Source organism: Mytilus californianus, unplaced genomic scaffold, assembly GCF_021869535.1.
Source record: "Mytilus californianus isolate M0D057914Y unplaced genomic scaffold, xbMytCali1.0.p SCAF_1, whole genome shotgun sequence".
NCBI lineage: Eukaryota > Metazoa > Mollusca > Bivalvia > Mytilida > Mytilidae > Mytilus > Mytilus californianus.
In genome coordinates, this window is record NW_026262581.1 from 6,513,953 (window position 1) to 6,802,310 (window position 288,358).

General features: G+C 32.2%; 3 protein-coding genes and 4 long non-coding RNA genes across 10 annotated transcripts; 2 read left to right on the top strand and 5 right to left on the bottom strand.

The window, feature by feature from the left end:
* Positions 1–11,227: 11,227 nt before the first annotated feature.
* On the bottom strand, positions 11,228–135,175 carry LOC127698702 (VWFA and cache domain-containing protein 1-like). 2 transcript variants are annotated; one of them, XM_052202335.1, is made up of 24 exons: positions 76,156–84,748; positions 57,226–57,396; positions 56,720–56,782; positions 55,766–55,930; positions 53,916–54,124; positions 52,479–52,644; positions 50,587–50,815; positions 49,189–49,314; positions 47,901–47,974; positions 45,554–45,704; positions 41,011–41,290; positions 38,424–38,535; positions 36,935–37,106; positions 36,422–36,558; positions 32,501–32,667; positions 32,000–32,110; positions 30,122–30,229; positions 26,206–26,308; positions 24,731–24,826; positions 23,858–23,998; positions 22,611–22,714; positions 21,700–21,819; positions 18,950–19,083; positions 11,228–16,856 (listed from the first exon to the last, which is right to left on the bottom strand). In XM_052202335.1, the coding sequence occupies exons 2-24, from the start codon at positions 57,361–57,363 to the stop codon at positions 16,564–16,566; spliced, it is 3,399 nt and encodes a 1,132-aa protein (XP_052058295.1). In that variant the 5' UTR covers positions 57,364–57,396; positions 76,156–84,748; the 3' UTR covers positions 11,228–16,563. The 2 variants fall into 2 exon arrangements, with proteins under 2 accessions (XP_052058295.1, XP_052058299.1); XM_052202339.1 differs by lacking the exons at positions 53,916–54,124; positions 55,766–55,930; positions 56,720–56,782; positions 57,226–57,396; positions 76,156–84,748 and adding exons at positions 132,620–132,828; positions 135,017–135,175.
* Positions 84,743–102,525, bottom strand: LOC127698979 (uncharacterized). The gene is made up of 7 exons (XM_052202769.1): positions 102,427–102,525; positions 101,337–101,432; positions 100,419–100,553; positions 98,740–98,843; positions 97,629–97,748; positions 95,916–96,049; positions 84,743–87,624 (listed from the first exon to the last, which is right to left on the bottom strand). The coding sequence occupies exons 1-7, from the start codon at positions 102,493–102,495 to the stop codon at positions 87,371–87,373; spliced, it is 912 nt and encodes a 303-aa protein (XP_052058729.1). The 5' UTR covers positions 102,496–102,525; the 3' UTR covers positions 84,743–87,370.
* LOC127699107 (uncharacterized) lies at positions 108,515–112,579 on the bottom strand. The gene is made up of 3 exons (XR_007981086.1): positions 112,405–112,579; positions 111,389–111,522; positions 108,515–108,675 (listed from the first exon to the last, which is right to left on the bottom strand). It is a non-coding gene; the product is annotated as an uncharacterized LOC127699107 (long non-coding RNA).
* Positions 118,536–127,119, bottom strand: LOC127699111 (uncharacterized). Its single transcript, XR_007981087.1, has 3 exons — positions 126,992–127,119; positions 125,487–125,560; positions 118,536–118,681 (listed from the first exon to the last, which is right to left on the bottom strand). It is a non-coding gene; the product is annotated as an uncharacterized LOC127699111 (long non-coding RNA).
* Positions 135,176–194,339: 59,164 nt separating the features above from the next.
* LOC127699090 (uncharacterized) lies at positions 194,340–195,468 on the top strand. The gene is made up of 2 exons (XR_007981068.1): positions 194,340–194,515; positions 194,885–195,468. It is a non-coding gene; the product is annotated as an uncharacterized LOC127699090 (long non-coding RNA).
* Positions 195,469–201,889: 6,421 nt separating this feature from the next.
* LOC127699055 (uncharacterized) lies at positions 201,890–203,800 on the bottom strand. Its single transcript, XR_007981060.1, has 2 exons — positions 203,349–203,800; positions 201,890–202,540 (listed from the first exon to the last, which is right to left on the bottom strand). It is a non-coding gene; the product is annotated as an uncharacterized LOC127699055 (long non-coding RNA).
* Positions 203,801–234,541: 30,741 nt separating this feature from the next.
* On the top strand, positions 234,542–265,608 carry LOC127698805 (equilibrative nucleobase transporter 1-like). Of its 3 annotated transcripts, none has more exons than XM_052202491.1 (11): positions 234,542–234,671; positions 244,396–244,901; positions 245,361–245,407; positions 246,863–246,939; positions 247,835–247,927; positions 258,229–258,430; positions 259,609–259,776; positions 261,528–261,629; positions 262,115–262,301; positions 263,467–263,587; positions 263,947–265,608. In XM_052202491.1, exons 2-11 carry the CDS (start codon positions 244,507–244,509, stop codon positions 264,085–264,087), a joined length of 1,533 nt encoding a protein of 510 aa, XP_052058451.1. In that variant the 5' UTR covers positions 234,542–234,671; positions 244,396–244,506; the 3' UTR covers positions 264,088–265,608. The 3 variants fall into 3 exon arrangements, with proteins under 3 accessions (XP_052058451.1, XP_052058460.1, XP_052058468.1); XM_052202500.1 differs by lacking the exon at positions 234,542–234,671 and adding an exon at positions 238,740–238,769; XM_052202508.1 differs by lacking the exon at positions 234,542–234,671 and adding an exon at positions 242,726–242,807.
* The last annotated feature ends 22,750 nt before the right edge of the window (positions 265,609–288,358 follow it).

Below are 288,358 nucleotides of genomic sequence, written 5' to 3' on the forward strand. Positions count from 1 at the left end.
CTGCATTTGTTTGCACCTGTCCTAAGTCAGGAACCTGTTGTTCAGTGATTGTCGTTTGTTGATGTGGTTCACAAGTGTATAGATTAGACCGTTGGCTTTCCTGTTTGAATTGTTTTACACTAGTCATTTTGGGGCCCTTTATAGCTTGCTGTTTGGTGTGAGCCAAGGCTCTGTGTTGAAGGCCGTACTTTGACCTATAATTGTTTACTTTTTACACATTGTGACTTGGATGGAGAGTTGTCTCATTGGCACTCATACCACATCTTCTTATATCTATTTATAATCAGCAAATTTTTATAGAAACTTGAGGCACCATTTGAATGTGACTTTGTGCTTATGTGCATTAAATAAAATCATCTAATTCATTTGACTATGCAAGAGATTTAAATCACTTGGTGAACACAATCATGATAATTTAATTATAATATAAATATACATACAAAAATGTACAATATAAAATGAAGAAATGATATAAAATGTCCCTGATAAAATATAGTCTTAATCTGCTTTTTCAGATTTCTTTTTAGCCTTTGCAATATTTTTATCTCTTCTAGCTTTCCTTTTTTGTTCTTTTTCTTTTGCTTCTATCTGTTTTGCAAGATTGTAGGCTAAAATTGCGCTTATCAAAAACAATGGAGATAAACACAGCAAAACATAGAACACAAAGTCCCAAGGATTTTTTGCAGCATATTTTAAAATGTCAACTAATGTCTCTCGCCAGTCCCAATCAAACATGATTCTTTATACCTAAAATTAAAGAAAAAATAATAATATTCATTATTGATATTAATTGTATCTTCTATTTTCAAGATTTAAATTGGTATCCATGTTTAATAGTACATTTCCTTGTGCTGATTTATCTTGCTTCCACTACCTTGATCAGCATGGATTCAGAACTATACATGTATATGTAACTAAAGATTGGAATAGTATTGAATGTTTATGAACAATCAAGAAGCTCATCTTAACTTATTTTTTACAGGACTTTTTTACTTTCAGTATATATCTCTGACAAGTTTGATTGTCTACACATAACCGTTGGACATCAGAGCAATCTAAGACTACTTCTATAGGTTCTCATCTATTAAATTTATTTGTAATTTAAACATGTTAAAGAAAGATAAAAATTACTTGAATCAGAAATGAACTGAAATAGCAGGCACTTCACAAAAGAAAAATACTTACCTCATGGTTGTCTGTGTGCAAAGTCTTACAATTCGATAAGTGGGTGAAGTGTTTGTACATTTTGTATTTATTAATGAATGGAGATTTAATTAGGATGTCATTTTTTTATAGCATTAGTTTGCTCTTACATGTACTGTATACATTGTCATGGTTGTATGCTACAAAATGTACATGTATGATAGCTTATTTTTATTCCTTTCAAAATATCATCTTGTTTTACCAAATTTTGATTATATATCATTAAAAAACCTAATTTTCAATTCTCGTTTTATACAGCTGACAATATTTTGTGTTGTACTCAACAATTTATAACAGTCAATACAGAGGCAAGACTATTTGAAAGTATAATTTTATTGAGCGAATACATTATTAATACTGCTAATTTTCTAGGGTTTTAATTTAGCCATTACTTTTTACTAATTTATAGGTTAAATAAGACATTACATGTACTGAAATTTGGTAATTTTTTATCTGACTGAAAATACATAATCATATTAAAAGGTGCTTGGGGTGGATCCATTTTTTTTTTGTCCATTTATAAGTAAAATACGGAAAAAATGGAATTTTATTTTTACAAAATTTACTTCTGGATACTATCTTATGATCATAAACAAGCTTCTGTCCAAGTTTGGTAGAAATCCAGGATAGTTTAAGAAAGTTTTTAAAATTTCAAAAACTTTAACCACAGAGTGAATATTTGTGGACGCCGCCGCCGACAACGACGACGCCAACACCGACGGAATGTAGGATTGCTATGTCTCGCTTTTTCGACTTAAGTCGAAAGCTCGACAAAAATCCTGACAGGAATACTTACCAGTATTTGCAAAGCACTCTACAGCACTAACATTTTAGCAAGTAGGACTACTTCAAAGCCTTTCTTGAACTCAGTCAAAATCAAGCTTTTTTTCAAAAGTATCTCCAAATTAACATGTTTACTCCCTGGCTGATTATTTGAAAGTGAAATCTAAAGCTATGCAGACAAACTTAAGAAGTGCAGTTATGAAATTTCATTAAATGCAATAAAATGTTACTTAAACTGCTTTTTACCCTATTAAAAAGAGACAAATCAAAAATCATGAGAAAGTTGAAAAATATCAATAGTGACATGTACTTTTCTTTACAATAATTATTATGTATTAGATCGCACTTCAAAATAACAACATAGAAAATGACGATTTCATTTGAAAAAGATTTCAACAGTTCAAAGTGAGAATTTGTTGCAGATCAATTGAGCTAAAATAGCCCTGGTCCAAGACTACTCCAATGTCCAACAGCCTGTTTTTCAACATGTTAGTGCCATCAAAAGTCAGAATACACTTCATTTAGAGAACCTGTAAGTTGCTGACCCATCTTTTTTGTTAAATACATGTAGATAAAAGTCAACAATGACAACACTATCAAATATATAACCTCCAAGAGCTCACCAGTAACAACCTGGCAGGAAGCATCATGTCTTCTTTTACTTTACGGGTTTAGATCTATGCGTAAGTCCTTACCATACACATAAATGAGCCCTAACCACGGTTATTAATATTCATGAATTTATATCCAGTGTTGTAAACATGTGAAAAATGAAAGGAGATGCAAAAACCATGTACAAGGAGGACAGGAGGACTCGAAACTTGATATATCTTGAGCATTTAACGCATTTTATCAAATATTTTAACTATAAATTGTCGAATTCCTTACTTATTTAAGTGTTCCAGTGTTTTCTGGTCACCTTTCGAAATATCTTTTTTATGGGTTACACTAATGACTGGACCGAATGACAGGACCGAATGACAGGACCAAATGAAAAATGCTAATAACTTTTTCATTTCTCAAAGGATTAATCTCAAATTTGAAATATAAAAAGAAATATATCATTTAATATATAGATTAAAGAAAAAAAAGAAAAAAAATTATTTTAAAAGCTTTAGAAAACGTGACCTGACCTACGCTGATAATGACAGGACCAACATCGACAATGACAGGACCAAATAAAAATGCTAATAACTTTTTTATTTTTCAATGGAATTATCTCAGATTTGAAATGTAAAATAAGATGTCATCTTTAAATACATAATTTTTATAAAAAATATAGATTTTTTTCAAAAACTTGCGAAAACGTGACATGACCATCGATGACTGACAGGACCAACCTCGACAATGACAGGACCAAATGAAATTGCTAATTACTTTTTTATTTCTCAGAACATTTCTCTGAAATTTGAAATATAATAAGATTAGACCATTTTATAAATAATTATAAGAAAAAATATTAAAAGCTTGCGGTAATGTGACCTTACCAACGCTGACAATGACAGGACAAACCTCAACAATGACAGGACCAAATAAAAATGCTAATAACTTTTTTATTTTTCAAAAAAATTATATCAGATTTGAAATATAATAAGATCTCATCTTTTAATACATAAATTAAAGAAAAAATATAGATTTTTTTTTCAAATTGCGAAAACGTGACATGACCATCGCTGACTGACAGGACCAACCTCGACAATGACAGGACCAAATGAAACTGCTAATTACTTTTTTATTTCTCACAAATTTCTCTGTAATTTGAAATATAATAAGATTAGACCATTTTATACATAAATATAAGAAAAAATATAGAAAAAAAGTATAAAAAGCTTGCGGTAATGTGACCTGACCAACGCTGACAATGACAGGACCAACATCGACAATGACAGGACCAAATGAAAATGCTAATAACTTTTTTATTTCTCTAAGGATTAATGTCAAATTTGAAATATAATAAGATTTCAATATTTTGTACATAAATATAGGAAAATATTAAAATGAAATATCAGAATATTCTGTAAACGTGACCTGCCAAAGTTGGCAATGACTGACCGATGATAAGTCCTAATTTCTTTGTTATTTTACTTACAAAAGTTGATCTATGAATAATAAGATAATATGAAAAAAAATGCGAAAAATATATTTATTAGGGTAAAAAACTTGACATAACCAGCATTGACTGTGTCCAGATAGTTGTACGTAATCTACTGTATATTTATTTAAATGTTATAGGATTTGCTTAAAATTAATCAAAAAAAAACCCAATAAGTTTGAATGGTTTAGTTTTTATCAAATAAGAAAAAAAAAACTTGGAAAAAGCTGTTAGATCTGCGAACGCCCACCGCGTTATTTGAACTTTTTATGGTATTGAGTAGTATATTGTATTTAACTGTGTTGTAGATTATGTTGTATATTAATTACCGGTCATAATTTGACACGTTTGATCACAATTATAAAGTAACAAACAAAAGGTGTGAAATAAGCCATAAATAAGTTGATAAATCAAATACAGTTTGTGATGACAGTAATTAAAATCATATATAGTTGTTTTTTTAATATTTTCATAACAGTAAATAATTATTTTCCACGTATTACTTGAGGAATACTCGAGCCTTGTGCAGGATATATCGTAATTGATAGTTTTATTTTTTATCATAAAAACAAATAAACATTTCTTGAAGTATGCCCGACCCTTGCATGCATGATATCTTGGTAGTTTTAAATATTTTCATAAAATATAAGCAAACATTTTCACGGACTACTTGAGGTTTGGCCGCGCCTTGTGCAGGGTACCTTTCTTAGTTTTAAATGTTCCCGCAAGTCAATAAATATATCGTTGGCTAATATGTTTGATAATCGTTTAATAGTTTTTTATATTTGATAAAATGAATAATTCAATCCTTATGTTTCTATAAATTTGAAGCAAATCCTATTACATACATAAAAAGGTACATGATATTTATTTTCCTGGGTCACTGACAATGTAGGACAGAAAGTCACAGATCGATATAAGGATAAAATAAAACAAAATGTCAAAGTGGCTTGTACTTAAACGACTTCAGATGTCAAGAAATATAATGATTAAAATTCAATATATATATATAAATCTTAATTTATCTAGTTTAATGAACTATTTCCTAAACTGTACAATGAATATATGCAATAACAAGTAAATATTTCAAGATCTCTCTCTTAAATATTCAAACAATTGTATACTGATCATTTGTGTCTTTTTGTCCTGTGACTTTCTGTCTGCACACGTACGTTTGTCAGTTAGGTCAAGTTTTTTACCCACCAAAAATATATTTTTCCTGAGTTTTTTAGTAATATCTTATTAATTATGGATCAAAATTTAACAATTTAAGTAAAATAAGTAATCATTGCCGATGTTGGTCATGTCTCATAACCGCAAGCTTTTAATACTTTTTTTTCTATATTTTTCTTATATTTATGTACGAAATGGTCTAATCTTGTTATATTTCAAATTTGAGAGGAATATTCTGAGAAATAAAAAAGTAATTAGCAATTTCATTTGGTCCTGTCATTGTCGAGGTTGGTCCTGTCAGTCATCGATGGTCATGTCACGTTTTCGCAAGTTTTTGAAAAAAATCTATATTTTTTATAAAAATTATGTATTTAAAGATGACATCTTATTTTACATTTCAAATCTGAGATAATTCCATTGAAAAATAAAAAAGTTATTAGCATTTTTATTTGGTCCTGTCATTGTCGATGTTGGTCCTGTCATTATCAGCGTAGGTCAGGTCACGTTTTCTAAAGCTTTTAAAATATTTTTTTTCTTTTTTTCTTTAATCTATATATTAAATGATGAAATCTTATTATATTTCAAATTTGAGATTAATCCTTTGAGAAAAAGTTATCGGCATTTTTCATTTGGTCCTGTCATTCGGTCCTGTCATTCGGTCCAGTCATTAGTGTAACCCCTTTTTTATTACAGGAAGTGTCATGTAGTCTATAATTTCCATATATGACGGGGAAATCATGGTCATATTCCGGTAAACAATATTTGTGACAGGATCGAGAACCCTAGTAACCCCATTTGTCTTAATGCAATAATACTGTTTGATAATAGATATGATATGCATTTTTTTTATTACTGACTACAACACTTCAATTGCTTTTTATGTTTTGAAAAATTATTCAAAAACCACTCAGGATTTTGATGTTTTCAGAGACATATAATACAATTTGTATTATATGTCTCTGATGTTTTTACCGTTGCTTGCACTTTCAATTCTTCCGTTTTTAAAACTCATACTTAACACCTCTATGTTTGTCTTGCCTTGTTTTGAGTAAATATTTCAACTCAAATACAATTACTTACATTACTACCCATACCAGAGACATATATACACATATACTTTCTCTGCCCATACTAATTTAAAAAACAATGTTATAAACTCATTTTAATAAGGGACAAGCATATAGTAGTGCTAAGTATGTGGTTTGAAAATCGAAAATTGACTATTCAGTGCAAACACTGTATTATAGTATTCTCAGGTGCAAACATTGCCAAAAGTATCAAAATCCTGCCGACCAAGCGCCTGTGAGAAACTACTAACGGGAGTACAAGATGATAACCAGAGATATACATGTCTCTGATATACTGACTTAGTACTGTATTTTTCATGACAAACGACGCAGTAGGCCTACATACAATTTAATAACCATCTAAGTCTTTGTGCTGTTCCATCTTAATCAATCCCGGAATGCAAAAGTCACCAAAGACTGTGTCCACTATAACCGAGTCAAATCATGTCCAAACATGTCATAAGTTAGATAAAGTTAAAAAAAATCTTAATATATTTTGACCGACTATAGAAAGTGTTGGAATATTTTACTGCACCAGATAGAAATGATATTCAAATGTTACAAGTGCCTGATTTAGTGTATAATTAGAGTGTGTTTGAAAAAAATATTGTAATACTTTGCCACTGGATGTTAAAGAAAAAAACAATCACTCGATCAAATCGCAGTAAATGGTTTGATAGTGTCAACCATACGTTTGATCTTCATTTAAAACATCTGATAGGACGAAACATTTTTTTAAATAACCATAATAAAATCATTGTCGCATGAACTAAAACAATATGATAAAAAAAAAATTAGATTTGCAACACAGCTAGTGAGAGTCTCTTCCTTGTCCGAAAGACAGCTGGTATGCTGCATGAACGATGTAACGATCTAACGGTTTAAAACAATTATTCTAAATACCTTTATCGTTCTTTTATTTTTTTCATCATTGTATACATATTCGAAAACATCCTATTCTAATCTTAATTGTCAAAAACGCTAAAATACCGTTTTATCTCGACTTCAACTAGTAAATAAACTCATCATAGATACCAGGATTGAAATTTTGTACGCCAAACGCACGTTTCGTCTACGAAAGACTCATCAGTGACGCCGTATGAATAAAATATCAAAAAGGCCAAACACAGTACGCAGTCGAAGAGCATTGAGGACCAAATATTCCAAAAAAGGTTTTGCCAAATACAGCGAAGGTAATCTATTCCTGGAGTAGAAATGGTTTTACGACTAATCTTTTAGTGCTTTTTTAAAAAACTAATTACCTTATTGCAATTTAGGAATTTTAAATTGAAATTTTGGCCGTACCTGGGGAATTTCATAATTTACAAACGGGATACCACATCCTAATTTTTACGGTTGTGTTTATAGAGCCCGTAAATATAAATATGGTCCACGTTAACTCATTTATCCATCGAATAAAACTCATCAAATCAGTTTCATTAATTTATTCTTTACCAATCAAAGGCGGATAATTCATGTCGATATAAAAGTGCTGACTACTGGGCTGGTGACGTACCTGGTAACAAATTGTGTACCAGCATATGCATCGACCCATTGGTTGTTAAAACTCACCAAAGATATCGGGTTTATAATTTGGTACACCATACGCGCGTTTTGTCTACATAAGACCCAACAATGACACTCGAAGTTCCATAACAGTCGGAAGGTTAATTCAAATTGAAAGTTGCAGAACATTTAAAACCGAACATATTAAAACAACCGTCGTGCCAAAAACGGCACAGATAATCAATTCATGGGGATAGAAAAACTTCAGTGTTTTGATATAATTAAAACATTTTATAAACAGTATGTTTATTGAAAATGCACATATCAATGATTTTTTCATGTCAACACAAAAAAGCTGGTGATGCCAACGGGAACTAAACTTAAACCAACAGTGGCATCGACCCTGGGTTTGTTAAATGTCATTAAAGATACGAGGATTATAATTTAGTATGTCATACGCGCTTTTTGTCTACATAACACTCACCAGTGTTGCTCGAATCAAAACAGCTAGAATGTCGAAGAGCATTATTTAAAATGGAAAATTCAAAAGAACTGTGCAAAAAAAAAAACCCGGCTAAGGCAATCTATTCGGGTGGGGGGGGGGGGGGGGGGAGGGGGGTAAATAAACCTATGTGTTTTGATATAATTCAGATATTTTCAACAGTAAATTTACACAAAATGAAAAACCAAAATTCTAAAAAGTTGTGCCAACAAAGGCTTGGACAATCTATTCCTGGGGTGGAGAAAACTTGGATAATATAACCTTTTATAAACAGAAATGAGCATATCAATGATCAATGACAAAGGTAAACAGATAATCAAATTACTGAAGTACTGAACATCGGACGACCTCAAGTTCTGGTGGATGGTCACAAGCACTTGTCTTAGAAAAAAATCACATCTCTATACCTGAAAGTTAGGTTAAGGAACATAGATATATTTTTTTCTGAGACAAGTTCCTGTGTGGATGATGAATAAATGACAAGGAATTCAACCTCACCGTTATAACTATTATATTGTAGTGAAATTATCATTTGTTATCAGTATACTCTGGTTTGTTGTTATATATGTTATATTAATATTTGTATAACAGTTATATATAACTTTCATCCATTTGTATATCATTCTATTCCACTATTCTAATGATAGTGTAGTGCAAGTGCATGTTGGACACTCTTCTGTAATAATTCGTTTTTCTAATAGATTGGATTTAAGTAGGCATTCATATTTTCCCGCGTTTGTTACAAAACGTTCTTGAGATATTCTTCCGCATGCCAAATTTTCGGTTTTTGATGAAATTAATATATAAAAAGCGATAAGGAATGTTATTTTGCACTCGATAATATCCACGTAATTATACGAAATACGTTCGGTTATCAGACAAAAACGCAAGTCACGTGGGTAGAAATGTCTGCGGCAACATAACACAGGAATGCCCTCACGGTCATCCGCTGTAAAAAGTCTCGCCATTCAATACCTTGTCATGAAACCCCATCCAGGGGGTGTTACCGGGTGCAAGTGACACCTCCTAAGATTATCAAAAATTGTGCACCATATTGGTATCTTCTCCCTTTTTTCAATAGACATCGTGTCCGAACTCACATTTACATTTTGGGCCAAAATCAGCTATCCCAAGTTTTGACGGCAGTCTTGAAATCTTGGACAGGAGTTTGTATAATGATTTTTTTGTTTAAAAATGGTTTGCATATGATCTGAAAAAAATCTCCGATTAGCTAAAGAAAATTGGGACACCATACGGATGACAATTTTATCTCATTTATCAAAAAGAAGGAACTGTTGACATTTCGAAAAAAATATATGAGGTGTGGTTTGGTTGTAAATGAGACAACTATCCTACAAAAGTTTACTGTTTAGTATGCTTCCTTTAAATCACAAAATTCTGCTAGAATAAGATCTAAAAAATTAAAAGACATGTTAACCAAGTCTTATGTATATCCTTTTCAGTACTTGATAGGAGGCCTCCAAACAACTGCAGCTTTAAATAAAACATTAATTTACATTATGTATGATCAAGTCAGATTTGTTAGATCACAACGACGATGCTATGATTTTCATGGGTCACAAACATTGATTTTGTTTTTGATAAATTAAAACATATCTAAACAAGTATTGCTAAACACTATTGAAAACTGCTGGTCATCCTTCATGTCGAAACAATGTACTTATATTTTCACATTGCGAAAGATTATTCTTTTCTCAGACTGTTTTTGATGACTTTTTGGATGTGCACTGATTAATAATTTAATCTGAAAGAAATAGTTTATTTATATTTGGGAATTGGCTTTTAACTAGCTTTCAGTAACTACAAGTATTCTCTTAGATCAGTTCTTTGTGTCTTTTGTCTTTATGGTAGATGTTTTTGTGCTTCATATCAATCAGATAAATTAAGATTTTTCATACTGATTTTAAGTTTATTCTTTTGTTGTGCTTTCAGGCATTTGTGTCTCAGGTTATGAGACGATTGAGCGCTCAGTAACTTGATTAACACCGATATATCTTTTATGTGTTTGTCCCAAGACAGGAGCCTGTGATGCAGTGGTTGTCATTGGTTGCTGCCTGCCATATCTATTTTTCATTTATTGTTTTAGCGTAAATCAGGCCGTTGGTTTTCTCGTTAGTACGGTACGGTGATCTGTATAGTTGCTTAAATCCAAGCATCCTTTGGGTTTGGTGGATAGCTGACTCCTTGGAAATTTTAACACACCTCCTTATTTTTAAATTAAGTACAGTTAGTGTGGTTTCAGTAACTTCGAGAATTCATTGATACGGTATAATTGTTACTTTTATTTTAGAGATAAGTGCATTTCCTACACTGTTTTTTTTTGTAGACGAAAAGCGAGTCTGGCGTACAAAATTTAAATCCTGGTATCTATGATGAGTCTATTTATTGTACGTTCATTTATGTACCTTCTGTATTTCTACTGATCAAGTTGATAACGGGGAGGGTTGTAATCTTTAAAAGTTAAACCCGCCACAATTTAATGTGCCTGTTCCAAACCAGGAACCTCGTCAGTAGTTGTGCTAACCTTTAAACTTAACCCAAACCTAGAACAAGCTATACATGAATCGTAATCCTAAAGTAAGAGGATCAATAAAGAAAACGAAAGTCTATGTTTTTTCATGATATGTGAATTTGGTTTTAATTGCAGATCTTTGATTGTTTCTATTTCATTTATGTACATCTTTTATAGACACAAGACGATTCCGAAGACGACATATTGCATAGACAACTGTCTATTGTTGATGATTGTATATTGCCCTGTGTATGTCTTTTTTGTTATTTCTGTCATTCGGCTGCTGTCTCATTGTCGTATACCTTACATCTTATGTTATTCATATTAAGTTGTTAGAAAACTAGTGTATATGGAAAAAAACCAACATGTTATTAAAACAAAATAAATTTATTTAATAAACTAAAATACACAAATTTATAAACAAATTCATAACATTATAGATATATTTTATTATAACTTCTAAATGTTATCAAAGTGCGTATATATCAAGGAGTATTCAACAATCCGTATTTACACATATTATATATATATGAGTTTGAATCCAGGCCAGTGAAGAACAACAAATTTGCTTCCGCAAATTTACAGATCTAACATTGTTGGGCTGTTATTTAGACGAATTATATATACAGAATGTTTTTTCAGCCTTGTATCACCATCGCTGCTGGTGATCCGATGGATAAAATCTGTTGTAGAGTCGTCATGCATTGGTTCAGACGTACTTATTATATATATATATATATATAGTCTTTATTCTAAGAGCAATACAGCTTATATATAGGTATCAAGTATAATATAATATTAAGTATTCATCACGTAGAACAATTGTGTAATTCATTAATGCAATTCATACAAGCTAAAACAATCTAGGAGCATAATATTAATTGTTAACTCACCTTCTATACATTTCTAGGAATGTCATTTGTTAAAACCGACCGTGTGGAGACCTTGTATATTTAATATGTGGTTAGTGGCGTGGTTTATTTGAATACATGGTTAGTAGTGGTGTTACGCCCCTTTATAAAAACAACACGGCTTTGAAGAAAAATCTGAAATGTTTCGCCCTGACAACAGATGAAGAAACTGAAGATGAACGATTGAAATAATTGCAGAAAACACAACAAAAGCTATCAAGTTGTTATTGTTGGCATTTGTTTTTGTATATACCAATGGAAATAGGTTCTTTATATTGAAGACTTGAACCTTTTGATAGGCCACTAGTCTAAATACCACAAATTGAGATAGTCGGTAAGATAAATTGCTCTCACCCCATATGGAATTTACTGACCGCATATACATCGGATTAGATCACTAGCACACTGCGTAACTTATATCATAACTAAACAATCTGAAAGCATGATATACACATCCAACAATTGCAAGTTCTTTTGGCAATATATAAATACTTTCCAATATAATTATAAAGTTCTTTTATATTTCGAACAGATAACATTTTAATGAGTTTAAAAAATGATGGATTTCTCCAGTAATAAGGTTTTTATACTCATTGGATGATCTTTATATTTAATACATTACAAAATTGTATGGTATTCATCCTTTGCAGAATTACAGTTGCACGTATTACATATTCTATTGTTTCTGTTGATATTCAAAAACCTTCCAGTTTCAATGTTCTAGTTACGTTCATGTAAACCATTCTGGCTAGTTACTGGTTTATATCTTAAATTCACCGGTCTACTTAGATGGCTTCCGTAGAATTTTCGAAAGGATAATTCTGATTTCACCACTTAGACCTTTTGTTTAAGCAGCAACCCTCTATCAAGGAAATAATGATAGCACACGCTATCTCTGAAATATCATATCAACTGGTAAATATACATTATACAAGTGCGAACCATGACTGTCATAGATGTATTTGTAAAAGAGATTCCAAAAAAATTACATTGCTTTAGTTATAAATCTATCAGCAACACGGCTGTTAACACATATTCATTTATAACATTTTGTGTCAACCACACATTACATCAACCTTAATTACATAGTAAATTGTTTATTTTACATGACCAATTCAATTTGAAATTACTTTTACGTAGCTAGCATCCAATATTTCTATACATAAATTGTAAAAAAAAAATTCAGAATACATTTGTCAGTTTTTAACAATTTACACTAATATTTGATCATTTTGCGATACATACGTCTGTAAATTCAACAGGACTAGATGTGTAGTACTCTTTTTACTTTCAAAATATTCTTTTAAAAATATAAATGAAGAGTTTCAATGTCGATGCATTACAATATTCCCACACTGTATTACCACAATTCACTCTGCCTGAAACATATATTATATGATATGTCAAATAAAGACAGAAGTGTCTCTGTATTGATGTATTCGTCTTAAATTTTATTTAATAAACTTAAATTTACCTTGAATTGACTCATTTTCTGAGTATTAGTAAAATACCATTATAATTGAACAATTATATACCATGATATGTAAATTCATCACGTAACTCAATATACTCTCCATTAATGGACCATTTCTCCTCTGGTTTATAAACATCTCTGTTACAATAATCTTAGTTTTGAGCATATTAATATGCAAATTATGCACTTTAAAACATAAATGAACAACGTCTATCATTTTTTACAGATAATTTATATTTACCTAAAAAATAGTATCATCAGCATACATCAATACAATTGATATCAAACTAATAGTATGTTAAAGCAATTATTAATTTTCATTAAATTGCTCATAGAAAAAAACAATCGTTCATTGTTTATTTAAGAACTGCTGACACTATAAAATAATGTAGGACAATTAGAACTTTGATGTGGGACAATCAGAACTTTTGATGTGGGGCAATCAGAACTAGAAAAAAAAATGAACACATCGCTGTCTTCATATATACTCTTGGTAAACACATTAAGATGCATGACATTTAATACTATCATTTTACAGTAAAATGTTTCTACGGAAGCGCAATAGCGATTTAAAAAAAAACAGCAAAAGTTTTTCATTTCAAATCTTCTTATTTCGACTTTTAGTCCGTACATTTGCTATGATTATTTGGCGTAAAATGATGAATAGTGTACTTCTGAAAGATTTTGAAAAAATAAGAAAGTATGATAAGACGTCTTTTTCGGCCACTTGAATTCGAAATTATTTTTTTTTATCATACTTCAACCAAAAAGCATCCTGCAGATTTTCATAAGACAGTAGTTTATCGGACACTATTATTCATATATGTGAATGTGTCTGAAATATTTGCAAAAGGACTTCAAACTTCATGAATTTTGTGCAAAACTGTAAAAACGGCAAAATAACCTTATTTCAAGAGCTTGATATTAATATTCTGATATTAGCCAAAGATTTACCTAAAATAGTATTTTCAGGCAGCAAGATGTATCTTGTAAAGATATACACATGTGTAAAATTCTTTTGGGGTAAAACGCCACTGACCATGATCGTTTATCAAACACATTAATTACCACATTATATTAGCGACATCAAGTGGGTTAAGGGCGAACAAATGGGTCTTAATTCCAGAAAATTTACTTGCATGACTGATTAATGTTTCGGACTTCGACTTTTTACTTTCGAATATATATGTACATTCTCTTGACATTCTACATGGACATTTTACGTGTATATATATACTTGATTTTATACTGAATACATATTTACCGGATTTTATACTGAATAAAATTAGTTACTTAGTTAGTTATGATCAGTTATATAAAAGAATAATTTGCTCATAATCCTATTACAAATTGAAGAAACATTCAGGAGATTGATAGTCATCTAGATAGAAATAATGTCATAAATAAAACAAGAGGCTCTCAAGAGCCTGAATCGCTCACCTGTAATGTTTTGCTTAAATCTTTCATCAATGATTATTTTTGCTTTTCAATATATATTAATGAATGGCTTAAAACTTCCATTGAAATGTTCTTTGTATCTGTCATATTTTCTTCAAAATAAAAGAAATGCATTTTACCCCTATGTTTCATTTTAGCCATAGTGGCTATGTTTCTTGACGTACAAGAAAATAAAATATAAAATTTATACTAGATACTCTGAAGTTATTCAGCCCAAGTTTGACTGAAATTGATTCAGCAGTTTCAAAGGAGAAGATTTTTTAAAGTAAGCAAACTAAATGAACAAATTGTGAAAAATTGATTTTAAAGGGCAATAACTCCTTAAGGGGACAATTGACAATTTTGGTCATACTAACTTATCTGTAGATCTTACTTTGCTGGCTTTATTCTAGATACCCTTAGAATCATTCAGCTTAAGTTTGGTTGGAATTGGTTCAGTAGTTTCAGAGAAGAAGATTTTTTAAAGTTAGAAAACATGATAAACAAATTGTGTAAAATTGTCCTTAAAGGGCAATAACTCTTTAAGGGATCAATTGACAATTTTGATCATATGAACTTATTTGTAGATCTTACCTTGCCGAACATTTTTGCTGTTCACAGTTTATTTTTATCATTAATAATATTCAAGATAATAACCAAAAACTGCAAAATTTCCTTAAAATTACCAATTTAGTGGCAGCAACCCAACAATGGGTTATCAGATTCAACTGAAAATTTCAGGGCTGATAGAACTGTACCTAATGAACACTTTAACCCCCATGTCAGATTTGCTCTAAATGCTTTGGTTTTGAAATATAAGCCAAAAACTGCATTTTACCCCTATGTTCTATTTTTAGTCATGGCGGCCATGTCATTTGACAAAACAGTAAATAAAATACAAAATTTATTCTAGATACCCTAAGCATCATTCAGCTTAAGTTTGGTTGGAATTGGTTCTGTAGTTTCAGAGGAGAAGATGTTTGAAAAAGTTTACACCAGACGGACGACGACGGACGACGACAGACGACGACGGACGCCAAGTGATGGCAAAAGCTCACATTTCATTCGGAACGGTGAGCTAAAAAACACAAAACAAAAAGATCAGTTTGTTGATCATATGTGATAATATTATAATAAATAACTAAGCATTCAAAGAGCATTGCAATTATTTGTTTTAATAATGCAATTGACGTCTTTGAAACAGACGCTCGTGATATTAGTAGATTTGTAGATAAGATTATACACATGGTTACTGAAATAGCGTCAAAGATTTTGGGTAAAAAAACCTTTTCATTCAAAACTTAAAGCTATTAATCTCAATCGCGGTTTGGAAAAACATAGTGCGTAGTCGGTCTTTGGCAAAAAAATAAAGAAAAATGGTGTGAATGAAAGTTTTAAAGTAGGATGTAACATGTACTCAAACATGTCAGTCATGTGTTCGGTTAAATTCGACCAGGAAAGACTCTATACCTTCTTCTATTTCCAATTTTTCTTAATGATAAACAATAATAATTTACTGAGTATAATTTAAATAGTATTGATCACTGTATGGAAAAACCAAGTTCAATATTCAGATATTACTATATAGCATTACTTTGTGATTACACATTTCTCTATTCTTAAACTTCTCAAGGCCTTCACAACACTCTAAATATTTTTGATAACTATTGTTTAAAAAAAAATTTGACAATCAATGTCGATAAAACCAAAATTTTATCTATTTCAGAAACGAAAATCGTAAATGAAAGACACGTTTCTATTACATAACAAAGAAATTAAAAAAAGTTGACTCCTACTGGTATCTAGAATGATAGCTGTGAACAATAAGGACGTACGTATACCGTCAAACCTTTCGATTATATATTACAATGTATTATCGATTTCATGTATTTGGTTGACAGTAAAAATTCTGATTAGCCCTATCATAGAATCTTTGTGGTGATTCTTCGCCGGTACATTCTTCTCTTTCTGTGTATTGGGGAAGTTCACCACGATCAGGAACAGCATCTATATATGGATCTGTTTGATCTTCTCTTTCACAATTTCTGAAATACTTTACTCCACCGAACACAACCAGAGTGAGTATTATTCCAGCTACCACAGATCCACCTACTATCCAACCAGTTTTTGCTCCTTCGCCTCCGCTTTCGGCAGGGGCCTGCGTAGATATCGGTGCTGAAAAATATGTATACTTAGAACTTATATTTCCGTTAAAATTGGTTGGATTCACTTATTCACTATATAATTATATAATAAACCCAGAGCAAATTTTGTGAGGGTTGGTTTGTTAACTCATGAAATTAATATTGAATATTACTTCCATGGTTAACTATTACGATATCTCACAGACAAGGTAAACATGGTAAAACAACTTGTGTTGTGGCACGATCTTCTCACTGTTTTTTTTAGTTAAATGCAAAACGAAATCTGCGGGTTGTGTATTATTTAATTGTTTTATACTCGGTTGATGCTCTACGGAAAAAAAATTCGAGGAAGAATATAATCGCTGCTTTCTTCTAATGTTCATCCGAACCAATTGGTTTTCCGGATAATAACTTTTTTTGTTTTTGATATCAAACTACTAGCATAGATGGGGTAAAAAGTTTCATTAAGTAAAATGAATAAAATATACATGTACAAATTCATTAATGTATTTATATTTTTTTCAAAGTTTTACACGTCCGAGTATAATTTTTAGACAACTAGTCGCATTAGGTTCGGACACTAGTTTCCAGTTTACCCGAAAATCGGGTTCTGTTTAGTTGTTCCAGACCGGTGAGTTCATCTGTGATTGACTTATTCGTTTGCCATTCATGTCAGTCATAAATTATGTTTACTATAGTTTTACATTTCGATTTTGTCTGTATTAACAGTTTTCCAGCTCAGCTGTATATATATTCTTGATTTAGAAATTAATTTTTTTTGTGATTATTTTTTTTCCATTGATCATATATAGCCATATCAATTAAAAATATTACTTTCCGAAGTAACCAATAAGAAATGGACTATTGGCTAATTCAGAAGTTTTATCAAAAATATGTTAAAATATGGTGATTTGATATTGTAAAAATTGTTTAACTTATTTCTAAGTTTTTATGATGACTGATATTGCTCAAATACATCAAGAACTTTAGCAAAAAGTGGTCATTGATCGTCTATTTTGTTATTTTTGAAAATAAAAATAGGAAATCTGATATGATTTCTATATTTTTTTAAGAATAGTTTTTGAATATACGTGTGTTTATGATGAACATAACAAAGTAGTCAGTGTTTCGAATAATAGCATAGTTTAAAAGATACATTTCATAAAACATAAAGTGTACTGAACTGAGATAAGTAATCCCTCGAGGTAAGGTTAACCTTGGACAATTTATGCTTAAGCACCTTCTAGATTTTAGACTCGTGTGTACCAAATGAAGGTTATTCCACACACGAGTCTTGCGAACTGAAATCGGTTTTATATGTATAAAGATACCATTGCGATGACATCGGAACTAAAGGAGTGTCCGTTCGAAAGCGTAAATATTGCCAACAGCCAACACTACTACATAAACATATTTTGAATGATACATTTTAATTGTAATGTACATTTTTACTATGCAAAAAAATAACTATACTACAACTCAGGTTGCAACTACCCAAGTCAACACATTTGATATTGGACGATTTTTGTTGTTATATGAAGGTTGGTGCTCTTGACAAAGAAAGGTAAAATCATCGAACGATCTATGAAGTTGGTTCCAAAATCTTTAAGTGCACATATCATAACTGATTAAGTATTACCGGGAAAAACGTGATCACTGAAATTGAATTCATATTACGATTTGTTAGGTGCTTGCAGATAGTTCAGAATAAAGAGACATTTTTGGTAAACAATGTTGGATGAGGTTGCCCATGATATTGCTTGTTCACTTTAATTTAGCTTGATAGGAAAAAGAAAAAGAAAGTCTATGCCTTAGTTTGTAAATCTTTCTTGATTATCATACGGTCTTGCATATCTTTTATAAACTTTTCAAGGTAGAAACCTATTCTTAGATAGTTGAGATCACACGTCTCAATTAAGGTCGATTCAAATAACAAGTATAAACAACTTATAAAACTTGTTAATCAGCTTTTTTTCCTTCGTTCAAAAACGAATTTCAGCACTAGTCCATGGTTAAACAAGAAATGCATTCAAAGCATTTAAAATGTCTAGCTTGGTTGTTCTTCAGTATTCAATATTTAAAAAAATTAAAGGCAGAGACCAATTGGATATTAATAACACATACCACATGTATCTCTGTTTTCAGGTGTTGTTTTACCAAAGTAACAATCCTCTTTCAGCCTACAACATGGCGTAGCAATTTGTTGTCCAATGTCTGTATACTCGCACCACGTACACTCAGCTTCGCTATAACATTCTCTGAAATAAGACGCAAATAAGTTGAAAATAACGACTAAATATTATCCTTCAATAGCCACCAAAATAAAGAGAATATGAATGCTTCATTTGTATATGACCGTAAATAATTTCGAATATACTATAAGAGTTTGGTATTAGTTCAGTTGTAGTAGTTATCGTTGTCCATTTGTAGACAGTGTCAATAACAGTATTGACAAAACATCATTTGGAGTTAAATAGGGAAGACCCCCAACAAACACATAGTCCTCCAAATCACACACACACAGGTTAATATGAAGTCTTCAACAATCACCCGAGACAAGTGTCTATACCATGCCAAGCTTTTCGTCTAGGCAATTAACTCATTTACAACTGACAACCAAAGATTCGCCATCACAACTAAATTCTCAAATGGACAAAACTATAAAGATATGACTAAAATTAAACACTGAAATGGTTCCTGACTTGAAGTGAAGATGAAGTGGAATGAATAAAGTTAAGAATCAGTTAAAAGAGAACTTTACACTCCAAATCAATAGGTCATTTTCACAGTTACTTTAGTTTTATATATTCTATACCCCTCATATAATTTGAATAAATATAGAAGTTTCTTGAGAAAAAAAAAAGAAAAGCAGATTTGATGCTATCGGGAATATAGCCTCCCATTCTTGAAAAAGGTCTAAAAGGTCCAAAACATTGTTTGTGCCAGTTTTGATGTGTAATTTAAAGTTTTTTCAACATGTATGAGGTATAATTTATAAAATTCCGATTAGGAAATTGTCAACAATTTTAGATTGAGGTGCATTGTTCCAAGTTTAATACATTGTAATACTAAAGATGTTTTACCCTAGGAATAGATTACTTAGCTGGATTTTGTTAACGTTTCGGAATTTTGGGTCCCCAATATTCTTAAACTTCGTACTTTAGTTTGTCTTTTTAAATTTTTTGATTCGAGTGTCACTGTTGAGTCTTTTGAAGGCAAAACGCGCGTCTGGCGTATACATTTTAATCTTGGTATATATAATGAGTTTATTGTACATATACACATTTAATATATATTGTTCAATGTTTATTTGTTGAGATGATGAAGTGTAACAAAAAAATTGTTCCGGCGTGACATTTGTTCCGCCGGAACAAATTACATAGGAAATATGTTCCACCGGAATTTATATCACAGAAAATATGTTCCAGCACTGTAAAATTTGTTCCGGAATGGCCAAATGTGAAATAAGTTCCGGAACAAAAATCATAGCTCCATGAATTTTGTTTCAATTAATATTAAAAAGTTTTAAATAAGTTCCTGTGACATTAGTTTTAAACGAACATGTAAATATTTCATAGAAACTAATGAATAAGTTCCGCTCAATCATTATTGCACACCGAAACATTTTCTTGTTACACTTAAATTATAATGCAAGCTAAATGCTATACTGAGTGTACTTGCATGGGATACATTTGCAATTGAAGGCATGACTGTAACTATAGGATGAAGATAAGAAATAAAAGCGATGGTAATGTATCATAACTTTTATTTATGTTTTATGCGGTATTCCTTCTTGGTTCCTGTTAACTGTCATGACCCAGTGTTCTAGTCATACATGTACTTAGGACATGGCACAGTTTCAAAAGAGTGTGTCTTTTTTTTCTACATGTCTTTTGATTTTTATAAATGATCAAGTCACTTTGTCCTTTTCAGATTAGTACATATATTCCTCTTAAACTATACTTTTTTTCTGAATGATTTTTCTTATTCTAATCTTTTCTGGTTCAAAAGTTTAGATATTTTTTTACAGAGTATATAATTAAACATTTGCTATACTCCATAGGATCCAAACTGGATGATTTACACTTTTTATCTATTATATAAATACTTATTTTTATAATGCACTTGAATGATAACTTTAATCTCACTGATGATAAATGCTCAGTATATAAGATAACTTGTTTAACCAGTGGAACATATTTCACAGACAAGGAACTTATTTCACCAGGTGAGGAACAAATCTCACAAACCTGGAACTTATTTCACTAGGTAAGGAACAAATTTCACCAACCCGGTACTTATTTCACCAGGTATAAGTGTGGAACTTATTTTATAGTGATGGAACAATTCATATAGAAATTACCTGTGGAAAAAGTTCTCCCAGAACATATTTCCTGTGATATAAGTTCCACTGGAACTTTTTTCACAGGAACAAAGTTTGGCTCACAGAAGTTCCATCGAACTGTCCTTAGCGTATCCATTGATTATTTTTTGGATACATACAAATGTCTTAAATGGATAATACTATTAATGATATAATTCTCTTATTCGAGTATACATAAAGGTAACAATTCTCTCGGTCGAATTTGATCTTAGATTGTGTCTTTAAGATTTTGAAATCGAAATTAAACTATTTCTGTATAGACTTTGCTAAATTTTCCTTTTTTTGTGAATGTTCGCCTTTCTAAATAAAGCATGTGATCAGGTCTTCTCTTACTTTGGATATCTACTGATCTTAACTGTTGTTAGGAACCTCGAACTTCAGACTGAATTTAACCAATCACCAATAATAGGCGAGATCGTATGGCTCGATCAAATTTTACTGAAATATTCTATATACATTTCAACAATTATATTATTTATCTCATTCTTACTGTTTTGACGACTTCTCGTGACATGTTGGTGTATAGCATGCGTCCAGGCCATCAGTTATATCAGGATCGTTTTTACCAGATGTATCTGGGATTCTTGCACTACATGGTGAAGGAGCGGATCTAAAAGTTTATTTTCATGAAAGATAAGGTCAGTATTATTACGACAGCTACCGAAAACAAGTTGTCTTGGTCGTAAAGACTTTACTGTCTTCAGCCGACTTCATTATAAAGATAAACTTACTATAATAATACTGAAGAAGATAATGTAAAAGTTTGAGCTTTCATGATTGTTCTGACACACACAAGTGTTATTTTCCCAATTGAGTAATGATATCTTTGGTTTTCTGAACAGTGTGATGTGTACTGTTTATTTTGGTCAAGATAAATAAGAAGATGTGGTATGAGTGCCAATGAGACAACAAAGCTCTCTCACAGGCAAAGGTCTTTATTTTGTGACATATGTTTTTTCCCATACCACCTCTTAATAATGACTATGTTCTGTTTATCTGTTAAGTAAAATATTTTCTTATGATGAACAAGTGTACTGGAAACATCTTATTGTATTGCATGTCATGATGAATAAAGTCAAAATATATATAAATATGACCTATGCACTATAAATACTTCATCTCTATGGCATTCAAAAATAATGAAGTAAAACTTGCCTTAATACTTATGATATAAACATATGAATTGAATAAATTATCTTTATCTTAACTGAAATAAGTGTTGTTTATAAAAATGCTCTGAGAAAGCAATAAGCAATTTTTTAATGTTGCATAATATAACTGTTGAGAAAAAGGTGGTTGAGTAACAATACAATTAGCGCATTTTATGAATAAAGAAATGATGCTGGTTTTCTGTGTATGTCTGCATTATATTCATCATAAATAGCTCTCTTTTAAACGTACTCTGTGTTATATCTGTTTGAACAAACGTCATAGGTAATTGGTATGTGACATAAACAGTCGCAGTTATCCTGACACTCAAATACATCTGGGGACTTTGATCCTTGCTAAATTCATAAAAGAAAACATATTTATCGAAGTATTGAATTTTCCTTTTTATAATTTTACCGTGGTATAAAAGCGTTGAACGAACTATATTTTGTATAAAGCGCAAAATACTGTGCGCTCGATCAATGCTTTAAAACCCTATAAAATTATAATTAAAAAATATTATTTTGGAATGCTTTTATCGCAATTTTTGTCTGCTAATCAAAATTAGGGTTCTGACATGAAAAATACATATAACTTAAACGAAATAAAATTAAAAAAAGAACTGATGAAAATTCTGTAGGCTCTGTTTGTCCAGCTCCATTTTCATTTACGGTGTTTTTAACATCTGTTGATTCTTCGATATCTTTATTTAATATTTTGAATGATTCGCATACTAATTTTTCTTTTTCTGTCTATAATCACACAATAGTATCGACTATCTTTAACAAGTGCAATAGGTTACGTATATCAAAATTTGCTGTACAAAATGCAGACAAACGCTGATGTAAACGATAGCCAAAACATTTGCGTTAATTGTAATCGGGAACACAGATCCTATTATATTTGCCGTATCGATAGCCGATAATGGAGACCAAAAGAATGTGTTTTAGCCTGGCATCCCGGCCCGATCTAGCTGCGCGTCGCAAGGTTAGCCAGGACCCCAGGCTAAATGTGTTTATTCTATTATATACCGTCCTTATTAGATTTAATTGTTTCCTTGCACATACTGAATGGTACTGATAGTTCAAGTTAATCAAAAGGTATGCTTTACTTAAATCCCATATATGTTCTTTCTATTCTTAATATACAAACAGGTTTTAATCTGCCTTCCCTTCCCGAGCACATGAGATCATCCCGGTTTTTGGTGGGGTTGGAGTTGCTTAGTCTTTAGTTTTCTAATTTGTGTACTGTTGCTTGTCATTTGATCAATTTTCGTATTTTTCCATGGCATTGTCAGTTTGTTTTAGACTTATGACTTTGAATGTACTGTTCGAATCTTTCGCTTCTCCCATAGGTACGTCAGAATAGTTGCAGTTTAAAATATTGAAGCGGAAACAATTCTTAATCCGTTTAATTATAGCAACACATTGAGTGCTTACAGGTTTCCAAGCAAAAAACAAATCAAAGCAAATACAATGCAAAACGCAGCCTTAACTTACACAAATTGAAGTACATTCGGTAGATGGTCTCGACTGGAATCTTATAATAAACAAATTACTGTCAGTTACTGGTCTTATCTCAAAATTGTTTTCAGTATCCTTCAAGTCCAATCCACCCGAAAATCCTGATGGCATGGTAACCTTTGTTTATTCAAGTAAACAGATTTCAAATAGGTCAATCGTTTCAAGAGTGTACATGTAAATAGCAATATATACATCTCATAACCTATGTTATTATGACTAGTAATATGTTAAACTATCGGATAATTCTAATAACCGGAATAAATATAAAGATATATAATGATTATTAAAAGCATCGGAAGCGCATAATAAATAATCAATGATTGTTAAATTTGACTGCCAGTGCGTATTCGACGCGATACAATTAACTTAGCATCTTAAAGCTTTGTCATGTTCTCAATTAGACATATTGCTGTTTTGTTAGATTTGGCGTCTAATCATCAGTGTATAATATCTTGCCTTTCTACAACGTGTATTCAATTAGATAATTCATTTAAGTAAATACAATCAATTGTTTTATTACCTAATTAACAAGAAATAAATCGGATATGCTTTAAAAAGTGTTATTATCCAGATGGCTTATGCATATTATTACAGCCTCGCGCTATTATCAAAAGAAAAAAACTACTTGAGTGTCAAAATCTCATTATGGTACGTCAAGAAACATGTTATCACATTCATTTAAAGCATTTCACATTTTGTTTTTACGCATGATGATCTATTTCAGGTTTTAATCTTGTTGCAGAAATATATTTGGAACTGTTTCGTTAGTCGGTACAAACAATTAAAATACTAACAAAATAAATTGATATCTGTACAATATACTGCCGTTATAAGATAAGATGATGTTACCCTATAAGATCGAAGATTTGTGTTCACAGAGAAATCTTGGCATTCTTTGCTATTCAGTACTCCTTTAGATGTCAACATTTCAGCAATACCAGGTTCCTACAAATAACAAGACACAGTATAAGTATTTTATATTTTGATTGATTAAATGATTAAGAGAAGACTTGAATGATTATCAAGAAATGGTTTAAATATGAGTAGATAACAGAAAGAAAAAAACTATCAACATACTTTATTTTAGATTATATGATATATATTAACCTTGAGCAGCCAGGAATGCTTGCGTAGAGACCCCTGAAAGAACAACTTATCCCCTTAACCAGAGGAAAAACTAAGGAAATAAATTGAATATATTGAATCACTTTGAGATAAATATCATTTTACATCCAAGACACCACTGTCAGTGAAAATAAAAACTAAACTAAATATGAAAATTTCACTGCTATTGTCTGTGCTTAAAGGACAACTAAAAAAGGTAAAAACAGGTATTCAAAATAATATTACCGATTGAATGCTATGATATCTCACATGTGCTAAAACGGTTGTGTGATTTATTTATTGAAGTTTAAAATGTGAAGTAGACGCAGATTCTACGACATCAGTGTAACTGAGATGGGATGGCTAGTTGTGGAAAATGTGCACATGTAATACCTACTTTTCTTCTCTTGATTTCAGTTTTAAATAATTCATCAGAATGATATAATAGATTTTTTTCAACGAAAATCGTGTTAAAAAAGATAGATTATACCATAGGAATATTATATACATTAAGACATTTGGGTATAAGTCAATGAGACAGCAGCTCATACATAAAAGAAACCTTTTTAAGAAGCTCTTTTCTTTAAATCTTGTTTCTAAATTTATCTCATTTTGCATGTAGTTTGTTTGTATTTTTCGGGTTTATAGACGCTATTATTGCTTTTGCTTATAGTCTTTCCTTAAACATTTAAAAAAAATAAGTCAGTTATTTTTTTACATGCCACCTTTAGGATAGAGGTCCATATTGAACTACATGATATCGAAGACAAAGAAGCGACACGCAAAACAACAGGCCTCATAATTTAGTACGAAAGAGGTAAAAAAAAGAAACAATACACAACGCTATTTACAGAACATAAAATACAGAAATGCAGAGATATCCGGACGAACACAGTAAGAAGTCACATTTAAGTTTATGGAAAACTAATTAAAGTTTCTTTTTAGTTCCATTTAAAAAAGAAATAAGAATCAATACCAATTTCTAATTAAACTCATCATAGATATCAGTAATAAAATTTTGAACGCCAGACGCGCGTTTCTTCTATTTGATATTCTTGTTTAAAGTGTAACCCCATAAATTGCTTGTCCTATACCCCCATTAACGTATACCCCCCCCCCCCACCCAAATACAATTTATCAATACAGGAATTTATCGACATTGACAACCGTTAAAAAGTTCAAAACAGATACAATGCAGATTTAATATGCAGTATTGATACCTCGACAGTAATATGTTTAGGTTCAAGAAAATCTGATTCATCTGTCGTGTCCTTAAGCCGAGGGTGCATGACAATAAATCCACTATTATCTAAAATAATGCACCTGAAATGATAAAAAGGAGGATAATATTATTGTGAATTGGTTGATGTCAATGAACAGCAGGTCAACAACAAAGACATAATCATTTACCGAAGGAGAAAACGATAACATCGGAAAACAGGCACAGAAAATAAACAAAGAATTAGATAGTTAAAAAAAATTCTTAACTACTTCCGATTTCATTATTTCAAATGAACAAAAGATACAGTGAAAGTTAGCTCACACATTGTTGTCAATATAATGGAATTCTATGCGACTGTCATACAAGTGAGAGCTTTAGCTAGCTATAAACAAAGGTTAAATCATCCATTATCTACATAAGGAAATGCCTGTACCAAAAGAGGGACGAGAGATACCAGAGGGACAGTCAAACTCATAGATCGAAAACAAACTGACAACGCCATGGCCAAAAATAAAAAGACAAACAGACAAATAATAGTACAGATGACACAACATAGAAATCTAAAGACTAAGCAACACGAACCCTACCAAAAACTGGGGGTGAGCTCAGGTGCTCCGGAAGGGTAAGCAGATCCTGCTCCACATGTGGCACCCGTCGTGTTGCTTATGTTATTACAAATCCGGTAAATAGTCTAATTCGGTAAGTCACATTCGTGAAAAGGGAAGGGTATTGTAGTTACGACATAAGGAACATATCAGATATCATCTGTGAAACGGTTATTCCATAACGGTCAACCAACTCGTGATGGCGTCCGTACCAAGTCAGGAATATGACAGTTGTTTTTCATTCATTTTATGGGTTTGAGCTTTTGATTTTGCCTTATGATAAGGGACATTCCCATCTGAATTTTCCTTGGAGTTCGGTATTTTTGTTATTTTATTTTTTATTAAACATGGAGCTCAATTCTATCGGTATCACAAATTTTCTTAATAAACAAAATAGGTCTGCCTGCTTGAACTAAAACAAAACTTAATGAACACAATGTCATGCAGGATCATCTACGACTTCCGATATTGAATGCAATCCCAAATTACTAAATTTGTTGATGATGATTGCATGCCCTCAGACATTTTCTTATACCCAAATCTTCTTCCATAGCAAAGTTATGTAACAATGTGATATAAATACAATATAGTATAACGACCATAATAAAGTAAGTGGAAAAGTGAATCACTATTTATGTATCAATTTGTAAATCAAATCTCAAAATATAATATACCCAGACTGAGCAATAAGATACTATACATATAACTTTTACAAATAGTATACTTAGCCAAAGACACGTAGGGCAATTTTTTGTGGCGTTGATACATTCGTGTGACGCACAGTTCATAATTCTATTGTGGTGTACTGGTGTACTGTCGTAAATTAAAAGGGAGGTGTCCGTTGTTATTCTTTGGTTTACATGTTGTAATGTACTATTATATTATTTATTTATGTATTTCTCTGTCCTGAGAGTTTTTGGGTTTATTTGTACTGTATTCCTGTCACGTAATGTTGTCATTTTAGCGGTATTTTAAACATTGCCATATAAGCGGGAGGTTTGGCTAGCCATAAAACCAGGTTCAACCCACAATTTTTTTCTTAAAATGTCCTGTACCAAGTCAGGAATAAGGCAGTTGTTATCAAATAGTCCGTTTCTATGTAAGTTGGCGTTTGTTTTTGTAGCAGTTCAGTGTTTCTGTTGTTCCGTTGTTTTCCTCTTATAGTTGATGTGTTTCCCTCGGTTTAGGTTTGTGACCCGGATTTGTTTTCGCTTAATCGATTTATGACTATTGAACAGCGGTTTACTACTGTTGCCTTTATTTAGTCTTAAATTGGAATTTTGTGAGTATGAAAACACGAACATGGATCGATAATACTAGTATGTGATTATTTGAAGATGCGAGTGAAATAAAAACCTGTTTGTTGCTTTGATTTATATTTAATTTATTATCTTCACAATTTGCACGTTCAACAGCTATCCTGATCGTACTATTTGACCTGCGACTTCTATAACACATGTGTTATAATAGTGTCAATATTTGACCGATGACCACAGGCGAATAAAATTTATAGGTTAGTTTCTTTACAAATATCTTTTATGAGAACATTCTTGTTATTTCACGAGTAGTTTACCAATTGAATATTTTATAATATGTTTTAAAACAACGTCATTTTACAATAATAGGAAATGCGCAATATATATGCATTGTCGAAAAATATAAAATATGTGTTCAAACTTTATGAACAGAATGAAAAGTGAAGCTCTTTGAGCTTTCTCTTGTTTTTTAACGGTTACAAATTAGTTATATATTTCTCGGCATGTATATATATATAATTCGTCTCAAATTTAGCCCAGCAATGTTAGATCTTCAAATTTGCGTTTATAAATTTTTGTTCTTCCCTCAGCGGGATTCGAACCCTTGCTTTTGTGACATCGTTGCAACACCGCCTGCATCCTGTCCAGTACACTAGACCACTCGACCACCTAGGCTATATAAAAATATAGATTTCGGTGGTCGATGTAATACCTTTCTTCGTCGGCTTTATCTAGGGTTGTATTGAGGTTCTGCAAAAGGAAATCACAAATTCGCCAACATTCCAACTGACTCAATATTCGGAAAATAAAATCGTTAACAAAGATAAACTTGTTGCTAACTTTTGACAAGTAGAACCGAATAACCTGAAATTTCCAGCTATTTACTGGTTTGAAACTGCACAAAACACCTTTCACAATCCTATAGATTTATTTCGTCTTCAAGACATTGTTCAACTACTAAACTATCTATTTTACTTGCTAGTAGACTTCGTGCAATCAAAATAGATATAAGAAGATGTGGTATGAGTGCCAATGAGACAACTCTCCATCCAAGTCACAATTTGTAAAAGTGAACCATTATAGGTCAAAGTACAGCTTTCAACACGGAGCCTAGGTTCACACCGAACAGCAAGCTATAAAGGGCCCCAAAAAACCTAGTAATAAATTTTTCAAATAAGGTCTACGAAAATAGTGGAATTAATCACCTGTATGCTCATCTGCGTAGAAACCCCCACCCCCTTTTTTGACCTCGAACAGATGTGGGAAAGCTTAACAAACAGTAAATCCTAGTTGGAAAGGGATTGACTCGTTCGATCGACACAAAGCACAAAAACATGTTTTTTCAATAACAGCCAGGAACAAGATTACAAAAACACCTATTCGATGCAGTAATTGTTTTACTTCGCATCTGAAATTAAGAATCGAACAATTTATTTGACCACCTCCAAAAAAATGATTTTTTTTCTGCGCATTACTTCATGATGAACAAACTTTTATTCTTCTCACATCTTTACAGCTTGAGTGTCCTGAATTTTTTGTCAGCATATGCTTTTTTTTAATTCCCAGCTGTTTTCTTCTATAGAAGCCGATATGGCTTTAGGGCGGACCGCGAAAAGACAACAATTAACTGTGATGTAAAAAATATTTATATATAACCGCTCAGTCTTTGGTCTTTGTTTTTTTTATGATGTGTTTTGTACTGTTGCTTGTCTGTTTGTCTTTTTGTCTTTTTTTTTAGCCATGGCTTTGTCGGGTTATTTTCGACTTATGTGTTTGAGTGTCCCTTTGGTATCATTCGCCTTTCTTCGCTCAACATAGAAGCTGGATAACAGGCGACTTTATATCTACACTTAACAAATATATAAACAAATCATTTGCATACGCGTATTTGAAATGCATGTTTGGCTGAATGCAGGATTAAAATATATAAGTATCAGCATTTTAGACATATTCCTTTCATTGAATTATCCCATATCTTAAGCATGATATCCGTTTCATCGGCTCACGAAGATCACTGTTCAAATCTTTGTTGAAATGTATGATAACATATTACCTGTTTCCGTCATCGCAGGAGGGATAAATATCATTAATAAACCAATTAAAATATTGTAACGGGAAATCAGCAGCGACAGTGGCAGTTACTGCACCAATTCCATCAGTTCTAAAACATGTCAAAGCATAAATAATTGTTAACAAATGTTATTCAAAAACAAATTGAATACTTTTTGATCATAATTGGAAGCGTTTTTGATTTTTGCAATCAAGATCGGGCATTCAACACCTGGCATTTTTTATGGTTATGTATATTGTATTCGTTTTCACTCCAAAAACAAAACAAAAAGTGGTTTAATGTTATGCACAAAATGAATGAAATAATGTGTCATGTGCATGAACAAAGTAAATCTTGCTTCATATCATTAAATTTATATCTTCTTCCAATTGAGTAGTTATTTACTTTGTCTGCGGATAGCAACTATTTTTAAGTTGAATACAATTGAGAATGGAAATGGGAAATGTGTCAAAGAGACAACAACCCGACCATAGAGCAGACAACAGCCGAAGGCCACCAATGGGTCTTCAATGCAGCGAGAAACTCCCGCACCCGGAGGCGTCCTTCAGCTGGCCCCTTAACAAATATGTATACTAGTTCAGTGATAATGGACGTCATACTAAACTCCAAATTATACACAAGAAACTAAAATTAAAAATGATACAAGACTAACAAAGGCCAGAGGCTCCTGACTTGGGACAGGCGCAAAAATGCGGCGGGGTTAAACATGTTTTTTGAGATCTCAAACCTCCCCCTATACCTCTAGCCAATGTAGAAAAACAAACGTACAACAGTACGCACAGTAAAACTCAGTTTAAGAGAAGTCCGATGTCAGAATAGGAAACAAAAGAAAATAAACAAAATGACAATAGTACATAAAAAACAACAGACTACTAGCAGTTACTGACATGCCAGCTCCAGACCTCAATTAAACTGATTGAAAGATTATGTCTTCATCATATGAATATCAGGCACAATCCCTCCTGTTAGGGGTTTAGTATTATACCATCAAAAAATATATGAGAAGAACATAACCCGTGTCATGCCAACAACTGGTTTTAGAATAAATATGTTTAATTCCGATGCAAAGACCCTATAAGTGAATCAATATTAAAGCCAACATATGCAATCTTTAATGACCTGACAACAATATCGTAACTATATTCCTTCTTTATAAGTCTGTTTAAAGGTTTTGTTAGCTTTTGAGGTGAATACTGATATTTTTGTGCTTTGTAAAGAATATTACCATAAAAGATTGTATACTTTTTCCAAACTAAAAGTAATGGTTTAATTTTGAGGATTACATTTCAATCGTTGTCCATCTCTAACACTACAACATTGTTTTGATACATGTCTGGGACAATCGTTGGTAATTGTCTTCATCATAAACACTTGCATTGATTAAACAATTGTAAATCGAGCTAACTCAACATCTTATTGACATGCAAAGTCTGTTACCCAATCAGCAATCATTTCTAACAGGAAATAAGAAACAGTGATATGATTTTATATCTAAAAAACTATACAAAGGAGTAATAAAACCAAATTGAGGGAGCTTAAAAATGCTCGTTTCTGTGATGGACTACAAAACAAAAAGGTGCTTTCAATGACATCCTTTTGCAAAATAATGGAATAGATATCAGTGACAATACACCTACGTCAGGAAATTGAAATAATTCCAAATACATTAATTGCATTGTTCAAAAATTTAAAGATATGAAGTGTTTATGCACTTTAAAACATATTCTCCCCAAAATCAATGAATTACAAACCGATGATTTTGACCCCTTTTGCAGTTTTTTCTACCTTCTATGCTATACAGTGCTTTCATATTCATTAGTTGAAATAGCTTGATAATATGTGAATGAAAATGATATTTACCCTGCTTTATGTAATGTATGTATGAATGTCAGTACTATACCGGATCCCCATCCATCAACATACGGTGTTGTAAGATACATAGTGTTTGGATGTCCTAAAGCCTGACGCCACCTAAAACAGACTTGTCTTTACTTGATTCCATTATTTTGAATAAACAAAATGATACGGGATAATAATTCATTAACATCGGCTACGAAAAAATAATTAAAATAAACTATATGCTTTATATACATACATGGCTATAATGCTAGCGCATGACATGCTGTGAATATTATTGTGCTAATTTTGGTATTTGTAATAAAGTTAATGGTAAAAGTATGTGTTTAAAATGAATATCAAAATTAGTATTTATACAATGTCAACCAACCGTTACTTAAAAGATAAGACTATTTTGTTTTTGAATTTGATTTTTGTTTTTTTGTATTCATGACCTGAGATTAAAGCATTGTTTCCCACTGATTTTGATTGATAAAGCGCGAATAATGTAATTTTATTTCTTACCACGGTCTCTTTTCATGGTCAAAGTTTTTATGCAACAAAATTCCCGGATATGTCCTCATGACTCCTGATTTTGTACCAATGTACCGCCATGACACATAAGTGGCTGGATGTTCCTTCCAGAACTGCTCAGCTTTATAAGTAGCCCAAACAGATGATCGAACAGTTGACTGTAATTTTTATTATAGTACTATTAATACATACTAAAAGCTACAATATAGATCAAAGTAAACTAATTTTCAATTGAAACAGGCATTTTCATCTGATTTTCTCTTAAAAGACTGAACAATGAATTATTTAATCATGAGCAGCCTTTCAGTAAATTGTCAGACTTATCCATGGCGGTAAACTCAGTAGTTTTAAGACAAGTCGCTTACAGTCAATTAAAATCTGTTCAGACTGTTCAGTAGTTGCTGTATACCTGTACACAACAACAACACACTGAACTGTTTGAAAAGCTACTGATTTGACAACAAGAAAAATGTCTCAACGGTACTGAATTTACAACAAGAAAATATCTGAAAGTTAACTTTAACTCTTAATCAGACTTAACGTTCTTATTTTCAGATTGTTGGGATGATGTTAAAGTCAAAATAAGCATTTAAGACCTAAATTCATTTACTTATGGGTATCTTTGAAATGAACGTTTAATAACGATTTCAATATTTCATTTCAGAAATGTGTTTGGTGAAAGTCATATGATACTTAAGATAAAATAAAAAGTTGAATATGTTTTGAATACTAAAATGGCTAAGTTTAACTATAAAACAAGTGTAGGTGGACTTTCTTTTAAGACAAAATCCTCTTTTTTTTATCAAAATCTTGTGAAATGTGCTATTATTGAACTATTGCCTTCCAGTACTCTAATTCGGCGATATTTTTCCAAATGCAGTGACCCAACTACGAAAACTCTCTTCAGAACTTCGGCCACCGCACAGCACAAGTGCAGGGGAAAACCCGTGATGAAACAATTTAAACAAACGTGCACTGAAAGGTAAATATTAATAATTAAATCTTAAAAAACAAAACAAATACACAAAATCATTTAATAACTGTTATGGTAAGGTCTAATTAACGAATTGAAACGCATGGAAAATACAAAAAATATTTCAGCATGGCTCTATCAATTCACTTATTTTTGCACGTGCTCCATGATTCTGTGTAGATTATTTATCAATATCACAATCTGATAAACTTCGGAAACAAACTCGAAAGTTAATAAGCGTGCGAAATATTATTTGTCGATAGTACGGTATAGTGTATATATTTATAAGAAAGTCCAGTTATAATCATTTGGTTCTCATAGGATAAATTGCCCATTCTAGAATCAGACTCTCTGTTACACACCGAAGTTGTTCGCACATTTCAGTTGAAGCTACATGTCCAAATAAAAATTTGGGACAAGGGTAACATTTAATGCCCCCTCCGGAAACGGCGGGGGCATAAAAATCATGACCTTGTAATATGGCAAAATATGAGTATATACTATCAATATGATGTAGGATCCTCACAAGTTTTTATAACTGTATAGCAATACGAAATCAGTTATTTTTTTATTTGATATAAAAAAAAAATATAACCACTCGGTTTCTCCAAGAAGGTAAACCGTAAATTACATTGTGAAATATTTTAGAGTACATTGATTATCGTCTTAAGGTTGCAACTGCTATACACTTGTAATTGACCTTAATGACCTGTACCAAGTAATAAAGTGGCTGGTGGTGCTATAACAGAGACAAAATGTCTGATTGAAAACGAATAATTTCAACAGAGAAAAACTGACAAATAAAATGAAATGATATAGTATTGCCCTTGGGAAATCATCTCAGCTAATTTTGAAAATAATTCTAGCTAATTTTGAAAATATTTCTCAGTCGAGTTCCCTGAATCCTGACTTTGAATGCTTGCGAAACAGTGGTTGACAGGAAATTCGACGTGACCTGTCTTATCAACTGTAGTCTAAGTAATGAAATATGAGTTTTAAGTTGATAGAACTTGGGGGATAAAAAAATGTCATTTAAAAGACTGACCAGTGATAAAAAATCTAATGAATGACAGTGCAGAGGTATTGCTGCGTAGCTGAGATGTCCTCATGTTACATGAGGAATGAAGGCTGGCTGAAAATGGGATGGCGGAGGGAATATTTGGTTGGACAAGACTGCTAGCAAACTGAATGAAACAAGGTGACTGAGCCTTATCTGTCAAAATAGTTTTCAATAGTGATTATTTTTACGGCTATGATCTGACCGCTAAGCTATAGATTCCTGACGAGAAACGGGGAAAAATACACCCGAAAGTCGTTATAGATCATTAAGAGAAATCATCTTAAGCGAGCAATAAAATGCAGTTCTCAAAACAATTATAAACTAAATTATATGCTATATATACAAATATTTTAAGATAAATGTTTGTACCGATAAGATCAATATTCAAAGATATTCTGAAGGTATTAAATTGATAATCCCTACCTTTTAAGAAAAAGTTTATTCAAGGGAATAATGACTTTACATAGATCGCATCTAACTTAAACACAGTTTTTCTTAAATACAAGTTATAAAGATGTACACATTTGCAAAAAGTACTCGAACAGGATTTAGAAAAATTAATATTTGACACGTCTGCAGCCGTAATTGTTGTTTGGTTTAACATGGTCGCAGTGTATCAACTGACTAAATAAATGTTTAATCTGTCGTACACTATTGTCCATCTGATTTTGCTATAACCATATTAGACAGGTTCATGTCGTTAGTTGACTACCACTTGTTATCTAGAAAAAAGGGGGACTGAAGGTAAAGGGGTTTTTGAAAATGAATAACCTGACATTACCATTTATAAAATAAATCTTTCAAACTTAAAAGTCGACTCAAAAATAATAGTAATGACCAGCTAATGTTAGAAATAGTTGTTCATGAACAATTTAAATATCTATTTATGAATCATTGTCTAGGAAAATAAATATACGTTTCTATAACATAATCCATTCCGTTAACTTTTCCAGGTATTGAGTCTATGTAATACATCCGTATTATTCTGTTGCAATGATTGGAAATAAATGTTCGTTGGAAAAAAATATTATCCTACTCCCCTAACATTACACAAAATGAATATTTTGGTGTATTTGAAAGGTGATGCAAGCATAGCACTTGGTTTAGGGATTTTATCGACTCCAAACTTTAACTTCCTTCCGGTACCATTGGCCATGGGTACAAATAAGCCAAGTATGGGTTCTAAAATGCAACCATTTCATTGACCAGATTTTTTCCCTGAAAATTTCCCTGTATTATACATCATTTTAAGTGAAATCACTGTAAAATATTTCAAATAACTGACATTGATGTGCACAACAATCCACAACTTGCCGGAGCTTGGTCTCTGTTGATTATTTTTGCCAAAATCAGATCAGCAATTTTATGGTTGCCAAAATGTTTTTTTTCCCAAATTCATGTTCCTCTGCAGTGGACCTTAAAGATGATTATTTGACCCAACACGATGACAAATTGTATTTCAAGTAGCAACTTTAAAAATAATGTTTGTTATTTTCTAAAAATGTCCTGTACCAAGTCAGGAATATGGCAGTTGTTATCAAATAGTTCGTTTCTATAGATATAAGAAGATGTGGTATGAGTGCCAATGTATGTTTGCGTTTGTTTTTGTTGCACATCAGTGTTCCTGTTGTTCCTTTGGTTTCCTCTTATAGTTGATGAGTTTCCCTCGGTTTTAGTTTGTTACCCGGATTTGATTTCTCTCAATCGATTTATGACTTTTGAACACCGGTATACTACTGTTGCCTTTATTTTGTACGAAAAAAGTAAATTCACAAAAATACTGAACTCCGAGGAAAATTCAATCGGAAATTCGAATTGAACAATATCAGTTTTCTTTACTAATATCGTTATTAAAAAAAACCACACTATCTTAATGTACCTTAAATCCTGGATTACTTGACGTTGTCGCCGTGATATAATTTTTATATTTTGTGACATTCAGGGCTGTTTCATCACTGTCTAGAAATTGAAACGGATTCTGAAAAGCAGTCGGTGTAAACTTGACAGAACTGTGAGCTGAAAAGTAAATTGGATATATGAAGTTCTATAGGCAACCAGTGAAATAACAAAACACTAAACAAAAATTGAGGAACTAAATTGCAAATTACATATGCATAACACAATTTATGTAGCTATTTAAATGAAAATGAGAACAACATTCAACAACTGAAGAAACTAAAGTCTGCAGAAAAACATAAGTAATAAAACTATCTTATTATATTATCACTTATTCAATTCGTAGCAAGCTTGGTATGTTTAATTTTGATAGACACTTTCATATAAGTAATATGATATTTGAGCAATATTCAAGTTACGCAAATTAGCGAATGCAATTTTTTTCTTCATAAACAGACATACCATTTGTTCTAGCTTTGAAAAACAAGGAACTTACCTAATGTAGCTCGTCGTCTGTAGAATTTACAATTTTTAAAGTCATCCTTCAAAAGATTTCTATCATGGAACATAAACACATTGCTTTTATCTGTGTTGAATTTTGATTCATCGATTTCGGAGTACGATTCTTCCACAAGAACAATACACAAAGAAAAGTTACTCTTAGGTATCTACAAAAGTATTATTTAAAAAAATCACATCGATTATCAAATCGATACCTAGTGGGTGTATAAAAAAGCATTAATATATAAATGTATGTATTTTCAGTGTTAAAGACATGTATCTCTGGGACAACCTTCTCTTCAGATTATCAGAAGCGAAAAAGAGCCCCCCCCCCCCCTTCCCCCCCCCAAAAAAAGTAGTTGCACATTCATGAAGCTTTAGTGGCTCTATACTGGACTTTATTAATAATTGAAACAAAAACAAGTCTAAACACAAAGTAGCTGTTCTTACATTTACTAGTAAGTCCAGAACTATGTACATTACAATTTGGACATTGTAACGCAAATAAATTAATGAATATTCAGTTGTGCATTCGTAATGTATTATTTTAATTATGCTTGTACAGATTTTTGTTAAAATTGAATATTTTTAATATGAATAAAAAGAATGTTCGGTATACGTCAATTAAATACAATTAAGGCCACAAAAAGTTAAAAAAAATCATTTTGAGGGCAGTATACATTTTTCAACAATAGACAGGTGACACGATAATAGATCAAGCTCTTAGTCATACATTATGATTTTCTCTTTAATATCAAACGTAACATTGCTTTGATCAACATTTCTACTTTCTGGAGGGAACCAATTTATAAGCACCAGCTATACGCTCAACGATTAATACCTTTTCAACGGTGCTTTAAGAAAACATATTTAGATAAAAGAAACCTTTAATAAACCCCGATATATAAACGTGTTCACTTAATAAACAGAAATATAGAAAAAGCCTGGATAAAGATATCAGAGCTATGCATGAGAAAGATACTTTAGTTCTTAAAGAAACAGAATATCTTAATGTTGTCACTTTTTATCCAATAATTATTCATAATAATCAGAACAATTTTGCCTGTGTTTTCAACAGTTTATACGACAGTTACAAACCCTCAACACCAGTTATTAGTTTCATCATTGAATCATATCTTAACATGTTACATATCGATATTTTTTATAAGTACACTGTACGAACTAGCAAACACTCTTATTTTTAGTTTAGACATGTACAAGTATGAGATCATACAACGTTTCCGTCCTACGATAACAAAAAATATTCAGGATGGTTGATTGTGTGTGTTTTCCACGTGTAACTAATTAATAATTCCAATGAATACGCCTACTGATTAAAGTGAAAGATACCAAAAAATCCGTGGATGTTTCCTATTTTGTCATATGAACGACTGCGTCATCTCAACGCAAGATAATAGAATATTATGACATCTGAATTGTACAGTTTTTAATAGTGTTTTGCTTAATGTGATATCTGAACTTACTGGACCCCAAAACAACTGTGCTTTGAGATTAACATCCTTACTGCCGTCATTTAAAAGTTTTCCACGTGGCTTTATGAAGAACTTATTGAACTCCTTAGATCCAGATTCACCACTGAAATATATAAGTTGACATATATAATTACCTTTACTCATATTGAAATAAGTTACAAGTTCTTCACTAATCGATTTGATAAAATCAAATACAAATAACAAGTATAGCGCAAAGTAAATATGATATATTAAACGTATAAGATTACCCAATAGACATCTTTACGGCACCACAAGGCACAATGTCGTCCATAGTAATTGATGGTTCCTTTATCAACACATTTGATATTTCGGATATTTTACACTCAGATCTTTTTCAAAAAGACTTTAAGACTATTTTCAGACGCGAACATGATTTGTTCATCGCAAGGATATTTTTGGTTTTGTAACTCTGAAGGTCAAGGCATTTTTTTCTATTAATAAAACTGTCTCATTGACGTATACCCCAATCCCAATTTATTTATATGTTAGACATGTTAAATGTCTGATTACATATTCTCAATTCACAAGTATTGACAAGAAACTAGAAAACAATACTTCTCAAGGTTTAACAATAATTGTAAATCAGCTAATACTGTTTACAAACAAGTGTGGATACACATTGTTGTGGATAGTAATTTTTGTATTGGTTTTAGTAGGTTCGAGCAATTGTTCAAATGCACATTCGGACTATCAAACTGTATTTGTGAAATGACGAGGGACGCATATTATTAATCTACACAAGTTATGACAACATCTATACGTTTCTTGTATACTTTTAATGCTATCTTTTGAAAATATTTCTGCTGAAATGGCCAAAGCCTGGTTAACATAACATAAAAGAAACAAAATTACCAATAGAATATTATTTTACATTTTACAATGTTTAAGATAATTTCCTTTCACCGAATAATACAAAGGTGAAATAACTATAGTAAGTTCATCAACCCCATTTAATATAATAAAGGATACAACAGGAACCATTTCTTTACATACACAAACAAATTGACAGTGAGGAACTGATGCTAATTAAACTTTGCGACAAATGAGATGATATAAATATTCCTTTTTAATAACTGTCCACCGGCAGCCCCTGGATATGTCATAATAGTAGTTAAAAAAGGGATTCCAGTGTTTGCGTTCACCATCATTGTTTCATGAAGTAAGGGAACCAATTGAACTAACTGATCAACGGTAAAATTGAAGTCAACTCTTTCAAAGTGTACATATGCTAGATTCAATAGCTGAGATACCTCTTAGATTGGTGTATTCACGCTTTTTGTTAACTGTTGTTTGTCCTTTGCACCGATCTGATCAGTCAAGGTTCTGATCTATAAAGTTTTTCTTATATTTTGCTGTTACCCCAAGGTCAAAAAGAGGCAAAATATACCAAAGGAAAACTCAAACTCATAAGTCGAAAACAAACTGACAACGCAATGGCAAAAACGACCAACGACAAACAATAGGTAACAAAACACAACATAGAAAACTAAAGATTGAGCAACACGAACCCCATCAAAAAACAAAAAGTGATCTCAGGTGCCCCGGAAGGCATATGGGGAGGACTATAATTTTTTACCCAGCTTTTGTTTTCATATCTTTTAATAATTTGCAATACTGTTTTGCACATTATTGAAGGCCTATGGTGACCCATAGTTGCTTACCTCCAGTGGATAGGGATCTCATTGGCAATCATGCCACATCTTCTTATTAGCATACTGTGTACATATAACTTTTATCAATAAGTCTTTTCAGCCGAGGAGTACATATCTGATGGATGATACCAAACGAACATTCAAGTTGAAAAAAAACGGACAACACATTACAAAAAACGAAAAACGAAGAAACGACAACTAACAATCTACGAAACAATACATATAAAACTGAGGACTGAGATATACAACTCAACCAAAAAAAAAAAAAGGAGGGTGATCTCAGGTGCTCTGGAAGGATAATCAGATCCTGTTAATTCACATTTGGAACCTAGTTTGTTGCTCACGGTAAGTACAAATTAGATGATAAGTCTCATTTGATGATGAACAATCTAAGACAAGAAGACGGGATTGTCGTTACAACAATTAGAGAAATATCCGTATTCATTTGTGATAAGATATTTCATTTAAGTTTACTTTTATCTTTTAGTGTTGATAATTACTGTCTTGAACTTTTATATTCAAATTCTTGGTTCTGATCACTTCGTATCTCGTTTCAGACATATGCAACACACACGATAGTGCGCGTAAAACATATTGCCTCGATATTATTAGAGAAAACAGTTTTGACAACATATAAACAACGATCAGGAGATGCAATACAGAGTCCCTCAGTTCGACCATAACTTAACATCTTGCCATCGCCTCGAAGCTTCTTGAAAATATTCTGGTATACAAACGTTTGAATGAATCATTCTGTTTTAATTACAGAGTCATCGACTTCAAAAGTATATATTTTGAGCAAACATTATGACTTCATGCTAGTATAGACAGACTAAGAATTTGTTACAAATATAACCAAGACAAAAACACAAAGCATTGGCTTAAATATTACAGAAAGTTTATACCTTTTCATTGAATCAATAACGGACTGTGCTTCTGGTGCACGTTCAAGAACACTTATATCAACTAATACTGGATCTTCAGTAGATCTGACAAAAGCCGCATTAGGTAATAATGGGTGCATCAAGACTCTCCCAGTTCCGTCTATCATAAATCCGTAGGAATATTCTTCTTCTGAGAAGTATTCTATTTCAGTCAATAGTTCACTTATTTTTACATCAGTACATATAACTCCATGAAACCCCGCGGCTACTTTAACAGTGCGACAGAGTGATGTGATCAATCCTATAACGGTTATCAGTCAAAATTTAAAAGAAAGGTGATAATATTTTAACATAAAAGAACAATAAAGGATATGGAGTATCCATCTACGACACAAAATCAATGTCTTAATTATGCAACGTGTTACCTATTTAATTGAATATCGTTTATAAATACTAAAATGAATAATATCGCAAGCGCTGGTACGAATGACACTTGGAATAGATATTTATAAATAAATGAAGCAGAGTACTTCAACACAACAGTTATTAAAAGATCATGGCTGGTTATTAAAGAAAGACTTGAACGTCATGCTTTATGTTTTTCTTAATTTCAGTTTAAATGAATTTACTAGGCATACAATTAAACGATCATCGTTAGTGCTTATTGAAGAACTTCGATAGATTATACCTCAGAGTTATTACATACATTTAAAGAGACGTATACGTTGATGAGATACCAACCAGTAAAATTGTTTAGTCAACATGAATATGGTGACAGCTTTTTATCCTAAATTTAAGACTGAAATTATAAATTCGAAATGTATTTCTGTTTTAATTTGCAGTTTGCTTAATTTCGTTTCCGTTAAAGACATTTAAGTCAAGAACAGTAATAGATGTATACAGCACTTCATGCGAGAATTTGAGTAAATGGTAGTGCAAGCTAGCTAATTTTAAAAATTGCTTGATTTGATGGAAATATATATCAAAATAAGAGTTGCTTAGACAGTGGAGAGAACTACATAATATGTATAAAAATACGAAACAAACGATACATGGGATGACAAGTTGATATCCTCGCTATAAGTTTTCGGTTAACAGGAAGTTGATTGAAGTTTAAACGAATTACACAGTATAACATGCTGATATAAAGCCTGATATAAAAGTTAAAGAAGCTCAGACGTGTAGTTCCTGAGATAAAACCATCACAATTTTATTGGACAGACACAATACACAATAAATCCCTCCTTTGGATTGAGGGTATGAAAACAAAACATATAATACAAAAGGCAAACTTTGACTAAATACTCCAAACAGATGTTTATTAAACCATTAAGATTAAGAAATATATTTTCATTCAACTTATTGAAAGGCAATACATGAAGAAACTAAACTGTTATTAAGAAAAATGCCGTAATTTTCAGAGACTATTAATCACACTAAATACAAAAGGTTCTGGAAGGGTGAAATTTGAGAATACACATCGGGCATAAGCAATAAGTTACGTCTGAGTTACTAGATAAAATATTGGGACCTAACAAAAATCCAAAATATTCTATTGTTTGAAATTTTTAGCATTTGAAAAGTGCATGCAGTTGCATTTGCAAAGAAACGCTTAGAAAGTGTATCTCTATAATAGGAAATAGACTATTGCGATAACAGCTATACAATCTAAACTATGTATCTCTCATTTTAATTCGGACATTTTTCTGAAAAAATAGGCAAATTCGTTTCTTTTTTATTGACACTTTGATTTTTAGTATTCTATCATATGTACAATATTCCAAACATTAGAGAAAAAGTGTATTTTCTTTACCTTTCAAATGAGAAAATCAATCAAGGCTACTTTTTCGTCATTTTTTTTTCAATTTAAATACGTTTTCTCTGCTTCCGATGGTGACCATCATATGCAGGTTTGACTACATATTTATTTCATCAAGAACTGCAAAATCTAGCCATCAGTAGTTTACCGATGTTCAAATCTTATAAATTGATTAAGAAGACAAATCAAGGTAAAAAGCAAAAACCGGGGAAATCGCACAAATTCCAAAAGGTGCGAGACCAGTGTAGGCAACTCCTGCTATACATATATCATGCGAATGCACATTCGGGAAACGGACACAATATGTTAAATTACAGATTAGATGACTGTTCTGGTGTCTAAAGATCAGAACACATCGCAAGTGAATTGAGACACAGATATAATGTTTCGGTAAACCAACTCGTGATTGTAACTATACAACCTATGTAGTTTCGATTTCAGTTTACCTCATAACTGTGCTGGATAAGTTTTAATGTGAGGAGCATACCTTTGATAATACAGTTCATATAGCATAACCATGCACGATCAAAATGTATCAATTTAAATATGTAAACGCCATACGATAGAGCCGGGAAATGGGAAGTTGACAATTGGAAAGTTGAATTAATCATATTTGTGGTCCAAATAAAAATAGCAACATTTTGAATTCTTACGTCGAATATTTAAATGTTTCAGTGTGCACGACATTCCAGTGACATAACAAATGATATTTCTGCTCTAAAGGGTCAAGATAATATCAATCTTTACTTAAGATAATATACATTAACATAATATTGAAAGTAAACTTTTTACTACTGTGGATATGTTATGGAGCTAGATATACTAGCTCTTATCATATTGTCTCCGTCGTAATCAGATTAAATGTATCTTCTTGAATATAAAAAATATGAAAAAGTTATCAATTTATAGTCAATTTAATATCTGCAAATTTCCGCGTTTGAGATAACATATATCTACTGTCTCTCTTCATTTGGTCAACTATTTGCCTATTATGAAACATTCCTAAAGAATCAAACTCAGGTCATTCATGTACCCAGGCCATTCTCACCTAAAAATCTACGTCATAGATATATGATCTGCAAAATAATGCGCATTACGATTCTACTTTCGCTTGATTACCGTCAAATTTTCAAGAGATCGTTAGCAATTGGATGGCTTGAATCGTTTGCAAAATAAGGATATAATAATGATTAATAATAATAATAATAATAAACTACAGCACTCGAGTCAGGAGTAAGATCAAAATATGACCTATATTTTTTGAATCGGTGTGGGGTTTTAGGGTGATAAAACTTAGTTAATTAAATAATTAGTCTTACATTGGTAAAAAATTACAAATCCCTAATATGATACATTAATAAAATACACAAAAAAGAAAACAAAGACCAGTCCCTTTTGTAAAATAGTGCTGAATTTGTTTAAATACCTTTTGCCCATACGTGCTAAAAACAATGACCCCAGGTATTCCGCATTTGTATACCGAATGTTGAGCCCACTGACCAGATGTCATCTCCTTTGTTTACCATTATGTGACTATTTCTTCAAAATGACTTCAGGACAGTGCCCTTTGTTGAATTGGATAATGATAATACAATGGCCTGAGAGCATCCCCATTTGTGTATCATTGTCATAGAATATTTCCCCAAGGTATTCACCTTTGAATAGGACCAGTTTAACAAAATAACCTTTTGCCATTCATCTTTTTTGTAACAATTAGATGATAAAATGACCCAAGGTCAAATCAACTGGTATATTTATGATAAAGACAATGACCCGAGTTCATCCCCTTTGTATAGGGTAATCTTAACACAATAACAACGGATCATCTTTCTTTGTCTATAATAAGTGTTTGTATAAACCCCTATTGTATATTGATAAATACCGCCATGACTCAATACATCCTCCTTTGTCTATTTTTCTATAATAAGTCTTTACTCGGTCGTGTAACTCATCCCATATGACCTCAAGTCATTTAGTTTTTTTAAATGAAACTACCCTAGACAAAGAATTATTGTGGTTTACATTATTATACAGAGATGGTCCTGAAATAAGGATGCAAGTTATAATAGTCATCAAACATTTTTTTCAAACGGTTCATTTCATTGTACTATGATAAGCCTAACGAACTCTTGATTATTTGGCGGTTATAAAACGAAATAAGTCTAAAAAACATTTATCTATGGAGTATTATGTTTCAGTGACCATGACCTGGGGCCGATTACCTGTTAAACTGCAACTGAATAAAGAAAAATGTATATGTGACATGTATGCTTTCAGCAATATAATCAACAGAAAATTTATGCAATAGGTCTGTAACTGTGTACAACGTAACAAAGTTTACACTTTAAGTTTTTTCACTTTAAGTTGTGATTGTTCATAAACCCATCCACAGAAATTTTGTTGTTGTTATCCCTAACCCTTATCTTAACTCTATCCCTCTTTTTTTTTTTTTTTAAATATACGGCTTTTCGAGAAATCGCAATATAAAGTAAAATGACACATTTTGCAGCTTTTTAAAAAAGTGCATTATATACAGTAACATACCTATTTCACGAATTGTTAACTGATCGTATCTCTGGGAATGCTGATGCCACAAATATACATTTTTATGATTTTCAGATGCATTTCAACGAGTCCATATGCAACAAAAGTTGTCAAAAATCTGAAACATCGCCCAATTACGTATACATTGACATAGATAATGTATAAAATATCCCATTTTAAAACATTAACACTACCACATACCGATTTTGGAAAAAGGATCAACATATGGTGATGTAAAGGTTGACTGGTCGGACTGACCGTCGATAGGCAAATGTTCATAAAATGTTGCCAATTTGACAGAAAGTAACTTCTGTTTGGATTCAGCAAAATCAAAGTATTCGAAATGTCCAATCTGGAAATAAATTGATAATTTTATATAGATGTTTGATATATTAAATACTAGTACAAGGTAGCTATATCAGTTTTTATGACAGGTCGTTTCAGATTTACTCCTGTCTGCATATATTTTGATATGAACGCCACTAATAAGGGTTACATAGACGAAATATGCGCACTGAATTATAAGCCTAGATGAAGGTTTTTTTTACTTACAAGTAACAATATCAATGAAAGTGTAATATTATTCCATTGCTATAATTGCACTTAATTCTGTGTCGTGGGAATTTTTTACCATTAATTTGTTTTGTCTTACATGTACCATCTTTTACAGATCGCATAAATTTCAAAAGGTGAAAAGGAATATTATCTAATCATTTTAAAAATTTGGCTTTATTTTTGCTTTAATTTTCTAAATTTCATTACTTTTCACCTATAGATAAGGTTAGATTTATTTGTATCTATAAATAAGAAGATGTGGTATGAGTGCCAATGAGACAACTCTCCAAGCAAGGCACAATGTATAAAAAGTAATGTTTATTTGAATTTTTTGGTCAGTTGTGTTGTATGTCTGTGATGATTTTTTACACAGTAACCTATTATGTCTGTTTGCGTTGCCCAACCAATTTTGTCAATATAACGGAACTATAAACTTTCATGCAAGTGGTAGATTTAGATAGCTATAAAACAAGGTTTAACCCACAATTTTCTATGGGAAATGCATGTACCAAGTCAGGAATATGGCAGTTGTTTTTTACTTGTTTCGTTGATTGATAGTGTTTGATTTTGTCAGTTTTTATGTACTTCCCTTTTTTTGAATTGCCTTGGAGTTCAGTATTTTCTTTATACTTTTTTAGCATATAGTAAATTTATATTCAACTATGAAATATCAGACTCATTTAAACATATGTTCTTCTTAACATTTAAATATGCGATTTCAGATGATGTTTCTGTTTATCAAAAGTTTCTTTAGGAGTGCACAAAAAAAAGGTTAAAAGAGATGGCAGATATTGGTTACAAGCTTACATATATACATTGTATAACACGACACTTTGAAAAGTTTGTCCGTCTACAAGTCCAGTACACAATTCAATAATTCATCAAACTCACGTCTATGATATCACAAAGTTATCACAATCATAAATGTTTTCAAACGTCTTATCGTATGTTCAACGCAGTAATATATTTTTGAATTAGTGTCTCCTATACGGTGTGACGATTGATGGATTGTTTGAATACATTGTATCAGATAAAAAACAGAATTTGAGTGATCATACACCTCAAAATTCGTCCAAGTTCTTGTAAGTAGATTAATGGTATTGCTGGATACCGTTTTGATATCCGAATAACCCTTATGTATGGGATTTGTCCACAGACAACCCGAAACGGGTAATGACGATATTTCATAAATTTGAAAGAACAAAAAAAAAAAAATTATAAAAATTTATTGAATGACCAATTAAGGTGACAGTCATCTTCAAGTCGAGGATAAAAATGACGATTATCGCCGTTATTTAACTCGTTTTTTGTTGAACAAGCGGGACCTTTAAGTCAATATATAATTCCGACTTTATAAAGATATATTTAGCATGCTAAGGTACCATTGAAGAGGCAAGAGATACCATATTAGCAAAGACACTTGATAAAGCTGTGGACCTAACATTGATTTCGTTCTAAATGCCGTAAAAGTTGGACTCGGTTTACAAGCGAATTATCATAAAAATACAAATCTTTTGTTTCATAGCAGTCATCGGGGTTCACCCTTTCTTAACAATTATTTTCATTACATAACACGTAAATTGTTAACACGATTGTCACGAAAATCTAAAGAGTGTTGTTTTCATTTATTTTTATTTCAAAATGTATAATTCTAAAATATTAATTGGAACAAAAAAGACTTGTTCCTCACCTGTGTATTGAGTTTACGTGCGGTAGTAGTTTATTGATGTTCAAATTCATGAATTGATTTTAAATAAACCAACAGAATAAAAGCTGAGGAAATCGTAATGAGTCCAAATGAAGCGAAAGTCAGACCACGTGCATCAACAAGGTAAACGAATCCGGACTATTATACAAATGTCACGAAAGGAATAAAGACACAATCGGTTTATTTACTGATCAGACAGCTATTCAGGTTTCGGTTGTGTAATTGCCCTTTAAAGTTTATTCTCTTTTTTTATTTTATTTATTTCAAATATGAATCAGAACATACTTGCTTAGGTCCAAAAGAAGGATCATGTAAGGTCTGACTTGACATATTTTGTAACTGAATTTTGGCTTGTTCATCTGAAAAAAAGATAATCAAATATTACAATTTGGTTTAAATTACAGTCCATCCAGCACAATCAGTAATTATATTTGCACAATTTTACACATTTGAGTTTAACTTAATTAACTTATAGCAATACTTTTATCAAAGGACATCGTGAAATTATAAAAAAAAAAAAGATTCAACAACCGGCATCAAACTCAGTTCACCTAGTCTAAATGATCCACATTATACTTTGTAGAGTATTGTAAGGTAAGCTCGTAACAAATAGATCTGCCAATATGCCACTTGATTGAAAGTAACACAAACGTTATCGCCATACTACAGTGTTTGTGAGTTCTGCTAGACAATTGATTAAATTGAAAAAAAGAAATGCGACACCAAAAATTAGGTATTTATATACAATGTTATACTTCAGTTTATTTAGTTATTTGCCTCATGTGTTGATATATGCATGTTCAAATTAGGACTTCTGTCATAACGTCACACTTTCCCTATTTAATTTTAAAATTTGTCTTTTTCATAGACATGACTAAATATGGTAATAATAATGCTTTCTTGAAAAAGTGATTAAATAACAGACGAGTTTTGCGGTTAATACTTGACCAAGAACACTTTTTCATTGAATATTACATACGTAGCATGTGATTGTTAGGTAAACATTTCATTGTGGGGCATTAACACTAAGCATGTTCAGTGTTTCAGTTCTTAAAATATCAAATGTAAATCCTGTATGATGAAATTCAGGTGACATGTGTATTCTCATGCTCGTTAATGGATAAATATTATAGGATTAAAAAAAATTATTGGTGTATAAACTGGACCCCAAAAAATTCCTTTAAAAATGCGTTTAATCCTTATAAATCTTTAAAATTGGAGATACGGCATTTAATTTCCCCACTCGTTATCTCCATCACACGTAAATTGTATATTTGTGTCATTGAATTGCCCTGGCGCATGAATATATTTTTTGGTTAGCGCAAAAAAATTAACTCCATGAAATTTGCTATCTGATAAGAAATAAACTAAATATTTTTGACGTCGAGCCTGTTTGTGTTATTATCGCCACCATCTTGTTTACATGGGTAACAAAAAGTAGTTCCGTCAACGTTGCTTATCTAAAAATAAATAACTTCAAGAGCAACTACCGGAAGCCCTGTCGACCAATCATATAAACGTATTCCCTAATATACAAATCATATAAGAATTATATATATATATATATATATACCTTGTCCAATCAGGTAGGTGAATATAGTAATTTTGTTTTGAAGTTTTGAATTTTCAGTGCTGATAACTTGTACAGGATCACTGCCGGATGTAGATTTTCCGTCGCTGATAAAAAGAATTACCTGATCTAAAATAAATGATTACTAATCAAACTATACTATATTTGACTCCGACATAGTTATAGATACGTCAGCAATTCCTATTTACCTAAACATTATCATAAAGTGTTTTCAGTTTTGTCATATTGTAGGGTTTCGTAAAGAGATGTCTACCTATCTGCTTTTGTATTCATCCCATTTACCGGATGCTAGAGGTTTCCTAGTTTGCTACGGAGTAGGTACTGTTGGTACATATTGCAACCTTAGATGTTATTTTGGGGGTATTATTTGAGCTTCTTTTATTCAACATGATAAATAAGAAGGAAAAGAAATTTCAGACAAAGAAATAAATAACTTTTTTTTCATTTCTGTTTATTTCTTTTTATATTAAAATTCATGATTGACCTTTAATTAATAAATGAATACCAAAAGGTATTTGAAAACAACGGAAAAATGGATTATGAACTACTTTTCTAAATATTGCATTACTCTATGAGACATAGAAAAGTCGACATTGTGTTTTTTTTACAGTAGATAATATCAATTTTTTTTTATTGTATTGAAGAAAGCTCCAAATCGTTTTCTCTTTAATAATTCAATAGTTTATGCATAATAAAGACAGGAATTAATTTACTAATAAGGATGATATAATTTTAAGAAAGTGTGACACTTGTAGTTGATTTGTTAGAATAAAAATCTTTCGAAATTCTTCTTCTACAATTTTATGAGAATAAAATAGAGAGTTTCAAGTGTAGCAAGCCTTATATTTTCATAAAGGACCCCCTGATCAAAATATATCGTTTTTCCCACTGATCAAAATATACTGTTTTCCCCATTGATCAAAATGTACTGTTTTTCCCACTGGTCAAACTATACTGTTTTCCCCACTGATCAAAATATACTATATTTCCCACTGTTCAAAATATACTGTTTTCCCAATTTATTAAAATATACTGTTTTCCCAACCGATCAAGATATACTGTTTTCCCAACTGATCAAAATATACTTTTTTTCTCACTGATTAAAATATACTATTATTCACACTAATAACAATATACTATATTCGGTCATACGTGGGTCCTTCCTATACATATAACTCATGTTAAAATGCGGGTTAATAAATCATAACGATATATAGAACATATCCATTGATATCTGGAACACAACCTTCTGTAATGTCAGCCATGGTAAAATTTCAAAGTCATAAATACTAATCTTGACAGATATTGCAATTTTTATGCACTACTGAAAATCTTTATTTACTTATTTTTTCACTTAATGTAAATTGTGAAAAAGGTTACCTCTATTTTGAACTTTAATAGTGTCATCTGAGGAATTGAAAAACTTAAAAGCAGCAACTAAAGCCTTTCCAAAGTTGGAAACTGAACTTCCAGTGCCTATAGAAAAGACATAACCCTTAAGTTTGTCTGTATTTTCCTTTGTCGCAAATGCCATTTCACTTTGATAACATGAATGATATGAATTTCCGGAAGGAGAGAATGCATCTTGGTTAAATGTAACCAGTCCAACCTATTAATAGATATAAAATACATTGTGATAATTGATGATATCGACTCATTTGTAAATTTCCAATACATTAAAGAGTACAAAATACTGATGGTCATTCTGTCACTTTAAAGTAACGAAAGGAGTAAACACATAATCAGACGTTAACAACAATTCTGCATGTCTCAGTTTGTGGAAAAGTATTATTTTGTAGAGATGGAAAATATCAACAATATATCAATGTATGGAACATTCGGATGTATTACAATTTATTATTTAGTTTTAACCTAACCGAAGATGTATCTACCACAGGGATTTATTTAAAATCGTGTATGGTACTAAAAGCTATCATTGCTTTTCTCTGAAACAAATATTTCAGCTATACTAAAATTATTCTAGAAATATTACAAAAGATCGTTTTGACATTTAGGTAACATGAAAGTTATACGTCTTTTCTTGTAAGTACTGTACAATAGCCCATACAGATGCCTTTAAAAACGTGACAATCGTAAACGCAATCTGGAGTGTCAATAAACTCATCATACATGTTAAAATTTAAAGAAATCATTTTAATGGACGTTTCGTCACTGAGGTTATCACCAGCCCAGTAGTCAGCACTTCGTTGTTGACATGAATATCAATTATGTGGTCATTTTTATAAATTTCCTGTTTACAAAACTTTGAATTTTTCGAAAAACTAAGGATTTTCATACAAGGCATAGATTACCTTAGCCGTATTTGGCACAACTTTTTGGAATTTTGGATCTTCAATGCTCTTCAATTTTGTACTTGGTTGGCTTTATAACTATTTTGAGCGTCACTGATGAGTCTTGTGTGGACGAAACGCGTGTCTGGCGTACTAAATTAAAATCCTGGTACCTTTGATAACTATTAAGTGATCTTCACATTCGGTTTGCATTATATCTACACTCGATTGCAAAGCCCATTTTTATTATTGAAAAAAACCTCATGAAAGGTACCATAATTTTAATGCAGTAAGTAAATATGCCCGAACATGTTTTGTTGCTATCGACGGTTAGCTCAATTCACATGGTCTTTTTTTTTCTTTTCACTATTCCTTCCCATCAGCTTGATTGGTAAGATTTTTGATAGCAATGAAACAAAGTTCGACAACATCATGTTGTCAATATTTTTCACAATTTTTCACTACTTATGTTGTGCTGTTACACCACTGTCCCAGGTAAGGGAGAGGGTTGAGCGCTCACAAACATTTGTTACCCGCCATATTCTTTATGTGCCTGTCCCAAGTCAGGAGCCTGTAGTACAGTGGTTGTCGTTGGTTCATGTCTGTCATATTTGTTTTTCGTTTATTTTTTTGTTATACATTAAGCCGTTAGTTTTCTCAATTGAATTGTTTAATATTTTTCATGTCGGGGCCTTTCATAGCCGACTATACGGTATGGGTTTTTCTCTTTGTTGAAGGCCGTATTGTTACCTATAATTGCTTACATCAACTTTATTTAAACTTTGGTGGATAGTTGTCTTATTGGCAATCATATCTCATCTCCTTATTTTTATATCAAGACATGATTAATTATCGTTGATTTCATGCAAAAACATTAAGATGCCTGCTATTATATAAATAATGTTATTGCCGATGTGTTTCATATATGATAGAACTTCGTTTTAACGCGTATGTTGTTCAAGAACATAATTTTCTACTTACCCTGTCATTAGGTTTTAGTGTCTGAATGACATTATTTGCCGCTTCTTTAGCAATGACAATTTTTGTCTTTGGCGTGACTGCAGACGATTGTTTCATTGACGCACTTGTATCAATTACAATAACGACATCTTTATCCGAAGGAGAGGCTGTTGAAGCATATGGAGTCCTTTTTAAAAGTAAATAAGGATGCATTGAATGTATTACTGACCAGTAAAAAGTAAAATCACAAAAATACTGAACTAGGAAAATTCAAAACGGAAAGTCCCTAATCAAATGGCAAGATCAAAAGCACAAACACATCAAACGAATGACACTTACATGATAATAGTTTTCTAAAAAAAATTTCAGATATAAATGCAAATTTTTTTCACATTCTTTCATTTATGTCTTGCTTCTAATTCATGTAACATAATGCAAAACTTCGGGATGCTAAACCGGCGACAAGCGTTAATTCTTCCTATGAAATTTATGTATCTTTTTTCGTATGTTCATTTGTTTTGTAAATTTACTGTCTATTAAATGTTGAATTTTTCGAAACAACAAGGTTCGTCTACCCGCACCCATAGATTGCATTAGCTGTATTTGGTACAACTGTTCGGAATATTCTGTTGTTAATGCTCATCACTTTCGTATTCGATTTGGCCTTCTAACTGTTTTGACTCGATCGCCATTGATGAGTTATATAGACGAACGCGTACCAATTTAAAATTCTGGTATCAGCGATGCGTTATTATATCTCACAAGGTAGAGATTGGAGATATTTACTTGATATACAGATGCTGCTGTGATGTTGCTTCATAGAAATGGAAAGTTTACAATTGGGATACTGAATTCATCTCTTTTGTTGTAAAGTTTTGTTTTGTTTTCAACCGACCCTCATTGTCAATTTCTAAATGTAATTCAAGATATGAGTCAGTTTTAATTGTATCTGTTGTAACCTTTATTTCAATGTGATAGATGCACTCAACATAGTCATCAAACTTTGAATTATTTAATGAAAGGACATCATCTATATAGTGGAACGTGAAGTTAAAGGATCATGGTAGCATCTTTTAATTCTTTCTCAGGAGCTCCTGTACGAAGTTTGCCTCCCATGAACAAGCAAGTGAGCAAGAAGAAGAGCCATTGGAATGCTTGTTGAAAAACACATCCTTCAAGCGTAACAAAATTGCTGTTAACTCCTCATAGATCCAATATATCCACTTAATTTCATCTGATAGTATTGTCGTTGTTGCTATGGTCATGGCTTTGACACATAACCTTAAATATTTACTATATCTATTTATTACCATATAAACGTTGGGAAAGGGATTTTCAAGACTATTTTGTTTATGTAAATCACTGAAAAATTAGTGTAAGTGAATAAAGGGACTTTCAGATCATTAACCAAATTTTAACAAATGAAAATAATTCAAGTTGTTTCGAAAAAACTCTTACGTAAATCTTGGATCAAAGTTCTGACAGTTCTGTAACTTCGTAGCAGGGTATAAGACAAATACACCTTCTCTCGTACTGTAATGCTGCCACAAAACATTCTTGTTGTCTTGGTAATCCTTCTTCATTATATCACTGATTAAATCGGTCGGATATTTTAGGTTATCTGTTGCAATCGGGGAAGTGGTTACACATGCTTGACTAAAATCTACCTATATATTTTTTAAAATATATAAAGATTGAGAAAAATCCAAACAAGTAAAACAAACACTTAAGCTTTTTTCTACAGTATAGCGATTCTTGGTAAATTCTTTTGATTACGATTTGTAAAAACTCAACAATTTCGAAATTGAAATGAAATGATATTATCATTAGTGAAGCATTCTAACTAATTATTCATTTGTAAGTATAGTGTCAACATTCTTTTATACAATGTTTCATATCTCATTTAATACGTAACGCTCGTGTATGTTCACACTACACGGACTTACTTAACAGGGGTGTGCTCTTTACACTGCTCCAAAAGAATAATGAGGAAGAACGACTGAAATCGACACTGCATAAGTTTAACGGCTACCATCACATTGGTTTGCCGATACCCTGTGTTGGTGTCTCAACTCACTAGCGACATTTTATACGCGGTCCCAGATCTTTAGATACCAGTATAGTCGTTTGATCTGTAATTTTACCGATTGTGTCCTATTCCCAATTGTGATATTTTGACTGAGTGTGAATTTACATTGCTGGTTATGCATATAAAGCAGAAGATGATTAACATATCGACGCATCCAGTCCCACTCCATTTGGAGTTCATGCAATTCCCTAAATATAGGATGATAAACATGCGAAATTAGCCATTACAATCGCAACTACCTTAATTATCATTTCATTTAACTACATAATTTAGAACTATCTAGTTTACCTACTATTACATGTTGCCACGGGATTGTTAGTTTATTTTCAACTTATCACTTTGAATACCCCTTTGATAAATTTTGCCTCCTTTCACAATGAGACAACACTAGTCATTCCAACACGTATTAATTGAAATACTCTTTTAGTCAAGTAAAGAATTACATTAGAGGCAACAGTAGTTTGATAAAGTTTAAATCGCATAAATCCATTTAGAGGATGACAAAACTGATCACTAATAGAATCAATTTCAAATTCTACATTTTTTAAATTTCACATAACTACATCCATAAGAATTACTGCCATATCGATCCTTTTTGCGTCTTTTGAAACATTTTTTTCATAGATTCATATTTAAATTACTATATAAAAATTAACAAACATAAGCTATGACATAAACCGGATATTAAGTCGGTTTCGATCCGGTACCGGCGATTACACCATGTCGTACATAATAAAAATCGCAATTTTCATGTTTTTTAATATATTTTGTTTTACATTTTTTTTCAAAAATTACATTATTTTTTTGCAAAAAATCCAGTTAATGGTCCTTTGTGCTCTTATTACACTCCTTTGTGGTCCTCTGTGCTACATTGTGCTAGTTTGTGCACAAATGAGGTCCTTTGCGGTGTTTTTAGGGACCCTGAATTGCATGAATTCTAAACGGAGAAAAATAGGGTATTTTCATGTTTTATGTTCGCATAAAAAATATCAAATCTCTTTCGATAATTATAAAATCTTTACAAACCTTTTTTTTTTGTGTAATACAATATAAATGCAAAAATTCATTTCTTTGATAGAAAGCATTCTGCACTTTTGTCCTTGTGTACCTTTGCGTATTATTCGTATTTTGATGAAGAAAAAAAAGGAATAAAAAAATGTTATCAAATTTCTTTATTAAAAGCAAAATGTTACTTCATCTGAAAACTGTCTTTTCTTACCTTTGTCTGAAACTCTAGTGCGTACGTTAGTTGGTCGTCTGATAAATCACAACAATTTGGAAGATTTGTCGAAGAACCGTCCTGATTAACTGACACTATTTTTGTTTTTACGTTGTCTAAAACAGTGTTCAAGTTGGTCAGTGCAGTATTTAGATTGGATTGTATCTAAAACATTGTAAATAAGCTGTATGAATCTTTATCATGTTACGATATAGTTTTATACAAGCCACACTCAAAGGAGTAAGATACAAATACTGTCCTTATAAATGATGTGGATATTAGAATTATAAGTATATGTTAATAAGAAATAACATTTAAAAGTACTAGATAAAACAATCGTTGTGCAATTAAAGTCATAGATTTAACAAATCATTCTTCAATGACGACTATTACACCTGTAAGTGGAGCAGGATCTTCTCACTCTTCCTGAGAACATGAGATTGGTAGGTTTCATGTTGCTCAGTTTTTTATATCTACGTTGTGTTTCATGGAATGTTGTTCGTCTTTTTGTTGTTTTTCATAATGTGCAATGGCATTGTCAGTTTGTCTTCGACATATGAGTTCGAATGTCCATTTATGTCTTTCGACTTCCTCCTAGCATTAAAATAATGAAATAAGTATATTTTGTTTATTCTTTAGTTTCCTGGATTTTCAGCGTTTGAAACAATAATTACGATTTTTCTTACGGTATGTCACATCTGTCATTGTATTAGATATACTCACGTTACTACTTATTACCATTTTAAACTGATGTTGATTTTGTTTCTTATTCAAATTGCATCTGCTTGAACATGTATGGTAGTTTTTTTGTTTTGTAATTTTTTTTTACTTAAAATGCCAAATTAGAATATTCAGAAATCAGAAATACATAAAATATATATGAAACGAAAGTTCCCCATAAATATGTCAAAACAATTTAATTCATATATTTGGACTCCACACAAGCTTACTTACTCTTTGTAATATTTCAGTTCCTGTGCCGGATTTTTGTCCGTAAGGAATTTTATCAAACTCTTCCTAAACGAAGAAAACAATCATTTATTAAATAATTAGTTTTAAGACAGACAGCTATAATTTCCATCAGCTAGAAGGGAAAAAACATGAATATTGAAATCAACTATATTAACAGGATTTTAATGTCGTCCCCAACTGTAAAAAAGAATACGTTTAGGATATATTTTTATTAAACCAGGAACTTATTTTCTTCATAAATTTCAAAATGTTATTGATGAAAATAATCATATGTTTAGAAAACTAAAAAAATCTAAAATAAAAATGAAAACCATAAGATTGTGCAGAAAAAAAAATGTATCGATATATCTTTTTTTCTGTATTTGCACGTCACATATCATCATTCGATAAATTCCATCAATGAAACAATATGACAATTACTATGAAACAGACAGACATTCAGGGGGTATATATGTTCGGAGTTATTTATTCGTGTTATAAATCATTACCTGCAAATAATCCACACCAATGCCTTTTTTAATCTTTCGCAATTCTTCGGCCAACAAATTTCCATCTATACTATCAACAGCTGTCACACAAGTAAGGGATCCAACAAGTATTGTTAGTATAAGTAAAATTTTCATCATCTCCGCTTTGTTTTAAAATATCGAATCCTCTGCCTTAAATAAAAGAAATGTGGTTTGTTGTATAAATTTAAACAGAAAATTACCAATATCCCATGAAATATTTGGTAAATGTAAATGATATATTACACTGCAGAAATTTACTCAAGGGGACTGACTTAAGGATGTTTGCTACTCTGTTTCAAAATAACAAGCTTTATAAAAGACTGTTATAAATTGATAGTATATACATAAAGTAACTAAAAAAGCAGAAAAAAATGATGGGTCCGTGTGCTTGTTTTCGAGATATAAGCCATTGAAAATCTGGCGGGAAATGATTCTCTCTAGAATTTTCATACATTTAACATTGACACCTTTTGTCTTTCAAAAACAATGAAAAAATAACAAGGATTTTATAAGATTTTCAAAGATGACATTTTAAACTATATGCAATCAAATTATGGAAAGAAAAGTAGGGGTTAGTGGGCAAAATTTTTAATGGCACTACATGGATAAAACCAGAGGATTCCGAATATCTGGCAAAAATTCAAAAACAAGAGGAGCGAACATCCTTAAAATAATTATAATATGGACAGCAGTGGTTGTCTCTTTTGTTTTGGGTACTTCTTATTCATAATTCACACTAGAATCTTGACAAAAGAGAAAATGTTTCGTTACTTATTATTTATATTTCAATGATTTACCAAAATGCAGTTTCATGGTTTTTCAAAAAATAAAAAAAAAACAAATGAGTATGGGTCACGTACACGTAGCTTTTTTCATGCTATATATTGAACAATTGAATTGTCAGATTATGTATAGATAATACAGGGTTAAACCAAACCAATTTTGTGTGATCGAAAGAAAACTTTACGATAAAATTTTAAGCTAAAATATAAGAGTAGATAGCTCTTATAATGATCTGGAAATAAACATTGAATTGGGTCCACGTTTTTTTTGCTTTACAACAAAATAGATACCAATTCATTTATAAAAATTAGACTATCTGAATTATCTGCCATTTATGAGGCTCATTGAAAAAATTAAATCAAACAAAAACTATTCTTTACTTATAATATAGTTGTAATAATATGATAAAAAAAGAGATATCTTCAATTAGATGAAAAGTCTTAAAACATTAATTAGACCTCTCTTAGAATTTGCGTATATTTCATTAAAGATCTAGACCGATTGTTTTCTGCAATTTATCAATTCCAGATGTCGGATGATCTACACTCAACGGAAACATAAGTCCTGTGAAAAAATACCATATCCCCAAAACAAAAGATAAAATACAGAATATATAAAATCAACGATTATCATATACGACTCTCCTAGAGAATGTTATATTAAAAATCACATCAAATCGTATATGCGGCACATCGTTTTCACAACAGGAATGATTACCTTGGAACAGATAAACAAAACTTAATTAAGGATGTTCGCTACTCTTGTTTTTGACTTTTTGTCAGATATTCGGAATTCTCTAGTTTTATCCATGTTAGTGCCAATGAAAATTTTGCCCGCTAACCCTCACTTTTCTTTTCATAATCTTATTATATATTGTTTAAAAAGCCATTTTTGAAAATCTTATATAATCCTTGTTATTTTTCCCCAGTATTTGAAAGAAAAAAGGTGCCCATGTTAAATACATGAAAAATCTAGAGAGAAACATTTCCCGCCAAATTTTCAATGGCTTATTTCTCGAAAACAAGCACACGGACCCTTCATTTTTTTCTGCTTTTTTAGTTCCTTTATGTATATACTACAAATTTATAACAGTCTTATAAAAAGCTTGTTATTTTTAAACAGAGTAGCGAACATCCTTAAAAACATGATCTCATTTGCCTTTATATCTTGAAGGTATAGATTAATTTGAGTATAATCGGAATGGTAAACCGGATATATTTCTATTCATTTAGTCTTCCAGAATACGCATGTGATACATGTATCGGCCACTGAACTTTAACCAACGACGCGTATAATTGTAGAAAACTCTTTTACTCATACAGCTAGGACCATTGTGCAAATATGATTAGTTATGGACTCATATTTTGGTGGTGTACTAGAGGACTATTTTGGGGTACACGATGAAAAAATGTATAGGACGAGGCGGCAGTAGGATACATCTTCACAACTGACGTTTTTATAGATATACATTTTGAAACTGATATCAATAAAACTTTGAAACAATATTATCGCCAGAAATATTAACAGCACCAATTTTGGTGTCCAGACATGCAAGCCAATGTTTAGAGTAGCATTTTTAAAACATTATTTAAATAACGATAGAGGGTTCCACATGAATTCAGAAATTGTTTGCTATGAAAATATGAATTGAATAAGGAATAAAGAAAAATGTTATAAATGTGTGATTTAAATTTTTTGCTCGTGACATCCGAATAACATAATTATCTTCAAAAAGATTTGTATCTAAAAAAAGAACAATGACTTGACATACGTATGCTCCGTGTAATTAAGTTATAACCCTTGTAAACAAAGGCGAAATGTACAACGCCAAACTATACAAGGAAGTTTTTAGTCGGAAATTGAACAATACCCTTTACAACTAGTATATTTGTAAATTAACAAATATCTCGCTTTAGTAAGGAAACATTTGAAGTTTATTTCCTTCATGAAAAGTTATATATCTTACGCGAGAGCATCGTCCGCGGAAAGCACCCACTGACTGTAAAAAATTACAACCTGAGATTTATGCATACATATATAACTAGCATACTTAATGGTTTGGGTATGTTTTGAAGGTAAACTTTGGCTATCCAAAAGTACCTTAAAGTATATATGATTAACATTGGGAGAGACAAATTTGACCGATGCGACAATTGTTCAAGGAGTTCTCACACGGTTCAAGATAATTTACTGCCTATAGATAGTCAATCCTTACCACACTTTATACTTAAATTGATTTTTAAGAGAATGCACTTGTTAGTTTTTGGTTAAAAGTAAGATGTATTTAGGTATTTATATAATCAAATTTGTAAACCGATTGATCTATTAAGTGTGAGTAGAAAGGGTTAGTTTCCTCAATCCCCCCCCCCCACATTTTCCAACAATAGAAGCCCTAATGTACCTTTTGGTAACCATAGTTAACCTCAAATATATATATATACATGTATATAAACACTCCTTTATATGTTAATAAGGCATACATCATGCGAACAAATCACAGGTTTAATCTCAACGTGAAATATCGAATTCGTAGTGCTTAACTTTTTATCTTAATTGTGGAATTGAGGAATTTTTAATTCTCCGTGTGTATCTTTCATTTCTTTTTAATTTTGCTAAACACATTTTTGACGAGAACGGCTTGCCATACAAACTCCCTTTTTAAGTGGAAGAATATTATTGCAATTTTTCAGTATTCTTTTTTAATCCAATCATTTTCGTTATTTGGAATAAGTTGATCAGCAGGTTTGGGCGTTTTTAATTTAGTTCTGCTCTTATCCTTGTGCACTGAATTATTCCTGTATTGTAAGAAACAACATAAGTTATGACTGAAATAAAAAACGATTCGTCTCAACTTCAATAATAGAAAAAATAAAGTCATGTCTTCTGTAAGTTGATAATTTTTTTATTAATGATGAATGAGTTGTCAAAATTTCACAATTTTACCAACAAAAAAGAGAAAATATTATTATAATATAAGATAAGGAAATGTGGTATGATTGCCAATGAGACAACTATCAACCAGAGACCAAATGACGTAGATGTTAGAAACTGTAGGTCATCGTACGGCATTCAACAATGAAAACAAAACCATAGCACATAACAAACTGTATAAAGCCCCCGACATAACAAAACGTAAAACAATTCAAACGAGTAAAACCAACGGCCTAGTTTATGTACAAAACAACATACAAAAACAAATATGATATTTAGTACCACATGTCTAAGACGTTTCTTTTCTGGATTTGTTTGTTTGTTCTTTTACAACGAAATCTGTATTCTAAAATATAAAACAAGATTTTCGTTGTTTTGCTTCCAATATCCCGTGTATAAGTTTCAAAATCTTAACTATGATCGTGACTGGATTTCATTGAACATTAACTGCGTATAAGCGGGAAATCATTTAAAGAAAGATTTAGACTTACAAAAATAACTTCCAAATATTTGTAAGAATACATAAGAGTCAAAATGTTTTATAAAAACTGAAAAAAATAGATAAAAAACAAAATAAATAAATAAATAGAATATCAAACTATTATTGTTTCAATGCTTTAGAATAACTCTTTGCATATTCAAATATATCGTTTTGATTTACTGATAAATAGAACTTTGTAATTATTGTTTTACTAAGATATATAGGTTTTTCCATCTCTCGTCAGGAAGAAGACCAAAGTTTTAAATAACATATGCATATGATTAAAAAATGATTTTTCCATAAAGTGTTGAAAGAGCATTATGGTTAAAAGGAAGTTATTAAAGATGATTGGCGCCACCTAGATTTTAAGATTATAGGTAGAAGTAAATTTATTTTCTGATGCCCTGTTAATTAGAAAAGAAAAATGAAATAGGGAGAAATGAGTGTTGGCTATTGCTGTAGAAATAGCGAGAAATTTTGAGGAAACTCTCTGTGATGGGCAAAACTTTCTGTGTAATTTTAAGCAAGGGGTGTTCTTCATTCATACTATTTTCAAAATTCTGGAACCATAGAGTACCCTTAAAAAATACAATTTTTCTATCAAAAAAACTGCGGCACCATATGTGTTTTGTAGTTTTATTCACACCCAAAGGTGTTGAAAATTCAGAATTTGACAGTTTTTTCAACGGATCTTTTATAGTGAAAACGCAGAACCCAAAAAGGCTAACATTGTCGCCTATATAAATAATTACTTCATTTTAACCTTATGACTCAGACACCATTGAACTGGCTATTTACTGCATATTTTCGTTGATTGAATAACTTCAACCGGCGTTTCTATAAATCCCTTCAGTTACTAAAATACCAAATTAACACTTTGACAATAAGACAACATAATTAAACGATATATTCAAATTATTTAATCTGATATCATCCATATATATCTATACTTTATAGATTCATACTAACTGTCAAAGACTTAAAGATAGCCCATCTGAATTGTATTGGGTTGATTAATTAAACTATTATTAAAACCTCACTCAATCTTTGTTTTACACAAAGGAATTATTTTAAGTTAACACAATAATCTATCCCTCTACAAAATTCCTTGTTAAACTTTTAGAACCATACCAAATTAATTACTTTTCTTTTTTTTTTGTATCAAGTCAGGAAAATGGCTGTTGTTTTTCACTTGTTCTGTTGATTGATAGCGTTTGATTTTGTCAGTTTTTATGGACTTCCCTTTTTGAATTTGCCTTGGAGTTCGGTATTTTTGTCATACTTTTTTGTTGAAATATTTGTCAATGACACTTTACTGAGTATGACGACTTTTTAACACGCGGTCTTGATCACCAACAATAATGTCAATGATAGCACATCATGTCTGTATTTGATTGAGCCAATGATCTGCCACTGTTTCGTATATAAAATGACAAGAGTTTGACTCAATTTTTTTTATCAATGCCCGGTACCAGTACGAAGTTATATATCTAAATGAATAATATTTCAAAATACTAAAACAACCCATTTTGCTTCACACATAAACATATGCAAACATTGATAGTAAAGAACGTTTGTTTACACAAAACTGTGAGACAATTATTATGTGATGATTTAAATTTCCTTGAACTCATTATGCATGTTATTTTCCTTATCAAAATGTAATATGCTTTATGTAAAGTTTTGATAACTCACAATTGATAAATGTCTCGTAAATCGATTAGGAAGAGACATATCAAGATAAACAAAATCTGAGGGTATCGCATGAACTCCAGTAGGACCGAAACCGGGTGCGTCATCCGCTATATAAAAATAAGGAGATGTGGTATGATTGCCAATGAGACAACTATCCACCAAAGTTCAAATGAAGTGGTTGTAAGCAATTATAGGCAACCGTACGGCCTTCAACAATGAGAAAAACCCATACCGTATGGTCGGCTATAAAAGGCCCCGACTTGAAAAATATGAAGCAATTCAACTGAGAAAACACAGACATGAACCAACGACAATCACTGAACTACAGGCTCCTGACGGGGGACAGGCAAATAAAGAACGTGGCGGGGTTAAATATGTTTGTTAGCGCTCAACCCTCCCCTAACCTGGGACAGTGGTGTAACAGTACAACATAAGAACAAACTATAAAAATCAATTGACAAAGGCTTAACTCATCAGATGGGTACAAATAGAAATACATCTAACAAAAACACAGAGTGGATATGGATGGGTACTTGTACATCCCCACAACAAAAAGACACTAAGTACAGATCTGAGAGTACTCGCAGTTACTGACAGCTAGTTCAAAGCCAATAACAACTAATAAAAAAATCATGTATCTAAGACTGCTTCACCTGCCATGCGAATTCACATTCAGTCTTACAGATCAGACGAATATACTGGTATCTAAATATGTAAGTCCACGAAAATATGCCGGCTAGTGAGTGCTTACACTTTATCTGACTCTTTACTGGACATACCAGTTACTGGTTTACTTGATTTTGCAGGACAAAATAACTGATTCCTAATGCAGAGAAGGATATGTACACGTGTATTACTATTTGAACAGGAACTGTTGATCCTTTCGTAGCACCTGAGTGTATCGTATATATTTTAAGTCGACTTCGTGTTGCTTAGTCTTTAGTTTCCGGTGTACTTTTAAGGACTGTTGATTTTTTCTGAATTTTGATATTTCTTCGACATACGGTTTTTGATAACCCTCTTGTTATCTTCTTTTATAAGAGTAGTGTTATAGCTGTTTTTAGTTTTGGGTTTACATTCGTCCATGTCTCCGAATTTGAAGGTCTTCATTTCTTTTAGTTTTGTCTAATAGATATAAGAAGATGTGGTATGAGTGCCAATGAGACAACTCTCCATCCAAGTCAAAATTTATAAAAGTAAACCATTATAGGTCAAAGTACGGTCTTCAACACGGAGCTTTGGAACTCTTGTTTTCTAATTGTCTTATGATTTTTTGGTGTTTAGATTTTGTTTTTTGTGACAGTTTCATAGATACTTTACTATGTACTACTATATATATATATGTTGAGATCAAAATTTAAAACTATGCAATTCTACTAAAGCATTGGTTGCAACTCCCACGATCGAACATTTTGACTTTAGACCGTTTGAATTGTTCTGCTTAGAGAGTTTTTGCGTGCTTTCAGTTGTGTCAGTTCTGACATTTGGTTTCTTTTATATCAGATGAATGTCATTCGAGAAACACATGTTTATCTCGCCATGCGCGTAATTCGATATCATACTGATCATTTTGGAAGCAAAAGGATAAGGTACGATTTGTGCCAAATTTATACGGTATGGGTTTTACTCGTTGTTTAAGGCCGTACGTTAACCTGTATTTGCTTACATCTACGTCATTTTGTCTCTGCTGGAGAGTTGTCTTATTGGAAACCATAACACATCTTCTTATCTTTATATTGACTTGTATTGATATTTTCTGAAAAGCCTTTCTTCTGATGCTTAAAAAATGCGATTTGTAATAACATCCTGCAATGCTTTCTTCTTTGGTAAATTGATAGGGCACAAAAAGCCCAAAATGTCCTTTCATTTAACTCAACTTGAACCTAAATCAATCAAACTGATATGTCGACGAAGCTAACCAACACGCCAGTCATTATTTTGACTATAAATTTGTTTAGTGACGAACCACAGTTTCACTATCTTAAAACCGATTTCAAAGTCAGATTTATAATTGTCTATGCCAAAAAGATATATTTACCAACACTCTTATGCATGAGATGCATAATCTGCCGTTTAAGTTCATTATATAAACTTATTCTTTATCAAATGGCCCCGTTCCTACGTTGACATCAGGTGCAACATTTATCTTTGTTCTCGGTTTATATGCAGTTTTACAAATTTTTATTACATTGTTGATAAAACATGATACATTGTTACAATCCAAAATATTAAAAAGGAGATAATATGATTGCCATTGAGACAACTATCAATTAAAAACCAAAAACACAAAAGATGTGAAAAATAACAGGTCACCTTTATCATTTAACAAATATGTTTGCTTTGCCATACTTATTTTAAAAATATTTTTTTTAAGGTGTCATCAATACAACTGTGAATGATGGACACATCATTGATATAATCAGATACCAGAGCATTCATTGACGAACAATTAAAAAAAAATGTCTATACTTTGTCAAAATATCATTTGAAATAAAATATATTTAGACGCTACCATTATTGAAAAGAATAATCTACATTTGATTACTTGTATAGGTGTTCATAAAAAAGAACTGGTTCAAGGTAGAAATTTACAATGTAAATTAAACTTGCAAAACAAAAAGTTAATGGACAGATAATTACAGTCCAATTCCCCCCAATAATTTTTGTCAAAGTCCAACTGCCCGTTTCCGTCCGAGATATATATTGTGATTATCTACTTATTTGAAACAAAACAATTTTGCGACAGTATGGTATATTTAACATTGAGAAATAGTTATGGTTTTCTTTAAATTCTTCAATCTAACGAAAGTTTCTTAAACAGTTCAGAACATAAGATTTTACTATTGCAGTATTAATTGGACCTGTAACAATTCTTACCGCTTGAAGATGAAGCTTTCCAAAAGTTAAGTGTTTTGAGAAACCAATTTTTCCATATACTTTGCAACAGTACTCAAGGAATGATCTGATGGAATTTAAACCAGTAAGCCTATTCCAAAATTTATTTAGAACACCTTAATGTTTCGATTCTTTTTAAACATTCCAAACTTGATTGATCCATTTAAAATCAAAGTTATCCCACAATAATTATGATGAGAATTTTTCGGAGTTAAATATAATATTTCAGTTTTTTCTGATTTAAAGACGTCAAACATTTATTCAGTTGAGTTTAATCTTTCGAAATATGCACTTGCATTAAGTCGGTATTTTTGGCTAAAATAAGCAAAGGAAGTTTCACCGCAAATAATCTACAGAGGAATGCAACATTTTTGTAATATCATTCATAAATTCTTATGTATGTATAAAATAAATAAAGCTTCAGTACTGAGACATACGGAACAAAAGCAGACAATTTACCCACAGGCACTTGTCTCTGAAAAAATACCTATAAACTTTAGTATATCACAAGGTATCTAACGAAATTATCTTAAGCATTTCAGAACATAAGATTTTACTATTGTAGTATTAATGGGACTTGTAACAATTCTTACCGCTTGAAATTAAGCTTTCCAAAAGTTAAGTGCTTGAGAAACCAAATTTCTTATATACTTTGCTACTGTACTCAAAGAATGATCTGATGGAATTTAAACCAGTAAGCCTATTCCAAAATTTATTTAGAACACCTTAATGTTTCGATTCTATTTTAACATTCAAAACTTGATTGATTCATTTAAAATCTAATTTTCCCACAATAATTATGATAAGAATTTTTCGGAGCGAAATATATGATTTCCGTTTTTTCTGATTTAAAGACGTCAAACATTTATTCAGTTGAGTTTAATCTTTCGAAATATACACTTGCGTTAAGTCAGTATTTTTGCTAGAATAAGCAAAGGAAGTTTCACCGCAAATAATAAATTATCTACAAGATTGTGTATAATAACAAACTAATTTCTGTTGTCAGAATCATTTGTAGCAGACCTTCCAAGCAGTTTGACTGCAGTACATACTGGCAAAAAATAGAGAAAGTGTTGAACTTTAACAAACATGAATAACTCTCCACCGCATTCTCTATGGACCTGTCTCAATGCAAGAACCTTCAAGTCATTAGTAGCCGTCGGTTGCTGTCTGCCCTTGTGGCTGCTACCATCCTTGTTCGTTGGATTTTGGTGGAGAATTGGTTCATTGAAAACAATAACACTTTTCCTTATTACTATTTACCGTCGAATTTTAACAGTTATACATTTATTTGGAGTGTTGGGCTGTGCAATTGTCAAGAGAATATTGTATTAAAACTGCACTCATTTTTCGTTCACATTATAACTTATCAACTCATTGGTCGCCGTTGGTTGCTTATAATTGAATTCCATACGATTTCTTGTGACTTCTACCATTCTTGTCTTTTGGTTTTTGGTGGATAATCGATTCATTGAAAATGATAACACTTTTCCTTGATAATAAATTACCGTCCAATTTTAACAGTTATACATTTTTTCGGAGTGTTGGCCTGTGCAATTGTCAAGAGATTATTGTTTAAAACTGCACTCATTTCGTTTCATATTATAACTACTCAACATTAAATGTTGTCGATTTTATTGCTTTTTATTCTTGCTTTAATCATATAACATATTATTTTCATTCAAACAATTAACGTCCTTTAAATCCAGTCATATTTCAAGATTGTAATTTTTTTATATAGTTCATTGAAAATATGCTTCAGCTATTTCAAGATCACGGATCATTTCTAGGTACGCAAACAAAATTAATCTTTTTCCTAGACTCATTCTTTTTATAATCGGGTCGCGAGAGAAACTTCTTTGATTGTTACGTCAAATATTTCTAGAGAAAATCGTTTATGTGAATGTTGTAAAATGTGTGTTATTGAAGATGAATACCATTTTGTTCTTGTTTGTCCAGCTTATAGATCTGTACGAACACAATTTTTACCAAAGTATTATTGTTCTTGGCCTAATAATCGCAAACTATTAAATATACTACAAGCTTCTAGTAAGTCTCTTACGATCAAATTATGTAATTATGTAAAAGCTGCATGGAATATTCGATCTAATATAGTCTCATAACTTTATATGTCATTGTATTATACTATTGTTCTCTGCTGTCTATTCATGTTTTATATTATGTAATATATGTTGTTAATTTTGCCATAGCATGTTTATGCTTTTGCAATAAAGATTCATTCATTAAAAAAATAAACGCTATATATGAATGGAAGTCTTGAAAAAAAAAAAAAAAAAAAAAAAAAAAAAAACTGTTTTAATAACATTTCAAAGTTTATACAAGTTCATTGTTTTAACTAACCTGTTGTTATTGTTATTATCAAAAAGGTTAACGTTCAAAAAACTACTAAGCACACTAATATTCTTTTTTTCATATGTTAATGAAATATCCTTTTTAGAGGATTTAAAAATCAAAATTATGTCTTCTTAGTTATGTGGTGCAACACAAGATAATTTCATCCACCTTAACAAGAACGTCCGTTTGTTGTTCTTTCGATTATGTAATATATATATCAAGTTAATTCGGAAACCTGCGACAATGTAAAAATCTTCTGAAAAGTTTTCTAGGAACTCTATTCATATTTAGTTATCACCTAAGTTAGTTTTGGCGATTGAAATAGAATGTTACACTTATAGGTAAGATAATACTTGGTCATGTTTTATGAATATTTAAAGCCCGAGGCGTAGCCGAGAGTTTTAAATGTTCATAAAACACGACCAAGTATTGTCTGACCAATTTAGAACACATTCACACCTTGGAGTGACATAACACAATTAGCCTCTCATTGTAATAATCAAACTTTGATATTAGCTCACTTTAAGTGTTACCATGTTTAGTAAATCATTTAATGATAATTTCAACAGATGGAATGCAAGAGCAATGAGATAGTGTTGTGATAACATAAAAGGATAAATTATTAAAAAATGGAGATTTCTTCTGCTTCAGGTATACAATTAAACTTATATATCTAAAATTCCTTCATTTTAAAAGCACAAAATGTTATATAAATCAGCTTTTCTAAAATTTTATAATTTCTGAATAAGGACAAAACTTCATCGATAGATTTTAATTTACAATCGTTTCAACATCAGATGCTTGCTATTTTTTTTTATTGACGACTGTATTGCTTTTTTTTCAAAAACTTTTTTTAAATTTTTTTTTAATAAACAGTCATTGTTCCTTAAAACATTGAATTTGAGTTCTGGTATAACAATTAGATTAAAACTTACATGTATTTTACCTACGCCTTTCTCCCCTTTTCAATTTTAGTTTTTTGGGCAGGTCTATGTATGTACCATTAAATAACATTTACAATGTTGAAATCTCAACTTAAAATGCTTTTTGTAGTTCTATTCTCCTGATTTCATTTATAATACCGGGTAATTAGACAAACAACAGTACTCATGATTTTTTCTTTTGCTCTTTTCACATGGACATTTCTTTGGGGGTTGCACACTTCGTTAGTGCAATTATTCAGAGTTCACTTTCAGAATTAATCTACAATGAAAAGTCAATCATGTGTAGCATTTTATAGTGCATGGAAAGCCATGTACTATGAAAAATAGAAGGGAAAATACGGATTTTCCATTGGACGAGAATGGGTGAGTATGTTCTAAAGGTAAATTTCACGCACATGAATTTCATGTGAATTTAAATTCATGTGAATCTCACGTGAAATTCGCGTGAATTTTACCTCAAACGAGCTTATACGTGAAACTCACGTGAAATCAGTTCATGAGAGTTTCACGTGAATCTCATGTGAAACTCACGTGAATTTCACGTGAAAATCACATGAATTTTTTTCACATGAAACTCACGTGAATTTTAAGAATACAGTTATTCAAATAACTTTTAAATTTTCAAATTTAATTAAAATCATGAAAAATACCAATTTTGTTTTTGTAAAAGTTCACGAGAAAATTTTTCACACGAGATTCATGTGAATCTCAATTCACATGAAATTCACATTAAAATGTTAATGTGAGTTTCATGTATAAGCTCGTTTGAGGGGAATTTCACGTGAGATTCAGATGAAATTCACGTGAGCAATATTTGCCTGTTAAGATAAAGTGCATTTTACATTAAAACGTGTGGTTTTGATTTCCTCATTGATATCATCTTACTGTAATAAATACATCTTTGTTGGAAAGTCAATATTTAACAAAGCAGATATAACTTTTCAAATTAAACGACTGAAGCCTCAATTGAGTTTTGCATAAAGCATGGTTTCGATGCCCTTGATATTCAAATATCTCAAAAGCTTTTACAGCTTTTTTTTATTGACGACTGTATTGTTTTTTTCAAAAACTTTTTTTTTAATTTTTTTTATCAACAGTCATTGTTTCTTAAAACATTGAGTTTGAGGTCTGGTATAACAATTAGATTAAAAATTACATGTGTTTTACCTACGCCTTTCTCCCCTTTTCAATTTTAGTTTTTTGGGCAGGCCTATGTATGTACCATTAAATAACATCTACAATGTTGAATCTCAACTTAAAATGCTTTTTGTAGTTCTATTCTCCTGATTTCATTTATAATACCGGGTAATTAAACAAACAACAGTACTCATGATTTTTTCTTTTGCTCTTTTCACATGGACATTTCCTTGGGGGTTGCACACTTCGTTAGCGCAATTATTTAGAGATCACTTTCATAATTAATCTACAATGAAAAGTCAATCATGTGTAGCATTTTATAGTGCATGGAAAGCCATGTTCTATGAAAAATAGAAGGGAAAATACGAATTTTCCATTGTACGAGAATGGGTGAGTATGTTCTAAAGGGAAATTTCATTCACATGAATTTCACGTGAATTTAAATTCTTGTGAATCTCACGTGAAATTCGCGTGAATTTTACCTCAAACGAGCTTATACGTGAAACCCACGTAAAATCAGTTCAGGAGAGTTTTACGTGAATCTCATGTGAAACTCCCGTGAATTTCACGTCAAAATCACATGAATTTTTTTCACATGAAACTCACGTGAATTTTAAATATACAGTTATTCAAATAACTTTTAAATTTTCAAATTTAATTAAAATCATGAAAAATACCAATTTTGTTTTTGTAAAAGATCACGTGAAATTCACGAGAAAAATTTTCACGCCAGATTCATGTGAATCTCAATTCACATAAAATTCACATTAAAATGTTCATGTGAGTTTCATGTATAAGCTCGTGTGAGGTGAATTTCACGTGAGCAATATTTGCCTGTGTAGATAAAGTGCATTTTACATTAAAACGTGTGGTTTTGATTTCCTCATTGATATCATCTTACTGCAATAATTAAATACATCTTTGTTGGAAAGTCAATATTTAACAAAGCAGATATAACTTTTCAAATTTAAACGACTGAAGCCTCAATTGAGTTTTGCATAAAGCATGGTTTCAATGCCCGTGATATTCAAATATCTAAAAAGCTTTTACAACAGTGATATTGATAAAATAAATTGTTCAACCCTTTTCCTTTACATCTTTAGTTTATTGTGGAAATGTCATTCCGCCTGAAATATTGTAATATCATCTATAAAATTTATCAAGTTTTCTTTAAATCTTTCTTCTTTTTGGCTTTTCAGACTTTTCATACTGTTATATTTAATCATAGCGTCTGGTATTTTTATCGGGTGATCATCGAATCGCGAAGTCATCTTTTGATAATGACGGACTAACACCTTTCTTCTGTGTTTCTGCATTCAAATTATGTTCATGTTTGTTTTGAGTTTTGCGCAAGACCGCGTATAAATGCGCTGATTTTGATGTTTATGTCGAACTTCTACTCTGAAGTACAACAATCGATTTTAGAGTTTCAAACGAAATTATTTTATATCTACATGCTTTAGTATCCAGTAACGTCGAGTATACTATAATACAATAATTTATCCATGCATACACTCATGTGGATTCCCCAAGACAGTAACTTCATATGTCACTGTCTTTATTTTTAATTTGACACTTAGGGTATTTTGGTGTTGATGGAGTTAAATTATCTTTTGTTAAAAATTTTTGGGCTCGATGGGATCAACTTCTTTTTTTTATGGCAACTTCCTGCTTTTAAAGACCGTATACTAACCCCTAGATGTCTTTTGGATTTTGTGTCGTTTAATTTATGTCATATTGTGTAACCAATTTTTTCTTTGATTTATGATAACAGGTGAATGATGTTGATTGTGTGATTTAAAAGCATTTAAATAAACAGGTATTCAATGTCATGTCAATCTATGATGTTCTTGACCTAAATGAACACCTTTTTCCTCCTTTATAAAGCGGTACAAAAGAAAAAAAATACGTTTACAAATTATATACATAATAAGGATGTTTGTTAACCTCATTAGCTTGGAATACCGCAGTACATTTAAAACATGACATTGATGACTAATAAGTATTTTTTCAAAATATTTTAATTTGTAACTTATGTTTGCAATTAGTATTAAACTCACATAATAAAACATATACCCTTGGGCACTTAACAGTTTGGGTAAACCAAGAAAATCACCTAAGACGAAAGAAATTATAAGCTCTTATTTTCATTTACTAGCATTGGGTTGATACCCCTGCTTTGGACTGATAGTCCCCGATGTACCATCAGCTCAGTAGTCGCTTCTTTGGTACTGATATGCTCTTTAAAATACTTTTCTAAAATTACCAGCTAATAAATTTAGAAATTATTAAGAATCAAAAGTTTCAACTCTTTCAAAGTTGAACTTAGATATTTATCTATTCGGTGTAGAAGAGAGGTGTAAGATACCAAAGGGACATTCAAACTCATAAGTCGAAAATGAACTGAAAAACCATGGCTAAAAAAAGAAAAGGACCCACAGACAAAACAGTACACAAAACACAACATAGAAAACTAATGACTGAGCAACAGGAACCCCACAAAAAACTGGGAGTGATATCAGCTGCTCCGGAAGGGTAAGCAGATCCTGCTCCATATGTGGCACCCGTTGTGTTGCTCATGTTAGTACAAACCCGGTAATAAGTTCAATTCGGTAGGTCACATTCGGTATTGTAGTTTCGACAATTGGAACATATCCGCTGTCATCTGTGAAACGGATATTCCATGACGGTAAACCAACTCGTGATGGCGTCCGTAAAATTTACGAAGTGATGATTTCAACTTGGAACTCTTGTTTTAATAGCTTCCTTGTGAGCAGCAAACCTCTATCAAGGAAATGATGATAGGAAATACAAGCCCTGGAATATCGTATCAACTGGGAGATATATACTCCGTATGCATGCGCTGCTGGAATGCTGCTACATAAAAATGGAAAGTTCACAATTAGGAAGCTGAAATCATCCCTTTTGTCGTAAAGTTTTGTTTTCAACCGACCCTCATTGTCAATTTCTAGATGTAAGTCAAGACATGAAGCAAACTTAACTGTATCTGCTGTATCCTTTATCTCAAGTTCGATGGGATAGATGCGTTCAACATAGTATCCAAATTTTGAATTAGTTAGTGAGAGAACATCATCTATATAGCGGAAAGTAAAGTTAAAGGATGCTGCTAACTTCTTTTCTTTCTTCCCAAGAAGTTCTTGTATGAAGTCTGGTCACTCTTGGGTCTATATATCCAAACATTTTGATTTTTTATACATCCCTGGCTTCAACATGTTTACGTTTTAGCGTTCCTGATTAAGGCAAATCACCAAAATCATGAAAAAAAGAACAAGCTTATACAAAAATATATAAACATATAATCAAAAAAAGAGAGATGTAGGGTATTCGTCTATGAAACAGCAACCAAACAGCACAATAACAATAGACACTTGTTTATACATTATGTAGAATTCTAGATCGTGAATTGAATACCTCAAACTAATTCCTGCTTCAAGCAATTGTAATTGTAATAAGTTTATTGCTATCAGCATATAAGAAAATGCTATAGCTCCAATAACATATATAATATAGTAAGCGACAAATATAAATGAAAACAGAAAAAAAATTAATTCAAATTACACCTTACAAACTACTTTATCAATTGTGACCATAGTTTACAGTTTTTATTTAACAAACAACAAAGTTTAAGCACAAAAGTTCTTGGACAAATTTAAATAAGTGATCGAAATTTTGACATATTAGGCCAAGAACAAAAATATTTAGGCAAAAATCTTAGACGCAAATGTCTATAGGCTGGACAAATCATTACACAATGATATTCATTTTCAATGGTTTTCATATTGCAACATTGACATAAGCAATAAACATTTCTACCATCTTCAATTATTTGAAAGTGTGAGTAAAGAAATTTTATTACTTTTTATGCCGAAGCAAAACATCTATAGTCCATCTAATTGTATCCAGGTAATATATATAGATAAGTAAATAAATATATATAAATTTACATCACAAGGAAAATGTATTGTAGAATAGTTTTTAATAGTCGATATAATATTTAATAATGTTCCCATACTTATTTTTTTATGATTCGAAAGTGGTAATTTAAGTTGATGCGACCCACCCTTTTCCCACCAACTTTTTTCTTATTGTGATGTGATATATCAAAGATAAAATCAACAAGACATGTATGTATGCTTAATGTACCTGTAATAAAGACATTGCAAATATTTCTGAATTTACAGTATTATATATGTAGGACTCTAAAGTGCGAAGGTACTCTAAAGTGCGATGGCCACGCTAAAGTGCGATGACCACGCTAAAGTGCGATGGTTGTTTGTTTTTTTTAAGTGCGATCAGATGACATGCTAAAGTGCGATGGTACATGACACGCTAAAGTGCGTTGGTTTAACACGCTTTTAAAAGTGCGATGGTGTACAGTTCAGGCAATGGTTTTTGTTTTTTGCTGTGTTCATATTAGTTTTTCGTCAATTGTATTGTTTATAAATCATGCTGTTGTCTTTCTCTTTTGAATTGTTTTACATTAGTCATTTTGTGGTCCTATATAGCTACTATGCGACGTAAGCTAAGGCTCCACGTTGAAGTTCATAATGTTGCTAAGTGCATATGGTCTTTGGTGGATACATAATGTTGCTAAGTGCATATGGTCTTTGGTGGATAGTTGTTTCGTTGACAATTACACTACATCTTCTTATTTGTTTTTTGTTTTTGTTTATTGTTTTCCATCTCTTTCACAGACATGACGAACCATATTGTAAACCATTGTTTTATAAAATAATTCAGTTAAAAAGTAGCTTTTATTTCACGCAAGTAAATGACATGGGATTAAAAACATAGAAGGAGTTTCTAAATTAAATTTGGACGAATTAAATACTTTGACCATAGGTGTATTTAACCGTTTCCATTCTCTATTACGGTATACACCTTTTCCTTACTATCGTCAGTTTCTATGTTTATGAGAGGTATTCTTTTCTAGTATCCTGTCAGAAACACGTTCGTCCCCGCCGACACAGCGGGATCAAAGGTTTGCATTTACTGTCGATGATATTTTGGGAAATAATTCCTCCGCGTACAAACTCTTCTAGCACCGACCAAAATTGGAATCATTTGTTTCTCTTTTTGTCTCTAGTAAAAAACCTTCATCTGCAAAAACATTCTCGTTTACCGGCATGTCCATTTTTGTTTGTACAAACGGCGTGTAGCGTCATAATGCTATTTATGGTTGCAAACGTCCATTCTTTCGCGGAAAACGTATTTTGGCGTATCGCAGCATCGGACTTTAGCGTGTTCCATTAAATATCAAATACCATCGCACTTTAGCGTATCAAACCATCGCACTTTAGCGTAGGTCATCGCACTTTGGCGTGTCCATCGCGTTTTAGTGTCCCCATCGCACTTTAGAGTCCTACATATATTTATATTTAATAGGATAAAAATATTTTGTTTGTACCCATGTTCCCATGTTGTTGTTTTTTTTAAATTTTTTAAATTCCCCAGCAAATACATTATTTAAATCAAAGTAATGAAGACGTCATTATCATATCAATCAACTTAATTGTTTAAATTATTGGTAACTATTTAACAACCATTGAAAATAAATGTTAAAACTAGAAAATGTTAATGCAATGAACATTTTTAATATTATTAATAATGATATGGATTTTGTGATAATTTTACACCGCTTAAGAATTATTAAGAGTATTAACTCACCTTGGATGTCCGCTTTATAATGTAAAGGATCATAAAATATGATCCAAAATTTAAAATGTGTTATTAACTTATTTTTAGAATGTTTAAATGTGCATTGGACCGAAATACTGCGTTAAATAGGGGTATATTTACGTTACATTTCAAATTTGCTGTTCAAAACAGTAATATGATATATTTCCGGCTATATAAAAAATGTGTCAAACTTGTAATAAAAATTTAAATATCATAGGGGGAAAACCAAAGTTTTGCTTTGTTATTAATACAAGATTTATATTGCACTTGGAAAGTGGTTGTGCTATTTTACTTACTAATTTGCAATTTGAAAATAGGTCTTGAATAAATGTTTTTAACTTCCTTTTCCAATAGTAATTCACAATTCAAAAAACTATAAAACATCATTCATACATCTTATTAAACCCAAAAATATTACAAATATAAGCTATATCAATTCTGTAAACCATCTAATTTTACGCGAGCATTTTATTTTCGTGACTTACGGCAACATAAATTGTCGAATATGTCAAACTTGGACAATTTCTAATATAATTATGTGAACAATGAAAGATAAAACCCATCGAAAATAAATCGTTACGACGTAGGTTAGACAGATCCAAATGAGGACAAAGTATCCGTTAAATTAGTTTAACAGTAAAAATGTATAACAAAAATACCGAACTCTAAGGTAAGTTAAAGTTTGGGGAAGTCCATAACAACTGACAAAATCAAATGTTGTGAACCACCGGAACGAGCAAAAAAACAACTGTCATATTCCTGACTTTCCAAAGAAAATGATGGGTTAAAACCGATTTGAAAATTCGGATACCGACAGCGTTCGTATCTTAAAAAAATTTACACTTTTCCTGTTTGTTTTAAACTTCTGTCACAGTATGCTATTTAAATTCTGTTTTCAGTTTTACATGTACATCTTTTAGACGTTTGTGTTTTGTTTTGGCTTTGCATTCTGCCCATGCACTTAGATGATGTCTGTACTTTCTCTTCTGTCCTCGATCTGCAAACTGCCATCCGTCAATATGCAGACGTAGATCGCCCTTATTAATTAATTTTTGGTGATTATTTCAATTAGTTGGTTCTGTATGCCTGCATACGGACGTGATAAAATTGAACCAGAAGTTTTAGATATACAATGGCATTTTTTAGGTCTATATGTCTGCATTCCGACCTGGTGTATGGTAAACCTACTTTTGTTATATAATGACATTCCTCAGGCAGGGATGTATGCATCCTTTTTCTTTGATATAGATAGTGGCATTTCCAAGGTCTGTATGACTTTATTCCAACTTAGTTGATGGTTTTTTAATATATATTTGCATTATTCGGGGATGTATGTGTGCAGACCGACCGGGTTAATGCTGAACTTTAATTATTTATAATTAAGTGGTATTTCCCTTGTTGTACGTAATTTAAACAAATAATTTTATGCACTAGTATTTTTGTATCGAAATCCAGTCTAAAAATCGACGTATGTTCATCAAATCTGAGAAAAGACTGATAACGATGATAATAAAGAAAGACGATCAATTCTTGGTTCATTCTAATTAAAGTACTTTTTGCTTTCTCAAATCGATGTCCAATTATATGTTCCAAATGTCGTAACTACAATCCCGTTCCCTTTTCCCAAATGTGACCTACTGAATTAGACTTATTACCGGGTTTGTACTAACATGAGCAACATGACGGGTGCCACATGTGGAGCAGGATCTGCTTACCCTTCTGGAGCACCTGAGATCACCCCCAGTTTTAGTGGGGTTCGTGTTACTCAGTCTTTAGTTTTCTATATTGTGTTTTGTATACTATTGTTTTTCTGTTGGTCTTTTTCTTTTTTAGCCATGACGTTGTCAGTTTATTTTCGACTTATGAGTTTGAATGTCCCTTTGGTATCTTTCGCACCTCTTTTATGTCCCTTTTTTATACTTGCTGAAGTGACGTCATTTATGGTTTCAGCAATGGAAAAATTCAATTCTACATATAGTTCTTATGACAGATATAGCTTGGACAGAAAAAGGTGAAAAAGGGTAATCAAAAACCCAAATCCAAATATTTTAGGGTTCAAATATACTTTTATTTTGTTATACCCAATGAGCACAGACCTTTTCGTTATAACTAGTGAGGGTATATAATTCACGACATCACTTGCAAATCTTTGTTCTCTTTGTTCTTTTTTGAAAAAGTTGCATTTAGCATTGTAAACTTTCGTATATTAGGTAAACAAGAGCTTGCTACAATAAAGATGTTACAATCTATTTGTCTTTACAACTGAACATTTTTATCAAGCTGTAACCCTTAATACAGATGTTAAGTAAATGTAGTATAAAACAAGAGTACAATTTTTGGGAAATCGGGTATAGATATTTGTTCTATTTTTTAATCGCCAGCTTACTAATACTAAGGGTTGCCTGCTCGGTTGTATTTTTGGTGTATAGATGCTCATTTTTTCCTTGTAGGACTGAGAGTTTGCAGGATAAAGAATATTTTCTAAAAATCTATTGGGAATACGAATGTGACCTGTTGCAAGCGCAAATTGGACCTTCTCTATATCCCCCTTTTCCCCCTAGTTTCCGTGTTTCAAATTCCCGCCATTCATTCAAGTTGACATATTTTGCAGAACCCCGGATAATTTGTCTATAATCTAAATTATTGTCTTCAACAATATGTATGTTGCGTTTGCATAATGTGATTGAGCAAAACATAAACCCAAAAAAACCTACACACATCGAGCTGAATATTACAAATAAGTGGTGGAACAACATAAAAAAGCACATAACATAAACATATTATATACATATAGTCTGAAAATAAATTTACAAAGTGGCAGCAAAATTCGTCCCAAAAAAAAAGGGTAAGAATGTATGAGTGGCCATTCGTGTCATTGGCGGTATAAACATACTGCATAAAAATTTCAACGCGTTGGTTTTCACTTTTAACGCGTTAGTTTTCTCTTTTAATCCCGCTATTCCGACATCCCATTGGTCCGCCATCCCATTAGTCCGACATCTCAATAGTCCGATACCCCCATTTGTCCGACACACCAATAGTCCGACACATGTGCAGTTCGTAATTTAAAAATCTAATTTGTAGAATCGGTTGACGTGATATGTGAACGTGGGTCTACTCTCCCTTCAGAGTATAAAGAACTAAATTGAAAAGATAGCACTTACCGTCTGGTATGTAAGAAATACCATGATCTTAAAAAAAATAAGGCAATCTTCAATCTAGCAACATTTTGCCTTACTACTACAAAGTGTAACCTAGATGTTTCATAAAAAAAAACACTCCACTAAAAAGTGAATTTGATTGATTGCTGTTTGCTTAACGTCCAGAGGAAATAATTCATGCATGTTCAGGACGAGAACTAAATTAACAAATAATATGATAAGTAAGTCCTGAAATAGGATATCGCTCATATTAAAGCGTAGAAAATTTTGACTGCCACTGTAAAATGAGGATATATTGGACAGAATTCTGACCGGACGTGACTGCGTATTTATACAACCCGCACAGCCAAACGGGCGCTCAACTTTGGCAAGGGTTTTACGGTCGGTCGATAAAAAGACCAAAAGTGAACATATTTCTATACCATATCACAGTCACACTTTGGTTGAAGATAATTTGAAGAACAGTCTCTCGTCGTAAAAGAAAATGTCCAGAGTTGATTTCTATAAATATCTATACTGAACTTAAATTTAAGATCGAAAACTTAAACAAAATGAAAGTCAAAATATCTATAGTAAAATTGTACAATCGAGAATATTTGGTTTTATTAAGATTGTTAAACTAAGTTAAAACGAATGACATTTGCAACGGAACGTTAGGCAAACAAAAAAATATCAATCATGTAAGAATGGCTTAGGGTGTACTCTGAAAGCAGTGATTTATATATATATATTTTTTTTTTATTGCATATTCATTAAAATTCAAACTCTTAAAAACAAAATTATACTTTATCGGTGTTCTGATCTTTCCACCGAAATAATTAATCGTGTATCGGTCATGAACAGCATAAGTAAACACGATGTGTGAAAATAATTCTGTTACAACACACTATGACAATGACACAGGAATAAAATGAACGTTTGTACACGAATAGAAAAATAACATACACAATACTGTTTATGCCTTTTTAACGTGCTAGGAATAACGGGTATATTATTCACCAGGCTTTGCTCTTGCTTGGCATAGAAGTAGCAAATACAAAAGTCGTTTATTTGAACCGATCGAAGATCGACCTGACGTCCTCCTGTACTATGCGAGACGAGGAAGACACCACTGATGGGAAAGTATACGAAAATAATCTGGACTTGAGTTCTTGACCGAAAATCCAAATAAATAGGACAAAGAAGCCAGAGAAACCCTAAACAGAGTCATGTATGTCTCCTATTTAGGCAATGTACCCTCATTTTTCAGCGGCATTCCAAATTCCCAGTCCTTTATCCCGGCCAACTCCTATTTGAGGACCGATAATTGTATTTGTTGTTAATTAGTTCTCATCCTGAACATGAATTATTTGCCACTGGACGTAAAACAAACAAAAATCAATCAATATTAGTTCTTTCTTCAAATTCTCTGCTCCGCCTTCATACATATGAGGAGTATTGGCATATTCCTGTGATAAAACAGCTACAATAGAAAGACATAGTGGTTGGACCGTTAGGATCTGAATTGTTTCATAGCAGAAAACCATACTGGTTTTATACAAATCTCCAATAACCTTATGATCTTATTGTTTGTCATGTTGAGGAAAATTATAAAATTATTTATATGATAACCCAATTGTATTGTTATTTCTCCACTTTTTTCTATACTAACCAGAACATATTTTGTAAACTGTAAACTCATATAGTCAATAGATTCGTCTAGTATTACCTGGAAGGGAGATAATCATTGAACCAGTTTACTCACTGTTTGAAAAAGAGCAAAATTACGACAGAATACTTCAAGACAAGTTTTCTGCCATAATTTTATTCTTTTTTTATTAGTATATAGACAAACTAGACTGCATGGTGCTCTTCTGCAAATAATTGAATTGCTGTTACATTTTAGAGAAAAAATGTAAAATCAGAAGTTTTAATTGAGTTAACCGTTATTACTTTTTATCGCTTGAGTTATACTAGAAAAAACGTGTCCATCATGTTCACTCAAGCCATATTCACATATATAATAGTGTAAAAAGCAAAGCTTCATTGGTTCCTATATTTTCTTACTGCGTCCCCTTTAACCTGTATCTGAGTCTACAGTATATCTATTTTCATAACGACTTCCGAGTTGAAATGCATGTTCTGATGTAAGTATTTTTTTTTTACAGATTTATATATAATAAAGGAACACAAATTACAAACATTTTAACATTGCATTAAAGTTTTATATATATAATTCTGCACAGACATTATGTATAATATATAAACATATTCTTTCAGCGTACAATTGAAATGAGAATCAGTGTGGTAGAAATTTGTAAGAAAGATTTTGATTAGTTGACACAAGTGTAGAACTTACGGCTATACCGTTGAAAGTGAAAACTAACGGTATAGTTTGCAAAACTAACGTGTTGATTTTTCATACCGTATGAATTACGAATTAACGCGTTAGTTTTTACAATCAACGCACTAAAAGTGATAATCAACTCGTCAAAAGTGAAATAAACGCTTTTAAAGAGAAAACCAACGCGTTGAAAGTTTTATACCGTATGTTTATACCGCCAATGACACTCATAAGAATGACGAGCAAAATCTTGTCTAATAATGAAATAACATCACATCTAAAAATCATTACTCACATAATACTTTATATGTATAGTGAAGAAAAATATGATATTAATCTTTACAATAGAATAGATTAAATCCAGGCAAGTGCAGAATGTAATTTACTTACTGTAGAATAAGTTTTTTTTCTCTTTGTTTTGTACATAATTATATCAGAGAAATGATATTGCAATTCAAGATAACTGATACTAGTTATTCTTTTATCATTCTGATTAATAATTGAGTAATAGACATTTGCGGAAACTAGGTCTATACCTAGGATTACACTTAGACTTACGATTACAATTGACGAAAAACAAGGGGTCCTCTCAAAATAAAAAAATAAACCCAATTGAGATACATAGTAAAATGAAATTATATTTTTTTATCATGTAAATAGGTCTTTTCGACGACACACAAATGCAGAAACTTATGGTCACAACAGATGTGAATCTCCACAAAGTCCCCATAACTTTGTGTTTTTTTTTTAAATTCTCCGAATGCGTGTTCAACCTCTACTCTATAGTGTGTAATATGTCTATTTAATTTTCTACACTTCCTCTGCATATTCTGGGGCTTGTCTCATGTAAGGTGTCAATACTGGATATCTGTTCGGATATATTTTGTCGCCTAGCAAAAACAGCTCAGTCGGGAAAGGTAATTCTTGTCCTATATTTCTTATCAACATATATTGCTGATGCCAAAGAAATCCGCACTCAACATAACATTTCCTGTCTTCGTTCAATATTACAACTAGAGTGTGAATTCAGTCACAATGTCTGTGTCCTGGGAAATACTATTCTTGTAGTTCCATTATCGGCCACAAGCTTTCCGTCGATAGCCCTACTGCATATCGAAGTGGAAGTTTTGGCCACTCACCTTGAAAGTTCTGCCAATCATCGAAAGAAGGCCAATAGATAAGACGGTTATATGTTTCTTGAAATAGGTATACATGTATGTGTTTCATCTTTGGTAGTCGAAACACTAAGGTCAACTATTTCAGAAATCCTATGATAAGACGGGTACGATTGGGAGTCGTACATCTTTTATACGATTACAGTTTTGTATCCGCAAACGTTTAAATCTTGCCAAATATCGTAAACGGTATTTTTCTACTGTTTTTTTACGTTAATGATACATGTAGTAAATATTGCGTAGGCGATTTTTTTTAAATATCAGCTTACAATTTATTCCTAATGAAATATAAAAATATCTCGTTATAAATGATGTGTCATGTGTTTGATTACGATTCGGATCCAATTTATATTCGTGTGCATTCAAATATCTTTACAAGCAAAGAGCATTTAAGCCAAGAATGATGTAATATAGTTTTATTTGATAACATATAACTACTTTATTTCTAAAGAAATTAAAAAAAAAATCATCGTTTAAAGAAAATGTTTGACTTGCATTAAATCTACAGGGCCGTAACTAGGTCTCAAAAACAGACGAGGCAGGGGTCTTGGGGCCGCCGACTGAGGCCCCCTAGGTAGTGGGGGCCCAGGGGGGGCCAAGCCCCCCGGCCAAAATTGTAGTATTAGGGTTCGAAATATATCTTGTAACATCCATTTTTGTATCATATTTATCGTTTGTGTTTCATATTTACTGTATGAAGAAATGCGTTAGGCAACCAGAGCCGGCTGATAGATACTTGCCTCGAATTTTGTTCCATCAAAACATATATCCATTTACAGTAGGGTACATGTTTAATAGTAGAAAAAGCGGGACAAGTGTGTGTGGTTAACGCTGCAATAAAAATAACACACATGTTGACAAAATTTAATAAAGACCAAAGAATGGAAGCTAGTCATTGTCTATGAACGCTAGTTCGACCTTTCTTGTGCCACTTAGATCCCATTGTTTGAGAACAGCTTCTGCGTTTACTTGCCCGACATTGTCCGTACGATGGACGTGAAACATGGCCAAACAACATAATCTGTCATCGGTCATACTTGTTCAGAACCTTTTTCGCGGGAAATAGATAATTGCTGAAACAAATGCCGGTTTACTGGCGATAGTAATCAGATAGAGAGTTCGATTAACGTAGTTGAATATTTAAAAGTACACAAGCTTAACGTCAACATTATACACCTTTAGACTGGGTATGAGGGTAATAGCAAGTTTGTTGTCCCTGAGATACCAACTATTGCTCGAGGCGAAGCCGAGGGCAATAGTTAGTTTTAAAGGGACAACAAACTTGCTGTTACCCTCATAACCAGTCATTAAGTGTTTTATTATACCGAAAAAAACAACTTTCTAAAAAGACTACATACACCACTTGAAAAAAAAATGATCACATAGACATGTACAAGATGAACTATCAGGTTTTTTTCCCTGTGTGGTATTTATCAATAATCTATTTACTGTAATCAAGACCAGGAATCCTTGTGTAAAAATTGCCGTGCATATGATCAACATTAGCTAAAATATTTTACCGTACACCAAAGCAATCCCAGATTATGAAGACGACGACAGACCAATACCATACATTACATGTTTTAGTTCTTAAAATATGTCGCGTAGATTTTCTTTTTCAATTGCTTCTGGTAAGTAATATAATTTGAAATTACGACAGATACATACAGATTATAACGTTTACGATATTTCAGAGTTTAACGTTGCCAAGCGCACAAATCCAAGCAGAATAGTCGATGACGTTATTGTTGTCCAATGAAAAATTAATATGAAAAAGTACGGGAAATATGTTTATAAAACTTTTGACCGGGGTAATAGTCTTTGAAACTATTGACTGGCAAATAGTCTGTGGAATGAAATAGCACAAATATTTCATTCTTTTTTATATAGAAAAAACATACTGAGGTATAATAATAATTGTTATTATACCTCAGTATGTTTTTTCTATATAAAAAATAATGAAATAGTTGTGCTATTTCATTCCACAGACTATTTGCCAGTAAATAGTTTCAAAGACTATTACCCCGGTTAATAGTTTCATAATCATCTTTCCCGTACTTTTTCATGCTTATTTTTCATTGGACAATAATGATGTCATTGACTATTTTGCTTGGCAACGTCAAACTCTAATATTGTAAACGGTATAATCTGTTTGTGTCGATTGTAATTTCACTTACAAGAAGCAATTATAAAAGAGAGAAAATCTTTTAAAGATCTAAAATATAGTACCTTATTCATAATATGGGTTCGGTCGTCGTATTCTAAAAGCGAATTTGCGTTTGGTGTACTTTAGCTTAAATTTATCATATGCACGGAAAATTTAACACAAGTATTTCTAGTCTTGATTGCAATTAATAAAATATTTACAAATACAAGAAGAACTATAAAAAAAAAACGTATAGTTCATCTTGTGCATGTCAAGTTATGTGACATTTTTTCTTTTCTTTCAGATGATATATGTACACTTTTAGAAAATTAGTTAATTTGGTATATAAAAACACTTAATGACTGTGTTGTTCAGTATAATAAAACACCTAATGACTGGTTGTGCGGGTAATAGCAAGTTTGTAGTCCCTTCGCATACCAACTATTGCTCTCGGCTTTGCCTCGAGCAATAGTTGGTATCTCAGGGACAACACACTTACTATTACCCTCACACCCAGTCAATAGGTGTATACTATTCGAAGTATGTATTACTTAATTGTTGAATGAAATGAAAATGTAAGGATGTTTTCTTCCCCTGCATGCCCAACCTTTTTCCATTTTCTTTTTTTTTTCTCTTATTATTTTTTTTTTTGGCCAAAAATTTAGACGAGGCCTGCCTCGCCTGCCTCATCGGTAGTTACGGCCCTGATCTAAAATAGGGTTCACAGACATCCGTGTACTTTAAAAGACAACCTGAGTGCTTTAAGAATATCTAAACGAAGTTCTTGAGGGTCTATGCTTAGTTTCTGTTGTTACCTATTCTGACATCGGACTCGGAATTCTTTTGAACTGAGTTTAACTGTGCGTATTGCTATGTGTTTATTTATTCTACATTGGCTAGAGGTATAGAGGGAGGGTTGAGATCTCACAAAACATGTTACACCCCGCCTCATTTTTGCGCCTGTCCAAAGTCAGGAGCCTTTGGCATTTGTTAGTCTTGTATGTTTTTTTTAATTTTAGTTCCTTTATATGTTTTGGAGTTTAGTGTGACGTCCATTTTCACTGAACCAGCACACAATTTTATTTAGGGGCCAGCTGAGGACCACCTCCGGGTGCGGGATTTGCTCGCTGCGTTGAAGACCCATTGGTGGCCTTCGGCTGTTATCTGCTCTTTGGTCTGGTTGTTGTATTTTTGACATATTCCCCATTTCCATTCTCAATTTTATTTGAAATTCTTGATTTAATTTAAAATGTAATTCATGTATATGTTTAATGCAACTTAAGACTCTTATTTTTTTTAAACGAGGAAACGATGCAAAATGGCATTTAGAACCCATAAGTAGAAAAAAAAAAAGACTCCACCATGGTAAAAAAAACCCGACTAAAATACAAACAAAAGTCCACAAAAACTTCACAAAGAAACAAAGAGTTCATTTCTACATGACGATAAAAAAAAATCAACTTATTTTGACGAATCATGGTATATGTTTTCCAGTTTCAATGGTAAAGTTTAAATAATTAAGACCTCTGATAAATAAGGATAATTTGACAAACCACAATATAAATTGAATCAAGTTGTCGCTAACGATAGATGAAAATGAACATTTGGTGCCTGACGGTAAAAGGCATTTCAACCATCTTGAAAGATTTCTATGATCACTTATTACAACACTGGCCAGTATATGTAAAGACGAATATATCTCTGCTTTATATTTTCATTGCATTGACAGATATTTGTAGTTTTATTTTTGAAATTGATGTGGTTAGGCCGTCATAAAACAATTTATAGTAACAGAACTTATTGAAATGCATCTAACTGACAAGTTGTCACAGCAAGCTAAGATGGTCAGTTGGGGGAAACTGAGAAGAAAAAAATCTAGACAAAAACAAACAAAAATCATATTTAACGTAAAAACCACGAAGAGCCGCTGGTCTGACAAGTGTTTCAAACTAGTCTGAGTTGTCTTTCAAACTGGTCCGAGCTGTCTATAAAAGTGGTCCGAATTGTCTTTAAATTGGCCCGAGTTGTCTTAGTCCGATTTGCCTTTGGGTCCGAGTTGTCCCGATTCCACCCCAAGCTGCCAAGATGTCACTTTTTATCGATATTTCTTTGAAATCCCGTTGTTCAACTATAGAAAAAACATAGGAGTTAAGTCTTTGTGTTGAACCGACGGTTTATATTTACACTTTTAAACGACCCAAGATTAAATGCTACCTGTAAGCGTAATTGTAATCCTAATCGTAGGTGTATGACAGTTTCCGCAAATATCTAATAAAAACACCTGACATTCATCATTTGCAGTTGTAGGGCATAAAACTTTAACAAAATTGGATTTATTACAGTGTATCAATTGTTGTCGGATATAGTGACTGTTAACTACAATGTACGACAAATTTAGTTAATTTAAACCATCGTAAAAATTTGGATTAGCCTTGTTACCAGAAGTTTCTTGTTTCTCTGTGTATTGAGGAAGTTCATGATCATCAATAGCATCTATATATGGATCTGTTTGATCTGGTCTATTTCTGAAATACTTTACCCCACCAAAGACAATAATAGTAAGTATTATTCCAGCAACGACTGATCCACTGACTATCCCAATTATTTTGTATGAATTATTTCCTTTTGGTTGGTTTGCTGTCGAAAGTGGCGCTGAAAAAAATGTCAAATTATATTTTCTTCAAAAATTAATTAGTTTCAAAATCCTTAGCTAACAAGCAATTTTATGGGGCTTTTTCATGTGTATAAAACGATACCACACGGATATTGTTGATACTTATATGACATTTTATGAATAAATAATTGGTTTAATGAGCGTCATTAGATTTTTATTTTTTTTTATTTTAGTTTCATATAAGCCAAACATTTTTTTGCTTCAACAATGTTGATATTACTTTCATCAATGACCTTGACATATCGTCGTGTAAGTCTTCTAGTGTTATATGTACACTTTTGATAAAAATGGAGATAGCTATATATATGATATCCAGGTGAAATGGTCCCTATATATATCGGTTCGGAGAAAAATAGTTTTATAGTGTTGTATCTCCACTTTTTTCAAGTATTATTGCTGTATGATATTTGTTATTAAACAAATCTTAGTAGTACTATGCTTAAATTGTTTGCATGGTTTGAACTTAATCTATGAGTTATTCTGAGCAAAATAAGCATTCTTGAATTTGCGATATTACACAATTGAAAAATCCATGATCTATCTCCAATAGAAATATAGGGATTAATTTCTAAAACAACATTGTTTGTCGTAAAGTGTTCTATCTCCAGAAAAGGAGAAGCTTTAGTTATTCAAGGTGCTTGTCTATTCAAAAGACAATGGAACAAATAGTTACTTTACATATAAAAATAAGAAGATGTGGTATGATTGCCAATGAGACAACTCTCCACAAGAGACCAAATGACACAGAAATTAACAACTATAGGTCACCTTACGGCCTTCAACAATGAGTAAAACCCATACCGCATAATTAGCTATAAAAGGCCCCGAAATGTAAAACAATTCAAACGAGAAAACTAACGGCCTGATTTATGTACAAAATAATGAACGAAAATCAAATATGATATACAGCAACAAACGACAACCACTGAATTACAGGCTCCTGACTTGGGACAGGCACATACAGAATGTGGCGGGGATAAACTAGTTTGAAGGTGCGCCAATCCTCCCCCTAACCTGGGACAGTGGTGTAACAGTACAACATAAGAACAAACTATAAAAATCAGTTGAAAAGGGCTTAACTCATCAGATCGATACAAAGCAGAAATACATCTAACAAAAACACAGAGTGGACGTGGCAGGGTACTTAATATACATCCCAACAACAAAAAGACACTAAGATCAGATATGAGAGTACTCGCAGTTACTGACAGCTAGTTTAAAGCCAATAAAAACTAATAAAAAAAACATGCATTTAAGACTAAAGTTGAAATCAGTACACATCTAACATCCAATGGATTTAGTGTAAAGACGTCATTAACAGTCAGAGAAAATTATGACCTAGTGCAATGCCAAGATGCAGGTATCGACAGATTGTAGAGCCAAACTTCCAAACCAAATCTTTATATCTATGGAAGAATTTAGTAAAGGTTTTAAATAATTTGTGGTAACGAAATCCCTGACATAATAATTTACCAGTAATACATAGACTACGTTCATTGAAATCCAAAACGTCATAACAGGCAAATTCTGTAAATTCAAGTCCTACATAACTTTCTATATCTCTGTCAAATATTTATGATCTCGCGTTTTAAAACTTCATGTTCAATTTCCAAACACTAAGAAAAACATTATAACACTTACACGACGATATCGCTGGTGGTAGAATGAACATTTTATAGTTTTGTTTTTTCAATAAATGTTCTCGGGCAACACTAACACAATTATATTTTATTTTTAATACATGGATCTAGTTGTAATTAGTGCTTCGCCTCGCCCAATCATTTATATCCACAGGCTGTTAAAACGACTGCTGCAGAACATCAGAAAAAACCCTATTTTAAATCTAGAAAATAATTGGTTTTTTTTGTTATTTGTTCTACCGCGATGGTGTAAAAGCTTTGTTATTGTGATTTATACTCATGTTTTAGGGGAAATAAAGGGCATCATAAAAGTACATATGTTTGTTTTTTTTCTTCTTCACATAAACCATTTTGCAAATACTTTGTGCAACTGCATTAAGGAATAAATCCTTGCAACTTAATGAATGTAATAAACTTATTCATAAAAATTATTTCACATTTGTGTAAGATCCTTTTTTTGAATCTTCTCTTCATCGGTTCATAAAATATTTAATAAAAAACTAATTATTCACAGAACAGCTCAAGGTATTTTTAACTTTAATTTCTAATATGCTGATAAACAAATCATATATGATTTAGAATGACCAATTCATCTTTGATATTGAAGTTTCATGGGGAATGATTCCTATAGAATATCAGGGGATCATTTTTGATCAAATGTACATCCATCACAATAACCAAAACACTTTGAAAAAAGAGGCGTATAATACCAAAGGGATATTCAAACTCATAAGTTGAAAACAAACTGACAATACCATGGCAAAAAATGAAAAACAACCAAAAGGCAACTGAGCAACACGAGCCCCACCACAAACCGGGAATGATCTCAGGTGCTCCGGAAGGGAAAACGGATCCTGCTCCACATATGACAACCGTCGTGTTGCTTATGTAAGTAAGAACCCGGTGTTAAGTCTTAATCAGTACGTCACATTCGAGGAAAAGAGGACGGGATTATGGTTACGACAATTGAAACATATCAGTCCTTATATTCCTGTCTTTCATCGTTTCAAAGGAGATGCGAAAACAAGTGATGATCAAATTAATGACATTGACTTCAATTTTAAAATATGACTAAATTTTTTTATTTGCTAATATTAATAAGGGTTTAAATGCTTTCAATATCAGTAATATATTCCGCCAAAATTTTTGCACAAACAATACATGATTACTTTCAAAATAAAACTACACCTGTCATTCCATATACCTACCTATTGATCCAACAAGTTCAACGATGTAAAATCCAAACCTCCCGATTACTATTGTTCATTGTCCTCATACATAATTATATAATCCAACTGGTCGTGTTATAACTGGAGACCTTGGCATTGTAAACAATAAACAACATAGAGAGTTGTTAACCGAAAGCCAGAAATATCGAACCAGTCCATTAACGGTAAGAAGAACTTCAGGCTACAGACGGACTATGCCAGAAAATGGGTAAAGCACAAGCCAGATGAACCAAAACTGCATCAAAGCTGTTCGGTCATGCATACAAAACGCATTCAAAATATACAACGTACAATTAGTACACTGGTTGCTAACCCTGTCATGAAATATTAGGTTATGGATTATTTTTCCTCTCTCCTCAACAAACATATTTTGTTCCATCAGACATAGGCTCTAACAATATTGTTTTATAATCAAGAACTCAGAATTTACAGCAAAACTTGGAAATTCACATATCACATACAAAAGAGGAGATTAAAAAATATCCAATCCGTCCTTTCTCTGCTTTTGTATTAGCATCAAAAGGGACGATAAAAATTTCCCATCTTTATACTGGATACATAAACTTCACAAAAATCCTTATAAAGAACCATATATAGCCGGGTCGTCAAGATGCTCGACTAAACATCTTCCTAAAGCTCTTACCACCATCCATACAACTTATTTTAAAGTTTCCAGGGGAGAAAACTCCTATTAAATAGGACGGTCCTCTTTCGACCAAAACTTTAAAGTTACGACATGTCGCAACAAACCATTTGGTAAACTTTTTTGTAATTATTTATAAAGATTTGTGAGGAAAAGCGAAAATAATCAAAAGTTAAAATTTAGACCATGACCTCAATTTTTTTTTGGTGGACCAAGGGCATCAAATCAAAATACCCTAGGTCTCTATAACTTACAGTTCATGAGTAACATTTATATATCACATGGGAGTCTCCGTATCGCTTCGAACAAAATTTAACAAAACATTCTGAGGATATAACGAGCAATTTGTAAGAATCAAAGAAGAAGAACTGAATAGCGAAAGAACCGATATACTGAATAGATGGGTAGAACATTTTAGTGAAGTGTTAAATGTCTAAAATTTCGACTCCATTTATTTCTAAAAGTAGCTCATGAAGGTATATTTTTTATTACATATTTGAATTGACTAGGTGTAAAAAAGTTCACCGTGGGATCAAAACTGTATCGTATGCCTTTAAATAGGCAAGACCCTCTTTATCAAATATCAGAGGAAGATTTAGATATAGCTTAAAATATAGATGAGATGAATTAGGGGAATGGACAAAAGCTGAAGTTAAAAGAGCATTGAAGAAGATTGGAAAGTCAGCAGGAATAGACAGTATAACACCAGAACGAATAAAGACCGACATAGATTTAACAGCAGAGAAAATTACTGAAATATTTAACAGCCTATGGGAAGAAGAAAATAGCCATCAGACTGGAGAAAGTGAATGATTTGCAAGATATTTAAGAAAGGCAATATGACAGTTTGTAACAACCAGAGGGGAGTGACTCTTTTACCTATGCTCAGCAAAGTATTCTGCAGAATGCTGATAGAAAGGATTAAACAAGGAATAGCCAAAAGATAACGGAATGAGCTGGCAGGTTTTTGACCAAATAGAGGAACAACCGAACAGATTTTTATCCTTCAAAACATACTTGAACAAACAAATGAATGGAGGTCAGCAGTATACATAATTTTTATAAACTTTGAAAAAAACATTTGACTCAGTCCATCGAGAGAGTCTATGGAAGATCATGAAATGCTATGGAATACCATGCAAGATCAAAAGAACTATAAAGGAAATATGTTCCGGATCTAGGTGTACCATCATCGATCAGGGAGAAACATCGGAATGGTTCGAAATAAAATCAGGAGTAAAGCAGGGTTGAATAATGTCAGGTTTTCTTTTCCTTCTAGTCAAAGACTGGATCATACAAAAAAAAAAAAAAAAACTGCAGACAAAGCCAGAGGGGTAAGATGGAACTTTACCACCGTTCTAGATGGCCTTGACTTGGCTGATAACATAGCACCTCTTTCCTCAAAACTTAACAACCTTGATGAGTAGACGCAGAAATTAACAACAGAAACCGAGAGAGCTGGAATGAAACTAAACACCCAAAAATGTAAAACCCTGCGATCCCTGCATACAAAGAGTACAGAGCTGATAACATTATACAACGAGAAAGTAGAGGATGTAGCAGTCATGGACATAGAAGGAGGAGGAAGAAGCGACATCAAAAACAGAATACAGAAAGCAGGAGGGCCTTTCCATCGCCTAAGAAACATATGGTTACAAGAGGGATTGGTCGAAAAACAAAAATACACCTGTATAAATCATTGGTAATACCTGTACTACTGTATGGATGTGAAACATGGAAACTCAAAAACCTTGAAGAAAAGAAACTAAATACTGTACAACATGAATGCCTAATAAAAGATCCTAAAATAAGATGGCAATGTAAAACATCAAACAAGAAAGTAAATGAAATTGCTAACACCAGAAAAATCAGTTGTGAACTTAGGAGGAGACGGTGGACATGGATAGGACACATATCAAGGCGTGAATGAGATAACAACAGTAATGTAGCACTACAACGGGCTCCAGAAGGGAAAAGAGCTAAAAGAAGGCCAAAAACTAAATGGAAAAGAACAACAGAGAAAGAAAGAAACCAACAAGGATGAACAAGTGGAACATGGCCAGAACAGCGACACAAGATAGAAAAGGTGGAATGTCAGCGTGGAGGCCTTATACAACTTCTGTCGCGGAGAGAATTAAGGGTAAGGAAGTGTCAATCAGATGTCAATTCTTAAAAATTATAAGATGTGCTGCAAAATCTTCAATCAAAATCTCTTCAAGTTAGCAGTAATATTAATAAATTATTTCATTAAAAAGAGTCTTTTCTTCAAAAAGGGAATCGTAGATTAAGGTTATGAAAAATATTACTTTATGAAGAACTGCACTGATTCGAAAAACAAATACATCGAGGAGGATATCATTAACACGCTGGACTTTTGATCGACAACATATTTGTTGAGTTTGGTGGTTTCATATTTCAGCAGACAATCGGTATTCCAATGTGTACTACATGTAATTGTGCACCCCTATTGACTGAATAGAATTCTGTTGATATGAAGCAGATTTCATATAGAATCTTTTCAAAGACAAAATGAAAAAAAAAACAAGTTGCGAAGAAAAAGCGACGGAGGATACTAAGAGGACACTCAAAGTTCTTTCATTTCATTTTCAGATATATTAATGATGTCTTGTCACTCAATAATTAACTTTTCAGTGAGTGCTTGCATCTCATATTTCCCATTGAATTACTACCAAAACTAGAAGGTATGCTTCATATCTTGACTTTTCCTCTATATTCATACAAACGGGCGACTTCAAAAAGAATCTTCATGTATGACAACCGTGATAATGTCAATTTTTCAATTGTAAACTTCCTATTTCCAAGCAGTAACATAATCTCTTCACTATCGTATGGCGTTTATATATATCAATTGAAAAAAAAACCGCTCCTGCACGTTCACACTATACTGACTTCATTAGCAGGGATACACTCCTTTCACAAAAACTTTTCTAACAGAGGTATGACGAAGAACGACTAAAATCGATGCTTTGTAAGTTTTACGGTCTCCATAATGAATTGGTTGACATTTATGATATGTTTGTTCGACATGTTTTTGCGGTCATATATCTTTAGAAACAAGAATAGTCGATTAAACTGTAACTGTTCCGATTGTGACATTTTAACTGAGTGAGGATTTGCATGGTCATCCAGGCAAAACAGGAGACGTTCACTCTGTCGACGCACCCGGTCTCGTTCCTTGTTTATCGTCAAAATTGATCTATGAGATTCAAACATCGTAATACTATTTTTCCCTTAAATTAACTAAATTCACATCAATATGCATCTGACTTAAAAGGAAAAAAGAGGAAATAACTCCTATATAATGACAATGGAATTCTTGTTTTTGGATGAGATGTAATAACAAAGAAAAAAAGTGTCAGAGAAGATAACTTTTTTTTTAAAGGGTAATGATTGGATGACTAGGGAGAGTTCAAAGGCGCAATTTCGATATCATTTGTTTACATTTCTCAACTGTTTATTCTTTTAATTTGCTTTTGCTTCGTCGTGTAGCTCCAAAAACTTCTTCGTTTCAAATGATTTGGTGTAATTTTCATTTACTAGCACTGAGTGGATACCACAGCAAGTGTACTGATAGTTGCTGTGGGTACAATCAGCTCAGTAGTCAGTTCTAGTGTTATGGTATGGAAATGATGTATAATATATTTTTCTGAAATTCCCCGATCCAACTCCTCAGGTAAAAGTTGACCTTTAAATAATTTGTCTTTTCTTGTTAGGTTCCTTTTGGTCATCGAGTTCCTAACGTGTGTACGTAAATATACATCTTTCGTTTTTAAATGTTTATATTTGAGCATTCCTGATGAAGGTAAATAAAGAAAAGCGTTCCGGACGCTCGAAATTTATAAAGTGTTATTTGCCTTGATGGGACTCGTGCGTATCCAGCGAAAACTATTCCAGACATGCGAGTCTTGCTTACTGAAATAGGTATTATATGAATATATTACTACCAATGCAATTGACTTTCAATTGGCATATAAACCAACTGCAATATAGACAGTGCTTTGGTTAAAGCCAGATATAAATGACAAACTTTAGGTTAATTGTAAATGTTCACTATATAATGACACAATTTTACTAAATCCAAGTTGCAACCACCTCGTAGTTAAAACATTTGACATTGGTTTTGATTGCTTTATCAAGGCACGGTTAACCTTTGGTTCCTTTGATTATTTTTTTTATAAATGGCTTCAAAAGCATTCAGCCTAGACATCGCACCTGATGTAATATTGTCAAAAAACACTTGTGAACTGAGATCGAGGTACTGTTGCAATTGTTAATGTTCCTATGTCGTTTGCTGTCTGGGAGTTACATTTATGAAACAATGTTGGGTTTTGTTTGTTCATTTTTGTATAGTTTGATAAGTAATCAAAAATAAATTCTACGTCTCAGTTTTTAAATCACCCTTAATTGCTATATTGCCAAAAATGTCTTTCATGAACTTCCTATTATAGGATGAAACATTTTGTCTCACGATAGTTGAGAGCACATTGCCCTAAAACAGATTGACTGAAATATTAAGCACGCAAATAAATCAGTAATCAACATTTGATATTTTTCTTTCGAAAACGCATTTTATTACTAGTCCGCGGTTAAAACAGAAATGCATTGACAATATTCAAATTATTGTCCAAGTTATGTTAACTTATGTATAAGTTATAGAAATGACTGTTCTTTAGCGTTTCAATACTGTGATGAACTTTAAAGGAATAGCCGTCTTCAAAGTCAGATATAACACATACCACAAGTATCTCTTTTGTCAGGTTTTGTTTTACCAAAATAACAATCTTCTTTCAGCCTACAACATGGCGTAGCAATTTGTTGTCCAGTGTCTGTATACTCACACCACGTGCACTCAGCTTCGCTATAACAGTCTCTAAAAATAAATCGTGCATTATTTAACATCATTCTCCTTCAAAATGCATACTTTATTATTATAATGAATGATTGATTGTTGATTGCTTTACGCTGCATCAGCACAAAAATGCTATATCGCGGCGACTTTATTATTATAGGACATAGACATAATTTGGAATGCACTATAAAAAGAGTTTGTGATTGTTGTCGTCCAATTCATTTTCTATCTGTAGACAATATCACTGAATCGAAATTATACGTCATTGAGCTGAAAATATAAAGCCCACTCCCACCACACACACCCATTCCACCCTATCCCTACACACATGTCAATATGCATTCTTCAATAACAAACTGAGATAAGTGTTACTACAATATGTCAAGCTTCTAGTGTAGGCGAGTAATTAAATTACAACTTACATTCAAAGTATCATTTTTCGAGATAAAAGGTAACCAAAGAAAACTATTGCACTAGGACTTTGGTAATGGCATAAATAAACGGATATTGTTTTATTGAAATTTGCTGTTATAAAATTTTATAAATCTTTGAAAATTAAAGAATGTATCTTTCTCAAGCAAAGCTCTGATTTTTCTCGTTCGTGTTTGACTATTCTTTTAGAGTTTTATTTTAGTTTTATCAGCTCTTAAACGTTTATATTAAATTTAGATTTTCAAATGTTTTTGGTTCGATCACTACTGAAGAGACATTACCTGTCCTAACGCCCATCTGGTGCGGTAAAATAGGTACCAGTAATTTTATTACTACTATTAGGTCGATACCTGTGCCAGTGGACTCCTCGTTCTCGAGGGTATCACCAGCTCAGTAGTCAGTACTGTGGTACCGCATTAAAATACTGATATTGTACTATTAAAATTGGATTCAAAAATTAAAATTGGTATCGTAATTATTATTGCAAGTTGATTTTTCTTGCAATTCATTTTGACGATTGCTTTCATTTGAATCTCGCAATATCTTGTACCGTTTTCGATATATAATCGGTCAAAGGCCCCTAAATACATTTTCATTGGAAATTTTTTATCCCTTTTTTTGGTTGACGTTCATCGCCGAGGGTATCACCAGCCCAGACATGAAGTAGTATTGTTAAGGTCTTTTTTGGTAAACTTACTGTTTATAAAATATTGAATTCTTCGAAACATTCAGAACTGAATACCCCCAGGCATAAAACTGCCGAAGCCGTATTTTGCACAATTTTTCAGAATTTTTTCATGCTCTTCAACTTCGTATTTAATTTTGTCTTCTTCGTAGTTAATTTGACCTTCTAACTGTTTTGATTCGATTTTCAGACTGAAATGCAAAATAGCATAAAGTAATAATAGAAACAACACAACTTAATGTGGGAGCATGACAAAAGACAACTGAAGCGTTCCCTATAGATAAATCGGAATTTACGGTGTTTTATGCTCTTTAATATCGTATTCAATTTGGCCCTTTACGTAATCAATTTGACCTTTTTACTGTTTTGAATTTAGCTGTCAGACTGAAAGACAAAACAGCATAAAGTAATAATACAACCACATTACGTAATTTAGGAGCATCATAAATTACATCTGTGGCGTTCCATATATTTAAATCTTACTGTTTTTCTGTCTTCAGATGACACCTAGGGATAAAGCATGCTTTCAGTCCATCGGTAACATCAGGCTTGTTTTTACCAGATGTATCTGGAATTCTAGCACTACATGGTGAACTGGCTGATCTGTAAATATTAAATGGGCTATTTTGTCATAAAGTTTCGGACAAAAATTGTCGCAACTACCGAAAACAAGTCGTCTTAGTCCTTTATGCTTCTCTCTTTTCAAACAACTTTTTTAAGAGAAAAGCTTACTATAAACTAAAGGTGCATCATTCATAATTAATAAATTACTTTTACCAGTGGTTACATTAGAACTAAATATATGTAATTCTGATAAGCGAAATATAAATGTGCTTTAGCTGTCTCGAATTTTTCGAGGAACTATTCCTAAAAATATGAATTCAGTCTGAAGTATTTAAAAACAAACTTATTCAATCATTCATCTTCCTTGATCGAACTGACAATTTCAATTTCCTTCCTGACATTACTTTGCCTACCATATGCTTATCGGAAATTGGCGTTTTGACATCGGAAAGAACAGTGACGTCTGAGGATCTGAGCACAATTCTTGTTTTGTTTAAGGTTTATAAAGCTGATTTTTAAATTTTTTTTGTATAGTGTTTTATAGAGTGTTTTTTGTCCTTTTAAGATTGGTTCTGGTGTTTATTTGTCTTCGACTAATGACTCTCAATTGCCCCTACCCTTCTTAGTTTTGTTTACTTTTATTATCTGTCATTGAAAACATTTGTTACTTTGAACTGGGATGTTTTTCTGTCACGGCTACAGGGTCAAAATATATGAAAAATGTTCAGATATAACCTATGGCTTATTCGCATACTTCTTTTGTTACGCATTCACAAATGATTGAGTAAAACTTGCTTTGGTACAAATGTTATACATAAAAAAGTTATATAAGCCTAAATTGAATAAAATGTTGTTTATAAAAATGCAAAAAGCACACAAGTATTTGTTTTATGTTGCATAATATATATGGTGAAAAAAGGGTTGTGAGAAAAAGATACTTTATAAAAAAAAAAAAACCGGAGATAGTGACTTTGTTCTGTGAATGTCTGCATCATAGTATATAACATAAATACATGTAGTTTGAACATACTCCGTGTTATATCTGTTTGCGCAAACATCATAGATAATTGGTATATGACACAAACATTGACAGGATTCCTGGCATTTAACGACATCTGGTGACTTTGATCCATCCTAAATTCATAAAAGTAAAAAATAAAGTAATAACAAAATAAAAAGGAAAAGTCTACATGTTTTTCCGATTCTGATTATCAAACTTCGACCTGTAGTCCTGTTTTTGTCTTTTTGGAGTGAATTTCTCCAAACGCCCAGGCTCGTCGATAAAGATGATTGAAACCAGAGGAAGTTAAATTGTCTTGTGAATTAAACGATAATTCAAGATGCTGTGATGGGAAGCTAGTAAATTACTACATCACGTTATAGGCAGCTTCTTTGACAACAGAGCTACTGGATTCCTATCAAATCATTGGGTATTAAACGAAATAGATTCAATTGTTTACTCTGTTTGCTCATTTTTATAGTCAAATATTAGATTTTAGCCCAGTTGCTGAAGTGGTAAAATTTTTTATAACGTAACTCATTCGCAACAGATGAAAATACTTAAATGCTATATTTGTACAGTTTACAAATATCGCGTGCTTGTATTTTGTTTCTATTTTTAACAAACTCTCATACTGATATTACTGGTTACGTCACATTTCATGTTTTTGGTTCTCTCAGCGTTTAGTATTCAAACAATGTCTGTAAAAACCAAAGAAAAAAGTAAAATAACAAAAATACCGCACTCCAAGGAAAATTCAAACCGGAAAGTCCCTTATAAAATGGCAAAATCAAAAACTCAAACACATCAAACGTATAGAAAACATCTGTCATATTCCTGACTTGGTACAGGCATTTCCTTATGTAGAAAATGGTGGATTAAACCTGGTTTTATAGCTAGCTAAACCTCTCACTTGTATGACAGTCGTAAGAAAACGATAGGGAGTAAAACATAAATTTTTGAAAGTCAATATTGAATGGCAGCATAAAATCAATAGTTTTCATTATACACAAAGTAGAATACATATGTTATCGCTACGAATTAGGAGAAAGTTTCAACAAGCATCGCCGTTCTTTCCAGACTTTGTTAGGATAAATATCAAATTTTCCGTTTGTGCATCTTTAGAGTTTTCAACGGCTTTATTGAATATTTTGAAAATTAAGCAAACTGATTTTGTTAAATTTATCATTATGTAGATTGATAGTAATTGTTCATTCTATTATTATCGTCCTCATTAGATACAATAGTTTCCTTACAATGGAACGGTTCTGATAATTCAAGCTAATCAAATGGTATCTTTATTAGAGTAACAAATATGCTTGTATTAATAATGTATTAGTAAAGTACTTCAAAATAGTTTAAACATATTCAATTGAAAACAATGTTCACTTACTTTAAATGATATCAACATATTGAATCGTAGGAGTACAACAAGTGTCCGAGCAATTCCAAGGTACAAATATTATGCAATATGCAGCCTAAACTTACACAAGAACTAAGGAATATATCTCCCTCCTACAAAGCTCTATTCCTTGTCCGGCTTTTGTTATACCTTTTGTCTGTTTTGGTCTTATCAGCTCTTCAATTTTATCATAAGTTATGGAATTTCAAAATTTTTGGCCTCAAGCATCACTAATGAGACATTTATTGTCGAAAAGCGCATATGGTGCAGTAAAACTGGTACTGTTGATGTTATTATATGAACTTACACAAGAACATGTGCTTGATGGTCTCGACTTGAATCTTATAATGAATAAGTTACTGTCAGCAATAGGTCTTATCTCAAATTTGTCTTCAGTATCCCTAAAATCCAATCCACCCAAAAATCCTGATGGCATGGTAACCTTTGTAAAAACCAAGTAAAAACATTTTCAGAAGGTCATTACGGATTCACATTAACAGAGAAGAGAAACATGTTTGTAAAAACCTAAAATTGTAACAATTATGTTATTATTACTGATAATATATTTAACAACCGTAGAATAAATTGATTAACATGAATAAAACAATTTGTGTGTAAATGCATAATAATTGATAGCAATTTACTTATATGTACTACCAGCGCTTATTGGACACAGTATATTTGATGCGATTTTGTAATTTAATCAAGATACACTTTTCTTTTGGAAACTCTGTTCAATTTTATATTAAACTTTATTGGCTAGTTTTCATGCTTTAAAATCAAAACGTTTTTTCCAGTATGCATGTGATGCTCTCCGTGTTTTATTTTGTATTTTTTTAATAATAAAAATCTTAAACCTGTCAATGCATTACCAAATAAGAAAAATACATTTCATTTTAATATCTAACGACCTGATGTTCACACTTCAGGAACCGCTATAAAATTTTGAAATTAATGTTGACATTTCCGTCTGTTTTTAAAGACATGGCTTTGCAAACAACAAAAGAAGACACGTTGACGTTCTTTGAAACTAAACATATGGAACAAGATTTGTTTGTAATGAAAATCTACCGAATTTTCGCACTCAATTTACATCTTTTTTTTGGAAATGAGGTATATGTATCTGTGTTTGTGTTGTAATTTTCATTAAAAAAATGTGAACTAATATTAAAATAAATTGGCATATGTACATTTCCTTGTCGTTATTAGATAATGTGATGTTTACCCTAAATGACCGAAGATTTGTGTTCTCAGAGAAATCTTGGCATTCTTTGAAATTCAGCACTAATTTATTCTTCAATATCTCTGCAAAACCAGGCTCCTACAATATAATATGTCCGTTTAGGTTTTTTATATTTTGAATGAGTTAATGCTTCGAAGTAGCCCTTTTAGATAACTCGAAATTCAAGTAAAGCAGTGGAAGAACCAAGAGATTTACATCATATTTTTTGGCAATCTAGAAATAACAGAACATTGAGATAATCGAAATGATGTTGTATAGAAATTACAAATTTGTAGATGCAGTAATAATTTAAGTATTTATGACTTCCTATTATTTTCATTAAGAAAATATACAAGTATCTATCTGGATATTCTACATAGTAAGATTCTTCTAAAATAACTGTTTGTTATATATCCTCAAGTATGCCTATCTACCGAACAGATCCTTTTATTGTATAAGACAGTGGAACCCTTATACATGAAGTATTAATTTGAATTAACGTTACAAACAAAGACAATGAAAGGAATAGTTTCAAGAAGGGTCAACATCAAATACGTAAAATTTAACTTCAGTAATAATAGTAAACATTTCATGACAAATAATGTAATTATATCTGCAAAATACGGAAGTAACATGCTCTGACGTATTAGAACACTTTGGGTGTCATTTTGATTATATATGTGCAATTTTATGAAGAAATTCACTACTTACGGACTTTTTGGCTATATTTTATAGTTTTTGCGTCATACGACATTTACCACACAAATGGACCACCATAATTATTTGTTAGGATATGTATCTCAACCATATACATCTTTTTATATCAAATTCATTTTGGTCCAAGTGTGCGGCGCCTAATGTTTTCAGAAGGAAATACACTATAATGCATAACATCAGACAATCTGGTTTTAAACTTGTAGAAATTCATGTTTAAGATGTTTACATTGTTTGCATTATCAAACAATAGATAGGGAAAGTTCTAGTTTATCTAAATATACATAATAGTATAAAAGGTCGTTAGTAAAGATTGTTTTATTTGACATTAAAAGGTCAATTAAAAGAGCCAAAGTAAGGGCCTCAAAGTAAATCATACCTCGACAGTAATATGTTTAGGTTCATGAAAATCGGATTCATCTGTAGTGTCTTTAAGTCTAGGGTGCATCACAATAAATCCACTATTGTCTAAAATAATGCAACTGAAATGAAACGCAGGAGAATCTTTAAATATGAATTTGCAAACCACAATGAAACAACCGACCGACAATACGACAGCGCTGAAATAATTGTTACTGCAAGAGACATTTATAACCTCTGATTCTTTCCTATTTGGATAGCCACATTAGCACAACTTATATATTGCAGTGATAAACCAGTTGTTAGGCACTCAATCTACTACTTCCTCGATTTGTTAAATGAAACAAATCAAAAGTTCAAGAAGATCGCAAATACATTTTTTCTAAACAGACAAAATAAATCAAAATAATGTTGAAATCCTCGATGAATCACTCCAACCAATAATAACTGTTGGATCTAAAACAAAATAAATGTCAACAATGGTATAAATACTATATAAAACAAGAAGTTGCAAGCGTTAAAGTGTTAAGCCCCCCATAGTCGTTACTGAAGGTATAGAAAATAGAAGCTGTATAACAGATCCCAAAAGCGCTCGTAAGTTATAGCTCATCAAACTGGCAAGCTGCTGACCAAACCTAAAGTCGTTCTCTTCAGCAGTTTCTTAGAAATGTGTGACGAAAATATTGATTCCATCAACATATTGAAGAAACAAATTGACAAAAAGGAAGTTCGTATCTGACAGTTTTGCTAAGGACTATAACGTAAAAATAAATTACTGTCTAGCTGCTGGCCAAATAAGGAGACATTCAATTTAGAAAAACCTGTCCAAAGTGGATACAAATATTTGTTAAACGATCAAACGAACGAGCGAACGGCCAAAAATCAAAATAATCCATCATGAAAGTGGCAATATATCGACCATTTCGAGAGAGTGGGGGACACCATTAGCTTACTGTTTAAGAAAAGCAAGATCAAAATAATCATGTTTTATAATTGCCAAAAAACATGCTTTTTTTTATTGTATAATACTCAAAACTGCAAAAATATAACTAGAGGCTCTCAAGAGCCTGTGTCGCTCACCTGATTCTTTGGTTTTGGAAATCATGTAAAAATAGATTAAAATCATAACAGATACCCTCATAAAGAGGCCACATTTGGTTTAATATTGGCCCAGTAATTTAATAAAAAATCCTGGTGGCCATCTTGAACAGTAAATCGGCAACGAAGTAGCAACACTTCATCAGCACCTCATAAGAAACATTTATGCCATGTTTAGGGTCTTATGTTAAAGGAAGTCCCCCCGCTGGCAGCCATCGTGGACGAAGAATCAGCTTCAAAGTAACAACACTTAGTCAGTACCTCATACAGAACATTCATGCCACGTTTGGTTTCAATCCATCCAGTGGTTCTCTAAAAGAAGACATTTGTATGTATTGTCCATAGGGTCCTTTGTTAAACATTGTCCAAGCTGGCGGCCATCTTGGATAATCGATCGGCTTCAAAGTAACAACACTTGGTCAGGACTTCATAAGGAACATTCATGCCATGTTTGGTTTCATTCCATTCAGTGGTTCTCTAAAAGAAGACATTTGTATGTATTTCCCAAAGGGTCCTATGTTAAAATAAGTCCCCCGCTGGCAGCCATCTTGGATTATGGATCGGCTTCAAAGTAACAACACTTGGTCAGCACCTCATAAGGTACATTCATGCCACGTTTGGTTTCAATCCATCCAGTGGTTCTCTAAAAGAAGACATTTGTATGTATTGTCCATATGGTCCTTTGTTAAACATTGTCCCAGCTGGCGTCCATCTTGGATAATCGATCGGCTTCAAAGTAACAACACTTGGTCAGCACTTCATAAGGAACATTCATGCAATGTTTGGTTTCATTCCATTCAGTGGTTCTCTAAAAGAAGACATTTGTATGTATTTCCCAAAGGGTCCTATGTTAAAATAAGTCCCCCGCTGGCGGCCATCTAGGATTGTGGATCGGCTTCAAAGTAACAACACTTGGTCAGCACCTCATATGGTACATTCATGCCATGTGTGGTTTCTTTCCAATCAGTGGTTTTCTTAAAGAAGACATTTGTTTGTATTTCCATTAGGGTCCTATGTTAAACTAAGTCCCCCCGCTGGCGTCCATCTTGGATGATGGATCGGCTTCAAAGTAACAACACTTGGTCAGCACCTCGTAAGGAACATTCATGCCATGTTTGGTTTTATTCCATTTAGTGGTTCTCTAGAAGAAGTTCAAAATGTAAAAAGTTAACGACGACGGACGACGGACGCCAAGTGATGAGAAAAGATCACTTGGCCCTTTTGGCCAGATAAGCTAAAAAAGAAAAGACTACGCATTTAATAGTATAACTGTAAAAAAAAATGGCACAAAGTACTACTAGTACTTTGAAGCGTGGTTGCTGTATTAACTGCATTCATGCAAGTGTTAAACCACAAACATTGATAGAATATCTTTATTGTGTTATGTTGAATGTGAAAGAAAAGATTATTTTTCAGTCGAATTTTAAAAACGTTTAGTGAAGAGTAAAATAACAAAAATACCGAACTCGAAGGAAAATTCAAAACGGAAGTGGTGGATTGTTTCCTCAATGTATTATATATATATATTGCACGCACAACAGCTATCATGTTTTATTTGACCGTATCACCAAATGAAGCATTGCATATATCGGAATTTGTTGTTCCAAATTAGTTTGTAATTCCACCAGTATAATGCACCTTATTACTTTTAAAAGAAATATATTTTTTCAAAGATTAATTTTTTTTAATAATTTTTCACCTTTTCAGTAACCGCGAATCTATAATATGGCAAATGAAAACGTCATTTATAATAATAATATAACTTGTAAAACATCTATATTTTAAATATATTAGGTTATAGAATTATCCCATATTGAATGCATGATACTATTTTAATCACAGAAATAATTGTACATCAATGGCTTTCCACATTCTTTCAATTATTATAGTTTACCTGTTTCCGTCTTCACAGGAAGGATAAATTTTACTAATGAACCAATTAAAATACTGTAATGGGAAATCTGCAGCGACAGTGGCAGTAACTGCACTGGAACTAAAATATGTCAAAGAATAAATAATTGTTAACAAATGTAATTTACAAAATACCTTTTTTTAAATGATAATTGGAATACTAGTACATATAAAAAAGAAGATGTGGTATGATTGCCAATGAGACAACACTCCACAAGAGACCAAATGACACAGAAATTAACAACTATAGGTCACCGTACTTCCTTCAACAATGAGCAAAGCCCATACCGCACTGTCAGCTATAAAAGGCCCCGAAATGACAATGTAAAACAATTCAAACGAGAAAACTAACGGCCTAATTTATGTACAAAAAATGAACGAAAAACAAATATGTAACACATAAACAAACGACAACCACTGAATTACAGGCTCCTGACTTGGGACAGGCACATACATACAGAATGTGGCGGGGTTAAACATGTTAGCGGGATCCCAACCCTCCCCCTGACCTGGGACAGTGGTGTAACAGTACAACATAAGAACGAACTATAAAAATCAGTTGAAAGAGGCTTAACTCATCAGATGGATAAAAATACAAATACTACAAATACAAGTGGACGTGGCCGTGTACTTGTATATCCAAACAACAAAAAGACACTAAGTACAGATATGAGAGTACTCGCAGTTACTGACAGCTAGTACATGTCTTGATTTATACATGTACATAGGGCTCAAGCGTTTTTCGTTGTTTCATTCGTTTAAATCAAAAGTATCAACCTTAGTGTCTTTTAATGTGATTGGGGTCGGTGAAATAATGTTTCTGCAGGACCAAAAATTATCAGTCTAACAATGCAGTTCTGCAAAAGGTATTAAAAAAAGCAAATTTTCTGGAATAATATCAAATCGTGAAAATTTGAAAGACATTTCATTGAAACTTGGTAACGTCCGAATAGTTTTTGAAATGGAAGATCGTCCTGGTGGTTTGTTCAAAAGGAAGACCTATCATTCTAAAATAAAGTAACTCCATAGGGGTATATAATCGATTTTTTTCAGAAAGATTTTCCATTATGGAGGACAAAATCCAAATCTGTATCATACGCCAAGGCAACGACTGTATCAAAATAACATTATACAGTTATTGACTAATCTGAGTACAGCAGCTTTGTTTTAATTGAAGTGCAATGTTTTTACAGAAATGAGTATAAGGATTTATGATTGAGGATGGTGTGCAAGATCCCAAGATTACATTGTTTTTGTCAAATTTGCCGTAACCTTTCGGAATGTTTGGATTGCAATGCACTTCAAATTCGTGTTTGATTTTGGCTTTCCAACTTTATTTATTCGAGCGCCACTGATGTACTTTTTGTAGACAAAACACGCGTCTGGTGTAACTAATTATAAGTCTGGAATTTTTGGTGAGTTTTTACAACCACAAGGTTGATGCCACTTTTCTAAATCTTTTGCTTCTAATGCTAATTAATCTCGTGTTTGATTTGGCCTTCCAGCTTTTATTTTTTTTTCGAGAGCCACTAGTGAGTCTTATGAAGACGAAACGCGCATCTGGGTTTAAAAAATTATGAACTTCGTATCTCTGATTAGTTTTAACAACCTTTGGGTTGATACTAGTGTTTGTGTACATTACCTCCTCTATCACCAGACCAGGGGTCAAAACAGTGTGTTGACATGAAATATTGAAATGGCCATTTTCTACTTTTTCTCAAGATAAAATGGTTAAACTATTACAAAACATGACATTCAACATCCACAAATTCCCATCAATTAAATACCATTATTATAATGATTATTTATTCATGCAAGAATAATAATACTCTATGAGCTATGCGCTCTTATTTATATAATTATACAAAGGTTTTTCTACTCTGACAAATAGATAGCCTTAGGCATATTTCACATAACTTTTTGGGATTTTTGGCTCTTCAACTTCGTGTTTGATTTTGTCTTCAACTTTTTTCTTTCGATCGCCGTTACCGAATCTTATGAAGACAAAACACGCGTATGGCATATCAAAGTAAAAGCCTTTTATCTTTGATTAGTTTTTTTAACAGCTGTCATAGATTATAGTTAATGGTTATCTTGCTCAAACCCTCTTCCATTTAATATATACAAATTGTTTAAATATAACATTATATAGGCTAACATAATTAAATGTCATCGGGCTATATCAAAAGCTTATTGACATTCATAGTCTGTTGACCGGTCAGCAGTAATTTCATACCGACAAGTAAGACAGTTTATAAGATTATGTATATATCAGAAATTTGTATAAAGGAGTAACAAATCAAAAGGTGTAGAGCAGAAACATATTTTGTACCTTCTCATATCAAATTTGCTTTCGAATCAAACAAAACAAAATGTTTGCACATGGGAATAGATGAATACGGGTAATTTACAAGAAAATATATATTTTAAATGAGTTTGCAACAAAGTCTCAGAAGGAAAATGTTTTAAGTTCTTATAAGCCTTGAAAGGAAGGTTTTTTTTTACATACAAATTGGTGAATTTCTTCCTATTTTAGCATAAGTTGTTTGCCTTCTTTGAAACAAAATGTTTTCATAATCCCTTGGCAACAAATAACTTATTTTCAAGATTATAACGATATTTACTTGGATTTATGTAATGTATGTATGAATGTCAGTACTATACCGGATCCCCAGCCATCAACATACGGTGTTGTAAGATACATAGTGTTTGGATGTCCTAAAGCCTGACGCCACCTAAAAATGAAATCTTATTTAATTTACATGAGTAAGTATACCGACTGACAAAACATATTTATTTTATGCAACATTTACGAAAATATGACATAAAATAAACTATATTTTCTATGTAAACTTGACTATTATGCTTGTATGTCCGAGTTTAGAAAACATTATGTTTATAAATGGTTTCAATGTATGTGCTTTAAAAAAATCCTTATACCGTACAAACTACCAATAATTGACATATTTGATAGATTTTCTGTTGGGTTGATGTATTTTCTTTTTATCTATGACCTTAGTGTAAAGCTATTTTCCGACTATTTTCGATATATAAAATATACAAAGCATAGGTTAAGGAAAAATATTTCTTACCAAGGTCTTTTTTCATGGTCAAAGCTTTTATGCATCAAAATTCCCGGATAAGTCCTCATGATTCCTGATTTTGTACCAATGTATCGCCATGACACATAACTGACTGAGTTTTGCTTCCAAAACTGCTCAGCTTTATAAGTAGCCCAGACAGATGATCGCACAGTTGACTATAAAAAGTAAATTCTTAAAATGTAAAATATGATACTATAAATGTCAAAGTATCATTGGTGTAATAAACGATTTTTACAGAGTGCATGCCTAAAATGTAAAATATAATATGACAATATCAGAAAGATGACGATTAAAAGAAATGAAAATGCATATTTTACAGTGAAACCTGGGTAAAAATTACCCTGATAAAACAGAATTTCACTTTCCTTAAACCGAACAATTTCCAAAGTCCCATGAAATTTCCCTATTAATTAACGTTAATTCAACTTGAATAAACCGAATCCTGCCGATACCGATTTCCGAACGTTTTTTTGAAGGCTAATGGGTGAATGTGTAGTAAAAGATTATCTGTCAAAATCGATCGATAGCAGTCAAAAGAATGTAAGTATTTACAATTATTTGCATGAGTGTTCAAACAAACACAGGCTGGCAAAGGATCCCCGAGGCTATTTAAAGTTTAATTTAATGAGGATTTGTTTTTATAAACTAATTAGCTTGCAAATGTACATGAATACATTATTTAAATGGAAAATCCTATCAAGAACATTAAAAATTGATAAAAATGATAACAATTTTCAAAGCCTGGAAATGGGGCTTTCTCTTTAATTCCAATAGAATTAATTAGAGATTCACAGGCAATTTCAAAATATTCACAACACGATCTTATTTTGACATATTGGATTAGTAAAACTATATTGTTTGTGACGTTTTCAAGCGCAATGTTTTCGTAATTTGGGATTCCCTTCAGAGACTGCATCGAATGCAGATGAGTCTGAAGACCCGGATGTTGACAATCCGTTATCCGTTAGAGTTCAAAAGTTAAGGTAAGGGAACCCGAACGTGCATATAATAGAAACCCGATTTTGATGACAATTAAACTACGGAATCTGCATTTGACAGTGATTGGGAATCTGACTTCAACAGTGAATTTTCACTTTAATACCATGATCGGACATAAACCATACCGACATTTTTGATTTGTTGATTAAGAGCTTGACCGTTGAACTTGAAATTGATTGATATGTTTATCTGCATATATTAAAAAAAACCTTTTTCATACATTTCATTATCTTTTTCATTGAAATCAATATGTTGTTGTCTGTTGTGTCACTTAGTATCCGTCATCAGTCAGTGTCGAAATTATTTTAAACTATAAAATTCCGTTTACCTCTACAATCTGAACACCTGTGAAAACCGAAAAAAAAAACATCAAGTCCCGAGGGTGTTCGGTTTGGACAGGTTTCACTGTATTTATTAATTAGAAAGTCAACGAGTCAGTTATAGTCGCATGATTCTCCTATGATTAATTTCCCACTCTAAAGTATTATTAAATGGTGTGTCATAGGACAACTTTCTAACTTTTCAGTTAAAACTATATGTCAAACCTGCTTTTCTCAAATCCAATAAATATACAGATGAACCCAATTAAAAAAAAAACCCACTCTAACAGGGTTATGAAAAACAACGCCTTGAATCAACATAACAAACGTGTGCAGTTGCTTTTATAATTGTGTTTATCTTTATAGTATTTAATTTTCTCTAGTTGTATCAAATGACTAAATAATTATTACATTAAACTCTGTCGAAGATATCATATATCTGACATTACAGTATTTCAAGTATAATTTTGAAATGGCATGACGGGCGATGCAAGCATAGCAGTCGGTCTAGGTTTTAAAAGAGTTTCACAGTTTCGTATGTTTCACTACGATTAGTATAGACTGACGTGATTTCAATCGCTGTTGCCAAATAATTGTGCGTTAAATGTTTCACTTGAAAGATATTTCAAGTTATTTTGTCTTATATTTTAAATAATTCTGCATAGTTGTAACGACATTTAAGTATTATAAATAAGAAGATGTGGCATGAGTGCCAATGAGACACTTCTTCATCCAGGTCACAATGTATAAAAAGTTAACAATTATAGGCCAAAGTACGGTCTTCAACACGGAGCCTTGGCTAACACCGAACAGCAAGCTATAAAGGGCCCCAAAATGACTAGTGTAAAACAATTCAAACAGAATAACCAACGGTCTAATCTATATAAGAAACGAGAAACTAGAAACACTTATGAACCACACCAACAAACGACAACCACTGAACAACAGTCTCCTGACTTAGGACAGGTACATAAAAATGCAGCAGGTTTATACGTTTTAACAGGCGCCAACCTTCACCCTTACCTGAGACAGTACTGATCATTACAACATAAAAAGACACACTATAAAATATCAATTGAAATGGCTTAACTCGATCAAAAAGACATTTAAACAAAAACAAGTAAACATACACTGAACGAATAAGTTTGATCTATGACACAATATAGATACAATATTAAAACGTAGGTGCCTATATAACATAGACGTTACAGTAATAAAACAACGTACACAGGTAAATTCAAATATAATAATTTGGAGGTTAGGAGTACAGAAGTAAACATTCCAGATAGCCAATAGTACAGATAGCCAACATAAAAAAGGCAACTATACTTTTTTTCTTGAATGGTCACTGCACTAATGTTTTTAAAATTGTAAGACTTCACTGAAAATCACATCACAGATAATAAATGTTGTACAAATTGTCGAAAAATACCATGGGGATATTTAGAATTCTCTTTTTGAAGAAAAAAACTGACAATGTCATGGCAACACTATAATTTCCTAACTGATATCATGATTATAATTCACACATTTGCTATATTTATCATACCTTAAACCCTGGGTTACCTCCCGTTGACGTGATATATTTTGTATATTTCGTGACATCCTCGGCTGTTTCATCACTGTCTAGAAATTGAAACGGATTCTGAAAAGCAGACTGTGTAAACTTGACAGAACTGTGATCTGAAAGTTCAAATTAAATGATAATCGAAGTATTCTATGGAATTATTGAAATTTTAAATAACAATTGCAGACTAAATGGCATTTTGCAGAAACGTATAATAAATAATGTTACATTGTATTAAAGAGCTTGATGTAGTGCGGAAAAGCGCTGCCGATGCGCGAGATTTATAGAGTCTTTATTGCATTTAATAGCACCAGGTTGATATCACTGCTGGTGGATTGTTAGTCCAATCAGCAGTGTATTATCAGCTCAGTAGTCGATACTTCGATACTGACATGACTTATAACTTACTTTCCTAAAATCCCTGTTAAATAAATAAGAATTTATTAAGAAACTACGGTTCCAACTCCCTCATGTTAATTTGACGTAAGATGCATTTGGCTATTTTTTTTCTACCTCTTTTAGTCACATGGTTCAAAACATTTCTGCATATTTATACATCCATGCTGACTTTAAATGCTTTGGTTTGACCGTTCCATGTGAAGGTACATTTAGGACCAGATCAGGGAATATTAAAGACCTTTTATGTCGGATTTTTAACATTGTTCATAACGCAAAACATACACGTATGTACTATTAATACATGTCACATTATTAATTGTATAAATAAAAAATTGCCAACGGCAACAGAAACATCTTACTTTTTCTTGTAAAGTTTCGATTGCTGTAAAGCAACATTCTAGCAGTATCAGCACATTTGAGTATTAACTATACCCCGAGATCAATATACTGTAAAATTTGTTAATCATTTTCTTGAGAGAATATAATTGTATGACAACCAGCATTAAATATGCATTGGAATAAACAACTGACTTCATAAATATAAATATCAACAGTCCTTTTCAGATTCGAATGTCGCTTTGACTTTACATGTTACCTACCTAATGTTGCTCGTCTTCTGTAGAATTTACAATTTTCAAAATTATCCTTTAAAAGACTGCGATCATGGAACATAAACATATTTTCTAAATCTGCACTGCTGGGTTGAAACCGTGATTCGTCGATTTCGGAGTACGATTCGTCCACAAGAACAATACACAAAGAAAAGTTACTCCGAGGTACCTGTAAAAACATTAAAAACATTTCTCACTGTTTTATATAATCTTTTTTTATATGACAACATAAACGCATGATATACTTTTTAGTGGTCATGTATGGGATTTGTTCATTGTTGAAGGCCGTACGGTGACCTATAGTTGTTAATTTCTGTGTCATTTGGTCTCTTGTGGAGAGTTGTCTCATTGGCAATCATACCACATCTTCTTATATTTATATATACGACACGTTTTTTGGAAAAAAAATTTCTTCATGATGGCTCAAGAACAAAAATGGGCTAGACAGAAGACGAAGAGGTGCAACATTAAAGAGCACTAAACTACAAGAGGCTCAAACTGATCAAGGCTTTGCTTTAAGGTGGTAACTTAAGTGTAAGTAAAATTAAATATGATTAAAAAGATAACTGTTCAATAAAATATTAATTTGAATCATCCAACATTGAATTACATTTTCCAAGTTAATTTTTTTTTAAATCTGAAAATAAATGTGAGGTACACGTAAGTTAGTCAGAAAATAAACGACACCATCAAAACCAAAAGAAATCTTGAGGTCATCACAGGTCTTCAACAATAGACAGGTGACAAAGCTCTAATTCGTCCGGAATTAAACGATATGACTTGAATCTCATTTAACAGGAAATACCAGTATATAAAAATAAGGTGATGTGGTATGGTTGCCAATGAGACAACTATCAACCAGAGACCAAATGACGTAGATTTCAGCGTACGGCCTTCAACAATGAGCAAAATCCATACGGAATAGCAAGCTATAAATGGTCGTCCCGAAATGACAAAATGTAAAACAATTCAAACGAGAAAACCAACGACCTGTTTTATTTAGAAAAGAACAATCGAAAAGCAACTATGATATACAGCAACAATCGACAACCACTGAGATTACAGGCATGTGCTGAATTGACAGGGTTAAACATGTTTTCGGGGGTCCAACCATTCCCTAAGCTTTGACAGTAATGTAACAGGACAACAAAAAATCAAATTATAAAAATCAGTTGAAAAGGTCTTGACTCAGCAGATCGATACAAAGCACAAATACACGTAAGACAAAAAATACCGACCTGAGAGTGCTCGCAGTTTAGGAAGAGCCTGTAATTTAGTGGTTGTCCCAAGTCGCTGTCTATCATACTTGTTTTTCGTTTATTGTTTTGTGATTAAATAAGGCCGTTGTTTTTTGTTCTATTGAATTGCTTTTCATTGTCATTAAGGAGCCTTTTATAGCTTACTATACGGTATGAGATTTGTTCATTGTTCAAAATCGTTGCTCACATCTACATCTTTCTTTCATCTTTTAACAGTAATTGATAACTTAAATGTAAACATCGTATAGATCTACTGTTTAGAACGAAATTCACGACAAAAGTCAATTACGTGTATTGTTTCTTTTTTGCATATTTAATGTTTTCGCTTAAATATCTAAGTCATATCCGTTTATCTATAGACAAATAATGTAGTATGTTTTTTTTCAGTTTTTTGTAATATCTTAGCTTTTTTCATTAATATATCTGCACTTACTGGACCCCAAATAAAATTTGCCCTCAGATTAACATCTTTGGTGCCGTCATTAACTAGCTTTCCACGCGGCTTTGTGAAGACCTTATTAAAGACTTTATTTCCAGTATAACCGCTGTAATATAGAAAAGAATAGATACAAATAATTTGTATTCACATTAAAATAAGATACACCTCGTTTTTACAGGTTTTTCGTTTAAGATTTTGAAAGAACAAAATAACACAATCAACATGTCGCAAAACACACCTGACAAAAATATTGTTTAAGTTTACCCCTTGGCATCCTCTTACTTTTTCACTCCCAGTGGATAAATACTTTTACCTAATCTTTTTTATTCAGTAGCATGTGCATGTATTTAAAAGTGCAGATTTCTAAACGTATAAACCTTTAAAATGATTGATCTAGACTCAAAAGTAATTATATTTTAATTCTTAAAGGTGACAATACTCAGAATCGTATTCAGACAATATTGGTCACGTACAAGAATGTAAATTTGGCGGTATATTAATATTTGTAAAACGAAATGTAGGCTAAACAAACGCGGCAAAAAATCAGAAATCAATAATATTATCATAGCATTTTCCAATTTGTGTCTTTTATTCGTATGAGGTAGAATTAAAAATAGGGCTTCTAAAAACGAATAAAAGAAGCATACATTGTTCTTAAATTTCACATTTCACTTTAAAGATGATGTCCTTTCACTGAATTACGTAAACGTAGATAAATATATTGATTGCATCTATCTATTCAACTAGTAAGAACGGACACAACAGTCACAGTAAGGCTGATATAGTCTGATTTTGTTAGGTTAGATGGTCTTCCCCGTTTTTTTTTCATTCACTCAAGAGGAGATTTTAGAAAAAATACAATGTCCTTCTCTCATTTGGTATCAACACGAACAAAGACGTTGATCATCTCACGACTTATACCTCGAATTTGACACATGCTGTCATCTCCGTACCAGAATCTATGACAAACGAGAAGATTCTTTGTTTCTCTATAGACACTCTATATAGACAAAGCACATAAGCAAAAATGAAAGAAAAGAATACAAAAAATGACCATAGCATAGTAAAACAATGATGAGATGTATAAATACCGAGCCACGCCAAAAGTATATACCAAAAATTGACTAATCAGTAAAGGTTAAAAATATACAAAGACAAATAAAATTAACACGTTATTAAGACGATAAACAACGTCAGTACCTATAATCTATACTTCAAGACTATCGTGTATTATTTGTGAAGTGTAACGGAATGTTTATCGACAAGGTCTATGTATCTTCCGATAAACTTTTTTTTAGTAAAAGGACGAGTCGTTCTTTGACATAACCCTGGTTCAATAACTTTCTGCTCAGACACTGGTGACGTTTTATAAAGCCTGAGTAGCAGCTGACAGCTCTGGAATACCGAATGAGTTGGGAAATGTATATCCCATATGCAGGGGAGTTGGCATGTTGTTGCTAAGGTGGGGGAAATTTATAATTTCAAAATTAAAATCATATCGTTTGTCATAGCTTCTGGTACTGAGATGACCTCTTATGTCAAATTCGATATATAAGTCTAGAAATGAGGCGGAGGAAGCCGTGTCTGTTGTTCCTTAAATTTCTAGTTCTGGAGGATATATAAATGGAACCCAATTAGAAAAGTTTGGATTGTTAATGGAAAGAACATCATCAATATATCTTCTTGTTTTTGACAAGTGTCTGAGGAACTCAGACTCATATGAAAATAATAAGTGGTCGGCGAGGAGAGACGCGCAGTTCGTTTCCATAGAAATGCCGTCAATTTGTTTTAAAACTTTACCTCCAAATTCAACAACTATGTTGTCAAGAAGAAACCCCAGCATACTAATAACTTGTTACTCGGTGTATCATATTTTACCCTTTTGTTTACTGTTAACAAATTATGCCGCATGGTATCCCAAAGCAATAAATTTATAGCGGATGCTACCATTTTTATATATAAAGCATTGTGGATTATTTCTTAAAGACAATACTTTTTCAATTTCACACGAGGAATGGTGATATAAAGGTTTTGATAGAACTTATTTCAGAGAAAGATCGAGATTTAAAATTATCTTAAAACTTCTTTAGAGATTTTGTAGAATCCACATACAATGACAATTATATTTTGAGTTCTTTAAGAGATTTTTTAGAATCCACATACAATAACAATTAATTTTTGCAAAGGAGATGAGTGTTATGGTTAATACCACTACGTGAGTAAACAGTTTCACAGTATTTCTGAAGACCTTCTTTCACTGCGGACATAATTTATGTCAATCTAATGGACAATTCCTTTGTAGAACATGCAGATGAGCCGGCAATGTACCATTGTTTGTACGGAATTTTTTGAAGCTTAAATATCCAATACAAACAAGGTAAATCCTCAGATTTGCTTTTGATGTAATGTTCATTGAAGCCATGTTCCTCCTCCCATTCTCCCTACAGTAAAATGTTGCCTTCAGAAATATTGTGATGAGATATATTAAATCAGAGTGTCAATCAGATGTTGATTCTTTATTCTTCTGAAGATCATCTCCAAAATCTTCAATCACAATCTTCACAATTTTGCATTAATGTCAAAACATTTGATATATCGACGATCTACAACAACAACACCATGATCATTTGAAAGATTGACTCCACCTTATTATTAAAGATTGCATTTTCTACAATAAATTCGATTTGCAGATTCGAATTCCGTGTTTTAAGTTTTAAAAATATTTTATTAAGAAAGACATTGATTCCTCCAAAATATCCACGAAGATGTTATTTTGAAAATACTAATCTTTCTTTTACTTACAACATATTTAGTATACAAATTCTAAAGGAGAAGGAATCAAAACTTTCGCAAAGATTTTATTTAAATGATTTTTTTTTTACATATATGTTTAGATCTGATTTTTATATTTATATATTTTAATTTCAGAAATCCTTCTGTCCCGTTGTACAAATATGTAAGCACACGACAATTTGTTTAATACAAGACAACACCTTTCTTATTCATAAAGACCAAGAACAAAGTTGTAAATAAACTACGATACCAGATCAAGTATCGCGATCCCAACCGCAAGTAACTTCAAATATTGCCACTGCCTTGTGGTTTTCGGAAATGTTTCTCTAGTATACAAGCTTCAAGGGTACATTTGGAACAAGCGTGACGATTGAATTGATCTCAGAGTTTGCTATTTAGAATTAATTACTCACAGTACTGCTTGAATCTTTTTAATTTAGGCAGACTAAGAGTAAACTGCGTACAAAGACCAAAATACATATTGGTTGCATACAGAGACCAAAATACAGAATGGTTGCATACAAAGACCAAAATACAGAGTGGTTGCATATAATAACAGATAGTTTATACCTTTTCATTGATTCAATGACGGACTCTGCTTCTGGTGCACGTTCCAGAACACCAATATCAACTAATACAGGATCCTCACTAGACTTGACAAAGGCGGCATTGGGTAACAATGGATGCATCAAGACTCTCCCAGTTCCATCAATTATAAATCCGTAGGAATATTCTTCTTCTGAGAAGTACTCTATTTTAGAGAGTAGTTTGCTTATTTTCACATCTGTGCACATAACTCCATGAAACCCTGTTGCTACTTTAACAGTGCGACAGAGAGATGTAATCAATCCTGCAATTATTATAAAATCAAAATAGAACAAAATATGATATTATTTGAACATGTTTTAATTATGCAACATTTAAACTATTTGGAAATTTGTTTTTAAAACACTATGAATATATTCATTTTCACGATTCCATCAGAGCTTAACAATTATATTTTGCAAAGGAGATGAGTGTCAAAATAACTTTAAAGCCCGAAGAAATCAAAAATTAAAAATAAATTTTACTATTACATAACACCCTTCAGATGTCTTCTAGGTATTAGTCTGCCACGTATCAGTCATATTTTTGTCTTCCTTATTTGACTAAGCCATCAATATTTCGCATTAAATGAAAAAAATAGCCATCATTTTTAAATTTAGTTATCATGGTTTTTGCTATCAAGTTAAATGCCACAGCCTTACCAAAAAAGGTTTTGTGCTACATGTAAGACGTCTTATATGAATATGAATGGGAGTAATAACATAAACGGTGCCAATTTTATTATACCATATGATGCGCATTTCAACAATAAATGTCTCTTTAGTGATTTTTTTTTGCAATTTTTGGGGGGTAAAAAATGCCTTTATCATGCCGTTTCCTTTATACTAATAAATATTTATCTACTTCTTCTTTATTTTGAATCAATAAAGCCTACACTTTTAAAAGTTACTGTCAATTATTGACCAACTGTCCTGGCAAAATACATACTGTCATTACCCTTATTTTTTTCAATTAGTCACTTATAAAAGAGCATGATAAAGTTCATTAAGAATATAATTTTTAAAACTTAATACTCGCTCGTACCGATTCCAGAAAATGGGTCAACGTATGGTGATGTAAAGGTTGACTGGTCGGATTGACCATCGGTAGACAGATGTTCATAAAATGTGGCCAATTTGACAGAAAGTAACTTCTGTTTGGATAGGGCAAAGTGTTCGAAATGTCCAATCTGAAATAATAATTAATTGAATGTACACGTAATATAAACTTGATTGAATAATAGTTCATTACATGTGTTTGAGATTAACTTACATACAGAATGAAGGTTTCAGAAAACAAACACATGCAGGATGCAGAAACTACAAAATGGTAAGATAAGAAATTGCAACCTAATGTACAAATAAGGGAGAGCGGTAATATTGCCAATTAATTTATTAATATTGTATTTATATTGTGTCATAGATCAAATTTATTCGTTCAGTGTATGTTTACTTGTTTTTGTTAATATGTCTTTTTGATTGAGTTAAGCCATTTCAATTGATATTTTATAGTGTGTCTTTCTATGTTGTAATTTTACACTACTGTTTCAGGTTAGGATGAAGGTTGGCGCCTGTTGAAACGTTTAAACCCGCTGCATTTGTTGCATCTGTCCTAAGTCAGGAACTTGTTGTTCGGTGGTTGTCGTTTGTTGATGTGGTTCATATTTAATTCTCGTTTCTCGTTTTTTAAATAGATTAGACCGTTTGTTGTCCTGTTTGAATTGTTTTACACTAGTCATTTTGGGGCCCTTTATAGCTTGCTGTTTGGTTTGAGCCAAGGCTCCGCGTTGAAGGCCGTACTTTGACCTATAATTGTTAACTTTTAACACATTGTGACTTGGATGGAGTGTTGTTTCATTGGCACTCATACCACATCTTCTTATTTCTACTTGGTACGAGGTCGGCAATAAAAGGCCCGACATTACAAAATAACGATAACGAAAAAAAAACCAAAAAAAAAAACGGTCAGGTTTATGACAAAGCAGTAAACGATAAAAATATAACAGACAAAAGCAAATAAAAACAACAGAATTATAGGCTTTTAACATGGCACATAAATAAAGTGGAGTTTTAAACATGCTTGCGAGCCTTCAACTCCCTTAACCTGGAACAGTTATTTTCTAGCACAACATAACATCAAACTGTAAAATCAGTTGGAAATTGGTTAACTCATCACATTGGTACGAAGCACAAAACATCTAACATAAAGACGAAAGCCTTCTTTAACCCCTGGATAGATGGTTTATTTTGTAAACAGGGACCCTAAGCCTGTTACCTGGACGACTTAAATTATTTTCAGGAAATATCTAGGAATAAAACAGTTACTAAATGCTAGTCCGCAACCCTTCGCAAATTTTACGGACGCCATCACGAATTAGTTGACCATTATAGAAAATCTGTTTCACAGATGACGACGGATATGTTTCAATTGACGTAACTACGATCCCGTCCTCTTTTTCTGGAATGTGACCTACCGAATAAGACTTATCATCGGAATTGTACTGACATGAGCAGCACGACGTGTTACATGTGGAGGAGGATCTGCTTACCTTTCCGGAGCACTTGAGATCAACCTCGGTTTTTGTTGGGGTTCATGTTGCTCAGTCTTTAGTTTTCTTTGTTGTGTTTTGTGTACTGTTTGTCTTTTCGTCCTTTTTCGTTCTTTGCCATGGCATTGTCATTTTTTTTTTGAGTTATGAGATGGGATATCGCTTTGGTATCAATTGCCTCTCTTTTTCAAAACCAATTACAACTTATTGATACACCTTGTTCTCCTAAACTATATCAATAAGTTCACATTCAAAGGATTGAGTAAAGACATCATTAAAAGTCTGATAAAGCATACAAAAGCTAACAGTTTAGTACATTTTACAGACAGGTTATAAGAAAATCACTTTTTATTTCTGTATAACAATACATATTTAGTAAAGTTTCAGTTGTTGAGAAAACAAACTCAATGTAAATATCGATGAAAACAATTTTCAAAGATCTTACTGGAGTGTTAGATTGATTACCTTTAAAATTTAGTTATTCAAAAGATCATTGGGTTTACATGAATTATATCTAAATTGACAAAATTTTTAAAAAAAGATCACAGTAAAAATTAAGATTTTGAATTCTGTTTGTAATGAAAATGCGAAAAAAGGTACGCCTTTTTAAAAACCAAATTTTAGTATTGACGAAACAAATAATAAAAGGTATAGTAATGTGTGTTAACGTAATCCTTGGCATGATTTTCACCATCCCAGTAGTCAGCACTTCTGTCTTGACATAAATTGTCAATGGTATGCTCATAGTTATGAATGAACCTTTTTTCAAAACTTCGAATTTTTCGAAATACTAAGGATTTTCTTCCCCAGGAATAAATTACCTTCGCGGTATTTGTCAAAACCCTTCGAAATTTTAGGTCCTCAATGCTCTTCAACTTTGTACTTAATTTGGCCTTATTAACTTTTGTGATTCTAACGTCACTGATAATTCTTTTGTAGACGAAACACGTCTGGCATACATTTTATTTATCCTGGTATCCTCTGCGTCGATGCGACTACTGGTTGAGGTTTCCTCTCCGAGCCCAGTAGTCAGCACTTCTGTGCTAACATTAATTATCATTGATAGGGTCATAATTATAAAACTTTGAATTTTTCGAAAGGATTTTTGCATACCTTCTTTATAGTCTTATTAACATTTTCGGTTTGATCGTCACTGATGAGTCTTTTGTAGACGAAACGCGTTTGGCGTACACAATTTTTATCCTGGTATCTATGATGAGTGTATTTACCAGTTATACATATATTACGTTTAGTGGAATAAAAACTTCACTACAAATACGGTCGTAGCGAATGAGTTGGTCAATAAAAACACCGTAAGAAATGGCCAACGAATATCGCCGTCCAAAAATGACGATTAACGATAGAGAACGAAAACCGTCACTTTTGTCGTACAGTTTTGTGTGAAAAGAAAATATCAAAATCAAGATAAGAATAATGAACGTGATGATTTTTTGATTAATTTAAGGTCAGTTCCCTTGGATAAATTTGGCAGTATATTTAGAGAGTTTTTGGGTCGAAAAGGTCTAAGTAACAATAGGCGTTATCAAAGTTATCCATTAGATGACATATAGACTGAATATGCACATTAACTGTGATTCATAACAATACAGGAATAATTTTACAGTTCACCATTAGATCTACCGACTTTGTGGTATAATAGTAACCAATGCTACAAATTGCATCGATCATGTGTTTTCTTAAATAAGCCCAATAAGGTAACATCGAAAGATTTTCAACGAACTAGTGTGCAAGATTTTTTTCTTTTTACGAATGCTGAAAATTATAAATGAAATGTTACCACAAATTTTTGACATTTAGTTATTTTGATGTGAATATTGGATTTTTGAGTTATAAAGATGATGTTCTCTTACTAAATAATTAAATAATCTGACATCGTGTTGCTTTGTCTTTAGTTTTTTATGTTGTGTGTTGGTATGCTGTTGTTAGTTTTGTGTTTTTTTCTTTGTTGTCAGTTTATTTTCGACTAATGAGTTTGAATATGCCTTTGGTATCTTTCGCCTTTCTTCTATAGCAATGTTAAAAATATGCAAACTGGTGTGGAGATAACTTCTTCTTGTATTTCATAATGCTTCATGGTGTGTAAAAGTTCGGATTGTTTGAAAAATTTAGCGACGATCGAATTTAAACTTTGTTGAATCGTGCAGTTATTTATGCGCCAAAGAACTTGACAACCTGATAGTCATTATCATACACAGATAAAAAGAATGGCATTTGCATTCATCTTATTATAATGGTATAGCATTCTAAGGTAAATGAAAACGTGCCCATAAGATATTTTAGAAATATCTCATTTTCAGGATGAAACTGAAAGTTTTCCTTTAACATTATGACAACATTATAACAACATTATAAAACGTTACTTTTGGCATCTCAACTGTTTTGTACTGTACACACTTAAGGTGATATATCCTACGTAACATAGATGACTCCTAATCATGTGTGGAAATCGCTTGTGCGTTTAAGCCAGTAAGGGTGCCACATGTGGAGCAGAGTCTACTTACCTATCCGAAGCACATGAGATCAACCCCGTTTTTGGTTGGGTTTGTGTTGCTCATTTTTTGGGTTTCTATGTTGTGTTTTGTGTACTGTTGGTCTTTATCTTTTTTAACGAAGGCTTTGTCTGTTTATTTTCGACTTATGAATTTGAATGTCCCTGAAGTATCTTTCGTCTCTCTTAATTGGGTTGATTGAAAACAAATATTTGATCTAATTCTAAATCTATCAAACATTTTATGAAAGTTGAAGTATTTTTTTATAAAAGATTCTGAATAAAATCTACAACAGTTAGCACAATGAAAGTGTACTGCTACAGTACTAAGTGTACAGTTTCACATAACTATGTGTCTTGGAAATCAAAATATACAGAACTAAATGTTTATGGATATTTTGTGATCTGCATAACCGTTCAATTACAATTTTACGCTGGCAGTTTACTCACATGGCATAAAAATACTAAAAAAGCAAAAAATTGTCTTTTTTATTTTCAGTCTCTTTTGGTCATATGGTTCCTGACGTACATAAGTATTTATCATCCTGCTTTATCTCATTTTGAAGTTCATGCAATTCCCTCAGTTTTTGTTTGTTATCTTGATTTGCCTATTCCTAATAGATTTACGAGATTTGAACATCGGTAAACTACTGTCGCCTTGACTAAAAATTGTTGGGTTTAAGAAGGTTCCTGATGAAGGTAAATCCAGAAAAGCGCTTCAGACCCGTACAATTTATTAAGTGTAAGTTTCATTTAGCCTAGGAGACATTGAATTTGGAATCAATCATTGCAGATGTAGGGAAACCAACTTATTTGTTGTCAGTTGGTCAATTCGTTTAAAAGTGTAAATCCGTACTGGGATTTCCTCAGTTTTTATTTGTTAACTTCCTTGAGTTTTCTTTTTTAATCGATTTATGATATTTGAACATCGGTAAAATAGTGCCTTAATTTAACGAACATTCTTGATTTTTACCCTTACAAAAACATGACTGCGTAATAAGTATACATTTTAAGATAAAAAAAAATTGTGCAAAGGGTTACTTGTGACAAGTCTGTAGAAAAAATTTAATTATTTGTTTTTAATTTTTAAAAACAAATATTTTTGTTGATACGTCATCTTAGTCAATATATCAAAGATTCCATTGAAGATAGTTTTTTATGAGCATTTAAATAGGAGACAATGGTATTAAACTGTAAATCGGTTTTGAATATACAAAACGAGAAGAACACTGTAGGAAATAGCAAAGCTGAAACGTGGCGTGACCCGAAGCGTCGGCAACGTAATCTGCTGCTGATTTTGAAAGTATTAGTTGCAAAACCAGAAAAACACCCAGACTCAGTCATAAATGCCATAATGAGAAATAAGTCGCCACTGGTAAATTTACAGTTTAGAGGACTATTCTGGTGTCGAAAGACCAACAGATCAATATGTGCAAAACATAAATGATTGTACATCCTTTGGAACTATTGCTATCCCAAAAATTCATATTCAGTATGATATGAACACAAGAATATTCAAGGGTTGCACAGAAAATTTCTCAAACAACGGAGAAGGGTCAATAATGAAAAATCTTTCCTAATATGATATGTAAAGAATAAGAATTATAAAACTTCAATAGGTCTAAAACAGAATTTGGGTTAAAGAAAACAGCTTCAATACACAACACTGGTAACGTGAAGTAAAACATCAGACAATTTCATTATTGAATGTGCATACTTTCAATACGTGTGTCATCTGTGTCAACATCCCTTATGCGCCTCAAATTGAGGAACACAAAAGTAAAGCGTAAACAAAAAAAAATATGTATAGTGATATTGTTTCATTTTTTTACAAGTCACTGAGCTTAACCATTTGTGCTGATCTAGAGAGCAGAGGACCATTGAATAAAGATGTACAAACTATGGAGTTATTAAATGTATGCAACGAACTAAATTTTCAAAGAACTTATTGTAAGAAAAAGGCCTTTCGGGATGTGCTAAATTATTGAAAAACCAATCTCACTTCGTACCCCGAAAATTTAACCACATATGTGAAAATGTAGCAGCTTTGAAACGAGCCATCATACACATCCAAGTATACGATGTGGGCAGAGGAATTGAGAAAAAGGCTACCATTACCGTCTACCTGAAATGAATTGCGCATCTGTACTCATCTGTTTGTGGTGATAGAGGTATCTAGATTCAAACGAAAGGCAGAAGAAACCCAAAAGATATCCAAACATATAAGTTCATTACAAACGGACAACTCCACGATGAGGGTTTCGATTGCACAACATTGGTAAATGAGGATAACACTGTATAAACATGGTGCTAACGAACCGGTTTCTCAAGAATTACCTTCATTTGGTACCGTCTTTTGAAATTTTTAGAAACATTATACTAAGTTTCCAAGTTTTGAACTCAAGGAAACATATCTCAATCAAAGCATAATAGCCGGAAAACAATTGAAATATATATGTATGCTATCTTTGATTCTATGAAAAATGAAAAGATTTGGCATAATCATAGTGAGAAGAGTTGAGTACACAACAGTGGTATCCCAGAGTCTCCGAAAAAAACCCAATACTATTAGCCGGTTCTGTACTTTGTGCAATCAATCCAAACATGCCATGGTGATTTTGATATACATTTAGCAGAACATGTATGGATACATTTCCATCATATGGTGTAAAAATAAAAAAAATTAATCGAGAGGAATTTTTTTACCAACGTTTAGCCCCTTGAGAATATATGTAGCAAGTACTGAAGATGAAGTTTTCCTAACGAGATCACATATTCATCGGAAAGCAATATTCAATGTTCGAACAATAGTTTGAAGGAAGCTCAATCTATTTATTATAACATATTCGTTTCAGATTTTATTGGCTTGAATTGATGCCTCATTTGTGTATATCTCTCATATTCCTTTATCTATTTCAAATGTGAATTTGAACATACTTGCTTAGATCCATAGGACGGATCATGTAAGGTCTGACTTGACATGTTTTGTAGCTGAATTTTCGCTTGTTCCTCTGAAAGAAAAATATTCGAATATGTATAGCTATTTGGTCTACATTATAGTCATGCAATAAATAATCATTATCGTACTATTTTATTTGTTATAATGAGTCTTGGTCATTTCGTTTTAATGCCTACAGAAAATTATATTCTTGAAAACTGTTCATCGTATTAATTTTATCCTACTATAACATGACCGCTGTTAATCAGATCTTACTATCGTCATGTTTTAGATTAAAACACTTAAGATTTGTGGTAATTTTGGAATCGTGTGACGTATGAGGCAGATAAAGCAAGAGTATTTACGGAACATCAGCAGCTCTCTTTCTTTATAACACAATAGATTCGGATGATCTCTGGTGGGAAGCATTGTCCCTTTGGTTGTCATGAGAACTTGAAGTTTTCTCTTTTATTTTTGTATTAGGAAATAACATACCAATTGAATGAACCACGTGATTATTGTTTGCCGGTCAATATAATGAAACATGTGTAATGTAATAACATTTGAATATTTAAATAAGGAGATACATTTTTTTCTAAAACTAACACATACATTGCATACTGAACCGAATCGATACTGTCTATATGTAATGGTATGGATGTACATTATCTTTGCCAGCAATATTTTGTTATTACTGCATTCACAGCAGAATATTTTAATTGTGGAGATTTGAAATAGCAAAATTGCATTTCGTTTCAAATGCTGTGATATAACACCCGTGTCTTAGGTTAGAAGAGGGTTGGGTGCCAGCAAACATGTTTAACCCTGTCACATTCGGTATGAGCCTATCCCAAGTCGGGAACTTGTAATTCAGTGGTTGTAGTTTGTTGATGTTTATCATATTTGTTTTTCGTTTATTGTTTTGTACATAAACCAGGGCCTTAGCTTTCTCGTTTGAACAGTTTTTCATTTCTAATTTCGAGGCCTGTAATAGCTTGATATGTGCTATGGGTTTTGCTCATTGTTGAAGGCCGGTGACTTTTACGTCAATTTGGTCTGCGTGTGAGAGTTGACAACTTGTCTCATAAAAAATCATATTACATCTTCTTATTTTTACACATTCAGCTATGTAAGAAGAAAAAAAGTATAACCACAACACCGAACTCCACGGCAAATTAAAAAAGGGGAAGTCCATAAAAACGGTATCAATCAACGGAACAAGTGAAAAACTGCTGCATTATTCCTGATTTTTTACAAGCATTATTCGCAGTTTTATAGCTAGCTAAACCTCCCACTTGCAAGTAGATAACGGGTTAATAGTTTAGTACGCTAAAACACGCGTTCCCTCTACAAAAGACACAACAGTTAAACGGTCAAATATATATCGAAGTTAATCATTTTTTTAAATTTATGAACCGAACATTTATAAAAAATTACCGCATCAATGATATTTTTATATCTTCATCATATGTAAGGAATACTATACACTAATAAATAAAACTACCCTCTCCAATCAGGTAAGTGAATATTGCAATTCTATTTTGAAGTTTTGAATTTTCAGTGCTGATAACTTGTACAGGATCACTGCCAGATGTCGATTTGCCATCGCTGATGAAAAGAATTACCTGATCTAAAACAAATTTATGACTTATTATACTAGACTTTATTGACTTGCACATAGTTTCAAATGTTCATATTTTTTTTTCACTTACTAGTACTTTTATACTAACGTGTGAGTTCTAGTGAAAACAATAATTAATCTATTAATGGGCTAATAGACCTAACCGGACCATTTATTTCACAATTATATATACTTTAATTCAAATGCACTACAATAAATAATCATTATTGTACAGGATAAGTTGGTTACTTATTGTTGTGGACCCGGGGAAATTGTTACTGTGAAGTATATATCAAATCTTATTCATCGTCCTTATTTCATATGTACACTTCCAATCTGACATTAGTACCGGTTTGGAAATATGTTTTTCACAAACACTTTCTACTTGGTGTAACTTTAAAATCATGGCACACTGGTGATTCAAGCATAGTAGCAGGAGTTGATTACCATAATGCGGCACTTCTTTTAGAGTTCCTTACATTGTATTCAGTAGATTTACAATAAGGTGTTTGGATAGGTATCATACATACAGGACCTTCCAAAATACAAAAAGAAAAAAAATCTTGCAAATATCTTAAATTTCACTTTCAGATAGGTTGGTGATGTCCTGTCACTCAATAACCAAAATTTCTATTGAGTGCTAACATTTGATATATCGCAGTGCACTTGGATACTACCAAAACTAAAAGGTCTGATTCATTCCTTGATCTTTTTCTTTCTATTGACAAGGGGCCTCGGTGGCCGAGTGGTCTAAGTAGTTACTACTGTAATCACTAGCCAGTCAACACTGAGGTTGTGAGTTCGAACCCCGCTCGTGCGGGTGCACTCGACTCCAATCTTAATTGACTAGGATTGTCAGTTTTCCTATCGAAAGTCGGTGGTTTTCTCCGGGCACTCCGGCTTCCTCCACCAATAAAAACTGGCCGCCACGAAATAGCCCAAAAGCGGTGCTTAAAAGTGGCGTTAAAACACCAAAAATCAAATCAAATCTATTGACAAAGATCCGATACGAATCCAAACAAGATTGTTTGACTTAAAATTTCCATTTCTAAGCAGTAAAATACCTTCTGTCCCATCACATGGCGTATAATCTCTATTAGAACGTTACGATCGTGGATTTTCACAATAAACGGACTATATTAAAAAGAGTGTTCTTCTGACACAAAAACTGCTCAAACAGAGCTTTTAGGAAGAATGCCTAAATTCGACACTTCATACATTTTACGATCACCATTACGAATTTGGTTAATCGAAAAACGCTGTCCGTTGTTAGCAGAAGATATATCGGCACATATCCTACTTTTTATTTGTAATTTAAATTATTAAAAATGATTTGATTGATTGAAAATTGCTTTTTCAAAATCATGCATATACAGGAAAAGAACAAATTAACAATGATTATGATATAACTTGGAAAAGGTGAAGAGCTTTTTGTGTCGTCAACTGTTTTTCTATTTGTCTACTGAAAATCCCGTGTTCTATTTACAGTTAGAATCAGGATTTTCTGATTGGGGTATCATTTCCCTCAAGTTCAGAGAGAAATAAATTTCATCAAGATAAGCAACAAACTTCTGAAGCATATAAGTCAGTCTTAAATTCTGTTATGTGTTGCAATAATTATACGGCACTTTTGATCAGTTTGATGATTTATACTTTTATGAATGTTGTCTATTTTGCTAAAGGTTACCTCTATTTTGAACTTTAAATGTGTCGACCGAGGAATTGTAAAATTCAAAAGCAGCAACTAGAGCCTTTTCAAAGTTAGAATCTGAACTTCCCGTGTTTATATGAAATATATAATCCTTCAGTTTGTCTGTATTTTCTTTTGTGGCAAATGACAGCTCTCTTTGATAACATGGGTGATAAGAATTTCCAGATGGAGAGGATTCATCTTGGTTAAATGTAACAACTCCAACCTAAAAGCATTTATATGCATTTACAATGTAATTAAATCTGATGAAACATACACATTTATAAATGTCGCATTCATTAATCTGTACAAAATACTGACGGTCACCGTGTAACTTTACAAGTTTAACTGTAGAATGACTTTTTTATTTCGACACTTTGATGATAAATTAGCATCCATTAGTTTGAGGAAAGGTATTATAAATTGGATGAGAAGGGAATCACCAATTATATGATCAATTTATCAAAATAATCACATATCTACTTGTGATAACCTTATTTTGCATTGCTGGTATGACAGGCTGACACGAGGATAGATTCCAGCTTCATGTGCAATTTCAGTGGGAGGGCCACACATTTATATCAATCCTCTTCCAATTTAGAGAGTCATGTTTCCCAGAACAACTTGATCTGAAACTGACACTGAAGTTTATTAAACTATATTCTGTTGTTTGTTTGACAATTTTCTCAAACAACGACTGCCATAAACTCCAGGAAGACCTAGACAAAATGACAAAACGAGAAAAAACATTTAAAATTGAAGTTTCATCCTAAAAAATGCAGCGTCCTCACAGTCACAAAAAAATAAAATCAAGTAGGATTACAAGCTTCACGGACATACTCTTGAGCATGAGGCGTCAACTAAATACCCGGACTGCACCATCGCAAATGATCTAGATTTGGGAGAACATATAAAAAATATCGTAGGTACAGCCAACCGAAGCATTGGTTTCTTATATCGAAACCTCCACATTAACTCAAAATCAACCAAAGAGCATACTTATAAAATATTAGTAAGACAACAAATGTAATACGTCTTTACCAGCAAAACTTTATAGATAAAATGGAAGAAGTATAAAAATGAGCTGCACCATTTGTAAACAGCAGGCATTGAAATAGATCAAGTATCAGCAATATGAAAAATGAACTAGAATGGCAAAGATTAGAAACAAGACCTTTTATTCATTTCGATTGATGATATTTACAATATTAATTGATCGAAGGAGCATTATGCCCATCTTATTTATTAGAACTCATCAAATTTCATTTAATATAAGCTAAAAGATAGACCAGAACTACAAAATGTATATAGATAACAATACACATCGAATCGAATCGTTATAAATAACATAAACGGTACCAATTACACAGTATCAGCATTTCGTGCATATTCCTACCTTGCTCCATCAAATTAACTATCGACATGACCAACGAAGACTGTCATTGACCATTTGACTCCGTTAAAATGATAAATATAACAGACCATGGTCGGTTACAACCCTGATTATCGATCTGTGTCCTGTGTGTTGGTACCTGTATTTTAAATGTCGAGGAAGAGAATACATTTTTACTTACTCTGTCATTAGGTTTTAGTGTTTGAATCACATTGTTTGCTGCTTCTTTAGCAATCACGATTTTTGTTTTGGTAGGGTCTCCGGAACCTTGTCTCATTGATAAACTTGTACCAATTACAACAACGACATCTTTATCCGTAGGAGAGGCTGTTGAAGCATATGGAGTCCTTAAGAAATAAACAAAATATAGACATTGGGGAATAAAACGTATTATAGGTCAGTATAAGACAATAAATAATAGTTTACTGAACTTTTTTTTTTTGTTCTTATACCCAGCATATTTTTCCATTCCTTAATTTTTGTCTTTCCTTCGAAAAGTGTCGACAAATGCACTTACGGCGGCTGGTACATATTCATATACTGCATCAGATTCTTTATGGTTTGGAGCGTTCATTTTGCATATGTCCTTCATATTTGACTTCCGTTTCATTGTTGAATTACTGTATAGGTTTGTTTTATCAATGTATTGTTATAGTGCCATTATGAATTATAGGTTCTTTGGGTCAAGTATTTTTTGCTTATAGAATTATTGTAAGGGGTAGCAGTCATTATGACGGGGTTGATCTGACATTATCTTCATTTTGGTTGTTCATTTATCAAGTTTAGCTTCATTATTACATAGTTTCTCCATTATTAGACTCAATGGCCGAACTATATTATGATGTGATATTTTTTTTCAGTTATCTTAACTTAAAGGTCAATTTATCAGTGAAAAGAATGACTGTAAGGTGTTCATGTCCGTCGTACATATCTAACTTGGTCATATATGTATTGTTTATAGCTCAACGTTACGTGTTCGTTATTATGTCATTTTGTCTGTTTACATTAATAGGTCAATTGTAGTTGGTGTGTAGAATTATTATTAATTGAACCCATCGACACAAAAGACATCTAGAGGTCAACAAACAATGTTGATTTTATTAACAAAAGTTTAAAACTAAACTAAACATGAAATGATACCTTGTTCGTTTTAAATAATCATGTTCCAAATCATTTTAATATTTTTACTTATTACGTCTGTTTGGGTTGCTCACCCAATATTGTCAATATAACGGAACTATAAACAACTGTCATACAAGAGGGACGTTTAGCTAGCTATAAAACCAGGTTGAACCCACCATTTTCTTCGGGAAATACCTGTACCATGTCAGGAATATGACTGTTGTTTTCTATTTGTTTAAATGGTTGATATAGTCGAGCGCTTGATTTTGTCAGATTTTATGGTAATATCTGTAGAAAGATCTTGCTCTCAAAGATATCCAAGATAAAAATGAGTAATTATCAATTAAGCAAGGGAGACATGTCCACTCTTGTTTCGTGATTTTTTAAATCAAAGTGGGGAGCACTTTTTAAAGGCGGCACAATTATCAACTTCAATTCACCAACAAATTCAATGAAAAAGTATTGCACACGCGTCGACAAAAAAGATCTTTAACCACTATATATTTGTTTTAATAAATAACATATCTGACTTGAGTTTAAGTTAAGAATATTTAGTTTGTCGATCTATGTTTCTTTGGCTTACATTTGGTTGAAATCCAGGAGGTTCCTCAAATTTCAGAAGCAAGTTTAGCAAGTCTGGGGAGTAAAATCAACATTTTACTAGAAAAGTTCAACACAAATTGTTCTATTGCACTCTATCTCGTTTCGATTCGTCAAGTTGAAATACTTTTCGTCTTGAAATTATAGACTTGATATTTTGGACCAAAATATAGCCCTTATTTCTCATACTCTCTAAAATACTTAAATGTGAAATTTTAATTAGAAATTAGAAAAAAAGACAGAGGACAGGTAAAATTAAAAGAAAAAAATATTTAAAGATATGAAAGTACATTATTTAGGATCTCTAATGAACAGAAAAAGAGATATCTATGGTGTTTTTCAGGGTTTTTCTTCAAAGATCTAATTTATCCATTCAAGTCCCATGTTTTTGTAACGGATTTTGCTTTGACACTTGCAAAATGACTTGCTACTTGGAAAATGTAACTATATCTATTAATTACCGGTCAAAATTTCTTTTCATATCCTAAATCAATATTTGCAGGGGCGGATTTAGGCGGGGGCATGGCGGGCGTGCCCCCTCCCTAAAATTTATTTGCAAAGCATGGGTTGTCCTCAGCTTAATAAAGAATATTTCGATAATTTTACCTCAAAAAAATTTGCGCCCCTAACCTAAAATCCTGGATTCGCCACTGATTTGAACCTGTAAAAAAAATTTATATTGCAAGGATTTCGAAAACAATCTTACGTAAATCTTGGATCAAAGTTATCACAGTTTGTTAACTTGGTAGCAGGGTATAAGACAAATACACCTTCTGTAGTACTGTAATGCTGCCACAACACGTTTCTGTTGTTCTGGTAATCCTTCTTCATTATAGCACTGATTTCCTTGGTCGGATATTTTAAGTTATCAGTTTTAATCGGGGAAGTAGTTACACATGCTTGATTAAAATCGACCTTAACATAAAGAAAAATGTCAAATCACTATGATTTCACAATATTTGTATTAAAATATTTAACTTGTATTTGTACGTCATTGTAGTTAGAAACAGTTTTTAGAACCCGCTGCATTTTTATGCACCTGTCCTAAGTCAGGAGCCTGTTGTTCAGTGGTTGTCGTTTGTTGGTGTGGTTCGTAAGTGTTTCGTTTCTCGTTTGTTATATAGATTAGACCGTTGGTTTTCCTGTTTGAATTGTTTACACTAGTCATTTTGGGGCCCTTTATAGCTTGCTGTTCGGTGTGAGCCAAGGCTCCGTGTTGAAGACCGTACTTTGACCTATAATTGTTTACTTTTTACGACTTGGATGGATAGTTGTCTCATTGGCACTCATACCACATCTTCTTATTTATATTTAGAATCCAACAAGTAAAATGAATGCAAAACATTCAAAACATAGGCTTACAAAGTCATTCTGTGAAATTACCAATACTTAAGTTCAGTTCTTCGTGTTTAAATCTTGCCATTTGAAATTGTAAAATCGTACATTTCGACCAAAAATACAGAGTCAAATATTTAAACATACTTCAACATGTTCAACCTTCATGAACATGTTTAAGAAAACAATTCAAATCCTACGGCAAAATGATCTTTCTGTAACATTCTTCTGATTAAGACTTTAAATTATTCAACAAAATATAGACTTAAAATCAAAAAGTAATACCAAAAAATTGTTTAAATCCTTGTCCTATGTTCTTTTTGGTGGATATTTGTCTCATTGGGAATAGTACCACATCTACTAATTTTATATCAAACTTATCTTTAGTTGTGACTACGGCTAATTCTGTATGACGGCAGAATAACAGATTCAAAATACGAGTAATAGAGTGTTTTTATTGACGTTGAGTATTTATTTTTCGTATTGACGTAGCGCAGGATGTTGGTACAAATTCCATTTTGCCATAGATTATCATAAAAAATAAATGCGTAGACTGGTCAGTTCGATAAAAATATAGTAATGTTTGGTTGAATTGGTTACAATAGACTTGAAAATAAAAAAAAATAGGAACCGAAATTTAAAATACCAAAAATTATAACACTTCATTATCTCATTTTACGCAAAAACGTAATGTCCAACGTTACATTTTGTGTGAAAAAGATCGGAGTTCCGTGTCGTTCATATCGTATTTTTTCTCCGATAACCGTAACACTTCACAAGAATATTGCTATTGTTACTGCCCGGCCACCGAAAGCTTTATTTTTGAAGCCTAGGTGGTCGTGTGGTCTAGCGCGTCGGATACAGTGCAGGCGATTTGGTGTCACGATATCTCAGTAGCATGAGTTCGAATCCCGGCAAGGGAAGAACAAACAATTTGCGAAAGCAAATTTACAGATCTAACATTGTTGGGCTGATGTTTAGACGAGTTGTATATACAGAATGTACACAGCCATGTATTACCATCACTGCTGGTGATCCGATGGATAAATCTGTTGTAGAGTTGTCACTGGTTCAGACGTACTTATGTATATATATATATACTTTTTCACTTTTTGGTCTTTTGGAAAATGTTGTTTGTGCTGTATTTAGACAACTCTACCAAGAAATTTGTTTTGCATGCACACGTGTGCATGCAAAACAAATTTCTTTGTAGAGGGGTCTAAATACAGCACAAACAACATTTTCCAAAAGACCAAAAAAGTAAAAAAGTATATTTTAACAAAACGCATTTGACTAGCAGGTCGAACAACGGATGTTCTTAAACCCTGCTGACTGCCATGGCGATTGCCAAATAAACGGATCACAGATGTAACACAATGGATCTTAATTATATCAATTAAATACCAAACAGAAAACAATAAACTTGCGGAAAAGAAGGTATACCGCAAACATGAGGTGCAAAAATTTGTACACCATATCCGGATTTCGACAATTAATGTCTCTTCAGTGATGTTAGGAATCGAAACGGTATTTGGAAGGCCATATAATTTACCTCAATTTGGGATTGACTCTTGAATTTTGAAGAGTCGAAATAGGATGAACGGATCATATAAACTTTATATTTGTGTTTCTATCATAAAAATAATAAAAAATCAGATCAAATATCGATTTTTTTTTTAGCAAAACTTGTTGTTGTCTGAAGTCTGGAAATTTATTTTTTACTGTGATTCATTATTAATCGCGGGTATAATTTTTCGTTTTTTCTTACCTTTGTCTGAAACTTCAGCGCGAACGTTAGATCGTTGTCTAATAAATCACAACAACTTGGAAGATCCATTGAATCAAAGTCCTGGTTAACTGACACAAGTTCATCCTTCACATTTGTTAACACTGTGTCTAAACTTTCTAGTGCAGTATCAAGATTGTCTTGTATCTAAAACAGTTAAACTATGTATTTTTTTTTTATTATTCTATGACTTTTAAGTATTATACAAGACATATTGAAAAGAGTAGAAAAACGAAGTGTCAAATGTTGTCCTTCATTAGTTATTTGAAAATACAGTTTATATATAAAAGTATCTGAAGATGTTTTATTTCCATTAAATAGGCTCACAAGGAGCATAGTACAATATAAGACATTCATAAGACAATAACAAAAAGAAACAACAATAGTCTAGTATACAGACAAAGAAAAGAAAAGGCAGTTTGAACTACACACATATATAAACATATATAAATATACGTTCAACAGTGTTTCCCTCTTTTTCAGGTACACCCCAACATCAAAAAGTTCCTAAAAATAAATTGGCAATGTATTGGATATTTAACTTAACTGCAAAAGCCACCAAGGGACGGAGCTGCATAGTAAGGCGGGAGATAGACTCACATGGTATACATGAATGCAAAATAGATATTTTGGTTATGATATTATGAGCAGATGCACAAATCTGGTATGTCATCCTCGTGCCTGATGCAGAAGGGGTTGATACATATTGTAAGATGACCCGACTGCAAGAGGCACCAAGGGACGATGCTAAATGACATGCCCAAGTTTTCATAGTACGAAATAGAAAAATACTTAAATATAATGTATATGGGAATAATTCTGATTGTCAATGATAAAATAAATACAAGAAGGTACATTATTATTATTATAGGTGAGTCTAGGTAACCACCATGCCATCCTCGTGCCTGATGCAGATAAGATAAATCTATATTTTTCCTTCATCAATCAGATCACAAACAGATATTAATATATCAACATTCTCTACATTAAGTAGCCAGATAAGTTTTTGGCTAGGAATCAAGTGCTTAAAATTAGGACAAAGTGAGTTGATCATGGAGTACATGCAGTTTCTTCTAGTTAAAGATGATGTACATGAAAAATAAAAAAATATTTTTCATCATCAATTTCATTTGAGGTGCACCTGAGACATGTTTTGTTTTGTCGAGAAACACTATGATATCTACCTTGTTCAATTCTAAGTCTACGTGAGGAAATACGCAATCCAGTAAAATTTCTCCTCCGCTCAGGAGATCGCAATAAAATAAGATATCTTTCCAGACCAAAATTGGTCTTGAAAGTGCTATAGTTACAGAGCTTTCCATCGGAACAGTTGTGCATTTGGAGTCTCCACTGTATTTACCAGTAAGAAATTTTTAGAAATTTCTAATTTGTGGGCGGGGATGTTAATACTGGTTAATGAAATCAGAACAGTATGTACTGTCTGATCATTATCGCGTATGATACGATTTTGACACGCCTACATAGCTGATGAATATGCATTTCCTTTATAGATAAGAACAGCACGTGTAGCCTAAACTGAGAGTTGTAAATTTGTAGCATAACTGTATATATGTAGTTTTGAGAATACAAAATAATTACAGAGATATAGTTTTTAATTTTAATAATCCGAGCAAGTATTACACGAATCTATCATGTAAATAAGGAATATACATCTATCCAATGTAACTAAGGAATATATGTAAATGCACTAGATTGATAGAAAATTTCAGGTTCTATTGTTTTACGAGTTTTTTTCCGTCTAAGCTGTGCAATTTGTAGTTAAAAATCTTGACAGATGAAGGTCATATATTGTAAATATTATTTTAGTCCAGCAAAATCATTAAGTTTAACATTCAGAATAAAAAAGTATCATTACACATAGACTCATTAGTTTTCCCGTGTGATAAAAAAAATTCTTAAGTGGTAGCATTTATTTATTGAATAACTATATACATTTTGTATAGCAGCTTTATATCTTGAAAACATTTCTATTGCCAACGATAGTTATGGTTTTGGTTTTCGTGACGTTTAAGTAAAAGTAAATATATACTTATCCACTCATTGCCAACAATTCATTGATTGATACTGGAAAACATCTTTTCCTTAATAAAATTTTTCAGAAATTAGAAATGAAAAAAACTGTATGTAATATAAAAAAAACTTTTGTCTAATTATTCATATTTATTTTCACTTAAAACACTTGGACTACACAATTCTACTTACTCGTTTTAGTATTTCATTTCCTGTGTCTGATATTCGTAGGTACGGAAATTTATCAAATTGCTCCTAATCGAAAACAAAATCATAAATTGAACAATTAGTTATAAAATAACACTTTGAATAAATTTCGGGAGTCGGAAGTGCTTTTCTGGTTTACCATCATCCAGAACGATCAAACCTAAACAATGTAAGCGTCTTCTACAATCAGTCTAAGTGTCACAATCGGATTAAGTGCACAATTCTGGTGATTAAAGATCTAAGTGAGTTGAGACACAAACACATCGTATCGGTCAACCAATTCATGAAAGTGAGCGTAAAACTTGAAATCAGGGTCGATTTCAGTCGATTCTTCCGCATACCTCTTTTTTGTGTGAAAGCATATCCTTGCTGAAGTTGTATTGTATGAACATGCACAAATGTAATGTGTCAATTGAGATGTGTAAAAGCCACACGGTGGAGTATAGTGTATGTTACTGCTGAGAAATGAGAATTTGATCATTTGAAAGTTGAAATCATCAAGTTTAACATAGTAACTTGTTTGTAGTTATCCATATGTTTCGATATCAAGGAAAAGATCAAGATATGAAGCAAAACAAGTATAACAAAAATACCGAAGTACAAAGCAAATTAAAATAAGCCAATACCGTGAAAACTGACAAAATCAAACGCAGTCAACCAACGGAACAAGTGTAACCCCTAGCTTCGGTAGTATCCTTAATCTCAAGGTCACTGGGATATATGAGATGCAAGCGCTTACTGAAATGTAGGTTATTGTGTGACAGGACACAGTAAATATATATGCTCGTTATAAAAAAAAACTTTGCAAGATTTTGCTTGTTTTTCTGAAGGTTTTTATTTCTTTTTTTTTTTTTTTTTATAAATTCTGCTTCTTATAAGTATATAAGTTCACAAAAAAGTCATCCAGTAGGGGAGAACAATTACCATCTATTGGAACACAGATTGTTTCTTGAAGTATCAAATAACAAAATGTGAAAAAATTATAAAGAGATCACCAACGACTAAATTTATGTTAAATCTAGGCAACAGTACGTTACCGATTTTCAAACACAACAAAAACAATAAACGGGAGCAAATATAACAGAGAGCAATAAAAAAAACAGCAACTGAATTACAAGCTCCTGACCTGGGACAGGGTAATAAAAAATGTGACAGCGTTTAACCTATTTGTCACCGCTAAAACCTTCTCTTTCATAGGATAGTGATATAACACAATATCTAAATAAAGATATACTAAATGCATGGTTAAACCGCCTTAACAAACATTTTTAACATGAAAACGTGCTATTCCTCTATGTTTAGTTAACCATGAAATTAGTATAAAAATAGTTTATTATATATGATTAAAACAATTCATATCCTAATCAACATGTGTGAGTTTCAAGTTGATTTGACCATAATTTCGTTGTCAACTACCTAACCCAAAACCTTTAAACTATTACAGAACTCACCAACTGGTAGATGGATACTTATACCAGAAAACAAAATTCCTCCTTACTACAGTAGGTGAGGCATAACAATCAATTGAAAATGGCATGACTCATCAAATCATTACGAAGAACACAAAATACACACCAAAAAGACAAAAATCACATATTATCAATCTAAGAATATTCGCAGTTAGTGAAAGCTATTTCTTAGCCAATTTCAACTTATAGATAAACCACATTACCAAAAAACAAAAATATCAATCAGGATATATTCAACGGATTTAGTGTAAAGGCGTCTTAAACGGTCTTAGAAAAAGTGTGACCTTGTGAAATGCCAAAATATTACCTCCTTGGTGTTGTTTTAGGTGTTTGTTTGGTTTTATTTTTGTTTAAATTGTAATATCATAGGATTAACAATATTAAGTTGAGAAGTAATGTTCGAAATGCATATATAGCGCACTGAAATACATTTGGTGTCTTAATAATTGTACATTTAAAAGTCTTTTCTTGTTTAATGGTACATCTGTCTAGCTGTTTTTGATTTGTTTCGTTCTAGTGTAGTCGATCAGACATTTAATTCCGCTAGATTTTCTATAAAATAAGCAAATTTTGAGGCAAATACGCATTTATTTGTAAGACTTATCATATGAATGAAGAACATTGTGTGATTATGTCTTTTCATGACGACTTTTTTAACGTTCAGTTTCTGAAAATCAACTGTTCATAAAATGTTGAATCATTCAAACAATAAGTGTTTATTACCCCAAGGATAGCTTGCTTTAGACGTATTTAGCATAATTTGTTGGAGTTTTCGGTTTAGAATACTCTTCGACTTGGTATTTGATTTACCTTCCATCTATTTAGATTCGAGCACCACCGATGAGTCCAATGTAGGTGAAACATGCTTCTGGCATACCAAATTATAAATCTGGTATATTGAATGTGTTTAACAATCACTTGGTCGATGCCACAGCTGGTGGACGTTTCTTCACCAGTTCTTTTGTTTTTACATGAAATACCATTGTTATGTTCATCTTCTGTAAATTTAACTTTTTATAAAATGTTGAATTATTCAAAACACTCAGGATTTTTTACCCCCAGCGTAGATAGCCTTAGTAGAAAATGGCACAACATTTTGCAATGTTCAGTTCTAAATGTTGTTCAACTTCGTAATTAATTTGGCCTTTCACTGTCTTCTCACAATTTGTTACAAAATTCTTATCTTTTGTGTTTTTCTGATTCCCATTCTATTGGTTTTCCTTGTATAATCTTTACAAAATTTGTAAATTGTTCACAACCGCTTGCTAACAAAACAGGTTTGGTATCATCAACTTAAAAAAACATTTTTGAATATAGCACAATTTAAATAAAAATTTGGCAATGTAAAAAAAACTCTGATTTTGTGTTTATAACTTCATACTGCCTTCATACAGTTATACGGACAAAAATCAACAAAATCCTCCCCAACGAACCTAAATGTTTGTAAAAGAAGTAATAAATAAAGGACTTTAATGTTCCTTTTCAGAGGCGTGGATGTGCCATAGTATAAAAATGTGTATCGTGATTCGCAGGAGCAATCTTCTTAGTGTTCTTGTTTGGTACACAGTTAATTTTTGAAGGTACGCTTTAATAATTCATACAATGTACTTCCACGCATTTTATTTTAATGTCAACATGTTGGACTTTTTCGTGTATCCTTATATTTAAATGGAATAGGCGACAGATAAACAAAAATAAAAAAACTTTTTTCCTGCATTTACTTTTTTCCGATATTTTATCTATTAATGTTGCTCAAGATTTATTTTTGTTTATTTTTGTAAAAAAAAAAAAAAAAAACCCACACTATAGGGACAAATAAGACTGAGAATCGACAAGACCTACTTAGATTGACTCGTCCTATATTCAAATAGAATCATGTGCAAAACAGTGAAGGCGAGACCATTGATTGGCTGGGTCAGATTAGGTGAACGTTCGTCTGTAACGCCCACAACTCACGACGTATTTATTATAAACATTTAAACTGTGGGGTTGCCAAAGGGTTTCAGTATATATACGAACTACAGTGCACAGTATATTATATACATATTTTATTTGCGATCATAAAATGTACGAAGTCGTCCATTACTATGTAAATTGGGTCGATTAAAAAAAAAGCTGAAAATGTTTCTGTTGCCAAGGGTTTTTCACAAGTATAGTAGTTAGCAGAAAAGTTCACCAAACTATACATTTTACCTATTCAAAAACGTAAATGCAAATTCCACAAGGCTTGATCCAAATAGCCTTTTTATTGTCTAATAACTTGCAAGTACGAAAAAGACAGGACAGAAGTATATTTTGTCTATATGTTTTGTGTACGCACACTTTTTAAAGTTGATCATGCATTTGTTCTAAAATAAAATTTTGACCAGAAAAAAGTTAAAAGATGACATAATTGGACATGCAACCGCAATTGATAAATCGCTATGACGTCCGAAAAAAAAGATAATAATCAACACATGCATTGTAACTTTTAAAGCCAGTTAAATCCTTTTTTTTCCCCTGAAAGAACGTGCGATATCATAAAAATTGATTATCAAAACATAACGAAAACACAAGTAAAGAACGTTTACACTGAAATGCAGTCAAGTTTAGCGATTGATATTCATTGATAACATTCTGGCGTATCACAAACAAACAACTTGTAACGTCTCATTTCATTGGCCGAAAGATTTAAATACAACAACAATTGTTGTGTGCACGTGAATTGACACAGGTGACCGACAATGGAATGTACTACGTTACTACGAACGTAAAAAACAATGATTTTTGGTCGAAATAATTAAATAAGTATTTTGTGAATTTCAAATAGTGGGGTCGAAATATTATACTAATAATTTGTGTTAAGTATTATTCTTTATGCATGCAGCACTTGTACCGCACTATGAAAAATATGAGGATAAAATAAAATACATGTGCCGCTTTTATACGGATGAATGTATGAACCACTTTAATTTCTTTCATATTGACGCTAGGTTATTATCCTGACAATGTCGTAGTTGCTTATAATAAGGATCTCATAATACTGATCCATTTCAAATTTATGATGGGTTGCACATTCCTCTTTTATTGTTTTCATGCTATAAAACGAAAATAAAGTAGCTAAGCGTTTGGTCATTCAGAAATGACGTGTCATAAACGAGCAAATTGTCCCCGAAAGATCGTACCATGTGTGCACGTGAATATAGATGTACTATGCAATGTACTATCATGGTCACCACGAAATTCAAATGAATTCAGTGAAGGCATGTTGGTGTAAAAAGGTTTGAAATGTTTCATCGGCGAAGATTTTATTTTTGCATGTGTGGAACTAAAAAATAAATAAATACTTGTGAGAAATGTCGTAGTTTATAAGGAACTATATAAATGTACTGTTTTCGATTTTAATTAGTTGAAAATTTATCCTTTAATTTCATACCGTAAGAATAGAGCTTTGCATAACATTGTTGAACTATCCGCCAAAGTAACGTGTGAAATACAAAATCATACATGTATGATAAACTTATAAACGAAATATTAAGAAATTAAGGATGACTACTGTAAAAGTATGTACAAAAATGGAGTCACCTTTTATCAATACATTTAGTGAATAACCACACTGTTTAAAACTGATTGTTTTCTATGCAACTATTTAAATATTTACAATATATAATTTTCAACCGAGGATAGCAAAACAGTTAATTATAAATTAAGAAAGTTTATCGCTGGAGTTTATAAAGTACATTTCCTTCCACTGTGCCATGGTTTGCCATCTCCATTTTTTCTCTAAACAAAGCATGGCTGGTTACATGTTCTGAATTTACTTAGAATTTCGGGATTTTTTTTTCAAAATCAAGTAAACTAAATCAGAAAAAAAATCACACTATCCTAAAACTTATGAAAGAATATGAATAATGAACATGACAGTTTATAACACAAACCCATTTACTATAAAAATCGAGCAATATCTTTAGTATGTAATTTGGTTATTTTTGTAGTTAAGTACGGTTTCATTTCAAGTACAACGTTAATTCATCAAGTCCATTGAATAAAAGATAAGGCAGGGTGAGCAACTTGACAAAAAAAAAGGCAGGATGACGATTTATGTAAAAAATCAGGATAAACGAATAAATATAGTCAAGACCTAACAGACTGAAAAATAGAAAGACAGGACAGAGATAACAACTAAAAAAAATGCAGGACAAAATGTTTCATCCAAGTCCTTCACCCCCAATCAAAATAAAATATTAGCTCCCTTAATCCATGACCAATTGAGAGGAGACAGTTGAATTAAATATTTCGACGTGACTGTTAAGATTAAAGTTTAAAATTTTACATGCACATGTATAAAAGCTAGAATTGCCATGGGATAATCAAGAACACAATCATGTTCGGGAATACGAAGATGGAAGTTTTTAACGACCTTGACCGGCTACGTGAATACTGATCAGTCCATTCAGCTTTTAAGTACGCGTGTTCTATTTTCGCAGGTGTGAGGTCGAAGGTTTGAATTGACCAATGAAAACGATCGTTCCTTAACGAGTTAATCTAATAAAGTTTGTTTGACTGATTACGTTGCACGACCTTTCGCTACGCTTGGGCGCAGTTCAGTGTAAGTATTCAATATAAATCAAAACACAAAGGTTATTCCTGATTAGTTTTTCGAATTATTTTATTTAGGCGTTGAGACCCTTTGGTGACCTCACAGTTTAAATGTCTATAATAAATACGTCGTGAGTTTTGGGCGTTACAGACGAACGTTCACCTAATCTGACCCAGTCAATGGGATATTTTAGCGCGCTAATCAATGGTCTCGGCTACACTGTTATGCACATGATTCTAAGAAAGGCATCCATGAACAGTGTTTCTTTTGAAAAGTTGAAATAAATCACGAATTTTGTCTATTATCTTATATCAAATTTAAGGAATATTCAATAACCATTTTTTAATAGAATTTCCTAAAAATTAAAAGATCATATCATGCCACTAGTTTCAGGAATATGCAGAATTAACTGGAGTTGTTTTGAACAGGACAAGCAAATATGACCATAAACAATGAGCTGTCAACATTTACGAACAGGACAGTAATATATGTCTCTTCTCTGAAGGACGAACAGGAATTAGTCGTTTTTTTAATTTTCCGTTGACTCTTAATAAAAGAAAACGTGAATTGATTCAAAATTGATTTTTTTCATATTTGAATATAAGATACCGTCCTACTATTTTATTCATGAAACGCCCATGCATTACAATTACAAATAAAACATGTAATGCTGAAAAATGAAAATCAAACAAACGGAAAATCACAGGACAAATATGGGCGGTCTTATATGTAATAGTATGTATCATTACCTGCAAGACATTTACACCAATTTCTTTTTTAATAATTCGTAATTCGTCTGCTAACAAGTTTCCATCTATGCTATCTACATCTGCCACACCAAACTGTGATCCAACAAGTATTGTCAGTATGAGCAAAATTTCCATCTCCATTTTGTATTGCAATCAATCAATTTCAAAACTTTAAGTAAAAATGGTCTATATGTTTTGTTGTATGTGATAAAACAAAAAGATGATCAATATAAAATGAAATAAGTAAATTGGTATTATACTACAGAAATTTACAGTGTCTGGTTGGGATTGTGTGTTTTTGAGTGAATCGATTGAGCTTCTTTTTCGAAAATGGCCGCGTATTTTCGCGTGAATATGCTTTTAAAAGAGGGACGAAAGATACCAGAGGGACAGTCAAACTCATAGATCGAAAACAAACTGACAACGTCATGGCCAAAAATAAAAAGACAAACAGACAAATAATAGTACAGATGACACAACATAGAAAACTAAAGACTAAGCAACACGAACCCCACCAAAAACTGGGGGTGATCTCAGGTGCTCCGGAAGGGTAAGCAGATCCTGCTCCACATGTGGCACCCGTCGAGTTGCTTATGTTATTACAAATCCGGTAAATAGTCTAATTCGGTAAGTCACATTCGTGAAAAGGGAAGGGTATTTTAGTTACGACATAAGGAACATATCCGATATCATCTGTGAAACGGTTATTCCATAACGGTCAACCAACTCGTGATGGCGTCCGTAAAATTAACGAAGGGATGACTTCAACTTCACCATTTGGAACTCTTGGTTTAATAGCTTCCTTGTGAGCAGCAATCCTCTATCAAGGAAATCATAATAGGAAACACAAGCCCGGGAATATCGTATCAATTGGGAGATATATACTCCGTATGCAGGCGCTGCTGGAATGTTGCTACATAGAAATGGAAAGTTCACAATTGGGAAGCTGAAATCATCTCTTTTGTCGTAAAGTTTTGTTTTCAACCGACCCTCATTTAAATGTGGACAAAACTTCTTTTCTATTAAAACACGAATCATTAGAAAGAAGAATCTATATGTAACGTAGGTTAGTATTTGTAATAGAAAGTTATTATTAACCTTACATTATTTTAAGTTATAAAAAATAAACATACCCTTCAAAAATATAGAATAAAGGCCTATATATATAAATATGTTCCGGACCATATGAGTATGGTCATGACCATATGGGTATATACTCATATGGTCCGACCATTCGCGTATGGTCTGGTTAATTAACACGATGAGATGAACGTTGAAAAAGTGTCCCATAAATTAAGAGCTTCTAAAAATGAATATTTTACTCATTCAATCATATAGTAATCATTGTTACATGATTAATGAATTAAAATAAATTTTACTTACAAGTAAGAATTGTAGTAAAATCATTCTTAAATGGTCATTATTTTATCTTACATACGAACTCTAAGAAATATCTTAATGGACTGTTAAACAAGAAGTCAATTGCTTAACTCACAGGAACTTTGGTAATTGGACCCTCTCTTTTTTTCTAAATTTATTTTGGTGTCTTTATTAAGTAAAAATTTCTTAAATATTTCCAATTGATTTTTAGTTATCTAATGTGTTCTTGCTCATATTCATACGAACTTATGAGAAGAGATAAATCGTATGAATAGGAGAAAAAAACACAATAATTAAATAAAAATAACTTTAGATTATAAGACATTTTGTTTCAGATATAATAATTTTTAAGCACTTAGAAAACAGGTCCATTCCAAAAACGCCTGTGGTTTTACTTGCGTACGAAAAAGTCGACAAGATAAATGATGAAATACCTATATGGTCTAAATGCTCATATGGTCCGGCCCGTTAATAACTAAACGAGTATAATACTCATATGGTCCGACCATACGCGTATGTCCGACCATATGGTTATACGCGTATGGTCCAAAAACTCATATGCAGTATGAGTCCGGAACATATACACATACGAATGCAAGATTCAATTGAAGTGCATTCATAAAATCAATATTTCCTTACATTTGCAGACGCTTTTTGATATACTTTAATCGGACGAAAAAGTACATTTTGAGAATAAATTTGTTTTTAAATCTACGGCACATGAAAATATGACACGCCTCGACTTCGGCAACTTCGCTGCAGAGGAGACAAATTGAAAGTATTCATCATTTGAAGATTTTCCAATTCAATGGTATATATTTTCACATTCGAGGGTGGGGAAGGGGACGTGTTTTTTTATAAAATCTGTAAGAATTTTGTATTGTTACAATTCTGCAATTCACGAAATGTAATATGAATTTCTAAAATTTACAACGTAAATCACCGACCATAAACTATTATCGTTTATTTGTTTTTGTTTAAAATGTTGATGAAATATTTCCCTCTATATTTTACCACCGGAAGATTTACTATAGAATATTTTTTTTATATTTGCTAGAAACAATATGCAGGAAATATGAAAAACATCACTCTTTTATCAAGAAAATTTTCGCTTCAGACAAAAAATTTAACCATATTTTTTTCCTGCAGTCTTTTTTTTTATTTTTTACTGAATCTGGTAATATGTAAGATTAAAATACAAATGAAACCTTCAAATTAATTATATTGGTATCTTAAATAAATGAATATAGATTATACCGTAAGGTGACCTATAGTTGCTTTAACAACCTCATTTGGGATAATTCTCATTGGTAATAATACCATGTCTCCTTATTTTATTTATAAGCAACAGTAGTTGACCGATGTTAAAATCTCATAAATCCTTTGAGAAGATACAAATCAATATAAAAAAAATTAAAAGAATGTCTACAGCGTCAGTATTTGCATCCTTTAGATTATACATTTTGCTTGTAAAAAGAGTTGTAAGATACTAAGGGGACATTCAAAATTAGTAAGACGAGAGAAACTGACAACGCCATTACAAAATAATACGACGAAAAGACAAACAAGTTCACAAAACTCTTCCTAGAAAACTAGAAACTGAGCAAAACGAACCCAACCAAAAAAGAATGGGGGTGTTCTCCGGTGTTACGGAAGAGTAAGCAGATCTTGACATATACATTTTGCAAGTGGCATCCGTCGTGTTATTCATGGTAAGAACAAATTCAGATTTTCCATAATGATCAACCATGGCGATGGCGTCTGTAAAATTTTCGAAAAGATGACTTCAACTTCTCATGTAGAATACTTAGTTTAATAGCTTCCTTGTAAGCAACAACTCTGTTTCAAGAAAATCGTGATAGGGAATACTAGCTTCTAAATATCTTATCAACTGGGAGATATATACTTCATTTACAAGCCCTGCAGGAATTTCTAACACTAGTTCTTAACATTATGCAATTGTGATACTGACTTGGTCACAGTTTTGGTGGTTTTGTTTATGCCCTTTTGGTTTTTAATTGCTTTATTTGTTGATATTGTTAACGTTGTCAGTAACACTTTATTGAGTTTTTCTACTTTTAAAAAATACAATATTGAAGGCGAAATATATTGACAGTGGTTGCATGTGTACTTTTATACAGTTTCTTTCTGTATTCAAAACAGCTGAAGTTCATACACTATATAGAAAAAGGAAAAGAAATTGACTGACTTATTGATACCGACATTAAGTTTTCTATTTTTTCAATGCAACATCTTTAAATGAATAAAAGGAGATTTGATATATATGTCAATGAGCCAGCAACTAACAACACAGCTATTAACAAAAAGCCATCACTAGTTAACATAATTATGCTTTTCAACATTAGGTTAATGTTTATGCAATATGTTAAGCTCTAACTTCTGACTTGAACCATCAGTTCACAAATAAACTGCATCGTAGGCACATAATCTCACAACAGATTTAAGGTGGTATGCTTCACACAAAAACAAACAGAAACATTATTTGATATTAAAAGAACGGTTGAAGGTACAACTGTGCGACCTATGTCACGATTTAAATTCCATAACAATACTAGCACTTTTTTTCAAAATTGAAATATGAAAAATTTCCTTTTAATATAGATTTACAAATATCAATTTGCCGATTAATTAAAGATGACTGTGCACACATTTTTTGCATTGTACTAACAATTTATTTTCACACTGGATTTGACTCGTTACAGGATATTACTCGTAACTGCTTTTGTAGGATAATATAACGGATGCCAAATGTGAAGTCCTATATGTTTCACTGGTTCTACTTGTGAGGCAGAAACTGATTACATTTCCTGAGCACAAATGTTCACTGCCGATTGTTGAAAAGTTTCGTGTTGCGTAATATAAACTTTTAGATATAGTATACTGTGGATTCATTATTATTCGTTGGATACCAATTATCGTGGGTTTCGTGGAAACAGTTGAACCACGAATTCAAATGTTCAACGAATTACAAATTTTCTATAGGCTTTGTATGCAGAGAATGGCAAAAGCACGAAATCAAATAACCACGAAAATGCAAGTTTTCCTCAATCCACGAAAATTGATACCCACGAAAATAAATGAATCCACAGTACCTTATATTTTAACGTGCCTCATTGGTTTTAATTGCCGTCTTGGTATCATCTTATTTTTTAAAAAAAATCATTCTTGAAACTTAATATTCAACATACCGAATAACATGGAAGGTGAACATCACGATACACCTACTGAATGCCACTTTGGTTTTATATTGGATTTGGTTTCAAATACTCAAGTATTTACAAAACTAAAAAAAACTTTTACGGCACCTATAAAGCTCATAAATTAGTCAAAACGTGTACAACAATTTATTACAAATACAGAGTTTATGGTTAAAGTAAAATCCCACGTAAACGAATTAAATATAAAGTTGCATTTAACAGCCTACTTTTTATGGTAATATTATCCGAAAACTAACAATAGTAGTGATTAGGAGCTTGAAGGATCCAGAAAAACGCTTCGACGCAGCCAAAATATAAAGAGTTAATTTTAGTGGCAAATTGTTTAGACACATGACGTTTATTGTTGAAGAATGAATGTTGCCCTATAGATGTCATTTGGCTATTTGTGTTGGTGATTTGATGTCGCATTGACATGGTTAACTAGACTTGTTTATAAAGGTTAAACTTCGTCAATTTATGGTTTGAAAAAAAACATCATACAGTAAGCAGGACTAACATGTTAATGTTCTGTGACTGCCTTTAAATTCTGTACAGGTTTGATATGAACATTGTACACACCCAATAACCGGTTATCGATCTAGCTGATGCATATGTTACACACATGGAAATCTGTTGTACACAATTGCAACATCCATTGTATTGCAACGCAGACATGATGGGAAAACAATTGTTTTAATAGTAATTGGAAATACAAATCCTATTGTATCTGCCGTACCGATAGTTGGCAATAGGGAATCATTGTACAAGACGGAGTATTCATGTACTACTCACAACAAATATTTGAAATACACTCTGAAGTAAAACCATCGATATTAGAGTTTTGGACGGTATAATGGATTATCTTCAGACGAAGCGATGCAAGCTTGCTTTAAGTAACTGTTACTTTTCTGTGATACGGTATTGTAAAGACTGTATATTGACTTCTAGACACCTTTTGACTTCGTGTCAATAGATTGATCTCTCATTGGTAAAACCCCGCATTTCCTTTAATGCATAGTAAAAGTCGTAAAAGCAATAACAAAACACTTATTCAAGGTCATGCAATATGCTTGACCGAAAAGAACGATACTTACTTTTTTTATTTTATTTGTTTTACCGCCTTTTATTTCCTTTATGCAAGGATACAAAAGAAGAGTTGCGTTTATGTATTCCATACAGAACACGAAAGTAAGGTACTATAAACCTCTTAATACAGAAAATATTTTTATAGTTAGATTATTACGACCAATATATAATTCAATTTCAAAACAAAATTGATGTTTGGTTTATGCTAATGTGAACAAGTGCATTTTAAGTTCTTTATGTATATGAATTTATAGTCCTCTATAACAATAACATTCTGTCAAATTAGTTTGCTTATAAGATTGATTTTACAGAATGGGGCATACACTTATGTCCAGAGGTCGAGATAACCTTCCATGAAAAGCTTTAACATTTTTTGAATCCAAAAACTGGGTGGAGTACCTCTGTGATATATTTCTATTAGACAATATTTGTATTGTGCTGTTAGAGAAATAGGGGATTATGAAAACAGATCAGCACAAACTTTGGTACCAAATTCAAATTTTGATTGTTATTTCTTCAGTTATATAATGTACCGCAAAGAAAGCACCGATTGTCAGATATATTAACACGTCACATTTCTGATGTATTTTTTTACCAATGACAAAACGTTTGTATGATAAACAAAACGACATGTGGCACTATCCCATTCACGAAACAATTCGACCATTTCAAATATGCAGACCTAACCTCACACCGATGAAGATATTTCATAGTTCAGGAAAGATTCTAACAATGTAAATTCTGTTGATTTAAGAGAATACTAAATAAAATTGGATCTTCAGCTTGTTCTTTTTAAAAGAAAACTCAGTACATTATATAGCATGAACAGACTTTTATATTTATTTTTATTTTTGGTGTATGAATATGGACTAGTTTTCTTGCATTATAAATATATCCTAAGTCACCAGTACCTGTAGTGTGGCAGTGAAAATATAGAAGTTTAACCTTTGACGTACTCGGCATCTAGTGAGGACTACTTTAGATAGTTCTTTTACTATGGGCAATTCATACGTAAACGTGATGTATACACGTACCAATTTTTTTTTAAACATACAGACCATTTGTAGTTAATAAATACAAATATTCGTAGATTTTAATAAAGTTGCTATTTCGACAAAATGTGTAAAAACTGGTCAATAGTACTCTCATAATTTCTTTGCAAAAGATAACAAAAACCAATAAGAAATACCATAGAAGAGGGACGAAAGATACCAGAGGGACAGTCAAACTCATAGATCGAAAACAGACAACGCCATGGCCAAAAATAAAAAAGACAAACAGACAAATAATAGTACAGATGACACAACATAGAAAACTAATGACTAAGCAACACGAACCCCACCAAAAACTGGGGGTGATCTCAGGTGCTCCGGAAGGGTAAGCAGATCCTGCTCCACATGTGGCTTATGTTGTTACAAATCCGATAAATAGTCTTATTCGGTAAGTCATATTCGTGAATCGTCAATTAAAATATTATTAGAACACAATTTAAAAAACAACCATACAACACTCTCTCCGGACATTTAACAAAACAGATTTACTTGAGAAAACATGATGTAGGGATGATTTTTTTTTATATAACTTTGTGACTGAATGCCTCAACAAAAAGACCGAGACTTCAATGTTTGTATTGTTCAATAAAGGTAAATGTTGCAACATAAATTTCCGTGTTAATGGTAAAATGCATATGAATCGGTAACTAACGGTTCCTTCAAAACCTTAAATAAGTGTGTGAACGATAAAACATATGTCTATAGTACTGTAGGTATTTTTTTAAAATCTTAAATTGTTCAATACTTTAATGTTTGAATAAAATGACTACAAAGCAATGAATATATCCTGTACCAAGTCAGGAAAATGGCCATTGTTATGTTATAGTACGTTTCTGTGTGTGTTACATTTTAATGTTGTGTTTCTGTTGTGTCGTAGTTCTCCTCTTATATTTAATGTGTTTCCCTCAGTTTTAGTTTGTAACCCGGATTTGTTTTTCTCAATCGATTTATGAATTTCGAACAGCGTTATACTACTGTTGCCTTTATTTAACAAACACCATATATGTATGATGTCATTATTCGATAATGAAAACAGAACCATACCCATTCAAATATATCAAATAGAACAACTATCGTTCATTTGTACCGATAATTATTAAAAACATCACATACACATGCTTTGCTTTTATTCGATGTGAAGGACACATCATCATTATAATAAACAAGCTCTCAAATTCATGTTCATCAATTTGATTCAAATTCTCATATTTTATATCATACTACATGGGCATTGCTCATTGTTGAAGGCCGTACGGTATCGATAATTATTAAAACATCACATACACATGCTTTGCTTTTATTCGGTGTGAAGGACACATCATCATTATAATAAAAAAGCTCTCAAATTCATGTTAATCAATTTGATTCAAATTCTCATATTTTATAACATACTACATGGGCATTGCTCATTGTTGAAGGGTGTACGGTACCGATAATTATTAAAAACATCACATACACATGCTTTGCCTTTTTTCAGTGTGAAGGAAACATCATCATTATAGCAATGCGCTTTAATTTCTAATAAGCTCTCAAATTCATGTTCATCAATTTGATTCAAATTCTCATATTTAAAACATACTACCACGGCATTGCTCATTGTTGAAGGCCGTACGGTGACCTATAATTGTTCATTTCTGTGTCATTTGATCTGTTGTGGATAGTTGTCTCATTTGCAATCATACCACATCTTCTTTTTATATATAAAATGTATTTTCATATTACAAAAAAGTCCCAGAGAACAATTTACAATGCATCGTTATAATGTATCAGCATAGTGTACGATTTCAAACTAGACGTTATCCAATTAACCATTGAGATGATCTTCTAATAATGACGATGGTTAATGACCAGATATACACATAAATACGGATAGACAAACACGTACGTGCAATCGTATAATTATGATTATTCTAGGTCTTTTTGATTTCATGCTGAAGATTGAAAACAAAAATGTAAATCGTCGTTATGGCTGTATAAGAATGGTTATTTGTGAGTCAATACCGTCAACGAAATGGTTCTTCTTGGTGACTCTCTTGTTTCACTTTGTATGTTGACTTTCTTTTCGTTTTGACAACTGAGCACGCTCAACACACGCATAACCAATCTCCAGTTAAGGTTCAAATTGAAAGTCGCATGAACACGGATTTAAATGAGTTTGATTTATTGACTTGCAAGCCAATAATACTTCAGCGATGTTTTTGAGCTTATTTCGATAAAATTGAATTAAACTTACTGCAAAAGAGCGTCAAACTGTTTTTAACATTTCACTTGTATGAATGTTTTACACAAAACAGAATCATATTTTAATTTTGTGTCTATACGGTAGCTAGTGTTCGTTTAAATATTATTGGTGACTGAAAACCATTGAGAATTAAGTTTAATATTAATAAATGTTTTATTTAACTCATTTCAAGCTTTTATTCTTTCCAAAAATGATAATTATGAATTTTATGATAATTTAACGCAGCAAAAAATCAAAAAGATTAATAACTCACCTTTGGTGACTGCTTGATAATGTAAATGAACAAAAATCTGAGGCAAAATCTTAATTATGCCCTATTTATGTTTAGAATCTTTTAACGTGCATCAGAGCGAGATAACACGTAAAGTACGGATATAATTACAAATGTTACATTGGTACACAATAGTGATATTATATGTATTATATAATATCCCTATTGTGTACCAATGTAACATTTGTAATTATATCCGTACTTTACGTTTTATCTCGCTCCGATGCACGTTAAAAGCTATTCAAAAAATAAAATGTCAAAGTTTAATTAGATAGTAATGTAGGTAGGAAAACCCTAGGTTTCACAACAGTAATAATTCCAAGAATTATATGACATAAGATTAAGATCTTTGGGTTCACTGAAGAAGTCGGACTATTTGATCGACACACTTCACTGCCTTCAAAAAAAGTCATATAATTATATGACATAAGATTAAGGTCTCTGGGTTCATTGAAGAAGTCAGACTATTTGATCGACACATTTCACTGCCTTCTAAAAAAAAGTCAAATAAGTAATTTGGTGAATAGAAATTATGACTTAAACAGCATGTTTTAGAAATTTTTGGTTTTTAATGATATTTAACTTCGTTATTGATTTTGCCTTCCAACTGTTTTGATTCGAGCATCATCAATTAGTCTTATGTAGACGAAACGAGCGTCTGGCGTACAATTTGTAAGCCTGATATCTTTGATGAGATTTTACAACCACTAGGTCGATGCCCCTGCTTTTGGACATTTCGTCCCCTGGGGTTTTACCAACCCGATATTCAGCACTTTTGTACCGACATGAATTATCATTGATATGTTCATTTTCTGTAAATTTACTGTGTTACATGTTATATTACTCGAAATTATTGCCTTAACTGTATTTATTACACCTTTTTGGAATATTTGAATCTCTTTAATTTCGTATTTGATTTGGGCTTTCTACTGTTTTGATTCGAGCGTTACTACTAAGTCTTATGTAGACAAAACGCACGCGTGGCGTACCTAATAATAAGCCTGGTATCTTTGATGAGTTCTTTTGAAAAATAAAAATCAGTATTTGTTTCTTTGATAAAACATATCAAGTTAATAAAAATATCCGACAGCAGAGCAGAATATGTATGTCAATGTATACAGTTTAACACTTATTACAAATTAGTTGTATGTCTTTTCGTAATTTTCAGATTGTATAGATACTTTAGTACAGCCATACAAAAGAGACTTCTTTTCTGTGAGTTACTTGAACTGTTGAACAATGATGTATGATCCTAAATTCTACGCGGTCCTCAAAATACAGACCGAATAATTTGAAAACAACTTCTTATGGCTGCAATTTTAAGCTAAGACTTAAGTTTAGATTTTCCAGTTCGAGATTCCAACCTTACTACCTACTTATCCTTTAATGCTGGTGTATTATCTTAACAATTATTATGTCTACTCTTTGGCGAAAGGACATAATTTTTAAGTAGTGTTTTTTCCGAGACATTACTTTTATCTGTTTTCTCTGGCTTATGTGATTTTGCATGAAAGTGTATAACCATAACACGATGTTTTGCATATCATCCTCTTCATGTAACCTTGAAATTTTGAACCCAAGGGCACATCTAAACCATATTTCGTTAGTAACTCAAAAACGTATCCCAATAGATCAATTGCATACACAAACTGCACAAGTTCTCATAGAAAGTATTAAGCGAGGTTTTTATCCAATGTTCCACTGATTCTGTTTTAGAACACCTTTTAACATCGGCAAACTACCGACGCCTTATTTTAACAACTTCATGTATTTAGAGCGGTGTTTTAAGTACTGTAGTCATTTATACTCCTCTAGTGCTGAGATTCAGATGTGGATATTTTTACCAAAGTACCAGGATATATTGGAATGTTTTATTTGATATCTTCGACTTCATTGCATAATTCAATCATTTGATTTACAATCTAAATATTTCATAGCTTAGTGAAAAATGAGAAAATCAATTGAATTATTGTTTGTAGTTAATGCCACTTTCAACGTTTGGCTATACCGTGGCGGCCAGTTTGTATTGGTGGAGGAAGAAGGTGTGCACGGCGGGAAACATCAAACAGGAACACTGGCAATTCTAGTCAATTAAGATTGGAATCGGACGCATCTGCCAAATACAGGGTTCAAACCTCGGTGTTGACAGGCTAGTGATTGCTGTAGATGAACTACTTAGACCACTCGTCAACTGAGGCCTCAAATAAAAAAGACGTCTCAATTTGTTTAAAAAACCAGCGAAAGAAGGTATGCACATTTGCTTTAGGACGACGATAAAAGAATATTCATATCTAGGTAACTTTCTAAAAATTGAGATTGATGGACGACCTCTAATTAGATCTTTAAAAAGCTTGACAATTTGAGGTTTCCTATTGTCAACTTCCCATTTCTCAGTAGTAACATATTCTCTTCATCGTATGGCTTTTCTGCACCTATATTGATGAGTTACGCACGTGCATGTTTACATTATATGCGAAATGCTCCTAATGCAAATAATTCTCAGCAGTATTATGAGGAAGAACGGCTGCAATGGACACTACACAAATTTAACGGTGACCATCTCAAATTTTGTGTGTGTCATCTAACGATAGACATTTTTATTTTATTTTTCGTATGTTTTCGTATGGTTTCGTTCTTTTGTATTTATTGGTTTCTAATTCTCATGGCTTTTTGTTTGTCTTGTGTCATTTCTGTATTTACCTTCGCATATTTAGGTCTAAATATTTTCCTATTGATATTATACCCTCTGAAATGTTTAATTATTAATTGTTCATATAAATCTATTCCTAACCTATATATACCCTTAAAAATATCAAAAGTAGGAAATGGTCATTACAGTTGGTTATATTGAAATGATGAGCCTTAAATTGATATCGGTCGTTTCTTAGCATTTTTTCAGTTTAACGCTACGACCCTTTCAATATTTCTAAGGTCTTTAAAACTTCGCTTTGCAGTTATAGGGTAAACGATTCTTCTACACTTCACTTTGGTAAGTTTCACTTACATACATTATGGTCGTCAACATAAAGTGGCTCGTTATACAACAGTTAGATATGCCTTGAATTGTCTTACTTCCATCTATCATCAAACCCTTTATAGGATAGTTTGCAATAGCGAAACAAAATAAGTCACAGTTTCGACTAAAGTTGCATCTTAGATTGTCTTTTCTGGTCGAGTCCAAGTCCCCATCGAAAATTCAAAGATGTTCAATCAAGATTTGTTGTCACGTCGAATCAAGAAGATGTACTGTGTGCTAAATGTAAATCCTTACCCCTTTCCGGATCACTTGAGATAACTTCTATGATTTAAAAGATTCGCGTTGCTATTTTCTTAAGTTTTGTGTGTTGTGTTGGTTCTTTTTTAATTTAAAATGTCTATCGGTACAGATCTGTTGTAGAAGAGAGAAGCAAAAGACACGAAAGGGAAATTCAAACTCATAAGTCGAAAAAAACAAACTGACAATGCAAAAGCAAAAACGAGAAACGACGAAAAGCAAAAGGCCACAAAACACAGCATAGACAACCCCCACAAAAACCGAGGGGGATCTCAGGTGCTCCTGAAGGGTAAGCAGACCCTGCTTAACATGTGGAGCCCGCCGTGTTGCTCATGTAAGTACAAACCGGGTGACAAGTCTTAATCGGTAGATCACATTCGTGGACGGAATTATGGTAACGACATTAGGAATGTGTCCGGCGTCATCTGGAAAACAGATATTCCATTATGATCAACAAACTTCTGATGCCATTCGTATCATTTTTGGAGGGATGATTTCAACTGCACCTCTTGCAACTATTTGTTCAATAGCTTCTTTGTAAGCAACAACCCTCTATCAAGGAAATCATGATAGGAAATGCAAGATCTGCAATATCGTATCAATAGGGATATATATACTCCATATGGAATTTTGCTACATAGAAATGGAAAATCACAATTGGAAATGTGAAATTATCTCTTTCGTGGTAAAATCGTATTGTTCTTAATCGACCCTCGTTGTCTATTTCTAGCCCTGTAAAAGAGGGTTTCACACATTCATATTCGGTTAGGTATTAAGTTGAAATATTACTCACGTGAAAATTGTTTATATTTTTTCCAATGTAGCAAGGTTTTACAAGACACATTTACCAAGCTCCTAATATAAGATACCTCAGTAAAATCAGCCGATTCATTTCATAATGGGATTTTGATAGAATTGATACGACGGGTGTCGCTAGTTGATCAGGAACTGAAAACACTACCGAAGCACCTTAGTTCACCTCGACTTTTTTTTATAAACTTGTGTCGCTCAATCTTATGTTTGTGTTTTGACTATAGTTTTTTTTTCAACTTATGGCACTTATGGCTTTTTTAAGGCCAACTTAATATTTTTCCCCTTTTTTATTAACAGAAATTTAATTAGAATAAACTTTTTTTTACGTACATAAAAAATTACCAAACGTCCGGTTTAGGCTTCCAATCGTTTTGATCCAAGCGCCATTAGTGAGTCTTATTTAGACGAAACGCGGGTCTGGCGTACTAAATTATAAGCCTATCAACGTTGATGAGATTTAAGAATAATAAATTCGGTCTTTTAATCCTTTAGTTTATTGACGAAAATAACATCACTTCTGAGGTGATTTTGGAGTGATATTCTATACCATTGTAGAGCTATAAATAAAGAAGACATGTTTGATGAACAAGACACTTGTATTTCCATCTATATGTTCTGAAGTTATTTTTCTTTCATTTAACCACGTATTGTCGTTGATTTGATTCAGGAAGATGTACTTGTAGAGTACGAATTATGGTCAGATATTCATAGTTTTCTTCTATGATTTAAACAAATGTTCGTTTGACCACCATCGACTAATTCTTTAAGTTCTCGAATCTATCAACGCAAAGAAGGTGATGAATGTACCAAATTTGAATTTGAGTACACGAATACGAGGATCAATTACTTACAGAAACTGTTCCTCGTAATTCAAAGCACCTTACATTAATAAAATAAAACAAATGAATTAGACGAACATTTTAGTAATTACTAAATTAACAATGATTGGTAGACAAACATAATAATTCGAATCACGTGACCCTATTCATGGGTGACTTCATGTTAAATGTACAGCATGATACACCATTGATAGTAAGCATTTATCATGCTTTACCCATTATAATGTATGTCCATGTACATTTATTATAACAAACAAACAATACAATAAAAACGTTAAAAAGGACTTTCATTATCCAAAGTCAATTTTATTGGTACTGAAATTAAACTATATTTCGTTTATAGAGCTGAAAAGGGCTTATGGTTTTACTTGTTATTTGCGTACTATTAAAACTATTACTTTCTTTGATGGAAAGTTAAGCGTTAACCCTTGAATGTATTTGTGTAAACATATCGAGTTGACTCGTTGACTGGAAGAATGGACTTGTCTGGATTGAAGATCAAATTGTAGTTTCTAAAGTAAACTGAAATTGAGTTTTTTGTATCAATAATCAATTTTTTAGTGCATCTCTACCATTGAATTATCGGGACTTTTATATCCTAAGTTTAAACGGTGGCATGTTTTATAGAATCAAACATAATCTTAGAAATGTACACACCCTAGCCAGCACCTCCGATGAAAATCTACACCATTGATTTTTTATACATCTGTTTCTCATGAAAATGAATACAAAAAATGGATCTGTACTTGCTTTCAGTTGAATATCAAATTGAAACCTTTAAAGCTATATGTTTTGTAAACCTCTGGCATTGTTTTGAAAATACTTTGCTTGAGTTTTATGCAGATGAAACGCGCGTCTGGCGTATTATTTATGAGTCTGACATTTCTAATGAGTGTTGGCAAACATTGAATAGATGCCACTGCTGTTTCATGTTTCGACCCAGGGGGTATCATCAGTCCAATAGTCAGCAATCCTCTGTTGGTAAGAAATATTATTTATACAGTTAAAAATGTTCAAAACACTTTAACACTAAGTTTATCTACTCTAGTGCATAGGTAGCCAAAGTAACATTTAAACACAAATTGGTGGGGATTTTTTGCGTTTTCAATAATTTTCATTTTTGTTATTTGTTTGGCCTTATACCTATTCTGATCCGAGCGCCACAGAAGAGTCTAATGTAGACGAAACGCGCGTCGGGCGTACTAAAGTACATCTTTTTTTATCAATTTTGTTTTCTTTTTTGTAATTTTAAACCTGCTTGTAAAATTGCATCCATATGGGTAGTTGCATTGTACGCAAATGATCCGCAATATATGAGGATTTGAATAGAATTGAGGTATTATACCAATTCAAGTGCGAAATACTTTCATCCGGTTTATCGGCTCCAAACTTCATGAAGGCTATAAACATAAACCATATGTGAACATCAAAACCAAGGGTGTATAAACAAAACATCCTAAACTGGCTAAGTAAAATGTAGATGCTTGTTATCTGTGGATATACACAAATAATTGCTGAAAATTGTAGACGTATACAAATTACTTAGTGTGAAGATCGCATAATCATTTTGTGAGATAATATTTAGCCATATAGATCAAAGATACAAATTTCGTAAATAACCAAAGAAATCGGACTATAGACTAATTCTGATTATAAACAAAACGTTATGAAGATATTATTTTGATTTTAAGCAGTAATCTAAAAATAGAGAAGATCTATGTGTTAAATACAAGACATCGCTTCTTAATAAACATATAAAGGGAATTAATTAACTGTCATTGTCCGAAAATGGCTACCACTAGGTATTTTTTTATTGTTGACTCATTACTAATATCATCATAAAAAAACTTCGTTATTGAGTTGCAGCTAATATTTTACACTACATTGTTATATATTTTTTCTTGTCCTTATATGTTATATATTGTTCAAAATGTTTACTTTATTTTCCAGTTTTGACGATGATTTGTCTTTCTCAAATACAACGAGAACCTATAGCCAAAATGACATTTAGAAATAACACATCGGTCGGGTCTATTTTGATATACAGTTCAATGGTTCATAAAAATTTATGCTGTGATATAATTAAAAAAATGTAATTTTTACGTAGCTAGTAGTTATGTAAACTAATGAAACACTACAACTGTTCTTTTCAATGTTTGCCCCTGAATGTTCCCCGGTTATATCCTTATGTAACATACTAAACGTTTATGTGTTCCGCGTGCAAAATTCATGAATAATACTTCGTCAATGTCCTTTAATGAGTCCAGCCGAAATCAGATTTAGGTCAGGAATCTGAGCAGGTTTTTTTCTTATATCTCCCGTTACTTTCCCTGAGCGGCAGATGAGGACTGTAATATATATATTTAGAAGTTTAATAAAAACTAGACTACTAATCTTAATAATTCAAAAAAATTTACAATTTGAGGGCATTAATATCAGGGATGGCATATAACGAAAACAGAGTATCCATGGAAGATGTCTCCAGTTCTATTAGATAGATGTAAATTTTGTTCCTTTTTTATTCTTTGATTTGAGTTTGCGTTTGGTTTTAGTTGTTCTGTGTACCATATCCAGCACATATCAATAATATCATTTATACGTAAATTGTACGGTCAGAACTGGGTAGAAAGACTGTGTTATCATATTTGATAAAACAAATGACGATTACTATATTCATGAAACTTTATTTTCTCTGTTGATACAAGCATATCAAATTACTGCTCGGAAGTGTGGGGATTTCAATAAGCACCAAATATTGAAAAAGTGCATTTGTAATACTGCAAACTGGTTTATCATGTTGTCAAGGATACAACTACTGTGGATGAAATATATACCCGCTCTTACCTCTTTTGGAGTTCCTGCGTCTTCCCTTGTGAGCTAGTGATGTTAAAATAATATTAAAAAAGTAAGGTAAGAAGATTTACATTTACACTCTTTAAAGGTTCTTATCGCACATTTTGTATTTTTGAATATATTACGACGACTTTAAGAGAAATTTTATGTTTCCGGCTCGATCCTCGAAATTTACTTAGAGTTGTCGCTCTTAGTATAGGCTCAAGTTTTCAAAATAGAATAAGCTGATTGGACAATAAATGCCCATTCATTACTTGTTTAATAGACTTCAAAACCACTTTCTTTCAGAAGTTTCTTCACCTAGTTGTTTTCAATATATTTGCGGAGTGAAACACCGTCTTAATAGTTAAAACCTTTGCTTGATTAAAATCCTATGAATATGAATAGAAGGAGAATTGGGGATGTCTATTTGAAGGCATCACAAAGACACAAATAACCAATCTAGAAGGTGGCATACTGTCTTCATCTACATAAAAGTCTTTATCAATACGAAAAGCATTTGACACCCTTAAACTACGTTATAATAAATAACAAGAACAAAAAAAGATAAACAATGTTATAACGTATAAAAAGGCTCGAAGTTACAGAAAGAAAGTTAAAATTCGCAATGCACTTTGATATCGGTGGCTGTACATCATAGAAGATTTCATACAACAAGGTCAACAACAATACAGGCCGGGCGACTTGTTGTTGTGCAATATCAACACCATGTACAGAATTTCGATATACAATTAAGTAAAGTTTTGACCAAATTATGAAATACATCTATATCCCTGCTGTAATAGTTTTTTTAATGAAAATTGCCTTCATTGATATAAGGGTAAACTATACGCCTGTTTGTCCAGATAGCACCGTACACGTTGCGTTGAAGCAGTACAAGTTTTTTTTTTCATATTAATAAAATAAATGAGATTTGTCGTCCTTAGTGCAGGTAAATATTTACTAGATATGTATATGTACACTTTAACTAACTTTTATCTTAAATGTTAAAACTTAATTAGGATAATTTGGAAATATATGGCCATTTAGGAGTAATACCACCATTATTTTCCCCTATTAGTCTTTGTTAAATTTGCACTTTTCAAAAAATTGTGCAGAATTTATCTTTGTTTGAAATAAAGAAATACTTGACACGAGTAAAGTTTTATCCTGTCCAGTATTACAGACAAAATTTCACATAACATTTCATTACATATAAGATGATAACCATCACCGGAAGTGAACCAATCAAAAGTTCATCCCTTTTTTCCCTGTTTACAAGCTTTAGTAACCATGTAACCTCAAGTACCGAATAAATTTAATAGAGACACCAAATAAAAAAGGATGGTGCTTTAAAACATCAAAGATATATGTTTATGACTCAGAATGCAATGGAATGCAGGGTTAACTTCCTACATCTGTTAAATTCAAGGAAATTTTTTTTTTCGACTCTTTTTCGTATGAAACCGGATTTGACGTACTATGATTTGGTGGAATTACACTTTATGCATTACTTTTTGGTAGACATTGTTTGACGTCAAGAACGCTGAATATTTTCCTATGGTGTTTTCCTGATCTAACAAAGAGTTGATTCAATGAAAAAAATTAACACCAGTAAACACAGCATTGACTTTGCCATTTTTTTTTTGAACCGATCTGAAAAAAAAAAAACGAGGATTGAGCCCATGCATACATGTAGCAATCAGTACTGATCATCACCAACAGCAGTGATATTGCATTGAAAGTGTCTTGAAAGCAGTTGTTTCAATCTCAAAATAAATTATAATCAGAAGTATCAGATCGCGATTGGATAAAAATGGCCGGTTCCATCTATATTTTCGTCTGAAAGCAAACATTTATTTTTCAAATATTGACATGACATACATTGTAATGTTTATTTTTGTGGTATTTAGAGTTCACTGACACATGGTACATCAACTAAGTCGGAGGAAAGCAAAACAGACAAGTCAGATGATAAACACTGTAATAAAATATCTACAACTGAACACTTTGTGTAACGATTCACTACCTGTTCATTTTTCGAACTTTTTCATTTTATTCAATCATTCGGTAAGCTATTTACAATACAGCCAAAATCAAAATAAACAAACAGACTATATGCTTGACTATTCTGAACTGCCCACCAGTAACTCAAAATATGTTGAAAGCTGTATATGGTTTGTGAATCAGAATCAGCTGCTGCTATCGATCTTTACACAGTGCAATAAAGAGAGAGAGAGATTGTTTACAAAATAAAAGGATATAGGCAACAGCAGTTTATCGATGTTTAAATCACATAAATCGATTACCGAGATACAAAACAAAGTAACAAACAAAATCTGAGGAAATCTCATGAACTCAAAAAGAAACGAGACCGGGTGCGTCGACAGGGTAAATAAACTTTTCATAAATACCAGGTTTTAAATTTTGTACGCCATACGCGCGTTTCGTCTTCAAAAGACTTATCGGTGTCAAACAAAATAAAAAGGCTAAATAATGTACAAAGTTGAAGAGCATAGAGAACCAAAAATTACAGAAGATTGTACATATTACAGCTAAGGTACTCTATTCATTTGGTAGAAAATCCTTTGTTTTTCGAAAATTTGAAAGTTTTGTAAACAGTTAATTTATAATCCTGACCATATCATTGATAATTCATGTCAACACAGAAGTGCTGACTACCGGGCTGGTGATACCCTCGGGGAGGAAACCTCCACCAGCAGTGTCATCGACTCCTGCTATGCGTGCATCACCCGCAATGATAATTCGTACAAAATGTCATAAAATAAACTTTTACACGATATTTTTTTACAAACTTATTAGCATATAGGTCAGTATACTTTATAGATTTTGTATATGAATGTATGACGTAAGTTCGGACGAGCATACCTTATTCTGGTTATTAGTATGACAGATACAATCGGTAACTCAAATCCGACAAATGTTTGTTTTCGAAATGACAAGTTAACATAAACTTTTCGTATTTTCTCATGTTTACATTACTTATATAGTAATATTTTTTGTTGTTAATAAAATAGGTCATGTGGTTCTTTAAAAATGAGGTTAGGACTTAACATATTAACAAACATATCAAGTGAACCAAGTTGAGCATTTAATCGTTTTCTAAAAAATTTCATCGATGATTGGGAATTTCTTAAATAACTTCAATTGGATCGTCACATGTAAGGTTCCGAATGTTTACGAAATTAAACTGGTTTTTTTTTTGCGGAATCAGGATATAGATACATTTTACAAAAATACATTGACAAATAAACATAATTAGACTTTGTTTTATTTCTTGTTACACAAAGTTATATTTATATATGTCCAAGGTCGGCTGCGGTTTACAGCACAGTCTTAACAATTTTTATATGATTATTCAATAAACACTATATTATGTTATGTCAAATTTTTATTTGTCTTTACATTTATTGATGATTTAATTTATCAATTAGTCTGACGAAACTCAGGCATGTATCATAATCACGTCAAAATTGACTAATGTGATGCTCTGAGAATTTTATTTTCTTGACAAACCCGGATCAAAAATACCACGACAGCAAATCATTTAGATAAGAAAAATTGTTTACAAGAAGAGCTGTACAACTAAACAAAGACTTCAAGACCATCAAGAATGAAAGCGCTATTCCTTGCTTTTGGTGTTTGTGTGTCATAATTTGAGATATATACTAGACTTTCTTTTCAACTAATCAATGCAGCCAATTTTGCATTTGAGAGTTGGGCCTATTTTTCATATAACATATTACAATGATGCTGCGGAATTTAGGTATGTATTAATTCATACAAAATCATACCAATGTACTTGTCTCTGAGCGAATACATGAGTTCATTTAAGTATATACTAATTTACTCTACATTTTCGTGAGTCTCACAGCGGTAAAAATATAGAAGATATATGGCATTATTTGTAATCTTATACAATACCTATCAATTTTATGAATGCTAACACGAATACTGACTTTTAAAAACGGAGTTCGATAATACAAAATGTTCTACGAAATGTCAGTACCAGAATCTATGACAAACGAGATCATTTTAATTTAGAAATTATCAATTTCCCCCACCTTAGTAGCAATATACCAACTTCATCTGCATATGGAATATACATTTCCCAACTCTTTCGGAATCAAGAGCTTGCAGCTGCTACTCAGACTTTATAAAACGTCACAAGTGTCTGGGCAGAAAGTTGATGAACCAGGGTTATGTCAAAGAACGTCTCGTCCTTTCTCTAACAAAGTTCATCGGAAGATACCAAGACCTTGTTGATAAATATTCCGTATCACCTTCACAAATAATACATGATGGTCTTGAATTGTAGATTCTAGGTACTGAAGTTGTTTATCATCTTAATTACGTGTTATAGTGTTCTTTTATTTGTCTTTGTAAATTATTAACCTTTACTGTTTAGTCCATTCTTGGTAATATCCTTTTGGCGTTGCTCGGTACTTATACTTTACTTTGTGTTGTTACAAAATTTTGGAAATTATTTAAAATTAAGAAATGTATCTGTATAATTGTGTCAGGCTCTTGGACCTTTGCATGCTTGATGGATTTCTGTATTATGAAGTGCAGGGTTTCCGGTTCAAAACACTTTAAACAGAAAATGTACATGTAACATCTAGAGTGCTTACGTAATTTTGATCCAAAACCATGGAAGTGTTTTATGAATTTCTGTAGCGTGATGTTTTCATTGTTTTAGCGTATTTATGCATTTTTAAGTAAAAACCAAATACATTCGAAAATAAAAAAAAAATAAGAAAACGGAAAATGAGATCAACACTTTCATGACAGCGTTTCTTTAAAATGATCATAACAGCTTTGCAATAATTTTGATTAATGCATTTAGTTTGTCATAACATTTTGACTGATTTAATTAGTTACAATTCTTAAATTTTGAGTGAATGACGTAAATTGTGCTTACTATACAGATCATGAATTATCTAACGTCCAGAATTGACAAAACTACATCTTTTCTAAGGAATTTTCGGTCAACTTATATATGACATAACGTGTATCATATATAAATGTTTAAACTGGTCTTTCGAAGTGCTCATAACTAAGACTTCCAAAGCAATAAGTACTTCCCTTATTTTGACCAACTACTTCTGAGTTATTAGCCTTGTATCTTTGATCCAGTTTTGCAAATAAAATCAGATTCCACATTGTAGGATATACCTTGCAGTAATGATGGGCTAGTATCCTCATTTTGCAAATTTTAGATTGTGATTCAAAAACCAACATAAGCACAAAAATTGAACGTTGATCAGCGAACAATAAAGTAAGGTTGATAGGTTTTGCATATTACCTTTGCTGACATCCACGTCATATAATCTCTGGTGGAAAGCTGTCACATTAACTGTCATACCATATCTCCTTATTATTTTAGTTAGGTCACAGAAGTATAAACTATATGATAGAAAGATAGAGAGTCCAAATAGTATTTGCAATTTAGAACCCCTCCCCCCCAAAAAAACCCTCCCTCAACTTTCTTATTTAATTTGCTAGAGAAGACGATAAGGTCAATTTACTTATAAATTGATTAGTACAATAAATACATTTAGACTGATCAATGAAAAGCTCCAGACATTAACAAAAAAAAAAGAGTTAGGTATCATACATATAGGTATATATATATATATATTTATATACTTGTATGAATAGATAAAGCGCATGAAAATTTGGAAAAAAAATATATATCAAGGTCACACATCTATCTCTTCAATAACGCCACTGGTGAAAAGCGTGTGCAGCTGTTTCATTGACAGAAAAAAATGTCTAGTGAAGTAAAAGATAATGATTCATTGTCGTTTTAATACAGTTGAAGTTATGATTTCTAAATTGTGATCACATTTGTTGTTGTTGTTTAAACAATTTTCGCTTTTCATCAATTATCAGACAAAAGACGCCGAAGCATGTAAATAAGAAGTCAAAGAACAGTACACGAAAGAAGAAAATAAGCAGCAAGCAGACGGGGGCAAGAAAAGCAAGGAAAGATATCAACATAAAGATAATGCTTGTAAAAAGTATAAATAATGAATGCAATGAGCTGTTTTGGAATGGTAAGCAAATCCACGTAAAAAAGGCGACATGTTAGCGTTAATTACAATCAAAACAACCATTATTATATAATTAAATGGCAATTTATCGTTATACAAATGCACCTGTGATGATAAATATATTTACGTACATTGCAGAAATATTAATGTTTCCCCTTGACACGTGTTTAGTGGGCACCCAAATAAATCATCTAAATTTTGTTTATCCCATATAGCTTTTTTCATTGCATCCAAGTGGCTTACATCTTACAGTTAATTTAAAGATATCAAAAATATGACGTTGTAACCTGTTAACATAAATGTAATAAACAATATATCTTAAGAGAAGTATTAAATGTCAAAGCGTTTTTCAACTTGATGTGTTTTTTTGTGATCTGTCAACTGTTGCCTTTCTTTTCTACTAATCAATGCAGCCAATTTCGCATTTCAGAGTTGGGACCTATTTTTTTTATTTCAATAACACATTATAATAATGCTTCGGAATTTAGGTACTGTCCTCTAAGAGAATTAGACAATTTTTCTACTATTTGACAAATACATTAGTACATTTATGTATTTACTTTTTTAATCTACATTATCGCGAGTCTTACAACAGTTAAAATATAGAAGATATATGACAGTATTGATACACTTATACAATACCTATCAATTTCATGAAAGCTAGCGAGAATACTCCTTTTCAAGAAAGTTGTTTGAAATTACAAAAGGTTCAGCGAAACTTAGTACTCGTTTTGTATACAAAAAGAAATTCGTTCAATATAAGGAGTCAAAGCATTTTTCGCAATTGGTGTTATGTTATAATCCAAGTATCAGATCAGGTGACTATTCTTTTTCGACCATTTAAGTCCATTGTCTACTTCCATGCCAATTTGTTTATATATCATATTGTAGTTGTTTAAAATAATTTATCCCCGGCTTAGTATATTTCTAGGATTCTGATTGGTTAACGCACGTCGTTACAAAACCCATAGCCCCTGGGTGTTGCTAACCCATATCCCCGGACGTTGCTACCCATTACATCGGGGAATTTCACGCGCGTTTTCCTTAGTTCCATGGTTGTTCCTTATGAAATATTGAATTCTGTAGATTTTCCATGATGTCTGTATAATTAAATATTTAATCCACTAACGATTTTATCTTATTATATCGATTATTTGCACTCATTTTAGTAAATGCATCACTATGCAGCCACATTGTCAATGAATGGTACTACTGACCTAGCTGTGCAAATGACCCACGTTGACGTCACACCGTTTATGATGTAACTCTCACAACATTGCGCGCCAAATTCGACCCATTTCAGTTTCTCTGCTTACCAAAGGTAGCACCCTACACCCCGTTAAAAATATGTCAAATTCCCAAATTTCAATAAAAGATATTTAAAAAATGAAAAAAACGTTGCTTTCACGTTTAACTTTGTGGTCGAATTTCTCTAAAAATCGCCAGATTCAGACTAAGACCGGTGATAAATTCGTTATTACGTTCATATCCGTTGATATGGATATTTTAAAACCCTTCAGTACCCTGTACACCCTTCGGCTGCGCCTCAGGGTGTACTTGGATACTTCAGGGTGTTAAAATATCCATATCTACGGATATGAACGTAGATAACTTATAATGTTTACATATTATTTCAAACAACTACAATATGATATATAAAATAATATGTTTACATCAGACGCAAGACGAACGTATTGTTGCTGACTTAAGGCTGGAAAAGTCTGCATATCTGCTTACGTGATATTCAGCTTTTTATATTCATTCCAACGGTTTACTGTAACCCCATGAGCAATATGAGATGGGGAGGGAACAAAGGATCAATCTGTCTGTTTTTCCGTGCTAATTGTGTCAGGCTCATGGGCCTTTGCATGCCTCATGGATTTTTGTAATATTTACTAAGTGCGGGGTTTCCGGCTCATACTATTTTCCGTTTTGAATTTTCCTTGGAGTTCGGTATTTTTGTTATTTTACTTTTTACACAAAAAATTACATGTAACAGAGTACTTCAGTAATATCCTTTTTAGCGTTTTTATACATCTTTGTTTAAAAATACAATACATTCTATAAGAAAAACGAAAAGAAAACGGAAATTGAAATAAACACTTTAATGACAGCGCTTTCTTAAAATGATCATAACAGCTTTGAAATAAATTTGATTGATGCAATTAGTTTTTTTTTTATAACATTTTGATTGATGTTATTAGTTAAAATTCATAAATTTAATTGAATGACGTAAATTGTGCTTACTATGCAAATCATAGATTGTCTTACGTCCTAAGCTTACACAACAACATCTTTTCAAACGTATTTTACGTCAACTTATATATGATATATGGTGTATAACATATAAATGTTAACTGGTCTTTAGAAGTGCCCATGGATAAGATTTGCAGAACAATAAGTTATATGGGGAGATAAGGGAAAAACAAATGCACAAATTTCATCATTTTTCATTCTTTTAAACACATGGTTAGGCACAAGTGTATCTACATCAACTCTCACAAATGCAAAATAATTTTTAATGTAAAGAATAAAACTAATGAATCTGTTCTTTGTTTCTGTTAGTAAACAATAGGATAATATCTTGCTAAGAAAATGTATTACGTACATTCTTCACAATTTAAGAATCATCAAATCCTTTAATTTCGTTGGTCGGAAGCATTGGCAAAGCTAAACTGCGATTCAGAAACTAACATAAGCACAAAAGCTCAACGTTGATCAGGGAACAATGAAAATAAGATTTATAGGTTATGCTTATTATAATTGTTGAAGGTCGCACGGCTACCATATCTCCTTATTTTTATATTTAGATCATATTACCCCTGCTAGACAGTCAAGAGTAACTTACAATCTTTTCTGTAGACAGATCAGACTTGACCTATTACTCTGATACGTGTTGATTTAGGTTTACATGAATATCAACATTAGCATTTGTAAATTAATACAAAATATGCGTAATAAGATCACAAAAGTATATGCTTTATGACAGAAAAGGATAGTATTTGCAATTAAGAACTACCCCAACCCCCACACACACACCTCCCTCAATTTTCTTATTTAATTTGCTATAGAAGACGATAGGGTCAATGTACTTATAAATAGATTAGTACAATAATTATTTTTAGACTGATCAATGAAAAGCGCCAGACTTTAACAAAAAAAGAGTTAAGAATCATACTTATAAGTATATACTATACATGTTTATATATATATTTGTATGAATAGATAAAGTACATAGTAATTTTGGAAAAAAAAACTATACCAAGGTCACACATCAACGTCACCGGTGAAAAGCGTGTTCAGCTGTTTCATTGACAGAAAAAAATGTCTTGTCAAATAAAAAATAATGATTCATTGTCGTTTTAATACAGTTCTAAATTGTGGTCAGATTTGTTGTTGTTTAAACATTTTTCGCTTTTCATCAAATATCAGACAGAAAACGCCCGAAGCATGTAACTGAGAAGCCAGAGAACAGTACACGAACGAAGAAAATCAGAGGCAAGCAGATAGGGCTAGAAAAGCAAGGAAAGATATTAACATAAAGAAAATGCTTGTAAAAAGTATACATGGATGGACTATTTATGAAGAATTTAAAACGAATTAATGACAAAAATGCTAACGAAATAAGTCCTGTTGAATCTGACATGTGAGTTACTTAAAAAAAAGTAAAAATCTCAAGTTATGTTGTGCAGAGGTTTAGGATTTCCATATTTTATAAAGTTCTACATGTATTTTACGTATGTCATTTATTAGGACAGTCATACGCAATTGCATTGTTATCATACATTCTTCTGGTTATCAGGTCATTGCTGCACTATGCTATAATATACGAGAACTGCATACATAAACATTTGATGGGTTACACTGAACATTTATTTCATTCTTATGGCGACAAGATAGTAATTAAAAAATAATAAACCAACGCCTACAGTTTAAGACAAACACTGTGTACGTGAACTTCCTAATGTTTAAAGCAACGTTAATCATATGCAGTTGTAATCAAAGTTTTATACATAGTGATGACTTCTTATCAATATGAGCCCCTATCCCTTCCACTGTTGACAGTCAATGGACACTGAGAAAGTCACAAGACAAACAACCGTAAAACTTTTGTACATTTTTTGTTAGACTTATAAGTCACAATTTATATTTTGAAATACTAATTTGGCACATAGGTCAGAAAGTAAAAGGACAAATTTACAGTACTAGTTCATGTTTCATATGTAAAATACAGAAACTTTAAAAAATACAATTAACAAATGTATACATCTTATACATTATATAAAGGACTATGCCAATTGAAAAAAAAATATTTAGATATGTAATATACGAATATACGTGTCTAGGAATACGAGGAACGGCACCTCTGTTCTGACTATAACAATACTGCAGGTTATATTTTTTGATAAAAATATTTTTTATGAAAGGAAAACAAATAAATGAAATGTAGTGTTCGTTATCCGAATTATTTCGTTTCAATCAAGATGAGTCCTGTGTGTCTTGCCAAATGCAAATGGAAGCCTTGGAATGTTGTGGTATACTAAATGACTCGTTCTAATCTTATATTTTTCAAAGAAAAAAATAAAACAAATCTTTCCTGTAATGCCATACAAGCATTTCAATATCACTCGCTCAATAGGTGTTAATTGAAACATAATAAATCATTTCCAAACTGTTAGAAATATCCAAATGTTTGCTTTGTTTTCATTTTATAACTGACAGTGTGTACATGAAAATAAGCTATTCTCACCACAACAATCAAAAACAGATTTGTCTTCAACCTTAATATCGGTATTTAAAATTCTTGAAGATGCATTAACAGTGTCCTGGAATGTCGCTATTCTGTCTGTATGTAATTTTCTGTTGCGGATAAAATTCTGCAGTAAGTAACCCGTCATTTGGAATTTTGTTTTATTTGTAGCTTTAATACCCATCTGCTTATTCTAAATGTATGATTATAAGGATAAAAAGGGCTGATGTGTATAATGTAATGTATCGACTCAAGGTGAAATATATATGTAATGTCTGTGTTTACAATGATTTACATGAGCAACACGACGGGTGCCACTTGTGGTGCCGGATTTGTTCACCCTTCCATAGCATACGAGATCACCCCGATTTTTAATTGCTTTATCCTTTAATCTTACGTTTCGATAAACAGTTAACGTGATCTTTTTTGATAATTCAAAGTTTGGTAACTAAGTTGATCGCTTATGACCCATTAAACTTGAAATAATGGATATCACAGACACAGTTTTGTCTGTTTCATTTCTTAATTTACAGACTTAAATAGACATTGAGATCGACGTTTTGATCGAGTTAAACCATTTCAATTGATAATTAATAGTGTGTCTTTTTATCTTGTAATGTTACACTACTGTCTCAGGTTGGGGTGAAGGTTGGCGCCTGTTAAAACGTTTAAAGCCGCTGCATTTTTATGCACCTGTCCTAAGTCAGGAGCATGTTGTTCAGTGGTTGTCGTTTGTTAGTGTGGTTCATATGTGTTTCTCGTTTCTCTTTTTTTATATAGATTATACCGTTGGTTTTTCCTGTTTGAATTGTTTTACACTGAATTGTTTTGGGGCCCTTCATTAATTGCTGTTCCTGTGAGCCAAGGCTGCGTGTTGAGGGCCGTACATTGACATATAATTGAAAACTTTTTATACATTGTGACTTGGATGGAGAGTTGTATCATTGGCACTCATACCACATCTTCTTATCTATATTGAGAGTCTATCAATCACTTAAGTTTACAACAAAAAAGAAACTTTCAATTTGTCCATATTGAACTTTCTTTTATTATGTAGCAAAATGCCAGCCGCAATTTCATACGTTTTATAATATCTCCCGTCTGATATATTATCCACGTTTTCTTTCTTAATTATCTTGAAACAGGATTGGTACTTACAAGAAAACTACTAAGAGGTCTGGAAAGGTTTACTAACGGTGTCATGTTTTGACTGGACGTTATGAAATATATGCGTCACAAGTCATTTTCTCGTATATGACAACATCGAATCGACCTATAACTGGTTTTCTGCTAATTATTTTATTAACAGTATGACGTGTGCCTTTAGTGGAGAATGAACTGCTAACCCTAATAGATGCTCATCTTTAAGATCGAGAGATCTGTTAAAGTACATACAATGTAAGTCTTTTTCCTCTTGCACAAGCATTCCCCACTCCAAACTAAAAGATAAATTGAAAGAAATGGTTCTACTTTGTTTCATAACAAGGATTGGCCAACGTAGAAACAAGTAACTTTTCATAGATAGGGATAAATCATACTTTGTAAAAAAAACTCTGATTCAAACAAAATATTCTCTGAAACTGACATTATCAAGATGCTTGATTTCTTGATTGACAACATATTTGTTATGCGTTTAGAGGACGTGTTTTTCAACAAACAATCGTCATTTCCATGGGAACCAACTGTGCTCCTCTTCTTGCCGAATTGTTCTTTAATTCATATGAAGCTGAGAACAAAAAGAATCCAGCATTATCCTTTAACTTCACGTTCCGCTATATAAATGATGTTCTCTCTCTAAATAAAAGTTTTGTGACTATGTTGAACGCATCTATCCCATCGAACTTGAAATAAAGGACACAACAGGTGCAGTTAAGTCTGTCTCATATCTTGACCTACATCTAGAAATTGACAATGAAGGTCGGTTGAAAACAAAACTTTACTACAAAAGAGATAATTTCAGTTTCCGAAATGTGAACTTCCCATTTCTATGCAGCTACATTCCAGCATCACTTGCATATGATATCTCCCAATCGATACGATATTCCAGAGTTGGCATTTCCTATAATGATTTCCTTGATAGAGGATTGCTACTTACAAGGAAACTATTGAACAAGAGTTCTAAGTGGTGAGGTCGAAATCATCCCTCCGCAAACTTTACGGACACCATCACGAGTTGGTTGTACATAACGTCGTACATCAAGGACATACACATGACTATCATAAATTGTAATAAAGTTTTAAATATTCAGCTTCAGAATAATTAAAGGGGAAACGCCATGACTAGTTGTCTTTTTTTATTCAGACAATAGAAATATGCATAATTGCATATTGGAAAAAAAAACAAAATCATTTAAATAATAAGTCAATCTCAGCATAAATGTCAAAAACACTTCTGACTATTTTTATAGTGTTTAATGTTATAAAATAACTTTCAATTAAGCAATACGAATATGTTCTTAATATGGTAGCAATAGCTTTGTGTGCCACTTTCATCCTACACATGACCGTCAGCTTGGTAAATCTTTTAATGAACTATTCACAACACAATGCGATAGATGCCTATTATCACTGACACAGATGTCTGTTTATTGAATGATATGTCTAACAACCTAAAAAAAAAACACAATATTTATTCCTAAACTGAGCTTTCTATTTGAGGCTCATCCTACATTTCCTTGTATTTATTATGTAAATATACTATTATCGTTGTTTGGATTATTTAAATATTAATCAAACATATATAGAATCATATTTTTTTTAAATCATTGAATTACGCAATAAACTCTTATCCTTCAAATGTGATCGAATATGTCACCTGAATGACTAGTCGTCGTGTTTGTAACAGAAAATAGGACGAATCCATAGAACATATATAAAATAACAACAATGCACTGACAATGTGAGTCAAATGGGACCGGTTCAAACGGCTTTGATAAAAAGGTTTTGATGCTTCAGCTTTTCAGCCGTTTGTTCATAATAACCTTTTTTTTATAAAGTAAACAGCAATATATGGTATTCAAACATCATATAATTATTAGTACATTCACCAATGTCTTCATGCGTGTTTTCTCACTAAAGTACTTCAACTTTACAACATATTGTATAAGTAGGATTTCCATAATTGATGTTTGATCATGTAAATAAGAACACGGTTATGGAAAGTGCAGCCATTCCTAGTCTAACATCGTGTTGTGAAAACAAAATAATAACTTAACGTGTATTTTGGTAAACTTTTATGCAATTCTTTGCTAAGCGATAGCTATTTTTCTTACGTGTACAGATTTTTAACAGTGATTAACATAAACATATGGTTTCGTTAGGTGCAAAATGTCTCTAAGAATTTATGTTGATAGTCATTTTGGGCTATTTTCGGTAAGGTTATGTTTGAGAACTTAGTACTTTTGCTGGTGGATGCGTAAAATCAAAGTGGTGTAACAAATATCAATTGTGCATACATAACGTGTATTTGCATTCCAAGTGCTTTGTGATAGCCATTAAATCAATTTCGAAATACTTTGTTTTACCTTTTATCATAAGCTTGATAATTTCTTAACAGCTATCTTCGCACTTAAACGTTCGACTCTTTGTGGTCTTCTTTTACACTTATATTGTTAAAAAATAAATCCTTTTCGTAATATCCTTCATCTTTATCTTGTGAGTAAGCATAATTATACTGGTATTATGTAATATATTAAATCTTTCTTGGCTTCAAATCTATTTGCAATTTTATATATAAATGTCCTTATTTTTGAAAAAAGAACATTTATTTATCTACATTCTTCTCGTCTCAGATAACCTAAATATATTTCTTATTATGAGTTTTGCACTATCATCGCCGTGTACATGTAATAAATTGTATCTTGTCTTGCTTTTTAGCATGCAAATTCTTGTGTGATTTCGTAATCTTATGAAATAAAACATTTGATGAAGTAGACGTTGATTATTCGTATACGCCAAGGAGAAGGCAATTAACCGACAACAAACAATATGAAACATTTAGCTTAATTCTTTATATTTCAATTTTGTCGTTCAGTAACTGCCATTTCTTCGTGTATTTGCTTTTTTATAAGATGTTTTTTGTTCAGATCTGCATCGATCCTTTTTGAATTGATTTTCACAATTTGTTCTAACACTGTTAAAATGTACACCATGGTCCCCGGCTAGAGGATGGGTGAGCACCCAAAAATACGTTTCACCCCGCCATACTCCTACTGTACCTGTCCCAAGCCATGAATCTGTTGTCCAGTTGTTGTCGTTGGTTGCTGTCTGTCATAGTTGTTTTTGTTATGGCTTTAATATGGCCTTCAATTTTCCCTCGATGCTGAAGGTAGTTCAATGGCATGTAATTGGTTACATCCTTATAATATGATTTGAAATAAAATATCTTTATTTTTATCTTATCTTTATACTGTAGCTAGCACACTTCCTAATGTCTTTATCTACCAAATATAGTAACAAATTGATAGTTCGTGCAACAAGGTTACTGACTTAACGTGTGGCATGAACAAGATAAGTTGTGTAGATACTTATTCCTCCCCTTTAATCTCAATCAAAGGAATATTCAGATGAATTAATTTATTATTTTCAAAAATAAAAATTATGATAGAATTTTAACACATTCAATTGGAAAGTTTCAGATTACTGAAACCAACAAACGCTATATTGTTAATAGATAAGTTTACCTCAAAAAGATACCATCAATTTTCTCATATTGAACATTATCATAATAATGTAGCAACATGCCAGCAGCACTAAACTGCAGTCTATTATATATCTCCCGGCTGAAACAGCATTCCAGTGCTTGTGTATCCTTTGTTGATTCCCTTGATAGATAGTAAGTACTAAAAGGGAATCTACTGAGGGTTCCTACAGTTATTGAAATTGAAGTTTTACGAACCGACGTCATGTTTGCTTGGCCGTTATGAAATATCTGTGCCACAAGTCATTGTTGTACATATAGCCAAAACTCAGTCGCCCTTTCCCTGCTTATGACATCATTGAATTTACCTATTACTGGATTGATCTCTGTTGATTATTTCAATAACAATATGATGTTTGCCTTTATTGTAGTAGGAAATGCTAACCCTTATTATGTATGTCCATCTTTAAGTGTTCTGTGAGTTCACCTTTGTTTTTGTCAACTTTCTATTGGTCATTGTTATTGCACACTTGGTAACTTCTTTAACTAACTTAAATTTGGAATGCATTAAAGTAATCATAGCCACGAAAGGAAATAATGTATAAACCAAATTAGCATATTACATTAAAAAAACATGTCTACATAACTTCTTACATCAAGGACATGCATGGCTTTCATACATTATATTTTATTATAAGTTTTATTTTTTTTCAGCTTAAAAGGGGGAAAATTTATGGACAGTTGTCCTTTATTACATATACAATAAATATATTCATGATTTCAGAATTGGAATAATGCAGTTTTAATTAATTAATTACTCAACAAAAGCTCAGCATTAATGTCAAAAATATTTCTGACTATTTTTACAGTGTTTGACGTCATGAAATAACTTTCGATTCAGCAATGCAAATATGTTCTTTTCAAATATGGTGGCAATACCTTTATTTGCTATTTTCATCTTGTACATGACCGTCTGCTCGGTCCAAACTTTCAGAGAACTATCCTCAATCATTATCATTGAAACAGATGTCTTTTAACAACCGAAAAAACTTTAATATATTTATTATAAAACTGAGCTTTCTATGTGACGGTCACCATACATATTCTTGTGTTTATTATGTATATATATATCTATTATCATGGTTTGGATAATTTAAATATTAATCAAACATGTATAGAATCATAATATTTTAATCATTGAACTAGACATAAATTGTACTCTCATTCTTCAAATGTGATCGAATATGTCAACAGAATGACTAATCGTAGTGTTTGTGACGGAAAATAGGACGAATCCATACAACTTATATAAAACAACGACAATGCACTGATAATGCGAGTTAGGCAGTTTTGAGAAACAGGTGTTGATGCTTCAGCTTTACAGCCGTTTGTTCGTAATAACCTGCATCTTTCATAAAGTAAACAGCAATACATTATTTTCAAACATCATATAATTATTAGTACATTTACTAATGTCTTCATAAGTGTTTACTCACTGGAAAACAACAGATTGTATAAGTACTGATGTTTGATCATGTAAATAACAAAACGGTCATGGAGAGTGCAGCAATTCTTAGTCTTTGGTCGTGATGGGAAAACTAAATTATATTTAATTTTGTATTTACATATCATGGCTTAGCGATAAATATTTTCAACGTGAACAGATTTGTAATAGTGATTAACAAAAAAATATGGTTTTATTAGGTGCAAGAATGCTTTTAAGAATTTATGTCTATATACATTTTGAGCTATTTTCGGTAAGGTTCGTATTGGATGCTAAAGAAAAGTAGAAATCAGTGAGAGAAATAACACCTAACGGCTTTAAAAACAGAATTGAAAATTTCTAAGATCACATGAATGAATTAGAATAAGAAAAAGAAAAAGACTGGTTATTGTTCCAATTAAGGGCCCTTAATGAGCAGCATGACATTTATACACACAAAATAATACACTATGATTTGTTTCGAAAAAAAACCCAATATTTTTATATTTAAATGAAATATTAAATGTTCATATTGTTATAGAGCTACATATATTTCTTCATCTTATGTTTTAATTCACTTTGTTTAAACAATATAAACTATTTATGTGCTAAAATGATCTGGCTACTTTGAAACCATGTGTACATAATTGAGCACATGCAATTATGTTCACTTTTCTTACTGAATACAATGAAACACAAAAACAATCTTTGGGTACTGAATGGCGCATTGACCAGCTCAAACTTTTCTTTTCAAATACAAAATATCTCCCCTGCCTCAAAGTCCAAACTAAAATATATAAAGCCCTTATTAACACAAAAGAAACTGCAGGCATAATTCTGCACGTGTTCTGTAACGAAACGATCTACAAAATTAAAACGACATGTTTAAGTTACTTAAACAATATGAAAACAAAACAACATAAATTATTTTGTAAAAGAAACACTAAACTTCTGACTATAAAACGTGTGCTGGTTTATTCACTACCCAATCCTCGATAACTTATAACTCGTGCAGGTACCTTATATATTGACCGCCAAAACGAATAACAACAATTATTATACTTTATGTCAAAATGCCACATTTTGATAGATCAATACGAGGGAGACAATTTACTCTATCCCATGGCAAATACTCTATTACCCTTAACGGAGACGCTTGCTCAAGTGTGCGCTTTAATAAATAAGGATGATTGTTATGTACAACACGACATAATTTATTATATTCAATTTGGAATCTAATAGACAGTAATAACAGAACATTCAGTGTAATGATTTAAATAACACATATCTGAGAGGGTGATAGAGCATATTTTTACCCCTCGAAAAGACATTGTCAACCTTGGCTTCGCCTCAGTTGACAATGTTTTCTCGGGGTAACAATCTGCTCTATCACCCTCTCAGCTATGTGTTATTTATATATTGTTACACAACCTATTTAAACTCTATAACGCACATAAAAATGCAAGAATGATCAACAAGACAATGTCTACAATTAAGACAATATGATGAAATTGTGAGACGACTCCTTATTGGAGTTACTGTACTTAAATGACGATTTTTTACCTTTTTTTTTTTGCGTTTTTCCTTATATGATAAAAATGATAATAGATGGATAGAAACTTAAACTAGCAAAAATGATCAGCAACACAAGATCTACTAACAAGTCATTTTTTTCCGATATAGTTAGTAGACTGTCACTCTTTATAGAAGTGATTGCCCTTAAATTAGGATTTCTTTTTTATCCTCTTTTGTGTTTTGAGTAAAAACGAAAGAAGATAGAGAAAAACTAAACAGAGTAAATTATCAGTAATACAAGATCAACAAAACAGAGATTTTTGTCATGAATTCTATTCTCGTCTACAATGTTGGAAAGTGTCCTTTGTTGAATATGCATATAAACCAAGGTGAGCGACACATGCTCTTTTGAGCCTCTAGTTATTCTAGGCAGGACCAGAACCATAAAATCATTACAATAATCATCGTTATTACGTATATTAATTTACGTTTCGTCTAACTTCTAGACATTTAATAACATAATTTCCCAAATATTTTAGGACAGACAAATTTTCATTAGTAAATAACCAAACAAACTTTGCCTCATTTGAGAGATCTGAAAAGTTATGACAAATATTGTTTATTTCCTTGAAAAGTATCTCCCTGTCATCATTGTATGTTGGACAACTAGTAATAAAATGTTGTTCATCTTCAACAATATTTTCTTTCAAAGCCTCTGATCTCTTTCTACATATAAAGTTGTATACCTGTCTCTTTCTCTTTTGAGATCATGGGCACAGATTCTGATTTTACATTTATGGCACTTCTCAATCGAAAATTATTAAAGATAGATAAATTTCTTTGAAAAAACAGGTTTTTAGTATCCAATTTCCTTCTTTTTGTATCTGTTCTTTTTGTGTTCCAAAATTTTACAAAACTATTACAAAGTTTTTGCTTAATTGACTTGATAAAAAAATTAAGCTTCACATCTAAATTTTGAATATTCAGCTATTTACAAATATAATATACGGACGAATAACAGCATTCGATATTATTAGTTGACATGTTTTTGTTACACACATAGGTATCATACAGTAAAACATGTTCCATATGTTTTTTCTAAACCAATATTTCACCATTGATAATACAACTGGAAAATATAAAGGGAATATACCAAGTTCTCCTAGCACAGCTAAGTTAGAGGACTTTTTATTTACACCTAAAATATATATGCGGTATGGGTTTACTAATTATTGAAGGCCGTACGGTGACCTATAATTTCTGTGTCATTTGGTCTCTTGTGGAGAGTTGTCTCATTGGCAATCATACCACATCTTCTTATTTTTATATTCATATATCTAGAATTGGATTTATCTAAAACATCATTAATATAAATATGCTGATATAAATATTCATTTTCTTTCTGTCATGCTGCAGAGCTAGTTTTGAATATACCTGTAATTTCAATGCCATATATTGGAATAGGTTTTATTGATAGTCATTTATGTGTAATAGAGTAGAAATACTTGGACTGGAAGATGATAAAGATCTTTGTTATTTGAATACGTATAAAGAGTTTTAGAGATATTTTGTATAATTCTTCCTTTCCTTGCTTAAAAAGTCCACTAGATGTAAATTTTAAGCCTAAATACTTATAATCGTTAACATATTCTATAGTTTCTTTCTCGAAATAGAAATATTCTTATAAATGTTAACCAGGTTTGTTAAATATAATAACTTTGGTTTTTGACAAATTGACCTCTAAACACCATTTAGTGCAAAATTTGGATAAACCATCAAGTCGTTTTTGACGACCGGCCTTGGAACTAGAAAAACAATTACAATATCATCTGCATATATGAGGCAGTCAATTCTGCGGCCATTAATATCAACAGCATCTGTAATTTCCTTAAATGCATCCGATAAATCATTAATAAAGATCTTGAAAAGGTGGGCACTCAAAACATCCCCTTGTTTTACCCCAATTTTAGAATGAAAATTTGGAGTAAGCATATTGTCTATTTTAACACATAATTCACTTTTATTGTACACATCTCTCAGGATTGCATAAAAATTACCACTTTTATTATGTTTTAGTAACTTATATTTTAAACAGAATGAATGACTTTGTCAAATGCTTTTTTAAATTGACAAAGCAGGCAAAAAGTTTCCCACCTTTCATATTAGGTGTACTGTATTATAGTTTTTAATACATACATGTGATCAAATGTCTTACTTTTACCGTAACAACCAATCTGACATGGATTTATGATATCATTTGTTTCTAAATATTTATCAAGCCTTTTGTTTATCATAAAATTAAACCGTTTTTCAATACACATATTAATTGCAATACCTCTATAGTTTTCAGGTTCAGATGGGTCTTCAGCTTTATAGATCGGACAAATATATGCTGATGGTCATTTTTTTTTATATATTCACTGAAGAAAATACAAGATTAAAAAGTTTTTGAAATAACGGAGCCAAAATACTAACACCGCTCTTCAATATTTCATTTGGAAGGCCATCTTAACCGACTGCCTTTCAAAATTTTAACTTACAAATAGTATCTAACACCTCTTTGGGGGTTATCCTAAGATACAGTTCATTGAACGAGTGGTTTGATTCCATGTTAATGAGTATCTTATCAATTTCGTTAATTCTAGATTTATACTAGATACTCTGGTTTTTTATTAAGTTATTTAAAGTAGGTAAACCATACATTTGTATCTACTGTTTTTTCCTGGACCCTCCTCATTATCATTTTTGAGTGACTTGATTAAATTCCAGCATTCTTTTGGATAATCTTCCATTAACCCATCAAGACTGTCAAATGTTTTTATTTAAATTCTCTCTTCTTTAGTTTACGAGCTTTATTGTATTCTCTATAGCATTTATAGTATGTAGATAAGTAGTAAAACATGTGAATAATGCATACAGAACTTTTATTTGCATTCCAAGTGCTTTTTATGAACATTTAATCAACTTCGAAATATTTAGTTTTTATCTTTTTTTTTAAGTTAGTTTTTAATAGAATAGACAAAAATGGTATGATTGGCAATGCAACAAATATCAAGCAAAGAAGGAACAAATATACACATCTACAGATCACTACAAAGCCTTTCATAATGGGCAAATAGCAGTAGATTATATGAAAAGCTATAGTAAATACAAAGCGATTAAAAAGAATTGACCTCATATTTTACCTTAAATACATAAGGTAGTTCTTAACAAATATTTTGATAACTATTAGCTTGTAGTAATGTTCTATTGTATTGTTTATTTGTGTGTTTCTCTGTCCTGTATGTTCTCCCATTTATTTGTATTGTAGTCTTGTCATGTAATGTTGTCATTTTAGTGTTATATTTAACATTGCCATTAAAGCGGGAGGTTTGGCTAGCCACAAAACCAGGTTCAACCCACCATTTTTTCTTGGAATATCCTGTACCAAATCAGGAAAATGGCTATTGTTATCTTATAGTTCGTTTCTGTGTGTGTTGCATTTTAGTGTTTCTGTGTGTCTTTGTTGTCTTTTTATATTTGATGTGTTTCTCTCAGTTTTAGTTTGTAACCCGGATTTGTTTTTTCTTAATCGATTTATGAATTTCGAACAGCGGTATACTACTGTTGTCTTTATTGGGCACTGAATTGCATGCTTTTAGTAAGACTTCAACATAACTATTACAAAATATCTTTCATAAAAAAGTATTTCTTTCTCTACGACCTGCACACTTATCTGAATCTACCTTCTTAAAACGGATGATTTAAGAAAAGTTTGTTATAAATCATGTCCAAAGCACTGACTACTCGAAATCATTCTTAGCCTGCAAGAAGTCAATTTGCCAGATATTTTTGTATTGATAAGTGTATTGATAAGTGGGCTGTCGATACAATAATTAATTCTAATGCGTTACTTAAACACGAAACCTCTTTCTAAATTATTAACATCTATTTTATCAGCAATCAAAGCCGGGCTCCAAAGTTATTGTGAAACTGCCTATTCTAGAGGTGGCGTGAATCAGATGTGGATACTAAAAAAATCCAAAGATCTTTTAGAGTACATACAATCTAAGATGCTCTCATCTTGCAATAGTATTAAACATTTGATTTTTCTACACTTTACACTAGTATTCCCCATTCCAAACTAAAAGACAAATTGAAAGAGTTGGTATTACTTTGTTTCATTAAAAAGAATGTCGAACGTAGATACAAGTATCTTGTCTTGGGGAGGGACAAATCCCACTTTGTAAAGAATCACTCTGATTCAAACAAAAAATTCTCTGAAACTGACATTATCAAGATGCTTGATTTCTTGATTGACAACATATTTGTTACGTTTGGAGGACGTGTTTTTCAACAGACTGTCGGAATTCCAATGGGAACCAATTGTGCCCCTCTTCTTGCCGACTTGTTTTTTTATTATCATGAGGCTAACTTCATACAGGAACTTCTTAGGAAGAAAGATAAGAAGTTAGCAATATCCTTTAACTTTACGTTCCGCTATATAGACGATGTTCTCTCACTAAATAGTACAAAATTTGGTGACTATGTTGAACGAATCTATCCCATCGAACTAGAGATAAAGGATTCTACAGATACAGTTAAGTCTGCCTCATATCTTGACTTACATCTAGAAATTGACAATAAAGGTCGGTTGAAAACAAAACTTTACGACAAAAGAGATGATTTCAGCTTCCCAATTGTGAACTTTTCATTTCAATGTAGCAACATTCCAGCAGCATATATCTCCCAATTGATACGATATTCCCGGGCTTGTATTTCCTATCATGATTTCCTTGATAGAGGATTGCTGCTCACAAGGAAGCTATTAAACCAAGAGTTCCAAATGGTGAATCATCCCTTCGTAAATTTTACGGACGCAATCACGAGTTGGTTGACCGTTATGGAATAACCGTTTCACAGATGATATCGGATATGTTCCTTATGTCGTAACTACAATACCCTTCCCTTTTAACGAATGTGACCTACCGAATTAGACTATTTACCGGATTTGTAATAACATAAGCAACACGACGGGTGCCACATGTGGAGCAGGATCTGCTTACCCTTCCGGAGCACCTGAGATCACCCCCAGTTTTTGGTAGAGTTCGTGTTGCCTAGTCTTTAGTTTTCTATGTTGTGTCATCTGTACTATTATTTGTCTGTTTGTCTTTTTATTTTTGGCCATGGCGTTGTCAGTTTGTTTTCGATCTATGAGTTTGACTGTCCCTCTGGTATCTTTCGTCCCTCTTTTTTAAACAAGTTTAATCATGATATATTTTTTTGTTTATGAATTTGTTAATGAAATACGACAAGGAAATTTACTTTGATTCGTTTTCTTTTTGCTACAGTTAAAACTTGTGCAAATGAAAATTTTCTTTCAAAATACGTCCATCGTATATTTTGTTAATAAATTAACGAAAATACTCAAATTGGGCAATGCTAATTTATTCGAGAGAAAAAAAATAAAACTACGATGTCAATCAATGTTTTAAATCTTAATTACTGTAAAAACATCTCAGTAAATATGACTTATTGAGAATAAAAGTAGTAGAAAGAAGAGCAATGGTCTCTAAAGCAGTGACTATTTAAACAAACTGTAAATCCAAAGACAACATTAGTGTATGCGATAAGTCCAATAATGTTCTCGTGTCAATCATGGTGACTTGTATTGTTTTGTTAATTTTCAATGATAATGAAACGAGTGGAAAAAACATTCATGAAAACTTTTGTATGCTTTCAAGGCATTTTGAAACTTGAAATATGTGAATTCAGTGACAAAACTATGATTGTACTATATTGGTTGTATAAATATGTGAAATAAGCTGCTAACCCAGCAGTGTTATGAGGTCGAATGGTGTGTTTTCGTTTAGAGCTCATGCTCATCGGTAATCTATTGTTGCTTCTTATATATAGTCACTTAGTGCATTGACAACTATATAGAAGTTAAATAGTACATTTTTTCTTGCGAACTTAGAATAATCAAAGTATTCTAAACGCGGAATCAATATTTAAATTGCATTTTCCAGATGCATTATTCTGTAAGTTAAAAGGTAAAATACGAGTGGAAAATACTGAAGAGCTGGAAATGTATGATGATCACAGACTTGTCACCCAGATCTGCACATTGCCATCACTACACATCCTTGCAATGACAATGACTTTTCTCACGTGCATTATCTAAACAGCTATCTTAGTACAAATGGATTATCAGTATCAGCATTTTTTTAAGATTAAAGCATATGTATAATTAGTATGCTTTGACTGATACATACGGAGATTTAAGTACTTAATATGTGTATAATGAAATCAAGCTTCCGTACTTCATTATAAAAACGGTACTGTATTTCCAAGCTTATTTTGTATATCACGTCAGAAATAAGTGCATGAGGTTCCCTTTAACGCTGTGCGGGACATATTTTCCATATCAGTTTAATTGCATAAATGTATCTATAAATCTGATAAGGAAAAAGTTCATTCTACATCAGTTATGCAAGAAAAAGGTAAATCTAACAATATGACCCATGTCACTAATGTTATCATCGAAGGTCATATGTAGTTTTAAAAAATGGAATTCCCATGGCCCCTTTATAAAATACTAAGATATGACAAGTAGAAAATCTGTTACACATTGAAAATAAAGTTCCAAAGAGAAAAAATCGAAAACCTTTGTTTCCATGAAACATTGTACGCATCCTATGGGAAATTCCAATAGAAACAAAACGTTTCTTTGAAATTAAAAAGAAAAACAAACCTTAGGAACAAAAAGTTGCATATGACAATATAGATGGATATCATTGGAAGAATTTCATAAAGTACATGTGAAAACTTCCAATAAAAGCTATTAATCATTCAAAAATAAACTCTACAATGTTATCTCATACCAATTAAAGAAACATCTGATGGTTTTTCTTATGATTCTAATTTTCAATGATACGTATACAAGTTACATAACTATGATACATACACTACAACAAACGACCTTTCAAGTGTGATCTTCTTATTATGAAATAAATAGTTTTATGTTATCTTTCAACTCTATCATGTGACTTAGCATACTTGTACTGGTATTATGTCATATTTTAGATCTTTCTTGGCTCAAAATTTGTTTGCACTATAATACATCCATGTAAATTTCCTAACTTTGAAAACAAGTTGCTTTCTTAAAAAACAGAAAAGCAATACGTGAACCCGAGACCGCTAACTGGTCACCTAAAAATTGTTGCTGAATTTTTGTTTTTGATTTGAAATATTTGACTGTGAATAGAATGAGATAATGATGATGTTAAAAACCTTTATGGAAAATATGTAATTGTGTGTAGATTTTTGCACAAGTCAATTGAAAGCAATGTTGGATAGTTGTGAATAGAAAAGTGTATAAATACTGCTACTATTTGAATTTAAATTTTAAGGCTTCACTATTTTATTTATTTATTATATATTAATAACTATTACCAGGTTTATTGTCACAATGCATAACAGTAAGCTGTATTAAAACTACACACACAACAAGTACAGGGACGTCTCAAAGCATGAATTATATAATTGCGTTATCATTATACTTGATATTTAATAAACATTCGCATTATCAAAAACAAATTTAATTTATTTTGTCAAAAGGCAAATAGGTTCTAACATATGAATGATGTTTTTACTGCAACCTAGTCTTTATGTCTTTACTATCTGATCTACAAATAACTTTGATTGTTGAAATATGTAATGTCACGTGGTAGCCTATCCATAGAGGGATCGTCTCAAATACATAGATAACTACCTTCATAAATGATCGAACATTTTCGAGAAGTTACGAGAATCTTGAAATATCCGAATGGCCCATAGAAGCTACCAAAACTTACCAATATATAGGAGTGAACCCCTCAGTTAACCTAAATATATGTCTTACTGTGAGTATTTCACTATCATCGTCGTGCACATGAAGTGCATGCAATCTTGCCTTGCTTTTAATTATGCAAATTCTTGTAGTATTTTGTAATATCTGAAATAAAACATATGAACAATGTAGCCGTTGTGTATTCGTATACGTCGAGGAGAAAGTAGTTTACCAACACCAAACAATAAAAATTATATATCTTAAGTTTTTATACAGTCTTTTCTATCGCGAGTTCTTAATGTATTCTATCCTTTTATTAAATGTCTTTATTCTAATTTGAACCGGGCCTTTTCTAAATTATTTTTACAGTTTTAATATTAAAACAGTGCTGTTACATCCCTGTCCCAGGTTAGGAAATGGCTGAGCACCACAAATATGTTTAACCCCGTCACATTCTTCATGTGCCTGTCCCATGCCATGAATCTGATGTCAAGTGGTTGTGTTTGATTGCCGTCTGTCATAAATGTTTGCGTTATGGAGAGTAAATAAGAGGCATAATCAGTTGAATTGTTTATTGTTTTCAAAAATAAAAATCACGACAGAAACCACAATCATTAGGATAGTATCAGAATATTGAAACCAACAAACACTCTGTGAACATCGTAACTAAATCGATAATGAGCTGATGGACGTTTCAACCCCGATGGCATAAAAAGGCCTCAGCCTCTGACACGACGTCTTGGAATTTTTGGTTTTCTTTACTCTTCAACTTTGTAATTGATTTTTATCTTTAAATTGTTTTCATTAGAGCACCAATGAAGAGTTTTTATGTATTCTAAACGCGCATATGGAATACTAAACCATAATCCTGATATATTTGATAAGCCTTTTCAAACATTGGATAGTTACCAATACTGATAGACGTTTTCTTCCCGATGGCATCACCAACCCAGTAATTAGTATTCTATTTTGCGCAACACGACGGGTGCCACATGTGGAGAGGATTTCTTTACCCTTCCGGAACACCTTTTTGGTGGGGTTCGTGATGCTCAGTCTTTAGTTTTTTATGTTGTGTTTTGGATACTGTTGTTTGTCTTGTGGTCCTTTTTTTCGCCATGGCGTTGTCGGTTTATATTTCGACTTTGTGTTTGAATGTCCCTTTGGTATCTTTCGGATCTCTTTGACAGCAGCATTTTTCTCTAAATTCATTATCATGAATTGTAAGAATAATTTGAAAGACTAAGATTTGTCTACGCTCATGCAAAAATTGCTTTAGCCATGTAAAGCACTTTGTGCTTGGAATTTTGGTTTCCAATGCTATTCAACTTCGAAATTGATTTGGTCTTACTACTCTTTTTATTAGAGTGCTACTGAGTCTTATGCATATTCGCGCACATCTGGAATACTATATCATAAAAATAGTAGTTTTTACTCGAATGCCATTTTAATAAATGACGTCCTCTTCTACGAAAATGTTTAATATAATAATGGTTACATAAAAATAGTTCCGTTTGCATCATGTTTTTCAGATTATTGTATAACTAAAACTAACAAGAGTTACAAAATCATTTTACAATTTTACAAAAAGAGTATATCTAAGATATGAATTTTCCTTAAAAAATCAATAAAAAACAGTGGAACATGGAGGTTGCTATAATCTATACTTCTTCTTTTCACGACCTGTTTTAGAGTATGCAGACATTGTTTGGGATAACTGTTCTCCACGAAGCAAACTTAGAGAGTGTCCAAGTAGAAGCAGGTAGAATTATAACAGGACTCAGAGTGAACTCCTCGAAATCGAAATTGTATGAGGAACTAGGATGGGAACCTTTATATAGGAGTCGAGAAAATCATTAGCGGCGCTCGAATATCAACAGTTAAAAGGCAAAATCAAATACGAAGTTGGACCAAAAATTCTGATAAGTTGTTGGACCAAAAAATCTGATAAGTTGTTGGACCAAAAATTCTGATAAGTTGTGCTTATTATGTAAAGGGGTAAAAGACCTTAGTGTTTCGAAACATTCAAAATTTCATAAATGGAAAATTAACTAAAAATGACCATTTTTATTTTATTTTCATATCAACACAAAAGTGTGGACTACTGAGTTGGTGATACCCTCAGGGATGGAATGGCCACCAGCAGTGGCATCGACCCAGTTATTGTAAAACTCATCAAAAATACCAAGCTTATACTTTGTTACGCCAGACGGGTAAACTAGACTATTAACTTTGAAATTCTTAAATTGACAAGACTTGCTTTTCATAATAAAAGCAACCTCCTGCATTACCTTTTAATACTTTGTTTGTCCAAAACAAAGGTTTATTCAATTCCTTAATCTGTTGTTCCAAATTAACCTTCAAGTATCGAGTCACAATCATTCGGGAATACTGTCTTATACTTATTTTTTATGAAAATATTCAAATGTGTTTGTTTCACTTTTTGTTGAATTAAAACAAATGGCATGGCTAACTTTTGAAGAGGAATTGGTCATCAATCTTCAGCGGTTAATTGCAATGATAAATTACATAAATTTTGATGATTATAAAAAATAAATTTTGAATTCAAAATACTCTTACTTGGCCCTAGTTTTTGGTGGGGTTCGTGTTGCTCGGTCTTTGGTCTTCTATTTTGTGTTTTGTGTTCTGTTGTTTGTCTGTTTGTCCTTTTCTTTTTTTAGCCATGGCGTTGTCAATAAAAGACCTAAGTGTTTCGAAACCTTCAAAACTTCATATAAAGTATAAGCTTGGTATTATATATCATATAGAAGTCTAAATTGAAAACAATGTTCAAACCTATGATTGCGTTGGATAACAACCGCATTTTTTATACGTGTGCATGCAAAACAAATTTCTTGGAAGAGGGGTCTAAATACAGCACAAACAACATTTTCCAAAAGACCAAAAAAGTGAAAAAGTATATTTTAACAAAACGCATTTGACTAGCAGGTCGAACAACGGATGTTCTTAAACCCTGCTGACTGCCATTGGCGATTGCCAAATAAACGGATCACCAGATGTAACAAAATGGATCTTAACTATTAATTTAATACAAAACAGAAAACAATAAACTTGCGGAAAAGATTGTATACCGCAAACAAAAGGTGCAAAAATTAGTACACCATATCCGGATAATGTCTCTTCAGTGGTGTTAGGAATCAAAATGGTATTTGGAAGGCCATATAATTTACCTCAATTTAGGATAGACTCTTGAATTTTGAAGAGTCGAAATAGGATGAACGGATCATATAAACCCAAAGGCAAATATAATTCAAGCCCAAACGAAAAAATATATACAAGTCTAAATTGAAAACAACGCTCAAACCTATGATTGCGTTGGATAAAAACCTCATTTTTTATACGTGTGCATGCAAAACAAATTTCTTGGTAGAGGGGTCTATATATATATATATATATATATATATATATATATATATATAAATATGAAGATGTGGTATGATTGCCAATGAGACAACTCTCCACAAGAGACCAAATGACACAGAAATTAATAACTATAGGTCACCGTACGGCCTTCAACAATGAGCAAAACCCATACCGCACAGTCAGTTTATTTTCGACTTATGAGTGTGAATGTCCCTTTGGTATCCGTCGCCTCTCTGTTGATGCTATTTCTAGCGGACAGTCTATCATCATTATTATTGAATAAGCTCATTTTCAAGACCAATTTTTAATGTACCCAAGTTCCCTTCTGGTTTATGGTCGGTCTTTAGTTTTCTGTGCAGTGTTGTGTGGTTTGTTAGTCGTTTTTCTTTTTGTGATGGCATTTTCCATCATTTTTCGACTTATGATTTTTTGGCTGCTCCCTTCAACTTGTTTAACTCCACCACATGTTTTTGTTCTTGTGAAAGAAACCTTATCAATGAGTGTTAAGGTTTACTAATGTCTTTTGAAAGATTTAATGTATTTTAACGAAAAATACAAGGTCCGTGACCCCCAGTTGTTATATTGAAACTTGAAAGTACATTGACCCATGCATAAGTCTTTTAAAGAAGTCTAAGAAAAATCTATCGTCGAACATTTAGACACCCCAGCTTCCTTAATAAAGGACAAGATGCTAGATGTTAATATCATTAAAAAATGCATGTTTTTGTTGGGTTGTTGTCACATTGACACATTCCCCGTTTCCATTCTCAATTTCATTCTTCAATATGTTGTTTAGTCGCTGTCTCATTATTGTTTTTTCCTTTAAATACAAATAAGTTTTATTCATATGGAAGCATTATACTACTCGCACCAAGATATATTACAGGTTCGTTAACGTATTATATTTCTTTTCATTTAACTAAAAAAAACTAAGGAAAAGTTAATCAATCATGAATTATTTTCACAAACATTTTAAACAACACCACATTCTATATGTGCCATTGGTTGTCGTCGGTTTTTATCTGCAATGCTTGATTTTCGTGATCACTTACTGATCTAGTGCATTTTATAGCTTACTGTACGGTATGCGTTTTACTCATTGTTACATGAGGTTCGTTGACCTGTAAATGTAGTTGTTTAGATAATTGTTCTCTGGTTCTCTGGTTCTCTGGTCTTTGATGGATATTTGTCTTATTGGAAATAATACTATCTTATAATTTTTATATTGGCTGATCCTATTAGTCCCTTTCGGCATTTTTGTTCTGCCCATTTTTGCTTTCAAATCTTATCATTTTCATCTGATGATCTTAAAGATTATCATAAAAAAAGTCATTGGAATGCAGCAAATTCTGTATGACTGACTATCATCCATAGTTTGAAAATTTACGTTGTTTTATGACCTTTGTTATTAACGAGAAAAAAGATAATCTTCATATGAAGCATGTACGTTTTTAGGTCAGCAGATTTTAACTTTTAAATATCCAGGACACAAAACAACTTAACTCAGGCAGTTTTACCAGAATCCGGAAATATCAAGGGCATTTACCAATTATAAATATCCTGATTAAACCATAGATTATTAAAACCCTTATGAAATAAACCTTGAGCTTACATGTAAATGTACTTACTGTACTTTACTCCCAGGAATTTATGGGATTTGGTGTTTATTGTAGATGTTTAGTTGTCTCTGATAAATCTACTTACACCTCTTCGACGGCCGCGAGGTGTTTGGAGCTTGGAATATGCACCGCTGTCCTGGTGATGCTATATAATGACGGAAGACAAAATCGACCGCATATGTAATTAACCGTGTATCTAAAATTAAATGTGTTCAAACTACCATTCATCTTTAAAGTTGTTTTTTTTCTCTTTCTTTTAAAGTTGATTAATTTGCACACAAAAAAAGCGAAGGTTGCAATTCCAATAAGTAAGGACGACTAAGTCCCCGAAGATATCATCCATACAGTCTCCAGTGGCTTAGTTATTGGTTTTCTTTTAAAGATAAGTTTTAAATGCACACAAACAAGGTTGCAACTCCTTGTATGACGACCGTTAGATCGTTTTGGTTTCCTGCTTAAAACATTTAAATCTAGTGCTCCAAAAGGTTTTTATGTTTCTAACATATAAGTCTGGAGCACAGCAGTCGTCAGTGTAACGCATGATTGTTGTTCAAGAACCATTAGTCGTAAGTTCTGTATTTAGTATCGTTTGTCATAGCAATCACTGGAACCAGCTGCCGGAAGATTATCAGACTATACTCCAGCCAGCCAGTTTTTATCACTGGCATGATTTTTAATCGCTTTATTCCAATAAACTAATAACTGAACTTCAATCAAATACTAGTATTCAATTCCAGTTGGTAAATTCATCACGTGACGGATAGATTAAAAGACAACCTCTCCAAAATGAAATGTGACAAGTGACAAAGCATTTATTGAAGTCATTACGTAAAACGAATTCAAAGACAAAAACCCGTAACAAGAAACACATCTAGACTACGGATCACTACGAGCTCCCCTGGCTTTAGACAAGCACTACAAGAAGATGGCGGAGTTAAACAAGTTTGATAGCCCTTAATCCTCTACCTCAGATGAAATAAACATTAAAACACACAGAAATATTTCATTTCTGATAGTTCTGGCTATGTGTAGTACACAAGCAAACTATAAGATGCTTAATTATACCCCCCTTTTTTCACAAAAAAAAAAAAAAAAAAAAACCAGTTTTGAACTTTTGATGTAAAATCCATCTAAATGGTTATGATTGTGTGGACAAATCAGACTCAAGCTAGGACAATGACTTGTGCATCCAAAAAAAAAAGTTAAAAAAATTGTCTTCAGTTTACAAAACCTTAACCTTGACGAAAAGGTATGAAAAAACATGTCGCATTTCGTATTAGATGGCATTACACGTAGATCACAACAAAAGTAATTTTGTACGGAGATGACTTACTCATACCGATTACACAGGAACAAAGCAAACATACGTGATCCTTAGCATAGCAATTTTGTTTGCACTTCGTTATGATCAACAATATGTTTATGTGTACTGTTGTTTACTACGTTATGATCAAAATTTCAATTACCTAAACATTTTATTTTCAAAACAGCTGAGCATGCAGTACATGTATGATATAATTATAGACAAGCTAATGAATATGCATAAGAATTGATCAGACAAGAGGCAACATAAAGGAGTGGGTCAAAATGTATCCTTAATAACTTTAACTTTGTATTTAATCAAATCTGAAAGTTTCTGTGAAACCCATAATAATTGACATAAGTGATTGCAATTGGTCGTTGTGAAGCTATGTTTTGAGGTAGACGCGATAAACTTTGATCAAAAATCGCTGTTAAAAAGTCGTATATGTAAAATCGAAAACATGTTGATATGTATCTTGGTTAATAAAAAGATTATACTTTATTCAGAATATCTTTCAGACATCCAGGTATATTAACGCCACAAAATTCAAGTGTAGACAATTAAAATTAATCATCAAACAGTCCATTACCCATTATTTTTAATGTGACTTTCAGTTTAAAAAATCACGTGTTCTCTTTCAATGTTTACAAACACAAGGAAATCCCCACGCGGTATTTCTGTGTCAAGGCTGACATTGTTTATGTATTAATTTTGCTGCGGGTTGAACGGTGAAAGTCGGCAGGGGCATCACTATATATACTTGTGCAATAAAATTTCTAATTAATACTATTATATATACTGACCAAAGCAAAGTTGAAATAGAATTTGTAATTCAGGACATTTCTTTACAGCTACACATAAGGTAAATATGTCTGGTTAGCTACACAATCACTGGCGGATCCATGGGATCCAAGGTGGATCGGCCCCTTATTCTTCCAACTCTAATTCTGCGGTGGGTTCCCTTTTTGAAAATGTTGACCCGCCAGTTTCGTTTTCGCAGTCTGTTTTATTCTTTTATTTTTCAATAAAATAAGTTGTGGTTATGAAAGCCAACGAGACAACTATTAACGACGAGGACGCAAACAACATTAGACTTCCAATTCCTTCGATACAGATTTGTTGGGGAGGGAGGTATATTTATTAGTGACTGTCCGCTTCAGATATAATATTAATTCAAACGAGAAACATCTAGAATACTTATACTGTATAGTCATATTTTTTTTTGTTACAGAAAGGCGTTATGGAGAAAAGGGAAATGAGAGATTTTTTGGGAAACACCCAACACTATAATCCCGAATCAAATAATTTTAGTGCAGCAGAAACTGCGAAGGCTAAATTCAGATACAAAGGTGCACATCATATGGGTTCCAATCCAGACGCAGGATTGAGGCTTCGCGAGGGAAGCCCAAAACTGAACATATTTTCTCAGTTTAGGCGAACAAGGTCCGAAAGTTGTGGAAGTGAAGGAGAACCGACATCACCAGTTGGATCAGCATCATGTGCATTGCCACCAATTCATGCTATTTTATAAACCAATGCTCAAAACAAAAATTGCTTAAACTTCTAGTCGCAATGGCATTTGTTATGTTTGAGAAAGGATAACATTCTTGCGAGCTTAGATTTGTAAATAGTAGAGATTTCGGTTATGTTTCACTTATTTGATAAAAAAGTGTTCGAATGTGTATGGTGTTGAAAATGAATGCTTCCGATCAAATCAATTTATGAATATTAAAATGTGATATGTTTACTTGTATGTTCATATTTGTTTTTGTTTTGTTTATACATGTTATTCCAAATAAATTTTCTACAAATTCAGTTATTTTTAAATAAATCGATTTTTAACCAAGCTGTCGGCCAAACATGAGTAATGAAACGTTTTGTTTACAAACAACTGAAGTAGGTTAGTGTTCTTTTATGTGAAATGAGTTAAGTATTGATATACCCTTAAAGAGACATGTTCATAACCAAACAATGAACCCTTACAGCCTTTTGTTGACTTGGGTGGAAGAAATGGACCTGGTGGGCCTTGACTTGTTAATTTTCTGCACCAACAATATTTTATATCATTTTCAATTTATAAAAATTTTCTATTATTGGGAGAGGCGATTATTTTTTGAACTATTTAGAGACCACGTTTTTTCACTTGGTATTTGTCCATTGCAAACAATATTAGTATTTGAACTGTAGACATGATTTTACATGCAATTGGCCGTTGTAGGTCAGGGTTGTCTACTATTCATTATAGATGATAACTTTATGGTGTCATCCGCCAATGAGACAATACTATATTTGGTTATCATATGCGCGCTTTATTCAAAACTATTGTTCAATATTTGTGTCTTTATGTATAGCTAGACAATTATGAACATAGCATTATTTTGAATGGTGATAATGGGACCATTAACCAAAAATCTGTCTCAATGGACGGTGTTTTAGAGCTATGTTACCAATGAATGGACAGTAGCTGTTTCTAGTTCGAAGAGACTAAATGGTTTCAAATGATGGACGTCTACTTATTACATTTAACAAACTTTTCAACGTAAAAACTTTAGGATGTAAGCGGACCATACTTCAACTTAATTTAAACTAGATCTATTATAAAGCACGCAAGATTCAGATTTTTATGATTTCATTTTAGAAAAAGTTTACTCGAATATATATTTTAAAAATTACACACGAAATTTATGAAATATATTTTTTTGGGGTTAACAGAAAAGCTTGCTCTTATATCTAAATTAGGGAGATGTACTATGCATATTTTGGGCAATGTTAAAATATGCTCTCATGTAAAAAAAGTAACAAAAAAATAAAGGATGGTTTATCATTTGATGCATATATTTGTAATAGTTACGCTTAAAGAATGTTACATATTTTCTTCAAGTACACGCCTGGTAAACCATCAAATCTCAACTTAATAATGGTTAAGCGAGAAAAAAGAAAGTTCGTGTGCAATAAAATTTATTCTTAGATCGCTGAAGAATGATATAACTTTCAAAAGGGGTTTATATAACATCAAGATTGTTTTCGCATTTTTTATATAAGAATAAGAAGATATGGTATGATTGCTAATGAGACAACTCTTCACAAGAGACCAAATGACACAGAAATTAACAACTATAGGTCACCGTAGGCCTTTAACAATAAGTAAAACCCATCCCACATAGTAATCTATAAAAGGCCCCGAAATGACAAAATGTAAAAAAAATTCAAACGAGATATAGCCAATTTTCTGTTTGACAGTCCTTATATCACATCCGTACCGGCATTAGGTCCAGAAATTATTGGAGCGTGTTTTTTAACATCTTTTATACGCTCAAACTTTTCAATTCAATTTTATGTAAAAATAATGTTAAATGCATGTGGTTTTTATTTGACATCTAAAAAGATAAATGTCAATGGTTTCAGAAAAGATGTCACTCGAATGGATTGAAATTTTACTTTGGAAAAATTTTGTAGACATTTGTCACCCCCCTTTTTGCAATATTTTGTATCAATTGAATGCAAATTGTTTCCATGGTAAAGCATAAAAGAGATTATATTTTACCATGTTACCTATCGTAAATCGAATCTATGGAAGATACTGATTCCATACGTATGCACAAACATGACACAACAGCGAGCCTTTGTTAGGAAGCAAGGCATGACTTTGCATCTACAGCTCTGAAAATTCAGATCTACAGCGCTGGACTTAGCATCTACTGCGCTAAATTTTATACGTACAGCGCTTGACTTCAAATCTTCAGCGCTAGACTTTCTATCTCCTTAGCTAGACTTTAAAAACACAACTCTTTAGTATCTATATATACCAACATGACTCCATATAAAACTAATGTCAAAACCAGAAACAAGTTAAAATGACAACCACTATACAGAAAAATCATGAAATTTTAACGGTTGTATCCGATTGATACGTAGCTAGTTTAAAATTGTATTTGACAGTTACTGTAGATCTCAACATTGTTCCAGAATATCACAACCGATACCAGACAATCTCAACCTGACATACTTTATAACATATTAAGCTTGATATAATTATATTCGTTAGAAATAGAAAAAAAACCTGTTATTATAGGTTTATATTGACGAAGAAGAATACTTATATACTGATATATACGTTACGTATTGATTAACAAGTTGAAATGTGCGCTTATTGCTCATAAGCATTCAGTAAACATGAAGTTGATGAACAATGAATTTGAAAAAATGTTATCACACAGTATAGCAAGATCACATTATGTCAATTTTGTCATAAATTTTATTCCAAATTTCAGAAGGATTTATTTGTAGTACCTGATGACGAAAATTTCATACATAGCCATTATGCATAAGAGCATACAAGTATTCAGTAAACAGGAAGTGGATGAGTAATGAATATGAAAATACAGGACACCTACCATGCTCGCATAAAGAGTGATTCCAAATTTCAGAAAGCCTTGATTTGAAGTTTCTGAGAAAGACGCGACGAAAATTTCATACATGTCCATTATGTGTAAGAATGTATATTTTAAGTATTAGGAAAACAGGAAGTGCATGGATGAGCGATGAATCTGAAAATGCATCCCACAGTATGAGAATGATCACATGAACATTGATTTTAAACTTAAGGAAGCTCTGTAAATCACGGGAAAATTGCGACAAAAATATATAATGTGACAGACGGATACACGGACAGACGAAAACAAGTATACCCCCTCCTTTCGGACTAGGGGTTTAAAAACTTTAAAAAAAAAATGAACTAAGACCATCCAAAGATAGGCAAGATCTGTGCAAGATCAAAATAAGTGCTCACCCACTAACTTTTAAAAGATAGAGACATATTTAAAGAAAAACTATATAAATTGATAGATCACAAAGGTTATGTACAAATGCACGTTGTATAAAGTTGAATGAAGCTAAAAAACATTCTATTTTAAAATTTACCCTCTATAATCATACGAGAACAGATGTCTATGAAAAGATTTGATAATTTGAAAAAAAAAAATCCTGTGTAAACAGAAGTGTTAAGTTCGATTGACTTTTTATCCCAGAAAACCTAGATTTACTGATATTTATTGGAATTTGTATAAATACATTTTTGAAATATATCAATATATATATATATATAGGTCAGTAATGTATATACAACAATGTTTGTCTGTAAGGATATATAATTTATATTTATTCATGCTTTTTACACATACAAATAACGACAGTCGCTCTGGTTTGGCTGTGGCTTCAGATATATATAAAAATAAAATCATGAACAAATGTTAAATATTTCGGATAACTAAAAAGCTACATATACCCTTAAAAAGTCTCAACACTAAAGAATAAACAGTACTTTGTTGTTTGCCTTGCAAGTACTCCCTAGTTGAAGGCCGTACGGTGACCTATAGCTGTTAATTTCTGTGTCATTTGGTCTCTTGTGGAGAGTTGTCTCATTGGCAATCATACCACATCTTCTTTTTTATATCTACAAGTCCCTTCATGTATTGATTATATACATACATGCATACAATAACATATTGATACATGAATACTGAAACCCGAGTCGTGACCATTTGTAGCCGACTTCCAATATGTGCATACCATATCTGAGAAATAAAGTGACGTCGTTTTTAATCTAATCTCGATATTCCAGAGACCCATTAGTGCAGACTGTCATTATGCTTCATAAGCATGTCATGTAGTAGTTGTTACATAGTAATAAAAATATAGCTGAAAACCGAACAAAAATATCAGAAAATTAGTTATGAAACCCCAGGGGCATGGTTAAAATTTTAACATGCTTATAACGTCTTTACACCAAATCCGTTGGAGTTGTACTAATTGATATTTTAGTCTTTGAAAATATGGTTTATTATTGCCTTTAAACAAGCTTTCAGTAACTGCGTATTCCGATATTTTGTACTTTTGTATTGTGTCTTTTATAGTTATTGGTACTAATATCCTTCATCAGTAAGATGTCAAATGGTTCTTATCTTGACATGTGGTAGTCACACTGTAATAGCAATCTTGATCGCCAAGTTATACAAATTATCACGAATCAATACGCTGGTAAACTTTTTCAATATTGATGTTTGGGAGGAGGAATAAATTCTTTAAAACTGTAAGAGTCCTGTACTGAAGCCTGAGTTATTGGAATCAAGTGATGGTAGGGACTCATTCTATGTTTTTTCATTAATGCCCTCTGGGAAAACTGTCCTTAACTTCCTTATCCAAAAACTTTCCCGAGAAAGTCTGTCGGCCCTTGACCAATCCTCGTTGTGGTCTATGATAGTGATGGTAAGGTTTTTGAGATCAGCTTAAGCGTGACTTAATGCATTGTACATGTACCAACGCAACGTGCTGCCCATTAGTAGTGTGTATGCCCCCTTTGAAGACAACATAAAGGTGAATGATATTATAACTTCAACAACTTTTAACTAAATCAGGAATACTTGTCATATTGTATGTTCTATTTGATAAATTGTATATTTTGAATTCGAAAGCATAACTTATTCGGAGAGTATACAAATGCATCATTATACTTTACGACTCAGAAGGGGAGTGAATGCCCGATCCAACTCTCCACTGTCACTACATATACCCTTAAAAAGTCTCAACACCAAAGAATAAACAGTACTTTGTTGTTTGCCCTGCAAGTACTCCTTAGTTGAAGGCCGTACGGTGACCTATAGCTGTTAATTTCTGTGGCATTTGGTCTCTTGTGGAGAGTTGTCTCATTGGCAATCATACCACATCTTCTTTTTTATATCTACAAGTCCCTTCATGTATTGATTATATACATACATGCATACAATAACATATTGATACATGAATACTGAAGCCCGAGTCGTGACCATTTGTAGCCGACTTCCAATATGTGCATACCATATCTGAGAAATAAAGTGACGTCGTTTTTAATCTAATCTCGATATTCCAGACACCTATTAGTGCAGACTGCCATTATGCTTCATAAGCATATCATGTAGTAGTTGTTACATAGTAATAAAAATATAGTTGAAAACCAAACAAAAATATCAGAAAATGAGTTATGAAAGTCCAGGGCATGGTTAAAATTTTAACATGCTTATAACGTCTTTACACCAAATCCCTTTGGAGTTGTACTAATTGATATTTTAGTTTTTGAAAATATGGTTTATTATTGCCTTTAAACAAGCTTTCAGTAACTGCGTATTCCGATATTTTGTACTTTTGTATGGTGTCTTTTATAGTTATTGGTACTGGTATCTGACGAGTCGAGACCTTTCCATTTAATTTGTAGTTTGTTGTAATATTGTGCTGCTACCAATGTCCCCAGTTAGGCATATTTATGTTTAATCCCATTACATTCTGTATGTGCCTATGTTAAGACAGAGAGTTGATCTAACTTGTTGCTGTCTTGTCATTATTGTTTTTTGGTTTACTGTTGTAGTTCTATAATCAGGTCGTTGTGTTTTTCATTTAGATCAACATTTTGCCATCGCGGGAATATTGTAGCTCATTGTTTAAGGCCGTATGGTGACTTGTAATTGTTCACATCGTCCTTTGCTGCAGGCCAGACCATAGGTGATCATTAGTAAATAATTACCATAATGTACCATTCCTTCGGTTTACACTATTAAGGATTGGAGAGTAATTAACTAAAGGTTATGTAATCGTATCTATTCATTAATTATCTGTTCCTCGTTTTCAGTCTGTTGCAATTGTCCAGTATCGAGGCCGGTTTCCATTTATGTGATTTTTTTGTAGGTTGCGGTCTCATTAAAGTTTACCCTCCCAATCTTTTTTTCTTCAGATTTACTGTTTGCGAAAAGGAAGCGATTGTTCAAGGTGACTGAATACATAAGAGTATTTAGATCTTGTCTCGATTTGCTTCCAATTAATCAAATCTAGTGTGTAGCCTAGACCTCCTTAACATCTCAAATGTGTTTGTAGGACAAGTTTACACCTTTTTCATATCTTCTCTCCGAATGCCTAACATTTACTGCAATCGGAAAGACGGCAACGTTCAATTGTTATTCCTAAATACACCTCGTTCATATCACCGACTTCCAAATGATATGGATTTAAAAATAGATAAAAAAAAAACAAAAAAAAACAAAAAAAACCAATGCAAAGCAATGAAAAGGTCAGTTAAAAATTTACAAATACCTTCCATGTGACTTGTTGGATACAAGGACACTGACCTACTTATTTTGTAAACTGTAAACAACACACGCTATCTGCAAAGCTAGTAGTTTGCAGCTTAAATATAACTCATTAAACTTTGAAACTTTATAGAAAAATTTATTTTCGACAAAAAATATTGTATACACAAAATATCATTATGAGACTATTCACACCAAACTTTCATTATCACCACGAAAGCGATTTGATCGCAAACAATCAGTCATAACTTTTCATTCATTCATGGAAAATCAAAACAATGCGAGATCACTACAATGTACACATATGCCCTCGAGAGGTAGCACTAAAGTCTTTTGTAAACGGCCAATCCGACTAGAATTAGTTCTTGGACGAAACTTTTTATTTGAAATCAAATTCATGCCTAAGCTCCTTCATTTTTAGACTGTTTGCTATTGATTGTCCTTGTGTCCCAAATTGAGCCTGAGAGTTGGCTTGAATTGCAGCGTGGAGTGGTGGGGTAGTTATTGGCGATCCAATTGGTGATGCAGGTTCCCCTTCACTTCCACAACTTTCTGATCTTGTGCGTCTAAACTGTTGAGTAAATATTTGCATTTTTGGACTTCCTTGGTGTGTCCTGACCCCGGCCGCCTCGGGATTCGATCCCATATAATGTGCACCTTTAAATTTGAATTTTGCTTTAGCAGCATCATCTGGGTTGATTTGGTTCATAGCCGGATTAAAATGGGTGGTTGTTCCCAAAAAATCCCTCATTTCTTTTTTCTCCATGATCAACGCACTGAAATGAAACATGTGAACAATGTTATTTGACAAGAAAAATTTGCATTTTCACATCCAAAAAAAATTGGAGTATTATTATATTTGAATAGTTGCATATACTCCAAAGACCCTTGACCATTCAAAATTGTCAAAATGCTTCAAGATACTCGTTAGTCCAAATAATTTATGACGTCTAGAAAGGAGATTTTAATTTTTCCGGTGACGCCTACGGCGTTGTCTTGGGAAGGCGTCAACGCAAAAAAATATAGCTTTCAAGACGTCATAATTATTGGACTCATAGGCCCCCCCCCCTTTCGTGGGAAAAATTTGGTTGATTATATAGGGAATCACTGAAGCATGACTGGAGTGGGCCCCCTTAGGTCAGTCAGCCCCCCCCCCCCCCCCCCCCCTTTATGAAAAGTTAAGGAATCCGCCACTGGGACTATTAGATGCACATATGCATTTATTGAAAACAATTTTTATTTACAGGATTATCGAAATCATTAAGTATATGTAGATGACACAGGAGGATAAAGGGGGTCAAGGGGCCCGGGTCCTCCTTATGGAGCTACATATATTATTAATGCATTCTTTTTTAAAAGTCCCACTCCTAATGTTGTTTCGCTAGGGGCACCTCCTTTTCCAAATCCTGTATCCGCACCTGTTTGATAGTTTGAATAATAGACAAAAATTTTATGGTGGCACAATTAATGTGCAATACTAAGATTGATGATAAAAACTTAATATTCTAATATAAAATTGTCAATGTTGATTTATTTAGCATAAATAAAAATATTATGAATTTAATAAGAAATGCGGTTTCTTACCTTTGCTAATTTCTCTCCAAACACAATTGCCCTATTCTATGTTTATTTGAAATATGCTTGCACGAGCTAATTGCTCGTATTTATATACCAATGCCCCTGCCGTCTTCCTTCGTAGAACCCGTAGCGGCCTACACATAAACAAAGCCAGCCTTGACTGATATTATCGCCACGTGGTGACTAACTTGTGTTTGTAAACATTTAAGAAAACCACGTGACACTTTCCCTATGAGGCCTTCGCAGAGGGTAATGAATCTTTCTGCTGGTCTGTACAATTGAAGCGTGCTATCTGCATGTGTATTTTGTTTATATATGATGGCGTTAGATTAAATTTCAAAACTAGCTCACAGTTAAAATAAGTGTTAAAGAATTAAAACGATGACAGTATGTATGATGTAAATCATGATAACAATCAGCATACTGCATATTAACAGTATAACTTTAAAGTTAGTTGTGTGGTATTATCGCTGAGGTATTATCATATTGAGAATAATCTTGAGATCCCTAAATATAACCTCTTTGGAAAAAAAATACGCAAACAAATTCTATATTAATATAAATGTATCTGAAATAGTCGAAGCTCCTTTTATGTACCTTCCTATTATCAAATCATACATATTCATAAAGCAGTCTATTTTAATCATACATTCGACGAGTGTTCAGTACTTTTTTTGTTACAGACAATCAATAATAGTAAAGTTGTTTTGTAAATAAAGCTGAATTTGGATGTTTACAAGTATCTGCTAGTAAAAAACAGACAAATGAAAACAGTAAATACATGACGAATCTAGTATGGATTGGTCGTAAATATCAGTACCTTGACATTAAAAGTAATACAAATTACTAATTAAGTTGGCGGTATGGTCAAACCCGCCTTTACAAACATTATAAATCTTACAAATTGCAATCGGGTCGGGCACGTTTGTATGGAATTGGAACATAAATCTAATCATTTTTTTACTTTACCGATCAGGGAGGGCATCCACGTTAATTTTGTTATGAGGATATTGCATTGATTTAACAGTTGATATATTTTGCCATTTTAATTGAAACTGACTGTCTGATATGACATTAAGTACAATGCATTTTTTTTTTTAAATAGATTAAATCATGACTGTAACTACCATTATTATCATTATTATCATTACCAATACTAGCATTACCACTATACCACTAAAATTAATACCCCATGTATGTATACATTTAATTTGAAACGGAAGAATCCTGTTGTCGCTCACTGACCAAACGGACGATTTGATTCAATATATAACGTTATTATTCCAGTTAGATATATATAATGTTGTTACCCGCGTGAACCGGCAACCCGCATGAGGAAGAGGTACCTGGTAAGAGGGTCTACTGAAGTTTGATTTTAAACAACCATTTTATCTAATAACATTCTTCAACTATGTTCCTAAATGTCAGTCATTTTATATAAGAGTAATCTACATGACAAGACGGTGTATGCGGTACAACAGGAAATTTTTCAGAGAACGGAACAGTCTGGCAGTCCAGATGCGGATCCCAGATTTTAAAAGAAAGGGGGGGGGGGGGGGGGGGGGGGGGGGATGGGGCAAACTAGACAAAGTTTGCAGTGAAACAGGTAAATAGTCTGAATTTACCAAAAATGTAGCTTCATAAGGGGGCGGGCACCCTGGTCACCAATCATTTCACATCTCCTTATTACGATATCATTAGTTTAAGAAATATATCCTGAACTAGCACTTCCCGCTTACGTCATTATGGACCAAAGAATCGAAGTTGGTTTTTACTAGTATTAATAGATCAAAATGCATGTAGTCCTAAGGCACTACATAGAGAGTATGGATAGAAGTTTGCTTAAATCCATCCAGTGATTTGAGCGGCAGTAGATACCAATTTGTATGTATATATAAGTCTTTAGTTTGACAAGGCTGGATATCGAACCCCAGGCCTCTCTTCTTTGCGAGGTTAGCAGTGGTTCATACAGAACACTGTACACAACATTCTTGATATCTTCTATTATTGCGATCCTTTTGGCATTTGCAAGGTAGAAGGTACGGTTTGAGTTTGATTTTACCCTAAAATCAAATTGATAACGTATTTTAAAATTCTCTCCAATGCAGAATCAAATTTCTATTCATATGTTATGTGCTAAATACCATCACTAAATCGGTGAACTTACACAAAATAGTTGATTCGCATTTAAGTTTAGAAATAATATGATCATAATATATATAATCTTCGCCAGAAAAATATTTTCGCACAGGATTTGTACTTTGTGTTTATCTATTCACTATGGAAAAAATATTGAAGAAGCCTTTTGGCGCATTTGATGCTAGCACAACTGGCAATCATCAAAACCTTTTGGAATTAATGTTCAGTTAAACTATAAGATGTAAAAACATGTGATCAGCCAACTAGAGAATTGTTTACTAGTATTAGGAGCCATATTGGTAATATTCTTTATTTAAACATCTCAGTTTTAAACTTAAGAAGTAGCTGTAAGTAAAAAAAGTAAACAGACATTGGACGCGTATGTTATTTATAAGTATTATACACCGAGCTGCTGCCTGACAATTGAATCAACATTTATTTCCTTGCCAATAAAACAACTAAGATATGATTAAAAATGACATAATCAAAACAAGATAAAAAACGTAAAAGTACATAAAATCACGCTATTGATTAAGGTTAAGCATTGGAAGCACACTCAATATAGTCCTTGACACTAGAATTGATTCTTCCCTGTAAATAACAAATACGATAGGAAATGATCGAGACAATAGGGTATAAGTACGAACTATAGTTCATCTTTGTTCTATTCAAAGTCAGGTCTGGAAGGTCGGGGGTAGGAGGGTGTTGTGGTAGTGGCAGTGAGGGCCTCTTACTATGTAATTAGTGGTAGGAATGAGCCGCTGATTACTATTTCAAGCTTCATGGTATATGATAAGATCGAGAAATTAAGATGACATATATGAAAATGTTGCAGATTGAATCATAAGTACTTAGTACTTTAAACTTATCAGATGTCGTTTTTTCCTCTCTCAGATGCTATTCATACCTCGATCAGTGGTAAATGCATCAGCTATTTGTCAAATCTAATTATCTCTTCGTAACGTATGAAATAGGGTTATCATGATGTAAAAACATATATATATATATATTTACAGTTTGGTTTATTATATTTTATATGTATACCCTTTCCTTTTAATAAAGACAAAAGGTTGACCTCTTGATGTTTTTTTTTGCTATATCTCATAGTTTTTTCATTGACTTTAACCCAACATTTCCTGATTCAGAACAGTCATTTGCTGCCCACTACAAGTTTTTTTTTATACATATTGTATATATGAAATGCATTTTCATATTCACGTTAATATGATCAGTATTGGCCTACTTACTTCATAAAACCCGAGATGGCTCGCAGTGTAACCACTAGCGTCAAATTCGGTAGGAGAAATCATAAAAACGTTGATTGATGATTTTCAACAAAGTCTGAAGTAGTTTCACTTTTTCTGAAGTAACATTAAAATTGTCATAAAGTTTTAAACGTGATATACATTTTTTGAACCAGACCGATGCGATAGCTGAGTCCAATTTTTACTATTCAAAGGTAACAGTCAAACGGATGACATGTTACCTAATTTGTTACTCTGACTCTGACCGATAGAGCCGCAGAATCATTGAGTTACCTTATTTTATGTACATGTTACAGTGTAGTATCATGTGTAACTATTCTCTGAAAATTCAATAAATTATTTCGATTGCGCCAAATTCATAAGTTATCTTTCTAAAGTTGTTTTCAAGTGTTTGTTTTTTCGTCACTTTATATTCCAATGCCACTCTATCGGTCAATGTCCTCTCGAGGGTCGAAATATATCGACTGGATTAGTCAGGTAAAAAATAAGGAGATGTGACCAGAGTCCAAACGACATAGATACCTACTAGTCTATACTTTATCACCGTACCTAGCCGTCAACTTTCTTTGGGTCTTCCAATTTGTTACGCATCGGACTGGACAGTTTTTCATACACACTGTATTGGCATACATTAAGATATCGACCTTGACAAAAGTACATGTGTTGATAAAGTGTGTCAATATTAGATTGTAGATCAGATCGTTCACTTTAGTAGTTCAGATCTTCCACATAAAACGCGTCACTACTTATCTTAAACAAATAACAATATTTACAATAAATAGCGTTTTATATAGATAAAAAAATAAAGAAAAGTCTACATTAGAGCAAGACAAGGGACAAGTCACCTGTCAAAAGAGACGTTTGAACAATTTATTATTGATTCATTGTTGTTTACCTAATGTCCAGTGGCAGACATTTTATTCAAATTCTGGACGTTAAATGTATTCATGGTAAAATAAAATAATATGATTGTTATCATAAAAAGAAGGACTGGATATTGTGCTCCGCCATCTCCATATATGAAAAAAACGGTCGAGGCACACTGCTAGCTCTATACAACAAAAACAAGTTCTTGGAGAAAATAAAAGGGTCATATGCATTATTAACAAGACATTAATTCACAAATTATAAATTGAAAAAACAAAAATCTATCAATACCATCATGGTGCATAACTATATATAATATCCAATAAAATATACAGTTAATTAAACTGGGTAGGGTTCAGTATCCATAAAACCGTGTTCTCCTGTTTTTATACTGAATTATAGGAATCACCAGATCACATGACTAGTGAGATTGACGCATGGTATTGACTCATGTCATCAAACCGTCTTCTGTTTTTATACTGAATTATAGGCATCACCAGATCACATGACTAGTGAGATTGACGCGTGGTTTTGACACATGTCATCAAACTGTCTTCTGTTTTTAAACTGAATTATAGACATCACCAGATCACATGACTAGTTAGATAGACGCATGGTATTGACACATGTATTTCATTGATCAAGACCGTATATCTACCTCTTTTTTTCCGGATTTATTGTCATGTTGTTTTCGGGCTATTATCATTACTCGGCGTCAACTATCAAGACATTTTTTTCAACTTCCCACCTATTTTGATGGTACGAGACTATAGCCCTGAGGATTCTTCGAGGTTCTGAAAATTTAAAAAGAAACAAATAAGATTACCCAAACGAAGAATTTTACTTGATTAAAAATGCATGCATGATCTCAGTTACGCAAGATTATACACGTCAAAACACACTTGTTTTTAATAATATCGAATGGGAATCGTCATATATATATAAAAAAAAAAGAAGACGTGGTATGATTGCCAATGAGACAACTCTCTACCAGGGACCTTATGACATAAAAATTAGAAACTATAGGTCACCGTACGGCCTTCAACAATGAGCAAATCCCATACCTCATAGCTGGCTATAAAAAGCCCCGAAATAATATGTTTGGCTCATTCCGTTAAATGTAAACGACAAGACTTCTGGGACATTTTTTAGTGACTTCATTCAAATGAGAACATATTCACAACGTATTATTTGACCCCAAAATAGATCATTAATTTAATATATTCCGAACTATGTAGAAGTTTACTAAAAACAAATAGGTTACACTTCTACTTTGATGAAGATGTATTATGTGATGTAAATGAGCTAATACGCCATAAGGTAAATGTTCATACGACAAATTTGTAGTCAAATATCGCTATCTTATATGTAATAAACGAATTCATGGATTTAATTTTTTATATTTTTAAGTAAATTGACGTGTTTATCAGACTGAATTTAAACGTCTTTAATGATCATTTCTGCACATTAATCAAAAGTCAACATTGAGTGCTCACAAACATGTTTAACCCCGCTACAATATGTATGTGCCTGTGCCAAGTCAAGAGCCTGTTATTCAGTGGTTGTCGTTGGTTCATGTCTATCATATTTGTTTTTTCGGAAATTGTTTTGTTATGAATTAGGCCGCTGGTTTTCTCGTTTGAATTGTATAATATTTTTCATGTCGGGGACTTTTATACTCGACTATACGCTATGAGGTTTTCTAATTATTGATTTCCGTCCTGTTGCCTATAATTGCTAACCTCCACTTCATTTGAACTCTGGTGGATAGTGGTCTCATTGGCAATCATACCACATCTCAGCTTCAGCATAGTAAAGTCAAATATCCTTCTTGTGTTTCTGGTAATGAACATTTACTTAGCATTCCAGAGTATTAATATACATTAATGAACGTATATACTAACCTTGCATTTCCACATAAGTTACTTTTACAGAGTTGCAGACACCTCATACTTTCAAAAATAAAATAAACGTTTTTATCAGCATATTATCTCTATATAAATTATTTCTCTAAAAAGAATATATTAGTATTTATCATTCTACACTGTCTTGAAATGTCGTAAATAGAACCAAAATATTAAGAAATAGGTTATGTATTCAAACTTTAGACCTTATAATTTTTGTTTCTGCAGCAAGGGCTACAAACCTGATATATACTTTCTAATTCAGTTTAAAAAGTTTTTTCTTCTGATGGTTGAACAATTTTAAAGACTTACTGGCTTCTCACTAGTACTGCCGATTTCAATTAAATTTTATGATGAGACTTCATGATACCTTGTTGGGTTGATTTTTCTGATTCTATGAGCAGTAAAATTCAACCAACAGATGTGGCTACCTTAGCTAGCCTCTAGTAGTATCGAGAATATTTTGACCCTGCTTCCATATTATGTGAAGCCTCTTATTTCATTGCTCAAGTTAGTTGGTAACAGCACTGTCCAGAATTTTCATTGTGTTTATTTTGTACGACATATAGTCTGGATAGGCAAAAAGAAGAGTGCTCATGAAGAACTGATTTTACCCATACCCATTTTGTGCCTGTACCAAGTCAGACTATTTGAACCATGCATTGTTCGTTGTTGTTTTGTCCTTGTTTGTACGTCTATTTTCTCAGAGGAGTTGTTGGTGGTTGTTGTATCATGTTGTACTGTCCAAAATTTTTGGTAATCACTTTTATTCTTTTGATGTATTATAACATCTACTGAACATCCTTTGCTGAATCATTATAAGATGAGAATTAACTAATCAGATATAGTGTTGAGAGACAAAAAGAGATATGCAGACATCAATGAAAACACTGTCTAAATGTTAATTTGTTTAAAAAAAAAATTAAAATCATACAAAAAAACTAAAGGAAGGCGTTAAGCACATACACAAAAGTTGACTAATTTTAATCCTTACAACTTGTCCTTTTTCAAAAGCGCATAAACACTGAAAGTGTGAAAATCTCTGAATTTTCGTAATTTGAAAGGAGTTAACCAATTTTTTCAAAACACATTCTCAAAATCTACCCACAAATTACAGATTAAATGCATAACAAATTTCCATATTTTGGACAAAACGTAAAGAAAATAATCCCATTACTAGATTTTATCGAGCGTAATTTTCCTCACGGTTCCCTATTATTGTACGACAGTGATTATTGAGTTATGTCCCTTGGTTCATTTTTTTTTTTTCATAAAAATTCTATAAAATACTTTTCAAATATATGTCCAGTAACAAAGATAAAATTTATTTTAAGGCAAATGGACTTCAAACAACATTCAATGTTTCACTGACCAGTAATCCCGATATGATAGCAATAAGCCTTGACAAAGTACTTTACAGTATTTTATCTAAATGATAATTATAATATACGTAGTTTGATCTTAGTAATAAGGTAATTGAACTTCGCTTAAAACTAAAAGGACACACATTAAATTTAACATATTTTTCATGTTTATTTTAACATATAGCCAAGATTGGTAGTTAATTAATTAATCATTACACTGTTGGTAACTTTTTTAGGTGTTTACTAAAAACAATGCAGTTAAAACATTATTAATTTGTTGTGTGAAAATGGAATGAATTTAAAGAAACACAGCTGTTACTACAATCTAAAAAAGTCACGGGAATAGGTAAGAAATCGAAAAACAATAAAAAAAAATGTGTTTATATTTAATGTAGGCTATATTGATACCTTACAAAAAAATCGTTCAACAAAAATGTAAACTTACATTTCCACATTAAGTACATATTTAAAAAGTTCAACTGTAAAACAGATTGACATATTTTTTTTTAAAGATGAATCACAGGACTAGTTTCCAGGACTCACTGTGTTGTTTGAAAATCCTCATACAATATGGAATATTATTTAGTACCTTGGTATAAAAATTAGGAGTTTTGGTTCATGTGTACGATTTTCAATCAGACAACTATCCACCAGAGAGCAAGGATGTAAACAGTAAACAACTACTGGTTACCATACGGTCTTAAACAATGAGCATTACCAATACCGTATAGTAAGCCTAAAAGGACCCAGGGATAACAATCTGATCAAAATTCACATCTGTCTTAACTCGCGTGCTCGTATATATACGAGGATAACGAAATCAGAGATCTATATTGTAATTAGATAGCCGGGATAACAGAATGTGAGAATGTGAGAAAATGCAAAAGAACAAACTATCGGTCTGATTTATGCTAATAAACATTCAACAAAATTCAACAGACGCCAAACATCATCACCAACTGGACTAGTACTACAGGCTCCTGGCTTGCGGCACTGTTAACAGCTTTGTGAGCTTTGAGGCAGCATGTACCAAAGGGACAATTAAAAATCCTAGGTAAAAGAGACCCCAACAATACAATAACAAAAAAAAGAAAACCTACAAAATGACAAACAACATTATACAAAACACTATAAAAAGAAGACTAAAGACGAAGCAAGACGAACCCCTCACCAAAATCCACGGGTGATCTCAGGTGCTCCAGAAGGACAAGTAGATCATGGTGCACATGTAGCACCGTCCTGTTGTCAACTGAAGTCTGTAGTCATGTTGCTATTTTCTGTAATACTGATAGGTTTTGCTAATCACTGTATCTTTCTATGCATTGAAATGTTCAGATGTAAAGGTAAAAACGCTAAAATTAGTCATAAACAGTCATTTCAGGATAATAACTCATATAAGTAATCAGTTGAATTAGGTTTAACTATATTGGTATTTTGTAGATCTTGTATTACTCATAATGTTTTCTAGTCATACGCTTTTCTATTTGTAACAGTTTTTGAGAAAATAGGAAAAACACAAAAACTGGAAAAACATAGTCATTTAAAAGCAATAACTTCTATGAATATTGGCAAAGTTAAAAGTAAGTAGATCTTGACATTGTGAACATTTTTGCTCCTAGCAGATATTCTCTTTCTGTTATAATATTCAAGATATTACATGTAGATAATTACTTGCATTTTACCATTATTGTTCTATGTTAGCTATGGCGGTAATGCTGTTTAATTGGCAGGAACAAATGTTATGCTATATATACTAACTTTATCGATTATTCCTTCACAGTTTAGTTCAAATAGTTCCAGTGGATTTAGATGAGAAGTTTTTATTTTATTAAAAGTACACGACGACGGAGGACAACGGCGGGCGTGGCCCTTAGCGCCAACTGAGCTCGAAAGATCTGATAAATGAAGCCCTTTCCAACTTATTTGTACAATTTGTTCTAATGTTGTGTTATTGTTGCATCATTGTACCAAGTTGGGAGAGGTTAAGCTTAATGTACGGTATGAGATTTGCTCATGTTGAAGATGATCTGTAAATGGTGTAATTGTTCACATACTATAAATTTACAAATCCAGTTAACTAAATTTGCAATTAATATGATGCTTGAAAAAGACTCAGTTATATAAACATTTCCATAAAAACATGTCTTTCTGATGTTGATATCTATATTTTATCGCTGGGTAATGAACTTTTAAATCACGTACAGTTAGCGACGCGACAGATTGTGACTATAAATGAAATGGATCGATCAACTGACAATAAATAACCTAGTTACATAAGATTATGCATAGTGCATGTAACGCTAAAAATAGTTATCACAGCTGGTTTCTGTTTATGCTTTGAATTGTATTGGAATATTGAGTTTCAGTCAGATGTTATGGTGCACTTTTTATGAGATTTCGTTACCTTGTAAATATTTATCAAAAGTTTATTTTTGAATTTGCTGTCGTCTTTGTACACTTATGTACATGTACATACATATATTTCGGCATGTTTTTAAAATGTATTTGTATGACTAAATTGGCCAGGCTTTTCCGTCCTAATATTTGTCGTGTCTTTAGGGCTTTATATTTATGATTATGAAAATTTTCGAAATTTTCAATTACCAAATAACACCATACAACCATCTGTTATAAAATGTACTGGAACCATACCTAGTTTTATGATGGTTTCTTCTTCAGAATGTTTGTTACATTGTGAAATACAATATAGTTTTTTGTTTGTCTATGTCCAATAAGAAGATCAAGTTTCTACTTAGACACACTGTGATTTACAGTACCATCTGTCTTATTTAGAAAACGAAGTGTTGTCAAAAACCTATAATGATAAAAAGCTCACCACCGAAAAAAAAGCCGTCTTTCTCTCAAGTGACATTTAATTAAACTGAATCCCTCTATTAATAAATCCATGTAGTTATAGTAAAATTCCTCTGACTTTGAATTACCAAAGAACAGTTACTGTATCTTGTAATGAGTTCATAATCCCATTCTTGTGCCATTGGGCATGTATTTGAAGAAGTTAAAACACCATTCATTTATCATAGCATGCAAAGGAGAAGGTATGATAAGGCCAATGTTTCAGCCCTGGAATTTCAAAATCAAAGTACCATAAATCTTTAATTACATCATTCAGATGTTTATAAGACATACATACAGTCTACCGGACATCAGTATTTAATTTTTTGAATGTTGTCTAACATATTGGCATACGTTCTTACATTTAGTGCGAAACAGGAAAAATTACAAAAATTGTCTCATTTTGAGATCTTGTTATTAATTTCTACGTATGAGCAAGAGCTTTATCCAAACATTATATTGCTAAACAACATCGTTTTTGTGTTTAAATTACATTAGATAAACTGCTTGATAATGGAATTAAGTATTGACATTTCACTTGGAAACTCAACATATATCCCCCTCCCCACCTCCATCCCCAACACTTACCAAGGATGAATTCTTTAATAATAGATCTGTTCTATGTCCCTATGGATTTCAACCAAAGATGATCTCCCTTCACTGGAAATTATATATGTGTCCTTACGAACTACAAACAACCTTAAGTGCTCCACGAAACCTCTTTCTTAATTATTAACATCAATTTTATCAGCAATCAAAGACGGGCTTCAATATTGTTGTGAATCTACTTACTTTAGGGGCGGCGTGAATCATATGTGGATACAAAATCCAAAGATCTGTTGGAGTACATACAATCTAAATTTCTTTTTTTTCATGGTTACCAACTATTCTCTTCTTGCCGAATTGTTAATTATATGAACCTGTCTTCATACAGGAGCTTCTTAGAAAGAATAAAAAGAAGCTACCATTGTCCCTTAAATGGAAGTTCCGCTATAGAGACGATGTCCTCTCACTAAATAATTCAAAGTTTGGTGACAATGTTGAAAGCATCTATCCTATTGAACTTGACATAAAGGATACAACAGATACAATTAAGTTTGCCTCATATCTTGCCTTACATCTGGAAAATGACAATGAGGGTCGATTGGGAACAATAAATTACGACTGAACAGATCGTGCCACATGTTAAGCAGAATCTGCTTACACTCCCGAATCACCTGAGTTCACACCAAGTTTTGGGGGTTCGTGTTACCCAGTCTTTAGTTTTCTATGTTGTGTTTTGTATACTGTTGTTTGTCTTTTGATCGTTTTTCGTTGTTTGCCATGGCATTGTCAGTTCGTTTTCTTCAAATGAGTTTGAATATCCCTTTTACATCTTTCGCCTCTCTTTTAATGTGTGTTAAATATTCTTTTGGGTAATTAAAAATTAAAATTAAAAGCTTTTGGTAATATTCAATATGACAAAAAAGTATGTCCATTTTTGTTCAAATACGTAAACTTGTTTATGACGCCACAGTGACATTACAAGTGCCTTTCTGCAATAAAGTTTTCAGATTAAAGCAACTGATTCATTAAAATAAACATGATTTTGAAAAGCTTAAATAAGTTTACTTTTTTGTAATTACAGGGGCCAAATAATGACTATTATCGTGTCTCCTCCTTTGTCATAGATCTGCGACACATCAAATGAAAGCAGATTTACACGTCATAATTTTAAACTTTCGAAGTAGTCGTATACAAATATCACTATAATCTTCATCCTAAACGGCACAAAGACAAGTCAGAACCATCAAGCAGAATAGTGAGTTATTACTTACTAAGGATACCCCTCTTTAAGTATTCGGTAAACAGGAAGTTGAAAAGAATTGATTCTGAAAATGCATTTCATCTTGAAGCATGTTTACATGAAGCCTAATGACAAATTTCAGGAAGCTCTGATTTGCTAGCTATAAAACCAGGTTTAATCCATCATTTTTTACAAAAAGAAATTCCGGTACCAAGTCAGGAATATGACAGTTGTTTTCGATTCGTTCGATGTGTTTGAGCTTTTGATTTTGCCATTTGATAAAGGACCATTCCGTTTTGAATTTTCCTTGGAATCGGCATTTTTGTTATTTTACTTTTTTTGTAGTTACCTAGAAAAAAAATTGCAACTAAAATGGCATGCATGGTCATTATGTGTTAGAATAAGTATTCGGTATACAGGAAGATAATAAGCAATGAATCTGAAACCGCATCAACCCCGTATAGCATGTTAACATGAAGCCTGATTACAAATTTTTGGAAGTTATCATTTGTAGTTTCCTAGAAAAATGTAACGAAAATTTCCTTCATGGCCATTATGCAACGGTTAGAATATGTAAGTATTCGGTAAACAGGAATGTTGATGTGCCATCAATCTGAAACCGCGTTACAAGGTATAGCGTGCTCACACGAAGCCTCATAACAAATTTCAGAAAGCTATTATTTGTAGTTTCCTGGACGAATGCGATGATAGTTCATACATGGCCAATATTTTCACAGGAAGTTGATAAGCAATGCATCTGAAACCGCGTCACACAGTATACATGTAGTATGCTGACATAAAGCCAGATAACAAATTTCAGAAAGGTGTTATTTGTAGTTCCTTGGACCAATGCGACATACAAATGAAGTGTTATGAATCAACATTTTAGTTTAAGATTTTGTTAGTCAATAAGATGCAAGATTGGTAGGTACTAAAGTATCATATAGAATTATTTAATATTCAACTCTCGAAAGGTCCACCAGTGTCGATTTTGAGCAGATGATCTTCCTATTCAAGTTCTATCTTTCATCGCATATTGTTAACTTTCTTTTGATTCCTTCTTTTCTCTTTTTTTTATCACGATTAAGATCATGAAACGAAAAGACATCACCAATGGTTATCATCGACGATAGTCATATACAGTGTTTTCATAATGAATATAAATTCAAGATTAAACAGAGCAAATTAAACTACATAAAAATGGAAAAAAGACTTATTCATGTGCAATAATTCACACGATCTGGTATAATATATACGACCAAAGTATACAGGCAAGTAGTTTCGTCCAAATCTTAAATTGCGACATGCCGACATGCCAATCTGCTGACCAAATCAAACGCAACTCTGTCGACTTGCTTACAATTTAGTATTACTTTTACATTTTAATAAATTTATGAATAAAAAAGACGATTTACTCAAATGAAAATGTCACTCCGCAATTATGGAACTAAATACCCGTACGCTTTAGTTGAACTTATTTCTACTGTATTTGTTTGACTCAAATTATCAAAATTGGAAAATTGAGGTAACCTATGTAATTTTTAAAATAAGAGACTCTAATCACATGTAATACACCTCAAATATATTTCATCATTTTATACACTACTATATATAATCAATCCTCATAGGTTGCTGTTGAAAACATTCTTTAAACAATGTTACAAATGTTTTGTTTTTGTAAAATTTAGCACCGACCCACACTATAAACAAAAATGATAACTACTGATAGAATTTTGGTTTCGGTAAGGAACTTTTCACGTTTTCAATACAAGATAAATACTCAAAATTTACCTAGACATATCAAATATGTAGTTTCGAACCATCTTGTAGCAGTTTTAAATTGATAGTAGCACGTTTTTGACCTTTGTTTAGAGTCTTTATTTAAAAAGAAAACTTGACATTTATTTCAAACTCTTTAAATACTATTGATGAGTCCCGGAATGCAGTTATTTTCACGATACCGGTATGACATTTTTTCCTATTTTTGTTTCTCGTTACCGCTTTGATTAGGTGAGAGTCAAAAACTCGCCGATCTTTTTTTTAAATAGGAAAAGCAAGGAACTAAATATCAGTGATAGTCTATGATGTGGACTAAAAGTTACGTTTAGTTCAATTGCCTTTGATTTTCATTTTATGGTAGTTTTAATAAACAGTACATAACCATGACATGTACGATACATGACAGCTTGCATGTTTTCGACTGGTTATTGTCCGTATTTAAAGTTGTTTAACTTCTCCTGTAGACATAAAGAACACACAGATAAGATAAAAAACCTAAATTTGAAAAAAATATACCACGGCAATCGCTCAATTTGTAAAACATGTTATCTTTAATGTTGAATCCAAATAATTCGGTCATTTGTTTAAGAAAATCAGAAAAAATAAAAAGAAAACAAAAATACAAAAGGAGAGATAACTTCAAGATTTTTCATAACATATGGGCTTCTCAAAATATTAAAAAACAAATCTTTCAACCTTTGGCGAAAAAAAAAGTGTGATAGAGGGAGACAACAATAATATGCCCGAACTTCCATTGGACAAAGTATTGATAATAATCATTGATAATAATCTTAAAATATGTCTTTGTGTTCGCATTTATCACATTAAACAACACTCTTGTGACATACAATGTAGATAGTAGAAAATAATAATGCTGAATGATAGATCGCATGGACAGAAATACATTCAGAAAGCAGGAACATTTATGTTGACTCATGCTTTTGGTCTTTTTATTCTATGGAGAAGATAAATGAAATACAATTAGGAAAGTTATCAACGAGGTATTGAAATAGGAAGTTCCAAGAAAACCTTTATTCAAGAAGACAATATGTATTGCTTAAGCCTTAAAAAATCCAAGATGCAAATACTGAAGGGAAAATAAGTTGTATTAACAAACAAATCACTCATAGAAAAGGGAGGAATAGAAAAAAATAAACACATAAGTGTGCAGTCAAAAATAAAAAACCAAAACCCCGCTCAAACTATATCATCAACAGTTACATAAAGTCCTTGGAACGCAAGAACAATAGGTCATTTTAAAATATGTTAAAGATAAGCTCAATGATAGGAAAAGCAAAATACAGCTTTACACCACGATAATCAATTTAAAGCAGAAATTCTGAATATATCATTTCGATCAGTTTTTATGATAGAAAAACCTGATGAGCAGTTGAAAAAACCTTAACGAAACATGTTATCCTTCTATTATAAACTTAGAAATAATAGGCGTGAAACATTACTTCATGACTTAATATGAGCAATGCTAGTAGACCTGGTAATATACTAAAGTCTATCTTTAAAGCATACTAAACTCAACGAGCACCAGCAACGAATCACATTTTCAACTGACGTATTAAAACCGTTATACTACCTGACGATTGGAGAAATGTCATTATGATACCAATAATTCAAAAGATGGAAAACAAGAAGATAAAATGATAGACCAGTATCTCTTAAAATGAATGCAGTTGATGAGGCAATGAATCATATTATACATTTTAAAAATTATTTAAAATACCGAACATAACATGATAAATTTACAAAAAACAACATGGATTCAGAAGATGATATTCCTGCAATATGTAACTGATAACAACCATGCATGACATCATCCGCGTGAACGACTACGACTAAAAATGCAAATCGATCTAGTCTCACTCAACTTTTGTTAGGCATTTGATACCGAAAAAAGGTACATTCATAGACCGATATCCTCCTTTTGAATGGAGTGTCATCAATGCGTCATCGTAGAAGGGGTTCAGATGGAAAACGTTCACCAATAAAAATCTACATCTGCGCAGATTTCAACCTTGCATTTATCCATAGAAAACTAAAGCACAGCGATATATATATTATCAAACTGCATAGTATACCTCGTAAGTCATATGAGTGCAAGACTACGTAAGTACCATGTACAAATCACCATGGTCATCGGAATGAGAAAAAAACACCTTATTAATTTCGTGCGCCCGAAGAGCTTTTTTGGATTTGCCTTCATTGGGATCACCCGAACTAAAATTTAACGCCAGAGGTGTATAAATACGTAGCGACAATAAAAAACGGTCTGAAGATCACATTGGCCTTAGGGAATTTCAACCTTTGTTTTATATTAATTTCTTAATTTATGAACGGGTAATTTTAGAAAAATATGCTATAAGTCATATATAAAGGCAACAGTAGTATACGTCTGTTCGAAAACTCATAAATCGATAGAGATAAAAACAAATCCGGGTTACAAACTAAAACTGAGGGAAACGCATCAAATATAAGAGGAGAACAACGACACAACAAAAACACAACATTAAAATGTAACACTCACAGAAACGAACTATAATATAACAATGGCCATTTTCCTGACTTGGTACAGGACATTTTAAGAAAAAAATGGTGGGTTGAACCTGGTTTTGTGGCATGCCAAACCTCCCGCTTTTATGGCAACGTCAAACACAACACAAAAACGACAACATCACATGACAGGACTACAATACAAATAAATGGGAGAACATATAGGACAAAGAAACACACGAATAATAGCTAACAAAAGGTACTAGGCTTAAAATTCAATACGCCAGACGTGCGTCTCGTCCACACAAGAGCAACCAGTGACGCTCAGATGAAAAAAGTTTGAAAGCCAAATCAAGTATAAAGCTGAAGAGCACCGAGGACCAAAACTTCCAAAAAGTTGCGCCTAACACGGCCAGGGTTTTGATATCAGTTTTAAAGCACCGACTTATGCCCTGATGATACCATCTAGGACTAATGGTCCACCAGCAATGCTAGTAAATGAAAACAACAATGGATTTACTTTCATTCAAGAATGTAGAAAGATATTATAAACCAGTTTGAAGCAATGTAACTTTGAAAATCATGATCCGTAATGAACAATTACAATCGATGATAAGAATCATTGAAATGATTGAAGACTCGCCCAATTGAAAACAGATGTGCAAGACTAATAGTCGCGCGTCCAAGTTACCGTAGCGCATACACATTCCATTGTGTTTGCTAGTAGAGTAAGATGTTAAGGAGTGCTACATGTATACATATAGAAATATTGATACCTCAGTAGACATCGATCTAGTTCTATTGTTGATTCATATATATACCTTGACATAATATTTTATGTTCAATGTTGTCAATGTGGTCTAGCGGCAATATTTTTCTATACTTAATATTGATACAGTATAAAGTGTTAAAATCAAATCAAAACTTTATATGCTTTAATAATAATGTTATAAATCCAAATTTTAGTTTTAGATTTTGTTAGTTAAGCAGATGCAAAATGTTATTCCAAAATTGGTAAGTACTAATACTTTATATATATGTATTTATTGGTAAACACCCAAATCAAGCACCAATGTCGAATTCCAACGAATGATCTTCCTATCAAGCTTCTAACTTGCATCACATATGTTAATTGTCTGTTGATTATTTTTTTTGTTTTTGTATAATGGGTCATACAACGAAGAAAAATCACCTATAGGTTATCGACAATAGTCGTATACAGTGTGTTCATAATGAATATACAGTAAACGAAAGATTAAGCACACCGAATTTAACTACATTAAATGAATAACGATATATATATATGTGCATTTTTTTTAATTTGTCTTTAAAGTTTGAAATAAGTTAATCGACTCGTTTGTAAATTTTGAGCCAAACGACTACAAAAGATTTGTTCAATTGCAACTATTGGTTATAAAGGAAAAGGAAAAGGATAATAAAAAGGTATAGTTAAATAATTTAATTTTGGATGTAACGCGTCTTCCGATTGGCTGACGTTGTTTTGTTTATCAGCTCATAGACATAATTTTGTCATGTGACCTTGACGTCATCAACGTTTTTCATGTTTTACTCCGGTTTAAAATGGAATTAAGAATTAAATTATAAGAAATGACTGTAATATTTTTTCTGTCTATTCGAAATAACATAAAAAATGTGGTGCACACTTTAAAATAACCCGCGACGCGGGTTATTCAGTGTGCACCACATTTTTGATGTTATTTCTTCATAGACAGAAAAAATATTACAGTCATTCTTTAACTATCAGCTTGCAGAGACCTTTTGTATTTTGATTTTGTCGCCTGGAATACAGGTTGTTAGATAAAATATTCAGCAGATAGAAAATTAGTCAGGCCGGATGACACTGTATTACTAGTAAGTTAATTGTAAGGTAGACAATTAAGCATGTACAATGGTATATACTTTGGTAGTCGAGCATATAAGCAATAGGATATACAAAATGATTATCATACATTGTTGAGTAGGCTGCCGATTGCAGTTATGTTCATAATCTTTTCTGTATTTTATAGCTTGCATTATAAATGCCACAATCGCAACATGGCGACCTGCGAATCTGCCAACCAATTCAACTACCGACATGCCAACTCGGTTACAATATAACCCAAAATATACATTTTGATCAAATGATGAATAATAAAGAAATGAAAATACCACTCCGCAATAATGGAACTATATACCCGTATATTCAAATACCACTCCGCAATAATGGAACTATATACCCGTATATTCAAATACCACTCCGCAATAATGGAACTATATACCCGTATATTCAAATTGAACCAATTTCCCTTGCATTTGTTGCATTCAAAATATCAAAATCGGAAATAAGGTGACCTAACTGCACTTTAAAATAAGAGAGTCGAATTAATATACATCATTTTTCAACAATTTGGACTTAATTCATGAAATAAAAGTAAAATCAGTACAACATATAATCAATCCTCATACGTTGCTGTTGAAGACAATTATGAAACAATTGAGGTTTTTTTATTTTTAATTTGCAAGCGTTTGCATAAAAAAACGCTGAAAAAACATCTGAAAGACTATATGTTGCTTATCTTCCGATAGAATTTTGGTTTCGGTAAGGAACTTTTCACCTTTTCATTACAGGATACATACTCAAAATTTGCCAAGGTGTATCAACATTGCAGTTTAGAACCATCTTGTAGCTGTTTTAATTTAGTATCACGTTTCAGAGTATTATTAAGAGTCTTTATTTTAGAAAACATGACAATTGATTCAAGCCATTTAAAAACGTTCTGTTCTCCTCTGTGTGCATTTATTTTTTTCAATGTGGCATTTTCCCTTTTTTTTTTTTGTTACGGCTACAATTAGAGTAAGACCAAGTAATTCAATAACAGTGATAATAAAATTTACCTTTAGTGCAATTGCACTTGATATTCATTTAATGCAGTTTTAATGAGATTGAAAGCTGTAGTTAAGAATAACATTTGCGATAGATGACACCTATCATGTATTATCTACGTGATAGACAGCAGATTATTATGCATTCTTAAAGTTGTTGAACTTTGCTTGTTGATATAAATTTAAAAAAAAATATACACACATACTACATATCATGCAGGGGGTTTTTATAGCCGACTAAATGATATGGGGTTTTCTCATTGCTGAGGGCCGTACGGTTGCCTATGATTATTTACATCCACTTCATTTGAACTTGGGTAGATAGTTGTCTCATTGGCAATCATACCATATCTCCTTATTTTTATATAGTAAACCTATATTTGAATAAAATTAATCACGGCATTCGTCCAATTGGTAAAACATGATATCTTTAATATTGAATCCAATTAATCCGGTCATACTTTTAAGAAAATAATATAAAAAAAAAACAAAAGGAGTAACTTCATTTTTTTAATAACGTGCAGATCTTGTATTGCTTCTATTAAATCTAGTCAAAACTGTTACAGACTCGGTACTTATGTAGAGCTTTATATGTTGAATAGAAGCAGTATATTGTCCTTTAGATGCTTTGTAGTTTTCCCCCTTGATTTCAGAGGATTGTGAAAATCGCAATTAACTGAAACCTGATATCTCCTTTTTATTCAATCTCCCATGGGTTGAATTCGGTTTATTGATATGAACATCCCTTGAATTTCTCCCGTCCGGCAGTGAAACCTGTGTTAACATCGGCGTAATTAAAACATGAAAGCCGATGCTTCGAATAGAGAGAGTGCAAAACGCTCTATACATTTAAGAACTCTTGCAACAACCTTAAGCTTTTGATGGGTCCTTAGGGACTGATCATTTTTTACCTGGGAGGGGGCTGGTCTTTTTGAAATCATACATACAAAATTTCTTGATCCCCCCATAATATTTCACTATTTTTATTTGATCCCCTCTGTAAAAACATTTAAAAAATGTGATCCCTCCTCTATTAAGCATGCCAAAATTTTAACATGCAAATCGCTTATCATGTTATTTCAAGGAAATATTGAAAATGAAAAATTCTCAATGGATTGAGTCCCAAAACTTATTTGAGGGAAAATTGCCTTGAAATAGGACTCTTCCATGAATATTAGTAGGTAGAGCAAGCCAGTGCTTTGAGTAGCTTTTTCTGACTTTTTTTCTAATTTCCTATATTGGGCTATTAAAGAAAACTTGATTCTGAGTAACTCTATAAAAAATATACATTAAAAAGTAAACTTTTTGAAACAGTAACAACACATTATTTATATGTCCCTCTCTTGAACGCTGCTTCAACTTAAGTTTTACGTATGGACTTATTGAAACCTCCATTGAGTCGCTAAACTTTTATATGGATAGTTCATGCTTTCAGCTTGAACAATTCAATTACTCATTTATTGTCACATTTCATTCATAAATGTGTGATAGTAACCTCAAATTTTTGATTTATTAGCCTAAAAAGCACAAATTTTGAGGGAGTGAGAGGTATAAATGGTCCCAAAGGGCTCTTGTAATGAAAACAAAAAGATACATTGGCAATAATGCTTGTTAATTTAGTGATCGACGTGAGTGAAATATAACAACTGAATTATTCGGATTATGAAGCACCTATGCATTTTATATAAGACAAAAGGACACAAAATGGCAGCTTCCTACATCACCAAAGTCTTGTGATGTCTTACTTAATTGTATATGAATGGTGTTAATATATTTCGATTTGACTGTTGTAATGTTCTTCTTGACATTTTGTCTCTTGAAGTATGTGAACTACTTATTTCCAAGTGCAAAAAATATTGATCCCCCCACTTTGAATTTATAAAAAAATTTGAACCCCCCTTGTCCACATACAGAAAAAGACTTGATCCCCCCTGCATTTTGACCAGCCCCACCCCCCCCCCCCCCCCCCACCCCCCCTCCAAGATAAAAAATGATAAGTCCCTTATGTGGCCTGTATTAAGGCAAAGATTATGTATGCCCTTTCCCAATTTTTCTTGCACTACTACTCGTGATATAGTATTAATTGCATGACGGTTTTGTCCAGGGAATCACGAAAATTGTTGATATCACCTGTCTATTACGTGCAATCGATAACATTACTTGAACACATAATAACCTTAAGCGGAGCTTTCAAATTAACAAGCGGGTGAAATATATGTCAACAATAACACTTCCCTAAAGTTAGTCTTCAAAGAAAGGTTTCGCAGCAAAATATTAGATTAATATTATCCACCATTTTCTACATAAGGAAATGCCAGTTTCAAGTCAGGAATATGATAGTTGTTTTCCATTCGTTTGATGTGTTTGAGCTTTTGATTTTGCTATTTGATAAGGGGCTTTCCGATTTGAATTTTCCTTGGAGTTTCTGCAGAAAGAATGGTGAAAGAATTTCTTAAAGATGTTTAGCTGAATACCTAGGCTAGCCTGATATATATATCATTCTTTGTTCATGCTAATACTAATGTAACAAAGGAGAGAAGTATCTAAAACCTCCTCTGTCGTGAATGATGTAGGTGTATATTTTGGATATTGAAATTTAAGTCGTCTATTAACCTGTTTACCGCATGAATAATTTAACGCACAATTACATTATTAAAATTTTCATTAGTTAATTACTGCCAATTCAATCTATATATATAGTGTCAAACAGATGAACATTTATCATGATATGGTATTGATTAGGTCTATGTATTATCGAATTTGCCCAACAAAGAACGAATACTGATATGCTGTAAGGTTCTTTACATTGGTGGTTGTGCTTTTGGTAAACATAACATTGGCGATACAGAAAATATTTAGCCAAAAAAACTATAATCAGTAAACAGAAATTGAGCATCAAACATTAATGAAATTGGAATGTTTTACATACCCGAAGGTATCACTAGCCCAATAGTAAGCTCTTTTGTGTTGAAACAAAAACCAATGATCCGGTCAAGTTCGGTCTATTAACTGTTTAGAAATTTTTTAATTATGCGAAACATTACGGTTTCCTTCATTGATGGCCTACGACATATTTGGCAAAAATTCTCGATTTTTTTTTATTAAAATGCTTTTTAACTTCCTATTTGATATTGCCCTTCCGTCAGCTTTAATTTAAGCGCCAATAATGAAAAATATGCAAACGAAAAGCGCGTATGTCGTTACGGTTTACAACGTTGATATCTAATAATTATTTACAATCACTGGTTCGAGGTTTCGTCCCCGAGGGTATCACAGTTCAAATAGTCAGCACTTCAATGTTGCCATAAAATTTAAATGATCTGGTCAATTTGGGTAAATTTTCTTTTTCCAAAATTTGGAATTATTCAAAACACCAATGTGCTTATCACCAGTGATAGATAGCTGTATTTAGAAAAACTTTTGTTTTCAATGCTTTTGATTCGAGCACCACTGTTGGACTAATTTAACGTCAGTATTAGCAAATTATGAACCTAGTACCTTTGATCAGTTTGAAAAAAATAAACATAACAACAAATGTCTAATTCATTGGGAGAATTAGTAACGATTCGTTTGTATCATGGAAGTAGCGAAACATATTATATCCTGGTGAGCGGTGAGTCCATTGGCAGTGACACTGTCCTAGCAGCAAATTGAGTTACATACACATATAAAACTTTTGTTGAAATATTCTAACTGTTTTAGAATATGCTGGGTAAAGTATAAGATGAAAAGGAGGTACAACTGTTGCATGAGAGTCCATATTTCCGGTATTTTTTGCATTGGCAGGAATATCTTAAAATGAAAAAAAAAATGAACCATATCACAGATTCAAGTAAGTATTGTTACAGTTGTTGTTCTTTTATATAATGACCCTCTGAACATTATCAGTGCTGAAAGGTGACAAGATTGTTTATTGGTAGATTTCGGCAAAATTTAGTTTAAGCTGGAAATGAAGACGGGATCATTCTAAACAAACTTTTCCTCCGCAACGACTAATTGGGCTAAATAACGTTTTGCTTTTTTATGTACAAAAAGGTGTTGAGAAATATCTTCAAATAAAAGTGGCCGCATTTTACCCTGCTAGTAATGACAATAGGAGCCAAAGTTCACACATGGTTTAAATCCAAATACGGTTAATCTTAGTATAAGGGCAAGCGACGGAATCATTCGACTACACATTTTTTACATAAGGAATGGTCGCGGTCATTCTTCAATTCACACACTTAACCTCAAATGAACCTGTAAGCCCTATCCATAACGGCAGCGCATGTGGGAATAAGATACCTCTGCCTATCTGGGCTTAGCTTGCTAGTTGATTTTTAAATTGACGAATAGCAACGACTGTCCCTTTTCAAATGGGTCTAAAACAGTTAAGTTGAAGGAATACGTTTCCGACCCTTTCGCTAATTTTAATCGCAGTAAAGTGTACTTGCATTTGCTTTGAAAAAAAGATCCAGTCCAAAATCAAAAGTCCTTTTATCTATAATTTTTATTCATTTTCTCAAATGGTATCAGAAGGAAACACTACAAATCACTTCAATTCTGAAATGGTCAGTATGTATACTCAACTGTACTAACTCAACCATTCTAAATAAGTCTGAATTTTACAGGAAATTACTAGACCCCAATTTTAACCATACTAGGCTGTACCGATTCGTACTCGACCCTAATCTGTACCATACGTAAAAGTCTAAACTAGTACTCGAAATAGTCTTGGCCGTACTTTGACCTATAATTGTAAAATTTTTATACATTGTGATTTGGATGGAGAGTTTTCTCATTGGCACTCATACCACATCTTCTTATTTATATTAACCCATTCTCGACCTATACTTAACCTGTTCTTCACCTGTTCTCAATGTCTGAATAATACTTGACCAAAGGTCTAAACTGTACTCGACCAATTCTTATTCATACTCAACCAGTTTATTTACATTTTCTCAATCTTGATTTTCTGACTTATTATTATTTAAAAGTATACAATACTTCTCTCTATTTTTATCAGTTTTCAACAAAATGCAATTAAGACTTGCATAGACTATGTTGATGATGAATACACAAAAATATGCACTATTACATTTAGAAATAAAACAAAATGTAACTGTATCAAACTCAGACTGGTTGATAACTAGTTCAAACTTTCATATATGGTCCAGATTAGGGTCGAGTACAAAGCAGTGCAGTCGGGTACACATACTGCCCACTTCAGACTTTTACTGTTGTGTAGTGAAAATTAAGTACAATTGTTAAATGTTAAAACAGACTATTTTTACTTTAAATGTAAAGTTCATGCTTGAAACGTGCATGTAAATAATTAGAAGAACACTACATTATGCATATATTTATTTTGAAGATTGAATAACATATACTGTGTTTTTCCACTGAGAAATATTTCCACTGGTAATATCGATTTCAGGGTTCAGCTAACAAAAATCCTGTACATTTCTACATACTCAGATCTGTTTGCTGTAAGTACTATTTTTGTAATTCCCAACCTTTTATAGACTGGAGGATTTTACAGTAGCGCATGTGAGTTTTTACCTTATGTCAATTATTGATATAATGTAAACAATTATATCAGAAGGCCCTACACATTTCCTTACCATGACAATTGACATGTTTCTAATTAGCCTATACAATAACTTTATGATTAGATGATGACGATGACACACATATTCATGAACTTTATATATTTGATTTGTCACAGATTAGAGTGCATGGTCAGTTCATAGGTGCATAACATCTGCGTGCATTACAATTTTACAGTTATTTTCCATTCATTTTTTTGATTTTGCCATGTGATAAGGGACTTTCCGTTTTGAATTTTCCTTGGAGTTCGGTTTTTTTTTGCAATATAGTTGCACGTAAAATATCATTACATTTTGCACGCAGATTTGATTACATTTGTGCGAATTCACCACACCGTTACATAATACAGCTCAATTAAATTTAGTTATAAAAATATTATTTTTATGACATGAGAGAGAAGATACATAGATGGCTAGTTTAAGTTATAATATATACATATACTTTTTCAACAAGTTTAAGTATCTTGCTCTACACGAGGTCAGTAGCTAGTGCTTTGGTATTGGCGAGATTCCAATGATATCTTTAGATTTTAAATGATCGGTTTATAAATATGGTAATTGATAGATTAGACACCCCCACAGTAACGTTGAGCTAAAAATAATTTGGACGTTATTTTTGGATGCTCTTGTTTAACCCACCATATGTTGTGCCTGTGGGAAACAGTAGTCAACCGTTTTCAAATCGCATAAATCGATTAAGAAGATACAAACCAAAGTTATGAACAAAAGCTGGGAGAATTGCATGAACTACAAAAGGAGCGAGACATGAAGTGTCGCGAGAGTTAGGGTCTCCTGATATGCATTCATCAGCCGCTATGTGAATCCACTCTCAGGCAAAATGTCACAATCAAGAATAGGACACAATCGGTATATTTACAGATCAGACGACTGTTCTGGTACGTGTATCTAATGATCTAACACTGCGAACACATTATCTGAATAGTCAAATCGTCTCAGTCAATTAATTTGAGACTTATGTAGTGGCGATTCCGGTTGTTCTCCCTCGTATCTCTGGCCTAGCAGTTTGTGAAGTGTGAACATGCACGAGCGTAACGTATTAATTGCGATATGTTAACGCCATACGATGGGACAGAGTGTATCTTACTGCTCAGAAATGGAAGGTTGACAAGATGAAAGTTTAAATCATCATGAGCAGACCTTCTAGTGTCGGTAGTATCCTTAATCTGAAGGTCATGGGGATACATGAGATGCAAGAACTCACTGAAATGCGAGTTATTTAGTGACATGGCATCATCAATATATCTGAAAGTGAAATTAATGAACTTTGCAAGATGATTTTTCTTTCTGTCTCTGAGAAAGTTCTGTATGAATTCTGCTTTATGTGACTTCAAAGCACAAGTCGACCAGTAGGAGTGCATATTTAATACTCATTGGAATACAGAATGTCCACCAAACTCAACATATATTTTGTCGATGAAAAAGTAAAGCATTTTGATGATATCCTCTTCGGTGTAATTGTTGTTGTGGATCTTCTCAAAGCAAGATTTTTCATGACCTAAAACGGAAATTGTATCTTTAATCCTTTTTTGTAGAAATTTTAATGACACAATGTAATTGAGCATAGTGAATAGCATTGAAAAGCTTACAAATTTTTAAAGTTTTGATATTACTGCAAAATTGTAATAATATGATTGTTATTGAACCTCTTTTGTTATGAATTCCAAGTTCTTTAGTTAGACTTTCCAAATAATAATTTCTGAATAAACAACCATATTGTTAAAGGATTTGTCTGCGGGAACGACAACATATTTGTCGTGAAAAGAGAATAAATCACACAAAAAAGTCTGGCTTTCTGGACTATATGTTGTTCGATTTCCGTTTGTTTGTTTGTACACATATTTTCTCGCAGGAGTCGGTTGTTGATGGATAGTGTGGTTTGTTGTAGGCCTCACCGTTTTATAGTTTGGTAAATTTCAATTATCTTGTATGTTATCTATTTAGGTCCCGAACTTTTGGTCTGTTGAAGGCTACATACGGTTACCTATACCAATTGCTTTTATCTTTGTCATTTGAACTCTATTGGATTGTTGTCTCATTTGCAATTCTACCAGTTCTCCTTATTTTTTTTATGTTAAACAGAACAGCAAAAAATCGTCGGAGTGATTGGCAGCCTTATTAAGTTTTTTTTTCTCAATTTATTAATTCAATTCAAAAACTAAATCCATAATTAAAATCAGAAAGTCCGAAGCACTAGGCGGATACACAGTCCAACAGTAGCAGCATCGATCCAGTGGTAGTTATAATGGAATAACGTATGATATTTATTATTATCTTACCTCCTATAGATTTCTAGGGATATGATTGGTTAAAGGACTACACGTGGTGACTACATATATTTGATATAGGGTGTCCTGAAACATATGGGGTTATGTTCAGTAGTTGTCGTTTGTTGATGTGGTTCATAAGTGTTTCTCGTTTCTCGTTTTTTATATAGATTAGACCGTTGGTTTTTCCCGTTTGAATGGTTTTTCACTAGTAATTTTTGGGGCCCTTTATAGCTTGCTGTTCGGTGTGAGCCAAGGCTCCGTGTTGAAGACCGTACTGTGACCTATAATGGTTTACTTTTATAAATTTTGACTTGGATGGAGAGTTGTCTCATTGGCACTCATACCACATCTTCTTATATCTATTAGTTACCATATGGGGTTAGTAAGGAGTTACTTCCCTTTAAAAAAAAACGAAGTAGGTTCTTACTAAGTATTGAAGACTTAATCACTTTGATAGGTCGCTAGTCTAAATACCATATGTGAAGATAGTCGGTAAGATAAATTCGTTACACGGTGTGCTATTGACCTAATACGATAAATGTTTAATAGTAGTCCAAGGCTACAATTAAATGGACTTAGATAGAACATGGTGTCTTAGCTTTTAACCGATTTTTTTTAAACCGTAAAATTGAGAATGGAAATGGGGAATGTGTCAAAGAGACAACAACCCGACCAAAGAGCAGAAAACAGCCCAAGACCACCAATCAGTCTTCAACATAGCGAGAAAATCCCGCACCCGGAGGCGGGCTTCGGCCAATCTGCATAAATGGTTCAATTCATAAAAATGTAGGTCAGAAATATTGATAGATTAGAGAACTATTGACCGTGAACTGATATAAAATGTATTTTAAATATATTAAAATGTTTTAACCGAGCTTTAAAAACCTTTTCTTACTTTATTTTGATTAAATACTGGGATAAAATGTTTTAATTATGAATACATTAAGACGGTACTGGTAGACGGTCAGTCACTGAGGGTACCAGTTGCTTATAGCTTGTTACGAGTACTTTGGTACTGCCATGATTTAAATGGAATAATTTGATCGTATGAATTATGTATGACTTATGTTCTAAATTAAAGGATGCTACTCTCTTGTGCATACTTTATACAGTTTGGTTGTTTATGGTTAAACCTTTTTTATGTTGCATGTTCCCCAAACTTTAGATCACGAGTCTTCCTAACATAATTATCTCAGAAAAGTGTGGTAAGCACGGAATTCGATTTTTGTATTGCAATCACTGAGTTTATCTCGCTTCTGTCTTTCCCTGAGGGTGCCACAAACCCAGAAGCCAATGAGCCGGCACTTATATGATTAAAATGAACCATTTTGTAACTTATAAATCAATTAGGTAAGTGTACCAAAAAATATTGCAAAATAATTTCAAGCAAAGTTCACCGCAGACGCTTGTATCTGTTTTTTTCAAACCATTTGTGGATTGTAATATGTTACTGTCTGTTCTTGTTGTCGTTGATTGAATGCTATTTTTTCTTTTTCAGAAAATTTGTTACGGATTGCACGCACTTTTCTAATATTATTGCATTGCATTAAAAAGCAAAACAGGGGACATGTCTCAATTAACCAGTCTCGCTACTCATTAAATATTACATGCATTTTATGTCACATATATAGTTAAACTGTTTTTATCCGATTAAAATACTTATATCTGGTTAAATAATCCTATTAAAACATCTGTAACAGTTGCTAGACAAAAATGTTATTGATTGATCAAATTTAATATTAAGCATTCGACTTTTCAAAATTCTTATGTTGATATGATGACACAAGTGATAAAGAACATAATACATATTGTTGATTTTTACTAAATCATTAAATCTGTTGCATTCGTAATCCATATTATGTACACGTTACATTGCGTACTTGAAATTTCAAATAATACTTATGTAATATAAAAATAAGGAGATGTGATATGATAGCCAATGAGACAACTATCCACCAGAGTTCAAATGACGTTTAAAAGTTGTCATGTACATGAAGTCATAGTTTATCACTTTTAATTGATAATTAAAAAGACAATAATGGCAGAACATTCAGTATGATAAATTGAATAACACATAGCTGAGAGGGTGATGGGGCAGATTATTACTCCTCGAATAATTGTATTCTTGGGGTAACAATCTGCTCTATTACCCTCTCAGCTATGCATTATTTATATAAGGTTCTTATAGACCAAAGGTTGATGATGGAAGTGTTTAACGACCTTGACTGGCTATACAGCACTCGCACGGTCGGTAGACCAAAGGTAAATGTCATCTGATATGATGTCCAACTGTAATAGTGAGGGATTATTCAACTTCGTGGTGCTCCTGTTATTTTTTTTTATTAAATTAAAATTAAACCAAACTGGTTGATACTAGACAATTATTTTGTAGATCCTATTACTATTTTATTCTACATGCATTTAAGGAAAGATAACTCTGAAAACTTAAATGAAATTCTAATGCAGTTGGACTGGACTTTTCCTTTACTAAAATAATGTTTCCTATATTTCTAAAATAAGAAATAACAAATGTACTAAAAATTCAGTTTCTGTAAAAACATGCCAGTTTAGGGGAAATTTCTGAAAACTATCCACCTAAAAACTCATTTTCTATATAAACATGCTAGTTTTGGGGTATACACATTGAACTTGAGTTTTTGTACAAACATGCTAGTTTTTTTTTGGAAAACTCTAAACTATCCACTGTGACATGAAAACTCAGTTTTTGTTTAAAAATTCTAGTTTTGGGGATAACTCTTCAAACTAAAAACATGAAAACTCAGTTTCTGTATAAACATGCTTGTCTTTGGAGATAATTCTTCAAACTATACACATGAAAACTCAGTTTCTGTATAAACATTATATATCTGGGTGAAACTCTTTAACTTACTCACATGAAATTAGTAAATTGCCCCCTTGAATTAAGTTCCCTTTTTAGATGTCATTTAATTCATTGGCTTGTTGGGTTGCTGTCTCACTAACATATATCCCTCATCTTCTTTTATTTATAAGCACTGGAATGTTTTTGTTAGTATCCTTTCATTTTGATAAAGAAATTGTGATTTTCATATCGGTTTAATATTATGATAATCGCCTTGGTGCTTGCCTCGAGTGCGGGAGGTCATAGGTTTAACCCTAGACCAGTTCAAACCAAATACTTGAAAATTGATATTTGCCGCTTCACTGCTAAGCATACTGATTACGACATTTGGGAGTAAGAGTAGATACTGGTCGGTTCGGAGTCCGATTAACAGGCCGGGTTTTGGGACATTTCTTGTGAACTAGCATGATGAAAATCCGGCTCAGAGTGTCGGTCAGGTAAAAATCAGGGTTCATATTCATATCACATCAACACGATCTTGTCCTAAATATGTAAACATTCATCCATCCATCCGTCATTTAATATCCGATTTTATGCAGTTCCCAACTGAAGAGTCTTCTGTTTATAGCTCGAGTGGAAAATGTGTTAACTGTAATCATATTAGTTGGAAAAAATGTTTCACTAAATGAAAACGTGCCAGTTCTGTAAATGAAAGGCTACTTTTGTGCTGTACACTTTTAAGGATCCTTACCTTAGTCACTTCTCTTCTCCACCATCAAATCATTTCAGATAATATTTATGTTCTTATAATAGATACATGTACTCATAATACACCGATAAATTATACTTTAAATATTGCGATTTAATGAAATATTTCCTCTGGAAAACGAATTTAAAAAAACGTTATAAATTTGGTGCGTCTGAATTATCTTCTTCAGATATGCTCAAACCTGAAAAAGTTTAATACCAAGGATGTATAAGTACCTTACCATGTGAAGAGCTTTATAATAAAAAGATAAAGCATTTTCAATATATTCGCGTGACGAAATTAGAACTTATACTATATAGTTTGACTAGTGTGAAATTAAACTAATTTGAACCCTGTTGTGCGAATTTTTTTTAATATATTTTATCCAATGAATTGAAATTATTTAAAATATAGAAACCACGTTCCACCCTGTATATCACCGATATAAATGAATCCGGACGTTTAAGCGTTCTAGTAGAACACACATGTAGTAAACAACTGAGTTCAGACGCAAGAAAATCTATACAGTCACTTTTAAGGTAAGTCAAATAATTATTTATCGAATTATCGATTTAGTGCGTTAATTAACGAACTTATTTATTGTTTTGTTTGATTTTTTCATATGATTTGTTTCACATTTTTTCAGCTTTGCTTTAATATATTCTTTTACGCATTACATATTACAAAGAGGAAGTTTTTTTTAATACGATATCGTGAATTATATTCACACAGCCGTTCCATCGGTCAAAACGTACACATCACTAACTAATGTTAAATCGTAATACATTTTTAGTTTTCCGTGCTTGACATTTAATAAAACATATATTTCAAATATATGAAAAGATAATCATTTTAATTTTACAAACTAATATAGGTTTATAGGTGTATATAATATCCAGAAACTGGGTTTGTAAGTTGATGTTACCTATTTGCTTATCCGTAGTTGCGCGGTTCATTGCGCGTGAAGTGATTTAAATAGCGAACATTATTATGTAATAAAATCTTGCTAAAATGTAAATAACTAAAAAGAGTCTGAACTTCATAGCAATATTTACGCTTTACTAGCAGGAATCGATTTATATTTTTTTTACCTTATTTTATCTGGAATAACATGTAATTGACTATAAGAAGATGTTGAATGATAGCCAATGAGACAACTATCCAACAGATTCCAAATGACGTCGATTTTAGCAATTATTGGTCATCGTTCGGCCTTCAACAATGGGGGAAAACCCATACCGTATAGTCAGCTATAAAAGGCCCCGACTTGACAAAATGTAAATTAAGTCAAACAATAAACCAACAGTCTGATTTATGACGAAACAATTAACGAAAAACCTATATAATAGACAGCAACCAACGACAACCACTGAATTACAAGCTCTTGACTTAGGACAGGCAGATACAGAATGTGGCGGGGTTAAACATGTTTGTTAGTGTTCAACCCTTCCCCATAACCTTGGACAATGGCGTAACAACACAACATTAGAACAAACTGGAAATGGCTTAACTTATTATATCAGCACGAAGCTAAAAAAAACTAACATAAAGACAAAAGGCATAAAATACCGATCTAAGAGTAACCGCAGTTACTGAAAGCTAGTTCAAAGTTCAAAATGTCTAGACTTTGAGAAAATCAGATGGGCGCTTGATTAAGAGGGTACAGAACACCTAAGTGAGTTACTCTTTAAAAATCAGCTGAACGTTTTAATCACATACTATTAGTAAAGATAAATCAAGCTTCTCAATGATCAAAATCAGTGTTTGTCATACTGCTATGCATCCAATGAATTATTCCTGTAAATTGTGTGGTTCAAATCTCTTGAAACTTTTATAATTTTCTCAACAGGTCAGAGTAAATATTTTGTCAAAATGTTATGGAAAATAAACAAGCCAAATTTATTTTATTCAAAGTGTTGGGTATCCCATCAAGCATTTCTAACGTTAAGGTTTGTTCCTTCAGTCATTTTTTGTCAACAAGCAACAAAAATCGACATATTTGTTGCAACTAACGATACAGTATCAGTAAAATTATTTTGAATGATATCTTGTTTATTCTTAATTCTAGGGAATATTTGAAGGTTGGTGGTTATTTAAAATTTTTGCGTGTATAAATACAAAATTAATTAGAATAAGGAATTAATATATTCTTATTCAAATAACTGTTGACAATTTTCAAATGATACACATTATATTTTCCAAAGAATTACAGTTTAAATAAAATAACATTCATTCAATTTTAAGGCATTCGAGGAACATACATTTTATCAAATGTAAGCATTCCATGAAGACAACCTCTGGGAAAATACAGTTGTTCAATTTGAAGATATTACATACCAAAAATCATAGATAAATTATTAATGCACCGTTTTTTTTCAAATAGTTTTTGGCTGTGAAGTTCAGGGATTAAAAATTAAACAATATACATGACTAATCATTAAGAAGAAAGAGTCACAACAATATATTATTCATACAAATTTAAATTAATAATTGACATATTTCTATATTTTATGCAGTGAGATTGTCGGGAAAACTGTGACGGTATTTGTTTGTTTTGTTTTCTTTGCCTTTAAGCCGAGTGGTATTAACAAATCGTTTTAGACTATAAAAGGATATCGATTGATGTTTGCTTTATTGCGCTGATGCGACATAAAGCAAACACTAATCAATATCCCTTTGTAGTCTAAAACAGTTTGTTAACATCACTCCTCATCTGGTTTCATTATGCACAGTCGAACGTCATTATACACACTCGAACGTCATTATACACACTCGAACGTCATTGACATTTAGCAACGAATGCAGCGATCTTGAACTTTCATTAAAGCGCGAGTTTTTGCTCCGTGCCGAAATGCCTCACTGTAACTTTGAAATAAAGAACAACACAGTTTATTTGCTTTGGGTTGTTTTAAAGTTCGAGATAGGGATGTTGTGCATTTTATATTTCTATTCGAGTAGGATTAAAGAAATATAACTTTATAACAAAACATATGGTATTCGTACTGTATTACGTATTTTGCAAAACTTTTAGGAAGTTTTGGTCCTCAATGCTCTTCAACTTCGTACTTTGTTTGGCCTTTTTAACTTTTTTTGATTCGAGCGTCACTGATGAGTCTTTTGTAGACGAAACGCGCGTCTGGCGCAAATACAAAATTTCAATCCTGGTATATATGATGAGTTTATTTACATAATACTTGTATATAAATGTTATACGGAGTTTCATGATTTTGTTAGGGAATTGGACGTTTGTTCTACTCTCGTTTTTTTAATGATTACTAACCTGGTCTGAACACTGAATTAGAAATCACATACCTATTCACGTAAGAGATTTCAGGAATATGAAGAAAAATATTACATGTACATGTACGTAGCTATTTACCGGAGTTTTTGAAATAACCTAGCTTTTTCACAAAACAACGAACTCTGCAAAGATTTTGACAGAGGACAATACTTATTTAATTACCTTGCTGTCTAAACTAAAGTCTTTATTTAATACCCTGTCTATAAACCCACTACACCCCCCCCCCCCCCTTTTCTCCCACACTTCCCGATCCGACAACAAAGATATTAATCTTAAATATGATGTATATAATAAAAAATCAATTTAAATTCAAGAGTCTATCCTAAATTGAGGTAAATTATATGGCCTTCCAAATACCGTTTCGATCACTAACATCACTGAAGAGACATCAATTGTCGAAATCCGGATATGGTGTACAAATTTTTGCACCTCATGTTTGCGGTATACCATCTTCTCCGCAAATTTATTGTTTTCTGTTTGGTATTAAATTAATAATTAAGATCCATGTTACATCTCGTGATCAATTTATTTGGCAATCGTCAATGGCAGTCAGCAGGGTTTAAGTACATCAGTTGTTCGACCTGCTAGTCAAATGTGTTTTGTTAAAATATACTTTTTCACTGTTTTGGTCTTTTGGAAAATGTTGTTTGTGCTGTATTTAGACCCCTCTACCAAGAAATTTGTTTTGCATGCACACGTATAGAAATTGCGGTTTTTATTCAACGCAATCATAAGTTTGAACGTTGTTTTCAATTTAGACTTGTTTATATATATATACTACGTACTGAGAAAACAATGACAATATACGATTAAATACAATTTTATTTATCAAAACGCTTGTGTGTCTTATTAGAAAATTGGTTTTTTTTTCAATCTTATAACGTTTGCCAATCATTTTAATTCAACACAAATTGAAAAGAAAGGAATATAGAAGTTATCTAGTTCTGTTCTATGAAGATGATAAGCGATTTACTTAATGAGATGAACCGCACCAACCAATCCCTGTCCATGATATTTGTATGCACACTTAATTCGATATATGAGATGCATAAATAAGTATCATATGTTGAAGAAGCTCCTCTCTCACGAGCATGTAGCATAAATACATTGAAAGAAGTTAGTGTATAAAGTCAAAATAAAGCCGACTTGTCTAACTATAAACAACGTATTAAAACCAACTGATTGTTTTAAAAACCGGATAAATCTACCGGAAAAATTGAGTTTTAATGTGATAAAAAAAAATTATTTCGCGTATCTTCTATTAAATGTAAAGCCTATAAGGGTTAAGCTTTAACTTTAACTTCCTTTTTGGATGTCAAGTTTAAAAAGACGAAATGTAAGTATTTACTGTAAGTTTTATTTCTAATCTTTTCCAAACAATAACAAATGACGTGGGTGCAATAGGTGTACGTTTTAAAGATAAAATCCAACTGAAAGAGAATTCAACCACAAGTCTCAAATACGAATATGCAGAATACAAAACATACATAAAATGTACCAAACATTTTTTCCTCGATTAAAAAAAAGTGGGAGTGCAACTGAATTTTCACCTTTTCGAGATTCTTTATCATAATATTTACTAACCTATCACAAGCTGAACTTTTGTTGCCAATCAGGTTGTCAAGTATTTTAAAGGAAGAGAAGAAAACATATTTTGTATCTTAACCGAAATGTGGATGGGGTATAGAAGTTAACTATTTCAATTCTATGAAAATGATAAGCGATCTACTTGATGGGATGAACCGCACCAACCAACACCTTTCCATAATATTTGTATGCAAACTTAATTCGATATATGAGATGCATAAATAAGTATCATATATTGAGGAAGATCTTCTCTCACTAGCATGTCGCATAAATACAATGAAAGAATTATCGTGTTGCCTATAAGGTGTCAGACCACAATTTCACCCATTCCAATTTAAAACATAAAGGAAGCCCTTCCCTGACGAAAATAGTGATTTTGATGTCATTGTTTATTTAAACTAACCAACAAATTTGCAGAAATGAAACTTTTAGTGAAAGAGAAATATATCTAGACCATTTTGAGCCAAAATTTACTTGTCAGTGAGTTTGCATTAGAAATTGAGGATTAATACGCTCCATAATATACTTATTTAAGATTTCCAGAAAACCAGGGTTGTTTTTAGTAGAAGTTGCTTTCCGAACGGCAATATTTCACTACAAGACTTTAAACATTGGTTGAAAATTGTCACGTAGAAAGGTGATACATGTACAATTCAGGATATACCTGGTTTCTGTGAAGTTAGACTAAGTTAAAATATTTAGAACGCTGTGAAAATTGAAAAGAAAATGGTTGAATGTTAGGGATTTTGAATTGGTGGTCTCACACCTATAACCATAATGTATACTATCGACATTATATATTTCTGTTCATTTTTCTCTCTGTTCATTCTGTTTCCCATTCAAATTTTAGTTCATTCATTTATTTTCTAAATTGAAATATATATATTATATCTATATTATATAAATAAGTTTGGTGTACACATTTTTACACCTCATGTTTGCGGTATACCATCTTCTCCGCAAGTTTATTGTTTTCTGTTTGGTATTAAATTAATAATTAAGATCCATTTTACATCTCGTGATCAATTTATTTGGCAATCGTCAATGGCAGTCAGCAGGGTTTAAGAACATCAGTTGTTCGACCTGTTAGTCAAATGCGATTTGTTAAAATATACTTTTCACTGTTTTGGTCTTTTGGAAAATGTTGTTTGTGCTGTATTTAGACCCCTCTACCAAGAAATTTGTTTTACATGCACACGTATAAAAATTGCGGTTTTTATCCAACGCAATCATAGGTTTGAACGTTGTTTTCAATTTAGACTTGTTTATATAAATAAGTTTTATGTTCATAAGATTAAGAGATGGCGTCCAAAGAAATTTGGATGTAACACCTATTCAATTCCTATCAAAACCAAAGGAAATAGTATCACTCATTCAATATTCATTGAATCGACGCATATGTTATACATTTATCTATAAGTTTTCTAAAGGGGAGTCGAGTGCCAAAAAAGTTTGGAAAGGTAACCATAATAAATACAAGAGAAGTTACAAAACAATAATGACAGAAGAAAAAGAATAATTCTATTGCCTGAGTGAGAAGTAACAACGTATGACCTGACAATTAGATGACCGGTAAAAGTTTACACTGATAGTAAGAAAATTCTGGTGCGACCAGTAACTTTTTACATAGGGCGTCCCTTGGTGGAGGAAGATTTTGGTATCCCATCTCATGGGAAGTCAGGTTCTTATAGGTTAAAAGGAAGTAATTAAAGATGACTGGCGCCACCTAGTTTTTACATCCAAGATAATAGGTAGAAGTAAATTTATTTTCTGCTGCCCTGTTAATTAAAAAACAAAATTGAAATTGTGAGAAATGAGTGTATGGTGTAGAAATAACGAGAAATTTGGAGGAAACTCTCTGTGACGAGCAACATTTTCTGTGCAAAATTAAGCAAGGGGTGTTCTTCATTCATACTATTTCGAAAATTCTGCAACCATAGAGTACCCTTAAAAAATTACATTTTCTATCAAAAAAGCTGCGGCACCATATGTGTTTTACAGTTTTATTCACACCCAAAGGTTTTGATAATTCAGAATTTGACAGTTTCATCAGCAGATCTTTATAGTAAAAACACAGGACCCAAAAAGGCTACCATTGTCGTCTACGTGAATAATTACTTTATTTCAACTTAATTAGAAGGAAAGCTTGAGATAGGAGAGTTCTACGAACAATTTACGCCAAAGAACCCTGAAGAACCCTTTTGTAGATAGTGCATATCGCCGATAAAGGGTTGAAGTCATTAAAGTCGAAATTATAAAAAATATATTATAAATCTATAAAACAATATCTTTCAGATGTGCCTAAGTCTATGAAATATCAGTATTTTTTTTAGTTTCTATCATTTTGTCTTGCATATTAGCTTTAGGGCTTTAAACTCCTGATATGAGGCGTTGCTCAAAAAAGATATTTTGCTACAAGATGTATTCTACAACGATATTTATAGGTGTCAAATATAGTTCATTGTAAGGCATATGATCATATATATTTTGTCAAAAAACAAGGTGAAATGGTCAATTTCGACATGTTTATTACGTCGTAGCGACAACACAAATGACCTTTCACCATAAAAGTAGCCAGACCTTCTGAACCGGTTCATTTATCAACAAAACTAACATAGTTTTGAAGGTGTCTTCCTGCTATTCCTACATTTTAAAAATACGTATTCCTTCTATTCCTACAAATACAGTACAATAGCTGTTGTTATAAGGTCATTTGTTGTTTTAGCAATTTAGATTTAATTGATGTACAGGGTGTCATCCTGGTTTGCCCACTTTTAATTACATGTATATGTAAACATAGGGGGAATTGTTGTTTTAACAATTATAGTTTATTTCTGAATCATAGTCATATTTTTTACCTTTTATTTTACCTGTAAAATTTTATAAAAGATACTGAATTCTGCTATTAAATCAAGGAAAATGTGCAAAAATAATTTATATTTGATTTAGTTTATAGCAGGAAAATATATTGAATTTGACAAATAGTTTTAATTGTTGGAATATTCTGGAAAAAAGTTAAAACTAAAGATTAGAAACAATGTCATTTAAATTTCTTTTTATTTATTCAACTTATTTTTTTTTATAATTTTAATAAATACACTGCACACCCACCAAAAAGACGAAAATACAGAGAAATAGACACCAGACTCAAACTGCTGAAAGACAGATACCAAAAAAGACTCGGGGATCAGTGTAATAGACTACTCTGACGTAGCAACACATCTTCTCCATTTGAACTGAACAAATTAGTGAAATATTGTAATTTGTGACTTTGTGAATATAATAATTTGTGACTTTTGATTGTATTTCCCATCATTATACATATAGTGCCCCATATTACCTATTTTACCCTAGTGCTTTATTCATTTCCTTTAGTTTGCAAAGCATTTATAAACTTGATTCATATATTATATAAATTATGTTTGCATAAAAGAGAACTTATATTGGTGTATTTAAATCATTAAAATCAGTCAGAAACTATTGAATTATTTAGACACCTTTATAACTGCATGTCATTGTTTTGTACATGTATGTTAAATGAATCGATTGAAATGATATTAAGTTATTGAGAGATTTTTTTTTTATTTATTTATTATTTTTCTATACAAATGAAAATGGAATTACAAAATAAAAAATACCTGAATATATAGAATGATAAATTATATCACTAAGTTGGAACAGACTATACAATTGTATGCTCATTAAACCTTTTGTCTTTTTTGTTTTCTTTACTAATAGATAATTGGTATAATTAAATGTGGGCAAACCAGGAGTAAACCATGTACAGGTACATACATGTAAAAAATGTGCAAAACAAAACACACCATTTTACTTATTTATGAAGAATTATGATTGCAATAATAAATAAAGGATGCATTGCAGAGGATAAAATAGAAAATTAAAGATAGAAATGTACTTTGAATTAATATAACGCGAAATTCAGAATATTTCATAATGAAAAGTAATGAGAAAGAAAACAGAAAGATATATTCAAATTGAATTATATATATTACACATATAGTTTAAAATTTCAACTATAATTTCAATAGACAGCCTTGATGTTAGGATAAATGCTACACAAGTATAAGGTTGAAAAAACAAGTAAAATTTAAACTACACTCCATAGCACTCAAAGTAAGATGGTCCACATTATCCAGATGATGCAAACATTGCACCTACATGTAAGACCCATAGATAGGACAAATTCATATATTATTCCCAGATCACAATGACTTTATATAGACTGATTTTGTGATTAATTCTAATATATTACACGAGAAAATAAACACAATAGTTTTGAAAAATAGAATAAAACAGAGTAAGGATACAGGACAATTTCAATGAGACAAGAACATGCATTTGTTAGAATTTTTTTTTATTACATTTTCTTCTATTGGACATTGATGAAAACTCCAGATTTTTTCTGGATATTTACCTGAAGTTAATTAGCTATATATTTTTACATGTAATCTGATTTAATCCAATGTTTATTCAACGATTCCTCATATTCCTACATGGATTTCTTACAAATGACATACCAGATTTTTGAAATGTAGGAATAGGAGGAATTAACCGTTTTGAAAGACTTGAATAATTTTAATATTTTTGCAATTTCAGGTACCAATAGTCACTCTTATCATACATTCTCCTTTGTCGTCCTTTAAAATTTCCAATTACTTTATATATATATTTCTTGTGAGCGCAAAAACTCGTTCCCTTCCCCCTTTTAATCTGTTTCCATTCCATGTTTATTCCATATCAAATTTTTCATATGCGTTGTCTCGATGTAGCCTTTTTGTGCTGCAAGCCCATTCAACAACCATAATTCAATCCTTCTCAAGTTTAAGTTACTATACAGATTTCCTAAATTGTTGTAAACTCCTTGCTTTTTTTAAGTTAATGCCATTTAATTTTCATTGACTTGTATATAACTGTGTATATAAATAATTAACAGTTATAAATGACGACCATGACCTGACAAATATATTTATTTAAATACTGTATTGTATATAAGTCTTCAATACATTTTGTGTTGACATAAAATATCATAATTAAAACATTGCGCTTATAGTGTATGAAAATCTAATCATTGAACGTGTTTTTGAAAATTTAGTCAGGAAAACTGGCGCATAGAAATAAAACTTATTCTCGTAAGTTGCAATTGTAACTTTGGTAAATGTCGTTTAAAGATTGTAAATACATATAGGTATTTAAAAAAATAAGGTCAGCTTAAGCAATGTTTTCACATACAATATTTATAAATCTTTTTTAAAGTCAGGGATGACATGATCCGGAAATAATATTCATTTGGTTTATTTTATGTTGTACTACTTAGTGATCAGAACCTTTGACGACAAAGTATTTTTTACTTGCAGCAACCGGAGTCAATGCACGATAAATACTACTAACGAAGTAAATAAGTACTACTGACAAAGTAAATTAGTACTGCAGACGTGATCGCTATTGGATATTGGACAGTGAGATAAATGGCATGTTACAGAAAATTCCGGGGGTTATGTACCGTGTGGTGTTCTGTTGAAATACTGTTATTTTCGGGAATTATTTACGGGTGGAGTTCTCTCGTTTTCATATTTACAAACGAAGGATTTTATGCAGATCTCTGTGAGAAAAATCTATTACTCACTGATGTTGAAATTAACTTCACGCATGGAGAGAATACATCAGGTATTTATCGTGGTGACTATAGAAACAATATAACGTTCTCTGATTCTAATGATGAAGAATATAAAGATTGCACAGAACAAGAGAGTAGACTTGGATTCTTTTTTTCCATTGGTGTTGGTTTTACATGGGCAGGAATGGCCATTCTCGGACCAATGACAAAGGCACTTGGAACACGCATAACCCGCATTGTAATTTTGTAAGATACGTTGGTTTAAAATTTTGTCAAGTCTTGTGTTTTTCTTATTAGCTTTATACGTGATATTTAAATCCGTGCCTTTTTCTACAAACATAGAAACTTTTATTTATGCATGAATATAGACACTTAATAAGCTCTACATACGGTACCATTTATACATTTGTACATGAATTTGTTGCTTACATTTTCCTTCCTATTTCATTGTAATATGTTATTTCTGTAAGTCTTTACATGAAAAGTTTTTGTTTTTTATAACCTCCTTTTAAAAAAAAAACGATAGATCTTTAGATGACAAAAGAATGTAAACCAAAGCAGATAAATATTCATGTCTTGGCCATGCAATGGATTTAAAAATAAACTATTGAACATTGTTGAGACAAAAAAAAAAAACAATGACTGAGGAGCTTTCCTAGTTGTGCAACCAGTTTTACAATAAAAATAGATACATTTTTTTTGTAGATTGGTATATGAGATTGGACTCTTTTGTCTCGCATTTACAACAACAGGTATTTCTATATTTTTCGAAATATTTTTATATTTTAAACATTTTTTATGCCCCACCTACGATAGTAGAGGGGCAATATGTTTTTCGGTCTGTGCGTCCGTTCGTTCGTCCGTCCGTCAGTTCGTCCGTTCGTCCGTCTATCCCATTTCAGGTTAAAGTTTTTGATCAAGGTAGTTTTTGATGAAGTTGAAGTCCAATCAACTTGAAACTTAGTACACATGTTCCCTATGATATGATCTTTCTAATTTCAATGCCAAATTAGAGTTTTGACCCCAATTTCACGGTCCACTGAACATAGACAATGATAGTGCGAGTGTGGCATCCGTGTACTATGGACACATTCTTGTTATTGTTATTTTTCTTCTATTTTTCTTTGCCATAACCCTTTTTGTCCCTTAATTTTTAGGTATTTGTTATGAAATTTAACCCCCTCTTTTAGAGAAATTAGTTATGTACGTCTATTAACAGAAGACACTAAAATTGGACCTTAGATGTCAGCACATACCTTACCGCATTGCAGTTGCGTCAAATAACTTTTTTTATAGCTTTAGTTTCAAGAAAATAAGACCAATAGAAAACAAGTGCAACTTAATCAAAATTAAAGTTCTATGAAGTGAGGTGCTTCGGTAAGATTATTTGGTTTAAGATTACAATATAGACGTCAAAAGTGTATATTTGAATTGATGGTCAAATACAAAGAACTGTTTACCATTGATCTCCATTTTCAAACAAAACTTTATCTAAGCTAAATGCTTTGGTTGTTGAATGCAACTGCATTTGCCTGATATAGGTTTCGTAATAATGTACACTTAATGAACACAAAAATGAACAGACATATAAATAACATTTTAAGGAGTATTTTAGAATTATACTGTCGTTCGACAGAAAATTTCCCCAGCCATCGATACGTGAGAATATTAATAAAAATTATGGTCTCAAGGTCAGTATTTTTCGAATATTTTAGTTCATCTTCATACATTTACATCTGTTTAATCACACGGAATGTTTTAATTAAATGTCATAGTAATATACATGAAGCTGTGGATATAAAACTGTTTCTTATTGGACAATAATCATTATCTTTGTTACTTTTTAAGGGGTGAGTGAATGTGCATACACATATACCTGTACATGTAGTCGTAAACCAATTTCACTAAGCCTTTTGTAGACTGTTCCGTGCTCCTGAATAATGCATCAGTCATCAATAAATTTATTTTTAATTTCCTGTCGTACCAAAAATTTAAACACGACCAGGTGCAGTCGCACTCTACATTTTTAATAAATCATGTTTTTTTAATACCATAGCATAGACAGCAGTTTGAGGAATATCCACCGGAAATAGTGAAATAAGCATGCATATTTGTGCCGAACAAAAACCCCGCCAACACTTAAGCAAAATACACTTTCCATCAACCAACAGAAAATATATTATTAAATTAATATGTTATTATTTCAGAAACACCATGGTTAATATGTCCAGGTCTTTGTTGTATTGGAGTTGCTGGCCTTGCTCACTTTGCTAGTAATATCCAAGTGAGTAGTGATGTTAATAATTTTATACAAGACTGGTAAATACCTTAGAATTAAAGTTGTGATTATATTAACTTGTCTTTGTGTAAAATTAAAAGTAAACTTCAGTTTAAATTATTGTTAGGCTGTCAATTGTGAATGAAGAAAGCCTACTCAAAACACAATCCAAAAATTTAAAACACTATTCTGAATGTTGTCAGTCTTAAGGAAGATTAACTGTATACCGCCATCTTGGATTGTAAAAAAGAAGTACACAATCGGTCTAGATCTTTGCTTAAACCTGCAAATATTTAGACAAATTGGCAATAAATGTGTGAGACTGTTCGTATAAATAAAGTGAAAATTGTGATTTATTGCATTATAAGACTGTTTTAACAAATACTAAATATTTGTTTTTGTTCGATTCAATTTTTCACTTTAGCCATATCAAAGGAGATAACTCTTATAGTAAAAAAATATACTGGAATACTGGAATGACAGTGAAATTGTCATTTTTTACTTGTAACAAGAAAACAAGTTCGGTGACTACATTTTTATTTTTATTTTCTTTAAACATATTATGAAACTTATCTTCTCATATTTATTTCAAAATTCTATCTCACAGATTTCTTTTCATTCACAAAAAAGTGTTTTTTCATGAATAATCTATGCTAAATTGGGCAATTTTGGATGACTTGTAGCTTGAAAAATAGCACGGTGACCCATACTTTTGATTATATTTGTTTAAAAAGCATGGCAAAATCTCCATTTTGGCAAAGTATAAGAAAATTCAATTTGAGGAAATATATAGTGATGATCCACCTTAAGTTTGCGTTTTCTTTTATTATTCATTCTTTTTGGCGGACTATGAACAAATAAAGATTCCAGTTCTCAACGTGATCTTTATTTCTCGTTCCAGGTAGCCAATCTTTTCCAGGGATTCTCGTCAACTATTGTAGCATTATTTTGTGGACTCTTCGACAGTTCATCAGTTATTTTGCAAGTAGTAAAGGTAACTGTATTTACAAAAAGATATTGTTTTGGCAAATGAGCACTACTTAGCTTAACAATCATGTATTGATGTCAGAATATGTGACCCAGCTTTTCTTAATGAAAGTTTCTAACTTTTTTAGTTGTGTGGGGATTTGTGTTAAGTAATTGGCCTTTTCAGATCTAAAGGACCATGGGTAATTTTATTGTTTGTACCCCAAAATGAAAATAACGTCACGTCATTGGTTGAACTTCCATTGTTTTGGACGTTTTCAACCAATCACGACGTTTTGGTGTACGCTTTTGAAAATGTTACCCAGAATGCATTAGATTCTGAAAATGGCGAATTGGTGAAGCCAGTTTTCTCTCAACTTATTATTTGTGTTGGGAGATTTTTGGTAGTTGTTGCAGCTATTATTTTATACATCTAGTTCATAGAATGGAACTACAGCTCAATGTTTGAATGGAAGGATGATGTTAAAAATGGACTGTATAAATAGAAGAGTTTAGTACATAAGCGATTTTCTATCAACTCTTTATTATGGTTTACCAAATTTTGTAAATTTTACACAGGCTTTGTTAGTTTCTCTTTTTTTTATATTCAGGCGTTAGTGTGTTTGGATTATTTTATTTGATGATGCATATAGGTATTTTTAGGGTCGGACTCATTTACGATTCCTTTCGCATATTTTGATTTATTTTTCGAATATTTTGTCGTACAAAGGTACAATTCTATATTATATCTCTGTGTATAATCGTCACAGGAAATTGAGCCAGGAAAAAATAAACATGTTAAGATTTTCTTTCCGTTTTCAACCAATTCGACCAATTTTGTGTGGTTTTAAGGTTATGAAATGATTTTCTTATGAATGTTGCTTTATTTTTTTTTTATGCTGACAAGTATCAAAGAAAAAAATCTAGTACCTGAAAATTTCGAGGTCGATCTTTTATTGCTAAGGACATCCAAGTGATATTCACTTTTTATCAAGGTATATTTCAAGAATATGAGAGTGTGACTTCATATCCTATCAATTAAACAAAAAAAAAATACATGTATTTTCAAGGTCGAACGTTCTCTGTCTTCTAGCAGGCCAGACATCCAACTTTTTTTCACCCTTTTCTACGTTAATTTCAAGAATATGGCAGTATGACTTCATATTCTGTGAAATTTTATTACAAAAAGATGTTTTTGGAAGTATATGGATCACAAAAAATATATTCATTGCACAGCTCTCCACTTCGTTGGTACCAAATTGACGATGGCGATGACACACAGTGGTTATTGATACGTACCGATTATCAGGTTGTCTGCATATTGATATTGTAAAATATCAGCTGCGAGTCACAAGATGAAGCTTTTTGTCGAGTGAGCGCAGCGAACGAGTTCAAAAAGGCTTCATTAATTTTGTAATAAATGTTTGATTCCGTACTCCAAACAACAAAATTATTATATCTAAATTTACCTGTGTACGTTGTTTTATTTAACGCCATTTTGTCCCAGATTAGAGTTGTCTTTTTGACACTGTTCTTACATCTTTTTTATTTATATTGTAATTATATTATGTCATAGATCACACTCATTCGTTCAGCGTACGTTTACTTGATTTTGTTTACATGTCTTTTTGATCAAATTAAGCCATTTCAATTGATATTTTATAGTGTGTCTGTTTATGTTGTAATGTTACACAGCTGTCTCAGGTTAGGGTGAAGGTTGGCGCCTGTCAAAACGTTTACATCCTGTAAATTTTATACACCTGTCCTAAGTCAGGAGCCTGTTGTTCAGTGGTTGTTATTTGTTGGTGTGGTTCATAAATGTTTCTCGTTTCTAGTTTTTATATAGATTAGACCGTTGGTTTTCCTGTTTGAATTGTTTTACATTAGTCATTTTGGGGCCCTTTATAGCTTGCTGTTCGGTGTGAACAAAGGCTCTGTGTTGAAGGCCGTACTTTGACCTATAATTGTTAACTTTTTATACATTGTGACTTGGATGGAAAGTTGTCTCATTGGCACCCATACCACATCTTCTTATCTATATTCATATTGTGTCGAGCAGCTGATATTTTACAATATCAATATGATGACAATCTGATAATTTATCGGATAGTATTTGTGTATTTTGCATGACAAAAACTAGCGGGTTTTTTGTTTGTTTCTCAAGCAAACTGGAAGATGACGTGATAAGTTCGGGTCAAACGTATCAACGTCGGTTCATTCATCATGACGTCGGTGATATGTCCTGTTTAAAGATATTAAGGTCAGGGTCAGCGTATTTGACGTCACAAAGCCGCGATATTCTATTTTATGAAGAGCTGAACAGAGTGTAGGAACACCGATAATATCAGATTACTACATGGCATTTTTCATATCGCATGTATTATCAGCCCTAGGTTTTAATATCAGCCCAAGAGCCGTATGGCTCGAGGGCTGATATTGACCGAGGGCTGATAATACATGCGATATGAAAAATGACATGTTGTGATCTTTTTATCATATGCTTCAACAATGGAAAAAAATAAAAGATTAATTTATTGATCCTTTTACGTGGTTCTCAAATAGAAGTTCAGAGAGTGAAAAGTTCACGGACGTCGGACCCCAAATGTAGTAAATTCGATATGAAATCTTTCTAGCATATGCCTAAAAAGAAAAGGAAAACAGCATTATGATATATTTTAATATGGACGATAAAAAAAATAATTCAACAATATACATAACGAACACTGTTTGGAAAAGTCAACAATTTTAAAGTAACTTTCTAGATTATATTTGAAACTTTTAAAAATGCAATTATTTTATCATTTGTTTTTTTGTTGTTTTTGTTTTTGTTTTTTTCATTTTACACAATACACTTTCCAGTATCCAAATAATTGTTTTGTACCTTACTTTGTATTGTTTTTCACTGAAAACGTACAATTGAGGTGTATTTTCCGGAATTTGCCGAGTATCGCCGGAATGCCATGTGATAACGTTATGGAAAGGCATGTGATAATAATCGAAGCATGTGATAAATTTTTCATATCAGCCCGCTAAATACCATTTCGGAAAAATATGGAATTCACGTTGATTTAATGCTGTTATCATACTGTAAGAAATATATGTTATTTTCTCTAAGTATATGATAATACAATTTATCGACATAGGAACCGAACATTCATCTTTTGTGTTTGATATTTTATCTTTCGGTACAATTTGTTTTCAACTTTAATAAATAAAAAAAAAGAGAAAAACTGTGTGTTTCAATAACATACAGGAGCATGAAATATTTAAAAACAAAATGTTTTGCTAATTTCAATACAAAGTCCTTTTCATCACTTCCCTTCTGAAACAAATATTTGTTTAAAGAAATTTCTATTCAAACAATTAATTTAAAGATCATGCCCGACAAAATGAATGTTTGGTGCAGCACTGCTACTTTGCACGAACATTTAATATGGCGTCCATTTTCACTGAACTAGTACATATTTTTATTTAGGGGCCAGCTGAAGCCCGACTCCGGGTGCGGGATTTTCTCGCTGTGTTGAAGACCCATTGGTGGCCTTCGGCTGTTTTCTGCTCTTTGGTCGGATTGTTGTCTCTTTGACATATTCCCCATTTCCATTCTCAATTTTATTATGATACAGTCATTTTATTTTTAAAAAGGAAGGGGATATATAGTTTTTTTTAATATTCAAGGCATGGAAATCATCTATTCATAGGTATGAGTTGATCAAACGACTTCTGATGTTCTTTTAACATTATTTAACCGCGTCTGTATTCTCTGTAACCTTTGAGTAAATTTTATAGAGCATTTACAAATGTTGCTAATATGGTTCCATTGTACACATAAACTTAACACTCCTGTAGAATTTTTATGATTAGCAGAAAACTTTCGATTTATTTGCATAACCAAATAACCCTCTCCCTAAACAAACGAAAGGAATTATATATAAAAAAACACCTTTAAAGAATTTTCATTTCATATTATCCATAAAACGATAAATTTCTTCATTTGAAGTAATGAAGTCATTCATGATAAGCTAGAAAATATAGGGAAACAAACCACAATAGTTCCTTCATTCAATGTCATTTTAACTCGGGTGAATGATTGTCTTATTGGCAATCTTACCACATCTTCTTATTTTTATACACATTACGCAAATAATTTTACCTGAAATTTTAACATACTCTGGTATGTACTCAGGATCAAGTAAGTGATAAAGATCATATATATGTTATCGTCTTTTTATTACCATCCGACGCCAAAATGTAAATGCATGAGTCTCTTTTTTTAAATAAAATTTAGTAACATTTTAAGTAAATTTTATGATGTCTGATGTCAAAAAATAAGTAATGAAAAAATAAAAATCAATTGAAATATGAAAGTTCATCATAACACACAAATGTACACTCCTTAACAAAAATATAAAAGTAAAGGGATATGACGCCATTATTGTTAACTCAAGCAATTTATAAAAAAAAAGGTGCTAAGCAGTGAATGCACCCTTTTTCTCCTTGTCTGCTACTAGTATCTTCTTTCACAAACACCTAGGATGGTACAAATGAAGAGAAAATAAATGCATTAGTGTTTGTAACTTTAGTGGGTTTTTTAAGGAAAATCCAATGTAGCCTTCGTTTCTTTTTGCTGTCATACATTTGTTCATTTTAACTTATACATTAAACTAAACATAAAATACATAGGAATTGGTCACTAGGTTAGATTTAAAGTTGAGACAATTTTAGTAATGCTAAGACCATATTTTGACCTGTGTCGATTTGATGTTAAGTAATTGAAATAATGATATAAAAATTGAGGTAATACTATACCAAACTGTTCTAGTTAATTGATATGTAAACAGAACGATTATATTTTTACAATGCGTTCTCCTATAGAAAGTTGTGTCCGCCGATTTACAAATCTACTACATGTCTATCTGCAATAAAAAAAAGTACATGTGAATATTTTTTATAAGTTAATAGCTAAGTTGTTTATTACACCAATTTGGATTGTCCTTCAGTAATTTGAGAATATTTCTCACGACACTTTTCAATTTGATAAATTATGTTCGTGTTGTAGCCAGTTTAATGAATGTCTGCATATTGACAATAATCATGATATGGATTGCATTGGTCCCGTCAGGAATTTTTCAATTGCATTACCTTAACAGAGTTGGTTTGTCATGTTGTGTGGAAGCCGTAGAAAGTACCCCTTTGCTTGATGTGAATGCTTTCGTATTTTTCATTATGGTTATGACGTATTTTATCTTGAGATAATATTCTTCACATCTTCTTTTTTGCTCTGTATGTTTATCAAAATGCGGTTTTTATCCAACGCAATCATAGGTTTGAACGTTGTTTTCAATTTAGACTTGTTTATATTTTTTCGTTTGGGTTTGTATTATATTTGCCTTCGGGTTTATATGATCCGTTCATCCTATTTAGACTCTTTCAAAATTCAAGAGTCTATCCTAATTTGAGGTAAATTATATGGCCTTCCAAATACCGTTTCGATTCCTAACATCACTGAAGAGACATTAATTGTCGAAATCCGGATATGGTGTACAAATTTTTGCACCTCATGCTTGCGGAATACCATCTTTTCCGCAAGTTTATTGTTTTCTTTTTGGTAATAAATTAATGATAAGATCTATTTTGTTACATCTTGTGATCCGTTTATTTGGCAATCGCCAATGGCAGTCAACAGGGTTTAAGAACATCAGTTATTCGACCTGCTAGTCAAATGCGTTTTGTTAAAATATACTTTTTCACTCATTTGGTCTTTTGGAAAATGTTGTTTGTGCTGTATTTAGACCCCTCTACCAAAAAAAATTGTTTTGCATGCACACGTATAAAAATTGCGGTTTTTATCCAACGCAATCATAGGTTTGAACGTCGTTTTCAATTTAGACTTGTTTATCAAATTGTTATATATATAAATATATATATCGGGTTTAAATAATCAGTAATCTTATTTCGACTCTTCAAAAATCAAGAGTCAATCCTAAATTGAGGTAAACTATATGGCCTTCCAAATACCGTTTCGATTCATAACACTACTGAAGAGACATACATTGTCAAAATCCGGATATGGTGTAAAAAAAAATTTGCACCTCATGTTTGCGGTATACCATCTTTTCTGCAAGTTTATTGTTTTCTGTTTGGTATTAAATTAATAATTAAGATTCACGTTGTTACATCTGGTGATCCGTTTATTTGGCAATCGCCATGGCAGTCAGCAGGGTTTAAGAACATCCGTTGTTCGACCTGCTAGTCAAATGCGTTTTGTTAAAATATACTTTTTCACTATTTTGGTCTTTTGGAAAATGTTGTTTTTGCTGTATTTAGACCCCTCTACCAAGGAATTTGTTTTGCATGCACACGTATAAAAATTGCGGTTGTTATCCAACGCAATCATAGGTTTGAACGTTGTTTTCAATTTAGACTTATGTATATTACATCGGTGATCCGTTTATTTGGCAATCGCCAATGGCAGTCAGCAGGGTTTAAGAACATTTGTTGTTCGACCTGTTAGTCAAATGCGTTTTGTTAAAATATACTTTTTCACGTTTTTGGTCTTTTGGAAAATGTTGTTTGTGCTGTATTTAGACCCCTCTAACAAGACAAGTCTAATATATATGCATTCAGTCCAGCTGAATTGTATGCCCATTATTTACTGCAAATGTATTTCGTATCTTGATATGCCCTGTGGCCCCCGAAATGTTTGCCCTTTACGTCTGTATTTTGATGATATTACTCCGGCTCTGTGTCAATCATTAATGCACATATATATTGTTTTCGACATTTAGTAAAGACTTCCGCTCAAACAGGTGCTCGGGGTCATCTTGACCCTGCAGTGCGGTGTGCTTTAATTTGCTATGTGTTGGAAGCATCACATTGACCATCAATAAGATCGCAGCTACTTTTATTTGAGTTAAGGAATATTGTATCATAAATAGAAGTGTTCCTTGTCTTTGGAAATGTAAACACATTATTGCATTTTAACTTTAAGTAAAAGCTGAAAATCCTCAAAACAGCAATTGTATAGATTTGTGATCGAACGTATAACTTCAAACCTTTCAATTTCCCCTTTTCAGCACAATATGGAAAAATCACCAAGGAAGTTCTAACCGTAACTTTCTATTTTTGCCAAATGTTACAAATTGTCAACTTCAATTATCATAAAACCAATGAAAACTTGCCGAATTGTGCAAAGAGACCATTTAGATTGACCTATATGAATTAATTTTTAATTATTTTTAATTTGAAGTCGTTGTTTACATTAGACTGAACAAACAACGCATCTGAAACATATATGCATGTATTTTCAGCAATTATATTTAATTTAAACAAAAATATCTTTCTGAAACATGTGTAGTATGCTCGCATAGTTTACTTTAAATAATGTCATAACTGTTCCTGAGATAAGGTTACTTATGTGTACTCATTCAAATTTTCTATTTCGATGTGAATGTTTTTCAAACTTGTGACATGTATGCAGTCCATTCGACTTATTTGTTCCATTTCCTGCAATTTTATTTAGCAATCATCTTGTTGCGCCCGGTATTTTTCTGAATGTTTGCATTGTTTCTGTTTTTGCAATGATATTATCGAGCAAAAAATGACAGTATTTGATGGATTTCGAATCCCATCCCAAGTCTTTAACTTTTTGATATTACCCCGCATCTGTATCAGTCTTCCGTGTAGCTACGAAGATTGATGTGGTTTATAATTTTATACATTTTTATGTCTTATTTATTGTTAAGAAGTTTTACTCTGCGAAAAGCAACCTTAAGGTAGTTCGGGTGTCTTCCGCCATCTTGGATTGTAAAATAGCAGAAAACAATCGGTCTAGATCTTTAATGAAATGTGCAAATTTTGAGAGAAGAATGTCTTTCTTTTGTTAGACTTTTCATCTGAATGAAGAAAATTGTGTGTTTTATCATATTTTTGCGATTGTTTTTTTACAAATACAGAATTTTTTTGTTTGATTAATTTTTTTCATTTTTTCAACTTTGCCATATAAGGAGAGATAACTCCGATAATGTAACTTTTATACTTGAATCTGTTATGAATATACCTATTTTGTTTAGTACCAAAAAACACGAGTCCCGTGACCCAATTTTTTCCTTTTATATTTTGAAAGCCCATTACAAGAGTTATCTTCTCATATTTTATCTTAAAATCTTATGTTTTAGTTTTCTTTCTATCACACAAAGTTGTGTTTTCCATGAATAATCTTTACAAAATCTGACAATTTTGCACAACATGTAGCTTGAAAAAAAAGCACCGTGACCCAATTCTTTTTATTATATATTTCAGAAAGCCATAATATAAACTACATTTTGGCAAATTATTAAAAAATACTATGGATTTTTATTCAGACCCCCCCCCCCATTTCCCTTAACATCAATAAATGCATTTCCCCCTTTTCTATCATCTTCTTTCACAGAGACCTTATATGGTACAAATGTGGAAATATACATGCGCTTTTAAGAAATAAATATATTGTTTAATAAGTTTTCCTTATGTATTTGTTTTCGTATATTTCATTTAATTTTTTATCTTTCTACATTTTCATTGTACTACACATACTTTAAATCTTCTTAGGAATAAGACGCTTGGTTAGACAATTTTAGTAATGCTAAGACCATTTTGATCTTTGTTGAATTTTATGTTAAGTAATAGAAATACTAATCTAATAATTGAGGTAATACTCTGCTTAACTGTTCCAGTTAATGGATATGCAAACAGAATGTATTATTTTTTTACAATGCGTTCGTCTATAGTCCGTTGTGTCAGCCGATTATTATTGCTTATACATGTCGATCTGCAAAGAAAAAAAAATACATGTGAATGTTTTGTAGAAGTTTATAATTAAGTTGTTTGCTACACCATTTGGGTTGACATTAATCAATTTGAAAATATTTCTCACGACACTTGTCAGTTTTATAAAATTATGTTCGTGTTGGAGCCAGTGAAAGGCAAAGATATGGAATACTTAGGTCCAAGGCAGGATTTTTCTTTCCCATTACAGATCATTATAGAGTTTGTCTCTCATTATGTCTGAAAGCCAACGAATATATGTTCTTGCTTGAGGTTTATGATCTCATACTTTTAGACATGGCGTATTTAATGTAGAGATATCCTTCTTCACATTTCTTCTCTCGATCTGTTAGTTTATTAATATATAGTACATCCGAATAATTTGTCCTTTTTATACATCAGTTCCTGAAAAGGTATTTCAAATATATCTTGATGTGTCCCAATGGCCTTCTTAATATTTGTATTGTTTCTGTATATTACAATGAAATTGTGGGGAAGATATTGACAATTTCTTGTACATTTCTGTGACCGTTTGAGTTTGTAATTTGTTGATATAACCTCGCATGTGTGTCAGCCTTCAATGCGTTGGGGTGTAGCGTTTTCGACAACTATCAAATTACTCCACTAAAACGGTTTGTGGACCGACTTGAACTTGCAGTGTGCGGTGTTTTAATTTTCTACGTTTACGGTTTCACTTTGACTTTGACTTTGAGATGAAGCACAAACAATAAAAGCACTACATTTTTGCTTTGGGTTTTGTCAAGTGCGTTTAGGCATATTGTATCACGAAAAAGAATTCTTTTTTACTTTAGAAATGTGAACACATTATTCCATTTTAACTAAAAATATAAGCTGAAAATCTACAAAAAAGAAATTGTATAGATTTGTTGACGAACGTTTGATTTCAAAGCTTTCCATTCCTCCTTTTCAGCTGAATATGGAAAAATCTCAGATCTGAGAAGCATCATCAAACAGCTCATGTCAACTTTAACTGGGAGAATTCTAACACTAGTTCACTTTTTTTTAACAGATAAATAGCCTACTCTAGTAATTCCAAAACCACTGCAAACTTGCTTAATTTGTACAAGAGACCATCTCGATCCGTATATAAAACACGCCCTTGAAACATATATTCAAGTTTATTCAACAAAAATGTTAACGAATTCCTGTCACACCGGTGATAGGGGCTGTCTTAAACTTGCAGATGCAGTTATGATTAAGCTGTTACTATTTGTTGAAGCGTAACTTAGAATTTAAAGAGAAGAACACCAATTAGATTGATGCTCCTATGGTGAAGATTGTAAAGTGCGTTCCTGAAAGCATATTTGTGTCACGAATCAATACACGATCTTCGTTTCGTTAGATGAGGTCAATGACAAGATTTAAAAAAAATGAATAAACAAACAAATAAAAAAAACCCCAGAATAATGAATTATTGAGGGTCAAACTGGTTAGGGACAAGTGAATGACAAAAAGTGTATATTTCGGTTCAAGTACAAATTTCATTTTTCTTTGTTTTATTTTTAGATTGCATATGGATTCGGCATTGGACGCAGGGAGTCTTTCCTATTTTTGGCTTGCCTGTATCTTGTTATGATCGGAACGAGCACTTTCTTTATATTGCCAAAATGTTACATCACCAGCGTGGAAAAGCTGGATGAAGTTGAGATCTGTGTTACCGGTGACAGCGTTCTTCAGTACACTGAAATACAAAGAACTGATAAACCATGTAAGCAAATGTCCATTACATTAACGACTCGCGTACTACTGATAAGATAGCAGTAGCATGATGACAAAAGAGTTATCGTTATTGATAAAATCAAGTATAGTAGAACGCATATAGAATAGAGGTGGAAAATAGCAAAGGAATAGTCATACTCATAAGTCGAAAACGAACTGACAAATTATATGACAAAAATACGAAAAACGACCAAAAGACAAACAACAGTCTACAAACCACAACATAGAAAACTAAAAAAGTGAACAACACAAACCTCACCAAAAACCAGGGTTACGCATCTTGAGGCTGAATGATATCTACTATTACATTTTTACAAGATAGCGTTACAGTTTACACCTTCTATTCAGTAAACTCAATTACTAGTTCAGATTCTGTTCTTAACTTTTATATTAGTTATTTCATATAAATTAGTCGACCATCAACGTAACATAAAAATATCAAAAGATTATTTTTTAATCATATTTAATCACAATATGAGGGTCACACTCCAGTAATCGACCGTTATTTGTTTATGTTGAAAATGTTTAAATACCTATGCACTTTCCATTGTGAAATGATTTATAAAGGATCGTCTGCTACCACAACAACCAAAGTTTCAGTTGTAAAGAATATCTTACAGAATGCAAGTGTACAACCTTGTGAATATATCGGTCAAATTTTGTTTCTTTTACAAATTATAATATACAGAATGCGATTGCAAAAACTGCCGGAAAGGCAAATTAAACACTACAGTTGGCAAAGCAGTACATGTATAATATCAATCTCACGTGCTTTTTCACGTGCTTTATCGATACCAGAGATGCAGGGAGACAAAGCAGGCAAACATAAAAAAATAATGTTTCCTGAATTTACCAAACTGAAAAGTTTACACATATTGGTCAACATTCTTAAAGGTAGAAGGAAAAACAAAAGTAACGCTTTATATAAATTCACGTATTATCAAACCTACAGTTTTATATAGTTCTAAATGGTGATAGAACAAATGAGAAAATACCGACTGAGACGTAAAAAAATAGCTCTGTACATTATATATCCTCTCGTCTTTTTTTTTTCTTTAAATGTTTGGGAGACCAAAAGACTGTTATTGCGTTAACTACGTGTTAGTATCAGTAAAATCGGACTTGTTTATTAATGTATTGACACTTTTTTTTTAATTTCCTCTACAGATATTGTAACAAAAACTAGCCCTAAGAAAGGTGTCTTGTCTTACTTGAAATCTATGACATATATATCACATGTATGTTGGATGACAGTTCACTGTCTGCTTTTCACTACATTCCTGAATTTACTGTATATCAGAATAGACAAATTAGCCAATGGTCAGGTATCTACAGGTAAGTGAGTCAAAAGGTACATCACAATTACCGTTATCTACAGGTAAGTGAGACATACATCACAGTTACCGTTATCTACAGGTAAGTGAGACATACATCACAGTTACCGTTATCTACAGGTAAGTGAGACATACATCACAGTTACCGTTATCTACAGGTAAGTGAGACATACATCACAGTTACCGTTATTCCAAGTTATTATTCCGAACTTCGATTTTTTAAGGAAAAAGATTGTTTGACCTGAAAAAAATTATGTGTCACTCTAAAAAATGTGAAATTTATTGGTTTACTTGAATTAACTTTCTTGTCGGAATTGTTAAGCAAACAACAATCAGTCAAACTACTAGTATGATCTTGGTGTTACTTTAACTTCTAAGCATATGCCCATTTATATGTAAGTAAATGACTTTGTTAGGAAGAAATATGCATATCTTTTCAACTAACCTTAATTTATTTTGCCTGTTTGTTTATGTGCATGACCCGAAGGTGGTTGTGTTGTGTACCAATGTTACCTTAGTTTGACCTATATTCTATAGCCTCACATTTGTAAAGTTCTTCCAACAAGCAGTATTATTGGGTTAATCGTCATGTTTGGGTTAAGAAAGGAATAAGGTGACTACGTGATTTTCATATAGTTTTGTTTAAAGTTACACAAATGCTCATAGCATTATGGTGACTCCAGTGGACGAAAAAAAAACCAGACAACTGATGGCAAAAAGAAACAACGAAAACTTTACAAATCAGTACAAAAAAACATACGATTTAGCAACACAAAAATAACCAAAAACCCGGGTTGAACTCAGGTTTACTGTATCGGTAAGCAGTTCCTATTCCACTAATTATGATCGCTTCTTTCCCATTGAACTTGCAATAAAGTATACTACAGATAGTATGAAATTTGCTTTTTATTTTTCCTTACACCTACAAACAACAGTGATGTTCGGTTGAAAACTAATTTTTACGACAAAACTGATGAAATTTGTGTCACAACTGACCATAGATATGTTCCACTTTTAGTAGCCATAATCCTAGTTTTTATCAAGACATCACGCAAAGCGCTCGTCACCAAATTTTTACTTGTCATGAGCAGCACCACGGATGCCACTTGTGGAACAGGAATTGGTTCTTCTTCCGCAGCACCTAGGTACACCCCTAGTGACTGGTTACTCTTCCGCAGCACATAGGTACACCCTTAGTGACTGGTTACTCTTCCGCAGTACCTAGGTACACCCCTAGTGACTGCTTACTCTTCCGCAGCACCTAGGTACACCCCTAGTGACTGATTACTCTTCCGCAGCACATAGGTACACCCTTAGTGACTGGTTACTCTTCCGCAGTACCTAGGTACACCCCTAGTGACTGCTTACTCTACCGCAGCACCTAGGTACACCCCTAGTGACTTGTTACTCTTCTGCAGCACCTAGGTACATCCCTAGTGACTGGTTACTCTTCCGCAGCACCTAGGTACACCCCTAGTGACTGGTTACTCTTCCTCAGCACCTAGGTACACCCCTAGTGACTGCTTACTCTTCCTCAGCACCTAGATACACCCCTAGTGTTGTTTTGCTTTAGTGCTCTGTGTTGTATATGCGGTTTATCATTAAATGTATGTGGTCTATCGTTAACGGTCATGTCTATCGTATGTCCATCAAAATTATTTCTATATCAATTTACTATACTATATTCGATTATACTTGTAACCATTTCGCATCAAATATTTTGTTGAAAATCAATTAAAACTTGTTTTACAGTTAGTTACTATGTTGGTGTATTTGCCTATACTACAATGGGATCAGGAATAGGGTCAGTAGTTGCTGGTCTCATCTACGATGCTGAACGGAGAAGATATTCAAGTAAGATTGCACATGCGTCACATTATTATTGTTACTATCCCTACAATTTCAAATATTAATCAAATGTTTGATGTCTCAAACTTCAAGTCATTGCTTATTATATGTATGTTCGTAGATATCTTTCATTTGCACAAATTCATATTCTGTAGTATTCCAGTGTTGTAATATCGATAAATGTCGAATATGTTTGAGCATAAAGTTACTATTGAAATAAATGACTATACTGATGGGGTGAAAATCATAAAAAATAAAGGACTACTGGTGAATATTGAATTCTTAAATTTTAATTTTATGAGTACAAATTTTAATGGTTTAAAAAAATTATAACACAAAATTTCAACTTTCCTGCTTTTACCAAATCAATTTAAGACGTTTATCAAATTGTACGTTTTTCTCCAAATTACGAAGATGTTCTACTACGAATGATTATATATGTCTTAAGGACTGTATTCAAATATTTCAATCCCTTATCTGTCATATTTCAGACTTTTCAAAAACTGAGAAGAAATGGAAGCCAGTTGTTATACCGATGACAGCATGTGGAATATTTATAGCAGCCGTATTCAGCTGTTTGCTTGTAGAAAATATAAGTTTTTTGTTTCCAAGTTTCGTTTTGTTCACACTATTCCGCAATTTTCTCTTCTCCATTGGTGTAGCATTTGTAAATGAAGCGTAAGCATTTTTATTATTTTTTAGTTTTATTTAAACACATGCAGTAAACAGCGTGTCAAGAACTGTTGTAATATCATATCATCACATACCCTTAAACTGTAAGAATAGAACAAATTAAAAAAAGTATAGAAGACATTTTACAAGACTTTTTAGACTAAGTTCAAATACTTTTATCTTATTATGATGATGCAGCTTTTATTCATTTCATTCCTATAATGACAATAACAATCTATCATTTGAAGCAGGTAGACAACAACCATTAAGACAGAATTCCGAAAAGGAATATACTATCCAAACCTTCATCTAAATAATGTAAACAATATGAAGAAAACAGAATGTGAAATTTTAAAACTAATTTTCTGGATCTGCGCTTGAAATATTTAATTTCACTATCAGTTCCATCCTTGATAAGTTTGGCAATAAATGAAAACGTTGCAAAAATTGGTTAGTACGAAAGTAACTAGTTATACATGTATCGTTAGAAACTAAAAAAAAAATATGCAGAAGTACGACATGATAGGGACAGTAAAAATGACATTTCTGCACTGATGGGTCAAGATTATATCGTCTAATGTATTTGTCCGTAGATTTAATATTGTTTTTAAAGATTTTTTAAAACATTTTTGCAATCTTCTCGTTTCAAAATATAAGCTCTTATCATACATCAGTAATGAAGTTGACTTTTCACCATATTTTCATCGAATGTTACAGATGTTAGAATATGTTTTAAATTGTTTAAGGGAAATAAAAAACGCGCGAAGGTGCTTGAAATGCTATTAAAAAAAAGTCATAATTATCACACATTAGATATGAATATAAAGTCATTTTGGTGTTTGTCAGCTTGGCAGTTGCCCAACAACATAAAACAAATTCTAAGAATTTAACTTAAAAAACATACAGTCTCAATACTATTAAGTTAGTGAAGGAAAAGCAACTTATTCCAAGATACCGGTATAGATAGTATTATTGCATATGAATAAATGGAGATGTGGCGCATACATCAATTAGACAGCAACCTAACGCCATGAAAATCCAAAGGAAACCTAGAGGCCAACATACGGTTTTTAACCATAGACAATTGTCTTTTATTACTTCTCTCTTAAAGATAAAGATATTTCTTTATAAACAAATACTTCAATAACCTAAATTTGCTTTTTGATTTCAGATTTCCTTCCGAGTATTTTGGACCTCTCTATGGTTTTATGACTCTTATAAATGGTTTGTTTTCATTGACACAATATGGATTAGTCAAGTGGGCTGTATCCTCTGAAAGTGGAAGCAAACAGGTAGGCGACAGTTATCTCGCTTTCCATGAATGAATTTGACTCGAATCTGCGATATTATATATATTTTTACTTTCTAAAATACATACTGATTTCTACTTTCTTCTTTAAAATCACTATAAAATATCTTTTCATGTTTTAAAATTAATTTGATTCCATTGAGGTAGTCTCAAATCTTCTGACCATAATAAAAAAAACATAATTTAGATATTGTTCAATAAGTGGTCGTTTAGGCAAAGATAAAACAATACTATTTTTTTTTCCAAAGGTTCTACTGATGAAATGTGGAAAAGATGTTTTACTGTTACTGTAAGATATTGAAATTGTTTACCTTTTTTTCATACTATATTTTCTGGTTGCAGGTATATATTGCTTTGCTCGTTCTGGCTTCAGTTACATTCCTACACCCACTACAGTTATGGGTAAGGTCCAACAAAATGAAGAAATTTGCACAAATGACACATAAAAGTGAAGAGGCAGCTCCTTTACAAGATAAGGCTTGATACGACCTTTATGACGATACATATCAGATCTCAGATTCTTTTATATTCAGCTGAAAAGGAGGAATGGAATGTTTTGTTATTGCACGTTAGTCAACGACGAACGTATTAGAGTATACCGTTGTCCCTTCGTTCGTCCGTCCATCCGTCCGTTCGAAATATACATGTCGCAGTGATAAAAGAGTGCCTTCAGTGATCTATTTTCATCTTTATAAAATTATTAAGAATATTTGTCTTAGGGTCTATACACTTGGATGATTATCACTTGGTTAGGAAAAGCATTTTTTCACATGTCATGCTATAACTTAATTATGCCAGAATCAATTTACTTCAAACTTTACAAAATTAGTACAAATGGTGGTTACAGGGTCTATGTAGTTTTTTTTTAATCTATTCGTTTTTTAACCCTAAAGAAGTATGGGACTTTAATCTGCAAAATATAAGCAACTTTTAACATGTCCAAACTAACTCAAACATGCCATGGTCGATTTATTTAAATTTATACAAGCGTATTTAGAACTCAGATTAAAATGATTAAACAAGTTTTTTAGTAAATATGTCCAGTAATTTCAGAGAGTAATTTTGGACTGTACATGAAAAACCAACCTTAATCACTTTATTTATTATGATCAAGCGGGATAGGCGTATCATGCGAACATGGCACAACAGGTTTTTGTTATGATAGATTTGAAATGTAATATCTTCGGTTTACTGGTAGATTATAATGTGATATTAAGTCTTTCATGTCATTTGTTGCGTCTGTTTACATAATAATTGTTACTTAATATGTGTACAATATGATTTTGTTCAGAAAAAAAGCATATGATAAACTATGTTTAGTCCAAGTTTTTAATGATCTTTGAAAAGATACAAGGTACACCAGTTTAATTAAAAAATATTTGCTGAAACACCTATAACAACATGAATTAATATATAGTTACATCTAGTACTTTTAACAATCTGAACATTAACGACAAATTTTTAAACATAATATGAATTGCACAGAAATCCAGCATAATTTTTCTAAAAGTACTAGTCTTCATAGATACTTTATCCGTAGAAAATTATTTTTATAATGATCATCAACGCTCTTTTGTATGTCTAATTTGAACATGTAATAGGAATATATTAAACTTTTAACGTTTATATTTTTAGATAACTAGAATTAACTTCTTTTTTAGATTATGTGATTTATAAATTGATATTTCAGTATTATTAATAACATACTTTGAGATTATTTATCATTCAATATGAAATGATTAAATGATTTATATATTAACTTATTATAAGAGATTCAATGACATCCTTGTTTATTCTTTTGTTTAAAAGACATATACATTTTATTTTATTTTTTTACGCTGTCTTAATTTGTAAATAGTTATTTGGTATATAGTGTCTCGTAAGTCAGATGTGTGGCTGGATATTGGTTGTGTTATCAAGTGTGTATATTGTGTATGAATTCCTTTTATTGCAATCAATATGTGACACTTTAATAAATAGATTTATATATGTAATCAACTAGAACACACATTGTTTTAGTGGTGCCTCCTTTATGATGAGTAACTAGACCAATTATATCTCCCTAGCAAATGTAGTATGTTGTGCTCATAATAACGTTTTATATTGTGTGTGTACATGGTGTTAGTCACAATCGTCGAAATTTAAATTTACCAGAGTTGAATATAAAACCATAGAGTATAATCTACAATTCAAGCATAAATAGTACTTTTCCTTCGGTAAAACTAACTTTTGCGTAACGTATAAATTGATATGATGGTGAAAGGCTGATTTAAGACAGAACAGACGGTCCAACAGCAGTGGTACCAGTAATGTAGGATACCGATACCAATGCGCACGATCCACCAGTGTATCCTGAATATTTTACGATTGAGAACAAAAGTCTAGAAGCCAAATATTTATACTAAGTGATACGAAAGTACAATCAATAGTAGAAAAAAATTGAATTCAAAATGTCTGATGACACATATGGCACCCAGACTCCATTTATAGTACTTAGTAGTATTTTGTTATGTCATTTTTTGATCGGACCTGGTTCACCAGCTGTTCTGAAATATGTTCCATTTAATGAAAGATAAATTTATTATTCTAATAACTTATTTGATATATGAAAAATAGTTTTCAAAGGTGAGCTAACAATACACGAGTTGTGAATTCTAGTGTATAATCTATCATATCAAAATGAGGAGACTTGGTGTGGTTACCGATGAGACAACTACAAAAAAGTGTATCCCCCAGAACCAAATAACGAAAATTTAAACAACTATAGGTTACCGTACGGTATTCAACAAGACTAAAATAACTTTGCTTTAGAGTAATGAGCACGTATGGTCCAATATCATGTTGATACTTATATTTTGGCTTTACACAGGATCATGCATTTCTTAGTCTGTTGATGAAGTCATTTCACTTATTCTGTTAAATGTGTTCTGATTGATATTTTTGTCTGGAAAAACATGCTTTATTTATTGGTTTCTAAAAATTCCAGGATCACTTATTTTTTAACTATCTGAATGAAGTTCATCTTATGGGTAATTGTGTTTTTTCACTGTTGTTTCGTTGCTGTCTTGTTGGCGAATATCTGAAATCTTTGTTAAATCATCAATACTATTAATGGCTATATTTCGGGTAATTCAAACACTCGTTTCTTCGCATAGAAACAATTATTCGTTAATCTCAGCATGGAACGAATACTTTATATCACGGACTATAAATGTACATGCAAAAGATGAAAAACTAAGCGAAATTGTTTATCCCGCAATGCATTTTATCGTAAACACCTAAGTAATTAACCATATGATACTTTTGAAACAATTACGCTGTGTCTAAACTACCCCGGCAAAAAATGTTTGTACTCAATAGTATCTAATATCCGGTACGGTGAAAAGTAGAATCACAAAAATACTGAACTCCGAGGAAAATTCAAAAAGGAAAGTCCCTAATCAAATGGCAAAATCAAAAGCTCAAACACATCAAACGAATGGATAACAACTGCCATATTCCTGACTTGGTACAGCGTTTTCTTATGTAGAAAATGGTGGATTGAACCTGGTTTTATAGCTAAGTAAACATCTCACTTGTATGACAGTCGCATCAAATTCCATTATATTGACAACGATGCGTGAACAAAACAAACAGACACAATAGGTAAAAATGTCTTAAATAGGGGTACAGCAGTCAACATTGTGTTATCATCTTAATCACTATAAAAACAAACAAATGTAACAAAGAAGCACAAAAAGGCATACTGGCATCAAATTTAACATCCTCATTTTGCTTTTTTATAATACGATTTTATTTATCTATGTAAAATCCACCCATGAAGGATGGAAGGTTTTAAGTACTGACGGACCACCAACAGACAGAGAAAAGGTAGGATTTCTGTTTATTATTTGTTGTTTTAATGATATTGAAGAATATACATACGCATATAACTATTTTCGATTGTGAGATGTAATATTTACTACAACCGTTCCAAATTAATTAATAATAAGTAAAAAGGCACATCAAAATGGTGAATTGAGTGAACCTTGCCGCGAATTTGTTTAATTTCTCTTTACTTTATGCACATTGTACGGAAAGAAATACGCGAAATGAAAGATATTAACACGGAGATTGCAAGACTAGTCACTATGGGCTTCTCCATATTTTTATTTCTGTGCATGGAACGAAAGTAATGGGTTATGTCAAAATGGAAGGACCCGATTTTGTCAATGTTTTTTTCTACATAAGGACCCGATTTTGTCTCGGTATAGGACCCGGTTTTGTTTTGTTTTGAAACCACATATTTATGAAAAGCAACGTTAACACGGATCTGAACATTGTCCGTCGGAAGAAATTCAATATGAGTCATATAGATGATATTGTAATACAAACTAGTCGTGTTAAAATTTGTTTTAAACGGGAACTTTTCCAAATAGGGAGTAGATATTTTTTTAATGCTATACGTATACCTTATTGCATTTATCTTTGAATTTAGTTTAAATGGAAATAAATACTTTATAGCATGCACTTACATAAATTCCTTATGATGTTTGTTTGTTTTCTATACTAGTATGTAATGATGTAAAAATAAGAAGATGTGGTATGATTGTGTTACCGTATCAATTTATCAACAGAGTAAAGCTAGTTTGCAGTTTACAATATATTAACTACCATCACTCATTCATTCATTCATTCATTGACGAACAGTCAGAAAAAGACTTTATTTGTCTATACTATTCTGCACGAATTGATCAAGCATGCAACCCCGCTAAATATATATATATATCGGATACAGTGCAGGCGATTTGGTGTCACGATATCTCAGTAGCATGAGTTCGAATCCCGGCGAGGGAAGAACAAAAAATTTGCGAAAGCAAATTTACAGATCTAACATTGTTGGGCTGATGTTTAGACGAGTTGTATATACAGAATGTACACAGCCATGTATCACCATCACTGCTGGTGATCCGATGGATCAATCTGTTGTAGAGTTGTCACTGGTTCAGACGTACTTGTATATATATACAAGTCTAAATTGGAAACAACGTTCAAACCTATGATTGCGTTGGATAAAAACCGCAATTTTTATACGTGTGCATGCAAGACAAATTTCTTGGTAGAGGGGTCTAAATACAGCACAAACAACATTTTCCAACAGACCAAAAAGTGAAAAGTATATCTTAACAAAACGCATTTGACTAACAGGTCGAACAACTGATGTTCTTAAGGTAGATCATAGGTATATATTTCTTGAGATAGAATTTTCTTATACTTTGCCAAAATGAAGATTTTACTATGCTTTTTTCAAAAAATATATTAAAAAGTATGGATCACCGTGCTATTTACATAGGCGTATCCAGGGGGGGGGCCCTGGGGGGCCGCCCCCCCCCCCCTTTCGTGGGAAAAATTTGGTTGATTATATAGGGAATCACTGAAGCATGACTGGAGCGGCCCCCCCTTAGGTCAGTCAGCGGGCCCCCCTTATAAAAAGTTCTGGATCCGCCACTGATTTACCAAGCTATGAGTCGTTGAAAATTGCCTAAATTTGGTTAGATTGTTCATGAAAAAAAACACATTTGTGTGCATAAAAAAAATCTATGAGATAGAATTTTGAAATAAATTGTGAGAAGATAGGTTTTATAATATATTTTAAGAAAATAAAAAGAAAAATGGTGTCACCGAACTTGTTTTCTTGCTACAAGTAAAAATTAATTATTTCCCTATCAGTCAAGTACATATTTTTTACTTAAAGAGTTATCTCCCTTTAAACGGCTTATTTGAAAAAATTGATTCTAAAAACACAAAATTTGATGTTTGTTTAAATACTTTGAGTGATACAATAAATCACTAAGTTTTCCTTATATAAATAAACAGTCTAACCAATAAATTGCAAATATGTCTCCAAATTTAAAGATTTGGGCAAATAACTAGACCGATTTTGTACTGGGATTGTACAATTCAAGATGGCGGTATACCATGAATCTACCTTAAACCCTGCTGACTGGCATTGGCGATTGCCAAATAAATTGATCACCAGCTGTGTTACTCCTACTAATGCGTTTTTTAACACTTGAGCACGCGCATAACATAGCTGTGGGATTTTCACCTTTCCCTCTATTTTCAGGTATGCATATTTGATTTTGTAGGCCTTTTAAAGCATGTTTTCCATATCAAATTCACAGTTCAAGTTTCAAGGAAACTTCAAGTTAATATTTGAAATAAATATATATTACAATTATGTATTTTCAATATGATTCTAATATGACGTTCTTCTTTCGCTTTGCATGTTCTAATTCCAATAGTACATGGGCTGCACGTGATTGACGTCACAATTGCAATTGCAACGCCAGTTGTATTTTGAACTACACCGGAGACATTTGTGTTGGTGTTGCTCGCTAGTAAATTAAATAAAATAATTCTGAAAGTAGGTTTACATGTATCTGTTAATTTTTATCGTGAAACGGTTGATTTTCTTGAACGTTTTGGCTACCTCAAATCAAAATGGTTGCCTTTCGAACGTGTATTTTATGTCCGCTTCGAAGTACACCCATTCTAAACTTTCCTATTAGAATCGAAATAATTCTACCATGCCATCTTCTATGCTCATTTTAACATAGGTAGGCATTACATTTGTCAACATTTTATACCTCGCTAACGCTTGGTCTAAAGACATTAACAAATATAATGCCTACCCATGTTAAAATGGACATAGAGCATGACATGAAAGAATTATTTCTAAAATAAAAGTTGGTTTGCAACATAATAACGTCCCAATATCTACGTCTTATTTAGAACAACCTAAGTGGCCATTTATATGTTTTATACAATTCATATATGATTTTTTAGGATGAAATCGCCCCCAAAAAATTTCCCCTCGGTATATTGGAATTTTCTAGGGCGATTCTGCATGCATATACATTTGTCTTATTCTCTTGCTTTATAATGAACATTTAGTGTTCAGAATATTTATTTTCAAACGATCATACTGCCCGCCCCCTCCCCCTAGGTAGAGTGGAATATTTATTAAGATAACCATCCTGTTGTCCAAGAAAATCACATATCAAATGTGCGTCCTTCAATTTTCAAGGCCGTACACTATCCAAGTTGAACACTTAAATTTACATAATTGATTAAAAAAAAATCAAATTGCGTTACAAAACCTTTATTTCTCTAATTCTTCGTCAATTTATCCCTTTCTGCACCCATTGTATAAAAAAAATTTAATCAACGTGTGGTTCGTTTGATCTCAGTTCTTCATTGGTTAAAATCCGATTATGACGTCGAATTTTCTTGCTTTCCTCTGAATTTCCTATCGTGACGGCATGAAAAAAGGCGACCATGCCTGATGACGTCACATAGAAAGAACACGTCTTTTTGCAGATCATTCGAAAAGAAGGAATAAATTTGCCTGCGTATTGTTTGAAAATCATTAGAGAAACAGATTCCACCACCAAATCTCGTGTAATACGATATTTATCCACTCTCGACAGTTAAATTTTAAATATTTAAAACGCTCGGCGAGCCTTGCGTTTTAAATTTCAAAATTTAACTGTCTCGAGTGGATAAATATCGTATCACACTCGATGCAGTGGTAGAATCTATATTTATATGTACTTCCCCGTTAAAGTATTCTTTTTATAGAAAGCAAAATTAGAATTATTTGTGTTCCAATAAAGCAGGAATTCCAGTGTGTACGGATTCAAATAGATTATAAGTTATCTTCTGAAAGAAAATGTTTTCCAACGAGCCCTCAAACTCCTGTTGAACGCGAGATTTTAATTTACGTCATGCGATTATGCATTATTTTCTATGACAAAACCGATTCTGCTTTGTAAAATTTTAGGACGAAACCGGGTCGTACACATTGACAAAACCGGGTCCTTCCATTTTGACATGACCCATTTCTTTCGTACCGGATATTGATACAATTGAGTCCAAACATTTTTTGCCGGGGTAGTTTAGACACAGTGAATTAGCGTACAAAATGGGACAGTCATCCTGTGACGATACTTCATACATTTTTATTGTCTATGATTTTTCTATATAAAACATTTTTCAGATTAGAAAAATATGCATGTAAATTTAAAAAAAAAAACCTTAATAAGTTTGATGCGTCATGAGCTTTTTTCTGAGTTAACCTTCACCAGGAACGCTCAAACCAAACATTTGAATGTCAATGATGTGTAAGTACTAGAGGAGTTTTCTAACTGATAAAAAACTGCAAACATATAACATTTAAAAGAAAATCATAGAACAATACACGAAGGAAAATCAAAAGCAACAAAGTAAGTATACAGAAACAGAAATACGAGCAGAGAACAATTTATAACTTAAAATGCGGAAAAAATACTCCGAAACGTAGGATGGAATTTCAGACAATATGAAAGATACTGTGTATGTGAGACCCGAAATTCTCACAGAACAGAATAAGTCAAGATAGACATAGGGTAGAATCAGTGAAGGAACATGAAACACTAAATGAGGGTAAATATGTCTACGATGATTGTATTACGCCTCTTGTTAACAATAAACGAACACATCCTGGTAAATACAGCATACCATAGTCGTGTACATTGTCGCTCCTTCTTTTATTCTCATGTTTGTGTTAGTTGTATCTGACGCATGACATTTATAACGTGTTGTCTTAGTTGTGTACCAGCCTTCAAATTCAATCTCTGCTTGTTTAGACAAAGACGATTGAAAGTTTGCCGTACAAAACGAGTTGAAGTTGGTATTTCCATGCCTTTTTCTGTAAACTTTATTTTGTATCATAATTATCTACAATATATACACCATATCCCTTTTCAATTAATTAATTTGAGAGGTATTGTCTCTCTGACGTCGAGGCTGCCTTCGCTTTTATTCTTTTAATGCAATGGAGATCGTAAAACTTTGGAAAGTTTTGATTAAATATAATTGTTGTTAACATAAAATGTTTAAAAGAATCGAACCAGCTATGGAATGTAAATGGCATGTGCAGGTTATGATGGTGTATTGCTATTTTTTAGGAGATTTTCCTATTTGGGACCTTCAATCATCATCTCTTTTCATCTGTAAATATTTCTTAAAAATATAGGTGCAAGTTCAGATATGAAGCAGACGCTATTTCACCTTTATTACCCCATACTACTCAACTTTTATTCTTAACATTTTTCGTAAAGAATTTGAGATAAATAATATTTTGGGTGTAATTGTTTTTGCAATTTTGTTTATAACCTTCGTCTTAACTCAGCGGATCTTTTGAAAGTAAACTAATTGCAACTGACAAGTAATAACTGTCAGAAGGTCGACAAAACTTTTGAAAAATATTAAGTACAGACAGTCTAAATGCATTATTTCGAAACATTAATTGAGGAAAAATTGATTCCGACGAAACAAATTGGTAAAGGTTGGGTTCAATCATTTCTTTGATGAAGGGTTTTTAATTTGCTACAGTTCACTTTTATAAAGATGCTCACTTATAATAAACAAGGCGAACTATGACTTGTTCTAATTGGGTATAATCAATATATCGGTAGTGACCAGATGTTTCAAACAGTCTACTTCAATTATCCTAAACAACTACAACTTGCTTATATTCAACAGATAGTATCAATTATATCTCCACTTTTTTACAGGCATACACGTCGGGCATAGCTTTCATTATATCAGACTGAAATCCGTTATAGTGTTAGTAAATACACAATAAAAATAAAAAGCTACCCATTGAGTGTTGATTTTATTAATGACATTCTACATTGTTAACAGCAAAAGTGTATGTGAATTTCAGTAAAGTCTACCTGTTTGCTTACATGAAGAATATCCCCAGCTAAATTTTATAACTATTCGAATGAAAAATTATGCTTTTTTATATTTGATTGGTAAGAACTTTAAACCAGTGAAGCAAAAACCACTTTCTGGTTGTGTTTGTTTCTTTTAAAATTTTTGTTTCTTTTTTTTTTTTTTTGGCTATATTTAGGAATATTCTTCATTTTTTGTTTTTAATGTACGTATATAAAAAAAATCTTAGTGTTACGCGATCAATAATTAAAAATCATTCTTTTTTTTTCGGGGGGGGGGGGGGGGGCTTTTTGGATATATTTAAAATTCATGCCATGAACAAAGTCTTCGGTAGGTGTAATATTTGGTTACGTTAACTTTTCAAATCAATTTTATTTTACTTATCTTGAATTTATATTTATATTTATATTGTAAAATTCTGTGTCAAACTTAGAAATTTGTCATGCGGTGTTACTGTGGATTTTCTCGAAGTGTACCTATTTCATGGATCTCCTGGGAATAGGTAAAACAATAATTTAAATGTTCAACGAATTACAATTTATTCTATAGGCTTATATGCAGACTTTGGTTCGTGTTACTCTAACTTTATTTTTTTGTCTTTTAGTGCTTTTTCGTTTTTGCCTTGATTTTGTCGGTCTCTTTTCGACTTATGAGTTTTGATTCTCCCTTTAGGGTCACGTGACATGGTTGTGTATAGAAATGTGTAGGCGTCAGACTTCTTTTCTTACCTTGTAATAGGAAATTGAAGTCATTTTCTATAGTTTGTCTTAATATTTCTTGTATGTATGTATGTATGTATGTATGTATGTATGTATGTATGTATGTATGTATGTATGTATGTATGTTACAAATATGTTTCAAAAAATCTTAAGATGAAATCCTCTTTTGATTTAAATAAAACATATTTATTATTAGCTACTAATTGCAAATATACACCTCCGCTCAGCCTTTGATTGTAAGTCAAACATTTATTTAAAAGGGAGTACATATATAAAAAGATTGATATAAAAAACAATACGCAGCACAGCCAATCCAGATAAGCTTTGTATCAAATAACACGTAGCTTTATTATTAATTTGGAGTTTCTAGGACATGTGTACTGAATAGTTTATTTTTTGGATAACATATAAACACCTTTTCTATCGATTCAATAACTATTGCGTATATTGGTATTAATATTTTTGTATATTCTAGTAACTAACGCAGCTCTGGGTCTTTCTCTTTTTGCAAAACAACTGTACAAGCAGTCTTTGATAGATTTTCAGTTCTCAAAATCTGATGTGAATACTTCACTAAGCCAACCCTTTAACATTTACTTTATAGTGACCGCCATCAACACATTAAAGTTTATGTTACAGGTTATAGCACATGGTTAGTGACAATTAAATATATTTTACAATGTATATAAAAAACTAGTTTATTGACTGTTGTTGTAAGTGATGTCAACTGCTTTCAATGACCAGATAGAGTCGCTCATAACAACGATCAGTCATGGGTCGTTCCTGGTTGACATATTTATGTTCTGCAGGATTAGATTTGGTATGATAGCGAGTGCATATTTCGTGACTGTCTGAGTGGTTGAATTAATCTGTCTGTATTTGGGAAAGCAATTAATTTGTAGAACTTGACAAGGCGTGCGACTGTTCCTCTGTCTGCAAGCTATCTCCGTTTTAAGTTTTTTTAAATGTCACAAACACTAGAGACGTTTCTTTGTCTGTAAGCAACAAACATAAAAGCTTAAAGAAAACGGTACAAGGGAAAATATCTTAACATAGTACCATTAACATAGTCCTTAATGTTTGCTGTGTTATTTATCATTGATGCCTTTTTTAGAAAGAGAAATTAATCCGGATAAACTATCAAATTAGACTACCTTGCTTTTAATTTGGAAGCTAATTACGTAAATATTTGAAAATTGCAATACTAGTGGATTCTCTTGAGAACTTCTTGTCAAAGACTCAATAAAAAAAAACATGTAAAGTGCTTTAGTTTTGAATATGTATAGTATACGGTCTTGTGATTAAAATGGTATCTTTTTTCTTGTTAATTCTAACCGTTTTCCTTTAGTCAACTCCCTTTTTCACTGATAAAGGCAAAAATTGGAGAGTGCATGCAGAGTGTTAACAAAAGTTTGTTACCTACATCACAATATAAAAATAAGGAGATGTGGTATGATTGTCAATGAGACAACTATCAACCAGAGTCCAAATGGATATAAGCAACTATAGGTCATCGTACGGCCTTCAAAAATGAGAAAAACATTTATTATTTATTTATTCTAAAAATAGACGAACTCGATCCGTTATATTAACTGGAAAAAATCCATTGATTTGATTCTTCAAATTTCTTTGTAAATTATTTTTATATCTTCATGCAAAAAAAAAATAATTTGTTAAGTCAGATATATGTAATGTTCATTCATGTTTATATTTATGTATGTATGTATTGGAGAAGACCTTACTAAGTTGAAAAAACTTGTGTCTAATCCGATTGTCCTTTTTGAACAATAAAACATGTTTAAACTGATGAGAAAAACCCATATCGTATAGTCAGCTATAAAAAGCCCGAGTCAATATAAGTGATAAGCGCTGTTTTTTTTATTTATATGCAGAATTAGTGTTTAAGTATGTTAGAATATTATGAGTGATTAAGTGTTTAATAAAACAAAAACATTCATTAAAGTTTGTTAAACGATTTCTTACTTGACATATCACCTAAAAATAGTTTTTTAATTTGTTTTGAAATCAATTTCGATTTTTTGAGTGTCATCTTACTGGGTCTGGGTTAGCTGACAATAACAAGAGCATTTTTCAGCGTTCATCTTACTTATCTATACTTGCGTAAATCAGTAAAGGAGAAAAGAGATAGTGTTTATTATTGCAAAATAGCCAATCTTCTTGTCGATACTTAGCAAAGCACAAGAATACATTTCGATGAAGATAACTGCATAATTATTATCAAAAATAATTATTAAAGATAGCATGTTGTTTTATTTGCTACAACAAAACAAACTGCTCCAACATCGATCATGTCTGGCATAGATACAAACTACGTTACATTAAATTTGTTTGATGAGAATAATATTTGTTACGCTATACGAGTACTTTGATGTTTGCTATAATTTCCTTCTTTCAGTAACAACAATATGTTAAAGTCTGCGTTTATGTCATCAATGATGTCAATAATGTTTAATGTTGATATGCGTAATTAGAAATGTAGATAATTATGACTTAGTATTTTAACAATTATGACTTAATAATTTTACTAATTTCTTTTAAATGATAGTGTAAACATTTGTTTAAGAAGAAAACAATAATGACGAAAGTACAAATGAATTCTAAAGTAAGTTGCCATGCTGATATACTTGTCTAAAGTTTCTCCGGCTGAATTCCTGAAGTATCTGGACTTTAAAAGCAAAAACTGCTGAGAGAGGTGATTTATAATATTTCACTTTAATATTACAAGAATATATACAAACGAAAAGGTAACTTTATTGCTAGACCTCTTTGAAGTTGGAAGATATCTAACTTTACGTGTTAAAGTCTTAATACATTAAAAAATAGACTATGATTCCTGCGAATGCATTCAGGAATTATAGCACAACACACAATGATAAATTAACATGCAAAGTCTCATCCACCAATGTTTATGATGACGATAAAATTAGATCACAAAAGTAAGTTAATCATTTTGCATTATTTTGTATTTACTTAATTGCCAGTCATGTAACAAGATAAATGGGACTGGTTAAGACTCTTGAATTGTGAAACTTTTTCTGGGTGTTATATAAAGTAGCAGTTTTGAAAATAAATGATTTATTTACCCTACCGTGAAATCCTGACATGTGAAATATCCAGGATATTGCTACAATTGGAAGAATATTTGGTATTAATTAGATAACAGGCAGACAAACTGGTGCTTAATTGTTTATCAATCTAAATGTTTGCTGCATTTGGAATTTTCATAGCATGATAAATATCATAGATTTTCTTTTCGACGGATAAAACTTGAAATTTGTCATGATATGCCTGCATCTTATCAAATCTAATTAAGCCATTTAATGAGCCTTTTTGAAACAGTTATCTGTAAATCTTAACTATGAAAAAAAACAATGTTTCGTTAACTGTATAATTGAAGAGGGCGCTATCATTTACAAAGAAAATATGTCATCATTAAGGACATTAAACAATAAGAAACCCATGCTATTGGTTTTTATCTGCTGCTTTTATTTGATAAATAAAGTTTTAGAAGAAGGATCGATTGGTCATAAACTCCATCTTCTGACAATTTGTATAGCAGTATATCATGGTTACATGTATGGCCTTTAAAGTGTCCAGATATATGAATGTATGTTTGAGGTGTTGTATACATTGGGTCCTCTTTAATTTGAGGTCATTTTAGTAACGTAGATGTATCAGATTTACAGAGAAGAACCATGCATTAATTTTGAATAAAAAAGTACAGCAGCTATACATGTCGAGGGATTACCCGTCTTCTATAGCAGTTTGAACAGAGTGGGCTGACAACCATGACCACGCACGAAGGGCTTGAAAAAATAAAAGGTAGAATGCTCAGTGTTCGGTACTTCTTTTCATCAAGAGAATAGATTTTCTTGTGTAATGGAACATGAACATTGTTAAGCATATCTGGAAATACACTTTTGCACCACCAGAGCAGCGTTCTAAAAATATGTGTTTATTGATTTCTTTTTCAACTTTGTTACCAAATTTCGCGATCTTTCTGAAAATGGGCTAATATGTAGATCTTAACATATAGCCTGGCCAGAAATATACTGACAACCGATATATATATATATATATTGATTGGTTACCATGGTAAAAATTAAAATAACAAAAATACCAAACTCCAAGGAAAATTCAAAAAATAAAGTCCATTAACAATTGGCAAATTCGAAAGCTCCACAGGCGACATTTGTGGACTTAAAAAAAATACAATATCTGGTGTAGTGTTGTTAACTTATGCGGCTTCATCTATTAAAAAAAACACAAGAAAAATTAATTTCAGTCTTGTTTTTATCAAAAATCCAAAAAAATACGGGGAATCTAATTAGGAATGTGTGAAATTAAAATTATAATTGTGCAATATTCCTTATTAAATTAATTATCTCCCTTTGGTCTATTCAGAACTCTTCAGTGCAGAGGTAAAAAAAGTGTTCAGTGAAAATAATATGGCAGAAAGCTATCTGCTGCTAAAACTTTTTACTACATGTAAAAACTCCTTGAAGGAAAATATTTTTGAGTGCAAGAAGTTCATTGGGATGAGATGATATTGAATGTTGTTCTCAGATTTTGTTTGCCTGTTGTGTGAATTTGTGTCCTGTCATGATATTGATCATATTATTGTACTTTGATAAAAGCATAATTTTACTTAAACTTAAGAATCGTGAATACAGGGGACAGCGATCGGTAAAACGTATAATACCATCCAGTGAAGTAGTTTTCAACAAAACCATCAACTCAAAAAAGGTAGTCTTTGAATAATTGATTGATCGATTATTGATGATTGTTCTGTTTTCAACACTTTTGACTATATCATAGCGGTCAGCTTTTATTGAATGAGAAAGTCAGAGTGGATCACTGAACTTCGACAGGAAAACTGATTTTTGTTTCTGCAATAAACAACATGTCAATTTAGTAATCGTACTATTTTATTTCATTTATTTTATCTTCGAATAATAATAAAAGTCTTATAAACGATGATGTATATTAATTTCATCCTATAAGTTGCTGTAAGCAGATGATCGGTTTTATCAGTGCTGTTTTCGGGTGTAATCAGTTGACCAAAAATCATAAATTGACAGATTCTCAGTGGTTTCGGCATACAAACTTAGAGTTACAAGTGCTTATAACTGGTTGTGGTGTTATTGCTAGACAACGGATACAAATAAAGTCATCTCATTATCTATATATTGATGGTAGAATAAGAAGTTCTGTCGCCATCTTGAATTTTGTCATTCTACATATAAAGAAAAAAAACGACGATAGTTTTTAAGGTCTTGTTAAGTTGATGATATACGTCACAATAAATCAACATCGGATTCACATCCACTGGTTGAGTTGACGTTTTTTACTTTCTTCTCATGTCTTTTTAACATCATTTAAGAACATTGTTTAAAGCTTTGTAAGATATAATTAGATATGATACTTGTGCAGTTTTGTAATTCAATATTAAAACGGAAAGGAGGTCATCATTGTCGATAATGACAGAAAAAAACTTATGATTTTATTGTATTTATATTCTTCCCTATGTATAGAACTTAGTACGTTGAATGCTGTGTTTCTAAGTGTATTGTCAATATCATGCTCTTTCAGCTATCAATATTGTGTTGTTTGCATATTCATATGATATTGTTAAATAGAAGCCTTGTCAAAACATGTTGTTGAAGGTACATGTAGGACATTGTCCTAGCATCTTGGATATTTTTTTAGAAAACTGGAAACCTTAGTGCTAATTGACATTATGCAAACACAATTCCGACAAGTATAAAAAGATCTGACAAAGTTGATCCTACGAGAAAGAGTTTACTAAGTATTTTTGTTTTTACAAATAAATCAAATGTATTGGTTTACGGTAGATGTTGCAAATGATGATAATTTTTCATACAAACCTACGGCGAATATAACATAAGCTGTTTAACTGGTTAAGACTTGATTTTCGTGGAAAATAATTATAGATCTTTTCATTTGTACTGATTGCAAAAAAAAAGTTTTCGTTTGAATACGTTAGCAAATTATTTGTTGGGGATAATGGTTTCCTACGACTAGAAGGGTGATTGACAATAATTCTACCATCAGACAAGGACTTACTGAGATTAGTTTCTGTATGCACTGCTTAACGAACTAGTTATCTTTTATCAAGATATCACCGCAAAAATTGGTTTTATAGCCCCAATTAGACCACTACAAATATATTTACAGAACAGAAGAATTATGTGGCATTCAATATTCATCTACATCGAACATTGGTCTCCAACAACAAATTATAAATTCCCTTGAAAAGTACTCTAAAAAAATGTTCCACTTTACTTGGGAAAGGTAGTTTACTTATGACTGAAGGTCTTTTGATGACTATGTTGTGCTTATATAAATGATAAATTAAAGTAAATTAAAGCGATAGTTTCTACCGATGTTCTTATCTCATCAATCGATTAGGAAGAGCAAACTCAAGGTAACAAAGAAAAACTTAAAGAATCGCATTAACTCAAGAGAGAGACTCACTTAGTCAAAATATCACAATCGGGAATAGGACACAACCAGTATATTACTAACCAGACGAGTTTACTGATATCTAAGACATCAAAAACATCGCTAGTGAGTTGAGACACTAACACATCGTATCGATCAATAAATTCGTGATGGTGACCCTTAAAGTAAATTATACATTTTGCTGCATTAAATGCATATTTATTCAGTAGACCTAGAATTTGGGAGAGCAAAACATTCATTGATTTATTTTCTTATTCTCCTTTTCTTTCAGTACTAAGCAGTTGCAATATTTATTCCTCAATTTTTAATCCACAATAACTTTGCAAGTGATGAGGTAGGTTGTCGGTTTGTTGCTTGCTTTCTATTGTTTTGTTTTGGTTTTTTTTTTTGGTTTTTTTTTTGGTTGGTTATTTACGTTAATGATTTTTGTTGTGTATGACATTTCTCTAGTTTGGTTCGTGTGGTTTCTAACCATTTTTTTTAGCTGAAATTATAATATAATATAATATTCTCTTACTACTTCGATACTAAGGGTGCTTGTCAAATTTTATTCCTTACCATTTTATTTTCCAATTTGATATACTAAGTATTTAAGAAGATGAAGAAGTCCATTATTCGTAACAATGGACTTATTATACACGTTATGTAATTGAGTAGTTTTTGGTATGTGACTGACTTATATAAATCTTGACATAAGATATAAAAAGTCGAGCTTTGTTTTATCAGCAATTTGATCTGCAGGATAACGAATCGTGCCAATCATCTCCTTTATTTGAACCATAGTATATCCACTTTAGAGTTTAAAAAAATACAAACTTGATATTTCTAAAAAGGTTTCGACTGAATCCTATGGAACATGATGTTAAACATCTCTATTCTTAACATGATATAAACGGTAAAAGTTGGACTACCAGCTTGTTGCTTGAGTGGAACCCATGTGTATAAGCGCGCAATTCTAAATCTTACTATTCACTTTGTTGAAAGTTATAGTAAAGCAATTTACAAAATGTATTACTAATTCTTCACTCATCAGGCTAGTTTTCAGGACAATGTATGGCATTTAAAAAAAATAACAAGGATTGTAAAACCGATTAAGGATAACTTGCAGTAACTAAGACCTAGTTCAAAATCGAAGTTCAACTTATAAAATGAAGCTAACAAGGGTTTCAACATTTCAGCGACCAAATGAAAAAAAAATCATTTTCAACAATTCTTATAGCATTCTTCATAAGGCACATATAAGTGTTTCTACCTTTTCTATAGTATTTCATAATTTCATATTTATCTGAGTTACTTATGTCATGTGTAATCAAGGATTCTTTGCCAACTATATACAAGTCTAAATTGAAAACAACGTTCAAACCTATGATTGCGTTGGATAAAAACCGCAATTTTTATACGTGTGCATGCAAAACAAATTTCTTGAAACCGGAGTCTAAATACAGCACAAACAACATTTTCCAAAAGACCAAAAAAGTGAAAAAGTATATTTTAACAAAATGCATTTGACTAACAGGTCGAACAACAGATGTTCTTAAACCCTGCTGACTGTCATGGCTATTGCCAAATAAACGGATCACCAGATGTAACAAAATGGATCTTTTAAAATTATTAATTAAATACCAAACAGAAAACAATAAACTTGCGGAAAAGATGGTATACCGCAAACAAAAAGGTGCAAAAATTAGTACACCATATCCGGATTTCGACAATTAATGTCTCTTCAGTGATGTGAGGGGTCGAAACGGTATTTGGAAGGCCATATTATAATTTACCTCAATTTAGGATAGACTCTTGAATTTTGAAGAGTCGAAATATTAGAAATAGGATGAACGGATCATATAAACCCGAAGCAAAATATAATACAAGCCCAAACGAAAAAATATATACAAGTCTAAATTGAAAACAACGTTCAAACCAATGATTGCGTTGGATAAAAACTGCAATCTTTATGCGCGTGCATGCAAAACAACTTTCTTTGTAGAAGGGTCTAAATACAGCACAAACAACATTTTCCAAAAGTCCAAAAAAGTGAAAAAGTATATTTTAGCAAAACGCATTTGACTAGCAGGTCGAACAACGGATGTTCTTAAACCCTGCTGACTTCCATGGCGATTGCCAAATAAACGGATCACCAGATGTCACAAAATGGATCTTAATCATTTATTTAATACCAAACAAAATAACAATAAACTTGCGGAAAAGATGGTATACCGCAAACATGAGGTGCAAAAATCGGTACACCATATCCGGATTTCGACAATTAATGTCAGTGATGTTGGGAATCGAAACGGTATTCGGAAGGCCATATAATTTACATCAATTTAGGATTGACTCTTGAATTTTGAAGAGTCGAAATAGGATGAACGGATTATATTAACCCGAAGGCAAATATAATACAAGCCCAAACGAAAAAATATAAACAAGTCTAAATTGAAAACAACGTTCAAACCTATGATTGCGTTGGATAAAAACTGCAATTTTTATACGCGTGCATGCAAAACAAATTTCTTGGAAGAGGAGTCTAAATACAGCACAAACAACATTTTCCAAAAGACCAAAAAAGTGAAAAAGTATATTTTAACAAAACGCATTTGACTAGCAGGTCGAACAACTGATGTTCTTAAACCCTGCTGACTTCCATGGCGATTGCCAAATAAACGGATCACCAGATGTAACAAAATGAATCTTAATTATTCATTTAATACCAAACAGAAAAACAATAAATTTGCGGAAAAGATGGTATACCGCAAACATGAGGTACAAAAATTGGTACACCATATCCGACAATTAAGGTAGCAATATACAGTTAGGAAAAAAATTACCATAATAAATTTTACCATCCCCTTTTTCATGCTTTCTTACAAATTAAGCCTACTGTTTGTGTCATATATGTGCATATGTATGTAATTAGTATCTTTCAAAAATTTGATTTCCAGTAGTTAAAATGACTAAATAAAATTTCTTTTTGGTGTATCCATGGCAACAGTCTGCATTTAATTGCTATAAAATATAGCAAAAAGGGGGGTAAAGATGTCACATATTTCCCCAAAATTTGGCCCAAAATAGATTTTCAATCCCTTGGAGTGATACCTTTTCTGAAACTGTTTACATATATCTATCAAAATATCAAATAAAACTCATATGTCTTTCGTCTCATTTTTTTGTAAAATTCCGTCAAAAAGTTCGTGTGAAAAAAAAGTGTTTGTAAACATTACAATAATTTCTGGACCTATGGCCGGTCTGGCTATAAAAATACGGACCGTCAAACACAAAATAGCCCATAAAACATGTAAAAAATAATCTTGATGTTCTGATAAACCCACTTTGAAGGCGAAATTAGTCATCAGCTGTCTAAAAATGAATTTTATTGCCCAATAACTTTCATATTTGAAAAAATCCACCATGGCCAAAATGCGAAACTACACTCCTAACTGTGTATTGCTACCTTAATAGTAAATATTATTTATTTAAATCCACCCTTTTTATTAATTTTCTGTGTTCTGCTTGCTAAAACGATTAAAATGGCTTTTTATTTTTGAAAATTGGTTGAGAAATAAATATTTTATGAAGGTTAGCAGTTGACACTGAAAGGCAACAAAAAATGATTTAAAGAAAAGTGGCTAGTCAAAGTGTAAAATCTCATTTCTGCCTCAATATTTGGTTGAATTTTAAGAACTACACCTCTTGAATTTGTTTTTTAATGTTGCAAATCATAATAAGATATCTGAAGATACAAAATTGTACAAAATTAACCAATTTAAAGCACAAAATGTTTATTTTTCTATGTATTGCATACCAAAGCCTTGATTATGAAACTTGCTAATAGGGACTCAATTTCTAACAGTAAAAACAACTATACATTTAATTTTAGCCAAAATGTAACATAAAACCTTGCTAAAAAAAATAATTTGATATATTCGCATGAAAAAATACAAAGCGTTCAATACTTTGGCTATTACATACAGCGCAATCCATCGGTCGCAAGGGCTAAGCCAATAGAGTACAGATATAAGCTTTGAGTCAAAATGTCTATTTTTTGGTTGCTAAGGAAAATAAACAATAAAAATGACATGTATTGTCATTCTAAAACACTTTATTCCCTCAGAAATTGATTTAGAATCTAAATTTTAATATATTTGTGGTATGAATAGTCTAAATTTATGCTATTCTGAGCTTTGAAAGTATGCCATAAGGTAGGAATATACAGTTAAGAAAAAAAATAAATTACCATAATAAATTTTACCATCCCCTTTTCCTTGCTTTCTTACAAATTAACCCTACTGTTTGTGTCATATATGTGCATATGTATGTATTCAGTATCTTCCAAAGATTTGATTTCCAGTAGTTAAAATGACTTAATAAAATTTCTTTTTGGTGTATCCATGGCAACAGTCTGCATTTAATTGCTATGAAATATAGCAAATAGGGGGGTAAAGATGTCACATATTTCCCCAAAAATTGGCCCAAAGTAGAATTTCAATCCCTTGGAGTGATAACTTTTCTGAAACTGTTTACATATATCTATGAAGAGATCAAATAAAAGTCATATGTCTTTCGTCTCATTTTTTTGTAAAATTCCGTCAAAAAGTTCGAGTGAAAAAAAAAGTGTTTGTAAACATTTCAATAATTTCTGGACCTATGGCCGGTCTGGCTATGAAAATTCGGACAATCAAACAGAAAATAGCCCATAAAACATGTAAAAAATAATCTTGATGTTCTTATAAACCCACTTTGAAGGCGAAATTAGTCATCAGCTGTCTAAAAATAAATTTTATTGCACAATAACTTTCATATTTGAAAAATCCACCATGGTCAAAATGCAAAACTACACGACTAACTGTGTATTGCTACCTAATGTATCTTCAGTGATGTTGGGAATCGAAACGGTATTTGGAAGGCCATATAATTTACCTCAATTTAGGATAGACTCTTGAATTTTGAAGAGTCGAAATAGGATGAACGGATTATATAAAACTAAAGGCAAATATAATACAAGCCAAATTGAAAAAATATAAACAAGTCTAAATTGAAAATAACGTTCAAAACTATGATTGTATTGGATAAAAACTGCAATTTTATGACGCGTGCATGCAAAACAAATTTCTTGGTAGAGGGGTCTTAATACATCACAAACACCATTTTCCCAAAGACCAAAAAAATGAAAAAGTATATTTTAACAAAACGCATTTGACTAGCAGGTCGAACAACTGATGTTCTTAAACCCTGCTGACTGCCATGGCTATTGCCAAATAAACGGATCTCCAGATGTAACAAAACGGATCTTAATTATTCATTTAATACCAAACAGAAAAGAATAAACTTGCGGAAAAGATGGTATACCGCAAACATGAGGTGCAAAAATTGGTACACCATATCCGGATATCGACAATTAATGTCTCTTCAATGATGTTGGGAATCGAAACGGTATTTGGAAGGCCATATGATTTACCTCAATTTAGGATTGACTCTTGGATTTTGAAGAGTCGAAATAGGATGAACGGATTATGTAAACCCGAAGACAAATATAATACAAGCCCAAACGAAAAAATATAAACAAGTCTAAATTGAAAACAACGTTCAAACCGTAGACGACTCGACCACCTAGGGTCGATATCTATCTATATATATATATATATATATATATATATATATATATATAAACAAGTCTAAATTGAAAACAACGTTCGAACCTATGATATTATATACTTTTTCACTCATTTGGTCTTTTGAAAATGTTGTTTGTGCTGTATTTAGACCCCTCTTCCAAGAAATTTGTTTTGCATGCACACGTATAAAAATTGCGGTTTTTATCCAACGCAATCATAGGTTTACTTGTTTATAAACATATATAATACGGATATGAAAATAATTTTTATTAAATCGATTAAATCATAATGGTATATAGAATTACACATGTAAACAATCTAGTTATAATGTAACAGAGGTAATTGATTGCAATAAAATTGACAAATCAAACACACCTACAACCTGAAAACATATTTTTGAACTTACTTGTACTAGGGTTGTTTACCGACCTTGGCTACCCATGAGGGTCTCGCACGATCGGTTGTTCTACTGCTAGTGGTAAACTTGTAAAACTTGTTTCAAAATATCTTTATACTGTTCCTACTTTTGATTGGTTCCTTGCTTAACTATTGACTCCGCCCAAAAGAAGATATTTCCTTAGTTAATAATGATTTCATGGTTCAGCTAACAAGCAAGCTAACCAAAGATACTACCTTTACGTACACACTCAAGTTAATGTGATGTGGATTTCTGTTTACTTTTATTTTGGGACTAGGAGTAAGAGACTATGCTGCTTGAGGTAGGTGTAAAATATCAGACCATGCCGATGTATCTAAATTTAGAGAATCAAACATGTTTTAACCTTACAAAGAGTTGATTGATCCAAAAAATTCTAGAAATCAGTGTGATACCATTGATCTCAACTGTCGCAAATGATTCCTTTATCTGAATACCGCTGATCTACACAAATAGGACTAGAGATAGACCCGATGATTCTATGTACTAGTATTTCCTATGATCTTGTAAGGTTATTCTAAATCTCCCGCCCGCCCGCTTAATCGTCCTTCGTAATTTCCAACACCAGTTGTATGACTCGTTTCGTCTACAAATGACTCATCAGTGACGCTCGAATCACAAAAGTTTAAAAGGCAAAATAAAGCACGAAGTTGAAGAGCATTGAGGACCGTGAAGCGATGACCTATTTATGTTCCAGCTCAGGTGATGACGAATATGCATTTGATGCGTTCCGAAAAGTAAAAACATGTCAAATTATCAGGCTTTAAATTTTAAAATTATCTATTTACGGATAGGGATTTCGGGGACAAAAATGAATAATATACGAAAATTAACAAGTTTAGAATTTAAAACTCAATAAATAATACACTATTTTTACCCATGATCATTTGTATTGACTTTTGGTATTTACATGGTATTCGCATCCTTATCTGTACCACTGCCTTAAATAGAAATATTTTCCGACCCATTTGGCTCAGCAAAAACAATATTTTATTATATAGTACAGTAATTATTACTCATTTGAACTCATTTTTCAGTTTAGTCAGAACAAACTACGCTCCTGAAGCATATACACATGCATATGCATAATTGCTGCTCTAATTGGTCAGATTATTTGCTTATAATGCATACTTGCTTCTCTAATTGTGGTCAGATTATTTGTTTATAATCTAAAAATAAAACATTAGAAATACCGATACCAACATTTTGGCGATTGAAGTAGAAGTACACTTAACGTATACTAACGTTGTGCCAATCATTTAATAATGTAAATAAATGACCACTCTGATTAAGTGTCTGCTTAAATTAGTCTGAAGTAATTATTTTTGTTCGGTGTGATGAAGCACTGTCTAGCTATCATAACAAATCAATCTTAACAGTAGTGATTACAAATATAAATCAGATAAATAAATTACAGTAAGGGTTTTGGTCACCAAACTTAACATTTATTTGTGTATTAATAGTCATAGATATTTGATATAATAGCACTATATTTATCGTTTACCTCATACCTGAGAGACTAAAATTAACTAATTGAAATCAACACAGGCCTGTAGTTGCTAACACCCTTGTCCTTAGTCTTTGTTGGAAATTTGTCTTCCTAGCAACCATACGATATTTCCATATCTTTTTTAAATCACCTTACAAGTGTAGGCAAAACCATCTACTCTAAACTTTGATATTGGGAGTGTGGGTTTGCATATGTGCTTTGTCTATAGAGT

Bases quoted from the DNA above. Each gene is read 5' to 3' on its own strand.
- LOC127698702 (XM_052202335.1), bottom strand. From the start codon at position 57,363: ATGATGAAAATTTTACTTATACTAACAATACTTGTTGGATCCCTTACT. The intron at 50,816-52,478 runs GTAAGTAGAAAA...ATCTATTAATAG, and splicing joins CACTAAAACCTAATGACAGG to GTTGGACTGGTTACATTTAA. The intron at 23,999-24,730 runs GTAACATCATCT...GAATAAACAAAG, and splicing joins CAAATCTTCGATCTTATAGG to GTTACCATGCCATCAGGATT.
- LOC127698805 (XM_052202491.1), top strand. From the start codon at position 244,507: ATGGCATGTTACAGAAAATTCCGGGGGTTATGTACCGTGTGGTGTTCT. The intron at 246,940-247,834 runs GTGAGTAGTGAT...TTCTCGTTCCAG, and splicing joins ACTTTGCTAGTAATATCCAA to GTAGCCAATCTTTTCCAGGG. The intron at 262,302-263,466 runs GTAAGCATTTTT...TTTTGATTTCAG, and splicing joins GTAGCATTTGTAAATGAAGC to ATTTCCTTCCGAGTATTTTG.
- LOC127698979 (XM_052202769.1), bottom strand. From the start codon at position 102,495: ATGCACCCTAGACTTAAAGACACTACAGATGAATCCGATTTTCATGAA. The intron at 100,554-101,336 runs GTAAACATCACA...GTTTTTACAAAG, and splicing joins CAAATCTTCGGTCATTTAGG to GTTACCATGCCATCAGGATT. The intron at 98,844-100,418 runs GTAAGTTCATAT...TTATGAATTTAG, and splicing joins CATCAAGCACATGTTCTTGT to GATGGATCAAAGTCACCAGA.